Here is a 288,358-nt window from a genome sequence, read left to right as displayed (position 1 = left end):
ATAACCTATACTGGGGGCACCTACCTATCTAACCTATGCTGGGGGCAACTATTCTGGCTACCTATATTAGAGGCACCCACCTAGCTAACCTGTACTGGGGCACCTACCTATCTAACTTATACCGAGGGCGCCTGCCTATCTAACCTATACTGGGGCAACTATACTGGCTACCTATACTGGAGGCACCTACCTGGCTAACCTATAGTGGGGGCAACTATATTGGCTCACCTATGCCTGGCTACCTATACTGGGGGGACCTATAGCTGGCTACCTATACTGGGGTACCTATTCTTGGCTACCTATACTGGGGGGACCTATACTAAGTGCAACTAGACCTGGCAAACCTATACTGCGGGCACCCATACCTTGCTCCGTGGGGAGGGGGGGCGCAATTTTTAAACCCTCGCTCTGGGTGCATTTTAGCCTAGAAACTGCACTGAACAAGACAACCACTTTGAGAAGGTTGTTAGTGATTGTTTCGGCTGACAATTAAGGGGCAAATGCTGTACAGAAACCCTACCCAAGCGCACCAGTTCTGTTCTGGAGACGGCCTGCTGTTCAAGAACAAAAGAATAACAATATAAGAATAACATAGCAGATCTTTGTCTGCTATGATGGATCACTAACAACCCTATCAACAACATCTGGAAACATATGTGCACACTCTATATTTTTTGTTTGAGATGAACACAAATGATGGTTGTGGCAAATAAAAATCTGGTGTGTACATAACTCAGCTCTTTTTTTTTTTTTTTGCTTTCAAAATTCACACATAACCTGAATCTTGACCTGCAAACACTCTAGGGCTGGTTCAGACGGACGTTTGTGCAGCGTTTACCGTCAGCGTTCGGGGCTTGGCGTTAAACGCTCCCATTCAAGAGAATGGGAGCGTTTGTACCAAGCTTTTACGTGCGTTTACACCAACGCGGCGTTCGGGTCCCGATTTTCACTGGCGTTCAAGGAGCCCCTGGAAGCTACATGTTGCTTCCAGGGGCGGTTAACTGCGACGGGTAATGTTCCCCTAGGGGAAGAAAAAACGCGACCGCATCCGGACGCAATGCGAACGCTGCTGAAAGCCCGAACGCATTGCCGCCGCGACGCCAACAAACGCGACGCCTCCAAACGTCCGTCTGAACCAGCCCTATGTGCTGGTTCAGACGGACGTCTGTGGAGCGTTTTTAAACGCCGCGTTCAAACGCCCGTTTAACTGCTAAGCGTTTAAAGGCTTTTAATAGCTTTCATGAAGTAGCGTTTGCGAGCGTTGCGTTTTCTTGGCTTTTGCTGGCTTTTAAAGGAAGTGGGCGTTTTTTAAAGGGAAAGGGCTTGGTTATGTGTCTGCAGGAAGCGGAAATACCTTTGTACTTCCTGTACTCCGAGTGCTGGTGACATACTTTGCCCAGAGCTCTGGTTTGTATTTGGAATTGCGTTTTTCTTGCTGGAGATATGGATGAGATGCAAGCTTGCCTTGTTCAGCTGAAGCTTGTGGCTCTCAGGGCGCTTCTGTCGAGGCCTCCGATGGGTCACAGGGTGAGTGCTGGGAGGCTGTGGGTTCATCCTATTGTTGCAGAGAGATCCAGTAGAGGTGCATTTATGTCCCTTTACCACGATCTCAGAAGACATCCTGCTCGTTTCTTTGGCTACGTGCGGATGACCGTGGATTCCTTTGATGAGCTGTTGGTCCTGCTATCTCCTTCCCTTCAGAGGCAGCATACCAACATGCGTTCACCAGTGAGTCCTGCTGAACGTCTCCTGGTGACACTGCGGTGAGTACACCTAACGTATGTAGTTTATTAGATGTGTTATCAGGGGTTTTTTTTGTGTTTTTGAAGTTGTGTTTTTTAATTTTTTTCTATTTTTCTAGATTCCTTGCTACGGGTGAGACTTTTGCCTCTTTACACTACCAAGTTCGTTTGGATAGATCAACTGTGCAAGGGATTGTTCACGACACGTGCCAGAAGATATGGGAAGTCTTGCAGCCAATCTTCATGCCTTCACCGACTGAGCAGTTGTGGAAGGATGCTGCAGACTCCTTCCTTAAAAAGGCCAAGTTTCCAAATTGTGTTGGTGCCGTGGATGGAAAACATATTCGGATACAACTTCCAAGTGGTTCTGGATCACGGTACTACAACTATAAGAAGTACTTTTCAGTGGTGCTCATGGCAGTTGTCGATGCCAACTATAAGTTTCTGACGATTGATGTAGGATCCTATGGCAGTACTGCAGATTTCAACATCTTCCGATCGTCTATCATTGGCAGCCGGTTGTACAACGGTACTTTGAACCTTCCGGGGCCTAAACCAATCCAGGAACATGGGGAACCAATGCCACATGTGATGGTCGGAGATGAAGCCTTTGCACTTCATGTCAATTTGATGAAGCCATACCCAAAGAGAGATCTGGACACAAAGAAGAAGGTGTTTAATTACCGTCTCACCAAAGCCCACCGTTTTGTGGAGTGTGTCTTTGGAGTGTTCTCTAACAAATGGCGGGTTTTCCACAGCACTCTGGTGATGACCCCGGACCATGTAGACAATGTTATAAAAGCAGCATGTGTACTTCACAACTTTGTGCGTGAAAAGGAAGGGGTGAATTATGATGAAATTGTGGATGCGGCCTTCGCAGATCACACTGGCAGCTTCGTACGCCACAGCTCAGCAGCTGGAACTGTACGTGACAAATTTGCAAATTATTTTGTATCTTCTGTGGGAGCAGACCCCTTTCAGTACAGCCAGATTTAATTTTTTTTTTTTTTAATACTGTGGACTGTATGGATGTATGGTTTGTTACTGCATGTTGCCTGCAATAGCCGCATGCAAGGTCCTGGAAAAATAGTTGGGAACAAGCATGTGATTATAGTGGGCCTTGGGGAAGCAGCAAAATATGGCATGCTGGTCCATATTCTGATGCTTACTTACTCTCTTTGTAAGGGGTGGTGGGTGACATAGGGAAGCAATAGCCACTTGCAACTTCCTGGAAAAATCCTTGGGAACAAGCATGCGGTTATAGTGACCCTTGTGGAAGCAGCAAAATTATGCATGCTGGTCCATATTCTGGTGCTTACTTTACTCTCTTTGTAAGGGGTGGTGGGTGGCATAGGGAAGCAATAGCCGCTTGCAACTTCCTGGAAAAATCCTTGGGAACAAGCATGCGGTTATAGTGACCCTTGGGCAGGGCCGGATTTTCAGCTCAGGAGCCTATAGGCACAGAAGTTCTGGCGCCCTTAACTCCACCCCTCAGCACAAGCCACACCCCTTTTCTTGAAATAAAACAATGCAAGGTAATCCTGGCCCTGTACAAATTATAAGGACATTTTTGTATTATTGGTATCAATCCTACCATATTATTATGCATTTATATAGCACTGACCACTGGTGTTCCTTAGTTAACTTATTGTTTTATTCATTTTTTTTATTAATTTATAAAGCTATGAACTGAATTACACTTACTGGTACCTTCCTATCAATAGAATCTACCTGTCGCTGAATTCTACTTCTTATCTGCCCGTGATATGACTTTGTACTCTCAAAAGTGCTGCAGAAGATGTCAGTGCTATATAAATACAAAATAATAATATGGTAGGTCATTAGACTATGGCTATGGTAGGATTAGACTGTGAGCTCCTCTGAGGACAGTCAGTGACATGACTATGTACTCTGTACAATGCTGCAGAAGATGTCAGTGCTATATAAATACATAACAATATGGTAGGACATTAGACTATAACTATGGTAGGGATTAGAGTGTGAGCTCCACTTAGGACAGTCAGTGACATGACTATGTACTCTGTACAGTGCTGCAGAACATGTCAGTGCTATATAAATACATAATAATTACAGTAATAATAATAGTACCCCTGTAGCTAGCTCCACTGTAAAATCCTCAGTTATAGTTCTACCTTTATAGTTCCCCCAGATATAGCTGTCTTCTTATATTGCAAAAGGTAATAATGCTTCCCCTTGTAGTGCTCCCCTGAAGTATGATCCTATGCAACTGAGCTGACCCTCTGAGAGGTAGGGGATACACAGTAGGCAAGAGGGCATTGAGAGGAGGGAGGTCGTAATTATGGACAGAGAGAGAAAGTTGGCACAAAAAGAGTGAGGCTAGGCAGAAGTAGACAAAGCGAGAGAGTAGCCAGAGAGAGAATATGCAGACAGAGTATAAGAGTGGACAGAAGGTCAAAGATGAGGGTGTACAAAAAAAAAAGAGGGGGGGGGGCAGGAGAGGAGAGAGGAAGACATGAGAGAGGGAGACATGAGAGAGAGAGAGAGAGAGAGAGGAGTGAGAGAGAGAGACATGAGAGAGGGAGACAGAAGAGTGAGGGAGACAGGAGGGAGAGGGAGACAGGAGGGAGAGGGAGACAGGAGGGAGAGGGAGAAAGGAGGGAGAGGGAGACAGGAGAGAGAAAGAGACAGGAGAGAGAGAGGGAGACAGGAGAGAGAGAGAGAGGAGTGAGAGAGAGAGAGACACGAGAGAGGGAGAGATGAGAGAGGGAGACATGAGAGAGGGAGACATGAGAGAGAGAAAGAGGAGTGAGAGAGAGAGAGAGAGAGAGAGAGACATGAGAGAGGGAGACAGGAGAGTGAGGGAAATAGGAGGGGGAGGGAGACAGGAGGGAGACAGGAGAGAGACAGAGACAGGAGAGAGAAAGAGACAGGAGAGAGAAAGAGACAGGAGAGAGAAAGAGACAGGAGAGAGAAAGACAGGAGGGAGAGGAAGACAGGAGAGAGAGAGGAGTGAGAGAGAGAGAAATGAGAGAGGTAGACATGAGAGAGGGAGACAGGAGGGAGAGGGAGACAGGAGAGAGAGGGAGACAGGAGGGAGAGGGAGACAGGAGAGAGGGGGAGACAGGAGAGAGAGGAGTGAGAGAGAGAGACATGAGAGAGAGAGGCTGGAGGGAGAGGGAGACAGGAGAGAGAGGGAGACAGGAGGGAGAGGGAGACAGGAGAGAGAGGGAGACAGGAGAGAGAGGGAGACATGAGAGAGAGGGAGACAGGAGAGAGAGAGACAGGAGAGAGAAAGAGACAGGAGTGAGAGAGAGAGAGAGAGAGAAGTAAGAGAGACATGAGAGGGAGTCATGTGAGAAAGGGAGACATGTGAGAGAGGGAGACAGATGAGAGAGAAACAGGGGAGACAGGACAGACAGAGAGAGGAGAGAGAGAGAGAGAGAGAGAGGGAGGGAGACAGGAGAGAGAGAGGGAAGGAGACTTGAGAGAGAGAGAGAGAGGAGAGTAACAGGAGAGACAGAGAGAGGAGAGTAACAGGAGAGACAGAGAGAGACAGGAGAGAGATGGGGTGGATAGAGAGACAGGGAGACAGGAGAGAGAGAGACAGGAGAGAGATGGGGTGGAGAGAGAGACAGGGAGACATGAGAGAGAGGGAGACAGGAGAGAGAGGGAGACATGAGAGGGGGGGGGGAGAGAGAGAGACACACAGAGGCATGACAGAGAGGAGATAGGGAGAAAAGAGAGAGAGGGATACAGGAGAGAGGGAGACAAGAGAGACAAGGAGAAAAGAGAGAGAGGGAAAGAGAGGGAGGGAGAGAGAGAGAAACAAGGATACATGAGAGGAAGACAGGAGAGAGGGAGGGAGACAGGTGGGGAGAGAGAAAGAGAGGGGGGGGGGGGTATGGAGAGGAGCAGGGCATGGAGATGAGCAGAAGATACAGTACACTGGCCAGATGAGCTGCCTGACATATTCCAAAATGTCCATATGCATATTATGACTCTGCTACATTGCCCTCCCACTGACTTACACAGTGCTAAGGGACTCCTACACTGTGTCTCCCTTCTCACCCGTGAATCCTGTGATGATGATGATCACATCTCAGCTCAGCCTGCACACGGAGGGGAGAGGGGGAGGATCGTTCAGCTATGCAGCCTGTCACCACATTCCAGCAGTGCAGACGCTGTCTGCTACGTCCATCTTTGGAATTAAAGTTCCCTGTGACTGTCCCAGCTGGATGGCTCCCTCCTCAAGCAGCACGTGCTTGGCTGCTCATGCCGCTCTCAGCAAATGTGACAAGAGGGGCGGGTCACAAAGAGCAGCTAAGGAAGAGCCTGGCCGGGAACAATCAGTGAAGGGCTGGAGCGGTCAGTGGAAACATCAACAAAGTCATGTGCTGTGCCACGCCCCCCGCATGCCCCATGAAGCTATGCAAGTGCCCTGCACGAAAATACGGCGGCCGCTAGGGACACTGGCTGTGCAGCTAACACTGGGCAGAACGGCACTGTTGCAGGAGGGAAGGGGGAGCCGGAAACCTGATCGGCAGAACACTGGCATTGGGAGAGAGAGAGATGCGTGCAGCACTCTGCCTCCGATACCAGGCAGAGACGCTTTGCTTTTGCTGACTGCACACAGAGAGGGGAAATGCGGAGAGGGGAGCCGCCTCTGTAATATAAGGCGCCTGTAGGCACGTGCCTACAGTGCCTTATAGTAAATCCGGCCCTGCCCTTGGGGAAGCAGCAAAATATGGCATGCTGGTCCATATTCTGGTGCTTACTTTACTCTCTTTGTAAGGGGTGGTGGGTGGCATAGGGAAGCAATAGCCACTTGCAACTTCCTGGAAAAATCCTTGGGAACAAGCATGCGGTTATAGTGACCCTTGGGGAAGCAATACACATTGAATAAAGTAAAAACTGACATTGTTTTTCAGAATTATTTCTTTTTAATAAAAAAATTAACAATAATCAATATTATTCATATATTAACTGTATATAACTGTATGTACAAAAATTATATATGGCTGAGGTAGAGAAAGTCCATCACCTCATGGGGGACCCTCTGCCTGTGGCCTGGGGGAAGCAAAGCCTCAACCAAAGCCACAGACAGATAGTCCTGCCAGGAGGGGATGGACCATCTCCACCTCAACCACATATGCTGTATACAAAAGTAGCACACACATTACTAGGCACCAGGGGATAGCCTCACAGGAAGGAGGTCTGTGGCTGAGGTAGAGAAAGTCCATCACCTCATGGGGGACCCTCTGCCTGTGGCCTGGGGGAAGCTAACCAGCATACCAAAGCCACAGACAGATAGTCCTTCCATGAGGGGATGGACCATCTCCACCTCAACCACACAAGGCACGTACACATAGTATTAAACAACATAGCAAACCAGTGTAATTATATGTCATCTATTATTGGTGTATCACTCCTGGACTGCATCCGTAGAGAGGCAGATACAGCCTCTGTAGTGCTTTCTAAACTGGTAACGGTTGATGTTGGTGCACGCGCTGGACAATTGGCCTGTCCTTGGTCGTAAGTGCTTGGCTGCTGACTATATGGATACCAGCTTGCTTGGTAAGGGTGCAACATATGTGTGTAAGTGCCGGGGGGTTGGGCATAGTAAGGTGGACCTGCTTCATGTGGTGCTTGAGTTGGCCAAGGTTGAGTTGTTTGAGTTGAGGTGGGTGCATTAGTGGTTTTCATTTGCATAACCATAGTAAACAGTTTCTGTTTCATGTCGTCCCATTTGTCTTTTCGAACCTCCCGTGCCTCTTTTTACAGAGCCCTAAAAAATGTCCCCAAACTATCCTGCGGCTCCATTATTTTTGCAACATTTTTCTCCACATCTTTAATTAAAGAAACAACATCCACATTAGCAGCTTCCTGAACGGTTCTGGGCCTATTTCTTCTAGAGGCAGTTATCACAGGTGATGTGGGTCGTTGCGCACTAGTCGGTGTGGATGTTGACTGTGTGCTCACATTTGCATTGTCCTCTAATGACTCCTCCTCTGTCTCTCTGTTCTCAGATGATGACCTTAATGATTGATTGAGAGATGCAATACTTCCGTCATCTTCCTCCTCAGGTTCCTCCTGTGCCTCACTTGTAACTGCATTTGTCGTTGTTCTGGAATTATACGAAAAGATATACAAAAACATATATATTAATTTGCAGTGTTAGCTGAAAAAGCATGAAAATTTAAACTTTTGATGGTATGGTTTTTAAAAACTGAATGGTTATTTTATTACCTTCTCCTTTCCTGTGTGTTGCGGAGAAAAGCTAGCTGTTTGAAAAGTGGGTGGTAGCGGTATCGACTAGGAGCTTTCCCACTCCTGCTTTCCCTGCTGTGGCGGAGGTCTTTTCCGTACCGGTCCCTTATAGACTTCCATTTTTTTTCAGCATTTTTACTGAGAAACAAAGGCAGAGAAACTTGATAAAATAAGTGTAATTTTTACATCGGTGCCATATAAAAATTCAAGTTCCTTTCAATTACTTGTCCTTATTGGAAGGTGGGGAGGTACAATGCATTCAGTGGGCCAGTGATGAGGTACAATACATTCAGTGGGCCAGTGGGGAGGTACAATGCATTCAGTGGGCCAGTGGGGAGGTACAATACATTCAGTGGGCCAGAGAGGGAGGTACAATGCATTCAGTGGGCCAGTGGGGAGGTACAATACATTCAGTGGGCCAGTGGGGAGGTACAATGCATTCAGTGGGCCAGTGGGGAGGTACAATACATTCAGTGGGCCAGAGAGGGAGGTACAATGCATTCAGTGAGCCAGTGGGGAGGTACAATACATTCAGTGGGCCAGTGGGGAGGTACAATGCATTCAGTGGGCCAGAGAGGGAGGCACAATGCATTCAGTGGGCCAGTGGGGAGGTACAATGCATTCAGTGTACTTACAAATGTTGTCTCTAGTAGATGCACTATACTCCGGATATTGCTCGAAAAAATGTTTGCAAACTTCCTCCCAAGCGTGTGCCTTCCGTACATTATTGCTGTAGTCCCTGCAGCTGCTGTCCCAAATGGCAGGGCGGCCATGAACCTGCTCAACCAGCTCTCCCAGCTCCACATTGCGCTCTGCTGCTGTCGCCATCGCTCTAGCCTGTCTCATCACTTCCTCTCGCATTGATTTATGGTTCTCCTTCCTGTTCTGACCCCTCCTCCAGACGCCTTTGCAGACTTTTCACTGGCTTTTACTGGCTTTCGAGCGCGTTCGAACGCTACGCGGCCAGACGCAACCGCCTTCCAGAAGCTGCATGTTGCTTTCAAGACTATACGCGACGCCAGGATCAACCGCCAGGCGTTTATGAAAGCTTGCAACAGCCAGCCATAAATGCTCCCATTCACTTGAATGAGACGGTGGTAGATCCAAAAAAACGTCGCGTTTGAAAGCCCGCAAAACCGTCCGTCTGAACCAGCCCTTATGCTCTGAAATTTCTACTCACAATTTTTCCTTCTCTAATTTATGTACAGATGTGTCACTAGCCTACAGACTAGCAAAGTGTCTGTTACTATGGAAGGAGGAGGTGGAACAACATGCAACGCACAACAGAGCAGCTTCCGACAGGCTGGGCAGGTGAGATAACAATGCATTCTGGGTTGGTTGGGTGTTGAACATTGCTAAATATCTCACATACTGGATGTTTATTTGCCCTCGGAGGGCTCTTGTACACACACTAGATTGTCACCAGAGGCAATTTTCCCATCCAAGTTTTATCCAGTGTATGTACGTAATTTAATACTGAACCGAGTGCCACTCATCATAATATAATTTTCTCCATGTATTTCTCTGCATGGTTTAAAGCATGTGGTAATATTTGTAAAACACCATGGCCATACTGGGAACAATACATGTCGGAAGAACATGGTTATACTGGGAACAATGCTTGTGGGAGAACATGGCTATACTGGGAACAATACTTGAAGGAGGACCTGGCCAGACTCGAAACAATACTTGTGGGAGGGCCTGGCCATACTTGAAGTAGCTCTTGTGAGAGAATATTGCCATACTAAAAAAAAATACTTGTGAGATTACATTGCCTTACTGGGAACAACACTTGTGGGAGAACATGGCCACACTGAGAACAATACTTGTGGGGGAACATGGCCATACTGGGAACTATTCTTGTGCGAGGGCCTGGCCATACTGGAAACAATACATGTGGGAAGTCCTGGCCATACGGGGAACAATACTTGTGAGACGACCTGGCCATACTGGGAGTAATACTTGTGGTGGGACACAGTCATACTGGGCACAATACTTCTGAGGACATGACCATGCTAAGACAATGCAGCACCGTGGTGTAGTGGTTAGCGTTCTCGCCTTACATCGCTGGGCCCCCGGTTCGAATCCCAGCCAGGTCAACATCTGTTTGTATGTTCTCCCTGTGTCTGCGTGGGTTTCCTCTGGGCACTCCGGTTTCCTCCCGCATAAAAAAAAAACATACAGATAAGTTAATTGGCTTCCCCCTATATTGGCCCAAGATTAAAATATGCATGCACTGCACAATACATACATAGACATATGACTGTGGTAGGGACTAGATTGTGAGCTCCTTTGAGGGACAGTTAGTGACAAGACTATATATACTCTACACAGCACTGCGAAAGATGTCGGTGCTATATAAATACTAAATACTAAACAAGAATACATAATAATAGTGCTTATGAGGGAACAGGGGGACCATACTCGTGAAGGGACATTGCCATTTCCAACTGCTTGTTGGGGGGGGGGTCAATACTTAGAGGAGCATAACAACATTTGGGGCAACACCAGAGGACATGTCAAAAATTGTGAGGGGAAAATGGTAATATTTGTGGGGGGAAATTGCAGGGCTTATTGGGGACATTGCAATACTTATGGGGTATATGATGTCCATGGTTGCTTCTTGGTTCCTGTTATACTTGAGAATACTCAATTAACAAGGTCACATCTTAGGTGGAGTTTACTTGATATTAACTTTGTTATTTGTATTTTATATTGATAGCAATTCGAATTCGGCAAGTCATTTTGCATTTTTTTACCCTTCCTCTTTTCTTCTGACTTTATTTCAAATACTGTATATACAGTACTAATCGTTACTCATTATATCTGTTCATCCACTTAAATTATTAAACACGTCTTTGACATGGGTTCATCTTAAGTTCATTACAGACAAAATGTAAATTGTAATTTTATTACCTTCTAAATATGCAGTCCTATCTAACAAGTTGCATTGACAACACACCAAGGATTCATTGCTTAGGGGTTACATATCATTCAACACTGCTATTCAAAACTCACATTAACAAGTTAACCACCTCCTGTCTTTTTTATTCAAAAATTACCTCAAGAATCTACTCCATCATAATGCAGAATGCAAAATGCAAATAAAAGACTGCACTTTAAAAAATATTAATAACCTTTAAAGGGAAGGTTCAGGGAGGGAGGTTAATAAATAAAAATCAATATCCACTTACCTGGGGCTTCCTCCAGCCCGTGGCAGGCAGGAGGTGCCCTCGCCGCCGCTCCGCAGGCTCCCGGTGGTCTCTGGTGGCCGACCCGACCTGGCCAGGCCGGCTGCCAGGTCGGGCTCTTCTGCGCTCCAAGGCCTGGCACTTCTGCGTCCCACGCAGCCGCGCTGACGTCATCGGACGTCCGCCGGGCTGTACTGCGCAGGCACAGTAGTTCTGCACCTGCGCAGTACAGCCCGGTGGACGTCCGATGAAATTGGGATGGAGTGCTGTGGTGGGGAGCCACTCAATCTCACCCGCCCCGACCGGCGGCAGGGTGAGAGAGACTAGACGAGTGGTGACGTCGGGCTGGTTAGCCCGGCTCCCTGGGTTTGCGGAGGCGTTGAGGGCTGGGGCACCTTAGCGGAGATGGAGCTTCCGTTCTTCCAGATGGTGTTGGCGGCTGCGTAGCTTCAACGCGCCTCCTTCCCCTCTAGTGTGTGACGTCACAAATGCAACCACGGCTGACGTTTCGGGAGGAACGCCTCCCTTTCTCAAAGCTGGGTTGCAGAGGGGGATCAGAGGCTTGCTTATAAAACTTTGCCCATGTGATCTTATCAATCAAATGCGTATAATCTTTATTTAGTCCATGTGGTGTCAAAGAATTAAGATTGAAGATCCACATAGTTTCCCTTCATTTGCTGGCTGCTCATCATCCCTCCTTTCCATAGAACAGCACACGATGATCAACTCTATCTGAACTGCATTTCTGTACAGCGCTCATTCTCAGAATTGTTGCCCTAATGATCTATTAATGATCATCAGGGGCAAAAGTGGTTTAGCATGTGGATGAGGCTTTATGAGTATGGTCCTCTCCAACTCTATCTTAATTTTGTAGCATATACACTGGTGTATCTAAAGCCTTGTTCACAGAATGAGGCATTTGTAAAGCACTTAGCTCTCGAACTGGAGCCTAAGAGATCGAGTCCTGATCCTTTCAGGTGACATTGTGCTTGAGTACACACTTTTACTTTTAGCAAGCAAGAAAATCATAAACATTTGATATTATTTGCTTACCTACTTTTTAGTCCTTTTTCAGTTGCTGCTAGGTGCTGGAAAATTATTTTGTTGATAAAATTAAAATTTTACTTGTGGGAGAAAAATGAATTGCATAGGGGCCCAGAGCTGACCTGACAGACCTGATGCTATGTTAGGGCGTGTTTCCACTACACACAGATTTGATGCAGATTGGATGCAGAATGGATGCAGAAAAACTGACTCTAATGAATTCCTATGGGCCTGTTTCCACTAAACGTGATTATTCTGATGCATATTTTCCCATAGGCACTCATTGGAGTCAGTTTTTCTGCATCCATTCTGCACCCAATCTGCATCAAATCTGCGTGTAGTGGAAACAGGCCCTTATAGACTCCAATGAATACCTATGGGAAAATCTGCATCAGAAAAATCGCGTTTAGTGGAAACAGCCCCATAGGCATTCATTGGAGTCAGTTTTTCTGCATCCATTCTGCATCCAATCTGCGTGTAGTGGAAACAGGCCCTTAGGATCCTGCTGATCTCTAGCCCCTCCCCCTTCCAGGTCCGTCACTCTGCAGCACTCCAAACCTATAGACAGCAGGAAGTCCCCTGCGCTGACTCCGGTCCTCCAAGTACTACACTGGCGCACAACACTCTTAGCAATCTTCAAGTTTAATTTTGCCTGTCCAAATGTATACCACTCATGTTATAAATGAATGTCTATCTGTACTTTTGCCTAATGTCTGTTTGTTCTGTTGCCAATGCCATGTGAACCGCTAACTCTTCCGGGTATGACAACCGTAGTACTTGGCAAATAAAGCTGATTCTCATCTGATTCTGAAAGATATAAGCCAATAATACGACAGTGCTGAGTGATGCTTTTCCCTCATGGTGATTCCTATTCTGTAGCGTTTCAGTAAAAGCCCTCTAAATTATGTTGGCCATAATAATTATTGTTTTATATGTCAGTGATTTGCAATTAAGTTTTCTTTTTAGTGTGGTAAAAAATTAATTATCCCTTCTAATCCACTGCAAACAATTTTTTTTTTTTATAGAATGAACAATATAACATATACATGTAACATGTCCAGTATGAAAAGTTAATGGGGGAACTGTGAATATCTGTCTGGCCATATGGAATAATGCACACTCACTTAACCACAAAATGTAGACATGACTTTAAGAGCCATAAATTATTTGTAATGAGTAAGGATATGTGTACCTTTCTCATGAATCACTAACCAAACAGACTTCTTCATCTTTGACTAATTTCTTCACAGACTTAACAACTGCCTAATTCCAGGTAGCTACAATTACCAGCAATTAGTTGTAGACAATCATAGATATTTGTTAAGCTTTTGCCACCTTCAATTGTCTCTGTCAGGTCTTTTAATGGATGGATGCTTATCCTTAGCTGGGGCAATGGGATAGGAAGGCTCGACTTCCGGAATCCTGTGATTTAGACACTGTGTAGACTGGTTTTGTTTGTTTTGTTTTGTAGGTAAAAAAAAGAAAGAAGAAAATTGCTAGTATAGGTTACTTCCAAAGCATTAGCTGGTGGCAAATGTAACACCTGTGTTGCTCCAGGCACAAATGTCTTTACTCATCAGCAGCAAGTTAGCGGGTCAGCCACAGCTAACTCACATCCACTCTAGCAAACAGTTGTCCTTCAAAGCACTTAACCCATCTCAATTGTCAAGGACAGTAATCCAGTTGATGTAGCATTTTGACAATGGAGCAGAACAGGCTTCTTTCTCTCTGGCAGTCAGTTTTTGTTAAATGTGACAGTTTGCCCGAGATCTGTTTGTTATTTAAACATCATCAACACATCCTTAACGACTTTGGTTTCTCTCCTCATCAGTGACTAACAAGAAAGTAATGCCTAACCCAAGTAAGAGGAGATGGAGTACAAGAAAATTTAACATTAGTACAAATATTTCAGAAGTAAGTTAATAGATCAAAGTGTCCTTTATTTCAAATGTAAACCCTAAGGATGGTAGGCGCCCCAAGGATGAAAAGAAGTTAACATTAAAGCCAACAAAAATGTAATATTCACCAAAATAGTTTGTTTCATGGGCAAACTCCACCCCATCAGCTTTTAGTGCCTAAAAGATAAATGCATGCATACATGTCAACATTAGGTATAGTGAGATCATTATGTGTTGATGCAGCTTTATGAACATTTTGTATGCAAATTCATGCAGCTTCAACATAGACCAATCAAATCCTGCTGAGGTAAAAATTTGATTGGTCTATTTATAGCTGAATAAATATGCATACAAAATGTGCATAATCATGCACAAACTTATTTGCATCTCATTAACCATCCCTAGTCAACATACACAATATAAAGAAAAATTTAAACATATTTGTGTTCTAACTTTTCTCTGTAAAATACAGTGATGACTGAAAGTTTGTGCACCTTTTAAAATACTGGTAGATAAAGAAAACCTAGTTAAAGGGGAACTGAAGTAAGAGGTATACGGAGGCTGCCATATTTATTTCTTTTCAAGCAATACCAGTTGACTGGCAGCCCTGCTGGTCTGTTTCTATGCAGTCGTATCCGAACAACACCAGAAACAAGCATGCAGCTAGTCTTGTCAGACCTGACTTTAAAGTCTAAAACACCTGATCTGCTGCATGCTTGTTCAGGGGCTATGGCTAATAGTATTAGAGGCAGATGATCAGCAGGGCTGCCAGGCAACTGGTATTGCTTAAAAGGAAATAGACATGGCAGCCTCCATATACCTCTCTTTTCAGTTCCCCTTTAAACAAATGAAATATATATATATATATATATATATATATATATATATATATAGATATATATATGTTTATTTATTGAGAAAAAAAATATATAGTTTTAAGAGTTGCTTTAAGATGATATCATGTTTGGGGTAACATTCCTATAAAAACATAAAACATAAAACATTTTAAAGGGTTCACATAACCTCAAGCACCACTGTATGTCTCATGATAAATCTTATTAAATAACAGTTAATTTAAAAAGTCTTTGCTAGTACCAAATAGACAAGGAGAGTTAAATATTTAAATATAAGAATGAGTTTTTCACACAACGATATTTAAAAGGTATATATAAATAATACATAAGTACAGCATGATCACACAGGTATTCATAAATAATTATTGTTAATTAGCGGTACAAATTTAAATAGATTAAACACACAAAATTTAATTCCTAACTACCATGTTCAAACAAATGTAGCTTAGGTCAATGTCTGCATATCAGTAAATTCCCATATGACTTTTAACTACAGACACACTTTTAACGACATCATTTTGCTTTAACACCAATCAGGGTTACCTCCATAATAAGATATAACAAGGAATAGCCTCATTTTAATGATGAATATATAGTAATGTGCATGGGTCAATACTCAAAGTACATCATCCATAATAGATGATATAGTAAGTTGAAGAGGAGCTTTGCTGAAAATAACTGAATTAATTAAATTACTTATTTTTTACAATATGAATTTATAAATTATCTAGCCAGTGTTTACCCATTGTAAAATCTTTCCTTACACCAATATACATTCTTAAATGTATCCCAGGTGGCGACATCTTTACTCCTGGTAAGGTGGATCACTGCAGAATGTTCCTTTGTTGTGTGTTCCAAAGTGAGCAGCAACAACACCTGGTCTCCCACAATGCTCAGGGGCAGAAGGCAATGTGACATCATTGCCTAGGATAAGCATCATTGGGAGAGTGGGGTTGCATACCAATATAATAAAGCAATATTTGGAGAGTTTTTAATGCTTTAACCACTTCAGCCTTCAGTCGTTTTCACTTTATGCATCCGAGCAATTTTCACCTCCCATTCATTAGCCTATAACTTTATCACTACTTATCACAATGAACTGATCTATATCTTGTTTTTTCTGCCACCAATTAGGCTTTCTTTGGGGGGTACATTTTGCTAAGAGCCACTTTACTGTAAATGCATTTTAACAGGAAGAATAAGAAAAAAACTGAAAAAATTCATTATTTCTCAGTTTTCAGCCATTATAATTTTAAAATAATACATGCCTCCATAGTTAAAACTCATGTATTGTATTTGCCCATATGTCCCGGTTATTACACCGTTAAAATTATGTCCCTATCACAATGTATGGCGACAATATTTTATTTGGAAATAATGGTGCATTTTTTTCCGTTTTGCATCCATCACTATTTACAAGTTTAAAATAAAAAATGTTTAGAAATATTTCATCTTTACATTGACATTTAAAAAGTTTAGACCCTTAGGTAAATATTTACATGTTTTTTTTTATTGTAATGTTTTTGTTTGTTTTTTTGTATTAAACATTTTATTTGGGTATTTTTGGGAGGGTGGGATGTAAGCCATAGTTTTATAATGTAAATGTGTCTTGAGTTTTATTTTTTTCACTTTTAGTTGTAGTTTTACTTTTTGGCCACAAGATGGCGGCCATGAGTTTGTTTACATGACGTCACTCTAAGCGTAACATACGCTTAGAGCGACGCATGGGGGACGTTACAGCCAGAAAAAGCGCAGCTTCCGAGAGAAGCTGTCGCTTTTTCACCGGGGGAGAGGAATCAGTGATCGGGCACCATAGCCCGATTCACTGATTGCCAGGCTAACGAACCACGGCCGGGAGCGCGCGTGCACGCGCGCGATCGGCCGCGGGAGCGCGCGGACGCGCACCGCACATGGCCTCCTGGGCGTAGCTAGTACGTCCAGGAGGCCAAAGTAGTTAACCAGGATAATTTATATAAACTTGGGTATCTTGACTAATGTTTTACATTCTGTTGTATGTTGTCACAGTGCCTCTTCAATGACAGTAAATTGGAAGCTCCTTTATACGTCTTCATATGTTCTATAGTGCTAAGGCTTAAAAGCATAATAATTAATAAGCCCTACTCCACAGCAAGAAAAAAAATCTTTCTTTGAGTATGTTTATAATAAGCCTGTACTAACAGCATGGCCAGAGTCTGTGAGTGCCTCTTTGAATAGGTATTGTGCTGTTGCCATCTTGAAGTAAGTTAGAAGCCAACCAAGGTGATGGCAAGGAAGTGGCATGATGCCTGTGGCGGGATCCAGAGACACAAGTCCCAGAACTGAATGTTACAACAATCAGATCATGAGAATTATGGAAGAATACAATGAAGTGGCGGGATACAAAAGGATAAGGCATGCACAGTGTGCTAGCAGAAGATGCTGTGATTAGCGCAATAGAAGTTAAGGAATATGGCAATGCTCCCAGTGGCATGGGAGCTACATCAAATGTACAAGGGCATATGATCAATACCCCTTAGATAAAATGGTAACTGACTGACTCACCACACTTGGAAACAAACATGAATACAAAAGATGCTATGTCCATGTCCAAGTAACAGAAGCTCAGAAGTCCTCTTGTGGTAGAACCAGTTAATGACAATACCTGAGAAATGGCACATATGGCAAAAAGCCTGAAAATAAAGAAGAAAATAAACACCATGCTAGTACAGGATTAATTAGAATGTGAAACACAACAGTATAAATGGATAAGCATGATATTACAGGAATTAGAATATTAAGGGGAATATAAAAGGACTCTTATGATATTATGGCCAGAGCAGGGCCGGATTGAGGCAGGGCCGGGCCGAGGCATAGGCTGGAGAGGCTCCAGTCTCAGGGCGCAGTGTAGGAGGGGGCGTAGAATTCATTCAGCTGTCATTCCTAATTGTGTATGAAGCAGAAAGAAATAAGAAAAGGGGATACATAGCAGTGACTGCAAGCCAGATAACTAGATATTAAGGTGTTGGGGAGGTTGTGGGCCCTGTGGCGCTTCTTAGTCTAATAGCAATCAGTGTGTGACAGCTGGGGTGGAGGGATGGAGGGGCGCACTTTGGTGTCTCAGCCTTGGGTGCTGGAGGACCTTGTCCCAGCTCTGGATTGAGGCAGAGGCGAAAGAGGCTCCAGCCTCAGGGCAAGTGTAGGAGGGGGTGCACAACTCACTCAGTTATCATTCCCCTATGATGTTTGAAGCAGAAGCAGAGAGAACTAATAAAAGGGGATACATGGCAGTGACTGCAAGCCAGATAACTATTATTATTATTATTAACTGTATTTATAAAGCCTATAATAAAATTCAATCCACAGCGCTATTATGAGGTAACAAAACCTCTTTATTAGTTAAAACAGCAAGCAGCATGTATTTCCTGGGTCCTTAACACTTTTTAAACCTTCAATAATCAACAAGCATGCATTACCTTTACCCACACACACACAATTCACTGCAGTGAATGGACTTTAGATGGAAAGAGAAAAAACTGGGCCAAAAGCAAAAATATGCGCTGAATCAAATCTTCCAAGATTATAAAAAATTATTGTATATCAACAACAAAAAATGTGCTGTGAACAGTTATTAAAACAATCTCCTGTCAAAAACCTAAAAGCAACTGTTCCTACAATTATAGAGGCAGAGGTATTAATCCCATATGGATATGCTGATGTATAGTTATATGTGTACATAGAGTCTCTTTAAATCCTAATGATAGAGCCACTGGAGTAAGTCCTGTGACCTGTGTACAGTGCAGAAGCGGCTGCTTAATCTTGCACAAAAAAGCAAGCAGCAGCTACATAAGCTGCCAGCAGTAAAAATGTCACCATGTGATAAATGTCAGAATGTAAATCAGGGAGAAGAAAGATTTTACAATGGGCAAACACTGACTAAATCATTTATACATAATTATGGTAAACATTAAGCACTTTTTATTACGTTATTTTCACTGGAGTTCCTCTTTAAGCCCATTAAAACAGACTGATGCACCGTTAAAACTGTCTAGAAACATTGTGAAGTGGACAGGCTTATATGATATTCCCATATGTTGGCCTAGGCAACTCCTAATTTCTTTTGTGGTCCACCTACATATTTTAGGCAACACAGGCAGGATATCCAGTGTATCCATTACATATGTGGTAAAATAAGTGCTCTTTAAGAGCCACATCTGCTAGTGTAGTGATTTTTGGCCCACCCAAAGACTGCATGTCAAGCAGTTCAATTTTTCATGCTCTTATACCTGAGTTTTATTCCCACAACATACAAAAATTTTAAGAAGGTGAATTTGACAACTGTTGAAAATCCATAAGTCTGACCTGTCCCTAGCTCAGTCCAAATGTTTCTGTGTTACTCCCAGTTCTCCTGGCCACTCAAGAAGACAGGACAGATAGCTGAAAGATGCATCTACTTGTCTCATCTTGTTGCTAGCAAATATGCAAATAAAAGCATGAAAATAAACAAAAACATTGATACAAATTCCACAAAGATCACACAAAATAGCAGGTTTCATTTTGCAGAAAATAAAAATGTAATGCAAATGTGCTTGCGTAAATATTGATGCACTGTATCTTTTAATTTTAAATTAATGATTGTAAAATCACATAGCCATTTCTTCATTCTCTATTGTGAAGAGAAGTATCTGATCTCTGCATCTGTAATGCTATAAAATATTGTGTTTGAAACTCTGGTCAATCTGCAAAGAGAGGTCTTGGTGAAAGGGAAATGGACTACAAATGGCATTCTCAACAACATGTGTTGAACAACATACTTCTAGACATTCTAGACTTAACCACTTGAGGACCTAGGGCTTTCTACCCCTTAAGAACCGGCCACTTTTTTTCCATTCAGACCACTGCAGCTTTCACGGTTTATTGCTCGCTCATACAACCTACCACCTAAATGAATTTTGGCTCCTTTTCTTGTCACTAATAAAGCTTTCTTTTGATGCTATTTGATTGCTCCTGCGATTTTTACTTTTTATTATATTCATCAAAAAAGACATGAATTTTGGCAAAAAAATGATTTTTTTAACTTTCTGTGCTGACATTTTTCAAATAAAGTAAAATTTCTGTATACATGCAGCGCGAAAAATGTGGACAAACATGTTTTTGATAAAAAAAACCCCATTCAGTGTATATTTATTGGTTTGGGTAAAAGTTATAGCGTTTACAAACTATGGTGCCAAAAGTGAATTTTCCCATTTTCAAGCATCTCTGACTTTTCTGACCCCCTGTCATGTTTCATGAGGGGCTAGAATTCCAGGATAGTATAAATACCCCCCAAATGACCCCATTTTGGAAAGAAGACATCCCAAAGTATTCACTGAGAGGCATAGTGAGTTCATAGAAGATATTATTTTTTGTCACAAGTAAGCGGAAAATGACACTTTGTGAGAAAAAAAAAAAAAAAAAAAAGTTTCCATTTCTTCTAACTTGCGACAAAAAAAAATGAAATCTGCCACGGACTCACCATGCCCCTCTCTGAATACCTTGAAGGGTCTACTTTCCAAAATGGGATCATTTGTGGGGTGTGTTTACTGTCCTGACATTTTGGGGGGTGCTAAATTGTAAGCACCCCTGTAAAGCCTAAAGGTGCTCATTGGACTTTGGACCCCTTAGCGCAGTTAGGCTGCAAAAAAGTGCCACACATGTGGTATTGCCGTACTCAGGAGAAGTAGTATAATGTGTTTTGGGGTGTATTTTTACACATACCCATGCTGGGTGGGAGAAATATCTCTGTAAATGACAATTTGTTAATTTTTTTTACACACAATTGTCCATTTACAGAGATATTTCTCCCACTCAGCATGGGTATGTGTAAAAATACACCACAAAACACATTATACTACTTCTCCTGAGTACGGCGATACCACATGTGTGGCACTTTTTTGCACCCTAACTGCGCTAAAGGGCCCAAAGTCCAATGAGTACCTTTAGGATTTCACAGGTCATTTTGAGAAATTTCGTTTCAAGACTACTCCTCACGGTTTAGGGCCCCTAAAATGCCAGGGCAGTATAGGAACCCCACAAATGACCCCATTTTAGAAAGAAGACACCCCAAGGTATTCCGTTAGTAGTATGGCGAGTTCATAGAAGATTTTATTTTTTGTCACAAGTTAGCGGAAAATGACACTTTGTGAAAAAACACAATTAAAATCAATTTCCGCTAACTTTTGACAAAAAATAAAATCTTCTATGAACTCACCATACTCCTAACGGAATACCTTGGGGTGTCTTCTTTCTAAAATGGGGTCATTTGTGGGGTTCCTATACTGCCCTGGCATTTTAGGGGCCCTAAACCGTGAGGAGTAGTCTTGAAACGAAATTTCTCAAAATGACCTGTGAAATCCTAAAGGTACTCATTGGACTTTGGGCCCTTTAGCGCAGTTAGGGTGCAAAAAAGTGCCACACATGTGGTATCGCCATACTCGGGAGAAGTAGTACAATGTGTTTTGGGGTGTATTTTTACACATACCCATGCTGGGTGGGAGAAATACCTCTGTAAATGGACAATTGTGTGTAAAAAAATCAAAAGATTGTCATTTACAGAGGTATTTCTCCCACCCAGCATGGGTATGTGTAAAAATACACCACAAAACACATTATACTACTTCTCCTGAGTACGGCGATACCACATGTGTGGCACTTTTTTGCACCCTAACTGCGCTAAAGGGCCCAAAGTCCAATGAGTACCTTTAGGATTTCACAGGTCATTTTGAGAAATTTCGTTTCAAGACTACTCCTCACGGTTTAGGGCCCCTAAAATGCCAGGGCAGTATAGGAACCCCACAAATGACCCCATTTTAGAAAGAAGACACCCCAAGGTATTCCGTTAGTAGTATGGCGAGTTCATAGAAGATTTTATTTTTTGTCACAAGTTAGCGGAAAATGACACTTTGTGAAAAAACACAATTAACATCAATTTCCGCTAACTTTTGACAAAAAATAAAATCTTCTATGAACTCACCATACTCCTAACGGAATACCTTGGGGTGTCTTCTTTCTAAAATGGGGTCATTTGTGGGGTTCCTATACTGCCCTGGCATTTTAGGGGCCCTAAACCGTGAGGAGTAGTCTTGAAACGAAATTTCTCAAAATGACCTGTGAAATCCTAAAGGTACTCATTGGACTTTGGGCCCTTTAGCGCAGTTAGGGTGCAAAAAAGTGCCACACATGTGGTATCGCCATACTCGGGAGAAGTAGTACAATGTGTTTTGGGGTGTATTTTTACACATACCCATGCTGGGTGGGAGAAATACCTCTGTAAATGGACAATTGTGTGTAAAAAAATCAAAAGATTGTCATTTACAGAGGTATTTCTCCCACCCAGCATGGGTATGTGTAAAAATACACCCCAAAACACATTGTACTACTTCTCCCGAGTACGGCGATACCACATGTGTGGCACTTTTTTGCACCCTAACTGCACTAAGGGGCCCAAAGTCCAATGAGTACCTTTAGGATTTCACAGGTCATTTTTGTTTCAAGACTACTCCTCACGGTTTAGGGCCCCTAAAATGCCAGGGCAGTATAGGAACCCCACTAATGACCCCATTTTAGAAAGAAGACACCCCAAGGTATTCCGTTAGGAGTATGGTGAGTTCATAGAAGTTTTTATTTTTTTGTCACAAGTTAGCGGAAATTGATTTTAATAGTTTTTTTTCACAAAGTGTCATTTTCCGCTAACTTGTGACAAAAAATAAAATCTTCTATGAACTCACCATACTCCGTACGGAATACCTTTGGGTGTCTTCTTTCTAGAATGGGGTCATTTGTGGGGTTCCTATACTGCCCTGGCATTTTAGGGGCCCTAAACCGTGAGGAGTAGTCTTGAAACCAAATGTCGCAAAATGACCTGTGAAATCCTAAAGGTACTCATTGGACTTTGGGCCCCTTAGCGTACTTAGGGTGTAAAAAAGTGCCACACATGTGGTACCGCTGTACTCAGGAGAAGTAGTATAATGCGTTTTGGGGTGTATTTTTACACATACCCATGCTAAGTGGGAGAAATATCTCTGTAAATGACAATTGTTTGATTTTTTTACACACAATTGTCCATTTACATAGAAATTTCTCCCACCCAGCATGGGTATGTGTAAAAATACACCCCAAAACACATTATACTACTTTTCCTGAGTACGGCGGTACCACATGTGTGACACTTTTTTGCAGCCTAGGTGCGCTAAGGGGCCCAACGTCCTATTCACAGGTCATTTTGAAGCATTTGTTTTCTAGACTACTCCTCGCGGTTTAGGGCCCCTAAAATGCCAGGGCAGTATAGGAACCCCACAAGTGACCCCATTTTAGAAAGAAGACACCCCAAGGTATTCCGTTAGGTGTATGGCGAGTTCATAGAAGATTTTATTTTTTGTCACAAGTTAGTGAAAAATGACACTTTGTGAAAAAAAAACAATAAAAATTAATTTCCGCTAACTTTTGACAAAAAATTAAATCTTCTATGAACTCGTCATACACCTAACATAATACCTTGGGGTGTCTTTTTTTTCTAAAATGGGGTCACTTGTGGGGTTCCTATACCGCCCTGGCATTTTACAGGCCCAAAACCGTGAGTAGTCTGGAAACCAAATGTCTCAAAATGACTGTTCAGGGGTATAAGCATCTGCAAATTTTGATGACAGGTGGTCTATGAGGGGGCGAATTTTGTGGAACCGGTCATAAGCAGGGTGGCCTTTTAGATGACAGGTTGTATTGGGCCTGATCTGATGGATAGGAGTGCTAGGGGGGTGACAGGAGGTGATTGATGGGTGTCTCAGGGGGTGGTTAGAGGGGAAAATAGATGCAATCCATGCACTGGGGAGGTGATCGGAAGGGGGTCTGAGGGTTTGGCCGAGTGATCAGGAGCCCACATGGGGCAAATTGGGGCCTGATCTGATGGGTAGGTGTGCTAGGGGGTGACAGGAGGTGATTGATGGGTGTCTCAAGGTGTGATTAGAGGGGGGAATGGATGCAAGCAATGCACTGGCGAGGTGATCAGGGCTGGGGTCTGAGGGCATTCTGAGGGTGTGGGCGGGTGATTGAGTGCCCTAGGGGCAGATAGGGGTCTAATCTGATAGGTAGCAGTGACAGGGGGTGATTGATGGGTAATTAGTGGGTGTTTAGGGTAGAGAATAGATGGAAACACTGCGCTTGGGTGGTGATCTGATGTCGGATCTGCGGGCGATCTATTGGTGTGGGTGGGTGATCAGTTTGCCCGCAAGGGGCAGGTTAGGGGCTGATTGATGGGTGGCAGTGACAGCGGGTGATTGATGGGTGGCAGTGACAGGGGGTGATTGATGGGTGGCAGTGACAGGGGGTGATTGATGGGTGATTGATAGGTGATTGACAGGTAATCAGTGGGTTATTACAGGGGAGAACAGATGTAAATATTGCACTGGCGAATTGATAAGGGGGGGTCTGAGGGCAATCTGAGCGTGTAGGCGGTCGATTGGGTGCCCGCAAGGGGCAGATTAGGGTCTGATCTGATAGGTAACAGTGACAGGTGGTGATAGGGAGTGATTGATGGGTGATTGATGGGTAATTAGTGGGTGTTTAGAGGAGAGAATAGATGGAAACACTGCGCTTGGGTGGTGATCTGATGTCGGATCTGCGGGCGATCTATTGGTGTGGGTGGGTGATCAGATTGCCCGCAAGGGGCAGGTTAGGGGCTGATTGTTGGGTGGCAGTGACAGGGGGTGATTGATGGGTGATAGGTGATTGGCAGGTGATTGACAGGTGATCAGTGGGTTATTACAGGGAAGGACAGATGTAATTAATGCACTGGCGAATTGATAAGGGGGGGGGGGGGTCTGAGGGCAATCTGAGCGTGTGGGCGGGTGATTGGGTGCCCGCAAGGGGCAGATTAGGGTCTGATCTGATAGGTAACAGTGACAGGTGGTGATAGGGGGTGATTGATGGGTAATTAGTGGGTGTTTAGAGAAGATAACAGATGTAAACGATTCATTTGGGAGGTAATCTGACGGCGGGTTTGCGGGCGATCTAATGGTGTGGGTGGGTGATCAGATTGCCCGCAAGGGGCAGGTTAGGGGCTGATTGATGGGTGGCAGTGACAGGGGGTGACAGGGGGTGATTGATGGGTGATAGGTGATTGGCAGGTGATTGACAGGTGATCAGTGGGTTATTACAGGGAAGAACAGATGTAATTAATGCACTGGTGAATTGATAAGGGGGGGTCAGAGGGCAATCTGAGCGTGTGGGCGGGTGATTGGGTGCCCGCAAGGGGCAGATTAGGGTCTGATCTGATAGGTAACAGTGACAGGTGGTGATAGGGGGTGATTGATGGGTAATTAGTGGGTGTTTAGAGAAGATAACAGATGTAAACGATACATTTGGGAGGTAATCTGACGGCGGGTTTGCGGGCGATCTAATGGTGTGGGTGGGTGATCAGATTGCCCGCAAGGGGCAGGTTTGGGGCTGATTGATGGGTGGCAGTGACAGGGGGTGACAGGGGGTGATTGATGGGTGATAGGTGATTGGCAGGTGATTGACAGGTGATCAGTGGGTTATTACAGGGAAGAACAGATGTAATTAATGCACTGGTGAATTGATAAGGGGGGGTCAGAGGGCAATCTGAGCGTGTGGGCGGGTGATTGGGTGCCCGCAAGGGGCAGATTAGGGTCTGATCTGATAGGTAAAAGTGACAAGTGGTGATAGGGGGTGATTGATGGGTGATTGATGGGTAATTAGTGGGTGTTTAGAGGAGAGAATAGATGTAAACAATGGATTTGGGAGGTGATCTGATGTCGGATCTGTGGGCGATCTATTGGTGTGGGGGGGTGATCAGATTGCCCGCAAGGGGCAGGTTAGGGGCTGATTGATGGGTGGCAGTGACAGGGGGTGATTGACGGGTGATTGATGGGTGATTGACGGGTGATTGACAGGTGATTGACAGGTGATTGACAGGTGATCAGGGGGATAGATGCATACAGTAAACAGGGGGGGGTGGTCTGGGGGGGGGGGGGTCTGGGGAGAATCTGAGGGGTGGGGGGTGATCAGGAGGGGGCAGGGAGCAGGGGGGGGGGATAAAAAAAAAAATAGCGTTGACAGATAGTGACAGGGAGTGATTGATGGGTGATTAGGGGGGTGATTGGGTGCAAACAGGGGTCTGGGGGGTGGGCAGGGGGGGGGTCTGATGGGTGCTGTGGGCGATCTGGGGCAGGGGGGGAGAAATCAGTGTGCTTGGGTGCAGACTAGGGTGGCTGCAGCCTGCCCTGGTGGTCCCTCGGACACTGGGACCACCAGGGCAGGAGGCAGCCTGTATAATACACTTTGTAAACATTACAAAGTGTATTATACACTTTGTATGCGGCGATCGCGGGGTTAACATCCCGCCGGCGCTTCCGTATAGCCGGCGGGATGTTGCGGCGAGCGAGCGGTGACAGGCGCCGGCGGAGGATCGCGTCACGGATGACGCGATCGCTCCGCCCATGCCCTTAAATGGACCGCCGCCTCTGTGGGTGAGGCCGTCCTGCAGGGCTCCACTTCCCCGCCGCCCCTGTGTAGTGGGCGGTCGGGAAGTGGTTAAAGAGTAACTGTCAGGCTGCAGAAGCTAATTTAAACCTCTATTCTCCTGTGTTAAACAGTTTAGAAGGAAGCCCAAAAGCCATTAGTGAAGATAAAAATCTCAGTTACCTTTGATGTGTGCTTATCAGCAAGTCTGTTATAGACCCATAAGGACGCAAGCCGCATACTAAACTGCAAAGCATTCTGGGGCCTTCCCCTCAGCTGCTAATGAGACGTTACAGAAGCTTGTAATCAGTCCAGCGTGTAGCACTGATAAATCTCGGGGCAGAGTACTCTGCAGGAGTCAGCTATTGTTCCTAGCCACATGGCTCATTAATATTCACTGCACACTGTGTTGTTCAAGTAGGAGCTTATCTGTGATCAGGAAGCAGGCAGGACATGACGACACATTTGACAGAAAAACATGGAGCCTGCCATGAGCTGTCAGGAGCATCTATCTCTGCATATACTATATACAAATTCTGTGAAATCCAAACGTGGACAGTGAAATGCATATGTAATGTAAGTACAGCCAATCTTTAGCTACTGATATATGTGTTTATTTTCTCTGAGACCCTATACCTAACAGCTCCTCTTTAAGGAACTGCTTAAAAGGGAAGCTGATTGGATTAAGAGGTTGGGGGTGTTGGCTGAGGGTGGGCTTAATAAAGAATACGATTTGGGGTTTTGTATTTGATTCATATTGCTAGGACACTCTATATGCTCTGATGTTGTTTTTATGCTCTTTTCTACAGAGCTGTCATTTTTCCCTGCGCTGGAGGAGTTGGGGCTGAAATATCCCTGATGACTGACTCGCTGAGGAGGTTTGGGTGAGTGATATATGTCTGTTGGCGTACACTGACATATCAGCGTTGCCATGGAGGCGCTGATTCAGGTCCATAGATCTGCCGCGTTGTATTGCGGCGGTTTTGTTTACATATGACGTTGTTGTCACATCCCCCGATAGGCGGGGTTACTCCTATCGTCATTGATTTGGCTCTAAGCGCACTGAGTGTTCGCAGAGCCTGTGTGGGCGTGTGGCAGCGCATACGTGATGACGCTGAGTCTTGGTGGGTCACCTAATCCGGCCTCAGCAAGTGAGAATACGGAGGTGTGGCTTATGCTGGCGTGGAGCGCCGTTACACTCCGTTATAGTGTATCTCTGCTATGATTTGCATATTAGGGATGAAGTTTCCCCTCAGGTCCGCCATGGAGTGCAGGTAAAGATGATTGGCTGTGGGCAATTTGAATTGATTGGATGTTTTTATGGGCTGACACTATATATGTAATCTATCTCATTTGTGGTTAAAACAGCTTGAAGAAAGGCTGATACCTGAAACAGCGGGCTGTCGCTGTATTACCACTATTTTTTAATGTTTCAATAAAGAGCTTTTTACACGTTTGGAAGTGCCAGCCTCCAATACTTCTACTATACGGATTGGATCCAGAGGTGTGAGGATCCTTTGAGGCTTGGGCACCCACATCCCTGCTTTATATGAGTGCCACTCTTTTTACCAGTATCTCTTGAACAACATACTTAACAGTCATTTAAGCATGTAAACAAGACTCTTTTATTTACTTGAATTTACTTCTACTCATAGGATTTTTTCATTGGTAGTAACAGAGAATAGGGAATGTTAGCATTACCTATACAAATGTATGAAGCTGCCAGGAAAGTGGGAGTTGCTTCCTCAACACCTGACCACACCCACTTCCTCTCTCTCCTACTAATGGCCGTCACTCCAGAAACAATTCTACTCAGGGGTAATAAAGCATTTGTCCATTCCCACATTCTCCCCAGGGTTGTTATGAAAGCCACATGTACTGTACCTCTGCTCAAAATGCAATAAGAAAACATTTCTCATTGTGCTTATTTAACATTTTTATGAAAACACTGGGGAGGGTCCGGGAAAGGTAAATGCTTTGTTCCTCACTGAGGATGGAGCTACTGAACAGATATTGAAGATGAGACTTTTCTTGTGATGGCCACAAAGAGTTAAAGTAAAACTAAAGCCAGCTAAAAGAAAAAGCCAGCTAACAAAGAAAAAAAGTTAGGTACTCATCTATGAAGAGGTAAGGCTCTGGATCTGATGGAACCTTCCTGGTCCTCTGTGCATGCCCTCGCTCCTTCAATGTTTCCCCAATTGAAGTTAGTTGATCAACTGGTCAAATATACCTTCGGGAGTCCGCAGGAGACTTTGGCAGCACTCATGTCCCACAGTGCTTCCAAAGACAAGCAGGTCCAAACTGCGCCTAAGTGCATGCTTGTGTAAGCGCAGTGCTGAGCTGCACGTCTTCGGGAAGTATTCGGGGACACAAGTGCTTCCAAAACTTTCCAAGAACTCCTGAAGGTGCAGGATTTGAATAGTGCACAGGTGACTATCTAACTTTTTTTTTTACATTTGCTTTAAACAAATTGTTACATTTGCTTTAAGCTTTCAGCAGCAGCACACGGGAGGTGGACAGGGTCAGCTCTGTGTTCACAGTGAAAGACTAACACATGCCCCCTCCTGGCTCCCCCTTGAATACCTCATGTGAGTCATACTGACATGAGGGAAAAGGTTGGACAGCTAATACACTACTGTTCAGTCTAGCCAAGCAACATCTGATATTAGTAAAGGAATTCAGCATTGCAACAACAGCCAACCTGATTTGCTTGAAAAAAATGACACTAATGCAAAATGACATATCTACAATGCCCAAAACTCTGTTCATTACAAAATTGTGATCTAATTCGTACGATATGCATTGAAAAAACATGAATTAGGATTTTATAACAGTGTGACCACAAAAACCTGCATCCATGAGTGGTATTGCAGTGAACTGAGTAGGGAGCAACCAAATAAAGTAAGGCTATGACTGCCCCAAATAAATGCTCCCACTAAGTTCTGTTTTGTATAAATACCTCAGGTTTCATTACCCAGGAAATGTCTTGCTTTCTCTCTGGTAAGAGCCTCTAGTAATGTTTTGCCGGTTACAAATAAACCAATATCTGAGGGAAAACATCTGTGTATTGAGTGAAAAGAAGGGGGTAGGGTTTGAATAGTCGTTTATAGGCTACCTCTGTCAGCAAACATTATCACTCCAGCTGTAGCCTGAATTGTGCAAGAAAAGGTGTGGGTAAGACCTGATAATTAACGCTTCAGTTTGGGGGCCCCATGACAGATTGTTCGTTTTCGGGCCTCTCAGAATACATTTCTCACTGACTTGAGTGCCTACTGAAATGCAGATATGGAAAAGCTTTAACCCTTCGAGAGGCAGCGAGTCTTTCTGAAGATGCACACCTTTGTGATATGCAGAGCTAAGACTCAGCTGCTGGTTTTACAATGGAGAAGAATAATTTTACATCTCCTTGCTCTAGAGTTTCTCGGAAGCTTCTCTTCAGAGGTGAGAGAAAAGCAGATGTGACATGACTAGGTGTCATACCTCCGCTAATTATAATATGCTCTCACTGAAGGGCATGTCGTTGTAACGCAAGAAAATTACACAGTTTTGTTCTGTACTTTGCAACCTGCATACAAATTAGCACTTCAAAATCGAACTAATAATGGTAATATTTTGCTTGAAATACGCCCCTAATTACTTTTTTCAGAAGAAATTATGCACTAATAATCACAATCAAACATAATGGCACTGTATTTCTGCGTTGAGGAGCATTCTGTTTAGGATTTATGCTGAGTGGCTACTGATGAAGAAAGCTGATTTTAGGTCTGTGATAGCGGAAAGCACAACGTTTCAAGGGACAACTTCAACTTTTGCTGGTGCACTCAGTTGTTTGCTATACTAGGAAAAGGTATTCGGGTGACCCTAATTAGAACCTAGCTACTGACACAAACCTATATATATATATATATATATATATATATATATATATATATATATATATATATATATATATATATATAATGGGTCTGTTTCCAGGCAGTTCAGTTAGCAGCCAGATTACAAAGCCTGGTACACACCTAAAGGTGCCCACTATTGATACAATCTTGGTTGTATGATCTTACCAAATCTATGTAGTAGAAGGGTAAATTGAGTGAATATACTTTGAATAGATACTGTAGGAAGTCCCTCATATTAAATAGAAGTGATAAAATTGTACAATCAAGACTGGCCAACTTTAAATTGTTTTCGGCCAAGACAGCCATTCAGGCCACCTCCTCTAAGGTTTGTACAGCAGCCTGTGACCCTCCCCTATTCATTGGTGAGAGATCTGGACTGCCACATCATTTCTTCTGGGCCCACAGACTGATACTGTTATTGTCCCTTCTTACCCCTTCTACTCACAGGTGTGCTGCATGTCGTTACTCTGCCCCCTTTCATGGTAACACTTTATGTTGCTAGCCTATAGCTTAATGACACATCAATGCATAACTTGGCTCTGAACTATTGCCCAATGTATTGATTTCTGATCCCCTGGGGTAACATAAATGTAAAGTGTATACAGAGCTTATAGCTATAGTAGACAATGCAAATTCTATGGGGCCCAGCAGTACAGGGCCCCATATTGTCTGGTTAAATAATTATATATGCAGATGACCACAACTTTTGGTAGCTAATCTCAAACAGGTCACCACCACCAGACTCCTTCCGGTTATTATCATTGAGTTATATAGGGCTCCTGAATACCAAGATAATCACATAGTGCCTATTACTGTAGCTTCTTCAGAGCTATAGTGAAAGTGTATCCATCTATGGCACTGTTCCTTGAGGCTGTATTCACATGGGCAGGTGTCAGAACATTCCTCAGGCCTTTGTAGGTGCAGGATAACAGGGAGGTCCCAGATTCCCAACCAATCACAAAAAGATTTGGGCTAAGCCAGGGACAATCACACCTTATGAATTATTCTGACTGCTAACAAACCTTAGCCCACATTTTCTGAACAATGATTTTTTTTGTTCCACAGTTTGTTCTGAAATGATACAGGTATAAGATTAAAGCGATCTGTTCCTGCTAAAGGTGTAATTTTCAGCCAATCCAAAACTAGTGTAATAAAATTCGCTTGGAAATGCATTTAAAGAGAAACTCCGACCAAGAATTGAACTTTATCCCAATCAGTAGCTGATACCCCCTTTTACATGAGAAATCTATTACTTTTCACAAACAGACCATCAGGGGGTGCTGTATGACTGATATTGTGGTGAAACCCCTCCCACAAGAAACTCTGAGAACCGTGGTACTCCTGGCAGTTTCCTGTTTGTGAACCTTGTTGCATTGGGGGAAATAGCTGTTTACAGCTGTTTCCAACTGCCAACAAAGTATGCAGCAGCTACATCACCTGCCAACAGTAAAAATGTCACCATGTAATAAATGTCAGAATGTAAATCAGGGATTTAAAAGATTTTACAATGGGAAAACGCTGACTAAATCATTTATACATAATTATTGTAAAAATGAAGCACTTTTTTTATTACATTATTTTCACGGGAGTTCCTCTTTAAGCTGTCTCTTGCCAAGGAACATCGGATCAGGTTGGCTGCCTTTAAAGGAACACTATTGATTAACATGTTTTTTCAGTTGAGATAGGAATGATTTGGGAACTGCTCGTAAGTACTGGCGTATACATTTCACAGCTTACATCTTTGTTTACTGTTATCAAAATACTTTCATGCAAAACTGATGGCCAAGCTGAGCAGGGTGATGGGCCAGTAAATCATGAGGGGAGGGGGACTCCCTCACACTACATCTGTTGACCCTGTGTGCGACTACAGCTATCTGTCTCTCTGACAGTCTGACATGTTTCTTGTTTGTAATGGTGTGTGAAATCTGACACCACAGCTTCATATAACTTTATAGTCTCACCCCATGCAAAGAACAGCACTTACAATGTAAAATTTCACCAATGAATTGTTCCAATACTGCTACAACCTATGCACAACAAATTAAAGGGAACCTTAACACTGGCGAAAAAAATAAGTTTCACTTACCTGGGGCATATACCAGCCCCCTGCAGCCATCCTGTGCCCTCGACGTCAGTCACGTCTCCTCCGGTCCCCCGCTGTCACCTGCAACGTGTATAAAGATACATGTTACCACCCGCGATAGCATCCTGCACCAGCGGGAACGCATGCAAAGGTCCGCGTTGGGGGCCGCTGACTCCAAGTTGGCAAAATGAAAACTATCTGACAGCGGGGGACCGGAGGAGACGTGACTGACGTCGAGGGCGCAGGATGGCTGCAGGGGGCTGGTATATGCCCCAGGTAAGGGAAACTTATTTTTTTCGCCAGAGTTAAGGTTCCCTTTAAAAGGCATTTTATTGAGAAGTTTAAAAATATCACCTAGGAGAAAAAGTGAATTGCCTATGGGGCACTGTATCTTATTGAAGGCACTTATGGAGAAGGAAGATATAATTGATCAGAATTTGGTGTTTTTTTTTAAAGATTGGCCAACCATATTCCCCTAGTATGGTTGGACAGCTGCTAGGTGTTCTCTCCATAGGTGTTCAATGCTACCATTTTTAACTAAACCAGCTAAAAACAGCTGTAATGGGCAGCTCCCATGTCATGTTTGTGAGTGGCATGGATTACCATATTTTATTATACTGATGGACTGGTAACTGAAGAAGTAATATGCCAGCACCCTACAATGCACGTAGATGTGCAATGTTCAGTGTTAACTTGGGTAATAATGCACTGTAATAGCAGTCAGTCTTGGGTGGTTGGGAAGAGTGCACAACAATCCTTGCTTAAAAGGAGTTATTGTAAGACATAAATGGCACTCATTAAGGACAAAACTAGGGCACAAGGACAGACTTTGTTCTGTTACATTGGGAGTACAAACCTCCTCATTTGGTGCATCTCACACTGCTGTGTTCCTATCTTTCACACTCATTTTCCATCTGAATTCATCTGGACTGAAAGAAATAATTGATATCAAAGGTGTTTTTAACATCAATTAAATTATTCAGCCCTAGCTAATTCAATTGGGACACAAGTGGAGACACACAAGTGAAATGTTGTGTTCTGGTAGAGATAAGTCATGTTATAGGGCCCGGGAGTAGATCAGAGCATTCCCTGGTTACTCTTGCTGTTTATTTGAGTGGGAAAGAAACATCTGAACTAGTTTTATAAGCAGGGCCGGTGGCGGCGCTACCATTAAGGCAAAGGAGGCAGCTGCCCCAGGGCCCCAGAGCTTGTAGGGGCCCCCAGTGGCTACAAGAGGAAATTTTTTTTTTTCAAATCGGCCTTATAGTTTTTGAGAAAATCGATTTTAAAGTTTCAAAGGAAAAAAAAACACATTTAAAAACATGCCGACTTTAATGGTTAATAGCAAATCCACCTTAAATGCTAGAAACCCTAAATTTGCAGGATATGGTAAGGAGATCATTAGGAATAAGAGGAAAAAGTTTAGAAGGAAAAAAGTATAGTTTTAAATGCGGTAAATGTAACTTTTAGTAGCAAACCTAACGGTAGTGTAATTTTACATGCATCAAACGAAAGCGCAATAAATTTCCTGATGGGGTTTCCAGGGGGTCTATACGCAGCCGCAGCGCTTTGGCCAGGGATCGCTATACAGCCGCAAAATGGCTGTATGAAGATCCCTGCCATTTTTCCTATTTTCCCATTTTTTTTTAATGTTTAGAGTGTGGGAATTTTTTTTTTTTTTTTAAATTATGTGGGGTCCCCCCTCCTGAAACTTTTTAACCCCTTGTCCCCCATGCAGGCTGGGATAGCCAGAATGTGGAACTCTGACCGATTGGGACTTCACACCCTGACTATACCAGCTGCAAAAAAGGTCCCCTAATGCCGATTTTTGTTCCAGGGTGTATGTTGAGGAGGCGCCCCAGGTTTATTTTGCCCTGGGGCCCCATTGTTGCTTAAACCGGCCCTGTTTATAAGTACACCTACATCTGTAGCATCTTCTCTGTTTCTGCAAGAAGTAAACACACTGATATGTATTTTTAGGCATATGTACAGTATATGTACACCATTGGTGAGCAGAGCGCAGGGTTAGCTTAATGATGGCACACCTTGCTGCCGTTCAAATCCCTGGCAGCGTAAAATACTATTCCACCTCCGAGTCATTGCAACTCAGAGGAAGATGTAATTCGAGGTCTGGTGATCGCCAGAACCCCAAATTACCATTATGCGCACCTCGCACATTACTGCTACGGCGGCTCCTAGTTTTGGTACTCGGCTCTGAGCACCACCTGCTTCATGTAAGGCTTGACAGGTTATGTGCCCAATCAGTCTCTATGGCCCAATCTAGTGCCACGGCTCACAGTCTTCACCTATAGACAAGCCCCCGCGTGAACAGGACACTTTATTTGTCTCATGACTACGGTTACCCGAGGTCTTAACATGCAAGGCATACAGACTGAAGTAGGGAGGACAATAACCCGCCAAAGCATAGCACAGTTCTATAGTTCATAAGTATCACACAGGACTAGTACCTTGATTTAGGAGCATGAGGCCCTCAGCGTCGATTGTCAGTAATGACAGATGGTTCAGGAAACAGGCAGTGGATGATCCAAGCAGCAAGTGAGAGAGTTCATGCAAGGTCAGCATGCAAGATTATCCAAGCAACAGGCAAGTGTCAGTCCAGGTATAAACAAGAGTGTCAAGTAAACAAGCAAGGGTCGGCCCAGGCAGCAGGCAAGAATATCCAGGTAACAAACAGAGGTCAGTCCAGGCAGCAGGGAAGAATATCCAGGTAACAAGCAGAGGTCGATCCAGGCAGCAGGCAAGAGTATCCAGTTAACAAGCAGAGGTCGGTCCAGGCAGCAGGCAAGAGTATCCAGATATCAAGCGAGGGTTAGTAACAGCAGACAAGAACGGTCAAATACAAGTCAAGGTCAAATTCCAATAATTCAGACAATGTGAATGCACACCCAACAACTAGCCACAGCTATGCTTATCACGGGCGATGACTGGAAGCACTATGTGCATTTAAATACTACTTTCATCCAATCAGTGGCCGGCCACACTCCGCACATCCAATCACAGCAGATGCACCTGTCAGCCGCGCAGTCAGCTGACACTAGAGCTGTCAGCTGACCGCAGTCAGCTGATTATTGTTTACCTTTGCGGAGAGTGTACTGGGAACCTGCCCTCCGCCTATCAGGAAGTGCGGCCTGTGTCCCAGCCTGCGCGTCATCAGTGGGAACAAGCGCCAAGATCCGGAAGTGGCGGATTCCACCTGGGTCTCGGTGGAAACATCAACATTAACAGGCAGGTACCTTACACTTCAATTTTTAGACCTATGATGACTATTTAAAATACATGCATACGTGCAAAAAGCCATGTACAGTAAATTATCTTTATCTTGTTTTTCAGATATACGCATGCTGTTTTACTAATAAGTGACCCGTGTTTAACTGATATTCACTCAAATGTAAATTCATAAGTTCACATAGAAGACGCAGCCAAGCAGCTCCCACATATGTGTGTATCTGAAGTGCTTTCACCCAGTCTGGTCTCCCACATGGATCCCTAGGATGTAACTTTTCCAGACAAAAAAAAAAACAATAATATCCGCACACATGCCTCATAAGTGTGTGCCCAGGCTGTCAATATATAGACATTTAGAAAGTAAAGAAGATACAGCCCTTAAACAAACAGCACTACACCAAGGGTATCTACAATTAATGCACTAGTTTATTCATCATTATACACCACTATACTTGATAAAATCAATTAAAATTGCAAGCACCAATACAATATAGCATATCTGTTCATATTCCATCAGTCTTATATTTTAAATATAATGTAGATATTAAGAATAATGCTAGCCATCAGGATGTTCAATGTCTGAGCTATCCTGGGCTAAGAACCCGGGTTCTGTATATAGCTAAAGAAAAGTGCATGTATGTGCAGACAACCTTATACTAAAATACAGTATCAAAAATAGTATTAAAAAAATATATATATATATATATATATATATATATATATATATATATGTGTGTGTGTGTGTGCAAAATTCAATTTATATACTCAAAAAGTGACCAAAATTTATTAAAAGTGACCAATAATAAATGAGTGAGAGCAGACGTGATATGAGGTGACCACATAGAGATAAGATAGCCATATACTTAGCCGGACCAATGTAAACAGGAGACTGGATATGGTGCCAGAAGGAAAACCCCCGGTGGACAACTCCACCGGTATCGCGGCCGTCACGCCGCTTTTTCAGAGAGCGTGGGGGAATCCGTGTATTTTCCAGACCCACATTTACAATACAAACCATACAAATAGGTTCACTTAGTTCTGCTGCCCTGCTCTATGCTTTGCAGAACGGGTTTTTTTCTGCTAAAGAAGTATTTTGTACTGGTGGCTGTTGTGCCTGTGGAACATAGTGCAGTTCTTCTTTCTGAGCAGCAGCTTCTGGTGATCCTGGTCTCCAGGTCAAAGCGGTCACTTGAGGGTCTCCAGCCCTGATACACCCCTCTTTTCCCTCTCCTCCCTTTAACTAAAGGTTCGTATACACTCTCAGTGTGTGTTGGCTTTAAAGTGAGTCTGAAGCGGAATTCAAAAGAAAAAACAGATACTTAGATAAGGAGAGGGAAGTCTCGGGGTCCTATAGAGCCTTCCAGGAAGGCTCTATAGGACTCCGAGCTTTCCCTCTCCTTAGGTGAGTATCTGTTTTCTATTTTAATTTTTGCTTCAGACTCCCTTGTGTGTACTAATTAATTAAGAAGAAAGGAGAAATGAGGTCGCTCATGAATGAATGACTCCCAAAAGGTGGGGTAAGCGTAAGTATAATGCATGCATGACTCATTTACTCAAAAGAGTCAATTAATGATCTGGCATACCAGAGAGCTAAACAACATGGAACATCTGTAAACATGCTTGATTGAACGAACCTCTTGACCAAGTTCTTTCTAGCATGAGTACAAGCCTTACAACATACTGACTGGAGGCTTGCTCCCTCCCACTTTGAGCTCTGCCCCCTCTAACTTCTCCCCACCTATCCTCTCTCTTTCTCTCTTTTCACGTTTACTATTTTATCACCTTTTTGATCCAGACCCCATCCCCCATCATTTTGGATCAGCTTTTGCCCATATGCAGAGCCTTTCTTTCGAATCAGTTATCCTTTGAGTTAATGTTCTTCCTTATTTAATTTAATGTATCATGACAGTGATCACTCAATGGGTTGTAGCACAGTAGTGTTGAACTCCTACCTCTGTGTCACAGCAGCGGTCTTCTCAGGCCCCTCTGATGCAGTAGTTGTTACTCAGCTTCCTTTCTCATTTAGTTACATGTAACAGAATAGTAATCATTCAGTCTCATGGGACACAGCAGTGGTTACCTCCTTCTTGTGTGTCACAGCAGTGATCACCTTAGTCTCTTGTAAGACAGCAGTGATCACCTTAGTCTCTTGTGAAAAAGAAGTGGTCACCTACACATCTGTGGCATCTTAGTGGTTAATTTCCTTTGCCACAGCTGTAGCCACTAAAGCTGCTGGAACACTGCAGTGGTCAAGCTTCCTGTGACACAGCAATGGTCACTCAGTCTTCTGTGACAAAATGGTGGTAACTCAGCTTTCTGCATTACGGTAGCAGTCTATTAACCATTTGCAGCAATACGGCGGTACCTCAATTAGCTGTCACATGAGAATGGTAAATTATAATAATAGGCGGAGTGAGTACAAACTTTATTTGTCTGCTGGGTAATGTTGGGATGTAAACCATATATAGGTCATAGATACAGGTAGGTCAGTGAAAATAGATTTCTTTGGCCCTCCTTAAAAAAGTAAATAAATTCCAATGAAGGGTGTGCTCCTTCCCAATATTAACCACTTTGTAGATATTAAACTTCAAATAACCACACACTTGGACCCTTTGGATCGCTACAACCTGGGAGGGGTGTATATAGTACTGGAAAGTGTACTGGTTAAGGGTACTGCCTTTGACATGGGAGACCAGGGTTTGAATCCTGGCTGGGGTCAGTACCTATTCAGTAAGAAGTTCAAGGCAAGACTCCCTAACACTGCAGGGTGGCCTCTTGAGCGTGTTCCAGTGGCTGCAGCTCTTGAGCGCTTTGAGTCAGACAGGAGAAAACCACTATACAAATGTTCGGATTATTATTAAATAATAACAGTAGACGCAAAAAAGGTATGGCGCTCAATAATAGTGTCCTTGATTACTCTACAAGCAATAGTCCCACATATGAAAAGTCTTTAGCAGCAAGCCATTGCAGCAGTCCTCATCTTCATCCCCCCATTACTCCAACCAAATAAAGTAAAACAATTGCGCTCACCAAGACTCCAGGCTAATCATACAGATCAGCAAATGCACATTCAGCCCAGCCAGCAGATGTTTCTCTTCCACAGCAGCACAGTATCTTCATAAGCTCATGCAAAGAAATAAAACATGTAAGGTGTAGTATGTCTTAAACTCTATCAGCCACCTCGAGTGCTCCCACACTCACTCCACCACTTGTGTGTAACCAACACCGAGGAATAATACTGTACAAGCCTCTCACAAAATTGCATGGCCAACCCAGCACAGACCAGCAAATGTGCTTGTAATATCTAATCTTCTTCAGTTACAGTCGTGCTCCAAATCAACTTCAACTCGAATGGACACTCGCATAAGGTAATACCATTTATTTTAATTAAAAGTAGTGCACTTACAATCTTCCTATTAAGATATCATAAAACTCTGCGCGTGTTTGGCATCTCCTCTGCTGCTAGGCTCCTCCAAAATTACCTTCTAACCCCCAAAAAGTGTACCCCTTGTGCTGAAAGGTTGTGAAATGCTGCTTTATGGTTTAATTAAAAGATCCACAGAGAAAACGACAACATCGATTACAGATCTGACTGAGGGGAAGCCGGTTTGGCTCATGGTCTGTGACTTGTAGTTACTCCTGGGGGGGAGGCAATTAGCAGATGGTAAAATCCTCACTATTTGTGTAAAACGGCCTTTATTCTTTTCTTTTCCTGGTTTAAATACTGGAATCGAAAAAAAATAATAGAATGTCAGCAAGTTGAATGATTTTACTCTTTCCTGCAGACAGACACACACATACAGTTGTTTGCAACCTTGTCATTAAGTGAAATTTTTGGAAATAGTACTAAATTACATCCTATACTTAACTGCCACTAAGCCCAATATTAGATCTTGAGTCACATATTTGTTGTACAGATTCCTAACTAAGTAGCTGCTTGTGCTTTCTTACAAGAAAGACATTACTCAGTCTGCATGTTTCAGGTCAAAGACATGTCCCATCTTATCCTATAATCAAACACCCTTGTACTCCATTCCTCTTGTGCCCTAAAGCTGTTCAGATGCTGGCTGACTTTGAAGTTGCTCTTCAGTTTGTGGTACTGACAGAAAGCTGAAATAGTGACACTTCTCTGGGCTGGTGGAGCCTTTCCCCCTCCAGCTAGAAAAAGAATCAAGAGATTTCATGCTGGACATTTGTTGTTTGGCTCAACATAAAAGACTCATCATCAAAATGATGCTCGGAAAGTTACATTTGTTTTGGAGAGTTGATTCTCTATTAAACCAAGATACTTCCAGGAAGTTTACTATACTATTAGTGTGAGAAAAAAACTATGATGATGTCATTAGAAATGCTTGTGGAGAGAGTCAGTTCACACCTTTTCCATGCACAGAGGTGGTTGTGGTGAACTCAGTCATGCTAGAGTTGCTGGTGTTTCAGAAGGTCATATGCACACTGTAACCAACAAGTATGCTGAGAAGCAACTATGTGTCTTGTGGTTGGAGGTAAAGGAGTTACTAGCACTATATGCATTGGCATTTTCTCCTATAGCAACAATGTCGGACATAGTCAGACATAGGAAAATTTGGCTGTCGCTAGATGGTGCTGTTGCCGATAAAGTCCAGGACAGTGTCATCTTCTTCTGATCAAAGTATCAGACAATGTCCAAAACTCTGATCGCCACTGGCCATCTCCATCACCACTGTGCCCGCCATCTCCCCCACCGCATCTTGGCCAATCATAGTTACGGCTCTGCCAGATCTAGTCCAGCACGGCGGCCCCCTATGTGAATCTGAGACTTTGATCCTTTCTAGCTGCACAGCGCTCTGTGTAATAAGGAAATTACGCTGACACTCATGCAAGGGGGCAGAGTTACAGCGCGTGAGCTGGCACAGGCCACGCCCTGCCATTGATGCCAGGTCTCCTCCTTGCTCTAGAACAAGAAGGTATAGACCCTCCAGATAGCAGCCGCCAATCCATTTTCCTGATCACCCAAGCCCCCTCCCAGCACCCTGGAAATAATTAGGTGTTGGGGGGACGTGGGTAATGGTGTTGGGGGGACTATCCAGATGGCTGGATTGTGTAATGGTTAAGGGCTCTGCCTCTGACACGGGAGACCAGGGTTCGAATCTCGGCTCTGCCTGCTCAGTAAGCCAGCACATATTCAGCAGGAGACCTTAGGCAAGTCTCCCTAACACTGCTACTGCCTATAGAGCGTGTCCTTGTGGCTGCAGCTCTGGCGCTTTTAGTCCGCAGGAGAAAAGCCCTATATAAGTGTTTGTCTTTATGTTTTGTCTTTAACCACTTGAGGACCCACCCTTTACCCCCCCTTAAGGACCAGCGCTGTTTTAGCTGATCTGTGCTGGGTGGGCTGTGCAGCCCCCAGCACAGATCAGGGTGCAGGCAGAGCGACCAGATCACCCCCCTTTTTTCCCCACTAGGGGGATGATGTGCAGGGGGGGTCTGATCGCTCCTACCTGCCTGGGTGTTGCGGGGGGGGGCACCTCAAAGTCCCCCTCCGCGGCGAAATTCCCCCCCTCCCTCTCCTACCTGGCCCCCCCCCGGTGATCCGGGCTGCACAGGACGCTATCCGTCCTGTGCAGCCAGTGACAGGACGTCCCCTGTCACATGGCGGCGATTGGCCGGGGATCGCCGATCTGCCTTACGGCGCTGCTGCGCAGCAGCGCCGTACAATGTAAACAAAGCGGATTATTTCCGCTTGTGTTTACATTTAGCCTGCGAGACGCGAATGGCGGCCCGCAGGCTATTCACGGAGCCCCCCGCCGTGAATTGACAGGAAGCAGCCGCTCGCGCGAGCGGCTGCTTCCTGATTAATTAGCCTGCAGCCGGCGACGCAGAACTGCGTCGCTGGTCCTGCAGCTGCCACTTTGCCGACGCTCGGTATGAGTGCGCGGTCGGCAAGTGGTTAACCAGGAAAAAGCATTGTAAAGGGTTAAAGATTACCACTATTCAAAGTGCATATAGAGGTGATCATTACCAACATAACACAAATAAAGAGCTAATGCAGCCACTGGAAGAGAGCTCCATGTAGACCCCTCGTGCCCTGGGGTCCTGGTGTAGTCACAATCTCTGCACTCACAATTGCTACACCACTGATATGCCCAGCCTGATGTTCTGGATTTACAGTTGCAACTATTCTTGTTTTAAATTAGCATTCTGCATTGCCTGAATTTTAACATTGTACATATCAGACCTCCCATTGTGTTGTACATTATCACCTTCTTGACATGAGTTGGCAATTAAAGTTTTATAGTTGTCATTCTATCACCTTTGGATGTGTGTGTGGAGCTCTTATCATCTGGCATTTCATCATCCATAGCTAAGGGAGCTTGCTGCTTCACTCAGTCATTAGCTTACCCTTGGTCAGATCCCCTCCTCTGTGCTTCACCTTAATAGTGTTACCTAGTGTTACACTCAGAGTATCAAATTCTTTCAGATAGGAGCACCAATTGGCTTGCAATGTTCACATTTATGCCACTTCTGTCACTGACTTCAGGGATTTTTTCACCTTAATTAGCCTAAAGTGATAGTACAAAGATCAATTCACTTGAAAGTGGCTTGTTCTCTTTTATCTAATCGATTCTAAAGGTATCCCATACATCTAGCGTTGATGGGCAGATTCGACTAATGCTAAGTACACACGTTACGATTTTCCGTATGATAGATGCATCCTATTGATAAATTCCCTCATGTCCGATATTACTCCCGAGTCCCGTTCAATTCTGCACTCGATTTCTCATAGAAGTGAATGGAAACAGATAAGAAAAATGAGCGAAGATAAGAGACTCTAGCGCAGAATAAAGTGCAGAATCGAGCAGGGAAAAACGATCAGGTGGGAAAATCGAGCGGAAAATCGTAACGTGTGTACCCAGCATAACAGACAAATCTCTCTTATCTGATCAAATCTGATTAGAGAAAGATCTGTCGGCTGCCAATACACCGCAGGCTGATTCCCGGTCAATTTCATTATGAAATCAGCTTTTGGACAAACAGACAAAGATTACAGTACTCCTATTTTAATGAAGGGTTTTTTAAACCAAATCTGTTCATTTATTCAAACTATTTTTTTAATGTTTTCAACTGCCCTGTGTGGGCCATATGAGTTACCATGAGCTTGTTATATATGATTCTTTATGTAGGAATACCCCAGAGGCAGTTCACTAATATGGACACACTGCACATATTCTGCAGGAACTCTGGAGGAAAATTTACAGGATATAAGGAAATTTTGTAGATGCTAAGCATGTCACAAGACAAATCATATACAAAGCAGTAACCACATAGGCCTTAATTCACTAAGCTTTATCAAACACTTTATCAAACGTTTGATAATTTACCTCATGGGTAAAATCTAATTTTGAATTCACTAAAGTGTTATAGAGTTATTGAACATTTAATTGATAAAACATTTGATAAATATATAACACCTTAGTGAATTCAAAATTTGATTTTACCCATCAGGTAAATTATCAAGAGTTTGATAAAGTGTTTGATAAAGCTTAGTGAATTTAGGCCTATATAGTGTCTCCACCTTCACATAAAGCTAACCCATCTTGCTCCTGCAGTTGATTTTGAGACTGAGACTGGATGGGCCCCCTCTGATATGAATGGTGGCATTACCCAGGTCGCCCCCTCCGATCCTCCAACGACCTTCGCCTCACCACCCCACGCATTTCACACTCCCATGCCCACCTGCAGGATTTCTCAAGAGCTGCCCCCACCCTCTGGAACGCCCTTCCACCACCCATCAGACTTGCTCCCTCTTTCAACTCTCAAAACCCACCTCTTTATGATGGCCTACCCACCTCCTACCACGCAGTAACTCTCTACTGAATATTTAACAGCCCCACCTAGTGTTTCCACCCCACCCTTTAGATTGTAAGCCTCTGGCAGGGTCCTCCATTCCCTAGTGTAATCTACAGGATCATGTACTCCTGTCCTATGACAGCTTGTACTTGTATTACTGGGCCTACCTAACCAGCCCAAATCGCATGATCATGTATTTTGTACAATTGGCATGTATAAATTTGCTCTATGTTGTATAACCTTGTTATGTCTGTCATCCTTGTATCATTGTATATATTTATTGTCCAGCGCTGCGTAATATGTTGGCGCTTTATAAATTCAATAAATAATAATAATAATACCCAGGTGCAGCTTCCTTTTGAAAACAAGTAGTATATGTATTTATTTCGTATTTACCTTTCGTGTCCCTACCTCTCCCTCTGGATTGTAAGCCTTCAGCAGGTTCCTCCTCCTTGTGTTCATGCACCTCCATTACTGTACACCCATCCTATGGATCTGAGTGAACTCTTGAGTGAACTCGACTCGCCTAATCTCCATGCTCCCATCCAGTGACTGACTAAGCATTACCTTGTACTTTTACTGTGCTGTGAGATCTGGTTTGCATGTATTCCTGTAATGTCTTATTGCTGTACGTCACCCCTAAATATTGTCTGTAACCCTAACTAATGTCCAGCGATGAAATAAAGGTGCACCTACCGTTATGCCCCAGGTTCATTTTGCCCTGAAACCCCATTGTCACTAGAACCGGCCCCGACTGCCTTTCCCATCTAAAAGCACTAATAAAATCAAGTGAGAGAGAGAAAATTTGAGCTAGAGTTAGTGCACAAGACTGGTACAGCTGCTGGTTTCTGAATTAAGATTTTCCTTCATGTCAGCACCTTCTACTGCAGCTCCTGTCTGTGGTGGCAATATGCTTCCATCCCCAAATGATCTGGCAAAGTCCTGATCCTCTGAGGTCATATAACCAGACCTTTACCCTGCAATGCTGTAGCTGATGTAGATAACATCACCATCACTTCAACTCTGAGAGGAAGGTGCAGAATCCCCTCATCAGGAGTAACAGCATAGCCCATTAAACAATATATATGATGCTTATCACAGGTACTCATTACTGGTGTTTATATAGGTAGTGCATGCTAAAACAAGCTTTTTATCATAGCCCATAGGCTTAAGATGAAGGAGAAACTAAAGCCTTATATAAAATGATTATAATGCGACTAGCAAAGGAGAGTAATATACATAGCTGATTTTTTTTCCACACAGTCAGTGCCAGCTGAATACACGCTTTACAAGTCTATTGCCTAAAATAATCTTCACAGATCATTTTTGAGATATTGTTGGAACAAGGGCTTTACAGACACACACCAGGTAGCAGAAGGTGGAGGGGTGAACCCACGCTATATTGAAGTTCCTGTAGAACAAAAGAGAAGTTGGTTGAGGTGATCTGTTCTAGCAGATTGATGTAGAGGTGAACAGTGACATTGGGGGATACATACTACAATGATCTCTTTGGCCAAGGGAAACCTGGAGTGTGTACTAATTTATTATCTTAGCTTAAACTGAACCTGAACCAAATAAAATTATTTAAAATAAACACGACATACCTGCAAATGAATATAACATACTTACCTCGCCGTCAGTTCCTCTCAGAAGCTCACCATTTTCATCTAACAATGATTCCTTCCAGTTCTGACAAGGTTTTGTCTGAACTGAAATATATAATATAAAAATATAAGTTGCTGTCAGTTACTGTATGTCCATGTTTCCCTATGGCTCAAGTGGGCGATATTACAGTTTAACAGTGTGTTGACCCAGAAGCTTTTATTGGCACACCCGGCCGCTCACTCACACCCCCGCCTGGCTCCCTGGCCCCGTCCCTGTCTTCCTGCCTGTGTGAGGCTGGGTCCGTGCTGCGCACATGCGTGGTAGCAAAAAGCACGGACCCAGATACACAGAGACAACTGTCCTTGCTGTACGCAGGGACAGTTGCCTATTATTATATAGGTTGGCCACTTCCTCTCAGCATTGATTTACCCTATCTCAGGATCCAGCAGGAAGCTGCAATTTGGCACAGAGGTAGTTGGGGAGAAAAGGCTTTACCCTAAAAATTGGAGTGTGTAGGATGTATGAGTCCTGAGCTGTGGTGGTTTAAATATCAGTAGCAAAATATAATACTGTAGAAAACTGTGATCACATACAGCACTGGCATGGAAGCCTAGTGGAGATTAGAGAAATAGCAGGCAGAAATAGCAGAAAATAAAAACATTCTGTTTCATACCAAAAGTCATGGCACAGGTTTGCTGCAATTGCATTTCCAATTCTCGTTCAGGGAAAGAGAATCGCTCCATGAACTGAAATTGCAAATGGAATTGCAGCAAAATAACAGTGATTTTGCAATGATTTTCAGTGTTAAACAGGGCTCTAAGCAATCTGGATAAAACAGTGTATCTATGTAAGAAAAATTGGCATGTCTCCAACTAAGGAAATTAAAAAAAACAACACTCTATCTCTGTGCGCCAGTAGTAAACATGATTCCTCCCATGTTGCATGAGGCACTTTTTCTATATCACATTGACAAGGTAACAGGATATTGTGTTTCTCTTTTTCTTATCTCTTCTTCTTCACTTTGTTTTGTAAAAAAGAAAAAGAAAACAAATCTTCTTACAGTTCCTCTATAAGGTGCCCAATAACAATAGTTTTTTTTCCGATCAGATTCGTATTACATGATAAAATTGTTTTTAATAGAACCACAGCATTAATCCAAACTGTGTTCTCAACATTGAAACCAGTTGTTATTATACGCATGTAAGGAATTGGCTGTGCTGGCCGACTAGTTGGACAACCTGACCATTCAGGATCGATTGTGCCCATCAGCTTTTTTGTTTTCATACAATTTGATTTTAATAATCTGATTGGAAAAAAAATGATAATTTACAAATATTGCACTATAAAAAGTCACCATTACTTATTATAGCCTTTTCCTGGAGCCATCTTTCACTCGGCTGGAAAACCAAATAATATATAATGCAGCCTAATAGAGTGTACTGGTTTATTTTATTATTGTTGTGAAGGGGTATAACAAAATTCCACACACATATTAAAAAACACAAAAAGTTATGTTATGAGAAACAAATTACACAATATAAAAATTCTATACCGGTAGTCTATTAACATACAGTTGCAGAATTTTCAATGTGTCATGTAGAATCTGGCTTAGTATTGAAGAATGCATCAAATATTCTGTGTATAGGGGCAATTCTACAAACTAATGAAGATATACATTGTTCAGCCACGCATTAACATAAGCCTGAGGTAAAAAAAAAATCTGATTAGGTAAATAATTGTATCTGTAGATCTAATGCTACATAGGACTTTACTGGAAAACCATATTCTTAAGGTGGCCATACAATCGATTCTATAGACGCGATCGATCGATGGCTGAAATCGACCTGTGTATGGGCCCCTTTATTTTTGTTTAAAAATGAAAGATCTGGTTTGAATATTTATCTGTCTAGCTGTCACTCAACCAGCCGGGCGGTATGGACGAGCTCAGCTCGTCCATCACCGCCGGAGGCTGCCGCTCAGGCCCTGCTGGGCCGATTTTCATCAAATAAAGAGCAGCACACGCAGCCGGCACTTTGCCAGCCGCGTGTGCTGCCCGATCGCCGCCGATCTGCGGCGATCCGCCGCGAGCAGCGGCGAAAGAGGGTCCCCCCAGCCGCCTGAGCCCAGCGTAGCCGGAACAAAAAGTTCCGGCCAGCGCTAAGGGCTGGATCAGAGGCGGCTGACGTCAGGACGTCGGCTGACGTCCATGACGTCACTCCGCTCGTCGCTATGGCGACGATGTAAGCAAAACAGGGAAGGCCGCTCATTGCGGCCTTCCTTGTTTATTCTGGGCGCCGGAGGCGATCGGAAGAACGCCTCCGGAGCGCCCTCTAGTGGGCTTTCATGCAGCCAACTTTCAGTTGGCTGCATGAAATAGTTTTTTTTTTATTTAAAAAAAACCCTCCCGCAGCCGCCCTGGCGATCTTAATAGAACGCCAGGGTGGTTAATGTTTATTGGTCTCCCATACTTATAACTTAAGCCCCATACACAGGCTAGATTAAAGTCTGCTGAGACAGCTGATAACAGCCGCCTCAGCTGATAATTCAGCATGTGTACATGCATGTGTGACATCACTTGACAGGCAGCCTATTGGGCCAATCAGAGTGTGGGGATCAAGTCCTTTAATGTGACTGGACCCGCTGGTGATGATGCCGGGAGGATCGGAGCTGCATTATGTTGATAGCGTTTGCTATGCTGCAATTCAGTAGCATAGCGTACACTGACAGCCTGGTCCCCCATTACGCACGCTATGATGCCAATAGGGCTCATAGTGTGCAATGACAGTAATTAAAGCAGGCTTACTTTTATAGCGCTCGTAACAGCTGATAACTCTCACTGTTAGGCAGTGCTACCATTAGTGATTCAACCCCCATGTTACATGCCACTTCAGGTACACATTAAATGAAGCGTGTGCGGAGAAAAACAATTAGGCTATCAAAGATTTTATTGTTGTTACCCTTATAAAACAAGTGCTATCTGCCTGGTTGTCTTGCTAATCCTCAGTTATTAATACTATGGGCTTGATTTATTAAGGTGATGCAAGGCTTGCCATCAGATCCTGTAAACTGGCCAGAAATAATACAAAACAAATTGCTATTAGGTTGCATAGCCTGGATCATATCGGACCACTAAAAGGATTCCTGAAAGGTTAGTCTTGTCCGTGCACATTGCAGCAGAGCAGAGCTGAAACTCCAACCTGCCTGTCAGAGCTGTAAAAACAAGGAGTTTTGAGCTGTAAAAACACTGGGATAAACGTATTAAAAGCAGTGCATAAAAACTGGCGCAAAACTGGTCCAAAAAAAGGAGCGAATGGTGATGTCAGATATTCTGATTGGTAGCTTTGAACAACTGCACCACTTCTGCACCAGTTCTTAATTTCCCCTGCATTGGTTTAGATATATCTTTCCCAGCATATTTTGCATTAAGAATGTAAACTGACATTTATGTATTTAACACAGTTGTTTAAATTATTTTTGATCACGTCTTCATTCCTTAGAGTTACGTTTTGCCCCTGGGGTTGATTTACTGGGTTTGATAAAAACTGGCAAAACATAAGTATTTCATCAAAATTCGGACAGTATTTTTCTTAGAAGTGTCTGTTATTAGATGGCAAACATCTGCAACTGCTGCCTAGAGAAATTGGTGAAAAGATATAACACTAGTCAGGGATGTACCAATAGCCCTGCAACCGCCGCCTTTGCGAGCAAGTGAAGATTCTTGTGAGCAAGTGAAGAGTTAAATCCAAATCGGCGGCAGCGGAGCATGCTGATTGGCTGCCAGGTGTGCAGCTACACTGAACTGAAGAGGAGTGGGGAGGATTTGCCCGCTACCGGGAGCAGGTAATTGATACACTCCGCTGCTGCCACTACTCTGCATTTAACTCTTCATTTCCTGAAAAATGTGCTTGGAAACCCGGGCGGCAGATCTTTGCTGTGGGGTTCGTTAGACTTTAGTTACGCCCTGAACACTACTTCCAACTACTTGCAGTGGCAGCTTTATTTTTTGTTATAAATGCATCTATGCTAGCCATCTCCTTGCTGTGGGTGTTGAATGTGACTATAGCACAAACTTAAATTTACAAAACGATCAGATATCTATGATATATTCTAACATAGCCCAGGTGAGGGTTGAAAACTTTGTCAGCCAATACCATTTAACATCACTTTTGTTTTCAAATGTTCTCCACCGGTCTCCGTCTTGACTAAATCACCCCTATCTGTGTTACCTATTGCCATAGGAACACCACAATATTGTCTCTGCAATTAATTTACAACTCTTTTATCATGACACAGATTCAGTTTTATTATATTATTATTTAATGGTGCAGGCTAAAGGTGTTTGTCAACGTGTGATTTTAGTGAATGATTGTATTCTTAATCAGATCATTCGGATTTAAATAATGGATTGTATTTAATTGATCCATAGCAAATATGCATGAAAAAAATCACATCAATCGGCCAGTTCTTTAAGGTGACCATACATTGGCAGATTCAATCAAGAGATAGATCATCCTCTGATCGAAATCTGATCAGAGAAGGATCCATCACTGCCACACACTGCAAAACGATTTTCAATAGAATTTGCCTTGCACTGTAGGGCCGATTGGCAGCCCTCCCAACTCCTCCCATCTAGTGCTCCTCTGGGCCCTCTGAAGGGTGTTGGCACTCACCTATTTGCCAGTCCTCTCTTCCTGTGTCCTGCCGTGATCCCTGCTGGCTGCCTGTTCCCCCGTAACCCTGCAGCATGTACGTAGTCGCATAATGGCCCATACTCACGGGCAGCAAAAGTTGCCTGTCGCCAGCACACGTGAGCGTGTTGGCGACAGGCCGGCGACAGCTCCTCGCCAGGTCCCTCCGCGTACACACGCGGAAGAGGGACCAGCGGCGCGACGGAAGCTGTCGCCGACGTTCCTCCTCCCCCCCGCCGGAAGCTCCGCATTCTCAATGGAGGTTGCTGTCGCTAGTCCGCGTACTCACGCGGACTAGCGACAGTTGCGGCGGAGGTGCGGCGTCGACTATCGCCAGGCGATTGAAACTTTCAATCGCCCAGTGACATCAGCGACGGGTGACAGTTCGGCGTGCGCGCCCGTGCGACGGCCCATACTCACGGGCGACCTGTCGCCGCAACACGCGCGCGCCGCGTGTTGCGGCGACAATTGTAGCCCGTGAGTATGGGCCATTACATACATCCTGCTGTGTCATGGGGAACCAGCACACCAGTGGGGATACAGACAGGACACAGGAGCAAGTGCACCAGGGGACTGGTGAGTGCACTCCACTGCCAACACTCTGCAGGGGCCCAGGGGAGCCCTATTTTGATGGAGGGGATGACCTGTGCGGTCTATCAGTCAGCTATAAATCTACCGCAGCTACTATCGGCCATCTAACTTGCCCCTTGCGAGCGAAATCTTCATTGTTTGGAGAGAGAGCTTCAATCGATTTCAGCTGGAAATTGATTGAAATTATGGTAAGGTGACCATGTTTGGGTGTTGCTCTATGACAGATTTGATCACATTGATTGAATATGCCAGGGAAAATCAATAAGTATATGGGCACCTTTAAAGAGAATCTGTATTGTTAAAATCGCACAAAAGTAAACATACCAGTGCGTTAGGGGACATCTCCTATTACCCTCTGTCACAATTTCGCCGCTCCTCGCCACATTAAAAGTGGTTAAAAACAGTTTTAAAAAGTTTGTTTATAAACAAACAAAATGGCCACCAAAACAGGAAGTAGGTTGATGTACAGTATGTCCACACATAGAAAATACATCCATACACAAGCAGGCTGTATACAGCCTTCCTTTTGAATCTCAAGAGATCATTGTGTGTTTCTTTCCCCCTGCATCTCTCATGCACTGAAGTTTCAGGCTGCTTGTTTTTCTCCTGCAAACAGCTTTGCCCTTGTCTGTAATTCTTCAGTATGTGAAAGCCCAGCCAGCTCAAAGGAAGATTTATCCAGCTTGTAAAAGATAAGAGAGAAGAGAGAAGCTGCTCTAATCTAAATAATACACAGGCAGTGTGCATAGAGGGGCTTGGAAGGGGGAGTTCATAGCAGAACCACAACACTGAAGAACTTGGCAGCCTTCCAGACACAGGCCGACAAGTCTGACAGGGGAAAGATACATTGATTTATTACAGAGATAGTGATAGCAGAAAGTGCTGCAGTAAGCCAGAACACATTAGAATAGCTTTTGGAACTTGTAGGATGATAAAAAACAGGATGCAATTTTTGTTACGGAGTCTCTTTAAGGAATCTACTGTGAATCTGATCGGTCAGGTTTGATTTGCCCTGTCAGCTGCTCTGTTTTCATACAATGGGATTAATCTGATCGAAAATACGATTGTTCACTAAAAATTGTGTCATTAATGGGTTCCTTAACTGTTTCCTTCTAACAATCAGTTTTGCCTCCTTCTGACCTGGGTTGGTAAACAAAAGAGTTGGCCTGGCAAACCCCACTATCTACCCGTTTCTGCTTGATTTTGGCCTTGTTAGTGTGACATTTCCTCCTGAGCCCTACAATCAGCGACACGGTGACAATCAATAAGCAGAAGGCGATGCTGAATGCAAGTAAGTAGATGATTAAGATCTCGCGTCTCCCCTCTAAAATAAAAAGAATGAAGTGTAATATGTAGAGGATGTCACAGCTAAAAATCAGAAATGTTGTTAAAATAACCCCTAATGGGGAGGGATAAGAAAAGATTTTTCTTCGTAAAGTAAAGTGAGTTGCTGCAGATTCAGAGACTGGATTTGTAAAGCTTATTTCCACATACATCTTAAAGGCAAGTAAAAAGAGGAACAGAGAAATCACTGAAATAGCGTAAAGAGCTGGGAGCCACTTTGAAACACCCCAAAACAGGTTATACGAGGACTTCAGTGCCATCACAGTGATAACATAAAAGGCAAGAGACAGGGACAAATACTTCAGGGGTGACAGCAGCAAAATGAAAGAATAGCAGTATCCCCACAGCTTCTCTTTCTGCCACAAGGGCTCGGACTCTTGTATCGCATAGATGATCAAAGGAAGAAGAAAGTTTCCAGCAAACGCCAGGTATGTCAGTGTCTCTTCATCTGCTAGAGTCAGTGCAGCCTCTGTACGGTTTACTCCAGGCTTGCTCCATTCCTTCAGCTCTGTAACTGAACAACAAGGGACGGTCATTAAAGTGTTCCGCAACTCAGACACAAAAACCAAAACAACATGAAGGCAGCCTAAAAGGTTCCCCGCCTTCACCTTCCTCACTGGATTGGTTAATAAAATCAGCCCATCTATCCCACTGAGTCTATTTGGGTAGTCAGAGAGGTTTTTGGCAATGGTGGTCCTCAGGGGCGTAAATTACATAAGCGAGCCCCCCAGTAAAAGTCATCATGTCTCCTTGTCTCAGTCTGGCTACCATCTCCCTAGCAGTGACCACTCTACACATGCGCACAGTTAGATTGGCATGGGGTAGAAGCGAGACACCAGGGCCCATATGCAATTAACTTTTCCTCCTGAGTTTTCTCCTAGGTGATATTTTAACCTTGTGAATAAAATATATTTTAAACCACCAGCAAGCAAGAAAATACTCTGAATAATTTACTTTTTGGTACTTTTTCTTTTTTTTTTCTTTTTTCTTTTCTATTTCTTGTTTTTATTGAGCTTCCAGCATACAAGAAATAATGATACAATTCATAAAGTTGAAGCACTAGTAGAAGATTAAGCATTGTATATGAATGGCTTCATAAAGTAAAAGTACTCAACTAAATACTAACTTGAATATCTGTGTACACATTAAACTAAAGTCAAATGTATATGCGACATAAATAACACTTATCAAGTAAAATGCAACATAAAAAAACTCATGTAAAATACCACATAAAAAGTATGGCACAGAAAGAAAGAAGAAAAAAGAAAACTATCTCAAAAATATAAAATATTAAACAATCCCAATCTTCAATAAGCTAGAACTATTTCTAGTGGAAATTTCCTTCTGAATGTAACGTAAAGTAAAACTCAAGAATACTCAGTCGATCTCTATTAAGCCCAGTCATAACTTCAGGGCAGCCATCAGGGGGCTACAAGAGAGACAGTAGTATGGGGCCCAGGAAGAGTCTGGGGCCCAAACAGTGGCAATGTCACTTGAGCCCCTGCTGGCAATTCTACTGTGGCATAACAGGATTTGTGTGGTCGTCTCCCTCTTCCCTGCTGCGTGATTGGTGAACACGCATCAATGCAGGGGGAGGTTGTTATGGGCGACAGGTAAGTTGCTTTGACTCTACCCCACATACTGTTGCTCTGCCCCCACACAATCTACCTATCAGATTGTTATTTGGCGTGAGGTGGGCCCTGTAGGTTTGCCAAGTATGGGGCCCAGAAAATTCTGATGGCGGCCCTGCATAACTTTATGTGTATTGATCCAAGATTATCTTGGGTAGCAGGAATATATCTCTAGCTAAGTTCTTATGTGGCATCTTAATACGCATAGTCCATTCAAAATTTAGATTAATACTTATAGCATTAATTGACCTCTTCAAGGTTGGTACATCAGATGTCCCCCAATTTGAGAGAATCTGTTGTCTTGCTACACACAAAATGTGTGTAATCTGAAACCTATTTGGATAAGGAATGCAATTAAATCCTATATGTAACAAATCCATTTGTGGAGAAAGGATAAAATCTGGTCCTAATAAAGTTTGTATAATAAAACTAATATCATGCCAGTATGAAGTAATTAGTGGACAGGACCATAAAAGGTGGTATAAGGAACCTATTTGAGAACATCCCCTCCAACACAGATTAGAAAGGACACTGGCACTTTTCTAACCTGTTGTAAGCTTGTCACCGTGCTTGAATAAAGTATTCTCTGCATTTGGAGTTCCGGAATCCGCCTTCTTCATTTCATGCATACAGATTAGAAGGGTGTTTGGAAAATGTAGCAAGCTTTACCGGTGTATAATACCATTTCAAAAGTATTTTTTTTAAAGGTTTCCCAATGTGTAATACATATAGAATATTTTACTATACCCGAGGAAGCCAATTTTATATCTTTAGTATCAAGAGAACATGCTAATTCTGTACTTCTAAACATTTAAGTAGTGAATCTCCTAAAGGATTAGTTAGATGTTCATACCATAAAGAGATACCCTTTTTTAAAGTTTATAGGGGAGGACAATTGTACCATTAAGCATCTCAGAATAGAGGAAATTACTATCTTGTTATGCGATATAAAATCTTGAATCTTTAGATATGTAGAAAGTGAGGAGCAAGGCAAATGGAATTTATCTTGTAATATCTGAAGTGATTGTAATTGACCATGCAATATTAAATCATTTAAGTTCCTCAAACCTCCCTCTGACCAAGATACAAGATCTAAATCTTTAATATGAACCTCTAAACATGATAGGAGAATTTTAATGGGAGAATCGTCAGGGGTGGACCTTTTAAGATGACCAAATTTTGAATGTTGTCTGAATCGTAGGAGACATTTTTGAGAATTTCTTAGGTCTTAAGATATGAGACAATAGGAAGTGCAAAGGATTATCCTTCACAAAATCTCTTTTTAATTTGACCCATGGTTTATCTGACGCGTTCAACCACCATTCTCTAGAAGCTTCCAATATAGAAGCTTTATGGTAAGACTCGAGGCATGGTAATCCAAACCCTCCCAGTTGTTTAGTAGTTATGAGGGTTTTATACGATATTCTGGGCTTTTTCTTGTTCCATATATAGTTTGTAATTATTTTCTTTACGGTAATAAAGAAGAAAGATCTGAAAAAGTATAAAATCTTTGGTAGAATTTGCATCTTATTGCTTCTAATTTCCCACTCCAGAACAGATAAAATTTAGACAATGTTTCTAATTCCTGGGATATTCTCTGAATCATGGAAGGAAAATTAACTTGATATACTTCAGAGGACCTCCCAGGAATATTAATCCCTAAATACGATATATGAGAATTAGCCCAAGCAAAGTTAAAAGTTTGGGATATATCTTTTTTTAACTCATCGGAAATATTACAACCTAGAATATAGGATTTGTCAACATTTATTTTGTAATAAGAGATTGCAGAAAATGTATCTAAAGCTTCATGTACAGTCAAAGATACCATTGGTTTGGTGCATATAATGATCAGATCATCTTCAAAAAGACCAATCTTTTGATGGGAGGATCCAGTATGAATTCCTTGTATGTGGGGATTACTTCGTATATATTCTGCTAAGGTTTCATTAATTAAAACAAAGAGAATGGGGGACAGAGGACACCCCTGACATGTTCCATTTGAAATTGTATAGCAGTGCTGTCCAACTGGCGGCCCGCGGGCCGCATCCGGCCCGCCAGGCCACCTGCTGCGGCCCGCTCGTCTCCCTGGGATGCAGGCATGGCTTGCGCTATGGGCGCCATGCCTGCTCCCTCTTATTGTGTCCCCGCTGGCCTCTCCGGTGTCCCCGCTGGCCTCTCCTATGTCCCCCTGCTGCCGCTGCCTCTCCTATGTCCCCCCGCTGCCGCTGCCTCACAGATCAGACCTCACAGATCGCGGCGACTGATGTAAACAGAGGGCGCATGGTACCCCCACGGAGTACGTCACATGCGGAAGTGAATCATTAGTCACTTCCGCATGTGACGTTCTGCCGCGCGGGTGTCATGCGCGCGCTCTGCTTGCTTCAGTCGCCGCGATCTGTGAGGTCTGATCTGTGAGGCAGCAGCGGCATCGTCAGCGGGGACACCGGAGAGGCCAGCGGGGACACCGGAGAGGCCAGCGGGGACACAGGAGAGGCCAGCCCCAGAGGTAACGGGCTCGCTACTGGTGGGGGCACCTGTCACTATCTAACTGGGGGGGCTCCTGTCACTATCTAACTGGGGGGGCACCTGTCACTATCTAACTGGGGGGGCACCTGTCACTATCTAACTGGGGGGGCTCCTGTCACTATCTAACTGGGGGGGCACCTGTCACTATCTAACTGGGGGGGCTCCTGTCACTATCTAACTGGGGGGGCACCTGTCACTATCTAACTGGGGGCGGGGGACACCTGTCACTATCTAGCTGGGGGGGACACCTGTCACTATCTAACTGGGGGGGCACCTGTCACTATCTAACTGGGGGGGCACCTGTCACTATCTAACTGGGGGGGCTCCTGTCACTATCTAACTGGGGGGGCACCTGTCACTATCTAACTGGGGGGGGGACACCTGTCACTATCTAGCTGGGGGGGACACCTGTCACTATCTAGCTGGGGGCACCTGTCACTATCTAAGTGGGGGGCACCTGTCACTATCTAAGTGGGGGGCACCTGTCACTATCTAAGTGGGGGGCACCTGTCACTATCTAAGTGGGGGGCACCTGTCACTAAAGGGGCATTCTGCTTATTTATGTGAAATGCTGTCTATTTATGTGCCTCATGACTGCTGAATTTGTCTTGTTGGGGGCCTCATGATTTGTTGGGGGCATCACGATTGCTAAATTTGTCTTGTTGGGGGCCTCAAGATTGCTGAATGTGTCTTGTTGGGGGCCTCATGATTTTTTGGGGGCCTCATGATTGCTAAATTTGTCTTGTTGGGGGCATCATGATTGCTGAATTTGTCTTGTTGGGGGCCTCATGATTTGTTGGGGGCCTCATGATTGCTGAATTTGTCTTGTTGGGGGTCACATGATTGCGAACTGTGAGACTATGGAAAAGCTGAATCGTCATCATGAGACAATAGCATTAAACCTACTTTTTTAGCTTTTTAAAACGGAAAATAAAACTGGGAGGTTCTAAAAAAAACCCCACATTTTTCAGGAGTAGGATGGATGAAATTGTTTATCTTCACAGTTTATTTTCAACTTGGATTTTCCATAATGTTCATGTATGAGTTAAAACGTTTGTATGTAGTTTAAATTGCTGTTGCCACTTTGCGATAAGTGACTTTTGGGTTGCAGTTTGGACACTCGGCCGCCAAAAGGTTCACCACCACTATCCTAATCTAATGTCCCACATTGCTAAGTTCATGTAAATTTGTCTCCACCCGTGGCCACACCCGCATTCTGGTCCATGGCCACACCCACAATGGTACCCTCGTGTTTTCTGGCGCGCTACGCGCGCCACACAACTTCACTATTATTTTAAATTGCATTTTGTGCAAAGTGCTGCCAATCTAATTATCCTTTAATTGCATTTTTTCCGGGGGGGGGGGGGGGGGGGCCTGCGGCTCTAGCAAGAACCTTCGGCCCTCCACCATGGGGTCTGAAAAGAAAATGGCCCTCCATGCCCATGAAGTTGGACAGCACTGTTGTATAGGATCTAGATTTAAATCCTGAAATTATTACCTGAGTTGACGGATTTGAATAAAGAGATAATATAGCCTCATGTAAAGACCCGAGATACCAAATTTTGTGGGAACCTTCTCTAGAAAGCCCCAATGAATCCGATCAAATGCATTCTCTGCGTCCAAAGAGAGAAACAGAGAAGGCATTCGAGTAGACTCCACCAACTTGAGAATATTTAACATCTTTCTAGTACCATCAGATGCTTGACGACCTGGGGTAAACCCAACTTGGTCAGGATGAACAATACTTGGAAGAATCTGAAGAAGTCTATTTGCAATAAGCTTTGCATACATTTTGGTGTCACAATTTAACATTTTAATTTAATTTTACTTTTTGGTACTTTTTCAATTGCAGAGTGCCGGAAAATTATTTTAAATTGAATATGAAAAATTATTTCCTATTGGAAAACTCAGGTGACAAAGGTAATTTCATAAGGGCCCAGGGCCTTTATTTAATTCACTTTTTCTCCTAAGTTTTCTCCTACGAGATAACTTTTCATGTTCTGTTTAAAATAAATTGCTAGCACTTTGCAATTGAAAAGGTACAAAAAGTAGGTGATACAAAAAGTAGGTGATAACATAATGTGAAAACTATTCTGAGTGTTTTCTTGCTTGCTGGTGGCTGAAAAGGTATTGAATTGATAAGGTTTGAAAATATCTCAGAGGAAAAAACTTGGCAAACTTGGGAAAAAAACAGGCAAACTAGCAAATAGAACCAAATAAAGATAAAACAGTCATTTGGAGTATGTCATATTTCCTGATAATTGCATTAAAATTCCACAGGTTAGGGTAACCTTTCTCAACCATTTTAGCCCGAAGGAACCCTGCAAATAATTTTTGGATCTCAAAGAACCCCTGCAAATATTTTTTGGATCTCAAGGAACCCCTGCATTTATTTTGCAGGAGGCATGGACTTTAAAAGTAGGTGTGACTGTTTATTTCACTACCACCTATTACAGTGCCACTCATTCTGTTTCCTTACTCTGGTGCTTTTTATTGACGTGCTCATTATTATTTTGACAGACACCCAATATAGTGTTGTTGTTTTTACAGTATCCTCTATTAACCTCCCTGGCGGTATGATTATTTCCAGATTTAGGGTCTAAAAGTTGTGATATTTTTTCACAAGCTTTTAGACCCTAATGGCCCGTACTCACGGGCTGCAGAAGTGGCCTGTCGCCAGCACACGTGAGCGTGCTAGCGACAGGCCGGCGACAGCTTCTCTCCAGGTCCCTCCGCGTACACACGCGGAAGAGGGACCAGCGGCGAGACGGAAGCTGTCGCCGACGTTCCTCCTCCCCCCGCCGGAAGCTTCATTCACCTCTATGGAGGTTGCTGTCGCTAGTCCGCGTACTCACGCGGACTAGCGACAGTTGCGGCGGAGGTGCGGCGGCGACTGTTGCCATGCGATTGAAACTTTCAATCGCATGGCGACAAGAGCGGCGGGCGACAGTTCGGGGTGCGCGCACGTGCGACGGCCCATACTCACGGGCGACCTGTCGCCGCAACACGCGCGCGCCGCGTGTTGAGGCGACAAAAGTCCCTCGTGAGTATGGGCCATAAAACAAGAAAAAAAACATACCACAGAGAGGTCTGCAGCAGCTCCTGCATATAACTCACTAAGGCATGGGATTACTGCTCTGAGCTGCGGATTTCCATCCCGAGCCTGACTCAGGATTACCGCTAATGTTCTTTATCATACCCCCACGATGAGGCAAAATGCCAAGGAACCCCTGCAGAGTACGCAAGGAACCCTGGCTGAGAAAGCCTGGGTTAGAGTGTTGACATCCATAGCTGAGCTGTACACATCTAGGATTAGCACTGTAAATAGGTATTTTCAGTAGTTCAAATATGTAAACCTGCTAAACTTCAGTGAGCCGATGTGAAGATGCAAACTGACATGCAGTCATCCAATAAGATGAAGGCCCCTATTCAATTAACTTTTTCTTTTGAATTTCCCTCAAAGTGATAATTTTCACCTTGACCATAAAATACCTTTTAAACTACCAGGAAGCAAGAACTCAAATACTCAAAATAATTTTGAAGGTACCTTTTCACCTATTTTTTTTTTCAATTGCAAAGTGCTAAATTTTAATTTTAAAGAAAAGATTAAAAAATTGAGATAGCAGGATAAGGCTCGGGAAAAAAAGGTGAATTGAATTAAGGGCCTTATTATAGACCAGCATACTGGTACTTTCTGTTGTATTGGATCTCAGAAGCCTAGTTTTGTGTGGCTAGTATTTAATTCCTGTATATCGCCTTAGGCTTCACAGCTTGACCTGTATTTATCTTCTCTTCCTATCTAACAAATGTCTTACCTTTTATTGTTCTTGTGATTATATTTTTGTGCAAATTGCAAATTACTAGTTCTGCAATAATGACTACTCCTCCTACGTGTTTCTTTTAAAGCACAAGTCAAACCAAATTAGTTCACCAGTCACTCATCTCTGAGTTCTGTTTATTCTAACAAAAAGGTGTAACGTAACCACTACCACTCTACATATGTCTTAAACGAATAATATTTTTACACCTATTTCATGTACCGAACAGTTATTAATTCTTAAGTATAGTGACTTTTCAGATTATTTTATTTATCTATTTGTTTGTTTTTATTATAATATAATAAAAATGAAATATTACTAAAAAAATATCTGTTTGTAGTGCTTCTTAAAAACACACGATTGGTTCGCACGATGGCTAGGGGCCCCAGACCTCTCTCACTGACCGGGGCCCCAAGGCCAATATGCGATACCTGGAGGGGAGTGCAGGTGGGCCTGGACCTCTCACACCCAGGCTCTGGACCTCTCACATCCAGAAAACCCACCAACACTGCCTCCATACTGAATGCTAAATTCAACACACACAAGCAATAGAACACAGCAGTACATGCATCCAGCTACATTTAAGTGGTCAGCAGGTGCTTGTCAGCCAATCAGGATGCACTGTCATACACCCTTTACCTGCCATACCACATCTAGCAGCCATTAGCATTCAGGTGGGAGGCTTCAGTTGGACGCCATCGCAAGATTGCGTCGCTAGCAGGACCGCCCCGTGCAGGCATCCCTCCCACAGGGGTCCCTCCCTAACTGCTCACCTGTCCGCCATGTCCTAGAGCTGAAAAAAATGTTTAAAAACACACAATGTTTAAAAACACACAAATGGTTGGTGGGTTTTCTGGATGTGAGAGGTCCAGAGCCTGGGTGTGAGAGGTCCAGGCCCACCTGCACTCCCCTCCAGGTATCGCATATTGGCCTTGGGGCCCCGGCCAGTGAGAGAGGTCCGGGGCCCCTAGCCATCGTGCGAACCAATCGTGTGTTTTTAAACTTTTTTTTCAGCTCTAGGACATGGCGGACAGGTGAGCGGTTAGGGAGGGACCCCTGTGGGAGGGATGCCTGCACGGGGCGGTCCTGCTAGCGACGCAATCTTGCGATGGCATCCAACTGAAGCCTCCCACCTGAATGCTAATGGCTGCTAGATGTGGTATGGCAGGTAAAGGGTGTATGACAGTGCATCCTGATTGGCTGTCAAGCACCTGCTGACCACTTAAATGTAGCTGGATGCATGTACTGCTGTGTTCTATTGCTTGTGTGTGTTGAATTTAGCATTCAGTATGGAGGCAGTGTTGGTGGGTTTTCTGGATGTGAGAGGTCCAGAGCCTGGGTGTGAGAGGTCCAGGCCCACCTGCACTCCCCTCCAGGTATCGCATATTGGCCTTGGGGCCCCGGCCAGTGAGAGAGGTCCGGGGCCCCTAGCCATCGTGCGAACCAATCGTGTGTTTTTAAACTTTTTTTTCAGCTCTAGGACATGGCGGACAGGTGAGCGGTTAGGGAGGGACCCCTGTGGGAGGGATGCCTGCACGGGGCGGTCCTGCTAGCGACGCAATCTTGCGATGGCGTCCAACTGAAGCCTCCCACCTGAATGCTAATGGCTGCTAGATGTGGTATGGCAGGTAAAGGGTGTATGACAGTGCATCCTGATTGGCTGACGAGCACCTGCTGACCACTTAAATGTAGCTGGATGCATGTACTGCTGTGTTCTATTGCTTTTGTGTGTTGAATGTAGTGCTTCCTGCCAGATTAAACTGGCAAGTATTGTATTTTGCAAAAAGGGCCTACATTTACTGTTGTATAATACAGATAAGTGTATATTTTATGCATTAGAATTATCAGTCACTAAATTAGGAGACTGAGGCTTAAAGTGGACCTGAACTCTTGCAGAGGACAGAAGGAAAACAGAGAGAAATGCACCCTGTATGTATTTAGAGAGTATAGTCTGTTTCATTCCACCTCATTTGTGTCTAATCACAAGTTGTAATTTGATCTCTCCCCTGTGTCACCTGACTGCCATGGCAGATAAGGCAGATAAGCTCATTTGAAAGCACATGATGTAAATAATGTGTCTGCTACCATGAAAGCAGGAAGTAGAAACACTGGAGATTTATTTTAGGATTTGTATCAGCTGTAACAAAAAATATTTTTCTTTAAAGGTTATTATGTTGTTGCGGATCTTTTAGAGCAGAGAGAAAGTTCTATGTTCAGGACTGCTTTACATTTTCTGAGGCTCTCTTGATATAGAGAATGCATAAGAACCTGAAGGCAGCCATAAACTGGTCGATTACCACCAGATCGACCAACAGATAGATCCCTCTCTGATCGAATCTGATCACAGAGGGATCTATTGGATGCCAAACACTGCACACAGATTTTGAATCGCTTTCAGCTTGAAATTGATACACAACCTGTGGAGCAGCCGCCTGCTCCCGCCCCTTGTGTGCTCCCCTGGCCTGCAGCAATACATTACCTGCCCCCGGCACGAGTCCCCTGTCCGTGCTGACACTTTCTCCAGCTGGCCTGTCTCCTTTCTGTCCCGAACAGAAGTAGGAAGCTCTACTGTTTGAACTTCGGCTTGTCACAGGAGGAGACAGGAAGTAATGAGGAGACAGGCCAACCGGAGAAAGTGTCAGCATGGACCGGTGAATAGGTAATGTATTGCTGCCGCTATGCTGCATCGGTCGTCGGCTAATCGATCGCTGCTAAAGACGAGCTCCCAACAAGCCCGCGATCGGACAAAATTTTCCACTGGGACAGATCGACTGAATCGATCAATTTCAGATGGAAATCACTCAATCGGTGAACATTTGCGTTATCGATTTCACAGTAGATTCAATCACAGTGATCGAATTTGCTGTACATCGATAGGAAATCGACGTAGTATATGGGTAGCTTAAAGTGGTCTAACACCCAGCATTTCAACTTTGCTTTAAAAGATTGCTTACAGCTTATAAACTATTATGCCAGATTTTTTTTTTTTAGCAGAAATTCACTGAATGGATTAAACATGACATTTTAGTGCTGCATTTAGCTAGAAATGCTCCTCTGCTTGCTTGTTTAGTTACAAATGTATCTATCTACAATGTAACAAACAAACACTGCTCTGAGAGAACAAAGAGGGCTTCCCCAGCAGGCTTTTCAAAGGTCTATTTGTATTCCAAATAAAGATACATTTTGTAACTACAGATAAGAACGGATGCGGATTCCTAGTTAAATCCAACACTAAAATGTCATGTTTAACCCATTCAGTGAATTTCTGCTTAAAAAAAAAATCTGGCATAATAGTTTGTAAGCTGTAAGCAATCTTTTAAAGCAAAGTTGTAATGCTGGGTGTTAAACCGCTTTAAGTGATCCAGCAAGCCTGGCCTGAGTATTTGTCTTTTGTTTGGTGGCTAAATTTGCAACTGAATGATGAGCCCTGATTACACTAAATCCACAGGTCACATTGCATGTCATATTGACCTAAGGCCTGCAATATTCTGCTAACACAGGTCCAACCACAAGTCAGAGCTCTGTAGAACACTTGCAACACAGATTCCCCAAATCAACTGATTGTTTCAGGTGCATTTTCAAACTGTGTGAAATTGTGACCCGCAGCCCACTTGAATGTGCTGGAAAAACCATGCCCAGATAGTATTATTATTACTCACTGCAGATGCTGGCCACTCACTCCTGCTATTCATCCCCCTCAACTCTCCATAGAGCAGATTACTCAGTTCAGCATTATTGGTTTGTATGGGGATGGATTGTTTCAGGCGACCATCATTGTTAGTGTGTTCCAGCCTTAAAGTAAACCTGAGACATTGAAACCAAAAGGATTTATAGTTACCTGGGGTTTTCTCCAACCCTTTGTAGTTTGTTAGTTCCTTCTGTGTCCATTCAGTCCCCTCCGTTCTGCAGCTGTGGAGTCTGCACTCCAGCCGGGTTGTGAGCCACTGCGCATGCACGGTCACGGTCTCATCCCCTGATTGCGTTCTGTGTAAGAACAGTCACAGTCTTAAAGGGACCCTGAGCTCTCCTTAAAATCACAACTTGGACTTACCTGGGGCATTCCTCCAGGCCCCGGTAGCCTTTCTCCTCTCCTGGTCCCGCTGGCAGGCTACGGGGGGCTGGAGGAAGCCCCAAGTAAGTCCAAGTTGTGATTTTAAGGAGAGCTCAGGGTCCCTTTAAGCAATTGCATATGCACAGAACGCTCCCAGCATGGGAGGTGACCGAAGCGCAGCGTAGGTTACCAGGAGAATGGCAAGGGAACAGATGGACTACAGGGAGCTGGAGGATGTCCCAGGTATGTATAAATCCTTTCCTCCTTTGATCACAGGTACACTTTAAATCTCAGTGATTCATTGAGATAAGCACTGTGGCATCATGAAAGTCAAAACCTGCATGCCTTTTTTCTTCTCTCTGCATTCTAACATCCTAAATACTTCTGCAAAACTTCTATTATTATAAACAGGTCATGTAAGTCAAACAAAAGGACTGGTCTGGCATGTCATGTTACTTCAAAGTCATGTAAATTACATACATGTAATAGATTGATAGATAGATATGTAAATATTGTCTATATAAAAACAATGCCATATCTGGAAAGCTGAGTTCAATGTACATAACAACAATGCAATGATTTAAAAGTAATTTAAATCTTACATTTAATTTGAAGTAGTACAAAGAAAGCAAGCACAGCAAATGTTGAGAAGTTTTATTGTTTTAGGAAAAATATATGCTCATTTTAAATTTAAAACCAGCAACATGATTCAAAAAAGTAAGAGAATGGGCAACAGTAGAATGGAATAGTTATATAATATTTAAACACCTGGCGGATAAACTCACAATTAATTCGATAAAGTGGTAATAGGTCAGATGATTATGTACAAAAATAACATCATATAAAAAATGTTGGTGAGAATTACATCACTAAGTAACAGTGAACAGGAAAACAATGCATACTTTAAGAATAACTTATGTAGAGATTTCAGCATCTACAATGCATAATCATTAATATTGAGAGGAACCAAATAAATCTCTGTACACAAAGGCTAAGGCTGAAAGCTAATAATGGATGGCGATGATCTGAGGGCCCCAGGCAGCCCCTAACTAAAACCAGACATGATTGTGTAGTGGAAATCACTGCTCAAAAAAAATTATCTTTAAACAATTCATCACTATATTCACAAATTCAAGTTAGAGCTCTACTATAGAAAGATGCCATAAATAAATGTGATCCAGAAACACTACCACCTTCTCTGTCATTATGTTTAATACAGAGGCTGCTTTACTTGACACAGACAAGACATTTATATTGCACTTTTCTTCTGGTGGACTCAAAATACTTCAGGGCTGCAGCCACTTAGGGTATGCTCCACGGGCCACCAGGATCATTAGTAAGGCTTTCCGAAAGACTCAGTTTTATGTACTGGCTTGAGCCAGGATTCAAACCTGTGGTCAAAGGGCTCAAATCCCAGATCAAAGGAAACAGCCTTACCAATACGTTATCCAGCTGACTGACATTGAGCAAGAGGTTAGGCCAATAATTAGAACTTCAGTGCAGTCTACCAGTACTCTGCATTCAGCTTTGCGACTTTCATTTTTTTACGGCGTTTGCAATGCTTTCCCCTATTGATTGCCGAGTAAATATTGCCTTTCTCCTTCTTAGAGCTTAATTATTGACATAAAAGTCAATCAACCATCATTGTATATTAGAGAATGACAGTGGCAGCCTTGATATACCTCTCACTTCAGGCTCCCTTTACAAGAAGTGATGCAACACACAGATAAACATGCCTCTCTCAACTTTTTGAAACTTGTTGCTCTCGACAAATTTAAAATGACCATATATTTTTAAATAGACAACAATATTTGTCAATTTCAAATTTTAATATGCTATCATTGTTCCATTCTTAATAAAATACAGAGTATAAAATGATTGAAGATATATATATATATATATATATATATATATATATATATATACATATATATATATATATATATATATATATATATATATATGTCAGTTTTGCAATAAAGCCCCACCCTGCTCTCCATTAGTTGCCATGCATAAATGGTAATCTCCTCCTTAATCCCTCTTTACTAATTATGACACATGGAATTATTGTGTGCTGTGTTTTTTTTCAGGTTGTGCATTATATTTGTGTAACCAACTAAGACGCAAGGAAACTAGAAAACTAGTCATGCTAACCATGATGGCAACATATCGCACACAGCTTCACATTGAATTAGATAAAAGTAAGAAATGGAAGCTTGGTTGTTATTACTTACAGTGGACATATATTCACTTCTCCTTTTATCTAGTGATTGAACATAAGGGATGGTTGATAATTCATTGACCATGCCTATTAATAACTAGTTCAGCAGGGGCTGTAGACTCCTTACCATTGTCTAATGGTGTTTCCGTGCAGTTGTATGACAGCTGGTTAATCTGCAGTAGCAGGTAGCAATTGATGAGGATAAAGGCTGCTAGGGCTTGTAGGGAGTATCTCTGGCTTCTTATGGCTTGCAGGAATTGTTTCACTGAAGGTCTTCTCAGACAGGTCCCTCCAACGGTAAGATCATCTGAAGACTGGCCAAGTTTCAGGGTGGTAGAGATTGTGAATAGGACCAGCAATACTGCAGACAGCGCTACCAGAACCTGTATAACTGAACAGAGGAAAATACAAGTTCGGTCAACATTTATGAAGCAGTAAAAGGAGTATACCACCTCCTGACAAGATTATGTCCATTGAAAGCATTCATATGCAGTGCTGTATTTCACAACTACTTGTTTTTTCAAAATGTGTAACATAACCACTAATGCAGATAAAAAAACTCACACCAAGTTACCAGCCTACAGCAACATATATTTTAGAACAGTGTGGTGTATTCACTATGGCTTACTGTGCGCTGAAAGTCCATGTTAACATTAGGGGACATTGCGCATTTGTGTAAATGGGCGTTACACTTATGGCAATGGAATCTTACCAATATATAGCTAGGTAGGAAGTTACTGGGAGGGAGGAGGCACCCCAAGATGTGATGTGTGGAATGGATAATGTAAGCTGGATAAAACATACATAAATAGGCCTACCTCTAAAAGAAGGGGGTAGCCCAAAAAAAGTAATAACATTTTTAATAGAAACCAGACACTTGAATAATAATGTGTTTCGCAGATCGCAGTCTGCTTCCTCAGATCAAATAACAAAAGTGTCTCAATACTAGCGATTTGCAAGCAGGGAGTGCCTCTATGACTAATCTATGACTAGTAGGAATTCCTCTATGACTCCCTCCCAGTAATATCGCACACCAACCACCTCTGCTCGGGGTGTTGGCCATGTATGTTGGTTCCTTGGAATCCTTACACCCTTTTTTTCTTTTCCTGGAGAGCAACCTACATTGATGAAGACCAAAGAACCCGAGTGAGGATGGGCTTTCCTCACCAGCTGTTACACTATGGTTGCTGGTCTTGCAACCTATTCTTGTGAGTATTCTGCACATACTATTGTTGAGTGTCCCGTACCCTCAATGAGCTACACTATCAGGGGCTCCTGGTGTCCCTGTCTCGTTTTTTGTCTCCTTTGGAAGGTCCTCGGACTCCATTGGTACCACACACTCTATAGCTATAGGAAGTGTTTCTGATTCTGAATCCAGGATAATTACTGTAAAAGTGTGTATCATGAATAATTGATTACTTTACTATAAGTCATTACAGTGCCTCTTTAACTGACCTGTGTTACAACTTGAGTACAGCCTGTTATGCAGACAGAGAGGTGCCCAGGGAACAGCACTGGAGTTAAATTGCGTGTAAAGGTCTTTATGGCAATAGTTTACCTGCGTTTAAATGGTTGTCCTTCATAAAGTCCATCTTTCTTATGCAGGTCATTTCAAGGTAGGTGTGTAGCAGCCAGCTCAAAGGAAGATACCAAACTGTGCCTAGAACAAAACACATTGGTATAGACAATAAGAATGGTTAAAGACTATCAGTGGCTGTTTCATATAATCATATTGGCAGGAAGTGACTCCTCCATCCAATCTCATGATGACAATGAGGTGAATATGCAAGCTGGTTCTGGTTGTTTTGGCTTAGATCAGAACATGGTATAGATTACCATGACTCTGTGGTAGAATATGTAAGATAGAGGTATTGGTATTACAGGGTACCCAGCTTTGCTTCACCCTTGTCAACCAAGAATATAGCCTGAATCATCATTTGAACTAGGTGAGCAGGCGAAATTTGTAAAAGCAAAACAAGTGTGGTTGATTCACTCAAAGGTGGCCACACATAATGCAATTAAAAGATTTGATGTTATGACAATAAAAACAATCAATTGTACAAGAAAATCTAAAGTTTATTTTTATTCTAGCGAGAAACCTGATTAAATGTTCCATTTTTATTAATACGAGTTGATTAGTAGTGGCTTATTTTTTCTGATCCATTTTAGGAAAATTGGGAACATAATTGTTTTTCTAAAAAAAAAAAAAAACCTTGTCATTTTTGAGAAAATTTTAAAGTGCTCCTTCAAGTGTTCCTGAGGCTTACCAGATCCTTCTGCAGCCTGCTAAACTCAGCTATAAAGTCCCCTTTAGCCTTAGGCAAATTATTTGCGAATATGCAGCAGATTTGGAAAGAGTTTGTCAATCTGATTTTGACAGAACAGATTCACTCATCGCTAATTTGAACCTGATTCCCAGCAGTCCTGACTTCAGTCTGTCATCATTTACAGTATCTGTCTGGCACCTGCTACCATCACCTGCTGTCATCAGCTACCACATAATGTAAAGTCTCCAATCGGCAAAGTCTTTCTGCTCATTTGACCTTAGGGCTAGCTTGTGGGCCCCAACATGTGGGTCCTTGGCAGCAAAGAGTCAAGTGGCCACCAGGGCTATCCATCCATCATTCCTTGCAGGACGGTCTGGTAAAGACTTTGGGAATCCTTTGACTCTGTCCATCAGGTAAGCCTGTGACATCTACTGTTAGTTGACCCCCACATCTTGTTTGTACATCCTCCCTGTAGCAAAGCTTATCTACAGAAATGTTTTTCCTATTGCTCCTCCATTTAACAGAAAGGAAATCACACCACTACTTCTACCACAGACACTGTAGTATCCCATTGAAGCTCTAGCAATGACGTCATATTGTTCGTCTGTTTCTGGTCAGTACTCCTAATGTCTTCTTTCTTATGGAAAGCTTTCACTTCATCACAGTTACCCAGTGTCCAGAACTCACTTCTAGGAAGGATGAGCACACAGCACTTACCTCCCCCCTTTGTTGTCTATCAGATGGGGAATTGGCCAGTGAAACCTATAATCCTCCCTTACATTTTGTTTGTCTAATGATGGGATGAAACACTGAGAGACTGGCCTGAAAGTTTAAGGAAGAGTAGGTCACATGACCCAATGAAGTTGAAGAAACATGTGGGTGAATATATGGGGCATTTTGGAGGGATGGTGCTTTTCATCTTTAGGTTACATGGAGTGGGAGCAGGAGGGAATTGGAAGAGAAAACACTTTCTCCTACTTTACCACAACTCATCTCTGTGAAAACCATAATCTTGCTTAACTTTCTAAATCCATCCTGACCAATGGAATACTGACCAATGGATGGAACGATCACCCTCACATGTCTGAAGATCCATGTTCTTCTTGGCTTTGGGTTAGCCAGTGCTAGAAGTTTATTTGATATCTGTAAGAAGAGAAAAATGTGTGTGTTCTTCAGCTTATGAAAAGTAGCAATATTAAAGTCATGCTTCCCAAGCCTGAATAATTCTAGAAAACATCAGTTTAGGAAACACATGCATTGAGTCAGCTGCAGATTTTACTATCCTGATTCACAAAACGTATCTCAGGTGTTTTCTCTCAACTCCTCCACTTCTTATATCATTTATAGAAAAAAAAAGCATTTCAGGAAACAAAATATTTCAAAATAAGTTGACCCGAGTTTAAAGGGGAACTGAAGTAAGAGGTATACGGAGGCTGCCATATTTATTTCCTTTTAATCAATATCAGTTGCCTGGCAGCCCTGCTGATCCTCTGCCTCTAATACTATTAGCCATAGCCCCTGAACAAGCATGCAGCAGATCAGGTGTTTCAGACTTTAAAGTCAGATCTGACAAGACTAGCTGCATGCTTGTTTCTGGTGTTGTTCGGATACTACTGCAGAAAAATAGCCCAGCAGGGCTGCCAGGCAACTGGTATTGATTAAAAGGAAATAAATATGGCAGCCTCCGTATACCTCTTACTTCAGTTCCCCTTTAAGTTCACATTTTCACTTTATTCACAGTGTTCATTTATTTATTTTGTTTACCAGGTTTATAATATGTTTAATGCACACAGGGCCGACCTTTGCTCTGAGGGGCTTAGGATTCCTCAGTATTTTTCTTGGAATGGGTGCCAGGAGCCATAGTAAAGCTCCGCCCCCTAACTGCCACTAAGCTCCACCCTCAACACTATTAAGTCATTATTTTCCTCATTTATGCTGGAGAGGTGAGTTACATCACCCCTGCCTGCACACTCTGCATTGGGGGAGTGGGCTCTCCATCTCTCTTACCCCATAAACTGCGGGGCTTTCTAGCTATCTATGATTGAGGGCTCTCTGGTTACCTCTACTGGGGGGCTCTCTGGCTACCTATACTGGGCAGGGGCTCTCTGGTACCTGTACTGGGGAGGCTCTCTGAATACTAGGAGAGCTCTCTGGCTACCCATATGGGTGTGGGGGGTCTCTGGCTTCCTATACTGGGGGGGCTCTCTGTCTACCTATACTGAGGTGCTCTCTGGCAGGGGTGTAACTAGAGGAGAGAAGGGGGCCCCAAATACTGCTTCACTCCCTCCCATAAAAGGGGTCTATTATTCACGTATTTTGTGTGAGAAGATTACAATTTCTGGACATTTCTGGTGGAAACAGTGTCTGGTTACATAGGAGATCCATAAGAACTATTTACCATCCATTTTGCTGTTGTTATATGACAGGAACCCATTTTGAGTAGGTGGAACTCTTCCCAGTTTTGATCCATGGAAGATATTTAGTGATTTATTTCATTTTCCCATACTGTGTAGGTCAGCTCCTGGACTTGGGGGACTGCAGCCCCATACACCATTGTTCTTCAATTTTTGATCCAGCTTGGCTATTCATTTAATGGTAGATTGTTTGGTCTTTTCATCTTTAGATATCAGATGTTTTATTGTATTGTGATGTGTGTTTATTGAATTATATTAAAGATTTTCTATTTTTCACATGCACCCCAGAGTCAATCCTTTTCCTTTTAGTATTTACAGTTTGTTGTTGACATGGTGCATGTGAATAATTCATTATTGTTTAGGATAATTTACTATTATATGTGGCTATGGTCTCATTGGACATCGGTCTTTCACTATAAGATATTCCGTAGCAGAAGATTACAATGTCCACACTTGTTTTATGACCATTGCAAGATGGGCCCCCAGGCTGTGAGGGCCACCAAGGTTATGCAAGGGAAAGGGTGTGAACATTGGGGATGCCCCATCAAAGTTTGTCCCCATCATAATTTGTAGTTATGCCCCTACTCTCTGGCTACCTATACAGGGGTGCACTCTGGGTACCCATACGGGGGGCTTTTTGTTCACCTATATTAAGGGGTAGCTTACCGAATTGCCTATACTGCAGAGCTTCCGAGATGGGACGGTATCATTTAATGTATCAATGTGGGGTTGGGGGGTAATTCAGGGGGGGAGGGGGACAAGTTTTGCTCAGGGCATTGGGAAATCTAAGGCACGTAAGCTGCACTGAATTTACATAAACTGGGAAAACTTTATGGAGCGATAACACTTGACAAAAGTTCAGTGCAGGTCTAATCTGATGCACTATACTTCAGTTATTCATCAGTAACAGTCCATAGATGACCACTGGTAACTTTACTACTATCTTACTGAAGCTTGCATTTAGTCTTGATTCACTATAATAATGTGCAGTAATGGACACATCCAAATCACAATTACTCATCATATATTATCCAATACCACAGTTATTCAGAATGTGTCCACTGATAACACAATTATGCAGCAGATGTCACACAGCAACACAACTATGCTGCATTTGTGCCCCAGTAACACAGTTATGCAGCGGTTATCTCCTAATAACACAATTATTCAGAATATGTCCCCTAAATAACATAATTAGACAGCAGGTGTCCCCTAAATAGCACAATTACTCAGTGGGCTTGATTCACAAAAGAGTGCTAACTGTTAGCACTGCTGTTTTGCGAAATGATAGCGGTCTCACGCGCAAACACAAACCAAAAACGGTTATCGTTTAGTGCAAAAATTTGCGATCGCGCGCAATGCAAAAATTTGCGCAAAAACGGCCGTGCTAAAAGCACTCTTTTGTGAATCAAGCCCAGTATGTAACACAATTATGCAGCATTCACTTAAATAGCAAGAAGTTTTATATCAGGATGATAAAACTTCTTGCTTTTACTGATGGCTAACAAGGTACAATACCCTACTGCTACTACTACACTCACTTAAATAGATTAACACAATAATGCAATACGTATCCCACAAATGAGACAATTACACAGCATGTGTCCAGCAGTACCACAATTACTCAGCGAGCGTCTTCCAATAATACAATTATTCAACATGTCCCCCCCATATAACAGAATTTTGCAGCAGGTGTCCCACAGTAGCACAGTTACATGGCTTGTGTCCCCTAATAACTGTTACACAGTAGGTGTACCCCAATAACACATTTATGCAGCATGTGGCCCTAAATAACACTATTGCATATCTCACCGGTAATTCAATTAGGCAGTATGTTTTTTCTAAATAAGACATTTATGCAGTGTTCCCCAATACCATTATTATACCATCCACAGTGACAAAATTAATCCACTGATATCCCCAACAACAGAATTATAACATGTGTCCCCCAAAACACAGTGATGCAGCATGTGTTGCCCAATAATATAACTGTCCAGCATGTATTTCCAAATAATAAAATTATGCATCAGGTCAGGTGTCCCCAAATAACACAATTATGCAGCAGGTGTCCCCTAAATAACAAAATTATACAGCAAGTTTCCGTTACATGACATGGTTACACATCAGGTACCTCTCTCCCCAAACTACAAAATTATTCAGCATGTGTCCCCAGTAACATAACTAGGCTGTAAGTGTCCAGAGAGAGATTTGCATCTTGGTTGAATCTGCCCATCATCACTAGATGAATGGGTACCTTAAAGAGAACCCGAAGTGGGTTTGAAGAATGCTATTAGGACACAGAGGCTGGTTCTGCATACTATCACCAGCCTCTGTGTATGTACTGTGTCCCCCCAGGCCACCCCTGAGCTCTGCTGTCCCCCATTAAAAAAACACCATGCTAGCGACACCCAGCTTGTCACTAGCTGGCTGTTTACCTTAATGCTGCCAGTCACCTCCCGAGGAGGCGGAGGAGCGGCAGTGACTGGCAGCATTAAGGTAAACAGCCAGCTAGCGACAAGATGCGTGTCACTAGCATGGTGTTTTTTTATGGGGGACAGCAGAGCGCAGGGGGGGCCTGGGGGGACACAGAACAGACACAGAGGCTGGCGATACTATGCAGAACCAGCCTCTGTGTCCTAATAGCATTCTTCAAACCCACCTCGGGTTCTCTTTAAGACTCTGCTGAGCTGTAGTTAATCCATCTGTAGTAGAAGGCAGAATAAGGTGGGGTCTGATGTTTAGCTCTATACTCTGCTGTACTATTTGTAGTATGGAGAACTTCCACAATCCACAGGCTTGAGCATGCTTAGAGCGATTCAGAGGAAAGAGGATTTCACATAACTCCAGCCCACAGCATGCCTACCAGGCCAATATCCTCCAGGCAGATAGACTCACCTACCGTAGGTCAATAACAAGTGCCTAAGTCTGCAGCAGTCACAAGTGTGGGCACCTCTTTTACCAGGTAAAAGCGGTGCTGCAGACTTAGGCACTTGTTATTGACCTGAAGAAGCGGGCCAGTACCAGTGAAATGTGTTATCTTAATGTGCATCCAGAGGCGTAACTAGACTTAAAGAGAAACTCCGACCAAGAATTGAACTTTATCCCAATCAGTAGCTGATACCCACTTTTACATGAAAAATATAATGATTTTCACAAACAGACCATCAGGGGGCGCTGTATGACTGATTTTGTGCTGAAACCCCTCCCACAAGAGGCTCTGGTACCGTACGGTACTCTGGGCAAACTGCCACAATGTAACAATGACACACACAGGAAATGGCTGTTTATAGCTGTCTGTTAAAGCCAGAACAGCTACATAATCTGCCCACAGTAACAATGTCACCATGTAATACATGTCAGAATGTAAATCTGGGAGAGTAAAGATTTTACAATGAGCAAACTCTGACTAAATCATGTATACATAATTATTGTAAAAATTAAGCACCTTTTTATATTAAATTATTTTCACTGGAGTTCCTCTTTAATAGAGCCCCCCTGCAAAAATGATAGCATGGGGCCCCCACTGTCCCCAAACCCCAGTGGCGTACCTAGGGAATTTGACACCCGGTGCTGGCTATTATAAGACACACACACCCTCCACCCCCCCCCCCCCCCGAAAAAAAAAAAGGAGTTAATATGGCATACTAAGCGCGCCACGTCAGGTAAAAAAGAAAGGAGTTACTATGGCATACTAAGCGTGCCACGTCAGGTAATGTCAGATATAGGTGCCACCAGTACAGTTAATATAGTTACCCCAGTAAAGGTAGCATAGTTGCTCCCATTATAGGTAGCTAGTATAGTTGTATAGTGCCCCAGTAGTATAGCTAGCATAGTTGCCCCCAGTGTAGGAAGTTTAGTTGCCCCCAGTGAAGCTAGTATAGTTGCCCCCAGTGAAGCTAGTATAGTTGCCCCAGTATAGTTAGTATAATTGCCCCCAGTATAACTAATATTGTTGCCCCAGGAGGGGGAAGCAGCGCAAGAAGGAGGGGCAGTGGGAACAGCGGTGGGGAGGGGGGCCAGAACCCCCCTCCCCTTCTCTCACCTGGGTCCCCTCCTTCTGCCTCTCTCCCCCTCCATAGATCATCGGCAAGTGCAGGCTCAGCTGGCGGCGGGAGGAGAATTACTCACCTCACTTCCGCATTCCAAGCGCTGGAGCGCAGCATCATGTCGTCACAGGTCTCCACCTTCAATGCCGTCCAGTGTGCTTGGGCGGCATTGAAGACGGAGACCTGTGACGACATGACTCTGCGCTCCAGTGCTTGGAACGCGGAAGTGAGGTGAGTAATTCTCCGCCCGCTGCCCGCTGCCCGCTAAGCCTGTACTTGCTGATAATCTATGGAGGGGGATATAGGCAAAAGGAGGGGACCCAGGTGAGGGAGGGGGGATTCTGGTCCCCCTCCCCGCCGCTGTCCCCACTGCCCCTCCTTCTAGCGCTGCTTCCCCTCCTGCTCTGCCGCTGTGGGGGGTCGTGGTGACACCCCCCTCGCTGTCAGTCACCCAGTGCACCACGCCCCCCTGCACTCTATGGTAGGAACGCCCCTGCCGAACCCCGGGATTGGCAACCGGCGAATGGCAGCAGCGAGTGTTCTACTGTGAAGCAGCCTCTGGAACCAGGAAAAAATTACACACGCTATTGCACACATTTTTTGTGAGTGAATGGGGAGGTTTCTTTGCTAATTGGCTGCACCTGTAGTTGGGGAGAGGGAGTTGGAGGTGCCCCTAAATGCTCTGGGCCCCCCTGCAATGGCAGGGGTCGCAGGGGTGATTGCTACACCTATGTGTGCATCATTAAAACTTATATCTACCCATCTGGTTTGTCCTTTATGGAGGTAAGACCAATCTACTCCTATACCCTATGATTTAGGATTTGAATACTTTTGGGCACCTATAGTTTTTTTCCTAGCATTAATTCAGCCCTTTGGGGGTAGAGTAAGTGGCACTACGTGTTATAATAACCCAGGGAGAGCGACCAACCAGCACCTGCACAGCAGACCTGGGATACCGAACGGGAACGGTTAATTTCCTGTAGGCTCTGTTGGTGGTTGCAGGAGTGCAATCCACCCGTGTGAGTATATTTCATTACTCTATCAGCCATACACTGTAACGATACTGCACCACTGGGCTCCTGGGCTCTCTCATTGCAGAATCTTGGCGGTTGGAAGCTCAACCACCAGGAGTCGTCTCAAACCTTCACCTACCTAAGAGATGTCACTAGCTCGGAAAGCAGCACCTTAACTCTTGACAGCTGCACATTTCCTGTGATATGATTGACTTTATCAGAGAGAATTTATCTGGATTGACTATATAATACTGCATGAACATTGTTTCAGTAATGGCATAATTGTCTATACACCTTTAATTACAATAACAAAACACAGAAGGATGAATTAGGGCTTTAATCTGAAAAATCAGAGCAATACATTTTGTATCAACAAATGTTGCTCAGCTGGTGTCGTCTGATCAAGTGATGATAATTTCATTAGTTTCACAGCAACATTATTCTTGCAAAAAAGCACAGAAGCTAATCAGTTGTTATGATTGTCATCCCCACCCTCCTCCCGCTACCTTTCTTCTCTGTGAATATCATCATCTCCATTCCTCCCCAATACTTGTTGTGGTAATGGAATTGGATGGCGAACTCACCTGTGTGAACATTGCCATAGGGAGAAAGACAGGGTGCAAATGATGTGATTTGCTGCTAACGTAAAAGCTGGAATACAAATGATCTGAAAAAGTTTTTTTATTGAAACTGTAAAAACACGGATATCAACGTCGATGATAATATGCAAATTGATGCAGTGCAACCAAGCCTAAAATCACGCCTTTCTGCAGTGATACACACTGGAACATAGTCATTACTGATAAATGTATAATACATCTGGCATTACCAATATAAATTCTTCCCACCCCTTATGATTAGATTTACTGGAACTAATAATGTTCTAATATGTTTCAGTATAGATCTATCTATCTATCTATCTATCTATCTATCTATCTATCTATCTATCTGTTCTGATCAAGATGGTTGGTAATGGTATGATAATGCCCAGCCTTATTGGTCATATCTGTGTCCATAAAGAAATGAGGCAAGATACACAGCAAGCAGGCTAAAGATGACATTGGCGCTTATGTTATGTTATGAGCTACAATCTGATGCTTGTTTGCTGAACTCATAAACATTGTACAGTTCTCTATATCATAGGGTGTGTACACATGCCTGGGTGATGTTGCCTGTGAGTGAACGGTGATCAGGAGCCAATCCCGTTGTCGACATCGCTGGGCCTGGCAGCACACACGCGTGTCAGCTGTGTAGCTGATGATGTGCTGCTTTGCTATACGGGGTGGTGGGGGGACGACAGAAGGTCAACAAATGCCACTTGTGTGACATCACGCAGAGGGCGGCAGAATGACGTGAACATTGGGACGAGCAGGGGGATTAGTGTTGCTGGGGTTGAGTAGATCTGTCCAGCGGATCACTCACCGTTTGGGTGTCTGTGTCGTCGGGTGCCATACACACGCCTGGTTGTCAGCTGAGGCAGTCATTATTGGCCGGCTCAGCCAACTTGAGGCAGGCGTGTGTATGAGGCCTAAGGCTATCTATCTATCTATCTATCTATCTATCTATCTATCTATCTGACTTACAAAGCTGGTCTTGGAATACCCCACTAGCTTATGGTGACTCCGAACCACTAGGAAAGTATTAAGCTCCGCACTCACCACCCAACCTGTCCAGCGACATCCCCTTGACGACAGTCACCAAGCGACACTTCTTCTTCCCAGCAGGTGTGCACAACGTGGCATGACGCTACACACTGGGAACGAACGAGACTAAAAGCAATCGTGGCACTTTGCGCAGGAGTCGTTGGGGATTTTGGCGATCCGATCCGCCAGGGCAGTTGTTAATACGGTGCGACGCAAAGGAACATTCGCGTGGTCGCGCGCCTGTTCCGATATTTGCGATATTGCGGTAATGACCACACGGGACTCAAAAATCACCGGTCGGCGGGAAAATCATCAGGAAAATTGCGACGTGGGTACATAGCTTAAGAATCTAAAAGAGACTAAGAAGCCCTCTTGCTAAAAAGTGATGCTGAAACTATTTGGAAAAGCTATTTGCAAAAACTATTTGGAAAACTCAACTATTTTCTGGATATCAATTTTGAACAGACCAGTGAAATGGTATAGATGAGTCAGAAGATATACATATTGAAAATGGTAGAAAGATTGGTATGTCAGACTGTAAACCGAGATCTACTCCTTGTTAACAAAGATTACATTTTAATGACAAGATTGAACCTGCAGATGTGAAAAGTTATCAGGAGATAGTAGTGAGTTTCATTTAGGTGACCACATGTACAAGACCAGATTTGAGTTGGAACAGGGCTGGGCCGAGGCATAGGCTGGAGAGGCTCCAGCCTCAGGGCGCAGTGTAGGAGGGGGCGCACAATTCATTCAGCTATCATTCTTAATTGTGTTTGAAGCAGAAAGAAATAAGAAAAGGGGATACATAGCAGTGACTGCAAGCCAGATAACTAGATATTAAGGTGTTGGGGAGGTTGTGGGCCCTGTGGCCCTCTTAGTCTAATAGCAATCAGTGTGTGACGGCTGGGGTGGCAGGGATGGAGGGGCGCACTTTGGTGTCTCAGCCTTGGGTGCTGGAGGACCTTGTCCCGCCTCTGAGTTGGAATATAAGCAGTCTGTTAAAACACTTTACAAAATCAAATGTACAACAATGATCACTGCCAAACATGTACTGAGATACTTTATAGGTACTATCAATTTTAAGTAGTGATACAGAAAATGCAAAGAGAAACTAAAACTCTAAAGAAAAAAAAGAGGAGAGAACAGTGTGTGTTCTTTTGAGAAACCAAATCATGGTGTCTGTGCAGTTTATCCAGAGATCTGCTGTAACTCACAAGATAGGATTACAAAGTAGCATCAGGCCGCTTATCCCATCTCTCAAAATGAAAGCACTGAGGCCACCCCCCCCCCCCCCCCTCATCCCCAATTTGCACACTTTTAAAACAAAACAAAGAAAAATACATCTAAGCAATATAATTTCAGAACCCTTTTAGTTATTAGTTTAAAAGGTATCATTTTCATTTATTTATTTCTTGCTTTTTTGCTTGATTTACATTTCATCCTCTGTACAAAAACAGCACCCAAGGCAAATCCTACCTCGAGAAAACTACCAGCTGGGTGCTATCTTCCAAGAATTACATATACATAAAGTCCCCAAGCACTAGCAAACCAATAAACACATAGTCAGAATGATTTCATCAACATAGCTAATGGAAATTTAGAAAATTCATACATTATTACATAATATTAATGTGCTATAACTGGGGGGAAAAAAAACTAAATACAAAACCTAGATAAGCAGGTCAATGTAAAATTATACTGTAAACAGGGGCGTAGCAATAGGGGGTGCAGCGGTAGCCACCGCATCAGGGCCCTTGGGCCAGAGAGGCCCCCGAGAGGCCCTCCCTCAACTACAGTATTAGCTCTCTATTGGTCCTGTGCTCATAATAATCACTTCTATAGATACTTTGAATAGTAGTAATCATTAACAAACTGTTCCCATCCCCTTGCACCTCAGACACTGTAGTTTCCATTGGCAGGTTTTGGTGCGCCGTATCAATTGCTATGTATAAAGTGCTTGGGGGGCCCCATGTAAAACTTGCATCGGGGCCCACAACTCCTTAGCTATACCACTGACTGTATAGTATACCAAAATCAAAACACACATGATTAATGTTGGTGGAAAAGACCAAAGTTGTCATTTCATGTGCTGTGACAGAAACATTTTCTCTGCATGAGCATTCTAGTGATCAAGAGACATCTGAGGTCTTTCTTTTATACTGCCAGAGAAATGTTCATAATCGCATTCCCTCACTGATAAAATCTTCTTTGCTGTGACTAATCCCCCCAATATACATATATGTACAGGAACAAAATGTTCACATTGCAGACAGATCTGTTCTACTATTTTAATCAAAGTTATTTCTCTTGCATGGGTCCTTTTAATAGACAAACAGAATACCCAGATAGCTCAGAACCATTAGTAAAGTATAAGGGGTTAATGCTGGGCATACACGACTCTATTTTGAAACTCGATTCTCCCGATCAATTCCCCGCTCGATTCTGCAGGCGATTCTCTTATCTTCGGCTCGTTTTTCTTATCTTTTTGCATTGTCCTCAATGCAGAATGGAGCGGTGAAACAATCGGGCGGGAGATCGAACGTGTCGGAAAAGATCTATCGAGCCATCTAAATGGCTCAGAATCAAGCCGTGTATTCCCAGCATTAGGCTCCTTTCACACTGTTGCGGTGTGATTGTCATATGATTACACCGCAACGGTCCCCACAAGTCACTATGTGAGTCATCACTGTGCTGCGACCACATCAGTTCGGGTTCGACGCAGTGTTACTCTTGCAGCGTTACGATGGGATGTATCGTTTTTGTGCGATGTGACAGACGCACTAAGTTTGAAAGAGCCTGAAAAGCCCTCTTACTAAAATGCAATGCTGAGTATAATTTGCCTTCTTAAAACAAAAGGTATATATCCGATAATCACGATGATTTGCGTATTAAGAAGTGGTGCATCATGGGAAACCACAGGTGCTCACTTTATGCTGAATTATTGTAAATACCTTCTGTTTAAAGAAGGCAAATTATACTCAGTGTTTTAAAGGCAAAATGATTGTTCACACTTTTAAGTTGCTCTTATCTGCTCTATAACTAATCCTCTTAACATTTTGGCTTATTGCTGAAATATGAACTACAGTATTTTGATTCATGTCATAGAGGAAATATTGAGGTTAATTCATTAAGCGGTGCTGCTACGCGCGGTAGTGCTGTGTAGTGCGCGCTCCTACGTTACGCGTGCGTCTTTCTAAGTTACAAGCGCTCTTTCATAGTAGCCCAACCACGATACTTCACATTGCGTGGAATATGATAAAGCGCACATAACTTAGAAAGGAGTGTGCGTAACGTAGGAGCGCACACTACGCGGCACTATCGCACCTAGCCTGTGCGCTCTGATTTTAACTCGCGCTGCTACAGCAGCACAGCTTAATGAATCAACATTTTTATCTACAGCATGTGGCAGGCTAGTTCACAGTGGGAGTTGCATTGCATTCCCTGTAATAGAAGGAACAATGCGCCATGTTATCTGCGCATTGCGTAACATACAGTGAAGCATGCAGTCAATGAAAAGTATGCTTCACTGTCACTGTTAACATGCACGGTTTATGGTAACGCATTGCATGCAGTGCATTACAATGCCGCACGCTGTTGCACCATTATGCACCCGCTGCACCATGATCGTCGCATACATTGTGCGTTGCAGAGCAGCAAGCCACGTTGCAAAGTAGCTGTTATGCCGCAACAAAACACTGTGAATGTAGCCTAACCGAATTAAGCAGCATTAGTTGGCTTCTTACTTACAGTGGTCTTGTTGGTTAGGAGGACTGTAGACCCCATAGTACCTTGAGCTGGGAATGTACTGGCCATTGTAATCAAGTGATGTCAAATGTAGCAGTCCTGCATTTACTGGCGGGGTGACTCAGTATGACTGGTTTATGGTTGTTGGTATTGGTATTTATGCTGAATCCTTATCTCAAGCACCTGTAGAACAATGCAGGTAGTATGTAAATCTGATCAATAAGTGCTATCTGCACCCATTAATCATTCTGTATGTACAAAGCATCCCTGCCTTTGCTGTTTGATTGGAGACTGCTAAACTGTTTGATTTTAGAAATAAAAGCTAATGCTTAGTACACACAATGCACTTTTCCATCAGATTGATGGTCAAATCGATTATTTCCAACAGGTTTAATCTTATTCCCGGTCGTTTTTCGGACCAATTTTATATAGAAGTGATCAGAAAAACTATCGGGAGTCAGATCGGACCTGTTGGAAATAATCGGTTCAACCGTCAGTCTGATGGAAAAGCACATTGTGTGTACTGAGTACAAAGCCTTGTAAACACACCAGAGAAAACTCAACTGAGATGATTATTCTGTGAGGTCTCAGCCTAGAATCTAGCCTGTGCACTTGATCGCATCTCTGTACTAACTAAATAGACGACGGTTTCACCGTCTAACAGTCTTCGAGCGGCGATCTTGGCAAGCCACGATCGAAGCGGAGCCTTCTAAGTGGAGATGCGCGCGCATTAGCGTGCGCGATCCCCTGCAATACCCAGCCCCAGGACTTGACGCCAATTGGCGTTAGGCGGTCCTGGGGCTGCCGCCGCAGTCACGCCCAGTGGCATGACGAGGTCGTTATGTAGTTACGGTAATTGTTTTCCATAACTTAGGATAGTCACTGGAGGATTTTTCTTCTTGGGGGGGGGGGGGGGGTGTATTTGATTATGTAGCAACCTATGGAAGTATATTTATATATTTATAGGCAACTCCTATAAAAAAAATATATTTGGAGTTTTGATTCTACTATTTTTCTCTATTACACAGCCTGAATAAGAATTGCACTACAACAGGAACTGGAGCTGAATAGGAACTTCACTAAAAACTGCAAAATGCACACAAATTGACTTTATTACCACCAGACTTTTTGCTTCCTGAGGCACCGCACCTGAAATTTTACTCTGCTTCATTCAGGGGCGTAACTAGGCCGCACCGGGCCCCTCTGCAGAATTTCAGAGCGGGACGTCACTCCCGGAAGTGACAACAGACGCTAGAGCGAGGAGTATGCGGTGGAACGCACGGAAGGTATGTATCTGCCCGCCGCTGCCCACACTGTAACTTAAGCTGGAGGGGAGCGCAGAGGGGAGAGCCCCGAGGTGAGGGAGAGGGGGGGAACTTCCCCTCTCCCCGCCGACTGTGGCCAAGGCTTTCCCCTCATGCTGCCATCCCTCCAGCCCCCACAAAACGTTCCCGAGTGGGCCCCCCGCGGGAGCAGGGGCTGCAGGCCCTATTGTTACGCCAGTGGCTTCATTTAATGTTCTCACATGACATGCTGCACCTCAACACAATAGCACAATGGCTGGCTGTGAGACTTTGACAAACAAACAAACCCTCAGCCACTCCATTCCTCCACAGTCATGACAGCATTGCCATCTCCTCCCTTCTGCTGTGCAAGTCAAATGAAAACACTGCTGCTCTTCTGCCTCCCCTCTTCTCACTGTCAGACTCCTCATACAGCACAACAAGCTGCTTTTCCCTAATGATGACCTCTTTACCTCGCTCTCCTCTCACTTATCCTCCTACTATGACTGCATGTTGCATGCTTTTAGTGTAAACACAGTACAAACATGCTGCCCCTGTAATCTCTGCGCCTGATGCAAATGTTTCACCTTGCTTCATGAGAAAACCGGCCCTGGGTACAGGCAGGATTTAAACTGATCGGTAAATTATGTGCCAACATGCCCCCTATTTTTCATGAGCATTCCAATTTTTGGTAAAATACCACACATTTTATGACCTAATTTACGGCATGCAGTAAATTATGATTAAAATCTATCAGAATAGCAAATAGCTTTTACTGCATGCTGTAAAATATGGTGTATACCTTTATGTATAAAAGGTTTATACCTTTATGTGGCCTGTGCAGACATCCCACTTGACAGATTTTTGGAGAAGAATCCACAGTCTTGAAAGGATTTTCTTCGCTGACAGCGAAGTTGCTATACACCAGGGGTCTCAAACTTGTGGCCCGCGGGTCATTTGCGGCCCTCGGTACAATATTTTGTGGCCCGCGCCGGCAAAAGCAAAAGAGACACGGAAGCGAACTATTTTACCTTATAGTTTGCTTCAGTGCTCCCAAGTAATCCGCCGCATTCCCGCAGCTAAATGAGGGCTGCAGAGCCCCCAAATCCCGCGGGCAAACATCCACGACTGCGCTGAGGGGCAGAGCTTCCAGCTGTAGCTCTGCCCCTCCTGACGTCAATCGCCGCACGGATCGCCGCCTTTCCCCGCCCCTCTCTGTGAAGGAAGAGTAAGAGGGGCGGGCAGAGGCGGTGATCCGCCGCGATTGACGTCAGGAGGGGCAGAGCTGAAGCTGAAAACTCTGCCCCTTCCAGGAAATGCCGGCGGATTGCCCCCCGGCGATTTGGGGGCTCTGCAGGCCTCGTTTTGCGGCGGGGACACGGTGGATTACTTGTAATGGGAGCACTGAAGATAACTATAAGGTAGGACACTTCATGTTCAGAAGAAATAATTAAAATTGTTAATAATGACATTTGAGGACTTTTTTTGTGAAATCCCTTATGCCTCATCCTGACTTTGCCTCCTGCGGCCACCAGGTAAATTGAGTTTGAGACCCCTGCTATACACCATGCAAAATCAAGAAAATAATAAGATTGTAAAAAAATATGCAGCCTGCTGATTGCCAGCGACCGATCCCACAATCAAACTCAATAGCTTTCTCATAGTGGACGTGCTATAAATATATAGATCGAAATACTGGCTATTGTTTGTGTATTTCCTTTTGATTCTTTTTCGATGGCTATCCATTTGAACAGATGATTGGAAATCTGATCAGGATTTGAAAAAAATTGCATACAGCTTTCTTGTACATTCAATCGATATCAGATCTGAACACTCTATCTGAAGGGAAAATTGCAAGGCTAACATTTACAGCGTTTTTGAGAGAAACTTGTGGTATGAGATCACAGCCTTTAAAGGGTTGGGTCAGGTGCCTACCTGGTCTATGGCAAGCTTGATAGTAGCTTTGATCAGCATATTTCTGTCTCCCATTACTGGATGGTTCTGACTGATTGGTGTTTGTTATATGTAGTTGTACTATAGCATGCAATTTCACATCACTAGATTACATTCTGGCTTTTTTTCTATAGACTGCATTTTATCTCACATCATTGCGACTATATTGTTCTTTTCCCTTTGTAATAATGGGAGATTTAGCTGTAGAGTTTACTCCAGATAACATGATTGCTACTGAATAGTCTACTGAGGTTCCTGGAACCGTACAACCTGCCAGAGGCTGGTTTCACTCCAAAGTTTCGTTTACCTATTAGCTATTACAATCAGATGAGCTTTCTTTATCTGTGTTTTTGCAGACTGATCTTTTATCTCTGGTCAGATTAAAGGAAGACATACTGACTTTACACATGGCTAAACTTGGCACAAAACAGGCTACAATCTAGTTTGAGAACACAGCAGGGCATGTTCCTTTATGTAGTAGAGGCAGGAGGTGAGGAAGAGCAGGAGACCTCCTGTGGCACTACATATCTCCAGTGGAGAAAGACTTCTTAGCTGAGCTCTAGTGCCCATAGGTTTTTTTCCTGCAAGAATGGCCAGTTTAGGAGGCTGGAGTAGGCTGTACAACTATACAATTATACCATTATTGCTTGATCTGACCTTAAATTGATTAATACGGTAGCAATCATCTAACATCCATTTGTAAATATTGGTGTTGATGGAGGAATGTCTTTTGTGCCTTTAACACACGTTTTATCTAGTTTATTTTTAAAGGTTTTGATGATTGCTTTGTCTTAAGATTTCAAAATAATGAACAGCCATAGAAGAACTTTGTATTATTAAGCGTCTAATTATGTACATAAGTTAAAGCATGTGTGCAAACTGCACATAAATTATCTCTTCTTCTTAGGACCCCTGGTGGGAGATTCAAAGAGGTGTTTCCTCAATGCTCTGCATTATCAAGAAGTAGAGAAGAAAAGAGATCTCTAGCAAAAACTATCCTTATTATTTATATTAGGACTTCGTATTTGGCCAATGATCTGACCAATAAGAATCCTTCTAGGAAGGATTCTCACTCGTGCAGATCAATAAACCAATGGGGAGCCTTAAAGGTAGATTTAAAGATGCCTTTTGCCAGGGCTTCCTTTCAAAATTGCAGTTGCAGTTCGGTAAAGTAATTGGTCTTCTGGGGGTTTACAGTTAAACTTCTAATGCACTATGCAATTACCCGTCAGGTAGCCATGTCGAATAAATTATGCATGACAGATCTGACTTCTGATCGATTGCTCATTAATTTTGTACATACGTGATCAGAAAATTGATCAGAAAAATGGTCGAAAGTAATCGATTCGACCTGTCTATCTGACGGAAATTGCATGTTGGTTACCGGGCATTAGAAGACTCTTCTCGATGACAGCAGCTTCCACCGGGCAGGGTAAGAAGATTAACATTGTGCTAAGCCATAGCAATTGCTTCAGTTGCTCAAGCTAGGCTTGCGCATGTCACATGGTCTCATTTTCATAATTACTTTTTTTGGTTTAGAAGTGGATTACAGTGTGGGACAATAAAGTTTTTTTTGTTTTTCACAGGAAATTGTTTTTATTAAAGTTGCTTTTTCCACTCATTCCATACCCCACAGGAGGGGGATATGTGGAAGCAATATTATTAAAGAAATCAGATTCCTCCATAAGTCAACCCCTGGGGTCTCACCACAACTATGGAGTTATTTAGCCCCAGTGCCCCACCTTCACTAACACGAGGTGGAGATGAGCATCTTGTACTTGACATTGACAAGCGGGACTTTGCAAGATAGGAGAGATATCTCTCCCCTCTCTTGCAGAGTGCTTCAATGTCATAGACCATGTAGGTTGGTCTTGTTGGTCTTGACGGTGGAGCTTTATGCTGGCTGGCTCAGCCATTCTGGTAAAACCAGCCTGCATTTTTAACAAATAACAAACAAAACAGGAAAAAATAATAGTGAAGATTTTATGTGATAATTGATGTGTGGTGCTGAAGACAGCTCAGCTATAGCAAAAAAAAAAAAAAAAGGAAATATAGTAATCAAGCATTATTAATATATTGTTAACAGCTCTGAGCATTATTGCAGAATTTGGGAACCCCAAACTTGTAGTAATGACAGTTTTTTGGGATATATATATATATATATATATATATATATATATATATATATATATATATATATACACAAAAAATCTCATCGTCATCATGCATGGCTGTATTTGCAGTCATTGTGAAATACCTAACACAGGGAATGCATTATACAAATACAGACACATACACACAAAGGAAGCAAGAAAGGAATGCCTGTGTTTTTGGAAAGTGTAGTCAATCAACAACCAAAGGAATCAACACAAATAAGAGTTGGTCAGGCTTCAGCCCAACTGAGATTATATCTATGCAAAGCCTGTACTGTGTGTCTTCCATAATGCGTAGTCTACTCGTATTGTGTATTTGTGGTTAGCAACCCCCGCCCCCGTGTCAGGGATCACCATTTGCCATTAAGCAGTTTGTTGTGGTGATGCACAGCGATCCTGTCATATCAGTTACAAATAACTGCTACTAAATGTCTTCTGCGTTTTTAGTTCACTGAAAAATGACAGGGAAGTCCAAGGCTGTGTTTGCATTCTTTCCTGTTAGCAATGTGGCTCTTTAGCCATTTGTGACCATTAAGTGTAAAAGATCCTGTATCTTGCAACACCTGAGGGGAGTTTGGCCAGAAGCCATTGTAAGGGGAGAAGCTGTGTTTGGGCTGTGACCTGTTCTGCAATGTTATCTCAGAGTGATGAGTGTGTAGTACCACTCGCCAATGAAAAGATGACTGTTTGTTTAACACCTCATGTATTGGGAGTTTAATGGCTTAAACCCCTCACTCATTCTCCCCTTCACACCTTCCCAATGCTTAATCTAAAAGATCTCCAAGGAGCAGCTTCAAACTTGTCAGTTTGGTTCTGTCACTGGAGATTGGTTTAATTGCCCCAGTGATCCGGAACAGGCAATCCAGGCTCAGTGCTAACTAGCAGAAAATGTCAATTGTCAAGGGAAAAGCAGCAATTTCTTTATCCGCTTTAAATGTCAATGCTAGCTTTAAAGTTACTAAGCCTAATGAAAACATCAATTCATTTGTAGGATTACTCAATCCATTGAAAGAAGAAACCATTAATGGTTACATAACTGCTTTCTTTACTAGCGGGCCCAGGGCGTAACTACGTTATGGGTCTCTATAGCAAAATCATTACTGGGCCCTGGTTTTCTTGCCTTCATATTTAAAGTACACTTTCAGAAAAACACCTCAGAAATGAGGTATCACAGAGAAAGTTGGTTCTTCCAGCACATCCTTTATATGGAGTAAAAGTTTTACAAGGGGTGCGCGGGCTGAATACCCATTCCCTCCTTAAGTCCATAGGAAATAACCAGAGAAGGCCGGCTAACCAGAGAAGGTCGGCAGTCTCAGTGTAATGTTTAATTGTTGCAGATAGAAGTCGACGTTTCGGTACTCACATGTCCCTTCATCAGGGTTGACAGGTCTATCTAACAATATTATACACTGACTAGTAAGCGATGTGTACTCTCAGACTGCTACTTGCTAGTGAGTGTATGATATTGTTGGATAGACCTGTTATGCCCTGATGAAGGGACATGTGAGTAGCGAAACATCAGGATCTCTGTGCAACAATTAAACATTATACAGGGAGTGCCAACCTTCTCTGGTTATTTCCTATGAAATGAGATATCGGATTGAATACACAGAGACTCAGATTTGCATTATAAAAGGTCCTGTGCAGAAGTGAATAGCTCATTAGAGCACACCTGAAGTGAGAGGGCTATGGAGGCTAACATATTTACATTGTGTGCAACCTACTTTTGCCATGGGTGGTACACAGTGTAGCAATGCTGACACATAGAATGTATCAGTGTTATTTGTTAGGATGCTGGGTCACTGTTTTCCCCTAGATAATAATGATATTTTAGTGTTAGGGGCTTCTTCATAGCGAAATGGATAACAAATAACAACTTTTTTTGTTCTTCATCTTTTAAAATCCTATTGTCACTTTTATAACAGCATCTTTATAAAAATGCAATCAGATTTATGTCGGTGGTGATTGGTGATGCATAGCTTCATTCACTTGAATGGAGTAACAGATGACTTCAGCTCATAGACTTTCACTACAGTCATATACTGCTACTTAAAGTAGTGAACAGCAAACGGTAAACAGGGGGTGTGAAAAGGCACTTCTGTTCTCCATTGTATTTTGTGTAGTGTATTTTGCTGCATTTTCTGGCAGTTTTTGGGTGATTTCAAAGCTCTTTTTAATCTAATGCCAATGTGCGATTGTGATTTGAGTTTTTTCATTTTTCAACAATTTTTTTTTGTTTTTGTGGTGCAAATAGTATTGCTTTTGTACAGAGATTGCAAAGAAATTTTGCAGCTATTCTATACTTTGTATTGGAGTGCTCCAAAAATACTGCGGACCTGCGGTTGTAATTTGTGCAAAACACAATTGCTGCTGTGGCATCATCTGTATTAGCTTTAATTAGCCTAGCATTTTTTGGAATCCCCGGCAGGTCTCAGGCCTCAATCTATTCAGCTGACCACAACATATATAAATATAATGGTCTGAAAAGTGCCATTACTTCTGCAGAAATGACATCACTTCTCTGGTGATGAGGCAGACGGGCCCTATTATAAATGGGGCACTCAGTGATTTGATTGTGCTGTGTCCATTGAAAACAGGAGGGTTTGTAAAATCTCCTCAGTGATTTTTCCTCACGCTTCCATCTAGCTCCCTGTTGCCACAAGAATCTATGGTGTCTCAGGCTTGTGTGATTCACTGCTGCAGCAGCTGAACAGGATGAGAAAGCTTTAGTCATCTTTTGTCAATGCAGACATTTACTGGAAGAGCAGGTAATGGCTGCACAGGTAGAAAACAGTCATCGCATTCAGTGCCCGACTCCTCCTGACTACTCACTTCTCTGCAGGGCCTGCCTGAGGACAAGTGTCATAAACAGTACAAATCTTATATGAGTTGAGAAAGCTATATGCCTCAGGTCCTTAGTTCCAGAATCTAATACAATACTGTCACTGTCAGCCCCATGCTGCTGCCAGAGTGCAGTAATGAAATTTCTCTCAAAGAACATAAGCGTAATTTAGGTAATTAATATCAGATAAAAGAGGGTCACATGGCCTACAAGAAAGTTAAGCATGCACTGCATGGAATTTTATTTGCTTTGACAAAAACTGTATTCATATATTTCACTTTTCACAATCGTTAGCGTAAACTAAGCTAAAAATAGTTTTCTTTTTATATCAGACATATATATATGTCAATAAGCATGTAGAAAGAGTCCCTGCTATCTGCAGATGAATTAATGTCTTATATCAACTCAACAAACTTTGGGCTCGATTGAAAGGGTCCCAGATTGGGACACACCTATTGCTATGTGTAATAGATAGCGGAGATGCCGCTGCAGCGGTGAGCGGCATGGCGGCTGTCTCCGCATCTCAGCCGGCGGCCTCCTCCACGCAATTACATGGTGGAGTTTTGCCTGGTCCTTCAGTTGCACATAGACTGAGGGTGTCAGCTGATCGTCCGGTCAGCTGACTCCAGCAGTGCTCCTGATTGGCTGAGTGACTGGGGCGGCGCTGTGGGGGGCTCTCAGTATATATAGGACCTGCCTGTCAGTAGCTCCTCGTCTGCTGTTGCAAATGCTACGTGTTAGCACTCAGACCTTAGTCAGATCCCAAAGTGTGCTAGAACCAGCAGGAGCTGGGGATCCACACTTAGTCAGATTCTGTTGATAGCTAAAGTACTAATTGAATTGTATTATTTATTATGACCTTCTGCTAGCCTTGACTACTCTTCTGCCTACTGATTCTGTGCTTCTGCCTATCTGATCTTGTTGCCGACTCAGCCTGAACACTACTCTGATTTAGCCTTCTGTCTTTTTACCGTATCTGTCCGTTTGTTGCCGAATCTGCTTGTCTGACTCTCCTGCCCTCACCAGTGAGCCTAGTCCCTGGTGAGGGATTCTCTGTACAGCTTACATCTGCTTTATGTCATGTTGAGGATTCTATTGATCTTATCAATTTAGATAGGATGCCTGGGAAAGCCTCCTCAGTAACAGTTAAGGCATCTAATTACATTTATGTTTGCTAAAGAATGTTTCTCCTCTGTATGTCAGTGTATATAAGCTGTGTTTTTCAGTTTTGATCAGAAACCAGTCCGACGAAGGCTTTTTATAAGTCGAAAGCTCACTGTTTATCCATCTCTAAGTTAGCCAATAAATGGTATCATCCTGATTCAAAACGCCTTGCTTCTATAGAGATATCTCCCTCTACTAGCTCCTCTGGGAAGTTGGTATCTCTATCTGTATTACTGTTGCACCAAACACCTATCTTTACATCTGGTCGTCCTGTGTCTCGCTATACTCGCATTATTGGTCAGATTCTGTTGATAGCTAAAGTATTAATTGAATTGTATTATTTGTTATGACCTTCTGCTAGCCTTGACTACTCTTCTGCCTACTGATTCTGTGCTTCTGCCTATCTGATCTTGTTGCAGACTCAGCCTGAACACTACTCTGATTTAGCCTTCTGTCTTTTTACCGTATCTGTCCGTTTGTTGCCGAATCTGCTTGTCTGACTCTCCTGCCCTCACCAGTGAGCCTAGTCCCTGGTGAGGGATTCTCTGTACAGCTTAATCACCTGCTCCTCAGGTGACCAGTAGCTGCAGTACAGTCTGAATCACCTGCTCCTCAGGTGACCAGTAGCTGCAGTACAGTCTGAATCACCTGCTCCTCAGGTGACTAGTAGCTGCAGTACAGTCTTAATCACCTGCTCCTCAGGTGACCACCGGCTGCAGTGCAGTCTGAATCACCCGCTCCACGGGTGATCTGTATACGTTGTCTTACTGCGCACCACCCGTTCTTTGGGTGAACTGTTTACTAGTTCATCTGCATCTCCGGCTTGCTGGAATGCTGATCCCTGTGTTCTATAAAGATATCTCCCTCTACTAGCTCCTCTGGGAAGTTGGTATCTCTATCTGCATTACTGTTGCACCAAACACCTATTTTTACATCTGGTTGTCCTGTGTCTCGCTATACTCGCATTATTGGTGATTCTGCAGATCACTACATAATCAGGTATGGCATCTGTATTATTGGTGATACTGCAGATCACCAATAATCAGAAAATCTGTTCTTGCTGACACCAATCGTTACGCTATGTAAAGCTAATTTTCTTAGCATTGGAGGTATGTAACCCCGCCCTCCCAGTGATGATTTACCTAGGCTCTGATGTCATGAGACCTTCTCGTCCTGGTGCACTTTGGGAGACCAGGCGTTGTTTTTGCTCACTTCTGAACACGCAACAAACATTCTGCAATAATTCACCGTGCCAGTGTAAAGGATTGCGGAGATGCCGCCGCGCGGTCTGGCAGCGGGGCGGCTGTCTCCGCGTTCAGACAGGCGGGTTCCGCGCGCGCGCTGGGAGGCAGGACGTTTATGGCAGGAGCAGAGGGATCAGCTGATCAGGTTGGTCAGCTGATCCCAAAGCGGACTGTCATTGGCTGAGTGGCGCTGAGGAGCGCTGCACTATATATAGATCTCGCCGCTCAGTCTCAAGTTGTCTGCCGTTGCGAATACATAAGTGTTAGCACTCAGACCGTAGTCAGATCCCACAGTGTGTTAGAACCAGGAGGACCTGGGAATTCACACTGAGTCAGATTACTCTTGTGTCAATATCGTGTAAACATAGAAAGTAAGTGGCAGGCACAGTGGACGTCTGCCTCATGGAGGATTTCACTCACTGGTACCGGAGCATAGGGTATCACCTTTAGCGTGCTCAGATTAGAAGAATAGATGCAATATTCTTCTAATCGTGAGCCTCAGAGGAAGCTCGTTGAGCGAAACGATGGTCAGGCAGGTCGCTGTCGCCCCACATTGCCCCACAGCCAGGACTCTATTAGGGTATGTCTGCATACTTTGTTATATTTACAAGATGGACATGAATGTCAATGTATGAGGATTGCTTTGATCTAATAAAGAACCTTGGAGCAGTGCAAGATTCTCTTCTCACTTTACAAGATATATATTACTCTTGTGTCATTACTGTGTTATACTTTAGACCAGTTCCAGGGTGTTGTGACCAAGGACCACACACCCAAGCTTAGGGATACTGTGTCATTGCTGTGTTATACTTTAGACCAGTTCCAGGGTGTTGTGACCAAGGACCTCACACCCAAGCCTAGGGATAATGTGTCATTGCTGTGTTATACTTTAGACCATTTCCTGGGTGTTGAGACCACGGACCTCACACTCTAGACTAGGCCTCTGCTTACAGTGGTGTGAAAAACTATTTGCCCCCTTCCTGATTTCTTATTCTTTTGCATGTTTGTCACACTTAAATGTTACTGCTCATCAAAAACCGTTAACTATTAGTCAAAGATAACATAATTGAACACAAAATGCAGTTTTAAATGATGGTTTTTATTATCTAGTGAGAAAAAAAACTCCAAATTTACATGGCCCTGTGTGAAAAAGTGATTGCTCCCCTTGTTAAAAAATAACTTAACTGTGGTTTATCACACTTCAGTTCAATTTCTGTAGTCACCCCCAGGCCTCATTACTGCCACACCTGTTTCAATCAAGAAATGACTTAAATAGGAGCTATCTGACACAGAGAAGTAGACCAAAAGCACCTCAAAAGCTAGACATCATGCCAAGATCCAAAGAAATTCAGGAACAAATGAGAACAAAAGTACTGTAATTGAGATCTATCAGTCTGGTAAAGGTTATAAAGCCATTTCTAAAGCTTCGGGACTCCAGCGAACCACAGTGAGAGCCATTATCCACAAATGGCAAAAACATGGAACAGTGATGAACCTTCCCAGGAGTGGCCGGCCGACCAAAATTACCCCAAGAGCCCAGAGAAAACTCATCCGAGAGGCCACAAAAGACCCCAGGACAACATCTAAAGAACTGCAGGCCTCACTTGCCTCAATTAAGGTCAGTGTTCACGACTCCACCATAAGAAAGTGACTGGGCAAAAACGGCCTGCATGGCAGATATCCAAGGCGCAAACCACTTTTAAGCAAAAAGAACATTAACCCATTCAGGTTCCGTCGTTTTCACGTGAGAAATGTTCACCTCCCATTCATTAGCCTATAACTTTATCACTACTTATCACAATGCACTGATCTATATCTTGTTTTTTCCGCCACCAATTAGGCTTTCTTTGGGGGTTACATTTTGCTAAGAGCCACTTTACTGTAAATGCATTTTAACAGGAAGAATAAGAAAAAAATGGAAAATTCATTATTTCTCAGTTTTTAGCCATTATAGTTTTAAAATAATACATGCCTCCATAATTAAAACTCACGGATTGTATTTGCCCATATGTCCCGGTTATTACACCATTAAAATTATGTCCCTATCACAATGTATGGCGACAATATTTTATTTGGAAATAAAGGTGCATTTTTTCCATTTTGCATCTATCACTATTTACAAGTTTAAAATAAAAAAATATAGAAATATTTCATCTTTACATTGATATTTAAAAAGTTTAGACCCTTAGGTAAATATTTACATGTTTTTTTATTTTATTGTAATGGTTTTGTTTTTTTTATAGTAAACATTTTATTTGGGTAGTTTTGGGATGGTGGGAGGTAAACAACAGATTTATAATGTAAATGTGTGTTAATTTGTATTTTTTTTTTCTTACAGGTGTAGTATTACTTTTTGGCCACAAGATGGCGGCCATGAGTTTGTTTACATGACGTCACTCTAAGCGTAACACACGCTTAGAGTGACTCTTTGGAGAGGGAACGGCCAGAAAAGGCGCAGCTTCCGAGAGAAGCTGTCGCTTTTTCAGCGGGGGAGAGGAATCAATGATCGGGCACCATAGCCCGATACATTGATTCCCTGGCTACCGAATCTGCGGCCGGGAGTGCGCGTGCACGCGCACGATCGGCCGCGTGAGCGCGCGCTAGCGCGCATGGTTCCAGGACGTAGAGACTACGTCCAGGAACCAAAATAGGTTAAGGCTCGTCTCAATTTTGCTAAAAAACATCTCAATGATTGCCAAGACTTTTGGGAAAATACCTTGTGGACCGACGAGACAAAAGTTGAACTTTTTGGACTGTGCGTGTCCCGTTACATCTGGTGTAGAAGTAGCACAGCATTTCAGCAAAAGAACATCATACCAACAGTAAAATATGGTGGTGGTAGTGTGATGGTCTGGGGTTGTTTTGCTGCTTCAGGACCTGGAAGGCTTGCTGTGATAGATGGAACCATGAATTCTACTGTCTACCAAAAAATCCTGAAGGAGAATGTCCGGCCATCTGTTCGTCAACTCAAGCTGAAGCGATCTTGGGTGCTGCAGCAGGACAATGACCCAAAACACACCAGCAAATCCACCTCTGAATGGCTAAAGAAAAACAAAATGAAGACTTTGGAGTGGCCTAGTCAAAGTCCTGACCTGAATCCTATTGAGATGTTGTCAGGGGCGTAACTAGAAATCACTGGGCCCCCCTGCGAATATTTGGATGGGCCCCCCCCCCATAGGTGCCAAATAATCGTAATGGGGCAGCGTTTCACGGTAAATTAATTGTAAAGTGGGCAGCATTTTACCAGACAATCGTAATGTGGGCCAGAAAATCGTAATGTGGGCCTTTAGAAAATCATAATGTGGGCAGAGTTCACCAGAAAATCGTAATGTGGGCAGAGTTCACCAGAAAATCGTAATGTGGGCACCAGTCACCAGAAAATCGTAACGTGAGCAGCAGTCACCAAAAAAATTGTAACGTGGACAGCATTCACCAGACAATCGTAACGTGGGGAGTGTTCAACAGAAAATCGTAATGTGGGACAGAAAATCATAATGTGGGCAGAGTTCACCAGAAAATCGTAATGTGGGCAGCGTTCACCAGAAAATTGTAACATGGACAGTATTCACCAGACAATCGTAACGTGGGGAGTGTTCAACAGAAAATCGTAATGTGGGCAGCAGTCAGTCACCAGAATATCATAATGTGGGCAGCACACACCAGAAAATCCTAATGTGGGCAGCAGTCACCAGAAAATCCTTATGTGGGCAGCAGTCACCAGAAAATCGCAATGTGGGCAGCAGTCACCAGAAAATCGCAATGTGGGCAGCAGTGACCAGAAAATCGCAATGAGGGCAGCAGTGACCAGAAAATCGCAATGAGGGCAGCAGTGACCTGAAAATTGTAATGTGGGCAGCAGACACCTGAAAATTGTAATGTGGGCAGCAGACACCAAAAAATCGCAATGTGGGCAGCAGACACCAGAAAATCGCAATGTGGGCAGCAGACACCAGAAAATCGCAATGTGGGCAGCAGTGACCAGAAAAATCGCAATGTAGGCAGCAGTGACCAGAAAATCGCAATGTGGGCAGCAGTGACCAGAAAATCGTAATGTGGGCAGCAGACACCTGAAAATCGTAACGTGGGCAGCAGACACCAGAAAATCGTAACGTGGGCAGCAGACACCTGAAAATCGTAATGTGGGCAGCAGACACCAGAAAATCGTAATGTGGGCAGCAGACACCTGAAAATCACAATGTGGGCAGCAGTCACCAGAAAATCGTAATGTGGGCAGCAGACACCAGAAAATCGTAATGTGGGCAGCAGTGACCAGAAAATCGTAATGTGGGCAGCAGACAACTGAAAATCTTAATGTGGGCAGCAGACACCTGAAAATCGTAATGTGGGCAGCAGACACCAGAAAATCACAATGTAGGCAGCAGACACTAGAAAAAAAAAATGCACCTGTGAAAAAAAAACAATTCACTGACCTGACAGAAGTCTTCTCCTCTCCCGGCATCTGGCTCGCAGCTCCCCGAGTCCTCCTGCAGCACATCTCCCGCGCTGACAGGCAGAGTGCAGGGCTATGGCAAGATGGCTGCCGAAGCCCTGTACTAGAGACACAAATAGTCTCCAGTGCAGGGCTTCTTCGGCGGCCATCTTGCCGTAGCCCTGCTCTGCCTGCCGGAGACTATGCAGGCTGCTGGAGCGGGGCTGCGGGGAATGAACTGGCGCAGCGTCTATTAGACGCTGCGGCCAGTTGAGCACCTTGCTGGGGGGTCCAGAGCAGCGCTCCCCCTACGCACAGTGAGCGGGCCCCAGAGCAGCCCCGGGCCCCCCTGCGGCTGAGGGGGTCGCATCCCCGGTAGGTACGCCGGTGGATGTTGTGGCATGACCTTAAAAAGGCGGTTCATGCTAGAAAACCCTCAAATAAAGCTGAATTACAACAATTCTGCAAAGATGAGTGGGCCAAAATTCCTCCAGAGCGCTGTAAAAGACTCGTTGCAAGTCATCGCAAATGCTTGATTGCAGTTATTGCTGCTAAGGGTGACCCAACCAGTTATTAGGTTCAGGGGGCAATTTCTTTTTCACACAGGGCCATGTAGGTTTTGAGTTTTTTTTCTCACAAAATAATAAAAACCATCATTTAAAACTGCATTTTGTGTTCAATTATGTTATCTTTGACTAATAGTTAACGTTTTTTAATGAGCAGAAACATTTAAGTGTGACAAACATGCAAAAAAATAAGAAATCGGGAAGGGGGCAAATAGTTTTTCACATCACTGTATATGTTATGACCCTTTGCTCTCTAGACCTCTCTCTTGTCTTCTGATTCGGTACCTTTGCATATCTGCCTACCTGTTGCCAAACCCTGCCTGTACCTGGTTACCGAATCAGCCTTCTGTCTTTGTACCTTATCTGCTCGTGTGTTGCCGACCCGGCCTGATCGACCCTTCTGGCTGTCACTCTCCCCTTGAATGTTCAGTCTGTCTGTACTACCTGTGAGATGACCCTGCCAAGTGTCAGGTAGCTGCAGAGACCTCCTGTTGCTCAGTGAGGCCGCTCTGCAGTCCAGCCAGGGGCTCTATCCCTTTGGAGTCCTTTGGCTGCAGTATAGTCTGATTCCCAGTATTACAGGGAATCACTGGATAGCAAGTTATCTCTATCCCCTTTCCTAGGAGATAGTCCCTGCTCTCCCAAGGGCCACCTGCTCCTCAGGTGGTCCGTGCTCTTTTGTTATCGGCATCTCCCGCCCCACGGGAGACAGCCCACTGTTGCACCAAACACTTACACTTTATCAGGTGTCCAGAGGTTAGTCATACTTGCATTATTGGTGATTCTGCAGATCATCAATAATCGGGTATATATCTGTATTGTTGGTGATACTGCAGATCACCAATAATCAGATTCTCTCTGTTGCTGACACCAATCGTTACAGCCATCAGTAAAATATAACCATCTGGGATAAATGTAAGAATGTAAATCAGGTTGAAGAAAAATGTGATGATAGGCAAACACTGAGTAAATCATTTCTAAAGTAATATTGTAAAAAAAATAAGCAAGGTCTTATAAAGAACTTTTTAGTTAAATTGTAAATTTGACAAAATAGATTCAGTAAAAACAATCCTTCTTTGGTACAACATTATAAAGATGACAAATCAATTTTCACGTCATAGATAAGACAATATAAACATAATCCGTATTTACCTTCCATAAATTAAGTGATAGAGATGCATGAAAATATATAAAGTCACATAAAAGTTTAGGGTGTGGCAACATAACGTTTTTATGATGTTATTCCGTTAAAGAAACTTTTTCAAAACTGAATTTATCCTGTCAAACTGCCAGTTCGATAAAATACTTCTAAAATAAAAGTCTCTTTTATTCTGTTTTGTCCTCTTCATCTGAGAAAAGTCTAGGGCTGAAGGTGCCTGTTTAGTGCATAGATATGAATGTTCAACTGAAGTGACTGTGCATTTTTATATAACAATCATCCTGCATATCAAGTGACCCAACTGTTATTGCATTGCCTACGACTAACCTGACAACCTTTCTAGACAGTAGTTTTGGAAAAACTCATATACAGCTAGATATGTAATGTATATTGATACTGTAAAAAAAATACAAAATAAAGCAAGTTATGTTACACACTCATCAGATGTGACAAATGTCAGATCTGATGAAATATGGTCAGATTGAGGAAATGCTGAGAGGGGGGGGGGGATGGGGCTAAATGAGATTTATCCTGGCCTGCCCTCACATCCAGAATAACATAACTTGGCTAATTTAGTTTATTTTTTACAGTATTAAACTATGTCTGACCGTGACATGACATCTGCCTTCTTACCGAGATGCATGCATTCATGAATCGATCTGGCCGCTGTACAGTCCACCTGCAGTGACAGCTGGGCACCTCTTCCTTCCTCGCAGGCATGGACATACTGACGTGACGTCACATGCCTGCGTCACGTAGAGGAGAGGCACTGCAGCCAGGCATGATGCGTCCCTCCTCAAGGAAGTAAGGAAGGTGGAAGACGGAAGGAAACAATGGAAAACGTGCCGTCGCTGCGGAATCAGGTAGCGTATATGCCCAGACCCGCAGCCCTCCGTGCATGCCGCTCACCAGCACCCTGAGCACCGCGCTACAACACGCCAGTGGCCTGGTCACTACAGACACATTTCATTTTCAAAGGGCAGAAACGGCTTGGGGCCCCTGTGGACTCTAAGGCCCGTGGCCATCTGCCCCCTTTGCCTTAATTGAAGCGCCGGCCCTGATTATAAAACTTCAGTTCCTGGCTGGTGAAAGGACATAGCAAAGAGCAGTGCATTTGCAACTCTATAACAGAAGGTTATTGAGGAAGACACCATAATAAAAGGGGACAACCGAGAAGGACACTACTTCAACATGGGGCAACAGAGGAGGGCACTTTAACATGGGGCAATAGAGGAGGGCCTGTGATAACATGGGGCAACAAAGGTGGGCACTACAGCAACAGAGGTGAACATTACAATAACATGCGGCAACAGGGGACATCATTGGGCATTAATACAACATAAGGAAATAATGGAATGCACTAAAATAGGTGGCAATATAAGGACACCATAATTTCTGGAATAACATAGACCTGAATCCATGCTGATTTCCTGACCAAGCTCTCTCTCCCTTCTACAAACTATTCATCACATATTTAGAATTATAAAACTAACATATGATTAGATTGTTTCATACAATGTGAGCTTGCAAGGTGATTACCAGATCACCTCTATAGTGCAATAAAATGCTAATCAACAATACTTTGTTGATAAAAACACTAAAGAGCACCTCCAGCCAAAAAAAGTTTGAATGGCAATACATATATGCAATCTATGCACTGTGTACAGGTAAATGAACATATACAGTTTACATCTGGTACATCATATTGAATAGAACAGACTCACATTTATATCTGTAACTATAATAGCACTCAGTTATTTCTCAAGTTGAAGCCTTGCTAAAGTACACCCTCAGCATGTGTACTACCCTCCCCTAGCCCCCCCCCCCCCCCCCCCCCACCTGTTCTCTGCCTGCCTGGATCAAATGAATTCTCTTTTCACAGTGTCCAGGAGAGAGGAGAGAGAGGAGAACTGCTGCAGCCTGTTTTATCCTGTCTGTGTGTTATAATTCTTATTTCAGATGTCTGTCTGCCTGGATTAGATCACATCTCTTTTCACAACAGTGTGGGCTGAGAGACGGGCATGGGGGTGGAGTTATGACATCAATCCCTCAGCATCCTTTGCACCAATGGTTTGGAAATTAAAAAAAAAAACACCCTGGCCCAATTTCATAATGGGGGCAGGTATTTCAAGACCATATGTGGAATATGGACCCTGGGGGTAGTGTTGGGCGAACAGTGTTCGCCACTGTTCGGGTTCTGCAGAACATCACCCTGTTCGGGTGATGTTCGAGTTCGGCCGAACACCTGATGGTGTTCGGCCTTTTAGTTCGGGTTCGCCCGAACTGCTCAATGCCCGGCCGAACAGGGGCCCTGTTCGGCCGAATACGGCCCCCCTATGGGGTCGCAGGCATAAGGGGAGAGCATGCCCCGATCGCGGGGGGGGTCGGAAATTCCCACCTCCTCCGCTAGCGCTCCCCCCTCTGCCCGCTTCCCCATAAAAAAGTTTGCGTAAAGTTAAATAGTACCGGTGGTGGCTGCTGCAGTGGCTGGCTGGCAGTGGTGTGAGTGAGGAGGAGGAGTCCGAGTAGGACGCGTTGAGGCCGGGCAGCGGGCGGTTCAGCGGTAGTACCCTTGTGGTACTTCCGCCCTTTCTCTGACCTCACGTCCTCTACGTGATGACGCATACGAGGGTACGCTGCCCGGCCTCAACGCGTCCTACTCGGACTCCTCCTCCTCACTCACACCACTGCCAGGCCAGCCAGCCACTGCAGCAGCCACCATCGGTACTATTTAACTTTACGCAAACTTTTTTATGGGGAAGCGGGCAGAGGGGGGAGCGCTAGCAGAGGGGGTGGGGGTAATTTCCAACCCCCCCCCCCCGCGATCGGGGCATGCTCCCCCCTTATGCCTGCGACCCCATAGGGGGGCCGTATTGCGGCATGTTCGGGTCCCCATTGACTTGCATTGAGTTCGGGGTTCGGGCCGAACATGGCGAACATCTGGCCCATGTTCGGCCTGTTCGGCCCGAACCCGAACATCCAGGTGTTCGCCCAACACTACCTGGGGGTAAGAAAATCACACTTTATTATGTGTGATTTTATATATCTTGGCAACTTTTTAGGTTTAAAACAAACTGTGATTTATAATTTACGGTAGGTACTCTTTAAATGTTTTAGGTGCAGATTTATGAAGAAATTCAAAAACTAGAGGCAGTGATGAGCAGCATCAATATATTTTGAGCATATAATGTAAACCATTATTATTGAGAAAAGTTATAGCTGGTCCCATTATTTCAGTGGCATAGCTAAGGAGCTGTGGGCCCCAGTGCAAGTTTTACAATGGGGCCCCCCAAGCACTTTATACATAACAATTGATACAACGTACCAAAACCTGCCAATGGCAACTACAGTGTCAGAGGTCCAAGAAGGGAATGGGGAGCACTTTGTTAATGATTACCACTATTCAAAGTATCTATAGAAGTGATTATTATGAGCACAGGACCAATAGAGAGCTAATACTGCAGTTGAGGGAGGGCCCTTAGGGGCCCCTCTGGCCCAAGGACCCCGATGCGGTCACAACCTCTGCAACCACTATTGCCACACCCCTGCATGCTTTTAAAATATTTTAGAAAAGTTCCACAGAATCAATAAAAAGCACATTCATTTTTAGAAAAACCATCATTCAAGAGACTCTGATTTTGCACAATTGAAAATTGCAGGTACTTTTCCGTTAGCCGGGCGTATCCACTAGGTGGCGATAAAACTCCACCAGAATTACATCTTTCCCTACTATCCATGGCGGCCTAGAGGGGGAATAGTAATTAACGCCACCTAGTGGATGCGCCTGGCTAACGGAAAAGTACCAAATTGCATTTTCCACTGAGCTGCAGTGTGTTTTTTTCGTGGCTTTTGTTACTATATATATATATATATATATATATATATATATATATATATATATATATATATATATAAAGCAGGATATATTCAGGAAATGGAATGTTTTCTGGTCTGGTCTGTTTTTAATGAGGAGACCTGATAGGTCTTAATAAAACACCTGCTAGACCTCTCAAAGATCAGTTTAGCTCTTAATACAATGGGGCATGTCCACTATACATGCTTAGGGGCTAGCGAGCTGGGATGGGTCACAACAACACAGGTGGGGGTGATCACAGAGCTAACACCACTGCAATTTTGCCAATGGGAAGAGTTTAACAATAATGCCCATTTCCCAGTGAACGATTAGTTATATATATCCGTTCAATCGCTGCAGCTACCTTTAGGTACTATAAGGATTACAATGATTGCATTTTTTAATGCATTGAACACTACACTGCTGGTACTTTTTAAGACTGGTAAAACATGAAGCAACTGTTGACAGAATATTTACTTAATTTAGCAGCTGAAGCTTGATTGGTTGCCCTCAGCAATCACTGCAGTTCTGTTGCAGTGTTCTATGTGGTGGCCCATATAATTAAGCCCCAGTGTGTTGAAGGAGAAGGCCCTTTATGTACTGAAAATATTAGTCTATAATGTATGATCTACACTGAGATGTCAGTAAACCATCAAAATTATTTTGAGTATTTAATTGACAAGTTTGAAAATATCACATAGGAGAAAATTCAGGAGAAAAAGTTAATTGCGTGTGAGCCTTGAACTGTATGATGTCCAAAAGAAACACACCACTGGCAGCAATAGCAACATGATAGAGGTTTTTAACATTACCCCACTCTATTCCATTACAAAAAATTGGCTAGCCTTCCAGTTTAAACTTTTTGCACACTGGAACGTCTGTCTACATGCTAATAATTCTTCCAGTTTTGCAAAATAAACAACAGTTGGTATAAATAACTATTTATCATTTAGATGATCCATCTTATTGTTCAACTATTATTATAGTTGTGGCGGCAGCTTTAGTTATTAATTCAAATAATGACAAAAGGAAAAATGTTTAAAAAAAATAAAAATAGTACTGTTGTAGTCTCTCTCTAGTCCTTGAGTGAGAAGCATGCTGGGGACCCCTGCTGGCTAAAGTTTAAACTTAAATTTCGATTTTCTGCAAGACATACAATAAGGGTATGTTTCCACTAGAAACATGCAAATTTGCATGTGAAAACACATTTTTTTCTTTTTTTATGGAAGGGGGGGGGGGGGGCGGTTCTATTGACATTAGTGAAAATGCACGCAAAAAATGCACACATAAAATGATGCAAGAACGCATGTGAAAATGCCATGCAGCATGCAGAAACTGACAACATAGCTGTGCAGATTTTTTCTGCATGCATACTCTGGGTACAGTGGAAACAGGCCCAATGAAATACATTGCCATGCAAATTTGTGTGCAGAAAATGCATACGAATACCTGTTAAGCTGTATGTACAGAGTTACTGTATATGTCAGTGTAAACACTATGGGGTTACTGTATGGAAAGTGAAAAAGAAAAGTATTCTTGTTTCCATTCAGCTTCCATCTGTCATTTTACAGATTGGGTATAAGAGCTCTTTTCCACTTCGTTACATTTTGTGATCCGATTCCTATTGTTAACGGATCGTAAAATGCAGGGTGCAGTTAAACTGATGGAAACTGCAGCAACTTTTTTCATTAGTGCAAAGTGAGAACCCTGATTTAATAACCCTTTCTCCTGTTTTGTTTTGTTTTTTCATGGGGATATATGGGCCCATATGCAATTCACTTTTTCACCTTAGTTTTCTCCGAGGTGAAATTTTAAAGCTTGTCAATACAATGTCTTTTAAACCCCCAGCAAGCAAAGAAGTACTCATAATACCTATATGTAACGATCGGTGTAACACAGAGAGGGTCTGATTATTGGTGATCTGCAGTATCACCAAAAATGCAGATATATACCTGATTATTGATGATCTGCAGTATCACCGATAATCAGATATATTACTAACCTCTGGACACCTGAGTGATATGAGTGTTTGGTGCAACAGTAATACTTTGAGGACAATATCTGGAGGACAGGTACAAGGCAGTAAGGAATACTGCACTAGAGAACGAGTACCTTTCAGCAGCCTGACAATCTCCCGCAGGGAGGAGTCAGGCTGGGAGAAGGAAGGACCAGAGCGTGAGCGACACCAAGGAGGATGTCACTGACTGATCTGTGAACTATCTCTTAACTGGGGAGATAGTTCTCAAGGTCGGGCACGCCAGGTCGGCAACACACGGACATACAAAGTACAAAGACAGGAGGCTGATTCGGTAATCCTAAGGCACGCAGGGTTTGGTAACAGAGAATCAGATATAGCGAAGTACCGAATCAGTGAACAGAAGAGTGGTCAGGAAAGCAGTAAGTCATAACAGATAATAAACAATGCCTAGTCTTGGGTGTGAGCTCCGTGATCATCAACACCCTGGAACTAGTCTGAAGTATAACAGAATGGTAACACAAGTCCCTAATCTTGGGTGTGAGCTCCGTGATCATCAACACCCTGGAACTAGTCTGAAGTATAACAGAATGATAACACAAGTCCCTAGTCTTGGGTGTGAGGTCCGTGATCATCAACACCCTGGAACTAGTCTGAAGTATAACAGAGTGGTAACACAGATTCTGACAAAAAGGTCTCCCCCCCGAGGAGTGGACTCCGGGCAGCTCCTACCCGGTTTCTCAGGATGTAGGGCGTGGAACTCCCTCTTTAATTCATCCGCATGCATGCGGCAATCAGGTACCCGTGTTCTTTCCTCAATGCCATAACCCTTCCAGTGAACCAAATACTGTACTGAGTCTAAAATCTTTTCCACTTCATACTCAGGTTGGTCATCCACCATCACAGGGGGAGGAGGAGTGGAATCTACATGCACTGCTGGCTTAAGCAGGGATACATGGAATGATCTCACACCACGCATACTGGCAGGAAGATCAATGGCATAAGTAACATTGTTGATTTTCCTGGTTACTGGGAAAAGACCCACGAATCTGGGTCCTAGCTTGGGTGAAGGCTGTTTTAGAGCCAAATGACGAGTGGACACCCAGACCAAGTCTCCTGGCCGGAACTTCCACTCTATGGAACGTTTCTTGTCAGCTTGTCCTTTCTGACTCTGAAAAGCCTTCTCTAGATTCTTTTTCACAATTCCCCAAATGTTTTTAAATGACTTTTGCCAAGCCTCCAGAGCTGGAAACGGAGTAGAAGCTACTGGCAATGGGGAGAACCTAGGCAACCTTCCTTTTACCACCTGGAATGGAGAGAATCCAAAAGAAGAGCTTTTCAAATTATTGTGTGCAAATTCTACAAACGACAAGAACTTGACCCAATCAGTCTGTGCATCCGCAACATAACACCTTAGAAACTGTTCCAGAGATTGATTAATTCTCTCGGTCTGACCATTGGTCTGTGGGTGGTAGCCTGACGAAAACGAAAGTTCCATGCCCAACTGATGACAGAATGCCCTCCAAAATTCAGAAACAAATTGGATTCCCCGATCTGACACTATATTTTCTGGAATGCCATGTAGCCGGAAGATATGCAGGATGAAGAGATCGGCCAACTCCTGGGCTGAGGGGAGTCCTTTCAGGGGCACGAAATGGGCCATTTTACTGATCCTGTCGACTACCACCCAAATGACCGACATGCCCCCAGACTTCGGGAGTTCGCCCACAAAATCCATGGACAAATGGGTCCATGGTTCACTCGGGGTGGGTAAAGGCTGCAATGTTCCCACAGGTGCCTGATGGGAGGGTTTACTTCTTGCACACACTGCACATTCTCTCACATACTCCTTGCAGTCAGTTGCCAATGAAGGCCACCATGCACACCTAGCAACAAGGTCCTGTGTTCTGGTGGCACCAGGATGTCCAGCATTTTTGTGGGAGTGGAACATCTGCAATATCTGGAGGCGAAATGGCAATGGTACAAACATGACCCCTTCAGGCTTTCCTTCAGGGACATCCTGCTGGAAGGGACTTAAAGTTTTAGTACAGTTCCTCCAGGTCTCTGTGGCTGCCAACACCACTTTCTGTGGGAGAATAGTCTCTGGGTCTGAGGGCTGTGCTGTCTCTGGCTCAAAACATCTGGATAAAGCGTCTGCTTTAATGTTTTTACTACCCGGGGTATACGTAATTATAAATCTGAATCTCGAGAAAAACAGTGACCACCGAGCCTGTCGGGGACTCAATCTCTTAGCCCCCTCGATGTATTCCAAATTTTTGTGATCAGTGTAAACTGTAATCGTATGTTCTGCTCCTTCTAGCCAATGACGCCATTCTTCAAAGGCCAATTTAATGGCTAGGAGCTCCCTGTTGCCTATATCGTAGTTTTTCTCTGCGGGTGAAAATCTACGAGAGAAATAGGCACACGGGTGTAACCTTCCCTGCAACCCAGAACGCTGAGACAGCACAGCCCCTACCCCAACCTCTGAGGCATCTACCTCCACAATAATAGGGATAGGAGATGTCGACGTGTCTCAAAATGGGTGCAGTACAAAACAATTCCTTCAGGGTGGAGAAAGCAGCAAGAGCTTCGGAGGACCAGTGGTTAGTATCTGCCCCTTTCTTTGTGAGGCTGGTGAGGGGTGCGATAACTGTGGAGTACCCCTTTATGAACCTTCTATAGTAGTTAGCGAACCCTAAGAATCTCTGGAGAGCCTTTAGTCCCACTGGCTGAGGCCACTCCAGAACAGCAGAGACCTTGGCAGAGTCCATAGAAAGGCCCGAGGTAGAAATTATGTACCCCAGAAAGGTGACAGATGTTACCTCAAAAATGCATTTCTCCAACTTGGCATATAACATGTTTTGTCTTAGCTTGCGCAACACAAACCTGACATGATCTCTATGCTCTGAGAGGTTGGCTGAGAAGATTAGTATATCATCCAAATATACCAGGACAAATTTGGTTAAAACCTCTCTGAACACCTCATTAATGAGCTCCTGAAAGACGGCCGGGGTGTTACACAACCCGAAGGGCATCACCAGGTACTCGTAATGCCCATCGGGTGTGTTAAAGGCCGTCTTTCATTCATCGCCCTCTCTGATCCGTACCAGGTTGTATGCACCTCGCAAATCCAACTTTGAGAAAATCTTAGCATGGGTGACCTGAGTAAATAAATCGTCTATCAAAGGCAATGGATAGCGATTTTTTACTGTGATTTTATTCAGGCCCCGATAATCTATGCACGGCCGAAGGCCTCCGTCTTTTTTCTTTACAAAAAAGAAACCTGCTCCAGCAGGCGACCGGGAAGGGCGAATGAACCCTTTAGCTAAGTTTTCACGGATATATTCCTGCATGGCCAACTTTTCGGGCCCAGATAAATTGTAGAGATGACCTCTAGGGGGCATACAACCAGACCGGAGATCAATAGGACAATCGAAAGGGCGGTGTGGAGGAAGTTTATCGGCCGACTTAGGACAAAACACGTCTGCAAACTCAGAATACTGATCTGGCAATCCTTTCACGTGAATCTTGGTCTCACCCAAGGTTACCTTCGCTAAACAATGATGAAAACACTGGGAAGACCAGCTCGTTAGCTGACCAGTGGCCCAGTTAATCTGAGGTGAGTGAAGTTGTAACCAAGGCATGCCAAGAATGATCGTGGAGGTTGTCATTCGTAACACACACAAAAAAAAAAAATTCTCTATGCAACACCCCGATAGTGACTCCCACTTCTGGAGTCTGTGACAGAGGACTGTTACCCTGCAGAGGGGAATCATCTACTGCAGTAACCTGTATCTGTGGTTTTACCTGGGTGACCGGAATACCCAATTTTTTGCAAATTCATAATCCATAAAATTAGCCGCTGAGCCCGAGTCAATGAAGGCTTCAGTGACTTCAGACCTATCTTCCCACGAAATAGTACAGGGAAGAAGCAAACGTTTATCATCTAGGGGTAAAAATTGCATGCCTAGGGTATTACCCCCGACTACACCTAGGCAGTAGCGTTTCCCGACTTCTTAGGGCAATTCTGCACTCTATGACCCCCCTCTGCACAATAAAGACAAAGATGCTCTGCTATTCTGCGTTTCCGCTCCACTTGAGACAACTTTGACCAACCAATCTGCATTGGCTCCGGTGGAGGTGAAGCGGGTGGAGGTGGAGTCACTGGGGGTGCAGCATGGGACACCATTCTCACATGGTTTTTACCCCAGGTCTGTCTCTGATAGCGCAGCCGGCGATCTATCCTGATGGCCGATGAAATGGCCTCATCGATGGACTTAGGTTCCGGCTGACTTAACATAAGATCGGAGACCTCGTCTGACAACCCTGATAAAAAACAATCTAAAAGGGCAAATGTGTCCCACCTGGCCGATACTGACCATCTCCTAAATTCAGCAGCATAATCTTCACCGGACTCTTGCCTTGACGTAAAAGTTTGAGCTTCCGCTCAGAAGTCGAGGCAATGTCCGGGTCGTCGTAAATTATAGCCATAGCTTTAAAAAATTCCTCTACAGAGGTTAGGGCCTGGTGACTGATGGGAAGGCTATACGCCCAGGTCTGAGAATCGCCAGATAACAAGGTTTTAATAAAGGTAACCCTTTGGGCCATAGTTCCTGAAGAATTAAGTCTTAACTCAAAGTATGATAACACTCTACTTCTAAAATTTCGGAAGTCAGATCTGTGACCAGAAAATTTTTCAGGTACAGGCATACGTATGTCTGTGCTAGGAGGAGATCGCACTTCCTTCACCGCCGTCTGGAGGGTTTGTATAGATCCAGACAAAGCGTCAATTAACGTCTGGTGGCTGCCCAGCACTATATTGATGTTTTCCACCGAAGTGGTAAGTGTGCCCAGACGGCTGGTGAGTGCGTCCATTTGCATTTGGTCTGCCGTTCTGTAACGATCGGTGTAACACAGAGAGGGTCTGATTATTGGTGATCTGCAGTATCACCAAAAATGCAGATATTTACCTGATTATTGATGATCTGCAGTATCACCGATAATCAGATATATTACTAACCTCTGGACACCTGAGTAATATGAGTGTTTGGTGCAACAGTAATACTTTGAGGACAATATCTGGAGGACAGGTACAAGGCAGTAAGGAATACTGCACTAGAGAACGAGTACCTTTCAGCAGCCTGACAATCTCCCGCAGGGAGCAGTCAGGCTGGGAGAAGGAAGGACCAGAGCGTGAGCGACACCAAGGAGGATGTCACTGACTGATCTGTGAACTATCTCTTAACTGAGGAGATAGTTCTCAAGGTCGGGCAAGCCAGGTCGGCAACACACGGACATACAAAGTACAAAGACAGGAGGCTGATTCGGTAATCCTAAGGCACGCAGGGTTTGGCAACAGAGAATCAGATATAGCGAAGTACCGAATCAGTGAACAGAAGAGTAGTCAGGAAAGCAGTAAGTCATAACAGATAATAAACAATGCCTAGTCTTGGGTGTGAGCTCCGTGATCATCAACACCCTGGAACTAGTCTGACATATAACAGAATGGTAACACAAGCCCCTAATCTTGGGTGTGAGGTCCGTGATCATCAACACCCTGGAACTAGTCTGAAGTATAACAGAATGGTAACACAAGTCCCTAATCTTGGGTGTGAGCTCCGTGATCATCAACACCCTGGTCCTTTTTCCATTGCAAAGTGCTAAAAGGTTGTTATAAATCGAAGATGAAAAATTATCTCCTACAAGAAATCTCAGGTAAAAAAGTGAATTGCATACAGCACCTTGGCCCATATGCAATTCACCTTTCTTGGGTTTTCTCCCAGGTGATATTTTCACAACTTGTCATAAAATGCCCTTTAACCCACCAGCAAACAAGAAAATACAAAAAAAAATTGATAGTACATTTTCCCCAACTTTTGGGTAGTTTTTTAAATGTAAAATAGGAAAAATTTAGTTTAAATAGAAGATTAAAATTATCTCCTAGGAGAAAACTCAGGTAAAAAAGTGAATTGCATATGGGCCCCTTGTGTCTTCTTATCCTCAAATTACTTTTTTTTACTTCCTAGCAAGTGAAAAAGTACTGAAAATTAAAAGTAGACAATTTAGGTACCAGCTGCTAGTGGACAAAATGGATATTTGGGCCCCTGATAATGTATATCGTTTTTTCTGCAAACAAACTATAAATATATTAGTTTTGTAATATCTGACTTCATTCATTTCAGCTGTGTAAACTTACATTTACGTTTATATTCTATTATATACAATTTTTTTTATATTATCCAAATATCATGTATTGCTTTTGCCATATCCCAAAACATTATTTAGATTTACACAGAATTACTTACTTCATTCTGTTTTTATTGACTCATATAAACTTTGTGTTTTGTTCTTTACAGTTCATATTGGCAGGGTTTTAAGATTAGGTGTGGTGGTGGGTTGGGGGTTAAAGAGGAACTCCAGTGAAAATAATGTAATAAAAAAAGTGCTTCATTTTTACAATAATTATGTATAAATGATTTAGTCAGTGTTTGCTCATTGTAAAATCTTTCTTCTCCCCGATTTACATTCTGTCATTTATTACATGGTGACATTTTTACTGTGGGCAGGTTATGTAGCTGCTCCTAGCTGTTTTGGCTGTTAGAGACAGCTGTAAACAGCTAATTCCTGTCTGTGAACCTTGTTACATTGTAACAAACTGCCAAAAGTACCACGGTCCCAGAGCTTCTTGTGGGAGGGGTTTCAGCACAAAATCAGTCATACAGCGCCCCCTGATGGTCTGTTTGTGAAAAGCAATATATTTCTCATGTAAAAGGGGGTATCAGCTACTGATTGGGATAAAGTTCAATTCTTGGTTGGAGTTTCTCTTTAACCATTTCCCCTCCCCCGGGACGAGTAACTACGTCCCTGCAAACTGCCATAACTCTGTGCAGGGACGTAGGTATTACGTCCCTCCCGCCACGCCCCCCCCCCCCGCTCCCCCCCCCCCCCCCCCGCGCTTGGTACTGCCGCTCATTACCGCCGATCGCCCGCCGCTAGATCAATGAATGGGAAAACAAATCCCATTCATTGATCTAATTCCCCGTGTGAATGGCTGCAGCCGTCTATACAGACGGCTCAGCCATTCATTCATTCCGTATGCGTAGTGCTTCCGTTTCCGTACAAACAGTATGGAGCTGACGTCACTACTGAGGACATCTTGTGGCCAAATTGTAATATTACATCCCCCTTTTTTTTTTCAGTTTATTATCCCTAGTTACCTTTTTTATTTTGTTTATTAACCCCTGACCTCCCACACTCCCCTAAAGTTACCATTTTTGTTTTATTTATTTTTTTTAATTAAAAAAAATTACAAAATTAAAAAAAAATACATAAATAGTTACCTTAGGGACTGAACTTTTTTAATATGTATACAAAAACTGTATACTACAATTACTTAATAAATTATGGGCCTGTAATTGGGGATAGACGCACTTTTATCTCCAAATGAAATATTGGCGCCATACATTGTACTAGGGAAAAAGTTTAAACGTTGCAATAAACGATACAAACTGGAAAATAAAATGTGTGGGTTTTAATTACAGTAGCATGTTTCATTTTGAAAATATAATGGTTGAAAACTGAGAAATAATGTTTTTTTTTCAATTTTTTTCTTATTCTTCTTATTAAAACTGAGTTAGAAGAAAATAATATTTAGCAAAAAGTACCCCCCAAAGAAAGCCTATACAGTGGCAAAAAAAAACAAGATATAGATTGTTTCGCTGTAATAAGTAGTATTTAGTTTAGTTTAGTTTACATGAGAACTGCTGAGGACGCGTCTTTTCTCCCGGGCTCAAGCCAGATCAAAGTGCACCATCAGAGTGGACACTGCACTGTCCACTCCCACTGGCCGTCAGCAAGTGTAAACCGAGCCTTATGGCTGGAGCCCACTAGAGTGCTTTTTTTGAGCGTTTAGGGAGCACTTTAAATCGCTAGTGATTACCCTAAACATTATGCCTATGTAAATAAATGTAACAAATTCCCCAGTAGTGATTGTAATTAGCAAAATTGCAATCGCAGGACATACAGCATTTTGGGAGCATTTGCGCTTCAATGTAAAGTATATAAGCACTGGCAAATCGCTCATGAATCGCTACACAAAGCGATTTGTGTGTGATTTTAAATTACTGCAAACTGTCAAGAAATTATAATAATTTGAAAGGACCAATCAGAATGAAAATTGCTAATCGCAAATCGCTATCACAATCACTGGCAAAAAGCTTACACTTTTTTAAAATCGCTACCTAAATCGCCGGAAAACGCTCATGAAATTGCTTACAAAACGCTAATTAAAAACGCTAGCGATTGTGATATCGATTTTCGATTTGTAGTAGGTTCCAGGCCTGAAGCAGGTCAAAAAAAGTGTCAGAAATATAAAATGTAAAATAATAAGGCTACAACATCTTTACTACTATCACTGATGAACATACCAAAGTGCTCTGATTGTGTCTGTAATATCTGTCCTAAAAATGAGATATGATTTCAAAAAATAAACACTACAACGTAAATTGTTCAGAAGCCTTAACTAACAGCTTTAATCAATTAGAGGACAATTGCCCTTTCAGTTGCTACTCAGGATTAGCCCAGCGTGATGGTTTCTTAGGAATAAGAGGGTATTCCATTATACATCATGAGTGATAATGGGACATGGAGTAGTTTCTTAAATAAACCATTTACTGCTCCCGGTGAGATGACAATGTCATGTCTTTTCAGCAGGTCCCTATGAACAGAGCACGCTTGCTGTGACCCTGTCCCTATGAACAGAGCATGCTTGCTGTGACCCTTAGTGCTCTCCTCCTTCTAGCAATCTGCTTGGGTCTCTGATTTATTACCATCCTTCCTCTTCTATTGTCTGTTTATTTCCTGGGTGTGTAAAGGGACAGAGTCAGTGGATGACCTTACAATGTTTTTTCCTTGTGGTGGGATCATCTCTTAGCTATTCCAGACAGCTAATCCAGTAACCTTTCCAGCAGCATTCACAAACTCCAAGGCTATTTCCTGAAGTCCCAGGTGCTCCCCCAGGCTAGGCTTTTCCATCTCTTTGTACATCTAGCCTATACGTCCTATGTAGGTGTACAACCCAAAACAAGTAGACAAAAACAAAAAGGGCTAAGATAGAAGGTAAGAAATCTGTGAGAAATAAATTATATTTCTTATCAAATGAAGATCCAATTTTTGAAACCATAAAACATTAACCACTTGAGGACCACAGTGTTAAACCCCACTAAAGACCTGGCCATTTTTTGTAAAATAGACCACTGCAGCTTTAAGGCCAAGCTGCAGGGCCACACAACACAGCACACAAGTGATCCCCCCCCCCCTTTTTCCCTACCAACAGAGCTTTCTGTTGGTGGGGTCTGATCGCCCCCAGATGTTTGTTTATTTTTTAGCAAATATTTTTGTTATTTAATTTTTATTAAATGTGTGTATTTTTTTCTTTTAATCCCTCTCCCTCCCTCCCTCCCCCCTCCAGCCAATCAGCGTGATGGCTGTCATAGGCTTCAGTCTATGACAAACGATCACTTCCCAGCATATGGAAGGGAGAGCCCTGTCACACGGCTGTGCCCAGTATAGCGCTGCCTTAGATCGCAGCGCTGTACGGGGTAATTAGACAGTGATCAGTGCTGGGAGACTGCTCCGCCTACCAATCAGGAGATGCATGCGCAGGGTACGTGCGATCTCCTGCAAAAGCAAGCCCCAGGACATTACACCGATCGGCGTTAAGCGTTCCTGGGGCTGCGGCCACGCCCATCGGTGTGGCGTGGTTGGCAATAGGTTATTAATTTATTAAAGGACCACTATAGTGAAAAAGTAGGCAGTTAAAATCTGACAGAACTGACAGGTTTTGGGCCAGTCCAACTCCTTATTGGCCTCAATTCACTAAGCAGTTTAGAATAGTCTACAGATGGGTTTTTTGTCTACTGATGGTTTGGTCATTTGCATCAAAGGGGAATTCACTATTACCAAATGTTTTAGACCTGTTTTTTAGACCTGGTCTAAACCATTCAGTAATTAGGTGGGTAAAGCAGGGAAAATTATCAAAAGATGCAATTCACAAACAAGCAGCTATGACTGACATCGTTCTACTTTGATGAGCTCTCCTCTGCATACAATTAAACTCCTGCATAATTAATTCAAAAGGTTCCATTCTCACATCTATTATATACCTCACAGAATTAATTTACCGACAAGAAATCAGCTGGTCTAATCTCTGTCAGAAAAAGTGGCCGTGGTTACTCCTTGTTTGACTTTGTAAATTGTGTACTTGCTGAATGTTAGACCAGGTCTAAAAACAGGTCTAAAACATTACACCAAACCATCAGTAGACTAAAAAACATCTGTAGACTAGTCTAAACTGCTTAATGAATTGAGGCCATAGGGTTTCTCAGCGTTTTCTTTGTTCTCAGCAGCATTTCCTGAACAGCAGTTTAACTGCCAAAATAGTAAGATACCCGCCAAGCTCCCTACTCACTTGCACACTATTTTGTCAGTTAGGCTTTGCAACTGCTGTTCAAGAAATGCTGTTGAAAACAAAGAAAAACCTGAGAGTCCTCATGAGGAGATGGACTGGCCCAAAACCTGCCGGTTCTCTCAGATTTTAACTACATACTTTTTTAACGGTAGTGGTCCTTTAAGCAGCAGGCACCTTTTATGCCTTAAAGGGGCACTATGGTGAAAAATTGTAAAATTTAAAATATGTGCAAACATATATAAAATAAGAAGAACTTTTTTCCAGAGTAAAATGAGCCATAAATTAGTTTTCTCCTATGTTGCTGTCACTTACAGTAGGTAGTAGAAATCTGACAGAAGCAACAGGTTTTGGACTAGTCCATCTTTTCATGGTGGATTCTCAGGGACTTATTTATTTTCAAAAGCACTTAGTGAATGGCAGTTGCTCTTTCCAACTGCCAAAAAAACTGTGTAGCGAGCAGGGAGGCTGGCCAACATTATTGTTTAAATCATTTGTAGGGAATATCTTTATAAAGAATAAAAGCCTTGCTGAGAATCCCCTATGAAGAGATGGACTAGTCCAAAACCCGTCTTCTGTCAGATTTCTACTACCTACTGTAAGTGACAGCAACATAGGAAAAAAGTAATTTATGGTTCATTTTACTCTGGAAAAAACGTATTTCTTATTTGTCTGTTTGCGCATATTTTAAATTTTACAATTTTTCGCCATAGTGCCCCTTTAATTTTACAATCCTCTGTTTATAAAGTGCCATCATATTAGTGATTGCTTCAGGGAGAGATTACACTTGTGTGTGTAGGAACTGCAGACAATTCCCTGCAAGCATTTTGCTGCATGTTTGTACATTTTGGGGTGCATTTTAAGGCGTGCAGTAGCCAATGATTTCCAAGAGAAAACGCATGAGTTGCACGGAAAGGTAGTGTGAACGCTATGCAGAATCGCAGACTCCTCCTGAAAATGCAGCAGCCCCATGGTCTAGCATTGCATGCCTTTTCCCAATGTAGTAAAATGCAGATTTTTACAAGTGTGATCCCTCCCTACCTGTTTCTCAGGTACTTATCAATCACTGGTCTGTTGAGGTCTGCGAAACAGTTTCTGACAGCCATCAACTGGGTGCAGCTAATATATTATTTATTGCAATCTTTTGTATAATTTTCTATGCTTGAAAATCATTTTTTAACCTGCAAATACATTTCCAAACGTGATATTTGATTGCAAAATAAAATATTGTTTTATAGAGATGGCCCAAACAGTTCGTAAGCGAGCAGTATTCGGCAAGCATCGGCTGTTCGCATTTGCGGCCATTTGGCGTGTTCCATTCTCCCCCTATACATTATCATTGAGCTAAACTTTGACCCTTTACCTCACAGTCAGCAGACACATGGCAGCCAATCAGCTAGCACCCCTTCCTTGGCCCCCCACCCCCCTATCAAAAAGCAGTAGCGGTAGCCATATTGGATTCATTCTCTGCTGGCTGCTGACTGTTAGTGAGAGCAGGGTCAGACTTGCTGCAGATTGGTAGGGAAAGCATTAGCTAGGCCTGTGCTCTTGTTTCTCACTTGCTGTGGAAGCACCCCAAACAGGCCTTTTGAGGGCTAGCACATGAGTCTCCTGTGTTTTTTTTTGTGTGTGACACTCCAAAGCCCACTGACACCCAGAGCTGTGTGTCTGTTGCCTCATTAAGTTGCAGGCACAGAACCACTCCAGTGCATTATTATTTCAATGTATTCTGATAGTACTATTGCATTTCTCTGTGTGTGACACTCCACAGCCACATAATGTGATTTCTGCCCTTTAGGGATTAAAATCCGACTTTGCGTCAACTCCATAATTTTTGGTGGGACTTTTGGCATGGAAACCCCTCCGGCATGCCCCTGTCCAGGTGTTAGACCCCTTGAAACAACTTTTCTTTGTAGGTTTTAAAATTAGCCTGCCCATTGAAGTCTACGGCGGTTCGCCAGATTCGCCTGTTCGTGAACATTTGCGGAAGTTCGCGTACGCAAACGGAAAATTCTACATTCACGACATCTCTATTTTTTAATGTATTTTCTTTTCTAAAAATGTAACTCTTATTTAATGGTCGAATTTGTTACAATAATGGTTCTGACAAATGGTCAAACTTGTTATAATGATTGTTCTGCTTTAATGCTGGATACACACGGTGCGTTCGCGCACTCGATTTCCCGCTCGATTCCCGCCGATTCGTTTATTTCCAACATGTCCGATTTGGATTTCGATGGATCGTTAGGTCGATTTGGCATACTTTGCATGCGAATCGACCTAACGATCCATCGAAATCCAAATCGGACATGTTGGAAATAAACGAATCGACGGGAATCGACGGGAATCGAGCGCGAAATCGAGTGCGCGAACGCACCGTGTGGATCCAGCATAAGTCTATCTCCACAGTGGAGCATAACAGACGCTCTGTAACGTGGCTTGTAACACTGCAATTTACCACCACAGTGCAGCAAATGCATTGCGGTATGATGGAGTGCGGCATGGTAATGCATTGTGTGCAATTAGCAGTTAAATTAAAGCATACTTTTCATTGACTGCATGCTTCACTGTCTATGATACAAAGCACAGATTACGCGCTGCGCCTCTTTCCTGATCCATTGCATTGCATTCTTGCTGCTTCAGAGAGCAACAGCCTAAGATGTCAAATGTTGCAGACAATGAAAAAAGTTAAAAGTTACCTGACCCTTTTTTTTTTTTTTTTTTTTTTTTGGGAGGCTGTCAGTGTACCATCTCACTTTGATATTAAGGAAATGCTGCCATCTAGTGGCCATAGGGTGACAATAACGACTTGTAATGTTTGTTTCTGCCATTGTTTCATGGCTATTGAGACAAAAATATGTGATTCGTGTAGTTCTCATGTATTGGATCTCAAAAAAGCCAAGCTACATAAAATCAGATATTTTGTGCAATCTTCACACAACAGTTATTAAAATTCTAGAATGAAGAAAAGTACCAGTTGCTTGGCAGCTCTGATGATCTTTGGCAGCACTAATGTCTGAATAACAACAGAAACAAGCATGCTGCTAATCTTGTCAGATCAGACAGTGTCAGAAACATCTAATCTGCTGCATGCTTGTTCAGGGTCTATTGCTAAAAGTATTAGAGGCAGAGGATAGCCAGGAAACTGGTATTGCTAAGACAGAAATAAATATGGCAGCCTCCATATCACTCTCACTTCAGTTGTCCTAATGTTTAATAATGTAATCCCTTCCTAACATCATGGTTTAAAATATCAAATATTGCCAAATAGTTAGATGAGTTATCATTTGTGCAATTGCTATTTATATATTTTGGGGGGTTAATTCTGTGGCATAAATGTACTGTTGACACAGAAAATCCTGATGATGCACAGCTAAGACAGCGCCAGATGCTGCACAATTATTGCCAATATTCAGAATGAACCGTGGATTTCATTACCTTTGTGAAAGTATTATGAAACTGCAATACATCTCTGTATTTAGTACTAGCTGCTTTAGTTAGGTTCATGTTCTGAGCATTTCTGTTAGATGAAATTGGTGTCTGTCTGTGTTTTCCAAGATAGAAAACTAAGATAGTGACTGCTCTTTAAAGTTACATATACTTAATATATTACTATCACATAAGTGATGTTTTGAAAAAAAGTAAAATAAAGTCCTTAAAGTACTTACTGCTAATGGGAGGTTATGGCCATACTTGCACCCAACCTGCCGGTATTTAAACCTGCCGTTTGACCCAAACCTACTTTTACCCTGTCCTCCTAAAATAAACAAGAAGGCTAAAAAAACAACAACATGTTTATACATAAACAATGCCAAAAAGAGCAACATGGGGTCCCTAAACACCATTTCCTCTTTTATGCACAGCTAAAATCCTTTGTTCATTCTCAAACCTCTGATATCTCATCCATTATGCAAGCAGACTCTTTTGATAGGTTTCTACAACCGCAGGGAGGGTCCAGGTCGCTAGCAGACATCCACCAAAACTTGCAATCTCTCAATCTTGCCGCAATAGCAAAAAATAATTTCAAGGCCTGGCTCAAAGACATAGCATCTGAGAACCTGGGGGAGGCCATAATAGAAGGGAACAGACTTGTTAGGTCACTAGTCTTGAGCGAAAACTGGAGGGAATCCCACTATAAACTAATACACCGAGCAAAGTACGCTTTTAATATCAGGTACAAGTCCCCACCCTCACACTACAAACCTGAATGTCCCAAATGTTCAGCTCAGGATGCTAACTTATTTCACTGTATGTGGGCATGTGACAAGATTCAAAGTTACTGGAACAAGGTCAAAATTTATGTCAAACAGATTTGTAATGTTGATATCGAGCTTTCCCCACAGCAATGCTTGTTCCACTATGTTCCTAACGCACAACCAACTTCATGCGGAACAATATCTGCACAAATTTCAAAGCTGGCACATCTCATACTAATCACTGCCAAGAAAGTAATATACAACAAATGGATATACCCCAGTGCTCACTCGACCTGGGACCTAAAAGAAGAACTGCTGCACCTCTTCAACCTGGACAATTTAGAAACAAAGCAACATAAAGAGAGATCCACCAAGAAGCACTTTGCAATTTGGGGAAAATTCATCTCTGCCACTTTCACACAAGAAGAAATCAGAGACATTATGGAACCCTACAAATATACTGCCTGGTACGCGGCGAGAGATTTACAGGGAAGCTTGGGGAAGCTAAAAATATGACCAAAAAGTAAATGAAAGACCATAGACTCATAATATTTAGCCAAGCATGACAGGGCTAAAACAAGAGCCCAGTAGTGATGTGTTAGGTATGCTACAATGGTATTATACAGAGAAACAGTGACAAAGGGAGGGGGGAGGCAGGGGAGGGCCAGTTCTCTCCGGTTGGGGGGGGGGGGGTTCGGGGTTTTCTGTTTCAAGAGGGGAGGGGGGAGGTCGCCTCAAGGGACTGTAGCAGATTGTCCCCTGCTATAACCATCGGAAATGGGAAAGACGCAAAATTTGTCTCCAAAACAAATGCATGTATATCTCTTGTATTGTGACAAATGCTGTATACCCTATGAGGAAACCTTATAACTTTCTAATAAAATAAAACATTGTTTAAAAAAAAAAAAAAAAAAAAAAAGAGCAACATTTATAGAACAGTTAAAGTTAAACAGTTAAAGCCTACTTTAAAGAGACTCTGAAGCGAGAATAAATCTCGCTTCAGAGCTCATAGTTAGTAGGGGCATGTGTGCCCCTGCTAAAACGCCGCTATCCCGCGGCTTAACGGGGGTCCCATCACCCCCAAACCCACCCCGCAAAAGTTGGTCGCAAATTTGGTCGTAAAATTATTTTCCTGGAGGCAGGGCTAACGGCTGCAGCCCTGTCTCTCAGCGCCGTCTATCAGACGCACATCGCCGCCTCTCCCCCGCCCCTCTCAGTGAAGGAAGACTGAGACGGGCGGGGGAGAGGCGGAGATACACGCTGACAGACGCGTGTGGGGCAGGGCTGCGGCGGTTAGCCCTGCCCCAACCAGGAAGCGCTCCCCCGCTGCACCGAGGGGATTTTGGGGTAAAGGGACCCCCGTTAAGCCGCGGGATAGCGGCGTTTTAGCAGGGGCACACATGCCCCTGCTATCTATGAGGTCTGAAAATCTTGCTGCAAACAGCTTAAAAAGTTTATGATTATTTAATGCTGTGATACAATGAGGGCAGCCATTTTCTGTTTGTCGCACTACACTGAGGCAAGCTGATAGCATCTCCAGTCCTCAGCTCAATCCCCTCTCCTCCTCCCTCCTCCCCTCTGCCTCCGAAATCTCTGGCTAGTAACATCCTCCTCCTCCTCCTGCCCAGACTGAGCTCTCATAAGCCCTTGCTACCTGGGGAGTGCCAAGGCTCTTTGAAAAGCTGTGGGCGAGGCTTGTTTAGTTTATAGGGAATTAGAGTATTAAAACAAAACAAAAAAAGTATTTGGCTTGGGGAATGCCCTATAAACTATATGAAAGGAACACAATTAAGCAATGAGTAAAAGTTTATATCGGATCCACTTTAAATACATATGGGAAATACATTTCTCCCTATGTAAAATTCACTATAAATTACATTGTTCCTATGTCACTATTACAGTAGGCAATATAAAGGCAGACTGATCTGAGAAGTCTTTGACTAAGTTCATCTCCTCATAGGGGATTCTCAAGAATCCCTGTATTCTTTACAAAGGCAATCCCTGGAATGGAGCAAACATGTCAGCCAACCAGTACAGTTGCTTTCACACTAATTCGGCAGTTGGACTGAGCAACTGCCCTGCAGTAAGTACTTTTGAAAATGAAAAGAAAAATTGATTTCTAGTGCATTTTCCTCTAGGGCAAATGTGTATTTTATATGTATGCCTACACATGTAATTTATATTTTTCACAATATTTCTCCTTTAACCACTTTAGATTTCAGCACGTGAAATTCACGTTCTAGAAAAATATTCCAGGACATGAAAATCACATCCTGCAGTAAAAGCCGCCACTGCATTCTCCCGTGCGAGCATGTACACCCATGTAGCAGCAATCATTTATTAATAGTAAAACAAAAACATTCTGTCACCTGATCTTGGACTTAAAGAGACACTGAAGCAAAAAAAAAATGATGATATAATGAATTGGTTGTGTAGTACGAATAATTACTAGAAGATTAGTAGCAAAGAAAATATTCTCATATTTTTATTTTCAGTTATATAGTGTTTTTTATAACATTGCATCATTCTCTAACATTTGCAGTTTACACACTACTCAGCATTGTAAATGATTTTACAGAGCAGTCTTGTGAACTATTGACCTGTGCCCTGGAGAGAAAAAGAACATACAATGACTGACAGTTGAGATAACAAGCTTCAGAAGACAGAGCTCTCTGCGACTTTGAAAGTCATGGAGCTCAATGGCTTTTTTTGCATAGATAACAACTGGAGTTTCTTAACTGTTCCTGTACTGGAAACAATATTAGACTTATGTCTGCTCCTAACGTTTTATTTCTTAGCTGTACTACACATACAAATCATTATATCATATATTTCTTTTCTCGCTTTAGTGTCTCTTTAACTCCTGCCTGTTCCAGTACTTAGAGTCTACATCCAAACAAAGCAATTTGTGTGTTCCAGAGTGTAGAACCTACATCCTGCATTGAAAATGGCAAGGCTTGTGCACATGCATGCTCCCGTGTACATGTACAGTTGCCCAGGGGTGTAACTAGAGGAGAGCAGGCCCTGCGATCACAGGGGGGCCAGGAGCTGTGGGAGGGTCCTAACTTCTAACCTACCCTTCCTCTGATATACAGGGTACTATACTTTAGATCAGGGCCCGTATGCAATTCACTTTTTCACCTGAGTTATCTCCTAGAAGATACTTTTTCAACTTCTCTTTAAACTAAATTTTCAGCATTTAACAATTGAAAAAGTACCCAAAAGTTGGTGAAAAAGTACTATCAAATGTATTTTGAGTATTTTCTTTCTTGTTGGTGGCTTAAAGGGCATTTTATGACAAGTTGTGAAAATATCACGTAGGAGAAAACTCAGGAGAAAAAGTGAATTGCATATGGACCCAGGTGTTTTTGTGGCTACACTTGTTATAAGTGTGAAGATCATGATGGCCACACTTGTTTTATGACCCTTGTGAGATGGGCCCCAAGGCTGTGAAGCAGGGCCGGGTCGAGGCATAGGCTGGAGAGGCTCCAGCCTCAGGGCGCAGTGTAGGAGGGGGCGCACAATTCATTCAGCTGTCATTCCTAATTGTGTTTGAAGCAGCAAGAAATAAGAAAAGGGGATACATGGCAGTGACTGCAAGACAGATAACTAGATATTAAGGTGTTGGGGAGGTTGTGGGCCCTGTGGTGCTTCTTAGTCTAACAGCAATCAGTGTGTGACAGCTGAGGTGCGAGGGAAGGAGGGGCGCACTTTGGTGTCTCAGCCTTGGGTGCTGGAGGACCTTGTCCCAGCTCTGCTGTGAAGGGCACCAGGGGGAGGCAAGGGAAGGGGTGTGAACATTGAGGGGTCCCAACAAAGTTTTACTGAGGGGCCCCATATGAATTGCAATTACGTCGCTGCAGTTGCCACTGTAGAATGAATGGTTGCTACTATTGGCAATAGCAGCAATCATTCAGTTTTAGGCTACTTCCCCACTGGGGTGCTGCGGTACATTGTGTTGGACAATATAAGCGCATAGCAAATGGGATTATATTATAATGGTACGTACGCATCGGCGTGCTAGCAGTGCACTGTGTTGGAATCCTTTGGAACAATGTGAGGAATACGTGTGCTTTTACAGTTACAGCAGAGCATACTTTTTATGTACTGTGAACCCTCAGCTGAATTGCGATCCTTTTTTTTACAGCGTATGCAATGCCACACCATAGTGTAGCCAAAAAGTTTTTGTTTTAAAAAAAAAAGCATTCTATCATCTCAGATCCTTTTCCCAAAATTCAAATCGCACCAATGGAAAAAGGATACCATGATTACCATGTTATAATTATTATTAACCACTTAACCTTCCTGGACGTAAAAGTTACGTCCAGGAGGCCATGTGCACTGCCGCGGCCGATCGCACGCGTGCACGCGCGCTCCCAGCCCACGGTTCATTAGCCAGGGAATCAGTGAATTGGGCCATGGTGTCCGATCACTGATTCCTCTTCCCCACAGAAAAAGCGACAGCTTCTCTCAGAAGCTTCGCTTTTTCTGCTTCCTACGTCCCTCTAAGCGTACATGTTACGCTTAAAGTGACATCACGTAAACAAACTCATTGCTGCCATCTTGTGGCCAAAAAGTAAAACTACACCTAAATGTAGAAATATACACATAAATTTACATTTAAAAATTACAATTTACATCCCACTCTCCCAAAAATACCCACATAAAATGTTTAATAAAAAAAACAAAAAAACATTACAATAAAAAAAAAACGTAAATATTTACCTAAGGGTCTAATCTTTTTAAATATCAATGTAAAGATGAAATATTTCAATTTTTTTTAAATTATAAGCTAGTAAATAGGGATGGATGCAAAATGGAAAAAATGCACTTTTATTTCCAAATAAAATATTGTCACCATACATTGTGATAGGGACATAATTTAAATGGTGAAATAACCGGGACAAATGGGCAAATACAATACATTGCTTTTAATTATGGAGGCATGTATTATTTTAAATCTATAATGGCTGAAAACTGAGAAATAATGAATTTTTTCAGTTTTTTTCTTATTCTTCCTGTTAAAATGCATTTACAATAAAGTGGCTCTTAGCAAAATGTACCTCCAAAGAACGCCTAATTGGTGGCGGAAAAAACAAGATATAGATCAGTTCATTGTGATAAGTAGTGATAAAGTTATAGGCTAAAGCTGGCCATACACTAGGCCGATTCCCGCCAGATCGACAGCAGATTCGATCACTGGGATCGTATCTGCTGTCACATCGTTCCCGCAACACGCCCAATTTCGATACATTTCGTCCGATCCCGTCGATCGCTCCGTGCGGAAAATTACCGTCGATCGCCCGCGGGAGCGCGTCGCTAGCGGCGTTAGAGTACCCGACGACCGACGCAATAGAGCCCGCATACATTACCTGTTCCGCCGGCACGACATTTACAATAAAGTGGCTCTTAGCAAAATGTACCCCCAAAGAACGCCTAATTGGTGGCGGAAAAAACAAGATATAGATCAGTTCATTGTGATAAGTAGTGATAAAGTTATAGTCTAAAGCTGGCCATACACTAGGCCGATTCCTGCCAGATCGACAGCAGATTCGATCACTGGGATCGTATCTGCTGTCACATCGTTTCCGCAACACGCCCAATTTTGATACATTTCGTCCGATCCCGTCGATCGCTCCGTGCGGAAAATTACCGTCGATCGCCCACGGGAGCGGGTCGCTAGCGGCGTTCGAGTACCCGACGACCGACGCAATAGAGCCCGCATACATTACCTGTTCCGCCAGCACGACTGCCCCGGTCACCGCTGCTCCGTCTCCGCGCTGGTCTGGTCTGGTCTCCGGGTCCGGCATGCTTCACTTCTTCTAGCCCGGCAGGAAGTTTAAACAGTAGAGGGCGCTCTACTGTTTAAACTTCCTGCCAGGCAGGAAGAAGTAAAGCATGCCGGACCTGGAGACCAGAGCAGAGGCGGAGCAGCGGTGACCGGGGTCAGCCGCGCTGGCGGAGCAGGTAATGTATGCGGCGGGGGGGGGGGAGGGAGCGGCGGCGGCAGCAGCACCCCACACCACCACCACCACCACAACAGATTGTGAACGGTTTCAGGCTGAAATCGGTTCACAATCTGTTTGCAGGAAAGGTAGCCATACGGTCCCTCTCTGATCAGATTTGATCAGAGAGGGATCTATCTGTTGGTCGAATCTGATGGCAAATCGACCAGTTGTATGGCTACCTTAATGAATGGGAGGTGAACATTGCTCGGATGCATAAAGTGAAAACGACTGAATGCAAAGTGGTTAAGTACCTCTATAGCACCAACATATTCCGCAGCGCTGTTCAGAGTATATATGGCTCCCAATATAAGCCCTACCATAGTCATTGTCAGTTACACCTGGCTGCCACGTGTCCCATCTGCTCGGCTCCTGTGATGCTGGAATAGACGCATGGCACACTACGTGTGCACGACACTGGCTGAAGGTTATTTCCTGTAACGTGTGCACATGTGTGCCATTATGTGAAATTTAGCAGATGCATGCTGTTCACACATTTAGGATTCAGTAAAGGAAAAATGGCTTTATAAACCAAATGTCATTCTAAAAATCAAATGAGCACACAGAAGTTACATGCTATATAACTATATGCCCACCAAGTAATGAAGTAATACATGCATGGCATCATAACTAGATTAGAGGCAGTCAGGCCTTGTTGACATTGCGTTCCGCATGCGTGTCCGTCCACGGTGGGGTTTTTTTGAGGCGTTTTTTTTTTCAATTTCGCCCGCTTGGGTGGGCGATTCGTTTTTGTGGTTAGCAGCTTCTGACGCGTTTTTTCCCGAGCGTTTTGGTAATTCACTCCCTGACGCAAGTCAGGAAGTGTACTCTTTGATTCGGAAAAGAATAAATACAGTGTATTTATTCTTAAAAACGCAATCGCTCCACAAAGTGGTTTTGTGAGCGTTTTGTGTTTTTTCTATACCTTCCATTGAGGCAAAATCGCCTCAAAAATGGTTCAAGCACCGTTTCACAAAGCGGAACGCAAACGAGACGCTCATTTGTGAACTATCTCATACAGAATCATTGTGTAATCGCTCTCAGTGCGATTTTGAAAAATCGCCCACGCTTAAAAAATAACAAAAATGCCTGCAAATAAAAGAATGATTAGAAAAAAAATATTACCTAAATAAAGCCTATATATATATATATATATATATATATATATATATGTTTTATAAGTGTGCAATTTCCTTTTTTGGGGACGGCTCGGTGTTGTCATTTTGAGTGATTTGATGACTGGCCTGTTATTGCTGTAACTGTGCTAAAGACTCAGGAATGTGAATTGGTTAAAGGGATACTTAAGTGTATATTTAAAAAAAAAAAAGGCCAGTTTTACTTACCTGGGGGCTACTTACCTGCAGTCGACCTGTGCCCGCACCGGTACTCTTCGATCCTCTGGTCCTCCGCCGCAGCTCAGTTTTGGTTTTGACGACTGAGCCTGTTGCCGGCCACTGCGCCTGCGCGACCCTAGTCACGCATATCTTCATTCGTGTTCCTGTCGGCGAGAGCATCCTGTGCAAGTGCAATAAGAAAAAATCTCTATTGTGCCTGCGCAGGACACTCTCACCTACGGGAGCATGAATGAAGATATGGGGGACCAAGTCCGCACAGGCGCAGTGGCCGGCAACAGGCTCAGTCGTCGACAGTGAGCCACGGCGGAGGACGAGAGGATCAAAGAGTACCAGCGCGTGCACAGGTCAACTGCGGGGGTCCGGTAGAACCCCCAGGTAAGTAAAACTGGCCTTTTTTTATACACTTAAGTATTCCATTAAGCAACATACAGTTAGGTCCATAAATATTTGTACAGAGACTTTTTTTTAATTTTGGTTCTGTACATTACCACAGTGAATTTTAAATGAAACAACTCAGATGCCGTTGAATTGCAGACTTTCAGCTTTAACTCAGGTGAACAAAACAATTGCATAAAATGTGAGGAAACGAAACCATTTTCACAATCTCTTCATTTCAGGGGCTCAAAAGTAATTGGGCAAATTAAACGGCTGGAAACAAAGTGTTCATTTCTAATACTTCGTTGAAAACCCTTTTCTGGCAATGACAGCCTTAGGCTAGGTGCAGGACGGAGCCTGCGGTCCGTGATCCTAGCGGTCCGTGATCCTAGCCAAGGCCCCCCCTCCCTCACCTTGGTCACCCGTCCCCGCTACCCCCTCCAGCTACATGCCGCAAAAATGTAATGTATAGCAGCGGCGAGCGGGAGTTTACCTCCTTCTCCTACCACTTCCTCCGCTTGCCGCGTCACTGCCTGCAATACCACACTCTATACTTCGGAGGACGGCATTGCAAGCAGTAACACGGCGAGTGGAGGAAGTAGGAGGAGAAAGTAAGCTCCCCGCTTGCCCCGGCTATACATTACATTTTTGCGGCATGTAGCTGGAGGGGGTAGCTGGGACGGGGGACCCAGGTGTGGGAGGGGGGACATCCCCCCTCCCCGCTGACCGCTGCCACCCCCATCCTGACTGCTACACCCTTCCAGCATGGCAGCCCCCTCTCTCCCCACAGGCTGTGACACAGAAACGGATCGGTTTCTGTGTCCAAAACTGCCTGTGTAGAGGGGGATCCGTTTTCCTATTGCCTGCCACTACCCCTGCGTGTATCAGGTTCCAGATCCGTTGCGTGGAAATGCAGCAGATCCGGACCTTCCGGGACGGTTTTAAAAACGGGTCCCCGCACACGCAGACAAATCCGTTTTTTTGCTTGGGTGAAGACAGCTGCTATTTTTAACATTGCTATCCGTGGCTCTGGTTTTCATCAGGTTTTAAACACGGAGCCACGGATACGTTTCCGGACCTATTGTGAACTAGCTCTTAATGCAGAACTGAAGTATTTGTAAAAAAAAAAATTCACTTACCTGGGGCTCCTGCCAGCCCCCTGCAGCCCACCTGTTCCCGCACCATTTCAAAATGATTCTCTGTTCCCCCACCACAGATCACTTTTCTTCACGCAGTGGAAGCCGACTTCTAAGTTAAAGTCCACTACGCCCTGGCCACGCATATCCTCGTACGAGTTCCCGTGGCCCGGATGTCCTGCGCATGCGCATTAAGAGAAAATCCCTCTCCTGCGCACTTCGCTCCTGGTGACGGGAGCATGAATGAGGACGCTCAGTCAGAGCTGCGCAGGCGCAGTAGCCACTGACCAGGTAAGCAAAAGTCCACGGCGGGGGAACGGAGCATCATTTTGAAACAGCGCGGGCACAGGTCAGCTGCAGGGGGCTGGCAGAAGCCCCAGGTAAGTGAAAATCGTTATTTTTGATGACACTTCAGTTCCGTTTTAAGTCTTGAACATATGAACATCACCAGATGATGGGTTTCCTCCTTTTTAATGTTCTGCCGGGACTTTACTGCAGCGGCTTTCAGTTGCTGTTTGTTTGCGGCCTTTCTGTCTGATGTTTAGTCTTCAACAAGTAAAATGCATGCTGAGTTGGGTTAACATCAAGTGACTGACTTGGCCGTTCAAGAATTTTCCACTTCTTTGCTTTAATAAACACCTGGGTTGCTTTGGCCATACGTTTTGGGTCATTGTCCATCTATATCATGAAACACCACCCAATCAACTTGACTGGACTTAGCTGGATTTGAGCACACAGTATATCTCTGAACACCTCAGAATTAATTTGGTTGCTTCTGTCCTGTGTCCCATCATCAATAGACACTAGTGTTCCTGTGCCACTGGCAGCGACCAGCGACGCACTCCTAAGCCATCACACTTCCTCCACCGTGCTTTACATACGATGTTGTATGCTTTGGATAATGAGCTGTTCCACGCCTTCTCCATGGGCGTAACAATCACTCCTGCAACCCCTGCCATCGCAGAGGGGCCCAGAGGCTTTGGGGGCCCTTCCCCTTCCTCTCCCCAAGTGCTGCCAATTAGCAAAAAAACCTCTCTGTTCGATCACAAAAATCATGTGCAGGAGAGTGTGTAATTTTTTCCTGCTTCCAGATGCTGCTTCACCGCACAACATTCTCTGCTGCCATTTCCTGGCTCCCAATCACATGACCTGCATGGGAACAAGGGGGCCCCATGCTATCATTTTTGCAGGGGGCCCTGTTAAGTCTAGTTACACCCCTGGTCTTCTTCATACTTTTTTCTTGCCATCATTGTGGGAGATGTTGATCTTGGTTTCATCTGTCCAAAGAATATTTTTCCAGAATTGTGCTGGCTTTTTTAGATAAAGAAGGGACACCGAGAGCCCAATATAGTGTAGTAAGTTGGGTGATGGGTAAATGGAAAAGTATATGATAGATATACTCACTGTGAGAAAACACGGAAAAGCCGTGCGCTCAGAACAAGGCGGCTGATTCCGCATCCAACGCGGCGGTTTGCACGCGTAGGCCTACATCTGTCAGTATGGCTGAACACGGAGAAACCGCCCCATGCCTTGATAGCGGTGCGGCTGGCTCCGCGTACTGGGCGGCGGGTGGTACGCAAGACATGTCTGGTGTGGCTGGGACTGATAGTCCACACAGGTTCAGAAGGACGCGTGCGCACGTTGAGAGGCAGAACTTTTATGACAGCTAGAAGGTAGTCAGCTGACCAAGCCGGTCAGCTGACGATTGTACCAGTTCCCATTGGTCCAGCACTTAGGGGAGGCACTGGAGAGCGCTGGGCTATATATACGGGGTGCTGGTCATTCGCTGGTTGTCTGCCATTGCGATCGTGGAAGCACTCAGACCTTATTGTCAGAATCTGTGTTATCATTCTGTTATACTTCAGATTAGTTCATGGGTGTTGATGATCAAGGACATTACACCCAAGATTAGGAATCTGTGTTATCATTCTGTTATACTTCTGTAATGATCGCTGCTGCAGCAGCTATTACTGGAAGTAGTAGTGCTGCAGCTCAGGCAGTTCTGATCTATTTCCATGCAAGTTGCATAGCTTTGTCTGTCTTTCCCTGCTGTCAGCTTGTGACTGATTATCATTCACCTGTGTGGGAATCTGCATGTCTGCTCCCATTGGATGACCTCAGTATAAAGATCTGCTTCCTGCAGGGTTTCCTTGGGTTTTCATAGCTTCAGTGTAAGCCAGTCTTGCTGTCGCTTTAGCCCCCGATCGTGTTTCTTGTTATAAAGATACTTTGCTGGTCTTTGCATCATATATTGGTTCATTGCCAATATATATGCATACCAGCACGTTTATTATTTTCCTTGTATTTGTGTTACGTTAATACATCAGTGTCGCTGATGTATACGTACACGAACTGTTTATATCCTGTGTGCAGTTAGTCAGCTTTCCAGCACGTTTTGGTAGGTTGCGCGTACCGTGACCACCCGTGCTGAGGTAGTTACCCTGCTCCTGGTTCTGTTTGTGGATTGCGTTCATCTCTGCGAAGAGATAACGAATCCTTCTGAATCCTGTTCTGTTACTGTTTGTGGATTGCGTTCATCTCTGCGAAGAGATAACGAATCCTTCTGAATCCTGTTCTGTTACCGTTTGTGGATTGCGTTCATCTCTGCGAAGAGATAGCGAATCCTTCTGAGTCCTGTTCCCTGTATTACTCTAGTCCTAGTCAGCGTTCCTGCTTATGTCATATATCGGTTCATTGCCGATATATACATATGTTAGTCAGACGTTACAAATAGTTTCATTGATAGCTGTAATTGTAATACGCTAGGAAAACATACTTCTTGTATATTTATCTGTGTTACGTTCATCTATCTTAATCCTGCTATTTCCTCACTATCCTGTCCTGTCTTTGTGAGGCACGCCATCGCCGCATCGCATTGGCTGCCTCATTCCAGTCTGTCTGGTTTTGGACGCTTGCTGTCGCTAAGTAGCCGCTAGCTAGCAAGCGTTCATTCTGTCTACCTGTCCTGATCTCCTCAGTTCTGGTTTGTGCGCTCAGCGCTACTTTGCGCTGAGACGTTATAACGAAAGCATTGTTTGTGGCTGTCAGATCTGCACCGGCTCTGTGCGCCACAATCTCCTATTGGAGTCAGTCCTCCCCTCCACTATACTAGGGATAGCCTGTTTCCTGGTGCTAGTGTGTGTACCTCCTCCACGCCAGCTCATGCGTTGCATGCTGACTGTGGAGAATACACCACCAAGCTTAACAACTTCAGAAAGTTCCAGGGTGTTGATGATCAAGGACCTCACACCCAAGATTAGGGACTTGTGTTATCATTCTGTTATACCTCAGACTAGTTCCAGGGTGTTGATGATCAAGGACCTCACACCCAAGATTAGGGACTTGTGTTACCATTCTGTTATACTTCAGACTAGTTCCAGGGTGTTGATGATCACGGAGCTCACACCCAAGACTAGGCATTGTTTATTATATGTTATGACTTTCTGCTTTCCTGACCACTCTTCTGTTCACTGATTTGGTACTTCGCTATATCTGATACTCTGTTGCCAAACCCTGCTTGCCTTTGGATTACCAAATCAGCCTTCTGTCTTTGTACTGTGTATGTCCGTGTGTTGCCGACCTGGCTTGTCCGACCTTGAGAGCTATCTCCCCAGTTAAGAGATAGTTCACAGACCAGTCAGTGACATCCTCTATTGGTGTCACTCTCGCTCTGGTCCTTCCCTCTCCCAGTCTGACTCCTCCCTGCGGGAGAGTCTCAGGCTGCTGGAAGGTACTTACTCTAGCAGTATTCCTTACTGCCTTGTACCTGTCTTCCTGGTATTGTTCTCAAAGTATTACTGTTGCACCAAACACTCATATCTCTCAGGTGTCCAGAGGTTAGTAATATATCTGATTATCGGTGATACTGCAGACACTCAACAGAGAACATACAACGGGAAAGCAATTGATGGCAGGAGGAAAATAATTTATTACAGGTTTTAGTTACACCAAGTCAGAGGAATGAGATGTAAGGATACATTTCAATTTAAGGGGAAGGGGGGTAAGGTGAGGGGAAATTTCAACAGAAAAATAACTCTGTAGAGAAGGTCATCCATCCGCACACCAAATATGGTTGGATGGAGACAACTCAAGCCAATTATCTTATCGGCTGCAAATGATGCCCAGCCTCCAGCGAGGTCAGGCATATTACAAATCTATGGCATTATTGGGGACTGACACACAATAATATCATTTACTAGGATAATTCTGAAGAAATCGGGGGATTAGGAATTGATTTTTGACTTAATGTAGGGGGGCATGTATAAGGAGCTACTACAACCGTACATCAGTGAGAAATAACGTTTTGAGGAAAAAATATGAAGGAGGATGAGGAGGAGTAGAGAGAAGGAAAACAAAAGTTGAGTATAAAGAAGATTCAGATTAGAGGGAAAGTAAAGAGAAAAGAATAAGGAAGAAGAACAGGGACGAGGAGTGCCTCTGATCAACAGCGTTGATATAGAGACCCTGGACGGCTCAGAGTCTAGTTATTGGTCTTAACAACTGTATACCATTCTGTTTTGTTCTGGGTGCAAGAGGTATAGAATTAGGGGATCCCATATTTTATAAAATTTTTCCATAGAATCATTTAACCGAGCTCTCAATTTCGTAAACAAGAGAATGTAACCCAACCTATTTTTAATAGAGTCGAAAGATAAAAACTGGGAGTTCCAGGCCACTGCTATTTTAACCACTTGCCGACCGCACGCTTATACCGTGCGTCGGCAAAGTGGCAGCTGCAGGACCAGCGACGCAGTACTGCGTCGCCAGCTGCAGGCTGATTAATCAGGAAGCAGCCGCTCGTGCGAGCGGCTGCTTCCTGTCAATTCACGGCGGGGGGCTCCGTGAATAGCCTGCGGGCCGCCGATGGCGGCTCGCAGGCTAAATGTAAACACAAGCGGAAATAATCCGCTTTGTTTACATTTGTACGGCGCTGCTGCGCAGCAGCGCCGTAAGGCAGATCGGCGATCCCCGGCCAATCAGCGGCCGGGGATCGCCGCCATGTGACAGAAGACAGCTTGTCACTGGCTGCACAGGACGGATAGCGTCCTGTGCAGCCCAGATCTCCCGGGGGAGCAGGTAGGAGAGGGAGGGGGGAGAATGTCGCCGCGGGGGGGGCTTTGAGGTGCCCCCCCCCGCAACATGCCTGCAGGCAGGAGCGATCAGACCCCCCCTGCACATCATCCCCCTAGTGGGGAAAAAAGGGGGGCGATCTGATCGCTCTTCTGTGGCCGCGGATCTGTGCTGGGGGCTGCAGAGCCCACCCAGCACAGATCCAAACAAACAGCGCTGGTCCTTAAGGGGGGGTAAAGGGTGGGTCCTCAAGTGGTTAATCTAGCCTTTTTATACTTGAGGCTTATGTGTGGCTAGCACCTTGCAGCGCACCCTCTGTATTTACTTTCATGCAATCTTCTCTTTATGGTAGACTTGGCTATAGATACGCCTACCCTCTGGAGCATGTTGTTTACTTGGTTGGCTGTTGTGAAGGGGTTTCTCTTCACCATAAAAATGATTCTGCGATCATCCATACTGTTGCCTTTGTGGACATCCAGGTCTTTTTGCATTGCTGAGTTCACCAGTGCTTCCTTTCTTTCTCAGGATGTACCAAACTGTAGATTTTGTCACTCATAATATTGTAGCAATATCGCCGATGTTTTTTTTTCTGTCTTTGCAGCTTAAGAAAAACAAAAGTTTGCTTTCTTAAAACAGAAAGAATTTGGGATAATTCAAGTTGGAGTGAGCTTGAGATGTCTCCCAGTGCATCACTGCTGAATATATGAAAATTAACCATTGTACCCTTAGCAGCTAAACACACCTCCAGATCCACTGGAATGCAATGATGTGTTAGCTTGTTAATTTGTACAGAGCCATAATAATCCAACATGCATACAGACTGTTTCGAATTGTTTGATCCTCATCAGTGCATAGCATGGATTAATTTGGCTCTATGCAGTAGGGCTTGTAACACCGAAAGGTACAGACTAACCAGCAAGCTCATGGTGACCCAGAACTCATTGGAGTGTGTAAGGGACTGCAGCTTAAGGATGGCTTATTTCACCTGCATGGAGAGCTCCTTTGACCGCATGTTGTCTGTTCACAGCAAAATCTTCCACATGCAAGCACCACACCTCAAATCAACTCCAGGCCTTTTATCTGCTTAAAGGATACCCGAGGTGACATGTGACATGATGAGTTAGACATGGGTATGTACAGTGCCTAGCACACAAATAACTATCCTGTGTTCCTTTTTTTTCTTTCTCTGCCTGAAAGAGTTAAACATCAGGTATGTAAGTGGCTGACTCAGTCCTGACTCAGACAGGAAGTGACTACAGTGTGATCCTCACTGATAAGAAATTCCAACTATTAAACACTTTCCTAGCAGAAAATTGATTCTGAGAGCAGGAAAGAGATAAAAAGGGTCAATAGTTCATTGATTTTAGCTCTGGCATACTTCAATGAATGTGTCATTGAGAAAAAACAATAACTTAAAACTTAAAAAGTAGATTTAAACATAAAATAAAACTGTGGAATATCTAAAAAAGTCTTAAAAAGTCATTTTTAGGAGAAGGAAGATACAATTGTTTATTTCATTAGTTTATTTTCACCTCGAGCGTCCTTTAATTGGTAATGACATAATGACAGACTTTCTCACACCTTTCATGAAATACCCTTTGAGTCAACTTTCCAATACTTTTGAGCCCCTGAAATGAAGGGATTGTGTTAAAAAATACTTTAGTTGCCTCACGTTTTTATGCAGTCGATTGTTCACCCCACTCAGGGGCAAATCCAGGATTTTCAAGGGGGGGATTCCTGAAAGGTTTATCTCGGGTAAGAACACCAGTAGATGCACATAATGACAGACAGCCTTTCACCAGTAAATGCACGTAATGAGAGACAGCGTTTCCCCAGTAAATGCACATAATAAGAGACAGCTTTTCACCAGTAAATGCACATAATAAGAGACAGCTTTTCACCAGTAAATGCACATAATAAGAGACAGCTTTTCACCCGTAAAAGCACATAATAAGAGACAGCTTTTCACCCGTAAATGCACATAATGACAAACAGCCAGTGTCCCCAGTATATGTAGCCAGGGATTTATGTGCCCAGTATATGTAGCCAGCGGTATATGTCCCCAGTATATGTAGCCTGGGATATATGTGCCCAGTATATGTAGTCAGGGGGTATATGTCCCCAGTACATGTAGCCAGGGGGTATATGTCCCAGTATATGTAGCCAGGGGTATATGTCCCAGTATATGTAGCCAGGGGGTATATGTCCCCAGTATATGTAGTCAGGGGGTATATATCCCAGTATATGTAGTCAGGGGGTATATGTCCCAGTATATGTAGCCAGGGGTATATGTCCCAGTATATGTAGCCAGAGATATATGTCCCCAGTATATGTAGGCAGGGGTATATGTCCCCAGTATATGTAACCAGGGGTATATGTCCCAGTATATGTAGCCAGGGGTATATGTCCCAGTATATGTAGCCAGGGTTATATGTCCCCAGTATATGTAGGCAGTGGTATATGTGCCCAGTATATGTAGGCAGGGGTATATGTGCCCAGTATATGTAGGCAGGGGTATATGTGCCCAGTATATGTAGCCAGGGGGATATGTGCCCAGTATATATAGCTAGGGGTATATGTCCCCAGTATATGTAGACAGGGGTATATGTCCCAGTATATGTAGCCAGAATGGTTGGCTTCCAAACATCCTCCCCGCCGGCCCTGCCTCCTAAGTGAGCCCTGGCTGCACTTGCCTCACGTTTTTATGCAGTCGATTGTTCACCCCACTCAGGGGCAAATCCAGGATTTTCAAGGGGGGGATTCCTGAAAGGTTTATCTCGGGTAAGAACACCAGTAGATGCACATAATGACAGACAGCCTTTCACCAGTAAATGCACGTAATGAGAGACAGCGTTTCCCCAGTAAATGCACATAATAAGAGACAGCTTTTCACCAGTAAATGCACATATTAAGAGACAGCTTTTCACCCGTAAAAGCACATAATAAGAGACAGCTTTTCACCAGTAAATGCACATAATAAGAGACAGCTTTTCACCCGTAAATGCACATAATGACAAACAGCCAGTGTCCCCAGTATATGTAGCCAGGGATTTATGTGCCCAGTATATGTAGCCAGCGGTATATGTCCCCAGTATATGTAGCCTGGGATATATGTGCCCAGTATATGTAGTCAGGGGGTATATGTCCCCAGTATATGTAGCCAGGGGGTATATGTCCCAGTATATGTAGCCAGGGGTATATGTCCCAGTATATGTAGCCAGGGGGTATATGTCCCAGTATATGTAGCCAGGGGTATATGTCCCAGTATATGTAGCCAGGGGGTATATGTCCCCAGTATATGTAGTCAGGGGGTATATATCCCAGTATATGTAGTCAGGGGGTATATGTCCCAGTATATGTAGCCAGGGGTATATGTCCCAGTATATGTAGCCAGAGATATATGTCCCCAGTATATGTAGGCAGGGGTATATGTCCCCAGTATATGTAACCAGGGGTATATGTCCCAGTATATGTAGCCAGGGGTATATGTCCCAGTATATGTAGCCAGGGTTATATGTCCCCAGTATATGTAGGCAGTGGTATATGTGCCCAGTATATGTAGGCAGGGGTATATGTGCCCAGTATATGTAGCCAGGGGGATATGTGCCCAGTATATATAGCTAGGGGTATATGTCCCCAGTATATGTAGACAGGGGTATATGTCCCAGTATATGTAGCCAGAATGGTTGGCTTCCAAACATCCTCCCCGCCGGCCCTGCCTCCTAAGTGAGCCCTGGCTGCACTTGCCTGAGGGGAGAGACCGAGCAGCTCATCCAGCATCACTACGTCTGGACTTGTCTCTGAAGTCCAATGGCCTTCAGGGGGAGGAGTGCGGCCGTTGCGGCTGGATGGCGTGGTGACGTCACGTCAGAGTCATCCTAAAGGTAGCCATGTAGACCAGTGGGATGCCATCACCGGCCGCCACCGAGAAAGGACAGGTAATGTATCTGCACCGCTGCCCCCCGCTCTAGTCAGAGAGACCCTCCTCGCCGCACACATATGAGTAGGCGGCAGCTGCGCTATACCATCTGTGGCTGCCGCTGCTCAGATTCAGAGGAGGATGCCATAATGCGAATACCCACTTCCGGTCTCGGTGCAGGGGGGGTGTTCCATACACCCGGAACACCCCCTTCCGTGCGCCACTGCCACTGAATTAAAGCTGAGAGTCTGCACTTCAACTGCATCTGAGTTGTTTCATTTAAAATTCATTGTGGTAATGTACAAAACCAAAATTAGAAAAAAGTTGTCTCTGTCCAAATATACAGTATATGGACCTAACTGTATACACTTTCAATAGTTGTCATTCAGAATTGTTTGTGATTGTTTTGGGTGACAGTTTAGGATTAATCATCACACAACTTGCAGCTTGGCTCTGTGCCAAGGGACCTGTTCTATTCCATGAAGACTGTAAAATGGAAGATTAATTTCCGTAGGACCATCATATCTAGGCACTCTTGACCATTGCTAACTACCCCTACCCTATGAATATGAGTTAATTGATCAATTTACATTCTGATACAATGCACACTGTGTATAGTCCATGAGCACCAAGACAAAGACAGGGGGTGGAGAAACAAAGCAAAGGTAATAGTGAGCACATTAAGTACCATCTGGGCCCCCCCTGTTTTCCAGGGCCCCACAGCAGCTGCCATGGCTGCTATGGCTATTGCTACACCCCTGACTGCAGGGGCTACAATAGAATGAGTACAGTTTAGGTCCTTAGTGATCCAACATAATAAATCACTAATGACATTAGGGACACCTGTGCTTAAGGTGGCCATACACATATAGATGGCCACCAGATTTGACCCTCAAATAGACCCCTCACAGATCAAATCTGATCTGAGAGAGATCGAATCCTTTCACCCACTAGGCACAGATTTTCAATAGATTTCAGCATTAAATCTATTAAATTTCTGTGAAGCTGCGCACTGCATGCTGGGCATTGCTTTTTCTTGTTGTTTGAATCCCCTGTATATGGAATGTTATGCATGTGGGCTGCATTTAATCTGCATTATACTTCAATACGGCTGGACCTTAGGGTGAGCATGGAAATACTGTGCAATAGTTCTACTTGTTGTTGGGATCCTGGCAGTAGGTGTATAAGAACATGGTGGATTGTCCTGAGGCCATTCCTTAAAGTGGATCCGAGATAAACTTTTACTCATTGCATAATTGTGTTCCTTTCATGTATTTTATAGAGCATTCCTCAAGACAAATACTTTTTTGTTTTTGTTTTAATACTCTAATTCCCTATAAACTAAACAAGCCTCGTCCACAGCTTTTCAGAGTGCCTTGGCATTTTCAGACAGTAGCAAGGGCTTACAGGAGCTCAGTCTGGGCAGGAGGGGGGGGAAGTGTTACTAACCATTGATTTCAGAGGCAGAGGGAAGGAAGGAGGAGGAGAGGGGACTGAATTTACACACAGGCAAGCTAATAGCATCTCCAACACTTAGCCTGTGACAATGTGACAAACAGAACATGACTGCCCTCATTGTATCACAGGAATAAATCATAAACTTTTGCAGCTTAATATGATATATCTAAACTTTAGATAAGATATATAGACAAGTTACTTGTTATATTTCGTTTTTCATCACGGATCCGCTTTAAAGTGATGGTGGTGGTGTTGTGTATGAGTGTGTGTGTGTGTCGGGGGGGGGGGGGGGGGGGGAAGGGGGCATGCAGCAGGTGTGGCCTCCCTGTATAACTAGCCTGTGCCAGAACTTTGTACTCCCAGGCTGAGTATCTGGACAATCTGGTTTTGTTGTATTCCTGATATCCTGAGTATGACGCTCTGTTGCCAATATGCCAAACTTGCATTCTGTGCTGCCCTTGCTTCTTGCCTGCATTCTTTGTGCTGCGATTGGTTGTACTGTATATTTCCTGTGTATATATTCTGTGCATATATTTAGCTAGACAGTTTTGGGCTTTGGGTGTGTGTACACATTGCTTTTCATTGTTTGGTGAATTCCCTGTATATAGAGTGTTATGCATGTTGGTTGCATTTAATTTGCATTGGCTGGATAGTGTACTGGTTAAGGGCTCTGACACAGGAGACCAGGGTTCGAATCTTGGCTCTGCCTGTTCAGTAAGCCAGCACCTATTCAGTAGGAGACCTTGGGCCAGTCTCCCTAACACTGCTACTGCCTATAGAGCGGGTCCTAGTGGCTGCAGCTCTGTCGATTGAGTTTGCCAGGAGAAAAGCGCAATATAAATGTTCTGTGTTTGTTTGTTTGCATTATACTTCGATATTCTTGTATATACGTTTTTTGAACATTATATATACTATATATACTTAAACACTATTGCACAATATTTCTTTCCATGTCTCAGTTTCTAAATTACTGCAAACTGTGGTTAACCCCTGTTCCTCTGTTCACTTTTATAACAGCAACTCAGGTCTACCCCATCTATATGTCACACTTCCCAACCTGGGGCCATGAAGAGTGTAGGCAGCAGAGCTTACAATCACCAATACGCAGGCATATGGCTTTTCTTCGTCACCTGGTGCGCCTACCTGTGTATTCTCTCCTGGGGTGCCTGTCAGAGCCGGGACAAGGTCCTCCAGCACCCAAGGCTATAAGACACCAAAGTGTGCCCCTCCATCCCTCCCACCCCAACTGTCTCACACTGATTGCTATTAGACTAAGAGGCGCCCCAGGGCCCCCAACCCCTTAATCTCTAGTTATCTGGCTTGCAGTCACTGCCATGTATCCCCTTTTCTTATTTTTCTCTGCTTTAAACACAATAGGGGAATGATAGTTGAGTGAGTTGTGTGCCCCTCCCTACAGAGCGCACTGAGGCTGGAGCCTCTCTTGCCCCTGCCTCGGCCCAGTCCTGGTGCTTGTGCTATGTGATAAACAATAGAGGCAGAACACTTGAAGTGCCTGGCATGTACCTTATGTGACCACTAGAGGGCTCCAGTGTTACTCCTTTAGCATTTATTACATGCCACAGGTGCCCCAGGGAGAAGAAACAGTGAGGAGCACCTGGTGGGGATGGAGTCAAAATACATGACAGTAAATAGGTGAGTGCAAGCTGAGCTCTGCTGCCAGCACTGCACGTTGTTTGTCCCATAATCGCATGCTGATACTGGCACACTCTCGACCCACCGCCGATCGAGTAATATATTCTGTTCAGTGCGATCCACCAATTTGATTGATTTTAAATGCCTAGGTTGCCTGGGGGATGATCCTGCTCTGCCGTTTAGGTGGGACTATTGAGAAGGTTGTGAGTGTAAGTATTATTAGCAGTTTAAATGTGACAAAAAAGCCGCTGTACAATACATCTATGTTACTTTTAATCATGTATGTGTGTACTATGTGTCATTCTAGCAACACATGTTTTTCTATTTTTTGGTGTAGCAACAAAAATATATACACTAATATCTTATCAGATGGCTATATAGCATTGCTATATAGTATGGCATATCCAACTTTAGTTCAGTAGAAACACACAAAAAGAAAAGGACACCGTTAGCCCAATTCAGTGTAGTAAGTCGTGATACCAAGATAAGGGTAATAACAATATAGGTATACAGTACTCACAAACCAGGGTTACCACAAAGGCAACCACTGTAATGGCAGGTGGGGAGATTCGACCCGACCCCACTCAGGTTTAAGAAGTCGCTCTCTGTAGATCAGAAAGAGAGGGTAACACCCCTCCACCAAGGGTGGACTAAACAATAAACTGAGATGTACAACAGAAGCGCCAAAGTAGTATAAAAGCAATCAAAAACTGTTTAAAAAGATGAGGTAGTGGTGGACTTACCTCCTCCAGGTAAACTCAAAAATTGTTGGTTTAAAATAAACTTTATTCACAGTACTCCAAAAATGCAACGTGTTTCGTAGTTTTGATCCCACTTAATCAGGCAATGAAATGGAGCAGTAGCATAAGGGGTCAGTAGAATAGCCAAGCACCTCTGTGATCTGTTCACAGAGGCACTTGGCTCTTCTACTGACCCCTTAAGCTACTGCTCTGTTTTATTGCCTGATGAAGCGCGATCAAACCTGCGAAACGCGTTGCATTTCTGGAGTACTGTGAATAAATTGTTGTTTATTTTAAACCAACGATTTTTGTCCATATTTATCATGCACTGCACAACCCTGCATTCCGCTTAAAGAGACTCTGAAGCGAGAATAAATCTCGCTTCAGAGCTCATAGTTAGCAGGGGCACGTGTGCCCCTGCTAAACCGGCGCTATCACGCCGCTAAACGGGGGTCCCTTCACCCCCAAACCCCCCACTGCGACACTTGGTCGCTCCTGGAGGCAGGGCTAACGCATAGCTCCCAACTGTCCCTCTTTCGGAGGGACAGTCCCTCTTTGGGAGCCCTGTCCCTCTGTCCCTCTTTCCTCCTCATTTGTCCCTCTTTCAGGACTTTGTCCCTCTTTCTATGTAAATATATATATTTATATACTAAAAATGTGTTTGTTTGAACTTTATTCCCATCCTTTAAATTGATATATTACTAATTGTAATTGTAAAGAGTTAGTATGAAGGAAAATGAACCAGGATAGAAAGGACCAGTGTGGTTTTAATTATAATACAACATATTTTTTTTTTATGAAATCTTTATGGTATGCGTGACTAGGGGCGTGGTGGGGGCGTGATCAGGGGTGTGGCATGGGCGTGGCTTGAGTGTCCCTTTTTCTCATCTCAAAAAGTTGGGAGGTATGCTAACGGCTGCAGCCCTGCTTCCAGTCGCGTCTGTCAGCGGCGCATCGCCGCCTCTCCCCCGCCCCTCTGTGTGAAGGAAGACTGAGAGGGGCGGGGGAGAGGCGGAGATACGTGCTGACAGACGCGCGTGGGGCAGGGCTGCGGCGGTTAGCCCTGCCCCAACCAGGAAGCGCTCCCCCGCATTACGGAGGGGATTTGGGGGATCAGGGACCCCCGTTAAGCCGCGGGATAGCGGCGGTTTAGCAAGGGCACACGTGCCCCTGCTATCTATGAGGTCTGAAGCGAGATTTATTCTCGCTTCAGACTCTCTTTAATGCAACATACATAACATATATGATCAGTCAACATGTTTGTGTATCCGCTGCTCTCCGGTGCCAAGAATAACTCCTTTTTTTAGTTAATTGAAAACTAAACCTTATACGATTTCATTTGTTTGTTTGCATTTCCTATAAAGAATCCCTTGTACACCAAGCCAGGAAACATACCACTGAACAACAGACATCTTAATGTTGGTGTCACCACGGCGCCACTAGATGGAGCCAAAATCCCATTACTTTTTAACCTAGTAATTCAATGCTGCACAATAAAAACAAATGTGTGTACATTGTACATAATAAAGCACACCTGAAGTGAGATGCAAAGCAAAATGCCTGGCTGTTCTGCAGATCCTCTGACTCTTCTACTTTTAGCCACAGACCCTGAACAAGCATGCAGATCAGGTGCACTGAGTGAAGTCTGGCTGAATTGGCTGCATGCTTGTTCCGGTGTGTGATTCACACAACTGCAGCCAAAAAGATCAGCAAGATGCCAGACGACAGGTGTTGTTGAAAAGGAAATATTTGAAGTTGACAAGCATAAATTGTTGTTTTTTAATTAGAACTTAACTTTTAATTCACATTTAAAATTGATTCCAACTGTACTGATTGTAATGTTACAATGACTGGGTAGAAACATGGGATTGGGGAATAAGCCCCTTTTTAGAACAACCAATTTTGTGTACAAGATAGTAGGGTACTATTCCCTCTGCTCCACCCGACATGAATGTACGTTTACAAACACATCACCACCCCATCACCTATGCCAACATGTTTCACCTCATATAGTTTAGGGGCTTTCTTAGGGGAACATAAAAAAGAGCAGTAATGCTAATAATGCTTAAACAACAAAATAAACCACATTCATAATGTCACAGCAGCTAGCCTCCATGCTATGCTGCTGTGACATTATGAATGTGTTTTACTGTATTTTGTTGGTTAACTACTATTATGACCCATTTAGCAGTGGCTGAATAGTGTACTAGTTAAGGCCTATGACACAGGAGACCTGGGTTCAAATCTCAGCTCTTCCTAATTCAGTAAGCTGCACCTATTCAGTAAGGAGTTTCTTGGGCAAGACTCCCTAACCCTGCTACTGCCTACTGAGTGCGCTCAGAGTTCAACAGGAGAAAAGTGCTATTCAAATATAGGAATTATTATTATTTGATAATTTGACTATTGTCAAAATCGCATAGACCCTTATGTTTGCCCATTTTCCTACTTCCAACACATAACTTCCAAAACCTAATTGTTTGCATACTGCCTAATAGATCTCAATCCTTGACGGGTGTCATAGTCAGTGTATTCCTCCCACTTTTTTTTATGTTGTGTCTAATAAAGGTCCGTACACACACCAGACTGGAGGCAATGACGGGTCTGTCGTCACCTCCCGCTGGGTGGGCGTTCCAGCGACAGTCCGGCGTGTGTACAGTCTGTCGGCGGACTGATACAGCTGGGCGGATCGCTCAGAAACAGCCGTATCAGTCTGCAGACAGACTGTACACACGCCGGACTGTCGCTGGAACGCCCACCCAGCGGGAGGTGACGACGGACCCGTCATTGCCTCCAGTCCGGCGTGTGTACGGACCTTAAGTGAATATTTTATCACCAGATTTGTGTTGCTGACCCTGAAATCTCTGTTACTGACATAATTTTCTGTAAATCTGCTTTGAAGTTCAAAAATATTGACATTGTGTAATTGATTAACTCTTATCAGAGTCTTTTATTGAAGTTGACTGTTATTAAAAAGTTAATGCTCTAAATGCTTAATTTGTTTACTGAGGATTTAAGTGGTAACCAGGAAGGGTACAAAGTAAATGGGGGATAGGTAAATGACAGAATGACTTTGATGAGTAATAGACAGATTGTGCTAGGATAAACATTTGCAGTTAGGACCTGTCCATCTGAACGACATTTTCCAGGGATGATGTATTAAGCCAAAAAGCTAAAAGTGAACCTATGCCAAACTTGATGTAGTGCCCACTAAGGTTGCCTATTACACAGACTAACCATCCCCCTCACAGTTCCCATTTGGAAAAATTAGTTTGTAGGGAGCTCTTAGAGTAGGTTCACACTTGTTTAAAAAACGTATTCGTGGCTCCATTTTGGGGCCCGGACCAAAACCGGAGCCATGGAAAGTAATGTCAAAAATAGCAGTAGTGTTGACTCACTTTAACCTCTTGAGGACCATGGTGTTAAACCCCTCTAGTGACCAGGCTAATTTAACCTTAATTGGCCACTGCAGCTTTAAGGCCAAGCTGCAGGGCCGTATAACTCTGCACACAAGTGATTTCCCCCCCCCCCTTTTCTCCCCACCAACAGAGCTCTCTGTTGGTGAGGTCTGATCGCCCCCCTGTGTTTATTTTTTTTTTTATAAATATTTGTTTGGGTTTTTTAAAATATTTTTTGCTATTTTTTTCTTTCTTTTTTTTTCTAAATCCCCTCCCTCCCCCCAGCCGGCCAATCACGGCAATCGGCTGTCATAGGCTTCTGCCTATGAGAGCCGATCGCTCTCTTGTCCCCCAGAGGGACAGCCGTGTCACACGGCTGTCCCCAGTACAGCGCTGCTGCTGATCGCAGCGCTGTACATGTAAATACACGGCGGTTTCGGCGTGTAACAGTCTTCCGAGACTGAAGGCGGAGCTTAGCTCCGCCCACCCAGCTAGAGATGCGCGCGCACTGTGTGCGCGATCTCCAGGACTTTACGCCAACCGGCGTTAGCTGGTCCTGGGGCTGCCTCCGCGGCCACGCCCATCGGCGTGACGCGGGCGGCAAGCAGTTTAAAACGGATCCGTATGCGTTCCGGGGGAGCCGTTTTTGAAAAACTGAATGGACGGTCCTGATTTGCAGGATTTTCATGGGCCCCGAATACATGGAAGGGTCATGAAAATCACTGAAAAAACTGACCTCCCTCTACACAGGCATCTTTGGACACAGAAACGGATCAGTTTTCTGTGTTCTGGCCCTGTCTGTGGGTGGGGAGGAGGCTGCCATGCTTGAGGGGGTAGCAGCCAGGATGTGGGTGGCAGCGGGAGGCTGGGAGGGGGGTCGCCCCCCCCCTCACCTGGGTCCCCTGTCCCCTCTCCCCCTCTAGCTACTTGCGCAAATGTTGTTAATGTAATGTATGCAGCAAGGGGGGAAGCTTACCTTCCTTCCTTCCTCCGCTCTCCACATGACTTCCTGCAATGCCACCCTCCAAAGTATAGAGGGCGGCATTGCAGGAAGTCACGCAGCAAGCGGTGGAATGTAAGGAAGTAAGGTAAGCTTCCCCGCTCGCTGCATACATTACATTTAACAACATTTGCGCAAATAGCTGAAGGGGGAGCGGGGATGGGGGTCCCAGGTGAGGGAGGGGGGGTGACCCCCTCCCCGCCACCCGCTGACACTCACCCACCCTCCCCTCCATCCTAGCTGCTTCCCCCTCCAGTTCGGCAGATCCCCCACAGACACGGCCAGGGCCGGGCATACGTTTCCACGGACTGGAAACGTATGCTGCAAAAATGCCATTTTGCGGAAAAACGGTGGGGGGGAACGGATCCGATCAGATCTGCAAGTGGAAAAGTGTGGACCTAGCTTTAGAGGGCATTCTGCTGCCAGCAGTTGCAGGTCTTGGAATATACACACCTGACCAGATACCAGTCTCTGCACTGTAGCAGAGGCTGGCTTATAATCATGTGGAGGGTGGGATAGCCCATGCATCTGACTCTTGGAGGCTGTTTTAAGTCAGCTTAGTGGGCCGCATGGCTTCACAGGACAGTGTTATACCACCTTTCAACAAACATGGCTATAAGGCAGCCTCCACTCCAATGTAGGGACTGGCATCTGCTCAGGTGGGTGGAGGCTAGACATTTTAAGTCCTGGTACAACTCTCTAAATATTATGTTTTTCAGATGAGCACTGTAGACGCCATAGGTGCCCACTGAAATAGTGTCATTGAGAGGTTATTTGGGTGCCCGATACACATCAATAGCAAGCGCCCGAATTTCCTGCTTCCGGTAAAATTGCAGTGCACTCCCTGCACATGGCAGTTTTTCTGGACCTGCATGAATCAGACCCATTTGGTTAATGGGGAAAACAGCAATACACTGTTTTATTACATCCTATATGGCTGTTTGTACGGTGGCACAAGTCTTATCTTTTCTGTGAGGACAGGGAGCTTTGTACACAATTTTGCTGGGAGTTGGGGCTGCCACTGATTTCTAGATATAACGCTGTTTGGTAGGCCCACTTATAATTGGCCAAACCCACAAACTTTCATGTCCATGCCACCAGTAGCACCCCAGCCGCATTCCTTTTTCGTTGGTGCCCAGAGGTTCCTCAAATCTTCTGGGATCCTAGCAACACATCGGATCACCTCGCTCCCTTATATCACATAAGGGAGTCTGGTGTTTATCTTGTGAGTACCTGGTGATGATGGGAACTAAGTCCATTCTTTTTATTGGGCTATCTATATAGGTTTTTATATTATACACCTAGCATCCCAGGGATGCTTGAGGGATTGGGGAGAGACGTCAAATAACTATAATTTTTGACAAATCAGCTTTTACAGCAGAGACTCACTATGACGACCAAACCAAATAATGGCAGAAATAGCAGCTTTCATGCCATTGTCTTCTATAACGTGTATATGTAGTTGTATATACATGTAGTGTATATACAGTATGTAGTGTATATGTCTACGTAGTTTTGCTACGTTTTTCTAAGATAGTACTTAAAACAAAGTGATTGGGTAGGCTGGAATATTTCCATATTGTTGGCATTTTAGTAGAAAGCAGCATAGGTGAATCGACTGCAAAAATGATTTTGCATAAACATACTGTAGTTTTGGGCCTCGATTCATAAAACTGCCTGCGAGCGGGGAAAGTCGAGCGGGGAAACACAGCTGTCGGTATTTCCGCCTTCAGGGTGGTAATTCATAAAAATTTAGCTACTTGTGATATACGTGCGGAGATACTCCGCTGTAGGCAGGCGTTAGGCTGTCGGGAGACGTGCGGAAACAGGGGAAGCAGGCGGAATCCCTCCGTGCGGTGTTCTCTCTGCAGCTGCTTGGGAGGTCTGTCCCATTCACTGCAACGGATTCCGCACGCTTCTCGCCACATCAGAGGTAGCGGTAATACCCGTCCGCATACCGCTACCTCTAATCTTTATGAATTGACATTTGTTACTGTTGCTGTGATAATCACCGCGCAAGGCGGTGATTGATCACTCTGCTCGCAAATGTCGGCTTTTCATGCGGAAAAAGCCTTTATGAATGCATATTTTGGTGTGTGGTCGGTAAAGTGAGCGTTTTTTTGCATTTCCGAATGCGGGAATGCTTTATGAATCGAGGCCTTGGTTGTACTTTCTTCCTCTTGTTTTCCTGTGTGACTAGTTTCATGGGAATTTAACAGGGGTTTTTTTATCAGTACTTTGGCTTGAGGACTGAAGGAATGTGTGAAAAAGTAAACAGGAGCCTAAATACCAATATGTCATCAAGTACAGAAAATCCACCTGGCTGCAAGCACCGTAACCCAGCAGCTTTCCTTTCTGTGTAAACCATGTGCTTATTCTGTAAGTATATCTGTATGTCGAAGCACTACGAATAGTATCTGCAAAACAGGAAGAATAATAGAACTGCTGTGTTTACAGTACAGACATGTGTTTCTGGCTGTGCAGTGAGGTAATACATATTCTTAGACGTTATACTAAAAGATAAGAGAAGAAAGTTTATAGCAAAACATACTTGTCCTCAGCCTTTGAACTTGTGAGCTAACAAAACACTAACCCCTCTTTCCCTATAGAACCGTAACCCTTCTCCTATCAGCTTTAGGACCTTTTTCCACTAGCTGAGACCGCTTCAAAAAGCCTATCACAGCCGTTTTGCAGGTTGCAATGGCACAGCGATTTACATGTAATTGTGGTGCTCTTTTCCACTTGTTTTTGCCCGAAGGGCCCCATTAGCAGCGTGATCGAGTTTTGTTCCTGACAGTTCTATGGTGCAATTGCAGCAAGTGGAAAACTCAGCTTGCAAGTTCGCAAATGCTGCGTGTTTGCTAGTGGAAAAGGGCCCCTAGGGTAAGGGGACCGCACTATCTAGATGAACAGCCCCAGTTCCATCCCCATCACCCCCAGTTCTGCATCCCAGAAGGCCCTGTGGCAATCCTACATCATCACAAGCCAAAGCTCCTGAAAAACAATATCTTAATATGGGGTGGGGGGGGATACTGGCATCCGGTTAAAAGCCAGGCCTTACCTAGTAATGAGAGAAGGGTATATGAGAGGTATAAGAACCATACTCCCTCCCAGAAGGGACCACTGGAGTCTACTCTGATCAGGGGCTTAACTTTAGGGGAGCAGCCTATGTGACTGCAGGGGGGGGGGGCAGAGGTGTGGCGCCCCCCTATTACTAACCTTCCCTCCCTTTGATACTCCAGATCAGGTGTTTTTGTGGCTACAAATGTTATGGGTATGAAGCTTATGATGGCCACACTTGTTTTATGACCCTTATAAGATAGGCTGTGAGGATCACCAAGGAGAGGCACGGGAACATGGGTGAACATTACTCTGTGACCTGCCCTGACCTTTTTTCTATGACTCTGCATCACAAAGTGGTATTTCTACTAGCTGGTGGTTGCTGTTGCCCTATACAACAGCCCTGTCACTATAGGGTGCTAATGAAGACCATGATAGTCTTTAGGTGCTGCATCTGGAAACCATGGCCTGGAGTGGGGGAGAGCCCATCTCATTGTAGTGCCCAAAGTTGTTTATCACATTTGTCCTACTACACTTTGCATTTACTGTACTAATTGCTAAACATCCTAATAAATGGCAGTCACGTTTCCACAGCGGTTAAATGATCTTTTGTGTGCAGTAATGACCTGCAATATATTTAATCCCTTACAGAAAACCTGACTGTTGCCATGGGTTACTGCATTGTTTTGCACAAGCATGCCTATCACCATGCCAGCAGGTGTTAGAATAAGTCAATCATTGTTTCAAAGGGTACAAAATGTGTTAATGCTTGATCTTGTCTATTGGGAGACATCAGACATCAATTGTTTCTTATTTGTTTTTCTTATAGTAAAAGAAAAACAAATGTTCAAGTTTGTCAAGGAAACCATGCCAGGTGTACCGAACATCAGACTGCTGAATGAACAATTGCTATTTGTTTTAGCTAGTACTAAGTGAGTGCTCTCTGGGCTTCACATATTAACAATTAACATGCAACACTAGTTCCCCTTTCCAAGTCTTTTTTATTGTTAGTACAGCGGAATAGGGAGCTACGCAATTACTTAAAGGGACCATGAGCGGTGTCCTAAAAAAGAAAACTGGACTTATCTGGGGCTTCCTCCAGCCCACCATAGCCTGCGAAGTCTCCGACATCCTCCTGGCCCCCTCCGCGGTCCTTCTGATGGCTTTGGTAATGTGCCGACTTCAGGTGAAGTCGCGAGTTCTTGCCCCTGCTGCATATCCATCGCATCACACCAGCCACCATAAGAGTCCTGCACATGCACAAGGGTCTGGATCCGGACTGTTACGGCGGATGGCATGATGACGCGTCGAGTACGCTGCAGGGGCGAGCACGCGAAACTTCCCCTGAAGTCGGCACATTACCAGAGTCGCCAACGGGAACACGGAGGGGGCCAGGAGGATGCCGGGGCGCAGGTAAGTCTGGTTTTTCTTTTATAGGATACCGCTCAGGGTCCATTTAAAGAATTTGATGTAGCCATTTCAGAGATATTTCCTTGGAAAAATCAATCACATAACACAAAGATTTGTATACAAAGTAGGTGTTGTGTTTAGTAGTCACAGATGCAGAATAACTGAAATTAGGTTTATTTGCTGCGTTCACCAACTCTTTACATAACACTGGCTTTTGTCTATGTATCCAGCCAGGCAGAACAGGAACCAATAACCCACAACAGTCTAGATAATCTCATGCAGTAAAAGCAAATAGAACAGCGACATCTACAAGCCAGATGTATGAACACAACAGTATGGGGCTGCCAGGAAAGTAAGAGTTGCTTCCACAGCAGAGAGCCATGACCTGACCTCAGTCGCCACCTCCCTCTCCACATGATAGAGATTAAAGGTACATACACACGGCGGATTTTTGCAAACGACCGGTCGTTTGGACGTTTGAACGTCCGGACGTTTGGACATCAAATTGGGCCTCTGTACGGTTGGTCGTTCAGCTGATAAGACTGGTTTTCTACAATCCGCTTGGCAGATCGTTCAAATCCAGTCCTATCAGCTGAACGACCGACCATACACACACCCGATTTGACGTCCAAACGACCGGACATTCAAACGTCCAAACAATCGGTCGGTTGCAAAAATCCGATGTGTGCACAAGCCTTAAGGCCTTGTGGCTAGCACTGCAGCTGCAGTTCTGGAAAGTTATACTCTGCTCACTGCTCACTGTGTAATTAAGCATTTATGCGTTTCCATGTTCTCTCCAGTGTATTTTGTACCTCTGTATTGCCTGCAACTAGAACCCATCTTTCAATGCGCTTACCTAACAAGTAAATAAAGACATCTTGGAGGGTGTGGGAAGAATTAATATCCACAATGATCAGGAAGGAACACTGCAGAAATCGATAATGAGACTTTTGGAGCTTAAGCGCTGCCCACAAAAAATGACTGTATGCACTTTTATACAGAGTAGGTGGGCAGAGCCCGTTCTGTGCTCAGAAGAACAAACTGGCTGTTACCCATTTTAGCAGCTTTCCGACTACCTTATGTGGGTAATTATAGTCTGAGGTGGATGGGAAGCTTCATTAGGATCCAGAGGCTTCCCCCTCCCGAGGTAAGTACCAAACAGGGGCCCTTTTTTCCTTACAGGTTTGCTTAAACTATTGTGAATTCTGGGAGAGAGGTATTATTGTAATCATTCCCCAGAGAAGGGCAGATATCTGGGGGTCCTTATTAAATTCCTCCCATGATATTGTTAAGCTCTTTGTCCTTGACAAGGATGGTTTTACCACCCCATTCTTGCAGAGTAGCCATCTGGACCAGAGCTGGGACAAGGTCCTCCAGCACCCAAGGCTGAGACACCAAAGTGCGCCCCTCCATCCCTGCCACCCCAGCCATCACACACTGATTTTTTTGGTTGTAGAACAGAGGCGCCAGTAGGATAAAAATACATAAAATCCTTAAAAAATGCTTGGAGGAAGTGGTGGGCTTACCTCCCAAAAGCAAACAAGAAGTACTGTTTGTATAAATTAACAATTTATTTATACGGTACCCCAAACACAGAAATGCAACGCGTTTCGCAGGTCAAACCCGCTTCATCAGGCAACAAATTAGGGACCACAGTAGATCTGAATTGTCAGGAGTAACGCCTCAGTGATTGCTATTAGACTAAGAGGCGCCACAGGGCCCACAACCTCCCCAACACCTTAATATCAAGTTATATGGCTTGCAGTCACTGCCATGTATCCCCTTTTCTTATTTCTTTCTGCTTCAAACACAATTAGGAATGAAATCTGAATGAATTGTGCGTCCCCTCCTACACTGCGCCCTGAGGCTGGAGCCTCTCCAGCCTATGCCTCGGCCCGGCCCTGATCTGGACTGTTATTGTTCAGGCTTCCATGTTTGTGTGCTTAGCCATCATGGACAATACTACTCTGCACGGAATAATACAAAAAAAGCCTGGGAGCACATTTTTTTATATCTAAGTAAAAGCTTTTGGGAATTAAAACAAACAAGCAAAATAAGTGTAAAATATATTCAGCAAAGTCTCCATTCTGGATTATGTGAAATGTGAACACCAGTGCTAATATCATAGCACAAGTACATCTGTAAGGGCTCGTTTCCACTGCGGTGCGGAATCGCCTGGATTCCACAGCTGAAGAAATCGCATGCGGCTGCGTTTCCCCGTGCGGATTTACCCGCGATTTCGCATGCGATTTTGCATGGCAAGGAGCCAGGCGAATTTAACCATGTCACTGCCTGTGTAAAGTTCCATTGCCTTTCATGCGAAATCGCCTGCGAAATCGCGGGGTAATCCGCATGACAAAGCCGCATGTGATTTCCCTATTGAATGCATTAGCGGCGATTCGCCCGCATTCCTGACGCACGCGAAATCTGACGACCCTGTCGTGCAGATTTTTCCCGCACCGAAAAACGCCGCCGCCGCACACGTGGAAACAGCCCCATCCACTAACATTGAGTATGCGAATCCGCATGCAGTGCCCGCATGCGGATTCGCTATAGTGGAAACGAGCCCTTATAGCAAAATTCAGAAAAATCATTGTGACCCCCAGCAGAACTTCAAAGAGCACCTTATCTTTACAAATGTATGATAAAGTTTGAGACACTTGGGCGTCCAAGACTGTTTTCTAGCTCAGTTCCATAAACTAACAGGTCTGGTGTTAGGGCTCGTTTCCACTAGTGCGGTGCGAATCGCCGGGATTCCACCGCTGACGAAATCGCATGCGGATGCGATTCCGTGTGCGTTTTTTCCCGCGGTTTCGCATAGGCAGGGTATATGCGAATTTAACCATGTCACTGCCTTGTTCAATTTAGATTATTTTTGGTGTGAATTTGCACGTGAAATCGCGGCAAAAAACGCATGTGCGATTTCCCCTATTAAATACATTGCCTGTGAATCGCCTGCATTCCACACGCAGGCTAATTCTGCAGGCTCTACCGTGCAGAAAAATTCTGCACAGAAAAACGCACCAAAAAACTGACAAGTGGAAACAGGGCCATCCACTTTAGCTAAAAAGAACTAAATATGTTTCCACTTGTCAGTTTTTTGGTGCGTTTTTCTGTGCAGAATTTTTCTGCACGGTAGAGCCTGCAGAATTAGCCTGCGTGTGGAATGCAGGCGATTCACAGGCAATGTATTTAATAGGGGAAATCGCACATGCGTTTTTTGGGTAAAGGGTAAAGCTTTGGGTCCTTGAAAAGGGAGGTTGGAGAGAGAAGTAGAGGAGCCCAGGATAGAAGCTTCCAATACTGTGGCTGGATTGTAATCAAATTGAGCAAACCACCAGTGGTAAGAATAGCGGTCAGCGGACCAGTAGTAAACTTAAGCTTAGGAAGTGCAATCCCACCCCTATCCACAGGTAACTATAAACTGCTTAGGGCAATCCGAGGACATGAAGAGCCCCATAGAAATGACCCAATAATTTTGTCCAGCTCGGAGAACACATGAGCAGGGATCAAGACAGGAGTATTCCAAAAGATGTATAAAAATTTAGGGAGCACACACAGGTTACTGCATCCAAGTAAGGATAAAGGAAGTGTTGCCCATGCCCGTAACTATTCCTTAATAAGTAGCAGGACAGGAGTTAAATTCAGTTTACAGAAGTCTAGTACGTTAGAGGATACATCAACTCCAAGGTATCGAATAAAGGGTACTACTTGGAGTGGGTGTGTGTATGGCGGTAAGGAAAGGTAAGGATCTAGGGGTAATAGTAAAGACTTACTCCAGTTGATCACCAGACCAGAGCAGGGCCGGGCCGAGGCATAGGCTGGAGAGGCTCCAGCCTCAGGGCGCAGTGTAGGAGGGGGCGCACAATTCATTTAGCTATCATTCCTAATTGTGTTTGAAGCAGAAAGAAATAAGAAAAGGAGATACATGGAAGTGACTACAAGCCAGATAACTGGATATTAAGGTGTTGGGGGCCCTGGGGTGCCTCTTAGTCTAATAGCAATCAGTGTGTGACGGCTGGGGTGGAGGGATGGAGGGGCACACTTTGGTGTCTCAGCCTTGGGTGCTGGAGGACCTTGTCCCGCCTCTGGCCCAGAGTACTTCCCAAATTCATTAATGATGGCGAGAGCTGCAGATAGGGATACATGTGGGTCAGCCGCAGATCATCTGCATATAAAGAGACTTTTTACTCCAGGTCTGCAATGTCTAGAGACTTTTGTTGAGGAACAAAGGGATGTCGCCAAAGGCTCCACTGCCAGCGCAAAAAGTGCAGGTGACAGCAAGTGCCCCGACCAAGATGGAAGAAGGGGGAGACCCTATTAACTGTCCTAACTTTGGCTTTGGGGGTGGAATATAAAGCCTTAATATAGGCAATGAATTTAGGGCCTATTCGTCATTTTTCAAGTATTCCCCACAAATATATCCATTCGACACTGCCAAATGCGCTTTCTGCATCATGTGATGCAATGACCATAGAGCCACTGTTAAACTGTCGAATGGATATATTTGTAAACAACTGCCGTAAATTGATATCGCACCCTTTGCCAGTTATAAAACCTGATTGGTCTTTATGCACTATTGACGTAATGACACTATTAAGGCGAATGGCCAGAACCTTGGCTAAAATTTCACTATCCACATCTAAGAGGGAGATGGGCCGATATGAAGAACAGAGAGATGGATCCTTCCTTTTTTTTAGGAATGACCGTAATTAAAGCCTCGGACATTGTAGGAGATACCGCCCCTTCTTTTAATACCTCTTTAAATAAGGACAGAAGTTTCGGAGCTAGTTGTTTACTATATTTTACATACAGTTCAGAGGGGAGTCCATAAAGTCCAGGAGTTTTCTTCGGTTTCGAGGTGAAGATGGCCTGGCAAACTCCTTGGAGGGTAATATCTGCCTCTAGCATTTCCCTATCTTCAGCTGACAGTTTAGGGAGACATATACTGGATAGGTAAGTCTCTATGTCTGATGGTGTTTTAGTGATAACAGAAGTGTACAGTTTTTCATAATATGTTCAAAACTCAGCATTGATGTCTCCAGGATGGGTTAGTTCAGCCCCTGAGTTGGTCACAATTTTAGCAATCTGAGTTATACCATTTTCCTGACCTACCAGTTGGGCCAATAGTCTGCCTGTCTTGTCACCATGCTCAAATATTCTGACAGTCTTAAGGCTCGTACACACGCTTGATTTCCTGGAACGACGGGTGCAGCAGACCCTCCCGCTGGGCGGGCGTTCCAGTGACAGTACAGTGTGTGTACAGTCTGTCTGCAGACTGATAAGGCTGTTTCTGAACGGTCCGCTGTGTGCTGTGGCATGCCAGCCCTGACCCCGGAACTGTCTCGACCACGTTATAGCCTGCTGATTCTGTACCTCGCTTCCTCCACATTGCAGTGTTGCTGTTCTCTGAATCACTGTTGGGACTACCTGGAGCGCAACCTGGTGGGCACTAGGCAGCAAAGTCCTTCTGGCCCCAGTCGGCATTAGGGTGAAGACCCGTGGTCACTTATGGCTCATACTCACGGGCAACTTTTTGGCCTGTCGCCAGCACACGTGAGCGTGTGCGCGGCAGGCCGGCGACAGCTCGTCGGCAGGTCCCTCCGCATACACACGGCGGAGGGACCTGGCAACTGATGCGGCGGAAGCTGTCGCTGTTGCTCCTCCCCCCGCCGGAAGCCCAATATATTACTATCTTGTTGCTGTCGCTAGTCCGCGTACTCACGCGGACTAGCGACAGTTGCGGCGGAGTTGCGGTGGCGACTGTCGCCAGGCGATTGAGCGGTTCAATCACCTGGCGACATCAGCGACGAGCGACAGTTCAGGGTGCGCGCCCGTGCAACGCCGCATACTCACGGGCGACCTGTCGCCACAACACGCGCGCGCCGCGTGTTGCGGCGACAATTGTAGCCCGTGAGTATGGGCCATTAGACCCTGTGCTCTGGGAAGTTCTCGCCTCGGTAATAAAGTCAACAGTATTCCCTGTGAAGCATAACAGAAATAGCGCACATATCAAGCATGAGTTCACAGAATAAAGACAGGGTACCATGCATATATCAAATTATCCCATCGGGATCAAATATACAATACGATATTACAGTAAGTATCAAATCTTACTAATGATTTGTCTCTGGTTTACTTTAAGGGGAAGCGAGTTTTTGACCCTAGATTTCCAATCTCCAATCGTGGGGCTTGTTGGTGACATCCAACTAAAAGGGATACATTAAGCTCAAAAGTGGTTTCCAGCAGGAAAGCTTTATCAAATTTGGGAGTGTCCTCTTCAAAGATGTTAAGTATACAACTTTTAATATCAAGGGATGCAGGTGAGCCCATAGTATCATGAAGGAATTTAATTGCTTGCTTCCAGAGATCAACTGTAGGAGGATATTGCCACAGGAGATGAAGAAAGGAGGGATTAGAAGCAGAGCATTTGGGGCATTGATTGGGGGTGTTAGGAGTAAATTTAGAGATACGGCTAGGAGTGAGGTAGAACCAACAGGAAAGGATCCGCAGCCACAGCGAAGTTTGTAAAAGCTGGTATTCTTTATTGGAAAAGCCACAAAACTGACACACATAAGAGCAAGGAAATGACTGACGCGTATCGGGCTCAGAATCTGCCCTTAATCATAGTCATACAAAAACTAAAAGAGGCGGGAACTTTATAGCAGGAAGAAGAGGGAGGGGAAAAGCCCCCCCACCCAAACGACCTGAAAAAGCCAACCTCTTAAAGAGAACAACATACATATTGCAATGAGAGACAAACTACATAATCACGTAGAAAAGGTACATCATAACAGATTGCAAAAATGTAGCAAAATTCATAAAAACATATAAATGTTAAAATTAAATACAAATAGTGCTAGTGATAAAAAGACTGGCAACTGAAAGAAAGAAATACAGCCATTTTTTCTTAACTGTCATATATTAAACTGATATCCCAACGGGTGTTTAAACCATCAGGGGAGCGGGTACCCATGCGATGGATCCAGAAGGCCTCTCGTTTGAGGAGAAGCCTCTGGTGGTCACCTCCCCTAAATGGGGTGACCACTCTTTCCACTCCCTGGAATCTAAAGGAAGTCATATTGCCACTGTGGCAGTTCTCAAAGTGTTTTGAAACAGCTGACTTTTTAAAAGTGTTCCAGCTTGTCGCGCAGTAGTGTTCACCTATCCTCGCACGAAGATTGCGGGTGGTGCACCCCACATACTGGATGCGACAGCTGGTGCACGTGATGACATAAATTGTGTGTTTGGTATCACAATTGATATATTGCGAAATAGGAAAAAACCTGTTAGCTGTATATGAAAAAATAGAAGTGCCCTTCTGATGACACTTGCAATAATGACATGTGACAAAACCACAGGGATAAGATCCTACTGTTCTTAACCAAGTCGGGGTGCAGGTTGAGGCCGGAGACTTAAAAAGGCTAGGGGACAAGAGTAAGAGTAGGATAGGAGTGAGGTAGCTTTGATGGGTTATGTATAATTGTGCAAGGCGGTCTTTGACACATGGGGACACCTGGCGAGTAGCAACTTAAGTAGGCCATCCTCACACTCTTCCTAATCTAATTGAACGTCCATCTGTACCCATTTGTTCATAGAGTGTTCCAATGCAGGTTCTGCGATGGTTTCATTTTTAAGATTGCATCAGACTGTCACAAATGCTCCAACTTTCCAGCACTAAGGCTCAGTTCACATTGAGCCACATCACAGACAGCCCCTTCAAAGTGAACAGTGCAGTGTCCTCTCTGATGGAGTTTTATGCCCGGAAGGAGTCTGGAGCAGATGCATTTCCACCACAGTGCTCCTGTGGAAAACACATCCACTGTCCGGAGAAATTACGCAGCTCGAATTTTAGTGTTGCGATTACTGGAATGGATGCAACAGATCCATTGTGGACTCACAAGCATGAACGAGTCCTGCTCAGGAATAGGATTAGATCCACTGTCTGTTTTTGCGATCTGCTTGGAGTCAGCCAGCAAAAAGTGTCTGTTTTTCATTGCAGTGTGAACCGAGCCTAAAACCTTATTGCCTGCCTTTTCTCTGACAGATTGTATTGGTTATGCGAATCCGCATGCAGACAACGCATGCGGATTCGCTCTAGTGGAAACGGGCCCTAAGTGCTGAGAAGGCATACTGTAGCAAACCCGCAGGCTTCGTTCACACTAGATCACCTTACATCCTGGGCTCCTCTACTTCTCTCTCCAACCTCCCTTTTCAAGGACCCAAAGCTTTACCCTCGTTAACCATCTCTATGAAAACAACTAATGCAGTCTAGGAAATAGCAGGTAGGTATACGTCTCACACAGGGCAATGGTCACCACATACACCGCTGTGGAATAATGTCAAATTACGTGAATTCACCTCTATCCCCCGACCCACATGTTTGGGCAGATAGAGGTACAAGATATCACTGAAGGTAATACTACTCGCCAATTCACTGATCTTAAACAATTTTTTAACTTGCCAAATTCCATGCTGTTTAGGTACCTCCAATTGAGCCATGCTTTCCAAGCTCAGTTTAAGACAGCTGGCCTCTTAGTGCAATCCCAGCTCTTGGAAGATCTTCTATCCCACTCTGGACTGACAGGGCTAAAGCCCTGTCTACACTATGAGAGGTTGTAGCGATCCGGCGGCTCGATTAGCCGCCGGGTCGCCTCTTCCGCGTGCCCGCTGCGCGTGCGCCGCATTCGATTCCCGGCTTGTGCCAGCTCGTCCCCGCCGGCGCCGCTTATCTCCCGCACGATTCCCTGCCATTGTTCCCTCGCGGGGATCGAGCAGGGAATCGGCGGTGCGGAGATCCGTCCTGTCGGATCTTATCAATCGAGCCGCATCAGCGGCTCGATTGATAAGGAGCATCACGGCCGCATCTACTCGTGTAGATGCGCCTTTACATCACAGATATATGTTTTACTTATAAATAAGGAGGCACATTCAGCTAACAGACTCTTGGTTAGATGGCAGGCAGATATTCCTGACCTATCGCAGCAAGAATGGACTGAGGCTACTGCCCATATGGTATCTACTCCGATAGCAGCTCGACATAAACTAATCTCACTAAAATTTCTATACAGGACATACAGTATATCACCCCTAGAGATGTCGCAAACCTCCGATTTTCGGTTCGCGAACCGGGTTCGCGAACTTCCGCGGAAGGTTCGTTTCGCGGAAAAGTTCGCGAACCGCAATAGACTTCAATGGGGAGGCGAACTTTGAAAAATAGAAAAAATTATGCTGGCCACAAAAGTGATGGAAAAGATGTTTCAAGGGGTCTAACACCTGGACGGGGGCATGGCGGAGTGGGATACATGCCAAAAGTCCCGGGGAAAAATCTGGATGTGACGCAAAGCAGCGTTTTAAGGGCAGAAATCACATTGAATGCTAAATTGCAGGCCTAACGTGCTTTAAAACATCTTGCATGTGTATACATCAATCAGGGAGTGTAATTAGAGTACTGCTTCACACTGACACACCAAACTCACTGTGTAACGTACCGCAAACAGCTGTTTGTGTAGTGACGGCCATGCTGGACTACTGCGCAACATGGCGAGATTGCTCTTCCTCACTCAGTGATGTCAGGTAATGTGTGACTTCCTTCTCAACTTTCCATGGCATTGTTAAAAAGCTTACATTTTGTTTTGAAATTACATTTTCTACTTGCTGTGTACTTGTTCAGTACCGCTACAATGAGAATCCTGTGGAGGCGGGCAAGTCTGCCATTGTGACCCCGGGTAATGGCCGGGGAATGAGGGATGGAATCCGGTGTGGAGCCTGAGAAACGGCTACCACTACACATCCAAGGAGGGCAGCAGGCAGGCATGCACGCCCGCCCCGAGGTAGTGACCAAAAATAACAATACAGGAGGCGGACTTTCGAGGCCCTGCTGTGTATTTAAAATGAATTAACTTTAAATCCTTTAACGGGAATCCGTTATGGAGGGCAAGTCTGCCATTGTCACCGCGGGGAATGAAGGTTGGATTCCGGCCCGAAATGGGAGCCTGCTGAGACCCATGCTGTAGCTGCCCTGACCGTGCTTTGCAGACCAGGCATCTGTGGTCAGATGGACCCTTGAGCCAGCGGAAGACAAACCAAGTCGAAAGCATTTGCCAAGAATGTTTTACGGAGGGCAAGTTTTGTTGGCATTTTTGTAAATTGTTTGATAATGTAGATGGTTGTATTTTTAAATTGTTTGAAAATGATAGATGGTTGTATTTTTAAATTGTTTGAAGGTTTAGATGGTTGTATTTTTAAATTGGTTGAAAGTTTAGATGGTTGTATTTTTAAATTGTTTAAGTGTAGCCATTCTTCCTCCCCCCAGCCACGAACAATACCATGGGAACGTGGAGCAGCAGAAGCCCCCTGTGACGGCTGCCGCGGTTGTTCTCCGCGGCTTGTCTTTTGAGGGGTGCTGCTTTTCCTCAGGTGTTCTTGCCATAGCTGTTTGTGCCTTTTCTCCAGGTGCCTTCGTAAGGCACTTGTCCCTACGTGAGAGTTGGCCTTTCCACGGCTCAATTTTTGCTGGCAGAGACAACAGATGGCTTTGCTCTGATCTGAGACACACACGTTAAAAAAATTTCCAAACCGCTGAGCCCCCCTGGGGTGATGGCGCTACGGTGGCATCAGCAGCTGACGTTGAAGGGCATGTTGGCTGTCTAGCCATAGCTGGCGATACATGGCGCCGGACACTGCCCCCAGCTGTTTCTGAGGACGAGCTCCCTCTGCTTCTATCATGGAGTCGTCTCCTCCTAGTCCTCTCTGACTCCTCCTCTGAACTGTCCCCCTGGTCATCTCCTCTACCGGGAACATATGTGGTATCCGTATAATCATCATCATAATCCTCCTGGCCAGCTGCACTTTCCTCAGACACCTCCTCAACTGCACCAACTTCAGGTGTTTCATCAGCCCCCTCCACACACGTTACGTCCATACTATCGCCACCTAACTCAGACGTAGGAGGTGGTGTACCTGCGCCTTCTTCTTGTTGTTGCAGTAGAGGCTGTGAATCGGTGATTTCACCACCACCACCACCACCAAATAACTCCTGCGAAGTGTCAAATGCAGCGGATGTGGTGCTTGTTGTAGCGCTGGTGGCTGCGGGAGATGAGGTGTTCTGTGTTAAATACTCCATCACCTCCTCACGATTTTGGGAAGTGATGGCACGTGCCTTCTTCTGAGCACTGTATTTTGGGGCAGGTCCGCACGAAATCACAGCAACACCACCTCGCACAGACCTGCCGGTGCCTGGTGGCCTTCCTCTGGGTCTGCCTCTACCTCTTCCTCTACCTGGTTTGTCCATTTTGTCCATCTCGGGGGGATGCTAGGTATATGCAGTGAGCTGGGTTCACTGAACAGTAAAGGTACTAGGATGCAGTGAGGTGGGTTCACTCAACACAACAGGTAGTAGGATGCAGTGAGCTGGGTTCACTGAACAGTAAAGGTACTAGGATGCGGTGAGGTGGGTTCACTCAACACAACAGGTAGTAGGTAAATGCAGTGAGCTGGGTTCACTCAACACTACAGGTAGTTATGTGCAGTGATGAGGTGGGTTAAGTAAACACAACAGGTAGTAGTAGGATGCAGTGAGCTGGGTTCACTCAACACAACAGGTAGTAGTAGGTATATGCAGTGAGCTGGGTTCACTCAACACTACAGGTAGTTATGTGCAGTGATGAGGTGGGTTAAGTAAACACAACAGGTAGTAGTAGGATGCAGTGAGCTGGGTTCACTCAACACAACAGGTAGTAGTAGGTATATGCAGTGAGCTGGGTTCACTCAACACTACAGGTAGTTATGTGCAGTGATGAGGTGGGTTAAGTAAACACAACAGGTAGTAGTAGGATGCAGTGAGCTGGGTTCACTCAACACAACAGGTTGTAGGTATATGCAGTGAGCTGGGTTCACTCAACACTACAGGTAGTTATGTGCAGTGATGAGGTGGGTTAAGTAAACACAACAGGTATTAGGTGTATGCAGTGAGCTGGGTTCACTCAACACTACAGGTAGTTATGTGCAGTGATGAGGTGGGTTAAGTAAACACAACAGGTAGTAGTAGGATGCAGTGAGCTGGGTTCACTCAACACTACAGGTAGTTATGTGCAGTGATGAGGTGGGTTAAGTAAACACAACAGGTACTGGGGGTATATGCAGTACTGGGTAGTACAATGTGCAGCTCCCTGTCACACACACAGGCAGTCAGTCACTGAATGTGCTGGGCTGCTGGCAGTGGCACACACACACTATCAATTAGCAAGGCTGTGCATGCAACAAAAGTGTCAGTTTGACACACAGTAAAAAAAAAAAAGTACAGGATGAGCTCTGACAAAAGCTAGGGTGCTATAAAGCAATAACAATCAGCCAAGGAGCAAACTAAGCAGCCAAGAACCTAACTAATCTGTCCCTAGAAGAACAAGTTGGCAGCAGCTGTCCCTTTCCTCTCACTAGCAGGCACACGAGTGAGTGTAATGGCCGCCGGAGCCTGCCTTATATAAGGGGGGGTGGGGCTTCAGGGCTTACTGTAGCCTGAATGGCTACAATGCGCCTGCTGACTGTGATGCAGAGGGTCAAAGTTGACCCTCATAGTGCATTATGGGGCGAATCGAACTTCCGTAAAAGTTCGCCTGGCGCAGGCGAACGCGAACCACCAATGTTCGCCTGGAACCGTTCGCCGGCGAACCGTTCGCTACACCTCTAATCACCCCTTACAAGCTTTCTAAAATGGGAAAGGGAGACTCCGGGAAATGCTGGAGATGTGAAGATGCAGGGCTGATTTTATACATATATTCTGGACCTGCTCTAGAATACAAGAATTCTGGGCTGATGTTCATGACATGCTCTCCTCTCTTTTTAATAACTTAATACCCTACACTATTAAGGCACTACTGCTGGGAATATTCAGAGAAATTGCACTTTCTGATAAAAACATTTTCTTAGCTCAACTATTACTCATGTATTCTAAAAGAGCAATTGCTATACAGTGGAAACAGTTGACTCCACCATCGATAGCAGATCTTAAAAAAGAAGTTAATCTGGATGTCCCCGTATATATTTCTGTTTATTAGGCCAGAGGTTCTCCCTAAAAGTTTTACAAGTTCTGGAAATGCTGGTTGACACTCTGTAATCTTGACTTGTAACTGTTTTGTAAAGCACCATATATATTTTCTATGCCATCTGATATGCTGTGTTTTTACACCCTTTTGTACTGGGTGGGGGGGATCGGCTGGGGGGGGGGGGGGGGGGGGGGCTTGTCTTGTATGTTAATGTCTTAAAACCAATAAAATGTTTTACACAAAAAACCATAAAGATGATACTTGTGCTATTGAAACAATACATATACTCTCACTATACCATATTAGGCCCTTTTTCCACTACCCTGTGATTTGTGATTTAATTCCGATCGCAAAAAGCAAGGTACATTAAACGAATGGAAACAGCAACAGCAATTTCCATTAGTGCGATCTGATTGTGATGCGATTTTGGTCCAAGTGCAATCGTCGTCCTGCCGCATTTTGGATGCAATTGAGCTCTTCTATAATGAGTATAGTAGCTCAATCGCAATCGCATGGTGGAAATTGAAATGCGATTGCGATCGCATTTTATAGTGAGAAAGAGTCCTTACCCCCTTCTGCTGTCTCAAAAGGGCACAAATTCCTTTAGTACAATGAAAACAGTAGGGCCGGTCTTTTTAAACATTAACAGAGATTGTAAGCTAATCACATTTACATGCATATCTAAAACACTTCTGAAATACTGGAAATTACCTTTAAAATCAGCCAAGAGTTAATACCAGTAGGTTTGGCTGTGATACTAGTTACGGGAACAGGCAATTGCTTGCTTGCTTTGGAATGTGTTTTGGTGCTTATTGTTTCCATTCTTATTGATATCAGATAGAAAGGCATTGGGGGATGTTCTGCTATGGAAAGCTGATCACTTGCATTGTCTGTGACTTCCTTGTTGCTAATGCAGTTTTCAGGTAATAATCCCCATTGTAATGGACTTTGTTGCTAGTGGTTCCTCATTATTGTTTACATATGAATACCGCTGTTTCCTGCCAACCCTGGCCAGCCTAGGTGATGTATTGTGCTGGGTAATTAGAGTGGACATCTGAGAGAAGAATGGACAGCTTTATTATAATGTTTCTAAAATTAACTCTAGTATAGATTTTCCTCCCACACAGGTATGGATGGACGCTGGCAGGGTTACAGGGAGATTGAAGTGAGAAGAATATGGAAGCTGACAGCTTAATTTCCTTTTTGAGAAATGCCACTTGCCTGATTTCATGATAATGTTGTGGCCTCTGTAGTTTTTAAACCACCCTTGTAATAAGCAACCGTCTGATTTGGGTCCCGTCTGAAACTCCGGGGACCCAAATCAGACACGCAGCGCTGGTACTTAAACGATTGGCACTGCACCGCACAGAGATCAACTGCTTCGTCTCACAACACCAGGGGGTTTATCAATGATAATGCTAGGTACACACAATGCAATTTTCTGACAGATTTACATGTTGGAAATATGGGATTTACAACTCAGAGGCCAATGGGTACAGGTGTTCTGGTGCCCTAAACTCCACCCCTGAACACAGGCCACACCCCAGTAAAAATATTCTGAACTCTAATCCCTTCCTTATGCTAGGTACACATACGGTTTTTCGGTTGATTCTGCCGTTCGATTGATTTTTAATTCGTTTTTCCGCATGATTTCCCACTCGATTCTCTTATCTTTTAATATCAATTTTCATTCACATATATGAGAAATCGAGCTGTAAAACGATCGAAAGTAATATCAGACATGATCGAAATTATCAATCAGACGCATCTATCCAACGTAAAAACGTATCATGTGTACGTAGCATTACTCTCTATATCCATCCATAGTGACATTAAACAAGAATTAGGGCCTAAGTGGCTCAGGTTAGTGACATAAAGGCAGGGATTAGACTAAGCTCCTGAGGTCAGTGATCTGAGGAGGGAGGCCTCCTCTCCCACATAAGGCACCAGTAGGCACATGCTTTCAGTGCCTTATGGAATATCCGGCCCTGGTCTGATGGTAATTGTAGGCCGGTTGTTGTCGTTAATTTAGCCCAGATATCTTTCCAATAATTTTGGGATTCCTGACATGACCACCGGATGTGCCAAAGTGAGCCGGTCATCTTGCACCCTCTACAATAGAGGCGGGAGTTAGCTGAATCAGTTTAGTGAGGTTGCAAAGGAGTATAAATATTATACAATGTATGTATAAAAGATGAATGGAAGTTTCCAGTGTGGAAAAAGATGTACTCTCTTTAGGTAGGGTGCTATAGCAATGAGATCACCCTTCTTTGAGAATTAGCTGAACCTATTTTTTTCCCACTGGGAGATAAAGTCCAAGTTAATAGGCTTACTATTAGGGGGGACACCTTCTAGTCAGATGAGTACAAGCTTTGCTTTCATCCAGATCAGGAGGAAAATATTTGTTTTTGTGGCCAAGTTGCACTTTCAAACTTCTAAACTTTCATAGGGCTGCTGATTGTGATTATAAGGAAAATTAAACCATTGTATAAATAATATTCCTGCAGACAATAAGCTGATTCCAGAAAAAAGGGATTGGCTGTTTTCAAGCATACCTCAGGCTGAAGACTATGTTTACTTAACTTGGCGGAGTCACGGAAGACAAACGAGGAGACAATACCAGAGTTAGCCACAATATATTACTCATTGACCTATAAAGTGCTTGCTCTATTCTTGTGTACACCGCTGACAGGAGTAGTCCACATTATCTAATGGGCCCTGGGAAGTGAATGTGGCGAGAGTTGTTTACTGCACTAAAATCTGTCAATAAACTCAAAACATTAGACAAACGTTGAGTCTCTTTTTATATCTTGTTGGGGCACACTTTGCTGTGGCTGAGCAGAGTCTTTATACACTTTCACTGAAGACTGCTGTGAGCACCTGCAGGTACGCCACTGCTTGGGCATGAGGCTACAACACAGCATTGTGCCCTAGTGCAAATTATATATTGAGGGCCTGTTTCCACTACACGCAGATTCTGCATGCAGAAAACTGACTCCAATGAATGCCTATGGGAAATCTGCATCAGAAAAATCGCGTTCAGTGGAAACAGGCCCATAGACATTCATTGGAGTCAGTTTTCTGCATGCAGAATCTGCATGTAGTGGAAACAGGCCCTAAGACCCTTCCCCAGCACTGAGTATATAATGTATGCATGATACACAACCACAAAAAACAGCTTCACAAGTATAGGCGGTCCCCTACTTACAAGCAGATTATGTTACAGGAGTTTGTAAGTTCAATTTGTTTGTAAGTTGAGTCTTGTGTTAAAGTGAACCTCCAGACTAAAAATCTACTTGACAGCACTGAAAAGGCTTGGTGTTTCTTTAACAGTGTCACAGCATCAGAACTTTGTTTTTCTTACACAAGCTTCATTTTTAGCTGAACAGGAGAAAACTGCTCAGGCATTTTTCCCCTGATGCTGTGCAAAGCATGATGGGATTTCTGATGTTGTTGTTCTCTTCTGCTGTTTTGGTGCAAACTTTTTTTTGTTAATTTTTAATTTCAGATTTGAAGCCTAGCGTACGCAGCTGGAAGGGGTGATCAGGACACAGGACAGTTGGAACTGTGTCTCGTGCTCCCTGTCACTTCCTTTCAACCAAAAAGATGGCTGCCCCCATGAAAAATATGGCTGCCCCATGAAATCACAAACATTTTCCTGTTCGTGTAAAACAGGGTGGGTAAGAGATTATATTACCTATCTATTTTAACCTCTTGAGGACCGCAGTGCTAAACCCCCCTAGTGACCAGGCCATTTTTAGTAAAATAGGCCACTGCAGCTTTAAGGCTAAGCTGCAGGGCCGTACAACACAGCACACATGTGATTCCCCCCCTTTTCTCCCCACCAACAGAGCTCTCTGTTGGTGGGGTCTGATCGCTCCCCCCATGTTTATTTATTTATTTTTTTAGAAATATTATTGTTACTGTCTTTTATAAAAAAAAAAATGTTTATTTAAATATCTACCCTCCCTCCCCCCCTCCCTCCCCACAGCCAGCCAATTATGGCGATCGGCTGTCATGGGCTTCTGCCTATGAGAGCCGGTAGCTCTCTTGTCCCCCAGGGGGATAGCCGTGTGACACAGCTGTCCCCAGTACAGCACTGCTGCCAATCGCAGCACTGTATATGTAAATAGACGGCGGTCACGCCTAACAGTCTCCCGAGTGGCAATAGCCGCTCGGAGACTAAAGGCGGGGCAGAGCTCCGCCCCCCAAGCAGGAGATGCGCGTGCAGCATGCGCGCGATCTCCTGCAAAACAGAGCCCCAGGACTTTACGCCAATCGGCGTTAGGTGGTCCTGGGGCTGCCGTCGCGACCACGCCCATTGGCGTGACGCGGTCGGCAAGAGGTTAATTAATATAACCAATGTAACTTAATGACAGTATGTTTGTTTAGGCTGAAGCTCCTCTTTAAACATGGATAAATGATCTACTTTTTGACAACTCTGAATTTAGACATATAGTATAAACAATGTTTTTTGGTTGTTTTCAATGTACTTCTAAAGTGTTTTAAACAACTTATAACAGTTTATACAATACTGTAACATGTAACAACAACAAAAAAAACCAAAAAAAAAAACAGTATTGTATATTTTGTACATGAAGACAATTTCAACTGGTTCATTAATGATCACCACTATTCAAAGCACATATAAAGGTGATCATTACTAACATAGCACTAATAAAGAGCTAATGCGGTGACTGGAGGGGGGGGGCTTCATCTTGTGCCACCTAGGTTCAGGTCCCTGGTACTGTCACAACCTCTACATACCCTGTTGCTATGCCACTGGTACTAGATTTAAAGCTACATACAGCAGATGTCTATAACCCCCCAAAAATCATACATTCATTTTAGCATTCAGCTGTCTTGAACAAATGATTTCTAACTGACCCTGCTAACTAAGTACTCCTTCTCTGATATATTTATTGTACCATTCTAAGCCATATCCTCTTCCATTCTTAGTGAATGCCACTATAAAATAAAGTCCTCTGTGTGCGTCAAACGAAATGGCAAACAAAAAAAAGCATCCCAGGGATGGATGAGGTTTATAAAACCATTGCTTGAGCCATTTAGAATGTAACCATGGATTGATTTGAGCCACATTGAGGAATGTATTTATAGTGATGGATACAGTGAGGGAGGATATGGTGCTTTAGAGTAGAACCTAGCAGGGTCAGTTAGTTATTGCTTTTGTTCAGATTGATGTATATATTCAAGTGCGTAGGAGCAATAGTTTCTAATTGTTTTTGATTCAAAGTGGGTGGTTTTTACTTCATTCCATTCAGAACAACTGAAACAGTTGTGCTAGATCTATCTATCTGATTGTTGCATTATGTCCCCATAGAAGCATGTGTGTATGGGTATCACAGGCACATTGTCACCCAAAGTGATCACAAAAGATTGTTATCAACTACAGTAATCTAGATGGAAGTGGCCCAATCCAACAATCAGAGAACATTTGTGTGATGTCTATACAGATATCATCACCATAACCTTGGCCTCGCCAGGCAGTACAAATAGAAAATGCATTTGGCCTGTTGGATGTACTTGGCAGATACTATATTTTTTTGGCATATAAGACTCAATTTTCTCTCCCCAGAAGTGGTGAGGGGGGGGGAGTCACTGCATCTTATAATCCAAATGCAGAGAGTTCCTGACTTGTGATTGCTTGCCAATATGAACCTCCAAGCTGACGCAATGTTGGGGACTCCCTGTATTGTGCCCATGCAGAGAAAGACACAGGGGGACAAATGGAGGACACAGGGGGACACAATGGCCTTGATGCACAAACCAGCGCTAAGCTGGTTAGTGCAATCTGAAATGAAGAGAAGCGGACTCCGGCACTCCAATGCAGAGGTAGTTTATTCAAGCACGGTAGATAAGAACAACAGGTTACAGAATGCCTGTGAGCTGGTTAGTGTACTAAGTGGTTTGTGCCCAGTGCAGTGCGCGCAGCTGGTAATAGTGCGCGGCGCCCTGTAAACGGCGCACCAGGTGCCCCCCCAGCTGTGCACTGATGCGCCGTTTCAGGGGCACCCGGTGCTCCGTTTTCAGGGCAGCGGGTGCGATGTTATCGTCGCACCGCGCACTATTACCAGCTGCGCGCACTGCACTGGGCTGTGCGTGATGTAGCTTTGCGCGGCAATTAGTGCCCATAAAGCTACATTTCAGGCACTAAGTGGCTTTTCACTCCGGCGCTAATACTTAGTGCCGGTTAGTGAATCAAGCCCAAAGGGGCATAGAGGAGGACACAACGGGGCTACAAAGGGGCATAGAGGAGGACACAACGGGGCTACAAAGGGGCATAGAGGAGGACACAACGGGGCTACAAAGGGGCATAGAGGAGGACAGAAGAGGACACAGGGAGACACAAAAGGCACAAGGGGCACGAGGTACAAAGGTAGCATAATCCACAAGACGCCCCTTCACCATGGATGCACCAGGTGTAGAATATTTTTTCCCCTGGTTTTTGTCCTCTAAACCTAGGAGTGTCTTATAGTCCGAAAAATACAGTAGCTATTGTTTTCCATGGTTACTTTTAATAAGACTAAAGTTTACCTGTATTTTTCCTAAGATAAATGTTGCTGTAGAATTTGGTCAATTTGATGAGGTAATCAATTTTTACTTCTTTGATTTTCTACACTTGGTGAAGTGTGCCTCAGGCGGCTGCTCCTTATACATGTCTTGCCTAGTTTGTGTCCCAGTTGCATCCCTCTCTGAGTCCGGGGTTTACCCATACACAACTGTCTGGTGGCCATGGCTGCTATGCTTTGTGTGTTCTGACTCTCCTCACCCATTAGGCAGAGGCTACAGAGGCTGTAGGAGTCCTCATGGATTGGACACATGTATGGGCACTACTAGAGTTGCTACTGATGTGCCTGGCACAGCTGGGGTGACTATTAGAGATGGTCATTTGCCTGTCTCTAACAGGTGGGTACATGCGATTATTTGTCTGTCACGATGGGGGCGGGGGATCATGTGCCTCTCAAAAATAATACATGCGATTATTTGTCTAAAATATGCCTGTCACTGAAATCTGTCTGTTGTTATAATGTGCATATTATTGGAATTTGCCAGTTGGTAACAATATCTGCATGTCCTTGATATCTGCATTGGTGTTATGTGCATATTATTTGAATTTGCTTGCATCTGGTAATATCTGAATGTTATTGATATCTGGCTGATATCAGCATGTCATTGCTATCTGATTGTTGTTGGTATAATATGCACACCATTGAAAGAATCTGATTACTAATTAGGTGACTGATTTGGAATTCTTTGATTAGCAAATCATAGTCAGGTGATCATGCTATGCTATGTTTGAGGTTTTAGAGGGGACTGTGTCTATTTTTGTTTGTGGACTTAAGTGGGCAATTTGCTGCATTGTGTTTTGAGATTTAGGGGGGCTATGCCTCCTCCCAACCACCGATCCATCCCTGGGACCCTCAGAAGTTCATGCACGTGTTCCTGTACTTGAACAAGTATGGCCGCACTGTGCAGGATCAATCAGTCAGTTTGGTTCCAAGCTACTGTGCAGGCACAAGCCGTCTGCACCTGTACAGTGCAACCAAGATCCTTTGACAAGCCTTTTTAGATGGACTTTGGGGGGCCCCAGCACTGGTATTGGCGAAGAAGAGAGGGACAGGAGAAGTATCTGGATTATCCAGAGGCTTCCCTCTACTTAGGAAGTACCCATTTGGTGCACGTTTTTTCACTACAAGTACACTTTGAGGTCCAGGTATAATCTGTTTTTTCTAACCTGGGGCTTCTTCCAGCCCGTAGCAGCCAAGTCAGTCCCTCGCCACAGCTACGTCCTCCTCGGTGTCCCACTGGCCGCCCGTAATGATTGCAACCCACCGGCTGGGTCGGCTCTTCTGCATCTGCGTCCACGTCATCTCTGCATCCACGTCATCTGCCCGTACTGCGCCTGCGCAGTAGTTGTTCGCAGGTGCAGTATGTGCCAGATGATGTGGACACACGGGCACTCGTGAGAAGAGACAAGAGGGGGACTATGTGGCTGATATTGTGGTGAAACCCCTCCCACAGTGTGATGTCATGACCATGGTTCTGACAGTTTGCTGTATCTGCTGCATTGTGCATGCGGCACATCACAACGGATTTCGGAATAAGCATCTTGAAGTAATGCGCGTGCTGCGATGTATGGCACCATGTTGCTAGTCATGTGTAATGTGCCCAGTGTTTGGTAACACATGGTTTGGCTTACATGCTTACAGTGGAATATGATGCACAATGGAGGCAACGGGGACACGTGAATGTGCCCATTGTGGGAACACGGATTGCATAACTGTGCAATTATAACGCACTGAAAATACCCACAATGATGATCATATGCTAGATCAGATTTTCTCTTGTACTATGGACCAGTTTCAAACCAATATAAAACATGTACAGCCCATTGAATCAAAATAAACCTAAAATAATATGTTTGCCAACATGATCACAGCAAATATGTAAAGGAACTCATCACAATTGTGCTGTCTCTGATTGTTATAGGTTACATGCTTTGCACATCGTTATTGCTCTGTGTATTGCACTGCTGAGACTTGAAGTCTAAACATTTTTATAGTAATGAAGAGGATAATGGTAGAGGAATGTCTATTCTATTGTACTACAAAGACTGGTCCTATGCAAACAGTGTTACCACAGAAACCAGCAGAACAACTTGGAGCATTGTGCAAATGCCTTCCAGTTACTGAGGGGTTAATCAGGAACTATTTGTTGGTGAAATGACTTAGTCTAACAACTTTGATCTCTAGGTTCTTAGAATGGAGCACACCCCTCCCAGCTTGTAACCAGTGCGTGTGTGACACTCCCTACCATAGGGGAACAATGCGCTTATTGCTGGAGCCAGTACAATCAGTATCCAGCACAGAGACCTCAGTGATGCCAAATATGTCACCCATGGCAGGAAGGCCTCTGAGGAGGTGACCAGCTCACCCGCCATGTAATTAGGGTTGTTTGATGAAAATACGGATAGTGTCCATTACAATAAAGCATGTACGTCTACAATAACTTCCGGATCATGAAATAGGGCTGGTGCACACCAAGAGCGCTTCTGAGCGCTTTTATAAACGCTAGCGCATTGAACAGCATTTGGCAAATAGATTTGTATGGGATGGATCCCACCAGAGCGATGTGATTTTTTTCCCAAGCACAAACGCGACCTGCAGCATTGCTGAGGTGAGTCAGCCTCAATGTTAAGTATAGGAAAGTGAAAAATTGGTTTAAATAGCGCTAGAACAGAGTGCTTTTCCAAGCATTTTTTTTACAAAAGCTCTACACTTCCTGCTGTACTGTACAAAAAAAATTAAAATATTGCTACACCAAAACACTCCAAAAATCACTAGACATAAGTAGAAAACCACTAGACACATGCCTGAAATCGCCATCAAAAATTGCTTCAAAAAGTGTTTGCGATTACGCTAGTGCTTTTAGATGGGCACTGCTGGCCCTTACAGTGGATTTTAAAGAAACCTGTACTGAGACAGGTGAGGCTGCTGCAATTGCTACCTGTCAGGGTGATGCTCCTTTGCAGTGGCGTAGCTAAGGAGGTTAAAGAGACTCTGTAACAACAAAAACCTCCCCTGGGGGGTACTCACCTCGGGTGGGGGAAGCCTCCGGATCCTAATGAGGCTTCCCACGCCGTCCTCTGTCCCACGGGGGTCTCGCCGCAGCCCTCCGAACAGCCGGCGACTGTGCCGACTGTCAGTTCAATATTTACCTTTGCTGGCTCCAGCGGGGGCGCTGTGGCGACTTTCGGCACGGAAATAGACGGAAATACCCGATCTCCGTCGGGTCCGCTCTACTGCGCAGGCGCCTGCGCAGTAGAGCAGACCCGACGGCGGTCGGGTATTTCCGCCTACTTCGGCGCCGAGAGGCATCAGAGCGCCTGCGCAGGAGCCAGGAAGGTAAATATTGCGCCACGGCTGTACGGAGGGCTACAGCGAGACCCCCGAGGGACGCAGGACGGCGTGGGAAGCCTCATTAGGATCCTGAGGCTTCCCCCACCCGAGGTGAGTACCCCCCAGGGGCCGTTTTGTCGTTACAGTTCCTCTTTAATGCAAGTTTTACATTGGGGCCCCCCAAACACTCTATACATAACAATTGGTACGGTGCACCAAAACCTGCCACTGGCAAATACAGTGTCAGAGGTGCAAGAAGGGGATGGGGAGCAGTTTGTTAATGATTACCACTATTCAAAGTATCTATAAAAGTCATTATTATGAACACAGGATGAATAGGGAGATAATACTGAAGAAAAGGGAGCGCCCCGATGCGGTCTCAACCTCTGCACCCCCTATTGCTTGTTACGCCACTGCTCCTTTGCCATGTATAGTTTCTATTTTCAGATATGTACCAACATATCTGTTAAGTTTGGTGTCCATTCCTCTCGCTGCAGTGCTGTAATACAAACTCATGGCATGGACGACTTTTCCGGATACCGGATAGAAGTAGAACATGTCATAAAGGCATGCGAAGAAATGTATATATCTGAATTGTTGCTTCATGGGTGTACTGTTCCATGGAGGGTGACAGCATATGCGCTTTTTCCATCCACGGCTCAGAACTCACAAGTGTGTACCTAACTTTAGACCTCAGGCTCGATTCACAATTACGTGTTGTATTTGTAAGGGACTCACCTGCCAGCGGTTCCAGCTCTGGCTCAATCGGCTCGGATGATGGAGCGCGGCCGTGAGCTTCCTCTTTCTATTCGTCTGGCAGCATCCCCAGCACCCCTGCGGCGGTGATTGGGAGTGTGTGTCTCCCTTGCATCCCTGGGCGGGCGCGCGCGGCTCAGTGCTGCTCTTACGCCCCTCGTCGCCAATGATGGTGTCATCTGAGAATTGGTCAGCTGACACTGAAGCTTGGTGCTGATTGGTTGCTTTAGGTGGGCTTGGGGATTTAAACCCCTGTCTCTCAGTCAGTCCTTGCCCGTGATAGCATTCAGTATGCTGGTGCAGGGCACTCTGTCTTTGTGATATATTGTATTGAGATTGTGATTAGTTTAGTTAGTTTATTGAGCTATATATATATATATACTGTATATATATATATGCAGACATATATATGTACTCCAGTTAGTCCAGTATTCTGATTTATTGTGTATAATCTTTGCTTGTCTTTAGACCTTGATTTCTCTTCACCCTTCTGTACTTCACCCTTCCTGCCATCTGACTACCACTGTATGATACCTAGCCTGTTTATCGACCAAGCCTTTGTCTCGACCCATTGTACCGCTGCCATTTGACTACTTGTGTATGTCCCTAGCTTTGTTGAGCTACAAATATAACTGACTACTGTGCACACGCATACTACCAAGCGTGATAGTATTCAGCACAAGTGCATACCTGGTCTGTTATGCATACCTGTTATGTGGTGTCAGGCTCGGTTCCCACTTGCGCCAGATCACGTGCGGTCAGTGGGAGTGGACAGTGTAGTGTACGCTCTGATGGTTTGCTGTGGTTCGGCTGGAGCCCAGGGCAGATGCACCATAAACTATATGGATATTGCATCTGCTCTTCTGCGATTATCGCGGACTGCACAGAAGTGCGGCCTGCTTACCGCAATTAATCCAATGGATCTGTTGCAGAGTGACGAGTGTGAATGGCTCCTATATATAAAATAGGAGCGACACTGTCAGTTTTGCAATGAGTGGAGAACAGACGAAAAATGTATTTTCTTAGCTCCAGTGGGAACACCGCCTCATTCATGTAACTGCCAACCAAGAACAAGCGTGCAGGGGTTCATGCAAAGGCATTGATCTACGAACTGCACCTGTCTGTTGCTTGTCCAGTGGCCTCTGTATTACAACACAATGCAGTGAGTGCAGTGTGAGCCAGTTCTATGTCTGGATTCTATCAGTTTGGTTGGGGTTGTGTGTTTGCTACTATGCTGGACTTTTGGACCTGAATCTGACTCGATCTGACTCCATTTGTTAGTATTTCTGGCTTGCTCTTGTTACACTTTTTTGCACTGTCTTTGCCCTTTATCATATATTTTGAATTGACAGTTCCCTTATTGTTTGATGTTTTGAGTTGTCTACACGGTGGCTGTGTTGCTTCAGTCACTTTTTCTTTTCCTACATTTATCTGCTTTATTTGCACTCATTGCCTCTTGTCTCACCTTTTATTATACATGTATACAGTGTGGTGCTTTCATGATGCCTCATAATGTCAGCATTATGCTGGGAATACACCATGAGTTTTTTAGGCAGATAGATGGCTCGATAGATCATTTCCGACAGGCCCGGTGTAATTTCGATCCTTTTTATGATCGATTTTCTCATAGAAATGAATAGAAATGGATCAAAAAAACAATCAGAAAATCGATTGGCAAATCGATTAAAAAAACAATCGGAAAGTAAATCTGCCAAAAAAAAACCCTCATTGTGTATTCCCAGCATTAGGATGGGTTTTTGTCCACTGTAGCCAGAACTGATGTAAAAAGAACCAGTTACAGGGGACACAGATATAGTAGCCTCCACTATTAGGAGATTGCAGTTTATCATACATTTTCAGGTATTAAGAAAGACTTTCATGGAGTGTCATTGGACTGAGCATAGAATGGGAATAACAGATGTAATTTATACATTTAAAAAAAAACATCTTTCAAAAGTTATCATCTGCAAAAGTAAACACTTTGTCTAGACAGCTGGTTGTGTTGCTTTTTTGGGATAGGTCTAGAGGGAAAAACATGAAAAAGTTAATTTTGGCATGACGGATATTGTCGCGTCTTGGCACTCCCATAGACCACAATATGTTGGCTGAAACTAAATGCAGACAAAACTGAAGTCCTTCTGATTGGAGGGCAGAGCATGATAACAAAACAATTTAACTTGCAATCTTCACCACTGGGAATAGGAGGCACGGATCTACGCAGCTCTGATCATGTGCATAGCCTGGGAGTCCTAATTGATGGGGATTTAAACTTCAGAACTCAAATCTCTGCTGTGGTGAAATCATCCTATTTTCAACTGAAGAACATTGCAAAAATCAAGCACCTCATACCCCCAGAAGATCTGCCAACCTTAGTCCACACCTTCATCACATCCCGACTGGACTACTGCAATGCTCTCTACACTGGCCTTCCAAAAAAGGTCTTGTACCGCCTACAGCTGATACAGAATACTGCTGCCAGACTGCTAACCAACCAACCCCGTCACTGCCACATAATGCCAGTCCTGCACTCCCTTCACTGGCTACCTATAGAATGGAGGGTCCTATTCAAGATCGGCCTACGGACATTTAAATCCCTAAATAATCTAGGCCCTGGATACATGAAAGATATGTTGCAGCTGCGTAGCAATCCCTGCATTCTCAGATCAACAGGTTCTAATAATCTAGTCATACCCAGAGTCCACTTGGAAACTTTTGGTCCCAGAGCCTTCTGCCATGCTGCCCCTACGTTTTGGAACTCCTTACCTCAACAGATCAGGACAGCTCCATCCCTGGACGTGTTTAAATCCAGACTGAAAACCCACCTGTTCAGTTTGGCATTTGCAGGAATATAACTTTTGTTGTGTGAATACTTCATCCTACTAATTACTGAATCTGAGAGAGCCTAAGCGCTTTGAGTCCTATGGGAGAAAAGCGCTATAGAAATGTTATTGTATTGTATTGTATTGTATTGTATGTTTTGCAGCTAAGGGGTGGGTGCTGGAGTGTTTGTTTTTGGCGCAAGGATCAGAAACCATCGCAACTGATCAAGAATCAACAGATCAGGAAGTTTTTTTTTCAGGAAGACTGAAGCATTTTGTATTGAAACCACAAAACCAGTGTGAAAGAGCTGTGCTTGTTCAGTTATAATACACAAGTGTTGGTATTTCAGGGCCAGGTTAGGCTTCTCGCATTACAGCAGTTTAATTCAGTTCCCAAAATAGCATTATTTGAATTGAGTTTGCATGGATTCCCTGTTTGTGTTTCTTTAGGTTGTTGTGGTTTCCCTATACAGAAAATAAACCGAGGTAACAGTAAACAGAAATAGAGCATTGCAAATTCAAGAGCTATGTAACCATGCATGGTCCAACACCTTAGACATGGATGGCGACCGGGGAATTAATCAGGCAGACCAGCACTGACTTGCTTTAAGTTGTGCTGCCTTATATAATAATACAGGAACAAGAGTGACACATAATTGATGCATTTCCAATGGAGCTGTCAGCAATACTATCTTATAAAAAAAACACATATATAAGTAGATAAATACTTGCTCTACTTATATAAAATATGTATTGCACTGTCCACATTTTGATTTTAGTGATTTTTCTACAGTAAAAAAAGAGAAAATCCTTCTTAGCATTTCCCATTTTAATTGTGGCTATTTTGAAGCCAATCCTGATGTAATTTCCTCCCTTACTCTCCTCTGCCTGATTTGCCTGCCCTTCACTATAGAAAGTCGATTGTCTCAGCATGAGAAATATTGGCAAATCAGAGAGGAACAGAGGTGTGGGAGGGGAAAACAGGAGGGAAAAAGGCTTCAGCCAATCAGGCTGCATTAGTTACGCCTGAGGGGAAGAAGAGAAGCAAAAAAGGACAACCCAGCATGCCCTGCAACTTGCTTTTTGCGTACTAAATTTTTTGTGTACCAAATAAGAGTCAGGTAAACAGGGCAGTGATAATTTTTCAACAAGAAAAGTAATAGTGATTTTAAGTTTTGGATTGCCTAGTTGGCATCCTTATTACTTGTTTACCAGTATTTAAAAATAAAGAATTGTTTTTTGATTTTATGCCGACAGTTACACTTTAATCATAACATTTTAGCAAGCATTAGCACACTAAAGGTGCCCATACAATTAAACGTTTTCCTGCCGATAGACAGCAGATTCGATCACTGATCGAATCTGCTGTGAAATCGATGCACAAACACTGACCGAACGACTGATTTCCGTCCGAAATTGATTGTTCCCGTCGATCTGTCCGCGTGGAAGATTTAGCTCGATTGCCGGCGAGTTGGGAGTGCGTCGATAGCGGCATTCGACTGTCCGACGACTGACGCTAGTGGCAATACATTACCTGCTTCGCCGGCGCGTGTCCCCGCTCTCCCCGCGGTCCCTTCTCCGCGCTGGGCTCCAGCTGGCTTCACTTCTTTCTGTCCCGACAGGAAGTTTAAACAGTAGAGCACCCTCTACTGTTTAAACTTCCCCCGACAGGAAGTAAAGGAAAGCTGGAGCGGAGAAGGGACAGTGGAGACCGGGGGGACTCGTGCCGGCCGGATCAGGTAATGTATGCAGAAGGGGGCGGCGGCACCGGCAGCTCCACAGATTGTGAATCAGTTTCATTGTGACATCGATTCAAAATCTGTTTGCAGTGTAGGCAGCCAATAGATCCCTCTTTGATCAGATTTGATCACAGAGGGATCTATCTGCTGGTCGATCTGGTGGCAATCGACCAATGTATGGCAGCCTTTAGCTGAGTTCTGTAGGCTAGTGATGCTAGTCTTGCTATGATGGGGATAGGAAGACCAATGGGTTGGAGTAGGAGAACAATAGGGTCAGTCTGCAGTCAGCTGAGATGATCTGCAACTCCTCTCGGGGACACATAAGGGTGGATTAGGGGAAAATCTACATACAGTGGGTTGCAAAAGTATTCGGCCCCCTTGAGGTTTTCCACATTTTGTCACATTACTGCCACAAACATGCATCAATTTTATTGGAATTCCACATGAAAGACCAATACAAAGTGGTGTACATGTGAGCAGTGGATCGAAAATCATACATCATTCCAAACATTTTTTACAAATAAATAACTGCAAAGTGGGGTGTGCGTAATTGTTCAGCCCCCTGAGTCAATACTTTGTAGAACCACCATCTTTTAGGGTATGTCTCTACCAGCTTTGCACATCTAGAGACTAAAATCCTTGCCCATTCTTCTTTGCAAAACAGCTCCAGCTCAGTCAGATTAGATGGACAGTGTTTGTGAACAGCAGTTTTCAGATCTTGCCACAGATTCTCGATTGGATTTAGATCTGGACTTTGACTGCGCCATTCTAACACATAGATATGTTTTGTTTTAAACCATTCAATTGTTGCCCTGGCTTTATGTTTAGGGTCATTGTCCTGCTGGAAGGTGAACCTCCGCCCCAGTCTCAAGTCTTTTGCAGTCTCCAAGAGGTTTTCTTCCAAGTTTGCCCTGTATTTGGCTCCATCCATCTTCCCATCAACTCTGACCAGCTTCCCTGTCCCTGCTGAAGAGATGCACCCCCAGAGCATGATGCTGCCACCACCATATTTGACAGTGGGGATGGTGTGTTCAGAGTGATGTGCAGTGTTAGTTTTCTGCCACACATAGCGTTTTGCATTTTGGCCAAAAAGTTCCATTTTGGTCTCATCTGACCAGAGCACCTTCTTCCACATGGTTGCTGTGTCCCCCACATGGCTTGTGGCAAACTGCAAACGGTACTTCTTATGCTTTCTGTTAACAATGCCTTTCTTCTTGCCACTCTTCCATAAAGTCCAACTTTGTACAGTGCATGACTAATAGTTGTCCTATGGACAGAGTCTCCCACCTGAGCAGTAGATCTCTGCAACTCGTCCAGAGTCACCATGGGCCTCTTGACTGCATTTCTGATCAGCGCTCTCCTTGTTCGGCCTGAGAGTTTAGGTGGATGGCCTTGTCTTGGTAGGTTTACAGTTGTGCCATGCTCCTTCCATTTCTGAATGATCGCTTGAACAGTGCTACTTGGGATGTTCAAGGCTTTGGAAATCTTTTTGTAGCCTAAGCCTGCTTTAAATTTCTCAATAACTTGATCCCTGACCTGTCTTGGACCTGTCTGGTGTGTTCTTTGGACTTCACGGTGTTGTTGCTCCCAATATTCACTTAGACAACCTCTGAGCCCTCTCAGAGCAGCTGTATTTGTACTGACATTAGATTACACACAGGTGCACTCTATTTAGTCATTAGCACTCATCACGCAATGTCTATAGGCAACTGACTGCACTCAGATCAAAGGGGGCCGAATAATTATGCACACACCACTTTGCAGTTATTTATTTGTAAAAAATGTTTGGAATCATGTATGATTTTCGTTCCACTTCTCATGTGTAATCCACTTTGTGTTTTTCATGTGGAATTCCAATAAAATTGATTCATGTTTGTGGACGTAATATGACAAAATGTGGAAAACTTCAAGGGGGCCGAATACTTTTGCAACCCACTGTACATTAAATTCTTGGTAGAGACAGTCTTGATCGCCCGGCTGCCTTGGCCAAAAACTAGCATGTGTACAAGGGTTTAAGCCTCATATCGAAAAAGCCTTACCAGAAAATAATTGGAATGTGGGCAGCATTTCACCATAAAATAATCGTAACGTGGCAATGTTTCACCAGTAAATAATAGTAATGTGGGCAGCATTGCAACAGAAAATAATCATAATGCGGCAATGTTTCACCATAAAATAATCGTAATGTGGGCATCGTTTCACCAGAAAATAATCATAATGTGCAGCAATGTTTCACCAGAAAATAATTATAATGCGGCAATGTTTCACCAGAAAATAATCGTAATGTGGGCAGCTTTGCACCAGAAAAATAATTGTAATGCAGCAATGTTTAGCCTCCCAAAAAAATAATAAAGTGGGCAGCGTTTTTAACAGAAAATAATCATAATGCGGCAATGTTTCACCATAAAATAATCGTAATGTGGGCATCGTTTCACCAGAAAATATTCATAATGCAGCAGCGTTTCACCAGAAAATAATTGTAATGCGGCAATGTTTCACCAGAAAATAATCGTAATGCAGCAATGTTTCACCATAAAATAATCATAATGTGGGCAGCATTGCACCAGAAAATAATCGTAATGCAGCAATGTTTCACCATAAAATAATCATAATGTGGGCAGCGTTTCACCAGAAAATAATCGTAATGCGGCAATGTTTAACCAGAAAATAATAGTAATGTGGGCAGCATTGCACCAGAAAATAATCGTAATGCAGCAATGTTTCACCATAAAATAATCATAATGTGGGCATCGTTTCACCAGAAAATAATTGGAATGTGGGCAGCGTTTCACCAGAAAATAATCGTAATGCGGCAATGTTTAACCAGAAAATAATAGTAATGTGGGCAGCATTGCACCAGAAAATAATCGTAATGCAGCAATGTTTCACCATAAAATAACCGTAATGTGGGCATCGTTTCACCAGAAAATAATTGGAATGTGGGCAGCGTTTCACCAGAAAATAATCGTAATGTGGGCAGCGTTGCACCAGAAAAAATAATCGTAATGCAGCAATATTTAACTAGAAAATAATCGTTATGTGGGCAACGTTTCACCAGAAAATAATCATAATGCGGCAATGTTTCACCAGAAAATAATCATAATGGGGCGGCATTTCACAAGAAAATAATCGTAATGCAGGAATGTTTCACCAGAAAATAATCACAATGCGGTAATGTTTCACCATAAAATAATTGTAATGTGGAAAGCATTGCACCAGAAAATAATCATAATGCAGCAATCTTTCACCATAAAATAATAGTAATGCGGGCATCGTTTCACCAGAAATTCGGAATGCAGCAATGTTTCACCAAAAAATAATTGGAATGCGGCAATGTTTCACCAGAAAATAATCGTAATGTGGGCAGCATTGCGCCAGAAAATAATCGTAATGCAGCAATGTTTCACCAGAAAATAATCGTAATGCGGCAATGTTTCACCAAAAAATAATCATAAAGCAGCAATGTTTCACCAGAAAATAATCACAATGCGGCAATGTTTCACCAGAAAATAATCGTAATGCGGCAGCGTTGCACCAGAAAAATAATCGTAATGCAGCAATGTTTAAACAGAAAATAATTGTATTGTGGGCAGCGTTTCACCAGAAAATAATCGTAATGCGTCACTGTTTCACCATAAAATAATCGTAATGGGTCAGCGTTTCACCAGAAAATAATCGTAATGCGGCAATGTTTCACCAGAAAATATTTGTAATGCACCAATGTTTCACCACAAAATAATCGTAATGCACCAATGTTTCACTACAAAATAATCGTAATGCAGCAATGTTTCACTAGAAATCATCATAATGTGGGCAGAGTTTTACCAGAAAATAATGTACACCTGTAAAAAAAATTACATAAAAATAATGAAATTTAATTTTAAATCATTAAATTTAAATCAGATGCCACCACCAGAAAGCTCTCTTGGTGGCAAGAAAAGTAGGCAAGAGTAATTTATGTGCTAAGTTGAATAGCTGTGCAGCAAACCGTTAAATCTGCAGAGCACTGAATTGTAAAAAATCGCCTGGTCACTAGGGGATTGGGGTGTAAGCCTGTGGTCTTCAAGCAGTTAAAGGGAACCTGAAACAGGGTATAGAAAAAATGTATACATACCTAGGGCCTCCTCCAGCCCCCTTCAGCATAATCTGTCCCTTGCAGCCGCCCTCTGCCTTCTCGATTCTCCATAAGGTGTCCCGCAAGTTTGGCCAGTTGGAGCTTACTGCATATGCAGATCTCGGCCGCACAAGCAGCCCCCGTTGCGCAAGCTGGGAGCTATCCCCCATCGCAGTCCCACGGCTGAGAGAATTCTGCGCCTGCATAGGCGCAGAATGCTCCCAACCACAGGAGCAGGATGGGGGAGCACGCGCAACCACCCTGTGCATGCACCGGCTGGCAGCGACTGGCCAGACTTACAGTACCCATTACAGAGGATCCAGAAGGCGAAGGAAGATGGCATGGGAGCGACCAGGCCCATCCCCAGGCATGTCCCAGTCTCAGGTACACTTTAACATTGAAGGTGAACAAATATTTTGGGAAGGGAGTTTTTCCAAGAAGAAGAAACTGATTAGGTAAAACACGCACACACACATATTGCTCTTAGGCATGGCTCACAACAACTCAAGATAAAGTCTGGTGCACACCTTCAATTTTGACCAATCAATGACCAATTTTACCACATGTAGTATTCAACTTCACCTTCACAATCTGTTCATAGTATTCAATATCTGTTGACCCTCATACGACATAGAGGTGGTGAAATTAGCTAGTGGTTGACCAATGAAAATTGGATGTGTTTACCAGCAGGGCCGGGCCGAGGCAGAGGCTGGAGAGGCTCCAGCCTCAGGGCGCAGTGTATGAGGGGGCGCACAATTCATTCAGCTGTCATTCCCAATTGTGTTTGAAGCAGAGAGAAATAAGAAAAGGGGATACATGACAGTGACTGCAAGCCAGATAACTAGAGATTAAGGTGTTGGGGAGGTTGGGGGCCTTGGGGCACCTCTTAGTCTAATAGCAATCAGTGTGTGAAGGCTGGGGTGGAAGGGATGGAGGGGCGCACTTTGCTGTCTCAGCCTTGGGTTCTGAAGGACCTTGTCCCGCCTCTGTTTACCAGACTTAATACCTATGTCAGAGTGGCATAAGATGTTGGCTAAAATGATAACACAGCACATGAGGCAGATGATCTTTTTCAGAAACCTAGCTTAGAGGTCCACTAATATAATTACTAAAGAAGTTATAAACTCTATTTTGAATGTTTATAAGACTGCTGCATGCTTTAAAAATACAGGCTTATACCTAGTGATGTATGCATCAGGATGTGTGGCCCCTCTGCAGACCAGCTTCACTATTAATGGTAATGTCAAATGGTATAGGATTATTGGCGCTTTGTTTTGATTTGTTGTCTTGTTTTGGGAGCCAATAATTTGCCTGCCCTGACCCATGAGTCACAGTGTTTCGGTTTGCTGGATCAGCAATTGACTAAACCTGGGAACAAACTGCTGAATTCAATTTACCACCAAGGCATGTTTGGTTCAGTTTTGGAAAGGCACTCTTAACATGCAAGATTAAATTAGTGCTCATGTTATATTTAGAGTACATTACTTACAAATTATACAATAAGATTAATAAATTATGGGCTCTATTGTGCAAAGTTTGACACCTCTGGTTGCCACTATGCAGCCTTGAGAGGTGAGGCCCCATTCAATACAACTGTATGGAGCCACCACCCACCAGTCCATTGTGTCAACATGGCTGCCCTCACTTTTAGTGCATGTGCTGACTTGAAAATGGATATATAATACTGACTGATAATTATTAGGCGGTTACTCTTTACCACAATATAACAAAAACGAAACCAAAAAACCTGTTGTGAAAGAAGATGAAACACTGATTTTAAAAGGACAGTATAAAAAATAAATTCAGCATTGATTAAAATGTATATAAATAATTCCCCCGATAAATAATAATTGCACATTCAGGAATATGTAACTGTTTGAACCTGCAGTCCCTTACGACCTGTGCTGAATACGAGGAAGTGGATTTTTCTGCTTTTGCTGTTTTGGAGCCATTGCATATTTCATGCAGAAATGAGCTTAATGGATGCTCACCCAGGATAAATATAAAGAATACAAATATTTACCATGGTGCCAGGCTTCTGACACAGGAAAAGGTGTTATAGGTACAGCACATTTATTGTGAGGATGCCAAATATTTTTTCTTCATATAAAACAAATCACGATACGCTCCACAGAGCTTTTATTCCTATCAAAGGCCCATATAAACATGAGGAGGGAAAACACCTTAGCCTATGTCCTAAATGTAACGACCCTAACCCCAAACTTAACCATATGCTTTGGGAATGCACCAATATAAAAGCATTCTGGTCAACTGTAATTGCCCATTTCAATTCCCTATATAATACCCAGAGATTACCCGACCCTCTCTTTTGTCTGTTTCATAGTCTACCCATGGTAGAAAAAGAAAAAACAATTCCAATTGCCAAAAGAGAACACTTGTATCTCCTAGCAAAAAAGCAGTAATGAAAAAGTGGTTGGACCCATCCCCCCCCCCCCCCCCCCAACATACAAGATGTTTCAACTCTTCTTGATCACCTCCTCCATATAGAGAGACTTAATATCGAAAGACACAAATCAAAAATGATCCAAAAATTATTTAATACATGGCAGGTCTTTATTGAAAAATCCTACACAAAGGAACAGATATCTCAAATTATGAAACCTTTTGAAGACACCACATGGTACTTAAAGGCAAAAATAGGAGACTATCTGGGAAAACTGGAAATTTAATTTTATAGGGATAGAACACCAGTGCGATGGATAAGGGCCAAATCTGGGGTAACGGGATGGGAGAGAGGAGAGGGGGGGGGGGGGGGGATATAGGGAACCAACTTGATGTTGAATATAGTTTTTGTTTGTACTAATCAATCCTAACTTTAATACAATATAATATAACGTAATGCAAGCCTGAGAATAGACTGTATTTGCTATGTGTAATACAACCAGAGAATTCTTAGATGTAAATATTATTGTCATATTCTGGTAGATAGGTATTTTCTCAGACTGATCCATGTTCATTGGTTTATAATGGAAAATCTATTAGCATGTAAAGCAAATTATTGTATAGCTTGGATTTCAAATGACAATTTTTGTACGTTACTTGCTATTTCAATAAAAAAATGTTTAAAAAAACAAAAACAAATCACGATTTGAAAAAAATGCCTGTTAATTCTACAGTGATAATGAATGTGAACAATATCAATAATGCAGTCACAGTGTATAATAAACAGAAGTTTGCCTTCTTAAAACATCCGTTATTTGCGATTATTCAGGGAGCATATGAGGTCTCCCATAGCGCATCACTGCTGAATATGCAAATCGCTCCTTTATTGTCCCTGTAAGCTAAACACAGCTCCAGAACGTAGAATAATAAGATAATGTTTCATAATAATGGTGTATAATAAAGTGTTCTTTGTGACAATATGAAAAAAAAATGTTAAAGAGGAACTCCAGTGAAAATAATTTAATATAAAAAGGTGCTTAATTTTTACAATAATTATGTATACATGATTTAGTCAGAGTTTGCTCATTGTAAAATCTTTCCTCTCCCAGATTCACATTCTGACATGTATTACATGGTGACATTGTTACTGTGGGCAGATTATGTAGCTGTTCTGGCTTTAACAGACAGCTATAAACAGCCATTTCCTGTGTGTGTCATTGTTACATTGTGGCAGTTTGCCCAGAGTACCGTACGGTACCAGAGCCTCTTGTGGGAGGGGTTTCAGCACAAAATCAGTCATACAGCGCCCCCTGATGGTCTGTTTGTGAAAATCATTATATTTTTCATGTAAAAGTGGGTATCAGCTACTGATTGGGATAAAGTTCAATTCTTGGTCGGAGTTTCTCTTTAAGCTAAGATTTAAATTTGCTAAGACATCGTGCACTTTCTTTACATATTAGTTTAAAAATAAAGAAGATGTAATTATCCCTGTGCAAAAATTCCAGCAATTGGGTACACAGTGAGGGAATTGCTGGGGACTGCTAGCATGTGTGGCCTGTTTAACAATGGGCACAATATGTTATGTGACAAAGGACAAGCAGAGGGACAGGAAGGAGATCGTTACCCAGCACTGACTTCAGCTTTCAGCATTTTCTAACACTTCAGAACCAAAGAAACTGGTGTGACATAGAGGAAAAAGAAAACTGAACAAAAAATAACTTTCCTATTCATAAGGAATGTAGGATTTCTGAGTAAAAGACAACTACTATTGCCTGCTGTAATGACTGACATAAACTGACATTCTCCATGGCAACTTATTATATACAACATTACTGGGCAAGAGAATGTTTAAAGTAACTTCAGCTGACGTTTATTCTGTCAGACTAGGTATTGTAAAACAAAGCATGAGAGGGGGTTATTAGCATTGCTAAAGAAATATGGCTGCATGATGATGTAATGTCTCCATCCATCAAATGCCACTGAAATGGGCCACATTAATTATCCCCTAGGCACCTGAACAATAGAGAGATCAAGACAGGGTCTGCACCAGGAAGCCCAGATCAATCTGGTGTATACAGCCTTTGTCTATTACTGGCATGCTATGGGGGATGGTCTAGTTATAGAAACTGTTTCATCAAGCAGCTGAGACTAAAGTTATGTCTGATGGAAACCGCAGAGATAAGTGGCCATAAAACAAGAGCGGCTCATTAATAGCCATGAGAAGGGAGAAGGTACAGAGAATTAGCATTCAAGGCACAGTGCACTGCATGTGTTTATTCAGCTGTTATTTCATGCCTGGTACACACCATGCAATTCAAATCAATAATTTCCGACGGGTCCAATCTGATTTTCGAGCAGTTTTTTTTAATCCATTTTGTACATAAGTGATATGAAAATCAATCAGGAAAAAGATCGGAAATCAGATTGGACCTGTCGGAAATGATTGATTCAACCCGTTCATCTGACAGGAAATTGCATGGTGAGTACCAGTCATTAAAGTGTACCAGAGACGGTGTTAAACCAAGATTTTTTACTTACCTGGAGCTTCCTCCAGCCCCATAAGCATCCTCCCGCAGTCTGCCATTCAGCCAAAATCAGCCCCAGTAACTGGTTCAATTGCGTCAGTCAGGGTCTTCTGTGGAGGTCCGTGCATACTTACCGGGGCTGATTGCCGCTGAACAGAGGACCGCGGGAGGATGGCGATGGACTCATATGTGCTGGTGTGGCTGGAGGAAGCCCTGGGTAAGTAAAAAATCTTGGTATAACACTGTCTCTGATTTCCTTTAAATTACATTTTTCTTAAAGCGGAATATAACCCTGCATTTCAACTTTGCTCTAAAACATTATTTACAGTATATTATATGCAACCAGCATTTTTTTTTTTACTAGACCAGCATTGGAAGGGTTACACAGGGCTTTAAAGTTCCTTTAGATTTCTGCAGACGCATCCGAAGCTGAAAGAGATACATTTTGTTTACATAAATGTATCTAAGTGTTGAATGTGACTCATCTCTCTGACTGAGAAGGAGCTTGGAGGACTGCCAAAGAGTGTGTAAACATTTCTCAATAGTTACATTTCACTAAATAGAATGTATCTATCTGAACTTCTACATATCTCTCCACTGAACTTTAAACCTCTGTGTTTAACCCTTCCAATGCTGGTCTAGTAAAAAAAAATGCTTTTTGCATATAATATGCTGTAAATAATATTTTAGAGCAAAGTTGAAATGCAGGGTTATATTCCGCTTTAATTTTTGCTGTTGGATTGAAACGGGAATGTTTCCACACACTTGTTTTCTTATTCAGAGGAAGTGCCTCAGTGTGCCCATAAATTACTTGATTTGCGGCACTGATATCTGGCCAACTCGAGTAATAGGATAGATTCTGGCAGAGATTGATCCCGCAACATAGCCTACCAAACAATTGTTTAGATTGATTTCTGGCTAAATCGATCAAAACATTTGAATGCTAGAAAGTTCTTGTTTTGTGTGGGTAGGTAATAGATCTCTCTCTGATCAGATTTATGCAACTGAAATGCAGAAAAACAACACAGACTTGCCATCAAACCCAATCAAAATTTTTACCTAGCTGCATTGGTTACCATTTTGCCATTGTCTGTTTTTCTATTGCGTGAGCGGTCTCCTCAATGCCTTCTGGAAGCCTAAAGTGTAATTTCACGTTCATTAAAGACTGATATTGTGCATGTCATTTAGGTACAAACCTTTTTGTAATTTAATATTATGTAAATTGGTCCCCTTTTTCCACTGGCTGCTTATCGATTTGATTTCATGGATTATACAGTAATGCAAGTCAATGGGCTATGCAGGCAGTGTGCATGACGGCATACATGGCTGACCCAACGGGAATCCCAGTGACATACTTCCTGCTCAGCAGGGAGTATGTCACTAGCCTATGCAGATAACCCTGTTGCCGCACCATGGCACAGGGTCATATGAAGCCTTATATCGCACTGCATCTCACCGCAAACATCAAGTGTAAACCCGGCCTTAAGATGACCTGGTTTCCACAATTTATGTAGCGAGTTGCGCAAATAGCGTAACTCACTTTGTACATGTAAGAGTTGTGTTTCCTGTGATGACAGACTGAATAATTTATTTTTAGCAATTATTTAAATCAAATGAAGATACTGTATATTGTTATAGATTTTACATATTTGAGATACAACAAACATGTCAGTACTTAGGCAAGGTTTAAACACACGGGCATTGTGGTTTCATAAGACCAGAGAGAGGCAGCTGTCAGCCTGTCTTTGCTCGGTAAACATGACTTTTCCTAAAATATTGACCTTAGAAGTGCCAGTGCCCTTACAGAAGTGTGAGGTTTGCTTTACTCTTGACAGTTGCCTGTTAGCAAGCACACACACCTCTTCCAGCTTGCTTCACACCTAACCTGAACACAGCAGCAGTCATGTGCAAAAATACACATTAAACAAGAGCCTGGTGCCCACCATTCACAAAGCAGACTGCAAATTTGCCTTAAAGTATACTTGTTGTTGATCCTATTCAGGTATCGCCTCTATGCCAAAAGTACGCCAAGTTAGACTTAATGTCATCGATTGCAGCCAAAACAAGAAGGCTTCTCACACAGTTACTAAATAGGATTAACCTCTCTTGTCTTGAAATGCATGTTGGATTGGTGTGGCTCTGTAAAATCTACCACTTAACTGATATAGTGAAATATCGGTAGTATTTGCTGATATTTCACTATGACCTAACCTCTCACTACTCTCACAAAGAACCCCCCAGGTGGTGCCTAACTTTAACCTTCCCTCTGGTGGTGACTTACCTTAACCTCCCACTAGTGGTGCCTAATCTAACCTCCCCCCCAAATGGTGCCTAACCTTAACACCCCCCCCCCCCCCAGATGGTGCCTAACCGCACCTGCCTTTCCTTGGTGAGCAACTAAGCTGAATCCCAGTGTGCCCTGACCCCTCCCCCCAGTGGGCAAATAATCTTAACCCCTAAAACCCCTCTGCATTTACTCTGATAACTTCTTGTGACAGTGATACCTTCGGAAAAACAGCAACTTCCGGAGGAACAGCACTTTCTAAGCATTTTCTGCCGGCGAAAAAGTGCCTTTTGACTAATTTTCACCTCTGATCGTACAACACTGCTCAAATGCTTCCAAGGGCCGCCCACATGGATTTATTTCAATGTTGCTAGAGTTCTCTAAAGTAATACTTACCAGGTGGTTACCTGGTTATTTAAACCAGCGAGGAAAATGCCAGGGAATTGTGTACTGAAGAGATCATAGCAAGCCTGGAGACTTATGTGACTTGCAGAGGCATATTATGGAAATGTAAAAGGAAGGATTGATGGAATATGGGCAGAGCTGGCAGGCATCTTTGGATTTTTCTCACCATGTACAGTAAATAGTATTTTCTGCAGCTGCAGTTTCTTATCACTTTGCCTCTGGCACCTTAGCCTGACTGTCTAATCTGGCATACAAGCAGTCACAAAACAACTTGCAGCAGATGTATCCTGTAGACTGGAATACAGAATCTTGTCAAGAGATGACCAAGTCAGGAGACACCTTATTCTAAGCAAACAACGTTTCCTCACCTCTAGTGTACCGCTCCCTCCTCTAGTCTATAGCCACAAAATGCATCACTGGTTTAAGCAAACCTGAAAAAAAGATACTTACCTATGGAGAGGGAAGGCTCTGGGTCTTATGGAGCAGGGTTCCCCAACCCTATCCTTAAGACCCACCAAGAGTACATGTTTTGTACCCCGTTAGCAGTCTTTGACAGATGGGTCAAGGCTGCTCTGTGTCACCGCGGGAGGCTTGGGGAGTGTTCAGGAGCCCGAGTGCTGCTGAAGACAGGCTGCTCCGTACTGCTCATGTGTGAGCACGCTCTCTCACGCACTCGCCTGTCTATAATCCAACAGCTGTGGATGGATGTCTGGCTTTTCAGGGACATATTCCGGTAGATGGTAAATGGGTGACACAGACACTATGGGGCATCACTTACAGCAACAAAAGTCCCAGCTTTGAATTCCAGGAAGGATACTGGCTACATGGAGTCTCTATGATCTCCCCTTGTATGAATTTCTTCCAAATGGCAGGGCCAGTTGAAAGGGCCCCGGGGCCATGGGGAAAACTTAAGCAGCCCCCCCCCCCATGGTCGTTATCCCACTGCTTCCTTGGACCCCCTCACATGTAGCATTATTAATCACTCACTGGCTATACCGGTGGGGGAACAGTGGGGGGAGACAACTTGGTGGGGTCTGGCGGCACGGGGGCCCTTGCAGAGATCGGCCCCTGGGGCAATTGCCCCTTTTGCCTCTATGGTAATGCCAGCCATGCCAGTTGGTATAATTTTAATTCAGCGCAATATAAATGTATGATAACACATACATACATTTTATTCGTAATAATATATTAAAACGGGCAGTTTATTAGAATCAGAATCAGAATCAGAATCCTTTTATTTCGCCAAGCACGACTGGGTCGTGCCCGGAATTGGTTTTAGCAACAAAACAGGCACAAAAACAGAAAATTTGACGATAGCATTGAATTGCAGCAGTAGAAAGACAGTGAGAAAAGGACAGTGCGAGATAAAGGCAGACATTGCATTGGTAGCCGTAACAGTAACAGTGCAAAGAGAACAAAAGATAAGTAACAATGAGAGACAAAAAAGAACAGACTTTTTACATAAAATTAAAACTTAAAGGTAACACTTTCAGCAACATGGGCTCAGCAGCTAGAAAGAAAGGTGCAACATTGGGGAGGGGGGGGCTTAGTCGGAGTTTAAGAGTCTCACTGCTGTGGGGAAGAAAGTGACTCTGTGTCTCGTTGTTTTGGTGTGGATAGCGCGAAACCTCCGGCCCGATGGTAGCCGTGTAAAGAAACGATGACCTGGATGTGATGGATCATTGGCAATCTTCTTTGCTCTGGAGCCCATCCTGGAGTTGTGAATGAGCTCCAGTGGGGGGAGGGGCTTCCCAATTATTCTCTCCGCTGTTCTGATGACCCTCTGTAGTTTGTATCTGTCACCGGCCGAGGCACCAGAGTACCAGACGAGGATGGAGGAGCAAAGGACCGACTCGATAGTGGCAGAGTAGAAGGACTTAAGAAGTTCTTGGGCCATGCCGAACTTCTTTAATTGACGCAGGAAGAACAGCCTCTGCTGGGCCTTCTTTTGGGTTAAGGTAGTGTTCGCCTTCCAGTTCAGGTCATCTGAGATTGTTGTGCCCAGGAGGCGAACGTTGGGTACTCTTTCAACTTCGGATGCATCTATGTAGATCGGGCCGGGGCTGGTGCTCTGCCTTCTGAAGTCAATGAGCATCTCAACAGTTTTGGTAGTGTTGAGAACCAGCTTGTTCTCCTGGCACCAGTGGCAGATCCTGTCCACCTCCTGCCTGTAAGCCCGCTTGTCGTTCTTGTTAATGAGGCCAATAATGGTGGTATCATCCTCGAATTTGATTACCTTAACGGAGTTGGTCATGGATATACAATTGTTGGTATAGAGCGAGAACAGGAAAGGTGACAGGACACAGCCTTGAGGGGCTCCAGTGTTAGTAGTTCTTGGCCTGGACGAGATGTTGCCCAGCTTAACAATTTGGGACCTGCCTGTTAGGAAGTCCATGATCCAGCAGCGAAGGGTGGGGTGAACGTCAAGGTCTACAAGGTTGTTATGCAGTATCCAGGGGCTGATGGTATTGAAGGCCGAGCTGAAGTCCAGAAGGAGCATTCTGGCATATGAGTCTGGTCTGTCCAGGTGGTCCGTGATGTACTCCAGGCAGATGTTGATCGCGTCGTCAGTGGATCTATTTGCTCTGTACGCAAATTGAAACGGGTCCAGTTAGTGCAGTGTGGAGTCCTTAAGGAAGGATAGGATCACTTTCTCAAAGATCTTCATGACAACAGATGTGAGGGCCACTGGTCTGAAATTATTAATGTCCGTGACACCTTGCTTTTTGGGGACAGGGATAATGGTGGATTTTTTAAAACATGTAGGGACCTTGCCTTCATTTAGGGACTTGGAGTATATGGGAGTAAGGATGGGAGCCAGCTGCCGTGAGCAGGTTTTCAGGCAGGCTGGGGACACACCATCAGGGCCTGAGGCTTTCCTTGCATTCAGCATCGACAGGTGCCGCAGGACCACAGCCTCGCTTACTGCTGGGGTGGGAGAGCTCGGGCTTCCAGAGAGGGGGGCAGTGTGTGTAGGATGCCGCTGCAGTTCTGTTGGGTCTTCGAACCGGCAATAGAAGTCACTTAGTTCCTCGGCTAGCTCAATGCTTGGTGTGGCATGTTGAGGGGGAGGCTTGTAGTTTGTGGCAAAATGTAACTACCAATTATAACTAAAATGAGCATATTTACTAGTATATTAAAATGATTTAGTAACACTCGACCTGAAGGAGCGTGATTATAGTGCTTGGTGATATTGGATATTTTCCTGTTTTATGCCAGTTACTATGTGAGTGTTATCTCTGAATCATGCATACCACTGCTGTCTTTAAGTGTTGACAGACACATTGGTGAGAAGCCTTATCAAACCAGCCTGCTCATGTATCCACTGGCATGTGTCATGTAACTATGATCTATCTGCATTCTTCTACAGGAAAGCCAAGTACGGTACATTCAATGCCTTCTGCAGAAAGGCTTGTAAATTGTTTCTTTACATTGTACAATAAAACAAGATTGTGCTAAACTAAGGACTTTACTAAGGTACAGCAAGTGTATACTCAGCCACAGCAATGGAGCAATACTGTTCTTAATTGGACCAGCCAGGTTGAAATCTTATAGTCAATATATATTAGAAATGTTTTAATTAACTGTAAGCTACATATCGTTGTGTACATGCATATCCTTCGCTAGCTGACATTGCCTGCATCATGGATATTGTTTAAAGGACAACTGAAGTGAGAAGAATATGGAGGCTGCCATGTGTATTTCATTTCAAACAATACCAGTTGCCTGGCAGTCCTGCTGATCTCTCTGGCTGTAGTAGTGTCTGAATCACAACAGAAACAAGCATGTGGCTAATCTTGCCAGATCTGATATGCTGCATGCTTGTTCAGGGTCTCTAGGTAAAGTATTAGAGGCAGAGGATCAGCAGGACAGCCAAGCAAATGGTGTTGTTTAGAAAGAAATTAAATATGGCATCCTCCATATCCCTTTTGCGTCAGTTGTACTTTAAAGAGATTGGGGGTGAATGGGGGGGGGGGGGGGGATGGGAGAAATATGCATAAACCTTCATGACTTTATCAATTTGACCAGTGTGAAATATTTGTAATTATTTATCAAAAATATCGGTGAGCAAACACACACAATAAATGCTAATTGTATGCAGGTAGAAAAATGTAGTAAAATAACATTGCTGTTAGTTACAAACACATCTCCTCTCTCAGCCATTCACACATGCTGGCCAGTTGAATGAGTGGGCCCACCCTAAAGGACAATAAGATATTGTGCGATCACAGTACGACTTAAGCCACATTGATCTCCACTTGGGAACAACTCCTTGGAATATGGACAGTTCTCCAACTAGGATATCTGAGGAGCAGATTTGTCAAGTCCATGCAGCCACTTTACTTATTGAAAGCATATCAAACAGTCGGGCACATGAAAAGGTATAACTCAGAGTTCAGTAGTGTGTCATGGACACTATCTGAATGGAACAAGTAAGGGCTCATGCACAGAAGCATCTTGGCACTCATTTAAGCAGTAGTGTCTGTTCGCCAATTCTTGACATTTGCTATTGTGTTTTACTAGTGCAGCTACACCCAATTTCTGAAAACCACACAAATTAGTTGGTGGGGGTTTACAGTGCTAGGAAGGCGTCCCTGCCCTAGTATGAGAGTATTCTTTGAGCCCTCTTACCTACTTGCCACTACTGTGAAATGTAGTCACAAAGCACACTTGGGGTTGTGATATTTAGTCTTTACTAACACTGATAGAATCATTGGGTTTGGTGTCTGGGATTTCACCTTGATCCACTATTCACCTGCAAGCACAGCTGGTCGGCCGGATTACATCAGTTGAGTAGAAGATCTCAAACAGACACTGGATGCCACACCTCTGCAATCAAGTTAATCAACACAGAAGATGGCTGCAATCTACTAAGATTTCTCAGAGGAAGTTCCTTTATAAGCAAGATATAAGGGAAAACCTAACAGGTGGAAGGACAAGATACGGTCCTGGAGAAGAATCCCAAAGACTTCTATCGACTTTAAGAAGATATAAAATATTACCACTCCCAAAGTGTTTATTGATTAACTTCAACGCCATAGGCAAGGCAGAAAGAGCCCTATACTTATTAGCTGGGGATGGGTAGGGGTGGGGAGGTTATCTGATTGCTTCATTGTCACAGTGAATGGATAATCATAAACCCTTGTCCCTTCACTACTGATCACAACACCAAGCCAGGTGATGTCCAAAGACTTCTTGTGTCCACCAACAGCACTAATGACAGACATAAGGTTTCTGGTAATTAGAGCTGAGGGGAACCTGCAGGCTCACTGGGTCTCTCTTTGCTCATATCCAGCTCCTCCTTAAAGTCAGTGTGCATATACCTCCAGTAGGGAACCTACAAGCTGTTATTTTTTTTTAACTGTATCAGTGCTAACTACAAAAAAACTAGTCTTAGATGAACAAAAGCACAAGTCTTCTGTGCATCTTCAGTGAATGCCTGACTCGGGCAGGTCTTAGATTGATCCTTATGTTAGACCCGTGAGAAAGACTTTCATGAACCCTGCAATAATATGAAGTTAGGTAATATAAGTGTGATTTCTTTCACAGATGTACTGTAGTAATTTATGTACATAACCAGATGCAGTTAATGCAAAACATTTCTCACAACTGTTATAATGTTAATGAACCATGAAAAAAAGTAAGATATGTCCGGCATTAAAAGCATAGAAGACATTTAGTGGGACAGGCCCCTTGTCTTTTACCCACAAAAATGTATGAGTACAATTCAGCACAATGGCCCCTATACAAATAACATGTCTCCTGTGTTTTCTCACAGGAGATATTTTCACACGTTATCAATAAAATACCATTTAGGCCACCAGCCGATAGGTAGATACTCAAAATAAGGGTGATATTTCTTCTTTACAATTTTTTTTACACTTTTTAAATTGCAGGCTGATAAACAAATTAATTTGTAGATTATAATATGAAAAATTATCTCCAGTGAGAAAACTCAGGAGAAAAGTTAACTGAAAAGGGACCAAAGAGGCAGATTTATGAAGATGGGCAGCAAAGGAAACTATATCAAAAGTGAAGCAAGTGATCTTAGCATTCAGTAGGTAAATGAAACAATGGGTCTAAATCACTTATGCTGGGTACACACGATACGTTTTTCCGCTCAATTTTCCACCTGATCCGTTTTTTCAACTCGATTCTGCACTCAATTCTCTTATCTTCTGCTAGTTTTTCTTATCTTTGTCCATTCACTTCAATGAGAAACCAACCGCAAAATCGATCGGAAGTAATATGGGATGTGTCGGGAATTATCTATCGAATCCATCTATTGAGCGGAAAAACGTATCGGGTGTACCCAGCATTAGATTGTAAGCCCCTGGCAGGGTCCTCCATTCCCTAGTGTAATCTACAGGATCGCGTGCTCCTTTCCTATGTCAGCCTGTACTTGTATTACTGGGCCTAACTAACCAGCCCATATTGCATGATCAAGTATTTTGTACCACTGTCATCCTTGCATCATTGTATATATTTATTGTCCAGCACTGTGTAATATGTCGGTGCTTTATAAATACAATAAATAATAATAATAAATGGTTGTTGTGGACAACAGTTTTACCTCCGCTCCAGGTTTCTCTGCATCTGTTTTGACACATTTATCACTCTACATCTGTGTAAACCAGTGATTTTCATACTGTGCACTACAGTATGAGGTGGAGGTCAAATCAAATCAAAAATAGCTTTATTAGCATGACCAAGATTCATACAAAGCAAGAGGAAAATTGCTTTGTGTGAAAGTCTGAAAATAGTTCCATCAATTTCTTAAAGAAGGTTTCCCTGGTTGCAGTATATTTGGGTCAGAGCAGCAGGAAGTAATTCTCATCCTTTATGGGCTTCTGCTGACAGTGTTGAGTCAGTTTATTCTCCCTGGGTTTCTAAAGGTACACACGTCCAACTTTTACATCTGATTGTCGTTTGTATCAGTCCTTTGACTGTCGTTTAAACGGCACGTACACACGTCCAAACAATGCGGCCGACAAACTAATTTCCATGTTGTCTGACAGACTGGACGTTGTCCAACTCTCGTCCAACACTCTTTGACTTATTAGTTGGTCAAACAACCGCTGGTTGTTTGTACATACTTACGGACCAGACAGTCGTTTGAATGACAGTTGGTCCAACTGATCTGCCAAGCGGACCAGACAAACCGTCTGTTTTCAGTCGCTCAACTGCACGTACACACGTCCAACTTATCGTTCAAACGACAAGTCGGATGACAAGTTGGTTGGAAAATCAGGATGTGTGTACGTACCTTAAGAATGTCTGTGTCTACCAGACTTGGCATTTAGTCTGTACATGTAAAAAAAATTACCGCACACAGTTTTGTCTTGCTGCCCCTTGAGTCCAATGCTATAAAGAAAAATGTGCACTTTATTTAGAACCTGATGATTATTTGAAGGGAAAAGGTAAAATGTCCTGTTATAGCATCAGAGCCAAGACTGTCTGCTACCTTTTAGGTTTGGTAATCAAATAAGCTTAAATAGTAACCAACTTCGCTTCACAGGATTTCATCACAGTGCATTGAGAAACACACAGCACAAGCTGTTCCAGTCTTGTTAAGTGAACATTTTGTCTTGGAGATGCCATCTAGGCATGAAATGGATTTCATACTATAAGTTATGCTCTTCATCTTTGTTTTCACCAGTATGAATGTCTGATGGGGTTATCTGATGGGGTTGTCCCAAGCAGCTCCTATATAGCGTAATGGGTATGGCACCATAGCTCTTCCCAAGAGAACTCAGTACTTTGGAAAGAGATCAAAGCTGAAGTCAGTTTGATGGTGAGAACACTGCTCTACAGTTGGGAAGCTGCACACTAAAGGTGCCCACTAATGATACAACCTTGATTGGACAATTTTACCAAATGTAGTAGAAGGGTAAACAATGAATATACTGTGAATGAACACTTTAGGTAGTCCCTCATATAACATAAAAGTGATAAGATTGTACAATCAATTAGTGAATTGTATGTGTAGTACAGCTAGAAATATAACATTGCTAGACCTTAGGCCCATTACAATAACGGGCGCTAGGCCTTGACTGATATGCCTATTCACAACCCCCTCATCGCCTCCTCCAGTTCCGCCGCAGCATCACCTGCACAGTCAGTGTGCATGCCCCGGCCACTATTCATACAAGGTTGCTACACATACACGCCCCGCACAACACAACGGCCGCAACACCCACGTATGCTGCAACGGGCGCGCACATGCCCACCCTCTGCACCCGTCCTCCTGTGCTGTCTATATTCTTCCCATGTGCTGCGCATGCTCGCTGGACTAAACGCATGGACACAGGGACACATGAGGACACAGGGATGTAGACAGATTATTATATAGGATTAGTAAAGATATGAGTCTCATATTGTTTCCAGTACAGGAAAAGTTAAGAAACGTCACTTGTTATCTATGCAAAAGAGCTTTTCTGAGCTCTCCGACCAATTTAGTCAGAGAGCAATGTTATTCTCTGAAGCACTTATACATCAGATAAACAATGAAAGACAACTTCAGATAAGATTTTGCTGCAGAGAAGTTCAAAGGATCATTAGCTCTGCTCTGTTTCACAGTTCAAAATGCTGAGTGTAGTTTGTAAACTGCAAATATTAGAGAATGAAGCAATTATGTCTCACACAAGATAGTCCTGATGAGGTGTACTTCATCAGCTACGGTAGTTTTCACGTTAGCTCATATACGTGTTCAGGGCCAGCCTACTGACTTTGCCTGACACTATCTCTGCTTGGGCAACATACTTCCCAGCTTTTAGGGATAGATAGGATGAGTTCCTTTAAGTGCAAAACTATTTAACCCATTAGCAGCTTCAAAGGAATTTTGTTGTTTGAGATAAGTGACCATATGACCTTAGTTGGCAGAACTCGTGCTGTAAATACTTGGAATGCTTTGATGTCTCTCTGCTAGCAGAGGATATAGAAACTGAAAGCAGAAGTTCTCTGTTATTGTCTCACACTGCCCCCTGGTGACAAGTGGCCATAAATACACATTACAGCAGTACTAATTGGTAGCAAGGAAATGTAACAAATAAGAAATGTGCTAAAATAAAGTGGCCTGGAGCACTTGCAACCCTCAAAATAAATTGGCTGCTAAAGGGTAAGGCGAAGGACACAACCAAAGATGGTTAAGAAATAATTAGCAATATGCCGATTTTGATGTATATGCAGATGTGTAGCATAAACCCCATCAACAAACATTTTTTTTGCGAGAAAACACACAGCTTTTTAAAGTGTTGGACATAACGTACAGACACATAATAGTTCAATGACATATTTAGCTGCCCAGATCCGTACATAAAATGATGAACAGGGACAATTGAGAAGGGAAGACAGACAGAGTATTTTGGTCCAAAAGATAGACAGTCCTTCCACTAGAGAGACAGGCGAGAACTATGGGGCCATCTTATGCCCCGTGTTTCCGAGTGCGCTGGCTTTCCTCTCATCATGCTTTGCATTATGGGCCCGTTTTTGCCCCACCAGTCAACAGGATCTACGTTTTCCAGAAACTCCTTCCCAACTATTAGGGATTCTGGCTGAGGCTGAGGTGACCACAGAGGAGAATTGTCATAAGGCAGCAGAAATCAGCTATGGCAAATAAGTGACAATGAAACCACACAGTGGTGACATGTGGATACTGTCACATTTATTTGAAACATGCCTTAAGTAATGGATTGGTTTACAGTGACAGTGAGTATGTAATATAATAATATATTACAGAACTTTACGCATATACTATTTATATGCATCTATACTGTGTGTGTTATTCACCATCCTTTATGTTCCTGCAAGACAAATTATAATGTGCTCATGGATGAGTTATTTATAAGCAATATTTGGTCTTTTGACAATTATTAGGTAGTTTATTTTATTTCAATTTAAATTATAGCATTGATTGCTTCTGGTATGGACATTTAGTAAACACTGTGGGTTAACTATTTCCCAGCCAGTTCCATTTCTCTAACTGTGCAGAGACAGACAGACGTATGTATTATTGGTAATGCTATTATTAATCCTAGCAGGGGCGTAGCAATAGGGGGTGCAGAGGTTGCGACCGCATCGGGGCCCTTGGGCTAGAGGAGCCCCGTGGGGCCCTCCCTCAACCACAGTATTAGCTCTCTATTGGTCCTGTGCTCATAATAATCACTTCTATAGATACTTTGAATAGTGATAATCATTAACAAACTGCTCCCCATCCCCTTCTTGTACCTCTGACACTGTAGTTGCCATTGGCAGCTTTTGGTGCGCCATATCAATTATGTATAGAGTGCTTGGGGGGCCCCATTGTAAAACTTGCATCGGGGCCCACAGCTCCTTAGCTACGCCACTGAATCCTAGACAGGTTTCTTGGTGGTTTATAGATGTAGATTTAACATTGAAAGTCTAGGGGTCACCAGCTAAGTGCATAACTTTTAATACACAAACAAATAAATAGCTGCCATAAAGTTTTAAGACCAGGACAAGCCCTTGATCACCCAGCATAAGACTCTGTCCCTGTGTTACCACTCAGGAGAATTATAAGTTATGTGAGATTTATTGTGCTTGGCTGAGCACTCCTCTATGTGTTTATTTGCATTTTCCTGGCAGTGCACTATAGTAGCCTAACCCACTGTCAAGTCCCTCCTAATAACCCAAACAGCCTCTTCTTCCTTGTTTACCGATATAGTCATGATGCATAGAGGTTACCCTACACCAGTCTCTGCTGCTCCAGTGCTACATGGTCCCAAACACTCTGATACTTATCAGCCTACCTATTACTATCTTCCCTGATCAAATTGTTATTATGACTCGTAAAAATAATATCATTATGGTAAATAGCGCTCATTATTCATAGAAATCCTAGTAAGAACATCATGTTCCCATTCGTCCCACTTCAGAATACACGTTAGTATCCCAGTCACAGCTATAAAATAAAGCAGACAACACCTCACAAGAACAAACAATGCAACACATCTTTGTTGACAAACTGTGTTTAGGGATGTTGGATGCTAATAATTACATTTATGCAGCATGGAAATGAACCATTGAAATACAGTAGCAGTTAATAAGAATCAGCATAAATTTGCATCAATTTGAAATTATAAGCTTTTCAGTGACCATCCCTATTTGTGTTTTAAAGTGTAACTGTCGGGCATAAAATCAAAAATCAATTCTTTATTTTGATCTGGTAAACAAGTAATAGGGATGCTAACCAGGCAATCCAAAGGTTAAAAATCACTCTAATGGTGGCCACTAATGATCCAATCATTTTCAACCAATCTTACCATTTCTATGTAATATAAGGGACTGCCTACAGTATCCATTCACTATATATTCACTCATTTTACTCTTCTACTACGTAGATTTGGTAAGATTGGATGAAAAAGGTTGGATCATTAGTGGCCACCATTAGTTTTCTTATCCATAAAACAACATTCCCCAGTTTCCATGGCTCTTATTTGATACATCTGCCACACAAAGGAAGTTGCAGGTCATGCTGGGTTGTCTTTTTTTTTTGCTTCTTTACTTTCCCCTCAGACTTAACTAATGCAGTCTGATTGGCTGAAGCCTCTTTCCCTCCTGTTTTCCCCTCCCACGCTTCTGTTCCTCTCCGATTGGCCAATATTTCTCATTCTAAAGCAATGCACTTTCTATTGCAGAGCTAAGTGGGAGTGCCTGAAGACTGGGACGAGGGCGGGCAATGCATACACAATCAGGCAGAGGAGAGTAAGGGAGGAAATGACATCAGGATTGGCTTCAAGATAAACACATTTAAGATGGAGAATTCTAAGAAGTATTTTCTCTTTTTTTTACTATAGAAAAATCACTAAAATCAAAATGCTGTTATGTAAGTAGAGCTTACTTAGAGTATTTATCTACTTATATATGTGGGGGTTTTTTAGATAGTATTGCTGACAGCTCCTCTTTAAACCCTATTACATGTAAATCTTCTTATAAATAGCTTCTGTTATCAAGGTCAGTGCAAGCTACAATGAGGCTACAATGAAGCCCTGGGCAAAATTTACATGGGGCCTCAGAGTTTCCCCAATGTTGAGTGGCCCCTTGCAGAGTATGTGCAGTGTAGCATACTCACTAGTCCTGTGGTGCGCTCCTCCCTTACTCTGCGAGCCTTCATCTTCACCCTTGCAGTGCACTTTTGTTTTGTGACCCCGCTGCTAGTACTGTACATACTCAAGTAACATGCGGTGGGGTTACAGCGCAGAGGCGGGCTGCAAGGATGAAGATGAAGACTCACAGAGTGAAGGAGAAGTGTGCCAGCCATACTGAAAAGGTAACTCCATTTGTTGCTCAAAACATGTATATAGTGCATATAGTTCAACATTAACCTCCTTAGCGGTAATCCCGAGTCAGGCTTGGGACGGAAATTCACAGCTCAGAATAGTAATCCAGTGGCTGATTGAGTTTTATGCAGGAGCTGCTGCAGATCTCTCGGTGGTATGTTTTTTTTCTTCTTGTTTTTAGGGTCTAAAATCTTGTGAAAAAATTGCACAGCTTTTAGACTCTAAATCTGGAAATCATAATGCCAGGGAAGTTAAGGTTGACTAGATGTACAAGCTACTCATTCCATGTGCACCAATGCACCCACCTAACATCATGGTTGCTGACTTTTGAACTATGTGTTGACAACAAGCCAGGTATTATTGCTGCTCTCTGACTGCGAGCTAAGTTGATTATTGTTTATTGTGTTTACCTGTATTGTTGGCACACTTGTCTGGCTGGCACACTCCATCTGTGTCCTATTATTTTCATCCTCGCCGCAGCCCACTCTCTGAGACCGGGTGGAATGTCATGTGATATTGTCCAGTCTTTGCCTGTAGGATACTCCGCTCGCACGTGTCCACTGTAATAAGTCCCAATTTGATCCTACCTTTTGTATGGCTGCCAACCCACAGACAGCACTAATCGGGGAATGCATTATGCAAATAATAATGATAACGTTATGATGTATGCATCCTTTGGTAGAAATATGTGAACAATAATGTTGAAGCTATGGAAATGTATTCTCGGGATACAACTTAGGGACAAGTGTTATGCATAAGAATACAGGAATATGCAGATAATAATGTTAAAACCATGATATATGGATTCAGTGGTAGAAGTATGGGAACAATACTGCATCCTGTGGATATAATGATATGCTATGGGTGTATGTGATAATAACTGGGGATGTATAAGTTGGTGGTGGGGGATAATATAAAACAATTTAGCTGCGCACACAATATTCTGCAAAACAAGTTTCTTTCATCTGCATAGGATACAGTCCTATAAACAGGCATTCTGTCACTCTTCCTAAATTCCAGGTTTAGCCAGCAATGACTTCTCCGGTGGGATATCACCACCACCACACCCCAAGCAGTTGGCACTCACCGTTAACAATTGACCCTCTGCTAGATGGGTCCTCAGTGCTTATGGGGTCATCAGGCCGCCCCCTGCCACTCAAGGAATCTCGTCCACTGTATTCAACTTGTTGCAAAACATAATCAGAGCTCCCATAGCGTAATACTGTAAAACCAATTTATTTTTAAAAAGAATGCAAACTTACAAACGTAGCGTTGATGGTGGGCACAGAGTTTTAATGGGCTCTACCCCAATCGTAGGCCGCGGGGTCGGCTTAGCTACGCTGATTCGTTCAACTCCCGTGGCTGCTCCACCTAGGCCCAGTCCGTGCAAGTTGCTAAAATCCAATTGCGTGTTCTTTACCGGTTTTGTCGCTATAGCGACTCATCAGAAGCGGGGGGATAATATGTTTGTGCATTTGAACAGACATAATCATGATGGAGTGGAGTAGTGGATTGAGTGAGAGGAGGGCACACACCCTGGATGTGGAGCGGACGGGGTTGGAAGGTACAAATTGGTTGCACAGAAATTAGATTCTAACGAGTTATGCTGGGGGACTAGAGCAATGGAAGGGTTGATGGTTCACAGTGCAAGAGTGCATGGATTGGTGCCGGGAGGTGTATGATGGCACATGAGGTAATTGGTTAGCATGATATGATGGGTCGGATTTCGTGTGCACCCAGCTTCTGAGTAGATGGTTTGGTGGGTTTTAAGTTGAGGATGACGTAAGAAGTATGCATTGCATGGTGAGGAAGCGCCGGGGGGCGGAACTGTGTGGCTGCCCAGATCGGTGCATTATAGAAGTAATAACCAGTATAGGAAATGGGAGGGATGTTCAGCGTGAATAAACGAAGCTGATTCACTCTATGTCTCCAGGCCTTGATGAGTACGTCACTACGAAACACGTAGGTATTATGATGAATTGATATATGGTTGAATAATAGATTGGGACTAATCCGCATACAGAGGCTGGGTCTGCCTATACAGCCCAGCCTCTGTTGCTATCCAGATCCCCCCTAAGTTCCCCCTGCGCTCTGCAATCCCCCATAAATCACAGCCGCGCTGTGCGGGCTGTGTTTACCTTTGGACTGTCAGTCTGCCTGCTCCCCCGCCTCCTGCATAGCTCCAGGCTCCGCCCGCGTCCCTTCCCTCCAATCAGCGAGGAGGGAAGGGACGCGGGCGGGGACCGGAGTTATGCAGGAGGCGGGGGGAGCAGCAGACTGACAATCCAACACAGCCCGCTGCGACACGCAGTGTATCAACAGCGCGGCTGTGATTTATGGAGTTAGCAGAGCGCAGGGGGGGCTTAGGGGGGATCTGTATAGCAACAGAGGCTGGGCAGTATAGGCAGACCCAGCCTCTTTATGCGAATTTCATTGTCAGAACCCCACCTCGGGTTCTCTTTAACTGTAATGAGTGCTAATGCATGAGATAAACCAATAAGGAGAGATACTGTAATTCATGATACAAATAGATAAGGATAGCTAAACCATGAGTTATGTCAAATAAGGAGAGCTCAGCTAAAGCATGAGTTATGTTAAATAAGGAGAGCTAAACCATGATTTATGTTAAATAAGGAGAGCTAAACCATGAGTTATGTCGAATAAGGAGAACTAAACCATGAGTTACGGTACTGTATGTCAAATGAAATAAGGAGAGCTAAACCATGATTTAAGTTAGATAAAGAGAGCTAAACCAAGAGTTAAGTTAGATAAGGAGAGCTAAACCATGAGTTAAGTTAGATAAGGAGAGGTAAATCATGAGTTGAGTCTTTTAAGGAGAGATACATTGTGAGCTAATAAATAAGATGAGATAATTTAACAGAAAAGCATTGTAAATCAGGCCCTATATGTGGTGTGTGTAAGGAATAGATCAGATTCCTGATCCGAGAGGGATCTATATTTTAGCCAAATTGTTTGTCCATCTATAAGTGTATGGGCACCTGGAGTGTTTGAGCAGGTGACAGCAGTGTGCCTGAGACATGGCTTTCAGAATTTCCAGAGAAAAGAAGGTGTGCATCATAGAGAAATCAGACACCCAATGCAAAGAGGCAGTTCTCGCAATGCAAATTGTGTAAATTATGAGTCATTCCTATATTACATTTTCTAATTCTGATCAATAATAATTTTACAATAGTTTGAAATTTTGCGTTACAATTTTGCATGATTGTAAATTTTGCTGCCAAATTATAACTACACAAATTTCAGACTGATACTATTTACAAACTGATTCCGTACAGGGAGGTTGTTTATAACTCACATTTGTTTGCAACTTGAGTCATATTTGTGGATTCATTATTTAGGTTCCTTTCACAGTAAATCCGTTGCATTCTGTTGCAATGGACATTATCATCACATCTCAACACGATTAAATGATATTTCTATTGTGTATTCACATCAGGCGTCTGTGCAGCGGGTCCCGTTGGAATAACACACGGCATGGTGTGTGTTTTTGGGATGTGCACATTTATACTGACAGTGAAGAATACTTTCTTTGTACTGTATATTTCACCATATGGTCGCATCACACATATACTATTGGGTTATAATCCTTTTACAATGCAGCATACATAGGGCTTGATTCACTAAACCATGATAACTCATATCATGACCGTTTTCACGCGAATTTTCGTGTCAACGCGCAATCACGAATTTATGCGTGAAAATTCACTATTACAAGCGATAATTTGCAATTGCACACAAACGAGAAAATTTGCGTGAAAACGGACGTGATGAGTTATCACGGTTTAGGGCCTGTTTCCACTACACGCAGATTGGATGCAAAATTGATGCAGAAAAACTGACTTCAGTGAATGGCTATGGGAAAATCTGCATCAGAAAAATTGTGTTTAGTGGAAACTGGCCCACAGACATTCATTGGAGTCAGTTTTTCTGCATCCAATCTGCGTGTAGTGGAAACAGGCCCTTAGTGAATCAAGCCCATAGTGTGAAAGGGCCCTTACTTTCTGGCAACTCTGATTTTGGACATATAGTATAAACAATGTTTTTTTTCGATTGTTTTCAATATGTTTTTGTGCTTTGACTGATATGTTTTGTGCTTTGACTGCTTCTGCACACCGCCACATCGTGTATCTACGCCCCTCTGGACTTCACTTAAAAACCAGGTAAATACACGTATCGTCTGTTAAAAAAAAAAAAAAGCGCCAGAGCTGCAGCCACTAGGACACGCTCTATAGGCAGTAGCAGTGTTAGGGAGACTTGCCTAAGGTGTCCTACTGAATAGGTGCTGGCTTACTGAACAGGCAGAGCCAAGATTCGAACCCTGGTCTCCTGCATCAGAGGCAGACCATTACACCATCCAGCCACAAAAACAGCTCGTGCCCGCAGCAGCAGAGTACTGATAGGTTAATGGGACTTCAAAATGCCTGTAACAAAGAATCACCAGTGATCAAAGTTAAAGTAAGTAAACACACAGAAACACATTACTTCTTGTGTACTATTCAGTACACAGGCAAGTGTGGGGACATCTAGAGGACAAAAAATAAATACAAGCAAACTACGTGTAAATTACATAAATAAATAACATCCCCATTAGTTATTAGCCCTTTATTCCCCTCCCCATTATTATCGAAACAAAAAACACTTGTAAAAAATTATAATAAAAAAAACTGTCAGCCAGGGGCATTCCTGCCATTGGGCGCCAGGGGGTGTGGCGCACTGGGTGACGGACAGAACAGGGGTATTGCCAAGGCCTCCCCCAGGGCCATGAGCAGGAGAGGGAAGCAGCGCTGAAGGATGGGCAGCGGGGACAACGGCAGGGAGGGGGTCAAACCCCCCCTCACCTGGGTCTCCTACTTCTGGCACTTCCCCCTCCAAAATAGTGGCGGCAGACAGGAGCAGCAGGCTAGGTATTACTCACCTGCTTCCTGCGTTCCAGGCACGCAGCGGCATTGTCACGTGACACTGGTCTCCTCCTTCGCTGCCGCTCACTTCCACTATTCAGGAAGCACAGTGAGGATAAGAATGGGAGCGTTTAGCATCGCACGGCTACCGTCGATTACACAAACTTGGTGTTCTGATCACGATTTACCGCGTCGTTTCAGCAGGCCCTAGAAGCCGCATGCGGCGTCCAGGGTTGCCTAGCCGCCACGGCTTTATGTCCTCTTGCAGGGACAAGAAACCCTGATCGCAACGGAAAGCCGACGATCGCCGTTAAAGGACCACAACAGTTACAACGTTGTAACAACGCTTCCCCTTTTGTGTCTTGGAAATCATTATACATTTTATTCATCATGTTATTTTTTATCACTGTCATTACCACTTCTGTATTTTTTATTCTGTATGCTGTATCATTTTTTGTATTTTGTCACTAATTATGTATCTTGTATATTAGTGTACACCATTGTCTGTATTATGTACCCGTTTGTTTCTTACTTTGTACAGTGCCACGGAATATGTTGGCGCTTTATAAATCAATAATAATAATATGTAACAACAAAAATAGTACTGTACTGTACATGTGGGCAAATGTGTTGTTTTATAAGTCCCTGAGTATAATTATGCCCCCTTACCTCACACAACATTTTACATAATGAATGAAAACCACCAGCAATTCATGAGAAAATAATTAGCAAAGTCAAACAGCAGTTACAGCAGTGGAATTCGTTTTGTCAGTCGTCGCTCTGAACTGTGCTGTAATATAATTCCTGCCCACATGGGTTTCTGGGAGCGGAGCCATGTGACTGAGCAAGCAGCAGCAGAAGGCTTGTAGTTAGTTGGTGTAGGAGTGAGATCCAGGCCAGGCTTTCACTGAGGCTCCCGTTGGGATTAGCGAGTGTGAAGTCAGCAGGGCAGATCAGTGGAAGTAAGGAGAGTCCAGGCCAGAGCTTGCCTGTGTCTGGGGATTGCAGAGCCGCCAGGTTTCTGTGGCATACTTTTTTCTCACTGAGCTGCGAGAACATCCCGTTCAAACATCAGAGAGGGAAGCGCTCATCCAGCACGGCGCCCACATCCCACCGCAGGAGCTTTGCAAGGAGCTGGAATGATGGTGAGTTCTCTGTTCTTCTGTTGCCTGATGTTATCTAAACTGTAGTGCTTTTCCCATACAGCGCGCAGCAGGTGGACTTGTGTGTGTGTGTGTATATGGAGGAGCAGACTATCAGCGGTCAGCTGTGCCTGTGACATCCAGGATAAGTTTTTGCGGGTGTGCTATACTTTGTAATACATACTTATAGTAGTGATAACTCTGTAGTACAGCCTGATCACAGTGATGGGGGGGGGGGGGGGGGGGGGGGGGGAGCTACACTACCTACCCTACCTACCCTACCTACCTACCTACCTACCTACCATACTTTGTATTACAGCCTTATCACAGTGATGGGGGTGCTCACTTGCCTGTGTGCTATACTTTGTAATACAGCCTGATCACAGTGATAGGGGGTTCCCACCTGCCTGTGTGCTATACTTCCCTGATCATAGTGATGTGATAGGGGGTACCCACCTGCCTGTGGGCTATACACAGTAGTACAGCCTGATCACAGTGATGTGATGGGGGTACCCACCTGCCTGTGGGCTATACACAGTAGTACAGCCTGATTACAGTGATGTGATAAGGGGTACCCACCTGCCTGTGGGCTATACACGGTAGTATATCCTGATCACAGTGATGTGATAGGGGGTACCCACCTGCCTGTGGGCTATACACAGTAGTACAGCCTGATCACAGTGATGTGATAGCGGGTACCCACCTGCCTGTGGGCTATACACACGGTAGTACAGCCTGATCACAGTGATGTGATAGGGGGTACCCACCTGCCTGTGGGCTATACACTGTAGTACAGCCTGATCACAGTGATGTGATAGGGGTACCCACCTGCCTGTGGGCTATACACAGTAGTACAGCCTGATCACAGTGATGTGATGGGGGTACCCACCTGCCTGTGGGCTATACACAGTAGTATATCCTGATCACAGTGATGTGATAGGGGGTACCCACCTGCCTGTGGGCTATACACTGTTGTAAAGCCTGATCACAGTGATGTGATAGGGGGTACCCCACCTGCCTGTGGGCTATACACAGTAGTACAGCCTGATCACAGTGATGTGATAGGGGGTACCCACCTGCCTGTGGGCTATACACTGTAGTAAAGCCTGATCACAGTGATGTGATAGGGGGTACCCCACCTGCCTGTGGGCTATACACAGTAGTACAGCCTGATCACAGTGATGTGATAGGGGGTACCCACCTGCCTGTGGGCTATACACAGTAGTACAGCCTGATCACAGTGATGTGATAGGGGGTACCCACCTGCCTGTGTGCTATACACTGTAGTAAAGCCTGATCACAGTGATGTGATAGGGGGTACCCACCTGCCTGTGGGCTATACACTGTAGTACAGCCTGATCACAGTTGTGTGATAGGGGGTATCCACCTGCCTGTGGGCTATACACTGTAGTACAGCCTGATCACAGTTGTGTGATAGGGGGTATCCACCTGCCTGTGGGCTATACACTGTAGTACAGCCTAGTCACAGTGATGTGATAGGGGGTGCCCACCTGCCTGTGGGCTATACACTGTAGTACAGCCTAGTCACAGTGATGTGATAGGGGGTGCCCACCTGCCTGTGGGCTATACACTGTAGTAAAGCCTGATCATAGTGATGTGATAGGGGGTATCCACCTGCCTGTGGGCTATACACTGTAGTACAGCCTGATCACAGTGATGTGATAGGGGGTGCCCACCTGCCTGTGGGCTATACACTGTAGTAAAGCCTGATCATAGTGATGTGATAGGGGGTATCCACCTGCCTGTGGGCTATACACTGTAGTACAGCCTGATCACAGTGATGTGATAGGGGGTGCCCACCTGCCTGTGGGCTATACACTGTAGTACAGCCTGATCACAGTGATGTGATAGGGGGTATCCACCTGCCTGTGGGCTATACACTGTAGTAAAGCCTGATCATAGTGATGTGATAGGGGGTATCCACCTGCCTGTGGGCTATACTTTGTAGTACAGCATGGTCTGAGTGATAGGGGTTACCCAGCAGGGGCAATGTGTGGACACTGTGTGGGCTCACTCACTATTGTACTGCTTGTATCAGTGGTTTTCTCCCCCCTTGTGCTGACAATAGAGCCAGTCTCCTGGGAGGGGGTCTTCCATGGAATGAGCATGTGGGATTTCCCAGGCACAGTGATGGAAGCAGGTCATGGGCTATCTGTGATTAGTGCAATGCATGAATGCACAAGCATTTCACAGGGGTAGCAGCCTTCCTCTGATCACAGGGCTCAGGGGCCCCTTGTGTAGGCTTGTCCCACACTACCCTATTCCCCTGAAAATAAGACCTGCCCTGTAAATAAACCCTTGTATGATTTCTCAGGATTTTTGATGATGCTTGAAATAAAAGCCCTTGTTACAGTTCATAAAAAGTTAATTTAAATAGTGTCCAGACAGCTATAACATACATGTAAAATTCATGGGCAATATAATTCAGGAGAACAGATAGACCCTTCAACAAGCAAAGTAGACCTCTGTAGTACACAGGAAAATAAGACATCTGCTGAAAATTTGGGCAAAAACAGTAAATTTGTCACCATATGGGCTCATTAGCACAGGGGTCTCATATGGTGGGATCTCAGTCGGATTTATCCATATAGCAACTGTATGATCCCATGTGCGGATTAGGCCAGGCTGTCTATATAATGAGGCTTCTCACTTTGATCCGTGTTTCCTCAGCAAGATGATAATGTACCCTTCTATGGATGATGATGACTCACCCCTATGGAGGGGTAACATTCTCATGTACTCCTTGACAAATATATATTTGTTAGACATATTCCATTATTGATTGTGTTAAATTATGTAAAACATGATATAAGTAGTACAGTAAGCATATTTTTTTAACACTCGAAACTTGACTGTGACAACTTCTAGTAGCTTATGGGATACACATGTACTGCATGTTGAGAACCCAGGACAGACATCAACAGGGGCAATTGCACTGGGATTTTGATTAAGATTCGGTTCACACTGCACAAACCAAAATGGATCAGTTTCTTACATTTGGGCATCAGTTTTTTTCATCTTTGCTGTCACCACCTGCTCAGTGTACCTGACAGCATCCGCTTTGTCCGTTCAATCTGGAATTATCGCACACTACCCAAACTTGTGTTCTGTTAGTCGGAACAGAAGGAACATCTGCCACTCATGTACTGTAAAAAAAAAATAAAAAAAAAATCCTCCAAACTTTTGGGAAATATCTTGCAATCTTGAAAGTTAGGGAAGGGCTGGAATATTTTGATATTTGCACATTAGAGACTGCAGGTGGAGCAGAAAGGCTATTTTAAATTGTTATTTATGATTACAGTTGTAGCCGGTATTTACAAAGCCTGCCTGGGAGAGAGGTAGGAGTTGTAGCAAATCTGAAAAGGCGTAATTATGAATCAGATCCATGGTATGTAATGAGCATGTGTCTATTCTCCATTCATGTGCTTACAGATTATGCATAGAAACAAGCATTTTATACAGATGGATAGATGGATATAAATTATGAATTGTATTGCCCGCTCTTACATATTTTGTTGTCTGGATTGAACAAAAGTATTATGTTAATGGGTGGCCACAGACAGGACCAGCTGTCTGGTATCCAGGGGAATGGGAAGGCTGGAGCTGTTAGATCCAATCAGAGTAATCCATCCTACCTCCCTATAAAGCTGACACCAGCATCATCTGCTGCCCCCCTTCCACCTTAATTAAAGAGATTGCAAGTTCCTGAAGTACAGCAGAGCTTTATAGTCTGTTTGCTCTGAAGACATCCCAGTAGTGCTTGCAAGTCTTGCTCCCTTCCAGGCTCTGCCTACATTTGGTACTGGAGCCCGACAGTCATCAGCTGTCACTGGGTACATTTACTTGTTTGCACAAGATGCCCCCATGTCCTTCAGAGAGGACCTGTCCTTTCCCCACAATGACAATCCTAGCACTATAGATCTTGGTGAACAGTTGTCTTCCTTAGTTCCCCAGAGAGGCAATGAGCCAGGTGCACCACATGCATGATGAATGTGCAAGGAAGTCACGGATCAGGTCAATTGGGTGCCGCGATCAGCTGGTGTCTAATAGACGTTTGTGCTAAAGGACCTCTGTTGCGAAAATCTTAAAATTTAAAATACATGTAAACCTATATAAATAAGAAGTACGTTTCTTCCAGAGTAAATGAGCCATAAATTACTTTTCTCCTATGTTGCTGTCACTTACAGTAAGTAGTAGAAATCTGACATTACCAGCAGATTTTAGACTAGCCCATCTCCTTATGGGGGGTTCTCAGGGTTTTGTTTATTTTCAAAAGCAATTAGTGAATGGCAGATACTCCGTCCAACTGCCAAAAAAGTGTGCAGTGAGCATCCTCCCGATGGCCAGCATCTTTGTATAAATCTTTTTCAGGGAATGTCTTTATAAAGAATAAAGGCCATGCTGAGAATTCCCCATGAAGAGATGGACTAACCCAAAACCTGTCGGATTTCTACTATGTACTGTAAGTGACAGCAACACAGGAAAACAGTAATGTATGGCTCATTTTACTCTGGAAGAAATGTACTTCTTATTTGTATGTGTTTTAAATTTTAAGATTTTCGCGACAGTTCCTCTTTAATTATTGGTGATAAATTGGCTACTATATATTGATTAATTGTTGTAGACCATCAGCTACAGTTATCTGTTGTTTAAGGTGGTTAGGAGGGTTAGGCATCTACCCACAGAGAGCTCAAGTACGAATGGGTGCAAAGTAAATGGTCAGTAATCTAAATTACTGATATTTTACTACTATAGGCACCAACTGGCACCGAAGTCATGCGGTGGTGTCGCAATATGTACTCAGGAAGTCTCCATTGTGGATGATCAACATGTAAATAATTTCCTCTTGCCTTAAAATTTCATGTATTTTAAATGCAGCTTGAAATTGGACCAATCAGAATAATTTCCTGGCAATTTTTTATTGGTCCAAGTTCAAGCTGCATAACAATTCTATAGCAAGTTTTAGGCTACTTGCACACCAAGACGTTGCGTTAGGTGCTACGTTAAGGTCGCATAACGTGCACCTAACGCAAGGCCTGGTGCTCTTCGATGTGGACGTCAGAGTGAGCCGCGTTGTGCAGCTCACTCTGGCGTCCGTGATGCCGTGATGCGTACTCTTAGACGCATGCGGAATCACGTGGCCCCGCCGACCAATCTACGCACAGAGCGGCCGCACCCGGAAGTAAACACTGCACGTCACAACTTGCAGTGAATATTAATTAGCCATCTGCCTGGCCGCTCTCCGCTCCTCCCCAACATGACTGAGCATGTGCAAACAGTCTAACGCGGCGTAAGCCGCTTTAACGCTATAGTATGCTGCACTTTCGGAACGAACGTGCAGCGTTACATGTAACGCAACATGGGCAGTGTGAACAGCCCACTTGTGTTACTTTGCTGTGCGTTGGGGGAGCGTTGCAGGCTGCACTAACGTGCGCCTGTAACATCCCTGTGTGTAAGCAGCCTTAAAGAAAACCTGTAATGAGAAAAACCTCCCCTGGGGGGTACTCACCTCGGATGGGGGAAGCCTCCGGATCCTATTGAGGCTTCCCCCGTCCTCCTCGGTCCCACGGCGGCGGAGAAAATCCTCCCAGAACGGCGGGGATGTAAATGTTTACCTCCCGGGCTCCAGCGCAGGTGCAGTATCGGCTCTCCGCTCGGAGATAGGCGAAAATAGCTGATCTCCGTCGGGTCCACTCTACTGCGCAGGCGACTTGCGCCTGTGCAGTAGAGCTGCCCGACAGCGATCGGCTATTTCAGCCTATCTCCGTGCGGAGAGCCGCAACAGCGCCCCCGCTGGAGCCAGGAAAGGTAAATAAATCAGCGCTTGTTGAGGTAGGATCCCGGGACACTTCGGGGGAGCCAGCGCTGGATTGCCTGCAGCTACAGGGGTGGGGAAGCCTCATTGGGACCCTGAGGCTTCCCCCTACCGAAGTGAGTACCCCCCAGGGGACTTTTTTTTTTGTTATAGTGTCTCTTTAAGATTAAAGTGGACCCAAATTAAAAATACAAGATTTCAGAAATAAAATATTTTCTAAATCATAATGATAAATAGCAGCCTTTTTTCCGCTGCATGATGACAAATATAAAATATTTTACATGTATTGGAGGAACCCCTCCCTTCCTTTCATATTTCCGGGACATAATCCGGCAAACTGGTGGAGTAGTTGGTATCCAGCAAAAGAGGAATTGCTAATGGCTGCCACCTGTATAACCCTAGTTATGAAAAGAGAAGGGTGAAAATCTTGCACTGAAATGCTCATAGGCTTGAAGGAGTGTTTATTTATCTTTGTATGTGTCAGAGTGGTGCAACTAAATATTTTGAATTAAAAAAATGTTTGGTTTGGGTCCGCTTTAAACATCCTCTTTTGCATGTTTGGGTATTTTAAAATGTAAAGTAATGTTTGAAAATAATTTATACACAAATCTGGCTTAGTCCTGATATAAATGCTTCAAGGGGTACCTCAGAAACTCCATTCATAAAGGTATATTGTAAAAATGCCAAGAAACTTCTCAGTTGAAACCTATAGTAAAATATTCAGATTAGATCAGTTTACTTGCTTTGGAGAATGGCCTTTTTTCCCAGTGGTATTGTGTTTTAACGCAGTCATTAATACTGCAGACACAGTAACATAACAATTCCAGGAACTGTATACTAAACCTTTTCTGCTATCAAAGATATCTTTCTACCAAGCAGGATTCAAATGTTAAAACCCTGAGGGCCCTTTTACACTGTTAGTACGCGTTAGTGTGCGTTAGTGCGCGTTTTTTCCATAGCAGTGCATTGTGACAAAGATTTCAGTTAAAACGCGTTAAGTGTGAAAGGTGCCATAGGAAAACATGGAACTTACTTTGAAAATCAGTATTCTTTCCGTTTTAACAGAGAGCAACTGATTAAGTGTACAAGGGCCCTGAGGCCTCTTTTACACTTTCAGGTTAAGTCTGCATTACTTTACCCTATTTTGCCACAAGGGGCCGCAAAAGCAATGAAAGTCTATGAAGACCGTCACACCTATTGCCGTGTGTTGGAAATATCTGATCTGACGCAAGGGCTGCACCACGTTACCACAAGCACTGCGCTTAATGCACGGTGCCTGGGGTAATGGAAGTTTATGGGCGATGCAGTAAGTTTAAACGCTGGAGCGCGGTGCAGACTGATGGGAATCCCAGTGATGTACTGCCTGCCCAGCAGAGAGTATGTCACTGAATGAGGCGGGGCTATGCATATGACCCTGTTGGTGCACTCTACCACAGGGTCATATGATTGACGCTTTTTGCATTATTGTGGGATGTGTTGTATGAGGGCCAACAGATTTTGAATACTACAAACAGATTGTGTAGGTAAGCTCTCTTACCCCACGGACGTAGTAAAATTGGTAAATCATTGGCCAATCAAAATTGTATGCAACTCTCGGCTATGTTCACACTGTTGCATTCAGTGCATTGCATCAGACAATATAACCACATTGCTAATGTGATGCCATTATATTTGTAATGGTACATTTACATTGGCACATTAACAGTGTGGTGTGACAGTCCGTTAAGAATAACGCAGTATGATAACACATGCGTTATGCAGTAACGGTTGCACTAAAGCATATTTTCTGTGTACTGTATACTTCACTGAACACACTGCAGGTATAATGTGTGATGCGGCTTGTTCCCTGTGTTGCTATCCCGTTTTTCCAGGGAATGCAGTGCATAAAACACATAAAATATAGTAGTGCATGATAACTTACACCATGTTTGTAATTAGAAAATCTATATGGAGAGGAAAATGGAGTGTGCATAGGGCTGTGGAGTCAGAGTCGAGGAATTGGAGCAATTTTGGGTACCTGGAGACGGAGTTGAAGTGGAGTCGGTGGTTTCATAAACTGAGGAGTCGGGAGTTGGATGATTTTTTTTTTTTTATACCAAATCCACAGCCCTGGTAAGTATTAGACTAAGGAGTCCGAGCCATTTTGGGTACCTGGAATTGGAGTCGTTGGTTTTATAAACTGAGGAGTCGGAGTCGGATGATTTTTGTACCGACTCCACAGCCCTGGTGCATATGTAATTTTATGAATATGCTCAATGAACATATGCTTGTTCATGTTTACTGGATATGCACTGTTTGTGAACCTGCACATGCCCAGTGTATGTGACTGGGGATGATGAGATATGCAAATTCTTCTGAGTTGATGCAAATGTATGCAAATTTTTATGCAAACAATTGCAAAGTATGTGCATGATTTTGCAAGAATTTGCATATCATTGATGATCCCTATATGTGACATGGGCCCTTCTGGATGGATGTATTTGACAGATAGTTGAATAATAAAACCTTGTGAATCAGGAAATCGGAGGGCTCGCGGAGGCTACAGGGGGTGCAATTCATCTTAGAATACCGCCTCCCTTGCTCCAGAGGCTTCAATCCTTCTTGAACCCATCGCGCAGTTCAGCTGTACATCTAGAAGATGCATGTGGCTGTCAGGAAGATCAGTGGAGCAGGTAAATACTAAACTGCTCCACTACGCTACTCTGCAGAAGGAGGAGGAGCATGGCCCCCCTCAGTCACTAAATAGTTATGCCAATTTATTTGAAACTGCTCAGTAAATATTTTCTTGATAAACAATTTGGGCCACAACTTATTTGGCTCCTTATGTGATTGAGTTTGACACCCCTGGACTAGGTAAAGTTCAAATGTTTTACAGTGGAAGAAAAAGAACTCTGTTTATTCTGTGAGGTCAGAGGTGGACTAGTTTGATGCTTTTGGATACAATTGTATTCTCTGTGGAAAGTTACTTCCTGCCAGTCAGATGGCAAAGTAGCTTCTTACCAGGAAAGAAGCATTTTGCATTTTGGACATGAGTATTGACTGACCTGAAGAGAAGCACTTATCAAAGGCCCAGTGCACACTGAGCGGTTTTAGGTGCGATCCACCAGCCGCATTCGCATGTAAATAAGCTTGGCTAATGTATTTCAATGGGGTGATTCACACCGGCGGTTTGAGGTTTGTAGCAAACCGCAAACGTGTCTCCTGCTGCACGTTTGCGGTTTGCAGAAGCGTTTCTGCCTCAATGTAAAGTATAGGAAAAACGCAAACTGCTCTGAAAAACGCTACTTCAGAGCGGTTTGCCAGGCGTTTTTGTTACAGAAGCTGTTCATTAACCGCTTTTACTGTAACAATATGTGTAATCTGCTGCACAAAAACGCACCCAAAACTGCTAGGTATGTTTAGAAAACCTCTCTAAACATACCTAGAATCGCTCTGAAATCAGCTCCCAAAACTGCTAGCGTATTGCGGATCTGCTAGCGGTTTTGGTGTGCACTGGGCCTAAGAGCAGCTTAAGGCTTTGGCCTGGGAAGCCTATTACAAAGCAGGAAGGCACAGCTGTACAATGCAGCAAAAGCAAGAGTCCCACTGAACACTGTGGATCCTGTCGTCTGTGTGCTTCATGAAGTCTGTGTGGTGTTTGTTGTTGTTTATGGTGTGAGATACAATTACAGATGCTGTGCTAAAGGAGGATCAGTTGTGAGATAGTTCAGACACACCTAAACAGTATAAGTATTGCAGATTGTTTCTTAGTCCTCTGTTAACCATTCAGCTGCTGCAGAGGTCCTCATACCTAAAGCATAAATGTAGTCATTATTTTAAAAGTTAGTCACTTAAAGAGGAACTCCAGTGAAAATAATGTAGTAAAAAAGTGCTTCATTTTTAAGATAATTATGTATAAATGATTTAGTCAGTGTTTGCCCATGGTAAAAATTTTTAAATCCCTGATTTACATTCTGACATTTATCACATGGTGACATTTTTACTGCTGGCAGGTGATGTAGCTGCTGCTTGTTTTTTTGGCAGTTGGAAACTGCTGTAAAAAGCTATTTCCCACAATGCAACAAGGTTCACAGACAGGAAACTGCCAGGAGTACCATGGTCCTCAGTTTCTTGTGGGAGGGGTTTCACCACAATATCAGCCATACAGAGCACCCTGATGATCCATTTGTAAAAGGAATAGATTTCTCATGTAAAAGGGGGTATCAGCTACTGATTGGGATAAAATTCAATTCTTGGTCACGGCTTCTCTTTAAGGTCACAAAACTGGTACAGTATCCGTGTGTCCCGGCTGAAAGACAAAAGCCTGTTGTGAAAAACTGTTTTCATTATATCCTGAAAAGTTTATCCTTAAAGCGGAACTGAAGATTCACTAAAAACAAAGTGTTTCACTTACCTGGGGTTTCTCCAAGCCCCCTGCAGGCGTCCTGTCCCACGTCAGTCCTCAGCGATCCTCCGTTCTCCCGCTGCGGTGCAGTTTTGTTTCCGCCGACTTTTAAGTTGATGGTGCCTGCGCAGCCTTGGCCACTCGTATCCTTCTTCGCGTTCCCGTCCTGCAAGACGCTATAGACAGGACGGAAACGCGAAGAAGGATACGCGTGGCCAGGGCTATGTAGGCGCAGTTGCTGTCTACTTACAACTCAGGGGTAACGAAACTGCACCGTGGCTGGAGAGCGGAGGATCGTTGAGAACCGGCATGGGACAGGACGCCTGCAGGGGACTTGGGGAAGCCCCAGGTAAGTGAAGCACTTTGTTTTTTTGTGAATCTTCAATTCTGCTTTAAAGAAACATGAGCTAACAAAAAGAGAGGAAAGCTTAATGCTTGTAACACATGATGCAACTTCAGGTCTGATCAGCGGGAATCGACAATTATTTCCAACCTGTCCATTCCGTTTCTGATCGATTAAGGAATCAAATTTGCAAAGTTTCCCTTTATCAATTGGGAGCAGTTTAGACATGTACACTTGATACAACTTCCCATCAGATTACCTGGAAATTGAATCGTGTGTTTCCAGCATTACTCACCTGGGGCTTCTTCCAGCCCCTAGCAGTCTATCTGTCCGGCAATGAAGATCCGCAGTTCTCCAGGCCACGGCTGTGTCACTTTCTGCCCATGCGTGGGCGTACCATGGCCAGGTGCATGCCATGAAGCACAATAACAATAGGCCTGCGCATGCACAGAAGACGATAAACTTCTAGGGGCTATATGAGGCCCCGGGTGAGTAAGCTTTTCTCTGCTTTTGTTAGCTCAGGTATCCTCTAACCCTTTCCCTGCCAGCTGATTTGTCCTAAATGCGAACATCTACTGCCAATGTAACGATCGGTGTCAGCACGCAGAGAGAATCTGATTATTGGTGATCTGCAGTATCACCAAGAATACAGATATATACCTGATTATTGATGATCTGCAGAATCACTGATAATACAGATATATTGCTAACCTCTGGACACCTGGATAATGTGAGTGTGTGGTGTAATGGTAGTACTTTGAGTATAGCACAGGAAATTAGAGACAGTATGGGCAATACTGCTCAAGAGATAAGGAAACCTTCCAGTAGCTTAGACTCCCCAAGGGGCGGAGTCAGGCTGGAAGAAGGAAGGTTCAGAGAGTGAGTGACAATAAAGACCAATGTCACTGAGGGATCTGGAGACTATCTCTTAATAGTAGAGATAGCTCTCGTGGTCGGGCAAGCCAGGTCGGCAACACACAGTCAGATAAGGTACATAGACAGAAGGCTGATTCGGTATCCAAGGCAAGCAGGGTTTGGCAACAGAGTATCAGATGTGCGAGGTACCGAATCAGAGATCAGAGGAGTAGTCAGGAAAGCAATAAGTCATAACAGATATAACAATGCCTAGTCTGGGTGTGAGGTCCTTGGTCTCTACACCCTGGAACTAGTCTGATGTATAACAGAATGGTAACACAAGTTCCCTAGTCTGGGTGTGAGGTCCGTGGTCTCTACACCCTGGAACTAGTCTGATGTATAACAGATTGATAACACAGTTTCCCTAGTCTGGGTGTGAGGGCCGTGGTCTCTACACCCTGGAACTGGTCTAAGCATAAACAGAATACAATACAAGTAATCTGGCTCAGTGTGAATTCCCAGGTCCACCTGGTTCAAACACACTGCAGGATCTGACTAAGGTCTGAGTGCTTCCACGTAGTGTTCGCAACGGCAGACAACTTGTGACTGGCCAGCAGCAACTATATATAGTGTAGCGCTCTCTGGCGCCACCTCTAAGTGATGGATCAATAGAAACTTGCTCTGGCGTCAGCTGACCAGCCTGGTCAGCTGGTCCCCTCTTGGCCGTCATAAACGTTCTGCCTCTCAGCGCGCGCACGTTTTCCTAAACCTGTGTGAACTAACAGACTCAGCCACACCAGAGGCACGCTGCTGCGTGCAAACCGCCGCGCTGGACGCGGTACCAGCTGCCTCGCTGTCAGTACATGCGGCGGCTTTTCCGCGTACTGCCATGTTACCAGACGCAAGCCTCCGCGTGCAAACCGCCGCGTTGGACGCGGAATCAGCCGCCTTGCTGTCAGAACGCGCGGCGGCTTTTCCGTGTTTTCTCACAGCCAAGCAGTTTTTAGACATTTTGCACTCATTAGGTTTAGGATTTGTGACTAGAAAACCTGCATGAAATAGGACATATTGTATATTGTTTTTTTTTTCTGTAATAAATTCAACTTGAACACTGAAACATTTTTTTTACCTTTTTCTGGAGATATAACCAACATTGTTGAGTGAAATAAGTTTAAAAAAGTGAAATAAAAGAGAAAATATTTTTCTGTTGTATTTTTTTTTTTCTTCAAAGAAGAATTAGTTTACTGTCAAAATTGGTACTGTTTGTAAAAGCCCTTCTGAATCCAATGATGCCAGAAATGTATTGGTATTCCACTTTTCTGTCCTGGAATAGGTGCAGCCAGTACAGGTAGGCAGATATAGGTGCAGTCAGTATAGGTAGTCTGGAATAGGTGGTACCAGTATAGGTATCCAGATATAGGTGCAGCCAGTATAGGTAGCCATGAATAGATGCCCCAGTACAGGTAGCCAGGTATAGGTGCAGCCAGTATAGGTAGCCAGGTATAGGTGCTGCCAGTACAGGTTGCCTGATATAGGTGCAGCTAGTATAGGTAGCCAGGAATAGGTGCCCCAGAATAAAGTATAAAGCCTGCAATTGTAAGGATTTTTTCTGTGTGTGTGGAGAGGGGGCGGTTGATGCTATTTTAGTATGCAGGCCCTGTTAGAAATGCACAGCAAGCTGCAAAAGTCCAGTTTTAATAAAATTTAAATAAAAAAATGACTTGCGGACCAATGATAAATAATACCTAAGGTGGAATTTTACTTTAAACCAATTGAGTAAACCAATAAAAATGATCACCGATCCGCAGCTTGGGACAGTTGGTGCACCTTTGGATCAGCCAAGCTGCAGGTACTGCTCTATGAAAAGGGGAAGGAGAAGCAGGAGGGTCAGTCCCAGTTTATGAAGCACACAAACTCTGTCATAGCTGATCGAGCATGGGACAAAACGATCTTGAATGATTGTTTCAGCCATAAGACACCTGTCTGTACGGGGCCCAGCTGTCCACAAAATTAGAAATGTTCCTCCAAAGGCTTCATTCTCTGGCCATGACATTTCAAACTTCCTTCATTTCTATTACACAATCAGTCTGGGAAGAGTTCTTCAACAACATAAGGCACTGAACATATGAATGTGTACATGGCACACCACATGCATAATTAACCATGTGCTAAATAATAATGTCTGCACTGCCAACGTGCTTACAGGTGTCTCTGAGAAACATAATGCTAGATTGCTGGTTCCGAATTTAGCTGAGTGTTCTGAATGTCACATGGCTGGCAGTGTTGTAGCTGTAAACACAAATTATAAAGTCCCATACCAGACATCCTTTCAGCTGCAGAATTTAGGAGTCAATTAGTTTTCAGTAGTGTTTTTTAGCTTCTTGTTTTGTAGAGTTATACTTTATTTGTATTACAGCTTTGCGTGATGCACGGGTACAGTGACCAGCATATGAGCCTAAGTTCACCTCAAACAGCCAATTGTGCAGAGAATCACGATTAGATGCTTTACACAAACAAACACAGGTTGCTCTTAAAAAGGACCTAACAGTATAGTGAAAATACGGTAATAAATGGCTTATTTTTTTACAATACAAATTTTTAAAATATTTAGTCAGTGTTGGTCCATTTTACAATCTTTCCTTACCCCAGTTTACATTCTGAAATTTATCACAGGTGGCTACATCTCTAGTTCTGTTGGAATGTTTTTGTACTGCTTTTAGAACTCTCAGTACCTTTTTTCCCAGAGTGCTCTGGAAGGAGAAATCAGCATAGCTGAACAGCCTAGGCTAAACATCACTGGGAGGGCAGGGTTGCATATCGATATATAGATATAGGAAGTGTTTCTAATGATGAAACCAGGAAAATTACCATAAAAGTTGGTATCCTGAATAACTTGCTGCATTTTATTTTGTCACTACAGTGCCTCTTTAATTTCTAGTGTAAATTGCTACTTTGACCTTGACCCAGTAATAGCCATGGGACTCGTGTACATCAGGGTACTTGGGGGTAGGAAATTCTTAGTATTCAAAGATAAATGCATAGAAATCTGTTAGTATACGCCAGTGTTTCTCAAACCTGTCCTTGTGACTCCACAACAGTGCATGTTTTGCAGGCAACCTCACCTATGCACAGGTGGGGTAATCAGTGTCTCAGCTTGGTAAATTCCATGTAGCTGAGACACTAATTACCCCAGCTGTGCATAGGTGAGGCTGCCTGCAAAACATGCACTGTTGTGGAGTCACAAGGACAGGTTTGAGAAACACTGGTATACGCTACAGTCCTTTCTTTCCATTCCCCATCTGCAAGTGCTGCCATCTGTTTTGGTCCTTTCAGTGTAGTGTAAGCTTGTTAATTTGCTTGTCAAATGGAAAGTAATCCTTAGGAAAATTAAACAGTATGTGTCACAAAGAGAGCTTTTGGACATAGGAAGGGTGACCAATTCTACAAAAAACCTCTTGCCTTTTGCCAAGTCTGTCAGAGTCTGGATTAATGTTCCAGTGTACTAATTGCCTCCAGGGGTGGCCATGTTTGAATAATTATCTGCAAGGTCCAGCCCTGTGCAACTTAAAGTGGGATGAAACTCCATATTAACTAAAAAATAAAAAAAATATCCAATAAGAAATGATTTATTTAGCCTACCTATCCTGTTGCTTTTAGTGTTCATTGTCAGATTTAAGAGCAATGTGATATGCAAAAACAAACTATGGTACTTATCCGTTAGCCGGGCGCATCCGGCAGGTGGCGCTGTTGTAGCGAATTTCATTCATGCTTAGTTAACGTAGTGCTGTGTGAATGGAAGCGCCGCAGGTGGCGCTAATTGCATTGATACGGCACATAACAATAACAGTGTTAATGGGAACTAATATGTATTTCAAGTGGCCGGAACTGTTACTTAATGCAATTAAAATGAAGGCGGCGGCAATGTAACAGATGAAGCCGCCGCCTTCGTCTGTTCTTCGTCTTCTTCTCCCCCTTTGCCCTCCTCTGGCTTCTATACAATGCTGGCAGCCTGCGGGGACATGCGTCTCCCCCCAGAGTCGTTCGTCGCGGAAGGGAATCCTGTTTGTTTTCTTGCGACGAACGACTCTGGGGGGACACGCGTGTCCCCCCCCCCCAGCTGCCAGCATTGTATAGAAGCCAGAGGAGGGCAAAGGGGGAGAAGACGACGAAGAACAGACGAAGGCGGCGGCTTCATCTGTTACATTGCCGCCGCCTTCATTTTAATTGCATTAAGTAACAGTTCCGGCCACTTGAAATACATATTAGTTCCCATTAACACCGTTATTGTTATGTGCCGTATCAATGCAATTAGCGCCACCTGCGGCGCTTCCATTCACACAGCACTACGTTAACTAAGCATGAATGAAATTCGCTACAACAGCGCCACCTGCCGGATGCGCCCGGCTAACGGATAAGTACCCAAACTATTTTTGCTGGTTTCCATCTTTACTGTTTCTCTGTGATGCCAAAAGTGACATCACTTCTGCCCTTTCTTTCTTTCTATCTTTTCTTTTCTTTCTTTCTATCTTTTCTTTTCTTTCTTTCTATCTTTTCTTTTCTTTCTTTCTTTCTTTCTTTCTTTTCTTTCTTTCTTTCTTTCTTTCTTTCTTTCTTTCTTTCTTTCTTTCTTTCTTTCTTTCTTTCTTTCTTTCTTTCTTTCTTCTCAGTGTTAATTCACTGCTCATTTTACAGATTACTGTCCCTCCCACAGCAAACATCACCTAGATAACAGGCTTGCATCAATGTTTAAAGTGGACCTGAACTCTTGCACGGGAGACAAGGAAAACAGAGAGAAATGCACCCTGTGTGTTTTTAGAGAGAAGAGCCTGTCTAATTCCCCCTCATCTTCAAGTAATCGCAAATGTAATTTGATCTCTCAACTGTATCCGCACAGAAATTCAGCAATCCTCTGCAGACACAGCTAAGATGTGTAAACAGGATTTTAACCCTTTGTCTGCAGCCATGAAAGCAGGAAGTAGACACATTGCAGATTTATTGCAGGAATTCTGAAGCGGTACCAAAGAAATGTTTTTTCTTTAAATGTTAATATGCTGTTGCTTATCTGAGCAGAGAGGAAGTTCAGGTTTGCTTTATAGGAGGGAGCAAACCGGCAGCCATGAGAATGTGTTTTCAGTTGAATTTAGGACCATTTCACACAGTTTGTTGAACTGTGCTGTTAGTGCATAGGTAACTGCCGATCCACTACAATGTAGTTGCTCTGTAATGCAATTGAAAAGCAGTGTTTGTGTGAACCGCTTATGGCGCTTAGGATCATTGTCCACATGCAGTGTGGTTCCTATGTGGTAAGACACACTGCATGTAGCTTCTGGTTGGCAGACAGATATACATTCATGCCAGTTCAGAATGCTATGGTTGCCCTCAGCTGCCTGCAAACACAACAGGAATGGCTGCCAAGTGCTGAACCCACTATCAATTATCCATGTAAACCAAGTCTTAAGTATCTTTAAGGAATCCTCTTTTGTTATAAAATTGCCATAGATATACTGTAGATTGGTGCTGAACAATGCCACTTTTCTGCAAATGTAGCAACAGTGCTCTGTGTATTCTGGGTTACTGTTTCTATAAGATCGTCCAGAAGTTCACACATTAGTATGTAGCAGTAGCAGTAGACTTTGTTGCTGACTTACAACACTTGGGGCCATATGCAATTTACTTCATCACCTGAGTTTTCTCCTAGGAGATCATTTTTCATTTTCAATTTAAAATAAGTTTCCAGCACTTTTCAACTACTAAAGTACCAAAAAGTAGTTGAAAAAGTACTGTCAAAATTATTTGGAGTATTTTTTTGCTTTGTAGTGGCTTCAAAGGCATTTTATCTACAAGTTTAAAAACATCACCTAGGAGAAAACCCCGGAGAAAAAGTTAATTGCATATGGGCCTTGGACTCATCCATTGGTGGTCAGGAACATTTTGAGAGTCAAACTGAGGAACACTCAACCCTGCCAAGGACAGCCAACGTGCCAGAGGAATATAGAGCAATATACAGTTAGGTCCATAAATATTTGGACAGACAACTTTTTTCTAATTTTGGTTCTGTATATTAGAACTATGAATTTTAAATGAAACAACTCAGATGCTGTTGAAGTGCAGGCTTTGAGCTTTAATTTAGCAGGGTAAACAAAATGATTGCATAAAAATGTGAGGCAACTAACGTATTTCAGGGGCTTAAAAGTAATTGGACAAAGTAGAAATGAACATTTTATTTCCAGTTATTTAATACTTGGTTATAAACACTTTACTGCAATGACAGGCTGAAGTCATGAACTCATGGGCATCGCCAGATGCTGAGTTTTGTACTTGTTGATGCTCTGTCAGGCCTTTACTACAGTGGCTTCCAGTTGCTATTTATTTGTTGGCCTTTCTGCCCCCAATGTTTAGTCTTCAGCAAGTGAAATGCATGCTCAGTTCGGCTAAGATCAGGTGCCTGACTTGGCTATTCTAGAATTTTGCACTTCTTTGCTTTAATAAACTCCTGGGTTACTTTGACTCTGTTTTGGGTCATTGTCCCTCTGTATCCTGAAATGCCGCCCAATCAATTTGACTGCATTTAGGTGGATTTGAGCAGACAGTATGTCTCTGAACACTTCAGAATTCATTCGGATGCTTCTGTGCTTTGTCACATCATCAATAGACACTAGTGTCCCAGTGCCACCGACAGCCATGCATACCCAGGAAATCACACTGCCTCCACTGTGTTTTATAGATGATGTGGTATGCTTTGGATAATGAGCAGTTCCACCACACCTTCTCCATACTGTTTTCCTGCCATCATTCTGGTAGAGGTTAATCTTGGATTTATTTGTCCAAAGAATGTTTTCCTAAAACTGTGCTGGTTTTTTTTCAGTGTTCTTTAGCAGTCTGAATCTAGCTTTTCTATTCTTGAGGCTTATGGGTGCCTTGCACCTTGCAGTGCACCATCTGTATTTACTTTCATGCAGTCCTCTCTTTATTGGTACACTTGGATATCAATACGCCTACATCTTGGAGAGTATTGTTCCCTTGGTTGGCTGCTGTGAAATGGTTTCTCTTCACCATGGAAATTATTTTGCGATCATCCACTGTTGTCTTCTGTGAACAGCCAGGTCTTTTTGTGTTGTTGAGTTCACCAGTGCTTACTTTCTTTCTCAGGATGTACCAAACTGTAGACTTTGCCACTCATAATATTGTAACAATTTCTCAGGTTTTTTTTTCCTACTGTTTTTGCAGCTTAAAGAAAACCTGTACTGAGTAAAAATATTTAAAATAAACACATGAGGTAACTTCAAATGAACATTGCATAGTTACCTTGCCATCAGTTCCTCTCAGAAGCTCACCATTTTCCTCTGACAATAATCCCTTCCAGTTCTGACAATATTTTGTCAGATCTGAAATATATCAGTTGCTGTCAGTAGAATATCAGTTGCTGTCAGTTATAGCTGAGAGGAAAACTGTTGTACCAGGTAATGTCCATGTTTCCCTATAGCTCAAGTGGGCGATGTTACAGTTTAACTGTGTGCTGACCAGAAAGCTGTTATGGGTAATGGCCATTTTCAAAATGGAGGACGGAAAATTCCCTTGATCACAGTGAACAAATAGGACGCGGGACAGGAGAAAGACACTGAGGAGTAGACTACATGGAAGGTAAGTATGACTTGTGTATGCTTATTTTGGCTTTTAATTTTCAGTTCAGGTTTTCTTTAAAGCGGAACTGTAAATACAATTTAAGCACAGTGTTACAATTACCTGGGGCTTCTGCAAGCCCCCAGCAGCCGCCCTGTCCCGCGCCGGTCCTGCCCGAGCCGCCGTTTTCCCGCTGCCAGCTCCGTTCCATTCCTAGGCTTCAAAGTCTACGCCAGCGCAGCCCTGCCAAGCGTATCCTTTCTTCGTGTTCCCCTCTGTAATAGCAGGGGACGCGAAGAAAGGATAAGCGTGGCCAGAGCTGCGCAGGCGCAGTGGCCCGATGGTGAAACCGAAACTAGCTGGCGGCGGGATAACGGCGACTCGGGCAGGACCGGCGCGGGACAGGACAGCTGCTGGGGGCTTGGGGAAGACCCAGGTAAGTGAATCAGTGTGCTTAAATTGTATTTACAGTTCCGCTTTAAGGGTGGCTTCACCTGCACGGAGAGCCACTTTGACCACATGTCCTTTTATCTGCTTAATCGATAAAGACAACGATGGACTTACACCTTCCCATGAAATAACCTTTGAGTCAATTCACCAATTACTATTCAGTCCCTGAAATGAAGGGATTGTGTTAAAAATGCTTTAGTTGCCTCACTTTGTTATGCAATTGTCTTGTTTGCCCCACTGGATTACAGCTAAAAGTCTTCACTTCAACTTCATCTGAGTTGTTTAATTTAAAATTAATTGTGCTAATGTACAGAACCAAAATTAGAAAAAGTTGTCTCTGTCCAAATATTTATGGACCTAACTGTAAGTGTAGGTGAGAGAAACAGTTTGGGAAGGAGGGCTGTTGGTGGACCTCTCTGGTCCAGGGACCCCAGTGAGGTTGCAGACTCTGCATCCATTATTACTACTCCACTGCTTCTTTGTGTGCAATAACATGACTGCCATATAGTTAACACTTGACAGGGAAGATGGTCGTCATATTAAATATTAATAGCAAATATTGTATTTTACTTGATTTAAGAAGATACAATTGTTAAGGATTCTATTTAGCATTGAAAATGTACAATTTTCCTTTCTTTTTGTTTGAGCCTTTCATTTCCTGTAATGAAATCCTTTGAACATTGAAAGGACTCTCTCCTACTGCTATTATTACTTGACATCAGTTTTCTTAAATGCTTCTATTATTTGACCCATTTGTTTTTGTTGTACATAATGAGAATTGCACAATATAGTTACTGTGAACACATCCAGCACTTCCATTGGCTGAGTGACAGATTACATAGCAGCCAAGATCCAGGGGATGAAATTCTTAATATTACATTAAGGGACGTGAACGAGGCTGAATACCTAATGGTATGTTAACAGTATTAGACTGCACAGCAGTGATGTAAAATTGCTTCATTAGATTCAGCTAAATATTATTAGGTGAGTTAACTTTCCCATAGCTTCACATCGTAGTGAGGGCGTTGCCCTATTATAGGTGTAGCTCATTATAGGTCCAGCTTGACTTGTCTGAAGACTGTATAATCCGTGTGCCTTCTGCTTGGTTATTTATAGAGCTGGCTGTGTTCGTGAAACCCCAGCCTTTGCTTCCTCTCCACATGGCGGCTCATGGTGAGGTCACAGAGTGAACAGTTTCTGTTGGAACCCAACCAGTTTTCCCTACAGGTGGATTTGCCTTCTAGGTCTCTGGTCTGTCATTGTTTACATTTCTGTGGTTTTCTAATCCATTCTGATTCCCAGAAATTGGTCATAGTAAGCCTCATAGTACGGAAAGCGATTGCAGAAGTCACTAATGTGTTGTCTTGAAACTGCTTCAAGCTACTATACAGAGGCATGTTGTTGCAGGACATGAAGAAACGCAGTGCAAATGTGTGGCAATCTGACCTGGGATGGTATGGAAAGTCCTCATTGCTAAGTGTGACAGATCCAAATGGAAGAATTTGAGTCTCATTTTGTGAGCCAATAAAACATATTGTAGACCAAGCCGAACACTCCCCAATATATACAGACTCTTGAAGGATCTCCATGCAGTCAATATAAAGGGATGAGCATGATTGAGGAATGTGGAACCAAAGACTCCATTTAACAGGGATACACAGTGAACTGGCAAAGTGTCCCTTGAAATTCTATTTCATGTTTTTTATGTAAACAAAAACCTTAATTTATTAATATCTTAAAATTCCCAGATCACTGTAAGGGTGTGGCAAACTGTTAAGGGGTCAAAGGACCTCTTTAGTACTTAACAGAGCAGGGTGTCCATTGGGCAAAGTGAACTAGCCGCATTCAGGTGACTTTCTCTTTCTCATTGGTCTTTTCCCTTTTTAACACTGTTGGTTAAACAGTTCACAGATCACCAATGACAAAATGGTGCTGAATTATAAGTAAGGACAATGAACATTGTGGAAAAAGTGGAACATAGACAAGATTGAGTGCTTTGGACAGTTGCCACATATTGTCCCCAGTGTTCTTTGCACCTGCTTTTATAAATCAGCCCCACTGTGTCCTCTGTGGAAATACAGTGTAGTTTGTTGTGGCACACTGCTGTTTTCACTACAAAGGAAAAAGGGATGTAAGGATGGCTGATTGCTCTGGCAGAATCCCATTCAAAGAGCAGCAAAGGCCAACTTTTTGCTTAATGATTGTTTAAACAAACCTGGTAATAAATCTTTCACTCCCCTTTTAAGTGGACCTAAGTATATAGAGAAGTTTAATGTTGCAAGAATTTGTCCACTGTGCTGTGTTTTTCTTCAGGGGGAGCCAGAGGAGCTCTGTTTACTCAGAAGTCAATCAAAAGCTGGTTACTGTGGTAATAGTTTGTGACAACAGGTGCAGCAGAAAAAAGTTTCCTGTCAGGACAGATGGAATATGATTGGCTGCCATGGGAAGCAGCAGTCAGCATATTTGTTGTCATGTAATTCAAGGGTGGGATCACGACTGTGTCTGCAGGAACCACAGGCGATGCCTCACACGCATTTTTCCGCATATATGATATGCGCGTTTGTCTGCAAATTAATGCAAGCAGGTTTTGGTTTTTTTTGGTGTGTTTCTTTTTTTTATAGTAGCCAGTGAATTTTAATGATGAATTGCGTTGTGTGTTTTTTTTTTTTTGTTTTTTTTTTAAACGCTATACAGAATTGTAGATAGCTCCTGAAAATGCAGTGGTCCCATAGGAAAGCATTACTTGCGTTTTTTTTCATGCAATTTCACATTGTGGCAAAATGCCTGCGATTTCAACAAGTGTTCTCTCTTCCTCAACATGTACTGTCTTTTCGTACTGGCTTGGGACAAAGATTGGATCTTACAATCTTAATTGTTTTACCCACTTATGTACCAGCGGTCTCTGCCCCCTTAAGGACCAGAGACCGCTGGTACCAGAAACCGCCGCATAACGATTAATCTCTGCACGTACCTGCCGCTATCCACTCGGAGTCTCAAGTCACCCACTCTGCTGTCTCTATGATGGCAAAGCTCTGTGAGCCGGTCAGGAGCCACTTTTGTTGGCTTCTGAACAGGGCTGTGGAGTCGGAGTCGGGCAATTTTTGGGTACCTGGAGTCGGGAGAAAATGCACTGACTCCAACTCCTAATGAATTTAAAATGTAATTAAAATAGAAAATATGATAAAATGTTCTATTTCTCAGATAATAGTCATCATAAATAATTTATATATACAGTAATAGCTGTGCTTAGTCCACAAAAATGAAAAAAAAAAACAATCAAAAAACAGTTACTTGTGCTGCTTCAATAAAGCCGTCCCCGTATTTTTAAAGTCAGATATACTTGTATGATTGTGACTGTACAGAATATATGATGTGTACACAGGAATCTTTTATATATACGTTATACTAAATAACATGTATGCTGTAAGAATAAAGCCTGATGTGTAGCCGTGTCACTAATAGAGATGGTCAATGAGATGCAAATAATTCTGCGTTTATGCTGGTTAATGCAAATTTATGCACTCCTTTTGCTCATGAAATTAAATAATTTGATATGTTGTTAAAATTTGGTTTGGTGACTACGAATTAAAGGGTTCCTGAGACAGATAAAAAGAAAAGGTTTTTTTTTATACATATCTGGGGCTTCCTCCAGCCCCCTTCAGGCTAATCCAGTCGCTGCCCTCCTCTGCCACCTGGATCTTCTGCTGTGAGTTCCAGTAATTCAACCAGTCAGCGCAGTCCGACCGCTCCTACAGCCAGGAGCATTCTGCACCTGCACAATAGTGCTGCACAGGTGTAGTACGCTCCCAGCAGCGGATTGTCTGGCTCAAGTACCTGAACCCACAGCAGAAGATCCAGGTGGTGGAGGAGAACAGCAGCAGCGAGGGACTGATTAGCCTGAAGGGGGCTGGAGGAAGCCCCAGGTATGTATAAAACTTTAATTTCATCTGTCTCAGGTTTACTTTGTTACACAGTAGTACTATACTCTACATATGCACTTCCCACAGGGCTGCAGGGAATCCACTGAGAATGTTCTGCACAAATTGAACACAGAGGTGTTGTCTATCACCCATAAGCCTGGTTCAGATTGTACATGAAGAATGTGTAATAGAGGAAGAATGGCCTTATTCCCCTGCAGAGTACCTGCACATCACTCTTACATGTACCCACAGTTATATTGCCTAGGGCCTGATCCATGCTCAGATTGTGCATGAAGAATGTGTAATAGAGGAAGAATCCCCTCATTCCCCTGCAGAGTACCTGCACATCACTCTTACATGTACCCACAGTGGTGGCCACTGCACATCTCGTACTACGCATGTGCAGGATGTTCCCAGCAACGGGCGCGCAATCAAGGTTGCTGGCACTGTGTCGCTGTGGAGGACCGGAGGATTGCTATGTCATGGCGTGGGCACAGGGCGGCAATAAAGTTGATGCAGGATTATGTAACCTCCAGCAGTGAGACTCCCCTTACAGTGTCCATTAGGAACTCCGGCTTAGGCATTTAATTCATATAAAGTAGCAGAGAGGCAAAAAGGAGGATTTTCCTTGAAAACTTTTGTGGGTTTAATGACTTCCTGACAACAAAAAAAGAACCGATAGCCTGTTACATAGCCATACATGTTATTATCGGGTCTTCAAAACACAATCTGGCAACCGTCAGAACATATCAACATAAGATTATGGATGTGAGTCACTGAAGGGTCGGATGCAAACATTAGTGGATACCTATATGCATGCTAGATTGTCATCCAGAATGATCACAAATGACTCTTTCAGGTAACGAGCATCTTGTGTGTGTGTGTGTGTGTGTGTGTGTGTGTGTGTGTGTGTGTGTGTGTGTGTGTGTGTGTGTGTGTGTGTGTGTGTGTGTGTGTGTGTGTGTGTGTGTGTGTGTGTGTGTGTGTGTGTGTGTGTGTGTGTGTGTGTGTGTGTGTGTGTGTGTGTGTGTGTGTGTGTGTGTGTGTGTGTGTGCTTAGCTGACAGATACAGGATGATTGCCCAATCTGATTGCATATGGTAGGATCAGGTGATTTTGTAATTTAGTTCACAGTAGAAAAAGAAATGGCAGTGCATCATTGACCAAGCTGCACCTGACTGACACTGCCTGCATAGGCCTGCAAAGCCTCTTAAAGGCACATCTGTGCTCATTACAGCTGAAACAGGTGCTGAAAACTGTGATTCTGTGAATATTATGTAATTCCTGTACATAAGCTGCCTTTAAAACTAAATTATAAGACAGGAAATATCTCCCTTATTATTACATGTTTATATGTAGGTTTAAAAAAATAAGCCTCTCCAGCCTCTCTCTACCTTAATCTAGAAGGAAAATCCACAGGGGTAAGAATGCATCTTCCTGACTGAAGTAAGACATCCCCTACCTACATCCAGTAATCATAGTTGCTGATGCGCATCAAAGTAAGGAAAGCATCCAAGCCCCTTTGAAATGCAAGTGTAGAGTTTGGCACAGCTCTACTGCCTGTGGTAATATATTCCCTTGAAGAGCTCCTTTCTCATCAGGTGGTAGAATCCCCTTTCATCCCTGCACAGGTTATATCCTCATGTCCTTTGTGGAGACCTAAAGGTAAAGGATTCATTAGCCAAGCTTCTGTATTGCCCTTAGACATCTTTATTCATGTTAATTATGTCACCTGTACATTAACATTTTCCAGCTAAACCAGAACAGTTCCTCTAACCTTTCTTAGTAATGCTGGATACACACGGTGCGTTCGCGCACTCGATTTTCCCGTCGATTCCCATCGATTCGTCTATTTCCAACATGTCCGATTTGGATTTCGATGGATCGTTAGGTCGATTCGGCATACTTTGCATGCGAATCGACCTAACGATCCATCGAAATCCAAATCGGACATGTTGGAAATAAACGAATCGACGGGAATCGACGGGAAAATCGAGTGCGCGAACGCACCGTGTGTATCCAGCATAAGGGACATTCCTTCCTTTTGATGAATTTTGTTGCTGGTTTGTGTACATATAAATAATAATAATTTTTCCTAACACTTTAATGATCCTGTAGTGTGGTGCCTTAAAGATTAACTCTACAACTGCCTAACGCCGATTGGCGGCCGCAGAGTTGCTCCCCCAGGAATGCCTAAATCCGAAAGGGGGGGTAGGAGATTGGCATGGATCTCGCGCATCCCCGCTTGAGTGACGGGAGGGAGGAGATGGGGAAAAAAATAGACACATTTATTTAAAATGAAAGAACAAATTAATAAAAAATCCTACAGCAGCGATTAGATGCCACCAACAGAAAGCACTGTTGGTGGCAACAAAAGGAGGAAAAATTCATTTGTGTACTAAGTTGTATGGCTCTGCAGCGAGCTGTTAAAGATGCAGAGCCCTGAATTATAATAAATAGCCTGGTCACAAGGGGGGTATAAGCCTGTGGTCCTTAAGTTGTTAACCCAGGAGTGAACTTCATTCCAATCAGTGGCTGATACCCCCTTCCCCAGGAGAAGTCTTTACCTTTTCTCTAATAGATCATCAGGGCGGTCTATCTGTATGGCTGATATTGTGGTGAATTCACCCCCCCTCCCTCCCTACTGTGTGATATTATGACCAAGGTCCTGACACTTTGCTGTCTTTGAACCTTGCTGCATTGTGGAAAATGACGTCTTTTTCTGACTGCCTCTGTAGACGTAGAACTCTCAGTAATGATCATTCCTGTACAGATCACCTGGCAGAACTAAAGATGTGTTACATTTTACCTGTGATAAATTTCAGAATGTAAATCGGGGAGAAGAGAGATTTTACAATGGGCAAACACTGTCTAAGTTAATATTGTAAAAAAATAAGCAATTTTATTCATTATTTCCACTACAGTTCCTCTGTAAAGTTGTATATAAGTGATTTATACAGGCAGTACTATACTAGTGACTTGTGTTTTCATTCACGTACCGCTGGTACGTGTATCTACAGTAGGTCCCTGGAAACTTTACTTAAAAACCTCGCCGCATCGCAGACTCGCCATTCTGACGCAGTCTCGTCACTTTGGGATCAGGGAATGAGAACAGCTTGTTCTCAAACCTGATTGCCTGTAATGAATGACAGCCTGCGGCAGCAAGTCATAGGCTTTCATTGTCAACAGCCAAATGTAAACAGAACTTTCATGTACTATTAATAGAACATGGAGGATAAGTGTGGCCAAAAAATATAATGCACCCTAACACACCATTGCATACATACCCCTTACACCCCTACCCTATAGTTACCAAAATAAAACAATTGTAAAAAAAAAAAAATTAAAAAGACACAATTTAAAAAAAATACATAAATATTTAACTTATGTACTTTTTAATATGTATGTCATGAGGGTATATTACTGTTAATTTTTGCAAATAAAGGCTTGTAATTGTTATAGTATTCAAAATCACAAAACTGAATAAAATACACCTTTATTTCCAGATAAAATATTATTGCCATACATTGTCCTAGGGACACAATTTAAACGTTGTAATAACCGGGACAAATAGGCAAATATAATAGCTGAAAACAAAAATGATTTATTTTATTATTATTATTAAGCCCTTTAAAATTTATGTAAAATAAAATAATTCTTAGCAAAAAGTACCAACCAAAGAAAGCCTAATTTGTGGCGAATAAAAAAAGAGATGAATCATTTCAGTGTTATAAGTAACAATAAAGTTATTGGTGAATGAATGGGAGGAGCGTGATGTAAAAATCGCTCTGGTTTTTAAGGGGAAAAAAACCCATGGTTGGAAAGTGGTTAAATATTGTTGTCAAATGTAATTTTGTATAATCTGTGAAGAGGGCAACCTTATTTATTATTCCATCTGCTCATTAGTGAAATGACAACTGGACCCAGTAGTGACTCTTGTAGGACCCCAATGCTGTTAGCAGTATAGTCCATTTACCTCTATGCTTAACCTTAACCAGTTCTCTATTTGAGTACATACATTTTCCGCCAGTCTCTGAGTCGTGGGCTTGGTCAGCAGATTGTGTGGGGCACAGTGTCCAAAGCTTACCCAAGATTACCTAGGTCTATTGCTTTCTCAATATCTAGTTTTACATTGACCACATCATAAAAGCTAAACATGTTGGTCAGACAAGGCCTGCAAAGACTATTATTATACATTGATATGGCACAGCCATTTTCAGCAATACTTTTTTTTTCCCCCCAAGCTTATGTTGAACCGCTCCTGCCACTAACTGCCCCTCATCTGGTTTAGTTACTGGAATGTTCAGTACAATGTTCTTTCCTGCTGTGTTTCCACCTGAACTGATCTCCGCTCATCGCAAAACTTGCGCTTGCACAGGTCCTAATTTATAGATAGGAGTCATTCACACTTGTCAGTCTGCAACAGATCCATTGTGGTAAAAGTGCCGCACTGTGCATTCATCATATAGCCTATGGTGGTAATGCATCTGCCACACTTGATTCGGCGCAAGTGGAAACTAAACCTCACAAAGCAATATCTATTGTACTACCATTTACTACTGTATTTTTATGCTCGTTTTTGCTGCTTCTGCTTGTAAAGCCTAGTAATCAGCTGCCTGCATACACCAGATGTGAACATCTATTCCTGTGCTTATTTTGTCTGCATTTATCCTAATTGCATCTGTCTGCCAGAATTTGTGTACTGTAATCACACTAGTCAACATCGGAGCAGTTTAGTCATCATGTTAAATGGGGATCGGAAAACTGCATTTTATGCAAATATAGTCTAGACGAGTATCTGTCAGAAACTGCTGGATGTATGTGGTGACATAGCTATGTTTCCAACTAGCATTCAGGTGAGTACTGTATATAGAAAGCCATGAATATTGCACTGGTAGCCTGTGCCAGGATCAAGACAGACCTGGATCCATCTGTATATTTCATTGCATATTGGACAGTCATGTGCATTAATTTGCACATAGCAAAATTCAGTGATGTGCAGTAGAAAGCAGCAGCAGAAGTTGGTGTTCAACTATTTGAACCAGGGCAGGGGTGCTTATAAGGTAGATTGGGATCTACGAGTAGATACCACACCACCCACCTGAGTGTAGTACGTCTTTGCCTTGGATGAGGTTAGTGCGATATGCTGTCCTGATGCTTTGCACAGCAGTGTAGAGGATTATGACGTTGTAAGGTGGGAAGCTATACATTTTATATTTTGCGCCATCTAATTGACTGGCGGCTTGTGATAATCACTGATGGACTGTCGCTGTGCATGTGCTGTAGTTGTGGCTTGTATCTGAAGGTAGATTCTACGTGGTAAATCATTTGCAATTTGTATTTTTTTTAAGGGAGTCTGAAACATAATTAAAAAAACCAAAAAAAAAAAAAACCCCAGGTACTTGCCTAAGGAGGAAAGTTACTCCTCACGCTCCCCGTTTAGCACTCTACGACCTATGGGTCAAACACTGCTCTCTTTCATGCAAGTGAGGCTTTCGCAGTCTTCGGAAGCATTTGGGCTTCCGAAGACTTGCCGCTCTGTACTGCGCACGCACAAGCACTCTCTCTCACGGCATTTGCGCATGCGCAGTACAGAGCTGCCCGTCATATGAAGCCTGAGTGCTTCCAAAGACTGGAGAAGTCTCCCACGTCAGGAGATTTAAACCAAGAAGCCTGTGGGGAACGAGGGGACCGGGAGGAGAATAGGAAGGCTCTATAGCAGGGGTCCTCAACCTTTTTCAGCCCGGGGACCGCTATCTAGACTAAACTTTTCTCTGGAGACCGGGGGGAGGTCAGGTGCGGCGGCAAAATGATATGGAGTGTATAGGTATGTAGGTAGCCAGGTACAGGTATAGGGTGTCTAGGTTTAGTGTCCCCTTTATAATATTCCATCTCCTCATGGGGGATTCTCAGCGTTTTCTTTGTTTTCAACAGCATTTCCTGAACAGCAGTTGGAAAGCCTAACTGACAAAATAATGTGCCAGTGAGTAGGGAGGCTGGCTGGTATCTTACTAGGTTGGCAGTTAAACTGCTAGTCAGGAAATGCTGTTGAAAACAAAGAAACCCCTGAGAATCCCCTATGAGGAGATGGACTGGCCCAAAACAGTCGGATCTGTCAGATTTTAACTGCCTACTGTTTTCGCGATAGTGGTACTTTCAGTATTTCATGACATCACTTTGTGTCACGGGAATGTTTGGATAAAAAACAGAGGTTGGCCAACTGTCTTTCAAGGTCCCCTCATTGCCTTTCCTAGAGCTCCTAGGACCAGAAGGGGAAGGATATAGTAGACTTCTTACACATAGACATTGTTGGCCTTAGAAGGGCTGTTAGAATGTAGAGCAGGTTTCAATCCAGGAAGAGCTATGGAAAGGAGAAATACAACAATAAGCTAGTAAAAACCTTTTTTCATTGCAAGCATTTACAATAAGAAATAAAATGGTGTTTACTGAGGCATGTTGGTAAGCATCACATTCAGTAATGCACTATATTGATTCAAAGGGTTGTATAAGATGGGTGATAATGTGGGACCATAATCGTCCATTAGAGGCAAGCGGTTACAATCCTAGTGCTCTTTATTGCATAATGAAAATTATTCTTTATTTAAAATATATGGTTATAAACGCATGTATATAAATTTCTACATGTGTTAAACAAACCTTACAACTGCATGGTGCAGGATAGAAGAACGGTCTTCTACAGGATAATTGGCAGGCACGCTACAGACTATTATTTAGAGCCAGTAAGCTCCACAAGATTCCCAGTTTACGGCTAGTAATTGTTAGTGCATATAATTGTTGGTGTATAAAAATAGCCAAGACTTCCAGTAAAATACAACAATCTTACATGCAGAAGATCTGTGCTAATAAGGCATGAAAACAATGTTCCCTCTTGCAATGTTGTTGTTTGCACACTTTTTTTATATACCATGTGTGTTTGAATGTAAAAAAAAGTGTTTTTCAACAGCAGCCTAATGTCATAGAAATAGTGAAAACATACATGGTGTCCGGAAAGAAGCAACAGGGTGTCAGCCTGCTATGTAAGCTAATAGTAGCAGACAATTTGACACACATCCAGGTTCACTTTGTTGAATCACTCAGGTTCTCCTTCTCTACTGATATCCAGAATTAAGAAATCTTAGGACTGGTTCACACTTCAAGAGATTTTTCTAAGCGCTTGCGATTTGAAAAGCTCTTGCTAATGTAATGCTATGTGTGTTTTCTCACTTGAGCAGTGGGATTTTATAAAAATCACCCATAGCATTGTATTAGCAAGAGCTTTTCAAATCACTAGTGCTAAAAAGCGTTTGCAGTGTAAATCCAGGCCTTATAGAATTAATTACCATGTTTTTTTTTCGTCATATAAGACGCTCCGGACTATAAGACACACCTAGGTTTAGAGGGCAAAAACCAAGGGAAAAATATATACTAAACCTGGTGCATCCAGGGTCCAGGAGCGTTGTAGATGTTCTCCCCCCATTATACCCCCCTTGTACCTCCATGTGCCCTCCTGTGTCCTTCATGTGTCCCCATGTGTTCCCTTTAGTCATTATTTACGGCACTGCGCAAGTATATGTGAAGGCTCATTGCCTAACATAACACAGAATTCTAAAGCTTATTACCTCATTCATAGTGTGTAATACAGCTGTGAACAAAGAGTTTCTTGTCATATTGCACTGCACCCCACCCTGCCGATTTTTTTTTTATCTACCACATTGTATGTGATACATACAGTATGTAGGTTTTATTGTGTATATAAAGTGTGCATTCCTCTTTCTGTTGTTCAGGAAGAGACCGTCTCCTAGAACTCAGAAATGCATTACTATACTGTATGTTGGTATCTATGACACTGTTATTATAGACTGGTTATATATTACTCAGTGTTTTGCAAGATGCTTCTCTATCAGGTATGGACATGCGAGGTAAACAATATAGTCGTGCAATTCTGGGTCAAACCCCAGAGTCACACCATGTGTGGGTTGCTGATGACAGCTTGATGTAAGCTTACCATCTATGGCTGCAGAGGGAATTGGAATATTAGGCTGTATACTAAACCAGCTGCAGATAAAATTGGGTTTGCTTTGTGAGATTTCCTTCTGAGTGTTTTGCATCTTTGGACCATACACAAGGTAAATAAGTCATTAGAGGTGACATCATAGCTATAGGCACCCGGGACTCAGTCATTGGCACATTAATGTAATGTTGTGGGAATCAAAATATTATCTTGTACTCTGAAATGAACAAGGCTTGCTTTCTTAAAGTGACTCTGTAACAAAAATTACAACGTTTTTTCTACCATCCTACAAGTTCCTAAACCTATTCTAATGTGATCTGGCTTGCTGCAGCTCTTTCTACTATAACCATCTCTGTAATAAATCAATGTATCTTTCCCCTGTCAGACTTGTCGGCCTGTGTCTGGAAGGCTGCCAAGTTCTTCAGTGTTGAACTGTTCCTCTATTCACACTCCAGTGTGTGTTTTATTTACATAAGCCAGCAGCTTCTCTGCTATCTTATCAGTGATAGAAGAGAGCTGGATAAAAATCCTCCTCTGGAGGCTGTGAAAGGAGCTGGTCTGTCACATACTAAGGAATTAACGACATAGGGAGAGCTGTCTGCAGGAAGCCTGTAATGTTCAGTGCATGAGAGAAGCTGGGGACAGAAGGTAAACACACACAAGTGATCTCTTGAGATTCAGAAGTAATATACAGCCTGCTTGTGTATGGATGTATTTTCTATGTGTGGACATGTTGTACATCAACCTACTTCCTGTTTTGGTGGCCATTTTGTTTGTTTATAAACAAACTTTTTAAAACAGTTTTTGACTACTTTTAATGCGGCGGGGAGCGGTGAAATTGTGACAGAGGGTAATAGGAGATGTCCCCTAACGCACTGGTATGTTTACTTTTGTGCGATTTTAACAATACAGATTCTCTTTAAGAGGTCTTGTATTGCCATTATGAACTTCTGTTACCGTGGCACCCATCATTGTTTCTCAGTTTACAAAAATCCGAGTTTGCGTTAGAGTTTTTGATTCAACAGAATATTTCAAATAAAACAAGAATGTCTTCAATAAAGGTGTTGGGGGCCCTTAAACTAATAATTTATTGCACAGCTTTAGAAACGTTGATGGTGGTGGTAGGGGTGCTCCTGTAGTTAATGCAGAACATCAGTAGCACCGTATATATTACCTGATTCTGGCGGCGGGAAGGTTCTTCACACTCCTTTTTAGGGCAGAAGCGCCATACAGCCAATCACCATGTGGCTACGGAAGCAGTTCAAAGTCAAGGTTCCCATAATTGTAATACATTGTGCAGTTCAAAGATTACAGCTACAATGGTACAATTGATTTTGGGCAAGGTTTCCATGGAAGTCTCGTATAATATCTACTGGTGCAAAGTAGTAGACCTAGCAAATAAGTATTTATTTATTTGTTGTATTTATAAAGCCCCAACATATTACGCAGCGCTAGACATTAGTTTAGGTTACAGACAATATTTAGGGGTGACATACAGCAATATGACGATACATGAATACAAGAAAAACCAGATCACGCAGCACAGTATGACCATAAGGTAATGCTTAGTCAGTCACTGGATGGAGCATGGAGATTAGGCAAGTTAGGTTCACTCAAATGCTTAGCATGGGTGCACAGTAATGGAGGTGCATGATCAGGTAGGACACAAAAGGAGGAGGACCCTGCCCAAAGGGTTACAATCTAGAGGAGTATCTGGAAGATATTGATTACCTCATCTATCACAAATTGTGTAGTGTATGGCTAGAATAAGACTTGAGAGGCGGATGAGGAAGACCATATTGGCTATGGTTCACAATTTGCAGTGTGGCCAGCAGAACATTTTTGTTTTATATCATTGATTGGTGGAATAGTTTCTTTTTGGAGGATAAGACAACAAGCACAGAACTAAAGGTAGCCATAGTCCTAAAGATTTTTGCCCAATGGTCGCAAATGATTGATTCCACTCTACTCAAAATCTATTCAGAGAGGAATTGATTCCGTCCATACACTGCAGTACACATTTCAAGAGATTCCAGCAGGGAATCTGTTGAAAATCAGTCGAGGTGTAGTGATCACTGTTCCACGCAGTGCACCGATATGGGCCACCAATCGGCCCATGCTCCTGCCGCGCCCTTGATTGACCAAAATCTTCCGTCCGTTCTGATGGATTGCAGACCAAAAATGATCAGACATTTTTGTGGCATCAATAGCCAGAAGATTTGATGACAGTGATTGAGTGAATCTGCTGAAAATGGAATTGGAAAGTTGATTCCAGTTGTGGCTTCCAGCTTTTAAGTACCAAGACTGGCTTTTAATGGACATTCAATTAATAGAACTTTATTCAGAGGTCTCCTCAAAATAATAGCTTCATAGATTCTTGTCCTTCAAGCAAAATTCTTTCTTCTAGCATTTTCCATTGCATTAGACATTCCTGTGTGAATGGCCTCACAGACACCTGCCATTTATGCAGAACTGTGTATCCGTTATTTTGACTAACCCTGTTAGATGGAGACAGTGATAGGTTAGAGTCCTCATTCTTGGTCTCCCTTATGTCTTTCGGCTACTTTTGCAAATTCCAGAAAACAAGGGGACCGGAAGATAGAAAAGGTGATATTTAATTGCCTGCTGTCAGATGGAAATTCCAGGAAGCTAAAGAGCCCTCAGGATGTAGAAAATGTCTTCTGTCATCTCAGCAAAATGTTTTGACAATTCAGTTCAACTTTACCAGGAACTCAGAAGAGACACGGTGCTGGACTAATTCACAATACATACATAGTTCATGTAGTAAAGTATATACATTCATTTCATTATTGATTTTGTTGTACTTATGCAAATAATTATCACTAACTTTTTGTATTTGTCTAAGTTTTTTTTTTTCTTTTCTTTTTTTCTCCCAGAACATAAATACATTGAAACTCCACCCAGAAGCTGTTTTTCAGTTTTTGGTATTAGGTGGACCTTCCAACAATTTGATTTCTTATGTGTCTTTGTGTGTCTGATGGCATATGTATGCTTTTACATCCTTAAAGAAGAACTGTCGTGAAAATCTTACAATTTAAAACACATACAAATAAGAATTACCTTTCTTCCTGAGTAAAATGAGCCATAAATTACTTCTCTCCTATGTTGCTGTCACTTACAGTAGGTAGTAGAAATCTGACATTACCGACATGTTTTGGGCTAGTCCATCTCTCTATAGGGGATTCTCAGCATGGTCTTTATTATTTATAAAGCTATTCCCTGAAAAAGATTTATACAATGATGCTGACCAGCCTCCCTGCTCACCGTACACTTTTTTTTGGCAGTTGGACGGAGCAGCTGCCATTCACTAAGTGCATTTTGAAAATGAAGAAATCCCTGTGAACCCCCCATGAGGTGATGGGCTAGTCAAAAACTTGTCGGTTCTGTCAGATTTCTACTGCCTACTGTAAGTGACAGCAACATAGAAGAAAATCCATTTATGGCTCATTTTACTCTGGAAGAAATGTACTTTTTAATTGTATATGTTTACATATATTTTAAATTTCAAGATTTTTGCGATAGAGGTCCTTTAAAGAAGCAGGGACAGCCATACTATCCCAGGAAAAACAAAACACATGTATAAGTAGTATACTTGTTCTACTTACATAAAATACAGTATGTATTATACTGTACACATTTTTATTTCAGTGAATTTCATATAATAAATAAAGAGAACTGTTTCTGGCATTGTCCATTTTTATTGCCTCTGACTGAAGCTGGTTAGCTCTCCTGTAGTAGGCAGTCTAGCCAGCTGTGGGGAAAAGCTATATTAATGATATTTGCAGGCATATTGAGGTGGAGAGATGTAGGGAGCCCAACCTGGTGTTGGATTTGCTGATGGTGATTTACTTGCATGGTTTAGATTTGCAAGAACACTAAATAATTACTGTGTACATTTTGAAGGATATTGACCGTTCCACCCCCTAGATTGGTCCGGATAGGGATGATCAATGAGATGCAAATGATTTCTCAGTGCATTCAGATTTCATGTAAATTATGTGCAGCTTGAAATTGGACCAATCAGAATAACTTCCTGTCAAATGTTCATTGGTCCAAGTTCAAGCCAAGTTCAAGCTGCATAACTTCTACATGAAATGTGCATCTCATTGATCATCCCTAGTCCCAGGACTGTTATCATTCTCTGTAGGGAAACTCCAGTGTTTTCCTCTTAGATTAAATTTGATTGATGTTACATAAAAAGCAGGAATAGGAAGCTAGTTCTAGTTTCTGGTTTATGAGCCCACAATCTCACATTTTACCATCTATTATCATAAATATTAGCATAACTATTTATAATCTGTCCAGAACATTTTCTTACTGTAAGTACACCATATCCTTTTCACTATGTCATTCAACAGTGGGGCATTGTCTGTTTATTAATGGCCATGTGATTGTGTGATTGGACAAGCAGCTTTTAATAGCATGAGTTAACCGTTTCTTTTGAAGTCAGTCTGCCCAGCCAGGCATCGCAGAAACAGGGATTGTTTGGCAAGCCGGTTCGGAGTGTTGCAACTTCACATCCAGCGTATGACGGTGGCTGTGGGTATAATAGTGAAACTCAACACGCCAGGGATTTTTTTTTCTTCAGCTGAGAGGAAAATGGAAGAGTTTCTGTTTACAGTTAAGTGGCTGAGGGCTTCACCTCCAAATAATTGACGTTGATAAAGTATGCATCACCTGGGAGCGTAAAGGGTAACGTGGGAGATGAAAGCTTTTACATGACCAGGTTAGTTGAGGCTGTGTCATGGAAGGAAACGTCTCATTTTAAGGCTGGCTTTGTACTTTCACAGTAATGAATAATCTTGGCTGTGTGTAACACACCTGTGAGGATTTTCTTCCTGAAAAAGGAAGAAGCAACGCGGTTTATTGGCTGCTACTGTTTTCTCAAATGTAAATGAACTGTGTATGTGACGGAAGAAACTTGTGTGTTGTACAGTATATTTATATTGAGCAGGGGATACTGAGGGTTTTCAGGTAACTATTTCGTTTTGTTTTGTCTTGTTTGTGTAGTTCCTGTCAGGCTGGAAGGGCTGCAATAAGGCTTTCTGTTGCACTGAACCACTAATGTGTCCAAAATCCTCTTCTGGGTCGCTATTAGGAGTGATTAAAGAGATGCAAATACTGCTGAGTTTATGCAAATTTTTATGCAAATATATGCAGCTTCAAAATGGACAAATCAGTTTAAACCAAGGTTTCAACTGATTGGTCCATTTTCACATTGCATACATTTGCATAAAAATGTGCATTATCTCAGAAAAATTTGCATCTCATTGATCATCCCTATTCACTAAACCATCATCAACTTTAAACTATAAAAGCTCTGACAAAGTACATGCAGGTTGGTTGTTAATTGGATAGTTGTTCGCAGTGCAGCAATGCAGTGTTCAGAAATCGCCAACATAAGGAAAAAGACAAAGCACTGTAACCGTGCATGAAATCTGTGTCAACATTTATTTAAACATCCTAGAAAAATAGTAGATATACTCATATAACTACAGAGTATACTAAAAAAAAATGTCATAAAATATGAGCTTTAAGGTGCGTACACACATGCGGCTATAGTCGTTTGAAACGATCGTTCCCCGATCATTTCAAACGACGATCGTTTAAAAAAAACCTCCAACGATCATTAAGACAAACGATGGACGAGCTAAATCGTTAAAAAGGAAAAATCTGCCATGGCGGATTTTTTTAAACGACGAACATTTGCAAAACGAGTACATCGTTAGGAAACGGTCGTTCATACTAGGCTTGACATGCGCATTTTGTTATATCTACATAGTTTTCATACTAATGCGCAAGCACAACACGTGGTTTTCGTTATTTAACGTTCGTTCTATGAATGTGTCCTGTGACACGTTAATTGCTCCATAATTGTAATTTTAATGGACACTAAAACAGGACAGAGTGTTTTTTTATGTGTTTTCAACGCTGTATTATCTAAATGCTCTACCTACATACCTACAGTATCAGTTCTCGTACTGTAATGTAAGTAACGTTACTTTTATAGTGTAACGTACGTTTTAAACCATTCTATATGTGCTGGCAGAACCTCTTATGATGTCACTTCCAGGAACAGTATGTGACATCTTCACTGTACAGAAGATATAATAATGGCTAGAGGTGAGCCAAACGTTCGTTGGCATCACATCCATCGCTGAAAACACGCGTTTTCCTGTATTCTACTGTGAAGTTATTCCGTATCGTTCGTTAACAAACTATCAGATCCTTACACACTTTTAAAAGCTACTTTTGCTTAAGTCGTTCTTTCATCAAATAAAAGATTGTTCGTTGTTCACAACGAACGATCGTTGTCGTATGTGTGTACGTAGCTTTAGGCGTAAAGGTACAACATACACACATCCATTCTTGATTGGCCAATTTTATCACTTCCATATACAGCAATGTCCTTGTTATCCAAAACTCAGGCAACTGGAAGTTTCAAGTGACTGGCATGTCTGAGGGGGATAACTGTGACAGAACTTTCGGGGGTTTGCAGGGCAGAAATTTAACGATCCTCTGGGTGCCATCTTCTACACTTCCTGTAGCTCCCAGCAGTTTTCCGACGTCCATGCACGGCTTTAGCTGCATCACCTGACTGAAGCAGGTCAAGTCGACACATAGGAAGCCATACACAGAGGACTTTGTAAAGCCACCACTGAGAGCTTTAGGGTGTGTAGAAGCGCCACCAAGAGGGATCGGTAAGTAGTTTCTGCTACATGGGGGAGAAGGGGGCACGCAAATCCGGCATCAGGCAATCCCTGCCTGTGCCAGATATTGGAGACTTTTCTGTAGTTGAAGGGCCAATAGACTTTAAATACTTTGAACAGATTGTGTAAGCAAGCTCTCATACTTCATGGAAGTGGTAAAATTGGCAAATCAAAAATACCAGGCTTGAGCGCCACCACTTGGTGCTTGTCATTGAGTCGACTTATGACATTACCACTTACCTCTCTCTTTAATGATGATCTGAGAAGAGGTGTGGTCCTCTGAAAACACAATTCGAGTCATTTGAATTCTTTGTGATATGCGTGACTAGGGGTGTAGTGGGGGTGTGGTGGTGGCATGGCTAGTGGTGTGGTGATGGCATGGTTAGGGGTGTGGTGGGGGGGCGAATTATAGATGTGACAGGGGCGTGTATTAAAGATATCCCTCTTTCTTATCTCAAAAAGTTGGGGGGTATGGAACTGGTCTGTAACATCGCTGCTACAGAGCTCCTGCAGTTTATGTCTAGTAGTTACTACTTATTTATTTACACTTTAAATTGCTTCCCCTTGCTTTTTATTTGCACATTATGTCTTCAACTTAATCCTTTCAGGTGCCATCTCTCCTCCACCTGTACTGCCAAGGCAGAGGAATATCAACATTCACACGGGCAAAGTGAGGGCCAACACTCGGTAGTGCAGCCGCTCCACAGGCATGTGGCTATGCCTAGCTGCACAATCAGAAAACAGCCTATTGTTCCTGCCAGCATCTCCTGGCTTAGTATGGACAAGACAGTTCTCAGAAGATTAGTAAAGCTGATCCTCTAATCTCTCCCATCTCTGGTTTTGATGCTGCTCTAGTGATTTCTATTGCATGGGCATATGAGGGCTCTGCAGGGCCTGAAACGGCGTATTCTTTTCTGCGCTAGGAGCAGGTTTGGCTGCTCTGTCATTTCAGACTTGGGTTTGGCTGTAAACAGAGCAGGTTGTAGTGTGTTCATCAGTGTCTGCAGAAGAGAAAGATGTGATGCCTCTAGAATCTCAAAAATAAGCAGCTTATAAGTTTGGGTTTTTTTTGTTTTTTTTTTCTTTTGGTCCATTTTATTTACATTTTTGATTCAGCTGTTTAAAGGGAATCCAAAGTGAGAGGGATATGGAGGCTGACATTATTATTTGCCTGTGAACAATGCCAGTTGCCCGGCAGCCCTTTTGATCTTTTTGGCAAAAGTAGAGTTTGAGTCAAAACCCTGGAACAAGCATATGGCAAATCCAGTAAAACCTGAGTCAGAGTACCTGATCTCCATGCTTGTTCAGGGTCTGTGCCTAAAAGTATTAGAGACAGAGGATCAGGCGTACTGCCAGGCAACTGATATTGTTTGTTTATAAGAAAATCAATATGGCAGCCTCCATATCCCTCTCATCTAGGAAGGGCTGGTTCAGATGCTACATTTTCAGAACTCTGTCAATTAACAGCTGGTATTCTCTCATGTGAATGGTCTTGCTTTTTATTCTATGAAACTACAGTTCGGCATATGCCCAGGTTCCCCCCCCCCCCCCCCCCCCCGTTTTGTTAGCCCATCTATAGCAACATACAGTCTTTACATATTTTTTCCTGACTGAAGCAAATGTTTGTGGTTGTTTTGGCCATCAGTTTAATATGTGAAGCTGTTGGCAAGGCCGGATACAATTTGGCTGATGGCTGTCTCCCAGCCAGGTGCCCTGTCTCTCCTTCCCCCTTCCTGCTCTGTAGGACAATACATGAGCATGCATGAATGGTTCCTGCTTGGCTGCAGACTGATGGCTAAAATAACCCTCAGTCATTGTTTCAGCCAGCAAAAGCCGTGTGTCTGTATGAGGCTGGAGCCTTCATCCATGTGCACTGAATAGAGAATTTACACAATACAGATTCACGTGACCCTGTCAGAAGCCTTGTGAGCAGCTTGATGCTCTGTACAGACAAAATTGGTTTTTAAAATGAATTAAAAATGACTGACTGTGATCATTTTAGCTGACAGTCATTGTATATGTATCCCCCCTCTTCTGCCTAATGCTGGGAATACACGGTGCATTTCCGCGGCTCGATTCTGCCGCCCGATCGATTCCCCGCTTGACCCAGCGGGCGATTCTCTTATCTTCTGCTCGTTTTCCTTATCTTTTTCCATTGTCCCCATGCGGAATCAAGCGTGGAATTGATCGGGCTGGTTTGGACATGTCGGAAATTATCAATCGAGCCATCTAAATGGCTCAATCGAGCCGCGGAAACGCACCGTGTATTCCCAGCATTAGACAGTCTTGTGGTTCAGCCTTTTTCAGCTGATTGAGAAGCATGGATACAACAGGCTAGGCAGGAACAAAGCATCTTCCACTCTACATAGGAAATGATATTGAGCTGCCGGGCTGGGCCAGGTATGTATGGAGGTCCTAGGCTACTAGGGCAGACTGTCAGCCAAAACAATCATTAACAATTATTTCAGCCACCAAAGACGAATGTCTGCATAGGGCTTTAAGCCCGCCATAGAAATCAGAGGGTGATCAAATGTGCAGGAATGCACATTATTCTGAGAGCTTGACTCAGATGAATGCTAAGGTTTATGTCTGTGGAGAGGACTGGGAGAATGAGTAGTGAGTGTTCTACTGATGCATATCAACTGAGACACCTTATGACTTGTACACAATTGACCCTTGACCTCCCCCTGTACATCCGGAAGCATGCAGCCTGCTGGTCTTTTGTTAGCATAAGTTTATGGCCAGATCTGACCATAAACCTGTACGGGCAAATGTTATCTTATATCTATAGATGCCTTAATGTATGGAATGACTGCATTAATGATATACATTTATAGATCAAACATGAACTGAATAGATGTTATCATTGCTGCTGAGTTTCTAGTTCAGGTGGTCCCCTACTAACAAACATTTTCCTTTCTGGGAGGTTGTTTGTACGTTTGATTTTGTTTAAGTTGAGTCATCTGTTATACATACTGAAACGTGGATGAATGATTTACTTTTAGACAACTCTAGATTTGGGCATAGAACATGATGATTTTTATTTTTTTGTTATGTGTTTTAAACTAGTTTCAGCAGTTTATACAATACTTTAATACGTAACCACAAAAATGTGTAATGACAAACAGTACTGCATATTGTGTATCTGAAGACCACTTACGGTAGTTTGTGTATATGAAACATTGACCCTGATTGTCCAAACTGTGATAACCTTGCTGTGTGTGAAAGCAGCGGCAATTTTACCGGTACTAATGCCCAAGGAGAACCACCAGTTAACCCATTAGCACCACATACATTACCGCATTGTGGCACTAATAGATTAATGGGCATTAGTACCGGTAAAATTGCTGTGCATTTCCTGCACACAGCAATCTTACCATCCTGACCAATGGTTCTGCTTAGCTGCAAGAATGTGACCTTCTTTTACATTGACTCTCTCTAGTTTCTGCTCCATAGCACCACCTAGTGTTTGGAGGAAGCAGTTCACACTGGATGTAATCAAACGAAATCCAGGCTTTTCATACTCCCTGCATGCACCACGATTCAGGCAACTTAGGAGAGGGGAATTTTACATAACCAAGTACATTTATCCTTTAAACAGTTATCCTATAAAAGCTATTTCTAGTTTGTTTGTTATTTTTAACCACACCCTCTTCCCCCTAACCTGTTTTCCAAATTACTGAAATCCCATACGCTTTTGAGGGTCTTCTCCTTTTGGATTACAAGACCCCACCAGCACAGAGGGTAGGAGACACGCTGTAACTTAGTATCATTAATCAGTCTTCCATTTCTGATTTAATGCAAAGTCACTGAGAACTCTGGGTTGGAGGCGGGCTTTGCCTGCTATTGTAAAACACGTTCATAGTTTGTATGTAAGAACATGGTAGTTTCAACAAGAAATGAGGGTTATGAATACAAGCAGGTTCCTCTTTAATCCTTTCTTAGAAATTGCTGCTGTGTTCCATTTCCTTTTCTGTAATGCAGCTGATTCACAAACCATGCTGGGACAGGAATTTCTATGCTGGGTTTCAGTCATGGTTTTGAATGTTTACAATTTATACTTGTTCTTTGTTGAGTTATTTTTTTTTTTTTTATTTGTAAAGAAATTGATAATATAAACGCAGGATGTACTGTAACCAGACCTTCATTTTCCACAGTCTTGGAAGTTTTAAATAACAACCCACAGCAATAGCTAAGGGCCTGAAGAAACCCCTTTTACTGTGCTCTATACTGCAGCCCCCAACATTGATTGTCTGACAGCTGCTGCCATTTGGACTACATACACTGCTCATTAACAGGTATTCAGAGGTGAACTCGCCACTTCCATGTTTCTACCGGAATGGAACTCCGCAGTCCATCAGATTTTTGTTGATCACCACGCCTTGATAGAGATCCTGCGAGGTCTAGAAATATTGGCATGCTTTATTCATCAACAAAGTTGTCATAATAAACCAAGGAGATGTTGGCCTCCATAGCAACAGACACATCACTTTGCCAAAGCACAGCAAGATGTCTGTACAGCTTTCAACCCCTGAACTGCCGCCCAAGAGATCGGCTACCGGTCCCTCTTTGGGTGACAACAGTTGTGCATGTGTAATCACCTTTAGGCTGTAGAAGATTTGATGCATCTCCTTACTGTACACTGGTGATTAGTAGTGTACACAAGGTAGCTTGCTAAAATATTGAGCAAGGCATTTGTCACGCTGACTGTACACGTTTGTCAGCTTCATGCATTTATTACAGGCATGTGATGGCAATGAAAATGTATGTGAGCTTTCCAAGTGTTGATACACATGTACTTATACAATTATTTAAAGTGAATAATGAATATAAAAGGTTGCTAAAAATTGCACTTTGCAAAACAAAATATTCACTGTACCAAATAATAGATTATGTAATCCTCTTTAGCAACCTCAGCTACAATTTGTAATAATGTTCTTCTTAACTGCATATTAAAAAATGCCTGAGGAATCCTCTAGACTACATGCTATTCTGATTTCCGATTTTAATGCAATTTCGATTTTTGATGAGATTTAAAAAGACCTGCATGCTGTGTTTTTCCTCTTGTGTTGCTAGCACTGAGTGACAATCTGAATCGTATTGCGATTTGCAGTGTAAAAGAAGCCTGAACTAGTGTTTTATGTGTGCTTATACTGGCTTAGAATGAAGCTCTGGTCAATAATGCAGTGTGCTTGCATTATTAATGTCTTTACTAAATGTGGGTCATGTGCCTAAACCTCATTGTGGTGAAGTGCTGATAATATCTGCACAGGCATAAGGACGGGGTGCAGAGGGGTCATTTACAGCCAGGAGGAAGATGGGGAGTGCTTTAAAGCATTAAAACATTACAGGGATCAGCCTACATTACCATTAGATTACTATAAGTATAAGATCACAGTAAGAAGCCTATACTGTACGTACCGTGTTTCCCCGAAAATAAGACACTGTCTTATATTAATTAAATAAATATATGTGCTAGGGCTTATTTTCGGGAAGTTCTTATATTTTGTTGTGCTAGCCAGATCCCCCTTCAGTATTTAGCTAGATCTCCCCTAGTATATAGCCAGAAACCCCTAATGTATACCCACACACCCTCCCACCCCCCCAGTATATAGCCAAAATCCCCCTATTATGTAGCCAGCGTATATAGGCATATTCCCCCCTCTCCCTGCCCCTGCCACAGACACTAACACCTCTCCATGCGAATGCGCGGAATTCAGCTGACTAAGCTTGGACATCCAGTACAATCGGGACGGTTGCGCTGCTGCTGCTGTCAATTTACCTCCTTTGTCGCTGACCCCCTCCTCCATAAAGTCGGATCCCCCTCCGTTTTCGCTGTGCATAATTCAAATATCAGCTCAGCGGGTAAAGGCAGATAAACTTGTACAGTATCATCGCCGCTGTATACAGGAAGTGATCTCTGTTTACTTCCTGTATACGTCAGCGCTGTTACTATACAACTTTAGATGCCTTCCCCGCTGATCTGAGATCTGCATTATGCACAACGCACGCCGGAGGGAGATCCGATTTGCTGGAGGAGGGGGGCCAGCAGCAGGGAGGTAAATCGGCAGCACAGCGGCGGTGTGTGCAGGGGGGTGGTTGGTTTGGCGGCATGGAGGATCGCGGGGGGGGGGGGTATCTTATTTTCGGGGAATGTCTTATATTTCAAGCATGCTTGAAATATAAGGGATGTCTTACTTTCGGGGGATGTCTTAATTTAGGGGAAAGACGGGTATCTGGATTGACATATCTGAGGCAATGAGTAAAATATATCTTTACTTATCTGGGGCTTCTTCCAGCCCCTAGAAGTTATTTGGGTCCCTTTACTGAAGCTCCGGTCTTCACCTGGGTCCTGCTGGCAGCCTGTGAAGGATCGCTAACCCCCAACGGGTCAGCATCTTTTTCGCATGCGCGAGTGAGCACCCACGCCACCGGGCTAGGCCTGTGCAGTAGTCTCCCGATGAGATGGGTGTGTTTGTGCGCAGAGGATGCTGACCCATCGGGGCTCTGCAATCCTTCAGAGGCTGCCAGTGGGACCCAGGTGAAGACCGGAGCTGCGGCGCGTGACCTCTATGGGCTAGGAGAACCCCCCGGGTAAGTAAAGCTAGATTTTATTCATCGCCTCGGATATGCTTTAACTGAGAGTGATATGGAAGCTGACATATTTCCTTTTAAGCAATGCAGATTGTCTGACTGTCCTGCTTTGCCTCTGCCTCTAATATTCTTAGCTATTGACCCTGAACAAGCATGTAGATCAGATATATCTGACTGAAGTCTGGCTATTTAGCTGTATGCTTGTTTCAGGTGTGTGATTCAGACACTACAGACGCCAGAAAGGTCATCAGGACTGCTAAGGATTGTTTAAAAGGAAAGTATTATAAAAGTATCCATATCACCCTCAGTTCAGGTGTACTTAAAGGAAACATCCGATTAAAAAAAAAAATCTACTTCTTCCAGCCCCGATATGTCCCTAGCCGCCGCTCTGGTGTGCCGCGGTCCCCTCCATTGCAGATGTTGACCTCACCAGGTCGGCATCTTCTGTGGCTGCGCTGCTCGCAGTTGTGCTCCAGTGGCTGAAGAGCATTTTGTGGAGGCGCAGTAGTTCTGTGCCTGCGCAGAATACTCCAGGCCACGTTAGCTCAGGCCCAGAAGATGCCGACCTGGCAAGTTTGGCATCTGCAACTGAGGGGACCCTGGGACATCGGAGCTGTAGCAAGGGACATATCGGCTGCCAGGGGTTGGAGGAAGCAGATTTTTTTTTTCCTTGGACCTGTACTTTAAAAAAATGGGTTAGGGCTACATTCACAGTTGTGCGGTGTAACGTGGCATACCGTACTGCAATGCACTACCTATGCGACGTTCACAGTGTGGCAGGTGCATTGCGGCATGATAACTCACTGCATGCAGTGCTTCACTGCTAAACATGCATGTTAACAGTAAAAGTGAAGCATACTTTTAACTGTACTTGACGCAACATGCAGCTAACGTGCGGTGCGCTTTCCAAATCCGTTGTATTCCTGCGGTCACAGGGAATACAACCCCCTAGCCACTCTGAACGTGACCTCATGCTAATAACACAAGTATATTACTGGTACATTTTTGATCAGCTAACTTTTTAGCACACTTAACTACATAAACTATCAAGTTTGAATCATGGCCAGGACAAGATCTGCATGAAGGTTGTATGTTCTCTTGGTGTTTGTGTGGGTTTCCTCCTACATATGAAAAACATGCTGGTAGGTTAATTGGCTTCCCGTGGGAGATTGATGCTAGAATGTTGTAGAGACTTCATATTGCCACTCCCCCTCTGAGGCAGTTTGCACTATGAATTGTTCTGTGTCCACTGTAAGACAGTGCAGACAACGTCCGCAATATAGAAATACATGATACTGTAGTAGTAATGGTATTTGTATATGTGCTGGAAGTATAGCTGTAAAACCCTGATATACAAGATGTGTACAGTAATTGTTTCTTGGACTGTTAGCTGCTGTGGGGTGCCAGGAGCAGTCTCTTGGTGGCAGATGCTTGGAGAGCTTGATGGGCATGTTTGGTGGCGGTAGCTTCTTGGAAGGAGGATGAGCCCATACGGCAGCCTGTGCATTAATTCTAGTCCTGCCAAGCATGCAAGGAATTTACTCCACAGCTCAGTGTAGGGCCTGCCATTGTGTGCGAGTGTGAGACCTCTAAGGTATAACCAGCACATTCCAGCCACAAGCAGCTCTGACCCTGCAGCCTACACATTCTGTTTGAACTGTTTAATTAATAAAGCAAACAGAGTAATATCAGCACAGGAATGTGAGATAAGAGCTGTGTACTGTGGGAATGGTGATAGGATAGTCAGACAGGTGGACTTAACCATTGCAGTAGTTTGTCTCCACCTTCATAACTGATTTTGTACACCTGACAGTTTTGAATAAGGATGTTGCCATTTCTTGTCTCAAAAGCTTTTAATGTGTTGGAATAGCCAAATGCGTGGTGCTGTCCTTATTCAAAACATCTTGCTATAACTGATGGCTATTAACAGTACTCTACTACTGATTTTGTTCAGATCCTCACATCAATTTTTATAAAATTTTGATTTGAAAATCTGATCTAGCAGCTTTATCTGCATGCAAACCTTACAACTTCTTCTCGTGTCCAGATAATCCACACAAGTCTAGAGCATTCCAATTGGTTAAGGGGGACATTCACTATTGTTAGTGGTAGATCAGGTGAGCAATCCAGTATCTTAATGCTAGGTTCACACCATACAATTTTCTGGCAGATTTACTTGCCAAATCAATTGTTTCCAACATGTCCGATCTGAATTTTGACTGATTTTTCCAATCGTTTTTTTTTTATAAATTTTCATAAAACTGAAAGAAAATCGATTTTAAAAAAAGGATTGAAAAATGGATTGAAATTCAAATCGGATATGTTGGAAATAATCGATCTGGCAGGTAAATCTGCCAAAAAATTGTATAGTGTGTTCCTAGCATAACACCCTGCACTGTTGCAAATTAGACAAACACGATGTAATTTCCCACACGATCGGTGGGAATCGGGCAATTATTTCCAATATGTGTGATCTGTTTTTGATAGAGAAAGCGATCGATTTTGCCAAGTTATCATCGGATAATTAATCAGGAGCCGTTTGGACATGTACATGCGATACAACTTCCTGTCTGATCACTCATCAATCGGACGGGAAATTGCATCGTGTGTTCCCAGCATAAGGCCTGGGACCCACTAGCAGCCTTTTATAAGCACTAGTGATTTGAAAAAGCTCTTGCTAATGCTATGGGGGATTTTTATAAAATCACATTGCTCAGGTGGGATCACCCCCATAGCATTACATTAGCAAGAGCTTTTCAAATCACAAGCGCTTAGAGAAGGCTTAGAAAATCGCTGCCAGTGGGTTCCAGGCCTAATATCAATCTCACTGTGGCAGTTGCAAGCTTATTACTGCCAGATGCAGTTCAAATCTATGCAGAATCTTAACGCTGTCTGTGCCAATCTGTGCCCCCCCCCCCCCCCCCCTCGCCACCACCCCTAATCACCCTCCAGTGAGATCAATCCTGGCACAGAGTTCCACAGTTGCTGTGCTGCAGTTGAGGTGAACTCAGGACCTTGTTGTATTCCAATTCCCTGTAAACATAAAAATTAAACCATAGCATAAAGTTGGTGCCCTTATACTTTAAACCATACTACTTCTTTCTCTTTTCTCTTTGTATAAAAGAAGTGAACATAGTGTATGTATCAGGATATCTGTGAAAGAACATGTGCTCCGTTTTCTGTATGAAAGCATGTGGGCGGCCTTCATCTGTCACTGACTCAATGTTTCTTTCTTCATTTTCTTTCACTTTTTTCCTGGCAGTTTACTTTTTTCAGTTATGATTATTAAAAAGCCCTCCATGCAGATTCATTCATTTTGTCTTGGGAGGAGAGTGAGGGGAGGGACTGTGGGCAAGAACGCAGTTGCCATTACCATTTTGTTGCTGTGCTGTGGGGATCCTGAAGGGGTTGGGGGAGTGTGAAGCCTATACTGGTGTCATTTGTGGCCACTGTGGCTGAGGCATGAAATGAAGCCCCACTGCATTCCACAATGGCAACGGTTAAGCGAGCCATATACTACTCAATGTAAAGGGATACTGTAGTGAGAGGAATATGGATGCTGCCATATTTCCGTATACTGTATTTCCTTTTAAAGACTGCCAATTGCCTGGCAGTCATGTTGATCCTTTTGGCTGCAGTATTATCTGAATCCCTCCAGATGTGGCAGCCCATGTCAATTAGTTCACATTGGCTCACAATAGTTTGGTTCCTTCATTGCTGCACGCACCACTCTTTTACACACAACGTGCGATTCCCATTGCTACTGTTGGCTGACTGGTGCGGAAAACGTAAGCTATAAATTAAGGGTCTGTTTCTACTATAAACAAATTTTGCAGTGTTTCCCTGGTTGCTAGCTGCACTGGGTAATGCTGCCTATCTGTTCAGTGACTTATCATCCAGATGACACTTTGGTACAAATCTGGACAGCATGCTGCAGATTTCTGCAGCATGCAGCCCAATCCCTAAGCCATGCATGGTACGGCTAGCAACTTGGGTTATGGCTACGCAGCAGAACCGGAGCCGCGGCCGAATCGGAAATGGACGCGGCCTCCAAGTGGAACACGGCCTCTCACTAGGACTTGTACAGTACTGTAAAAATAGCAACCATTGACTGAAAATAAATGGATCACAGTACCACATGCAAGTTTATGTATCATAAATGTTGTCTAGAAAAAAACTCTTCCCATTTTGTTTTTTTGTGGTCATCCTCACCAGGTAGTTGGTCCACATCACTGAGACACTAATTGTTCCACCAATGCCTACCTAGGGTTTCTTGTAGAACATGCACTGTTGATGGGACTTAAGGACCGATTTGGGAAACGCTGTTCTAATGCATGCATGATAAAAACTATAACATTTACATGATTGTTATAAAATAAAAACATTTGTGTTGTAAAGCTTAGACCAAACTGCAGCACATAATATCCAGCTGTCAATTCTAATGTGGATTTTCCATTTGCAGAGCAGTCCAGACGTCTGTTAATTCTCCATGGCAGCTGCAGAGACATTCAGCTTGGCCTGTGACCCTGGAAACCAACTCCTCCATACTTTCAACTCCAACATATCATCCTTCAGGTGCAACATGGGCAGCGTGAGCAGCCTGATAGAGAAGCACGACTTTTCTCCAGATGACTTCAGATTAGACTTCAAACCTCTCCCGGACTCTCATAGCGCTGGAAATATCCTGAAGAGGAGCCTGAATCAGAAGGAACTGCTAAGCTACCTGAGCATATCAAAGAAAGATGGGAAGAGCAGTAAGAAGACGGCCTCAGGGCATGGTTACAGAAGGGAACACAGTGCGGAGGGAGGGGAAAATGACTACCCCGGCTTGTATCAAAAAGAACTGCGGACTGCAGATTTCAGCAAGACATCCCTTCCAGAAAGGGGCCGCTTTGAAAAGGCAAGTGCTTCTAATTTCGAAAGTTTTTTTACATGCACCTGCAGATATTTGTTGCCCAAAATGACTGCGATCATCTCAAATGACAGTCTGTCGTGTAATGCAAAAATAACACACATTTTTTTCTCATGTTTTACCCTTTCTAATATTCACATGACAAGTGCCACAGTTTTAAAACACCTCAAAATACCTTATTTGACTTGTCCCAGGTTAAAATGATACCACATATTTCTTCACTGGTTAGGCATGTAGCTTAACATTATTGCCAGCACGTTTTAGGTGCAATAGGGCAACATTAACCTGTGGACACCCCTTCAACCAAAGCAGCATTAGAGTCTGCTAAATTTGCCCAACACCACACCAGTCCCTCCGCCAGGTCTCCCCCAATGTTATTTTGACACTCGGGACCCCTGCAGTGTAGCGGTTTACCTGTTACAACCCGCGCATACTCCTCTGTGGCTCCATGTACTCCGGTCTTCATCCATGCAGGGGCGCCATCTCCTCCTTTACTTGGTGCACGTTATTACAAATAGCATGTGCTGGGTCACCTAGATATGATGCGGGTACATATTATTTCGGCGCCGCTCAGTTGTGCGCGGGGAAAGCCAAATGACGTCTCTCTCTGCTGCTGCTAAACTCCGAGGCGACGTTAAATACTATTCCCCCTCCGAGTTGTCACAATTCAGAGGCAGATGTAATTCAGGGTCTGCCAGCCGGCAGATAGCAGAATTACCGCTACGAGGGGCGCACATCATAGCATTGCTGCAATGACGGCGCCCAGCTTCAGCACTCAGCTTTCAGAGCCGTGCCCCGAGATGAACTGATTTGCCCTGAGAGGATGAAAACGGGAGTGCAAGGAAGCACAGACATATGGAGGAGGGTAGGGAGCGGAAACAAAGTTGAGTTTTCAAGAAAAAACTAATAACTGATTTTGCCATGCAGTTTTTCCTGATGACGCAGAAGAGTCTCATTTAACGTGTTTACTTTACGTGACTCTGAAAGATACCATTTTTTTATTGAATGCATTTTCTTGAAGTTTTCATTTTTCAGCTTAAAGTAGTGTGATCTATGCAGGTGTATTCAGGATGCTGGAATGCAGGGAGAAGCAATAATACACAAGGCATAAGTATCTTGTCTCTCTTACAGTGCTTTACTGTTTACAAAGACGTTGTGCTGTACAGATGATGTTATAATTATTAATAAACTTTATTTATAAAGCGCTGATATATTACACAACCCTGTACAATAGATAGAGGAGACATTACAACATTAAACAATGTTACACAGGGGCACTAAAGTAATATAACAAACAGTGGTGCGCAGATTGCAATGTAGGGATAAATATAGTAGAAAAGTCACTGATTTCATATGGTGGTGGAGAAGAGCACAAGGGGAAGAGGGCCCTACTAAATAGGCTTACGGGGGTATGCCCAAGTGATGGGTTGGAGCTATGAGGGTGGCATGCAAGCAATGTTGAACAGATTGATCTTTAAAGGACAATTTAAGTTAGACTATGGTGGCTGACATATTTATTTACTTTTAAACAATACCAGTTGCCTGGCAGCCCTGCTAGTCTATTTGGCTGCAGTAGTGTCTGAATAACACCAGAAACAAGCACGCAGCTAACAATGTCAAACACCTCATCTGCTGCATGCTTGTTCAGGATCTGTGGCTAAAAGTATTAGAGGTAGAGGATCAGCAGGGCAGCCAGGCAACTGGTGTTGCTTAAAAGGAAATAAATATAACAGCCTCCATATCCCCCTCCCTTCAGTTGTCCTTTAAGGCCTGCTTGCATGAGTTGAAGGTGAGGTAAGCCTAATGGAAAAGTTCCATAGATATGGGGGTGCTCTAGAGAAGACCTGGAGCCTCGCAAGTGATGCGAGGGGTGAACATCCGTAGAGTGTTGAAGGAGAGGAGAGAGTGGGTTGGGGGTATCTCTGGACGAGATCCAAGATGTACAAAGGGGAGCTATGGTAGATGGATTTGTATGCCAGGGAGAGCAGTTTAATTCTGAGGGGACCAGGGAGCCAGTGAAGAGACTTGTGAAGATGTGCAGCAGAAGAAAAGCAGTAGGAGTAATGAATAAGCCGGGCAATTGTGTTCATAATGGACAGCAGTTCGGAGTCTAGTCTCGGGGAGTTCAAAAAGGATGGCATTGCAGTAGTCGAGACGGAAGAGGACGAGTGCATGGACCAGGAGCTTGGTGGTGTAGGAGGATAGGTAGGCAGGGGCGTATCTGAGTAATATAAGGCCTATGACAAACATTGAAATTATGCCCCCAACACCCCCCCTCCTCTGTCAGAGCCTCCTTCCCCTCCAAAAACAACATCCTCTCCTGCGTACATGTGTTATGGTTGCCTGTGTTTTTTGGCTAGGGAAATATCTCTATAGGGGGGCCCATACACTCAGCCGATTTTTGGCCGATTGATCGCAAAACGATTGAACAAGCGTTCAAAATGGGCCGCAAATTGATTGATTGATTGTTCAATCAAATCTGACATGTTGGAAAAATTTGGCTTATCTCTGGAGATGGCTTATCAATTTGCATTGGACCTAATGGAAATCTGATGGCAACAAAATGCCATCAGATCAATTTTCAATAGATTTTATACTGAAATCTATTGGAAATCTGTTCCTAGTAAAAAAATGGTTTTAAACACATCAGATAGATCAGAAAATCTACTGATGATCCATCTGCTGCTAATCTAAGGAGTGTATAGCCACCTTTATTCCCTTTCTTCCTCTTTTCCAACCCCGGATCGAACCCGGCGGATCGTTCAGAAACAGCCTTATCAGTCCGCCGACAGTGCGTACACACGCGCTACTGTCGCCTGAAAGTCCGCCCAGCGGGATGGTCTGACGGACCCGTCGTTGGTGGGCGTAGTGCGTGTGTACGCACCTTAAAGAGGAACTGTAACGACAAAACGGCCCCTGGGGGGTACTCACCTCGGGTGGGGGAAGCCTCAGGATCCTAATGAGGCTTCCCACGCCGTCCTGCGTCCCTCGGGGGTCTCGCTGTAGCCCTCCGTACAGCCGTGACGCAATATTTACCTTCCTGGCTCCTGCGCAGGCGCTCTGATGGCTGTCGGCGCCGAAGTAGGCGGAAATACCCGATCGCCGTCGGGTCTGCTCTACTGCGCAGGCGCAAGTTTCCGGCGCCTGCGCAGTAGAGCGGACCCGACGGAGATCGGGTATTTCCGTCTATTTCCGTGCCGAAAGTCGCCACAGCGCCCCCGCTGGAGCCAGCAAAGGTAAATATTGAAGCTACAGTCGGCTCTGTCGCCGGCTGTTCGGAGGGCTGCAGCGAGACCCCCGTGGGACAGAGGACGGCGTGGGAAGCCTCATTAGGATCCGGAGGCTTCCCCCACCCGAGGTGAGTACCCCCCAGGGGAGGTTTTTGTTGTTACAGAGTCTCTTTAAGCCAAGTTAACCTTACATACATAAATTAGTAGCCATGTTCCCCAGATAACAGAATTAATCTAAACTTATTGAGTTCTGAGTGACAGGGAGGCATGGGGTCAGGCATGGGGGTGCTGCACAGGGGCAGGTATGGGAGTGTAGCACAGGGGCAGGTATGGGAGTATAGCACAGGGGCAGACATAGGGGCACAGCACAGAGATTTTGTGCTGTGCAGCGGTGCACTGAGATTTGGTGCTGTGCAGCGGTGCACTGAGATTTGGTGCTGTGCAGCGGTGCACTGAGATTTGGTGCTGTGCAGCGGTGCACTGAGATTTGGTGCTGTGCAGCGGTGCACTGAGATTTGGTGCTGTGCAGAGGTGCACTGAGATCTGCTGCTGTACAGAGGTGCACTGAGATTTGCTGCTGTACAGAAGTGCACTGAGATTTGCTGCTGTACAGAGGTGCACTGAGATTTGCTGCTGTACAGAGGTGCACTGAGATTTGCTGCTGTACAGAGGTGCACTGAGATTTGCTGCTGTACAGAGGTGCACTGAGATTTGCTGCTGTACAGAGGTGCACTGAGATTTGCTGCTGTACAGAGGTGCACTGAGATTTGCTGCTGTACAGAGGTGCACTGAGATTTGCTGCTGTACAGAGGTGCACTGAGATTTGCTGCTGTACAGAGGTGCACTGAGATTTGCTGCTGTACAGAGGTGCACTGAGATTTGCTGCTGTACAGAGGTGCACTGAGATTTGCTGCTGTACAGAGGTGCACTGAGATTTGCTGCTGTACAGAGGTGCACTGAGATTTGCTGCTGTACAGAGGTGCACTGAGATTTGCTGCTGTACTGAAGTGCACTGAGATTTGCGGCTGTACAGAAGTGCACTGAGATTTGCGGCTGTACAGAGGTGCACTGAGATTTGCTGCTGTACAGAGGTGCACTGAGATTTGCTGCTGTACAGAGGTGCACTGAGATTTGCTGCTGTACAGAGGTGCACTGAGATTTGCTGCTGTACAGAGGTGCACTGAGATTTGCTGCTGTACAGAGGTGCACTGAGATTTGCTGCTGTACTGAAGTGCACTGAGATTTGCGGCTGTACAGAAGTGCACTGAGATTTGCTGCTGTACAGAGGTGCACTGAGATTTGCTGCTGTACAGAAGTGCACTGAGATTTGCTGCTGTACAGAAGTGCACTGAGATTTGCTGCTGTACAGAAGTGCACTGAGATTTGCGGCTGTACAGAGGTGCACTGAGATTTGGGGCTGTACAGACGTGCACTGAGATTTGCTGCTGTATAGTGCTGTATAGATTGTGAACTCCCTGTGCTGCTAACTGGGCATTTCCTTCTCTAATTCACCCTCATAGAATGCTCAATACATGCCTATGGTTAAGAATCATGAAATGTATGCAGAAACTGATTTACACAAGCCTAAATTGAGAACCCCCAGTTCAATCTCAGTTATGTGGCTGGGAGCAAACTTTGCAGAACTACATGCGTTTTTTGAGTGCGGAAAACACATGCGATATCGCAAACAATAGAAATCTATGGGCCGCATAGTAAAACGCATATCTCTGCATTTTTAAAATGCACAACTTGCTGCTTACTGTATACCAATCATATGCAGTTTGCATCCAATGCTTTCCTATGTCCCCCAGGACAAGTTTGCTCCCAGCATATCTTTTTCCATTATATGCTCAGTTTAAATTGCCCAAGTTTGTAACAGGTGTACTTTAAGGAATTATAATTCCATTCTGCACAGAAGATTCAGTTTTATTTAGGAGAGGAGTTTAATCTATAAATCAAAATGAACTGAACAATAAGAAGCATGTATTTACAAGTGGAAGTAAAGGCCAACTCCATGCAGATAAAACAATATAAGAAGTGTAAGCCTGTATATGCTGTAAATATGACAAAGTGTGGACCAATGCCAACATAGAGAAATAATCCGTAATGGCCTCTCCCCCCACCATGAGCTTTCGCCTGTATGTGCAGCTCCTGTGAAAGCTCTGTTTATGAGTGGCTTTAGCTTTATGCACAGGCACAGTACTGCCACACTCATGCATGTGGGAAGCCTCTGCAGGATCCAGTGGTGGTGGGGACAGAGGCGTGGTGGTCATGGTGATGATGCCCCAGTGGAGATCCATCTTATCGCATTGGTAGGTAACAGGCATGATGATTACCAGTTTGAAAAGAACATTTTCCTTGACAGAACCTAACTAGCTTTATGTGTTGACAGCGATTAAGTACTGTGTCAAAAGTGCCTGTAGAGATTCATTCATACTAGTGGTGGAAGTAAAGGAGATACATTATCTGTCACACTTCCTTTCTGAGCACTTGTGTTACATGAGGCTCTGTGACGGAAGCATTCCAAATCTTCCATCGTTGCACTTCTGTAAGTTATTTATATGTTGTGTATTTTTTTTTTTATTTTTTTTTTGATAGACTGCTTCATGTTTCCCACATCCAATGATCAGATTTCCTTTTAATTCTCCTTTTGGGGCCACCGTGTATTTGTTTTGGCAATCTTCTTAGAAACCTTCCCAGTATGTGCCCTGTCTAATTCTTGTAACACATTCTCTTTGCAGCCTCGCTTAGGACCATCTGCTTTGAAGCCATCCAACGGGAAACATTTTATGTCGATGCAGAGCTTGTGTTCTTCAAGTAGCCACAAGTTGTCTAAAAGCAATGGAAGCTTAAACACCCTAGGAAGCCTGAATAGCCCACCTCGCCATGGGCCAGTGAAGTCAACCAAAAGCCATCATAGTAGCCATCAGGAAAGTGAAAATGAGGAGAACGACAGCCTATCTGATTCTCGACAGAATTCATTCAACAGCTTTACCAGCTACAGCCCTGGATTCAGTGTAGCACGGGGTCAAATAAGTGCATCCACTGGACATATTAACCATATTGGTGGCTCATTAGACCGGGCCTCCCGCGCAGCTCGTGACATGGGATCTGGTGATAAGATGCCGCTATCCTGCAAGAGTATGGCAACTCTCAACCGTTTACAGTGCTCCGGAGAACCTCCTCCACCATACGAATACTCTCAGTCTGTGGAAGATGTAGCCCGCAAGCTGGAAGAAAAGCTCTATGAGAGGGGGATGGAGCTGAGGCAACTACGAAGGAATCCAAGCGACAATGATGATCCCTTTACTCAGGTAAGTTCATACACACTGTGGCCTGCTGGTGTGGAAAAGCTGATCTTCAATGACAGTCCTTAAAATATACCGAGCACCTGGTGCTCCTATGTGCAGCTATCATGTTAAATGAACCTCCCCCCCCCCCCCCCCCATGGGCGGTTCGTAAACTGTGTGGACTTTTTGGAGCGAAACAGGCATGTATTGATCGGGGGGGGGGGGGGGGGGTGGGTGCAGTACGTCGGGGATGTGTAATGCATGCCAGGAGTTGACGTTCATTGATTTGGTTACATCATTATAGCACTGGGATCTACATCTCCCGTCATGCATTGCGGACGCCAGGGACACCCTATATAGTTTTGATTGATTTAACGGCAAAGCATGGTATTTGACTTTCATTTTATTTTAGAATTAAATTCAAAAGTAGAAATTTGGAAATGGTAGTGGCAGGTGAGGCAGATCCTACTTTGAATTTCGATTGCTGAAAGGTTCTGCACCAGCAGGTCGCTTGCTGAAGGTGTGTGTGATTTATTTTTTTTTGTTTGGCATTTCTGACTGAAGTCTGACTGGGTTAGCCACATGCTTGTTTCAGGTGTCTTTCAGACTCTACTGCAGCCAAAGAGACAGCAGGGCTGCCAGGCAACTGGGATTGTTTAAAAGGAAATAAATATGGAAGCTCCCATATCCCTCTCTCTTCAGTAGTACTTGAATAGTTCAAAACATGTTTGGTAAAATGGGTGTGTTTGTACTCTGTGCACCCTAATGTTAATACAAACAAGTTATTGAATTTGGGGGGGAACATTCCTATCATCACTCAATATGTCCATGAGCGCTATTAAGTTATGAAGAAAAGCCAGCAGGTGTAACATGGTACTGTATGTAATGTTCCGTGTTCTGCAGGTGTTTGAGGACAAGCGTCGTCTGTGGATGGAGGAACTGGACGAATTGAAACAGATGTACATGTGTAAGTTGCAGCAGATTTCCCAGCAGGCACTGCGCAGCCAGCGAGCCTTACAGCTGCAGCTATATAAGGTCCAGCAGGAGAAGAAGCGTCTTCATGAGGAACTCAGCTCTGTTACTGCTGAGTGTGAGCAGCTGCGCCAGAAACAGTCATCCCAACCAGAAAACCTCAGCCCTAAACTGGAAGAGTCTAAATGGGAGGTAAGGAAATCCTGCACTATGAGGAGGCTCACTCATTACTGGGGTCACTCTCGTTTTGTTGAAAATGTAGCTGAGATAGCCCCCCTGCACACTAGCTCTAGCACTAGTTTTGCTGCATATTGTGATGTAATTTTTATTGTATTAAAAAGGCAAATCGCAATAGTACTGTATAAACTATTGGTATAGTGTACACTATTGAGTTTGCAATTGGATTTTCGATTTTAAAATTGTTTGGGATGCTGCACTTTTTGTGCGTTTCTGATTCAATAGAAAGTATAGAAATCGGAATTTGAATCTGCTCAAAAACTTAACAACTGCATATACACCATTTTTTTTTTCCTGAAAGTCACTGCCACCTCCTCCTCCTTTGCCCCTTATCCCTTCCATGCAGCACCATACACCTCCCCAACACAGACCTCAATCAGCGGAGAACTGGAGACAGGGGATTGGACAATCAGCACAGAATTTGAAATGCAGGAAGTGACATCACGAGTCACTTCCTGCAGTCGAAGCGATTGCTTGGCACTCCTCCGTCTGCTGTTCTTCACTGATCGAAGTCTGTGTTGGGGAGGCGTTCGCCGCTGCATGGTAAGGATACGGGGCAAAGGAGGAGGAAGGGGCAGTAAACTTGGGGACAAAATTTTATAACAAATGCATGTAAAAGAATCGCACTAAAAATTGATTTGATATAAAATAAGAATTGGATTTAAAAATGCAAATCTGAATCGCAAATCAAATTTGCAATGTGCAAGAAGCTTTATAGTGATTATAAAACATACCTTTTTAGTTACAGTCATTGAGTAATAAACAAATATAACAAAATTGTTACAAAATCCATATGGGAATGAAAAGAGTCAAAAACAGCGATCGGACACCTCAGGCTGCATGCATGTCCCCTTAGGGACAAAAAAAAGGAGGTGAGTCCGATCGCTGGGCTCCATAGCTGGGCTGTGCAGGCTTTTCAGCCTCCTGCAGCCTGGTCGTTAGGGGGGGTTAACACTGCAGTCCTCAAGTGGTTAATATACAGGCCTGTAGTTTATGAATCCAGTAAAGAGTGGTGTTGTAAGATTCCCCCCTTCTGGTTGGATGTATTCTATCTAGTACAGAAAATGTCACCAATTTAGTGTTTTTATTATGCTTGGTGTGAATGTGGTTTGCAATAGCAGATTTCATTCTCTTGTTTTCAAACTTCAATCCTGTGAGCCAGTGTGATTGGATCACAGTGATCATAGGGTCAGGAGCCAATGAAATCGTCTCCTGACCAGCTCACGGAGTTCTGCTAGGGCGAGTGGGCTGGAGCAGCGAGAGAACGGCGCTACCGGCAGTAGTGTGCGGCGGGCTAATTGAAATCTATGCCCTGGCAGGAATAACAGCTCCCAAATATGGCGTAGATTGGCCGCGGTCCAGAAGCAGTTAAAAAGTTAAAGGGATACTGTAGGGGGGTTGGGGGAAAATTAGTTGAACTTACCCAGAGCTTCTAACGGTCCCCCGCAGACATCCTGTGTCCGCGCAGCCACTCACCGATGCTCCGGCCCCGCTTCCGGTTCACTTCTGGAATTTGAGACTTTAAAGTCTGAAAACCACTGTTCCTGCGTTGCCATGTCCTCACTCCCGCTGATGTCACCAGGAGTGTACTGTGCAGTCGCAGACCATACTGGGCATGTGCAGTACGCTCCTGGTGACATCAGCGGGATCGAGGACACGGCAACGCAGGCACAGGGGTTTTCAGACTTTAAAGTCTCAAATTCCAGAAGTGAACTGGAGGCGGGGCCAGAGCATCAGTGAGTGGCTGCGCGGGCACAGGATGTTTGCGGGGGACCATTAGAAGCCCCGGGTAAGTTCAACTCCTTTTCCCCCGACCCCCTACAGTGTCCTTTTAAGTTTTATAATCAGTGTATTATTGATTGTGGACCTGAAAACCCTAATTATGTTTTTCTTGCCATCTCTATTGCCATATTGATCGGAGGAGTGGTCACTTCCATCACTGGAGTCCTGTTTGAATATATGCAATCTGTGTGTGTGGGGGAGGGTGTCACAGGAGTCCATGATTGGATATATGCACTCTGGGTGGGGGCGGAGCTTCCATCACTGGAGTCCACATGGGATATAGGCATCCTGCGGGGGGGGGGGCGGTTTGCTTCCATCAATGGAGTAGATATATGCAGTCTTTGGGGGGGGGGGGTGTTTATTGGGTATCTTCCATTATGCAATATGGGGGGGGCAATTATTAGCTTCCATCACTGAAGTCCTCATGGGATATATGCAATCTGCGGGGGGAGGGGGGGGGGGGTAGCTGGAGTCCTCACGGGATGTATGCAATCTGTGGGGGTTTCAGCTTCCTACATGACAATGTATAAGCTATCAATTTTGAGTTACTTAAAAAGCTTATCCATAATTTTCTTTAAAAGTGCAGATTGCTATAGATGCTGCTTTGTACTTCTTAAAATGAAGTTGTTTTTGAAATTCCGTTGGTGTATCCTTCGTATTATAATATTCTGTACGTTAACAGCTATGTAGGGCAATCTATTATTGTTCAGGGGGAATAACTTCTACTTATTTCAAGTGTTTTTACTTGTCTGCACTTTCGCATCCCACGTTTCAGATAAGTGAAATCTTGACAAGGCCTGTAATTATGTATTCTGTCTCAGAGAACTATCTCTGGCTCTTTTAAAGTCACACATTTGAAGATGTTTTCTTGCTAGCCGTTGTGCTAAAAACCTGCATTTTAGCTGCATGTTAGTTGCGGTTTATGTATGTTAATGTATTCCGCCTCATGCAAATAAATTTAACCCCTTAACCCACAGATGTAAAGTAGGCACCCCATATTAGATAGGAATTATTGCCCTTGAGGTATCAAGGGATGGTCAATGAGATGAAAATACTTCTGATTTGATGCACGATTATGCAAATGTATGTAGCTTGAAAATTAAACAAATTGAATCCTGCTACATAATTCAAATTGCCTGGCATGCAAGATACACTGTTTAAAAGAAAATAAATATGGCAGCCACCATATGCCTTTCACTTCAGGTGTCCTTTAATTGGTCCATATGATGTGACAGAATTGTGCTGCGTTATCTTCATAGTTACCTCTTCATCTGTTTATGACTAGAGTTGGGCCGAACGGTTCGCCTGCGAACGGTTCTATGCGAACTTCCGTGGTTCGCGTTCGCGTCCCGCAGGCGAACCTTTGCGGAAGTTCGGTTCGCCCCATAATGCACCATGGAGGGTCAACTTTGACGCTCTACATCACAGTCAGCAGGCCCAGTGTAGCCAATTAGGCTACACTAGCCCCTGGAGCCACTCCCCCCTACTAAAAGGCAGGCAGCGGCGACCATTACGGTCACTCGTGTGCCTGCATTAGTGAGAGTAGGGCGAGCTGCTGCACACTCTCTCTCATAGGGAAAGATTAGTTAGGCTTAGCTTGTCCCTGGCTGCATACCTGTTCTGTGAACCCACCACTGCATACCTGTTCTGTGAACCCACCACTGCATACCTGTACTGTGAACCCACCACTGCATACCTGTTCAGTGAACCCACCACTGCATACCTGTTCAGTGAACCCGCCACTGCATACCTGTTCAGTGAACCCGCCACTGCATACCTGTTCAGTGAACCCGCCACTGCATACCTGTTCAGTGAACCCGCCACTGCATACCTGTTCAGTGAACCCGCCACTGCATACCTGTTCAGTGAACCCGCCACTGCATACCTGTTCAGTGAACCCACCACTGCATACCTGTACTGTGAACCCACCACTGCATACCTGTACTGTGAATCCACCACTGCATACCTGTTCTGTGAACCCACCACTGCATACCTGTACTGTGAACCCGCCACTGCATACCTGTTCAGTGTACCTGCCACTGCATACCTGTACTGTTCAGTGAACCCGCCACTGTATACCTGTTCTGTTCAGTGAACCCGCCACTGTATACCTGTTCTGTTCAGTGAACCCGCCACTGCATACCTGTTCTGTTCAGTGAACCTGCCACTGTATACCTGTTCTGTTCAGTGAACCCGCCACTGTATACCTGTTCTGTTCAGTGAACCCGCCACTGCATACCTGTTCTGTTCAGTGAACCCGCCACTGCATACCTGTTCTGTTCAGTGAACCCGCCACTGCATGCCTGTTCTGTTCAGTGAACCTGCCACTGCATACCTGTTCTGTTCAGTGAACAGTTTGGTGTGTCAGTGTGAAGCAGTACCTTAATTAGTGGCTGGATGGTGTAATGGTTAAGGGCTCTGCCTCTGACATGGGAGACCAGGGTTCGAATCTTGGCTCTGCCTATTCAGAAAAGCCAGCACCTATTCAGTAGGAGACCTTTGGCAAGTCTCCCTAACACTGCTACTGCCTATAGAGCGCGTCCTAGTGGCTGCAGCTCTGGCGCTTTGAGTCCGCCAGGAGAAAAGCGCGATATAAATGTTCTGTGTTTGTTTGTTTGTTTGTTGTTTGTAATTACACTACCTGATTGATGTATACGCATGCAAGATGTTTTAAAGCACTTTAGGCCTGTCATTTAGCATTCAATGTGATTTCTGCCCTTAAAACGCTGCTTTGCGTCAAATCCAGATTTTTCCCGGGGACTTTTGGCGTGTATCCCACTCCGCCATGCCCCCCTCCAGGTGTTAGACCCCTTGAAACATCTTTTCCATCACTTTTGTGGCCAGCATAATTTTATATTTTTTTTTCAAAGTTCGCATCCCCATTGAAGTCTATTGTGGTTCGCAAACTTTAACGCGAACCGAACCTTCCGCGGAAGTTCGCGAACCCGGTTCGCGAACCTAAAATCGGAGGTTTGGCCCAACTCTATTTATGACCCTTCTGTGATCAGTGATAAAAAAAGTTAAGGGCCTGTTTCAACTACACGCAGATTCTGGATGCAGGAAAACGGAGTCCAATTAATGCCTATGGGCCTGTTTCCACTAAATGCAATTTGCAGATGTCTGCATCATTCCCATACAATGAACATAGCCACATCCAGAAATGTGGATGCAGAAAAACTGATGCAGAACTAGTGGAAATAGGCCCTTAACCACTTGATGACCCACCCTTTACCCCCCTTAAGGACCAGCGCGGTTTTTAGTGATCTGTGCTGGGTGGGCTCTGCAGCCCCCAGCACAGATCAGGGTGCAGGCAGAGCGACCAGATCGCCCCCCTTTCCCCCCCCCATGGGGATGATGTGCAGGGGGGGTCTGATCGCTCCTGCCTGCCTGAGGTTTGCGGGGGGGGGGGGCACCTCAAAGCCCCCCTCCGCAGCGAAATTCCCCCCCTTCCCCTCCTACCTTTCCCCCCTGGTGATCCGGGCTGCACAGGACGCTATCCGTCCTGTGCAGCCAGTGACAGGCTGTCACATGGCGGCGATTCCCGGCCGCTGATTGGCCGGGGATCGCCGATCTGCCTTACGGCGCTGCTGCGCAGCAGCGCCGTACAATGTAAACAAAGGAGACATATGTCTCCTACGTTTACATTTAGTCTGCGAGCCGCAATCAGCGGCTCGCAGGCTATTCATGGAGACCCGCTCCGTGATCTAACAGGAAACGGCCGCTCGCGCGAGCGGCCTTTCCTGATTAATTAGGGAGGCACCTGGCGACGCAGATCTGCGTCGCTGGTCCTCCAGCTACCACTTTGCCGCCGCACGGTATGAGTGTGCGGTCGGCAAGTGGTTAATATGCAATGTGAAATCCTAAATAAACTAATACACTGAAAGGAGGAGGTGGACCCTGCTGGAGCATAAAGCCTTAACTATTAATAAATGGCATACGATAAAAAGATTAATGGTACAGTACAGTACATGTGATTCATTGTACAGTACATAGGTTGTGGGCTGAAAGTAAAGCAGTTATGTTGATGGTGGTGAGGTAATCCTATTGAATCCACCAAACAAACCAAAGCCATCACATGTCCTCAAAAGCTTCTATCTCACTAACCCACCACAAACAAACCTGACATGTTTCGCCCCTAAATAATTGCGTGTTTCATCAGGGGTAACAATACAGTGCAAAAGTGACAGCTACAGAACATAAAGATTAAATACAGTATCACATTATATAGGCATTCAGCCAAGTTCATATGATTGTATTCTTTATGAATCTTTTTATACTATTTATGAAAAGTTGTTTTATCCTCCATTAGGCTCCACCCCCTCCTTTCTGTATTTGATAAAAAAAGACATTTCCTGTATTTCTTTCTGTATTTGGTAAAAAAAAACAAGAAATTTACTTGTCAACCCTACTAACCTCCTTGGCGGTACCCCTGACTCAGATTTGGGATGAAAGATGCTGCTAGCAGTAATCCTGAAGCACCAGGAGGAATCCGCAGAGTGCGCAGCACAGCAGCATTTAGATCTCACCTCCCACAGGATCTGGACACTCGCAGCCCGCCTTCTTCCGACCCTAAGGATTCCCATCTCTCGGGTGAGATGGTCATCTGTCACGTGATGAGTCTGTAATCTCAACATAGAGATAGAGCACCTCCAGGAGGAAGGAATGCAGCGCTGGATCTCGGGGAGGTGAGTAATGTGCAGGGGCTGCTGGGGAATCTCTCTGTGGTATGACTTTTTTCTGGATTTTGTCTAAAAGCACAGGAAAAAAATTGGCACTGGTTTTAGACCCTAAAATCTGGAAAGAATCGTACTGCCAGGGAGGTTATTATTTTGCTGGTAAAAAAACGAGCAAAAAAAAAAAAACAACCTTTTTTCTTTCCCTCATCACTATTTAGTGGAGTCATGTATAAAGAAGGAATCGGTTCAAGATATATGTTTTGGATGAAGATGACAGGAAGCAGTTAGTGAGTGGGTAACTGGAATAAATGAGCAAGGGAAGATTATACAAAGCAGAGTGCTTCACTAGCTGACATTCTAGGGGTGATACTGACATTTAGATTTATGTTAGTCAGAGAAGTGGATTGAGATAGTGGGAAAATAACCAGTTATGTTGGGTGTTTAGAAAGCAGGAGTCCATGAAATAAAAGATACAGTAGTAGGGGAGATTGGGGGACTGATACTGAGGTGTGAACCTGACAGGTAGTTGTGTATCGCTTGTAAATACGTGATATTGATATCCAAACGAATGTATACAATTCCACAGACCATGGGTATAGATGGAGAACAGCAGGAAACCAAGGAGAAAACATCCTCAGGGCTCATTCACACCAGTGCGCTTCTGTCTGCTTTTGTTCAGCAACATGTATCTGTAACATGGATGCGCTAAAAAAAGCAGACAGAAGCGCACGAAGTGTGAATGAGGCCTTGGGCTCCGTTCACACTCGGGCACTTTCCATTGGTGTTTTGTGCTGTTGTCCGCTGGCGATCAGTAAAGCGCTGCAACACATGTAATCCTATGGGATTAATCACACTGCACAATTGCAGCATGATTGCCATTTCCACCAATTGCAAACACGCCGCATGCAGCATTTCCCGGGTGATTGTGTTGTGATTCTCATTCACTGAGAATTTCAAGACGCAATTGCGGCAAAATCACGGAACATCACAATGGCTAGGTATTGCGATTTGCAATTCCCAGTATGAACAGGGCCTTATAGGCTTGTAAATCTATGTACCCAATTGTCACCGTTTCCCTACAGTTCATCATCTTATAAGGCTACGTAAACAGAAGCGTGCATCTGTCCCCTTCTGCTCTATCTGTGAGCACAGAGAGTTTGTGTGTGATTTTATTTTTTCCCCTCTGACCGCTGCCTCTAATACTTTTAGCCATAGACCCTGAACAAGCATGTAGCAGATCAGATGTTTGACTGAAGTTTGACTAGATTAGCCACATGCTTGTTTCAGTTGTGTTATTCAGACACTAGTGATGCATGAAAAATCAGCAAGAGTGCCAGGCAACAGGTATTGCTTAAAAGGAAATTAAAATAGCAGCGCCATATCTCTCTCACTTCAGGTGTCCTTTAACCTCATGAGGACCACGGCCCTGAAACCCCCCCCATAAGTGACCAGACCATTTTTTACAAAATAGGCCACTGCAGCTTAAATCGGATCCAAGGTAAAAAAAACTAACTATAACAAGTAACTTGTCTATATATCTTATCTAAAGTTTAGATAGTTTACACAGCAAATCTAGCTGCAAGCAGCTTCAATAGAAAATGATTATTTATTGCTGTGATGCAATGAGGTTAGCCATGATCTGTTAGTCACACTACACTGAGGCAAGCTTATAGCATCTCCAACCCTCAGCCTGTGGAAACTTCACTCCCCCTCCTCCCCTCTGCCACTGAAATCTCTGGCTAGTAACCTCCTCCTCCTGCCCAGACTGAGTTCCCATAAGCCCTTGCTACCTGGGACCGAGTGCCAAGGCTCTCTGAAAAGAGGTTTGCTTAGTTTATAGGGAATTAGAGTATTAAAACAAAAAAAAGTATTTGTCTTGAGGAATGCCCTATAAACTATATGAAAGGAACGCAATTATGCAATGAGAAAAAGTTTATCTCTGATCCACTTTAAAGGGCTCACTGCAGGGCCGCACAGCTCGGCACACAAGTTATTCCCCCCCTCCCCTTTTCTGCCCACCAACAGAGCTTTCTGTTGGTGGGCTATGATCGCTCCCAGGATGTTTATTTTTTTAAAATATTTATTTAATTGCGCCCAGGATGTTTATTTATTGTTTTTATAAATATATATATTTTTTTCATTAAATACTATTTTTTTCTTATTTTTTACATAGGTCCCTCCCTCCCTCCGCCTATGACAGTGGATCGCTCTGTCCCCAGTACATCGCTGCCTTAGATCGCAGCGCTGTACAGTGTTTAGACGATTAGGTGATTGCCGCTGGGAGACTGATGACGGAGCGGGGATGCGCGCGCACCGGCGAGCGTGATCAACCGCAATCTCCACCCCTAGCACTTCAAGCCAATTGGCGTGGAGTGGTCCTGGGGCTGCTGCGCTGCTCACGCCCATTGGCGTTGAGCAGTCGAAACATAACACCTCAAATTATAAAAAAAGAACTGCAAAATGACAGCTATAGGCCTGCGTCCAGTAGTGTCGTGCCGTATGATTAATCAAGCATCACAGTACCACTTACTGATTCTGTTCTTTAGGCTTCTGAAGCAGATATCCTCTTAAGTATCAGGGAGCCCATTTTCTTATATAATTTCTAAGTTTCCTTCCCCACAGTCACTTCTTCTTTCACTTGGCTAGGCAAGTGGCTTTGAGTGGCAAAACGGCCACCATCTTAACTTGCCTAGTGCAGATGTGCCTGGAATGGGAGGGACACAGTAGCAGTATTCAACAGGGAACTTTATGCTGGCAACCATAGTATTCTCCCTGCAGTGTGCAAGGGAAAATGGCTTTGGATTCCAGGAGTTTATTCAAAAACAGGGGCCCAGCTGTGGAGGATACAAGTGTCAAGTTGTTCCTCTTCACGGTTTAGTGATACAGCAGAATTATGCATTTGATGTTCAGTAAGGATGTGTATATTTACATTCCTGTGTTTTTATATTGCAGATCTCTCAAAAGGCTGGTGAGATCTCTCTTCTGAAGCAGCACCTCAGAGACTCCCAAGGTGAGGTGACACAAAAGATGGGGGAGGTTTTCCTTATGAAAACACAACTTCGGGAAGCCAAAGCTTTAGCGAGGGAGAAAGAGAGGGAAGCTGCAAGTCTAAAAGCTTGTCTTCATGCTCTTGAAGATGCAAAAGACAAACCATCTCTAGCTCCATCACTGGAGACTCATGGACACCCAAAAGAAAACCACGAAGCTTTGGACATAGAGAGACTAAGGGCTGAGCTGATGCTGGAAAGACGTCAGAATGAGGCCCAGATGTTGAATTTTGAGAATGAAAGAAAAACTTGGAAAGAAGAAAAAGAGAAAGTACTAAGATACCAAAAGGAGATCCAAGCCAGCTACCTGGAAATGTACCACCGTAATCAAGCTCTCGAGAGGCAGATTCAAGAACAGAAGCAGGTTCCAATCCAGTCTCCATGCACTCCCTCACTTTGGATGGATGCTGTGGAGTCATTTGAGACCACATGAAATGTACTAAATGCTGCATTTTACTATTAAGCTGAAATCTGTGCAGGGTGAAATAACGTTTTAAGTGTTGACACGATGTGAGAAGGCCTCCATAATTCTCACAGCCCGACTGCTTCCTTCAGAGGTACCTGTGGGTACGGTGCAGTGAATCCAGTATATTCAACACCATACGTTGAGCAGTTTGTTGCCTCCATGAAGTAGGCACAGTGTAACTGAAGAGTAGGACTTCCTCAGATCTACAACTAGCATGGGACACTTCTTGCGTTACACAAAGGACATTCTAGTACTGTATGCACATAGGAAAATGTTTGGCATCCTATCAGAGTAAACGTTAGACTGTATTTAAGTCTATAACAATTGATGTTCATGATGGTGTTTCCACAATGATAACTTCATAAAAATGAGAAGAGATGTGATGTCTCTGTGCAGAGCTCCTGCAGCACTTTATTCTATCTCTGGCCACTTGGCACCCGTGGCTTATGGCACTGTGGACTATTTTATTCATTTTTTTTTTATGAAATGTGAAGACAAACCTTCATTTTTAGGAGCATTTAGAGTTGTAATTTTTAGGTATGATTAAAAGTAAGGCTAGCTGGTAAAGTATTAGCATAAAGGCTTTAATGGCAGGGAGATCATTAGCACATTGTCAGACCAGTATATGATTTGTGGTCTAACTTGAACATTCTACAAAGTAGACATATCACCAGAGTATCCTTGTTGCTTAAAGTGGTATTGACATCAACTTTGTTTTCCTCTAAAAGATTAATTACAGTAAATAATGAATGAGACTGCTCTGATGTCTTATTTTCATCCCACTGAAGCTGACTGATGACATTGCTGGCTGCAAGACAAATTATCAGTAGGGATGATCAGATAGATGCAAATTCTTCTGATTTGATGCAAATTTGTGCACATTTTTATGCAAATGTGTGCAGGTTAAAAATGCACCAATCAATTTAAACCCCGGTTTAAATTGATTGATCATTTTTCAAGCTGCATATATTTGCATGAAAATTTGCATAATTTCATAAGTATTTGCATCTCATTGATCATCCCTGATTATCAGATGCTCCCACCCCCAGACACAGCAGAAGCTTTTCTGCCTTGTTTACCATGTGTATACACTTCAACCTCAATCTGATTATTCTGGCCCGCAAAGGCAGGCTTATAAATTAGCAGCGTAAAGCACGAGTTTTAACCCTTAAAAACCAGTCACATGTAAGGATGGTCAATGTAATGCAAATACTTTCGAGTTGATGCAGGATTATGCAAATGTATGCACGTTGAAAAATGGACCAGTCAAATTTTACCTCAGCAGGATTTGATTAGTTCATTTTCAAGCTGCATATATTTGCATACAAAATTTGCATAATGGTGCATCAACTCAATATTATTTGCATCTCATTGACCATCCCTAGTCGATGGTTTTAACTGCGTTACAGGCTGCTCTAATGTGCCCCTGTAACGTCTTACTGTGAAAGCAGCCTAAAGGTGGTTACACACGAGATATATATATATATATATTCAAGTGAGAAATTTGATAGGTTTTTCCCATTTTTAGCCCTCTAAGATGATCAAGTGTGGCTAATTTTTGTGACAACTGAATGATGTGGGACAGATTGAAAATTGCTTGAATCATAAATCAAGAAATAGACAGTTTTCAATCTTTTTTCCATAATTGGGGAAATAGTTAACACGTCTGTGAAACATTGGTCAGATTTTGCACATGTTAAAATCAAATAGAAAAGTATTGTAATAATCCAATTGAAAATAAATCTAGAACATAGTATCGTATCTGGCCACATTACACAGATCTCCAATTTCCATTACACCCGAATGCAGGCTGAATCTGCAGCATTTCTCTGCAGGCTACAGGGGCGAGGAAACGCTGCCCATCTTGTTCATGGCTTACTGTCCACATCGCACTGCGGAGCGATTCTGGATGGCATGTTGCAGATATCTGCAGCACGCAGCCAAATCCCTATAGCCTTGCATGGTATGGCATAATGATTCGGGCTGCGGATTCAGAGCCCTACAGGAGCCACAGCATTTTCCGATTTGGCCATAGCTGCTAGTGGAAACTGGACTTAAAAGACCATAATCCAGGGGTACCCTAAATTGGGGTTCTGGGATAGCAAAAGGCAATGGCACATTACTTAGCAAGGTGGTTTTTGGTCTTTTGAACAGAAACCCTTAGGCAGGTAATGACTTCCTTTGATTTTTCAGCTTCTTTTGTCAGCCGAGTAGCCCCTGGACAGTCAGTCAGCCAGCCAGGTCATGGTAGTAAGCAGATGGGTGATACTGGAAGATGTTAGTTGTGCTGTCACTCCTTGGCCATGTTGCAGAGATGTAGGAGTTACAAGACTTTATGAATAGAACAAGAAAGCCCTTGGCAGGTGAAACAATGGCCATTTCTGCTGGTTGTTTAGCTTTGTGTACAGTGCTTTGCTTTAATAGTCTGCAGTGACTAAGTCTACTTGTTTTACTAAGCCATTCCCTCTCTTTTTCAAGCTCCTTGACATATTTAATGGATTCCAAAACAAGTTATGCAGGTGTAACTGCATCATAAAACTTTACTGGTAACCAAGATCCTACCAGCTATTCTGAAAGACTGACAATGCTATGGCATATATATGTATGTCCATTCTGCATTATTTTCTAGCTGTAGTAGAAACTGACACCAGAAATTCAACCTTCTGAAAGCTTAGTGGATGAATGCCAGATGATCTTCTGAGGAATGTTTTTTTTTCATTTCTTTTTCTCTCCTGACCTGTCACATTGTATGAGATTTTGTCTGAAAATTAGAAACATTTCTCACATCTGAACTGTGCCAATCACTGGAAACTGATAAAGCTCTGATTAGCTAACCAGAACCAATGAGAACTAATGTAGAACGTCACATTGTGCTGCATGTGGCGGACACATGAAGGAAGGCTATAGAGGGAGTTTGTGAAGATTTGAGGCATAGACTTCTGCGGATCAGGCCTGCAGTCATTTGAAGTAATTCTCCTAGTTTTGTATTTTTACGGTTTCCTTCTTGCTACAAGGCTATAAATGTGAACCAATTGTGTGAGGTACAAATAAAATTGTATTTTTATTTCTAATGTATGGATGGCTGTTTAAAAATGTAGCAATATGGCAGTTGCCAAAGTTAGAAACATCATTGGAAAATATGATAAAACCAAGATTAATGTGCATCATGCTCTGGAAAATGTCAAATAAGATTTCATACTGAATATATAGAAGTTTATATAAACAGTGAAGAGTAAAAATGAATGGTGAATTTGGAATTGTGGACTATTTCTCTGTAACATAAGGGTGAGGGCTGGGGCCTACTAGGTGCACTTTGGCAGCACTTGTGGATCGCCAAAGCACTTTGCCAGTGGATCCCAATGAGGATGGTCCCACTAGCAGCCCACAATCGCAAAACAGCAACAGTTTAGTAGCAATCACATCAGTGGCTACAGTAGTCAAATGGTGATCACCCTGGGAAATCACTGCACTTCTGCGAGTATGCAAATCGCAGGCGCCCATATTGGATCCCAGCCCTAAGGCTGCTGATAAACTAAGAAAATACTTCTGCTATAATGCTTGGTACAGACAAAGCAATCTTTTGACATGTACTGTGAGAGCGACTATTTTCAGCATGTACAATCTGATTTCCGATCGATTTTCCATAGAAGTGAATGGAAAATCGATCGGAAATCAGATTGGACATGTTGGAAATAGTCGATCTGATAGTAAATCGGTCCGAAAATTGCATTGTGTGTACCTAGCATCATAGTTTTGTATAAAAGACTAAGGCAAATGGGCACAGTAGGTTGAAAAAAATAATGTGCTTACTACTCCTTGTTTTTTGTATTGCGCTGACAGCGGAAATCAGCTGTGGGAAGACGTAACAAATAGGTTGATTTATTAGTGCGAGTTAAAGATCAGCGTGCACATGCTGCGTAGTGTGCACTCCTAAATTACGCACTCTCCTTTCATCTGTCACACGATGTGAAGTAGCGCGACTGCAGTACTTTACTAGCGCGGCCGCTACTACATTAGTAGTAGCGGCTACAGCTTAATGAATCAATCTTACAAATGTGAGAAACATGCAGATGGCACATTTATCTAATGTTGTCATATTTTATGAGACGGGCACAAACGGTGCAGGGAAATTTGGGTGCCCCATAGGCCATAATGTGAATTACGGCTATAGCGTTGCCCATACAGTAATTTGGATGGGGTCACAAGACAGAGCCCAAATTACCATTAAAAACATCATAATTCGTCCGCCAGCAACAGCTGGCAGCCGAACTACATCTTTCCCCTAAGTCCATGGTGACCTGGAGGGGGAATAGTAATTAACACATTAGGGATTTCTGCAGAAGCAAGGTAAGCCATTTTTACATGTATGCCGGCAACAATACCTTAATCTCCTTAGCGCTAATCCCGAGTCAGGCTCGGGACAGGATCCGCAGCTCAGATCGGTAATATTGTACCTGAGTGAGTTATGTGCAGGAGCTGCTGCAGATCTCTCTGTGGTATGTTTTGTTTTTTTTTCTTTCCCCCCCTTTCTTTCTTGTTTTCAGGGTCTACAAGCTTGTGAAGTCTGGCCCGGAGGCCTTTTCTGGTGGCCCCCAAGGCACTCTACAGGTTTTTTTTTTTTTAATGCTAAATGGCCTGCAGGCCGTAGCTGTGATGCCATATGCAGGGGCCACTGTGCATGCGGCATCACTTATGCAGCCACTCTGCCTCCCACTTTGCTCACCTGTAGATTATCAGCCACCACTGTAGCAGTAGCTGATTAGCAGCCGCCAATTTTGTAACATATTACAAAGCAATTTTCCTACAGATTTTGAAAAGATGAGCAATTATGCAGCATACAAATGCTCAGAAAATGCTGCATGCAGCGCAATTGCCATTAAATCCAAATCACAAAGCCGTAGTGAGATTACCACCCCCTTCCCAATACAAGGTCCCACTGCCCTAGCCCTTTGCTTATCGATGGCTAACTGCCTGCAATCAACATGTGCCCTCAAAGCAAGCGCTGCTTTTTACCAAAGGTCAAGCTATTGTAACACTGAGATGAAGCAGTTCTCCTCCTCCTCTTGCTGAGGAATAAGTTTTGCTTTCCTATGAGGATTAAATGGGGGAAATAGAAAAGCAAGAAGTACGGTATCTGTTTCTGACAAGCCACAAGGAAGCGAGACCTGACAGGTGACGTTGTGTGCATTGTATGTGTTTCATTGTGACTCACTGAACTCTTGTCCTTTCTCGAGCTTGTTCTAGAATTTACTCATTTGTTATGTTCACATTAAAACAACAAGCTGTCTGGCTTGATTTTTCCACTTTGTAAATTACATAGAATCCTTGGAGCAAGTACCCGCATGTCGCTGACAGCTGCTGAGATGAAGATCTGAGAGAATGTATGGCAGTGGGTGTCTCCAAAACTTGGCAGGTGAAGCAGAAACCAAGCCAACCTCTACTGGAGTCCCACAAAGGACACCGGAACTGTTTCATTACAACTACAAAGAGTTGGTATGTTGAAATAAATTCTACTCTTCCATTTGGGAGGAGGAACATTCCTGCATTATATTTATATGCTCTGCTTCCCTAGGAGCATCATGCTGTGGACTACAAGCAGCAAGATCAGGATTTTACAATCAGTTTTCTCCAGGCAACAACTTAAAACAAGCTATGTGTAGGGGGTGTAAAGGTGGCCATGCACTAATAGATGGCCACCAGATTTGACCATCAGATAGGTCAGATCATTCCCCACACGAGGCACAAATTTTGAATAGACTTCAGCATGAAATCTACTGAATATCTGTAGAGTGGCCACCTCCCGTAGGTCTCCCTGTCTGTGTCGTTCCTCCTACCCCCGGGCCATGCAGAGCGTAGACAGCAGGGCTTATACTATCTGTTGGCGCGCGTTTTCTCGCCATCCCCACTGAGCGCTCCACACTGTCTCCTCTCTCTTTGGGCACCTGTGTCACGTGATAAACACTACAGGCTGAACACTAGAGGCACCATGGCATGTACACAAAAAGGAACAGTGACAGTGATGAGCACCTGGCAGGGATGGAGAGAAGACACATGGCATCAGAGAGGCGAGTGTAAGCTCTGCTGGCAACATGATTGTTCTGTAATCAAATGCCACTACTGCTGCACTTCTGCCCTGTTGACAATCAACCAATTTGTTCTTGAAATTATTCAGGCATAGTTTGCAGCATCAACTTCTACCAGATTTCATCAGTGATCGTTTTTTGCCGGATATTGATGGGAAACATAGATAAGTGTGTGACCTTTCTTAGATGTAGTCTTTCATTTTGAAAAATCACTATTGTCTTGGTAATGTCTACCTCATGCCTGCACTACCCCGTGGGAAAGCTGTGCTTGTGCTGTATAGTGTCAGTGCAGTGAACTGGGATTCCTCCACACCCACTCATTGTACTGAGTAGTCTCTGCAGCAGGTGAATAGAGCAGGTCAATGCAATGTAAATCATTGACTTCCATGCAAAGTTCATGTAAACTGAATGCAAGTCTGGGCAAATGAAAACTTCTTCCTGCCTATATAAGATACTTAAGGAGAAGGAAAGCTCTGGGTCCTATAGAGCCTTCCCTCTCCTCTCCCGGTCTCCGTTGTAGTGCTGGCTCCCCTGTAGCAGCATCTGACCCAATTTAGTCAAATGCTGCCGTCTCCGCCACCAAAGGCAGTCTTTGGAAGTCTTTGGGAGCCTGAGTGCTCCAGAAGACACGTCGCTCCATACACTTGCGCGTGCGTGAGCTAAGTCCTCCCGAAGACTTTGGAAGTCCCCCGCGGCAGGTGATTTGAACGGAGGAGCTGTCACCTGAACAAAAGCACCGGAAGAGGAGAGGTAAGGCTCTGTAAGACCCAGAGCCTTCCCTCTCCTTAGGCAAGTATCTGTGTTTTTTCTTTTTTTAACAAAGATCCCATTAGCTTTAAACAATACCAGATGCCTGGCAGTCCTGCTGATCATTCATACATCAGTAGTGTCTGGATTAGCCGCATGCTTGTTTCAGGTGTGTGATTCAGTCAGCAAGCTTGTTCAGGGTCTATGGCTAAAGTAGAGGCAGCATGACAACTAGGCAATTTGCATGGTTTAAATGAAAATAAATATGGCAGCCTCCATATCCAGCTCACATTAGGTGTCCTTTAAAGGTGTAGTATACTTTTTCGACCCACATTTCAAATGGATGCGTTAGGATATACATGTAATTAAGGCACAGGATAAAGCCCCCGCTCACCCTGCTCCTGCAAAAGTCCCGGTGGCATTACTGTAATTAGTATTCCCCCTCCAGCCCGACATGGACTCTAGGGTAAGGCTAGAAACCCACTAGGAGCGATTGTCTGTGCGCTTTGTGATTTGAAAAGCTCTTGCTAATGTAATGCTATGGGTGTGATCCCACTTGAGCAATGTGATTTTATAAAAACTCCTCATAGCATTGCATTAGCACGAGCTTTTTCAAATCACTAGCAATTAGAAATCACTCCTAGTGGGTTTCTGGCTTGGGGCGCAATTCAACTTCCAGCTTTTGCTGGTGGCCAAATTACACTGTTTTGACTGCGCCCAAATTACTGACTGAGTGCCGCTATAGCTGTAAATCACATTACGGCCTATGGCGGCACCTGGTCCACCCAAATGTCCAGCTCTCTTTTAGACTTGACTATTTAAGGGTGCACTTACACTATTCCCATTGTGGTGCATTATAACGCAAGCTATAATCGCACAGCAACATGTTGCAATGGGCCCATTTAGCATGTTGACTCCTCAGTGTGTTGGGTTCCATAGTAATAACATAAGGGAAGCTGTGTGCTATTGGATGATGTACATCCAATAGATATCTGCCCACTGGTGACCTCACAGGGAGAGAATTGTGCCTCCATTCATTACACCCGTATTGTAAATAAATGGCAATGAGATACCATGCGTTGCAATGCATGCAATATTGGAAGTTGCAAATTTTGAAATCTGTTGCAAAGTGCTTGTGAAATTACCCTAAAGCCCATTTCAAGGCACAGATTTAAAAAAAAAAAAAAGCAATCCAACTGATTAATCAATGCTCAGATGTCAGTTCCTGTAAGCACTCTAGTGGGCCCCAGCCATATTTGTACTTTCTAGGAATCACTAACTATTCTAAAAATGCTTCACCAGTGTAAGTCTATTGTGGTGATTGTACAGGAGCGATTTGTAGGAAATTGCAATCACAGTGCCTGCATTTTTTAATAAATTTCATTCAAGGAATGCAGGGTTCAAAACCACCTTCCTTAACCAGTTCACCCCCAAGGGTTTTTATCCTAACGGACCAGAGCAATTTTCACCTGTCAGTGCTCCTCCCTTTTATTCCCTAATAACTTTATTACTACTTATCACAAGAAAATGATCAATACCTCGTTTTTTTCGCCACCAATTAGGCTTTCTGTGGATAGTACATTTTGCAAAGAATTTTTTTATTCTAAATGAGTTTTAATGAGAAAAACAGAAAAAAAAAAAAGAAAAAAAAAAATCATTATTTCTCAGTTTTAAGCCATTATAGTTTTAAAATTAAACATTTTCCTGTGGATAAAACAAACATTTTATTTGCCCAGTTTTCCCGATTATTAAACCATTTAAATTATGTCCCTATCACAATGTATGGCGACAGTATATTATTTTGAAATATAAGTGTTATTTTTCTGTCTGTTTATTTTTTTTTTTGTTCTGGCCATAATTACAAGCCCCTATGTAATAAATTAAAATTAATTTCCCCCCATAAAATATAGATTAAAAAAGCTGAGTCCCTAAGGTAAGTATTTTTTTTTTAAGCTGTTTTTTTTTTTTTACAAGTGTTTTTTTTTTTGGGGGGGGGGGGGGGGGGGGGGTTGGAAGTGTAATTTTATTAATGAAGTGTATGTACTTGAAAATGTATGTATTTTGTAGATGTAATATACTTTTTGGCCACAAGATGGCACTAGTGAACACTCGTTATAGGAAGTGTTCACGGAAACAGCGGCGGTAGCAGCGGTGGGAATGTGCGACGTATTAAAACGTCATGTTGCCGTTAATAGAGGTAAGCATGACGTTTTAATACGTTAGGATGGCGGTAAATGGTTAAAATTGCTCCAAAAAGCGATGAGTTTTAGGGCTGGTTCAGACGGACGCTTGCGGAGCGTTTACCGCCAGCGTTCGGGGCTTGGCGTTAAACGCTCCCATTCAAGTGAATGGGAGCGTTTGTACCAAGCTTTTACGCGCGTTTACACGAACGCGGCGTTCAGGTCCCGATTTTCCCTGGCGTGCAAAGAGCCCCTGGAAGCTACATGTAGCTTCCAGGGGCAGTTAACCGCGACGGGTAATGTCCCCCTAGGGGAAGAAAAAACGCGACCGCATCTGAACGCAACACGAACGCTGCTGAAAGCCCGACGCCAACGAACGCGACGCCTCTGAACCAGCCCTTAATGTTAGTTTTAAAAATGCTAGTGTTTGAGAGCAACTGGTGGGCCCCAGCCCTTACTGTTGAAAATCCTGTCTTTTGATCAGAAGTTGTTGAGTGAATCAAATTCCAGGCTCTATAGGAGTGGCTGCTCCTGGTGACTGGATTACATCATTTCCACAGTTCAGAGTGGAAGGGGGCTGGCACAGCCAGAGCCTGTATGTGCTGTAAGCAGCAGCAGTTTTCTCAGACAGCTAGTGGTGAAGGAAGTGTTTGGTGTCTGAGATATATACTCACCAGCCATATTATTTATCCAGCTAATCCAGAAGCTTCTACATAAACTCTCCAACTCCATTCCTACATGGATCTAGCAACACATTTGTGTCTGAACTGGGGCTTTAAAGCACTTCTACTGGATAGGAAACTGGATAGTTACAGGATGGAGTACTGGAGCCCCTGATGTGCAGATTGTTTGCTCTTGGAAATACAGGAATATGTTGCCTGACCGCTGTTACTGCCCACTGCAGCTTGCTGCTCCTGTCTCTATAGGTCAGAATAGCAGCATGTTTTTACAGAAATTTGTCACCTGAAACAATCATGGAGAGGCTGACCATGTGACAAATAAGTTTGGAATTTCCTCAAAAAATATGCATGATTTGCATCATGGCCAGTCTGCAATGAGCTGCAGAGATGAACAATAAAAAAAGTCAACTAGAAGAGGAAGCAGCTTAAAAAACACAATTATGCATGGGCAAGTCAGATTCTAGATCTGCTTGTTAAGTAACTGACACCTAGTTAAATATGTGCCAGCTAACTGATCATCAGTTTACAAATTATGCCCTGCAAAGTTATTTCAGCCCCTGCAACTTCCAGATCCGGTGCTGTGCTTTAGATGACCAGGGTATGGACTTGGATATACAGGATCACTTATGTTCTCACGTGTTTTTAAGCCCAGGAGAACCTTAGTGAATCAAGGCCTGACAGGGCCATATTGCTTGACAGGCCCTCAGTATACTAGTGAGGGGTTCAAAGTATGGATGGTCCATGAGATGCAAATCGTTCTGAGTGCATACAGGATTATGCAAAATCCGTATGAAAATGTATGCAGCTTGAAAATGGACCAATTGAATCCAGACAAGACGGAACAGAATTTGCATAATCCTGTATGAATTCAGAAGAATTTATCTCCTTGGCTAACCCTAGTCTACTTCAGGACACCCACTGGGAAACCTCATAGGGAACAGCTCTCCAATCACTGCACCCTCTACAACTTGAAGCATTGTAATTGGCCGATTAGTGAGCATAGTGATAAAATCTGAAACCTAGAGGGTGCTGCCATTGGAGAACTGTTGAAGCACTAACCCATCAAATTAGCCGAATTTCCCTATGAAGTTTCCCGGTGAATAGATTCAAGTAGACTAGCACCCAAATCTGAGTTCCCACAGTATTTACTTGTGGATATCTAGTACTGTGGCACAGCACAAGACTTCTAGATGAGGAGCACAGAAATCACTGGGTAGAATCTGGTCTGTCTAGCAATACAAGCATTTTTCTTGGAAATCCTCTTATAAAAGTACATTAATACATTTGGATTCTAGTTTAAGCCTGTGAATCACAACTATGTTAAATATAGGCTTGTGACTGCAGAGATGGAGTAATTGCAGCTGAAGTAATGACGAGTGGGCCAGTAAGGAATGCAGATACTAATAGGAATCTTTAACAAGGCAGACACATGAATTCCCAGAGATTACACTAACAAAACATGACATATCTATATCCAAACCTACAGAGGAACCACTTGTGCTCAGCAATAAACATGAAACTGAGCCTTACAAGGATGTGTGCTAAGGCTCTCAGGACATATGTTAGCGATGGGAATACTTTATTTACTGATTTATCTCGGGTTGTCATTGACAAAATGTGGCATCTGCTTAAAGGAGAACTGTAGTGAGAGGGATATGGAGGCTGCCATATTTATTTCCTTTTAAACAATACCAGTTGTTGGGCAGTCCTGCTGATATATTTGGCTGCAGTAGTGTCTGAATAACACCAGAAACAAGCATGCAGCTAGTCTCGTCAGATCTGACAATAATGTCAGAAACACCTGATCTGCAGCATGCTTGTTCAGGTTCTATGACAAAGTATTAGAGGCAGAGGATCAGTAGGACAGCCAGGCAACTGGTATTGCTTATAAGGAAAACAATATGGCAGCCTCCATATCCCTTTCATTACAGTTGTCCTTTAAATCACTTTAGGTGTAAATGTTCCAGCTGGGTTTTCTATTTGCAAACTGCTACAGGAACATCTCGGGGTCAGTTATTTAGTTTCTGCTTATTTTTTTTTTTTTACAAAATGTAGGGTGTGTTGCTTCTTGTGAACACACTGCCAATTGTTTAGCAGTTTTACATCTGATGGATCACTTTACTCAAACACAGCTTCTACTGTCAATTTCTGTACAACATGTGTGATAACTTGAAACTATGAAAAAAGTGCAAGTTATGTGCAGAGCTTACACCACTGGATGTTTCATCAGTTCTCTGCAGAGATCTATTGTGCCACTGCAAGGTTTGTGCTGCCCAATGTGAGGCAGGTAATAAAGCTTAAGCTCAATCTACACGATACCATTCTTTGTGCGATTCGATTACAATTCTATTTACGATCAGATTAAATCCAACATGTCCGATCGGGATTCGATTTGATTTGCCATTGCAAAACAATGGCAAATCGAATTGAATCGAATCCCGATCAGTCATGTCAGATTTAATCGGATTGTAAATAGAATCGTAATGAAATCGCACAAAGAATCGTATCGTGTAGATGGGGCTTTAAGCCTGAAATTATGCAAGGAACGAATAGGTGGCGTTAGGCACAGAGTTTACAGTAGGGCTAGGTTAAAGATTAGCTAGGAGGAGGAGGAGTATTGTCAGGAGAAAGTAGAAGCCTTCGTAGAATATATGCAGTATTGCCGATATTCTACTAGTGGCATCACCCTGTACCCAAATTTACCTTGCACCCTTTTAACATGTATGCGCCTAATGCAGTACAGAGCCAATTCAGGTATTGCTTGCTTACCGTTCTTGCAAGTTGCCCTCTGCACACCTTCTTTCTAAATAAGAGATATTAAAGAAAATGAATCAATTATCAAATGTAATGTTCAACCTGTTAAACATGTAGTGTAGTATTGTATAGTATATTCCTAGCTTTAGTCTGTGCAGGTGTTGAAAGTCAGCCACATCTGTTCCTGCTCTGTGCTACTTCAAGTAAGAGGAAAATACTTTGGCTGTCTGCAGGGCCGCGCGATACAATAAAGGCACAGGGGGCAATTGCCCAGGGTCCGTAGGCATCACTCCCTTTGCCTCTTTAAAAAAATGCACTGCTGCTGCCCTCTGTTTTGCCCCGCTCAGACCTCAAGATCAGTGTGGGACCCGAGGCAGAGAGAGCAGCACGCACTGTACTGCTTACTTCATATGCGGAAGTGACGTTACTCGTCACTTCCTGCATTTGAAGTGATGCGTGCGGTTGCCGTGGCCACTGTGTCCCAGGTCCTACCTGATCTTGAGGTTAGTCAGTCGCCACGCTTATCTGGAGGTCTGAGGCAACGTGGTGGGCATCTTTCTACCTACACTGGAGGCACCACACTCCCTATGAAGAGAGACTACTGGGAATGAGATATTTTGTTGTGGGGGGAGCGGATCACTGAGCTGGCTGCCAGGGAGTTTGGGGGGGGGGTGACTGGTTTTGCTTTAGGGTAGAGGACCCCCAGGTTACCTTTGCCCCAGGGTCCCTGAGCTGCTTAAACCGGCCCTGGCTATCTGCACTGGTAACTAGTCCACCACATCTTTTACTTAAAATCAGGTTTAGAAATTCATAGCTATCTGCAAATAGAATTGGAAAGGTAATTTTGTTTTTATTATTACATTGCAAAAATATTTGTCATGTCCCAATACAGGCTTCTGGTATTTCACAAAAGCAAAATAATTTTCCATTTGTATGCCAAACTCACAGTTGGCAAACATCGGGCACATGTCAAACATCTACCAGTGCTTCTAGCGCAGTATAATGACCATATGCAGGAGGATCGTGACAGTGATCTTCCAGCAATGTCCCTGTCTCAGGCATGAGCATTGCAGCCGTATGTAAGCTTTGCCACCACAGTTATTTTCAGAACTGATCTTGCTGGCAAATAAAGCACAACATTAATGGTAACTAAGCGCCTTTACTGTGGCACTGAAAACCAACTGTAACTGATGCCACACTAAATTGCAGTAATT

At 43.6% G+C, this 288,358-nt stretch overlaps 2 protein-coding genes across 3 annotated transcripts; one reads left to right on the top strand and one right to left on the bottom strand.

Moving 5' to 3' along the window:
* Positions 1 to 50,333: 50,333 nt before the first annotated feature.
* On the bottom strand, positions 50,334 to 287,193 carry LOC137563923 (uncharacterized). Its single transcript, XM_068277029.1, has 5 exons — positions 287,160 to 287,193; positions 69,315 to 69,402; positions 67,551 to 67,652; positions 66,120 to 66,383; positions 50,334 to 52,256 (listed from the first exon to the last, which is right to left on the bottom strand). Exons 3-5 carry the CDS (start codon positions 67,600 to 67,602, stop codon positions 51,511 to 51,513), a joined length of 1,062 nt encoding a protein of 353 aa, XP_068133130.1. The 5' UTR covers positions 67,603 to 67,652; positions 69,315 to 69,402; positions 287,160 to 287,193; the 3' UTR covers positions 50,334 to 51,510.
* Positions 207,094 to 277,775, top strand: N4BP3 (NEDD4 binding protein 3). 2 transcript variants are annotated; one of them, XM_068277027.1, is made up of 5 exons: positions 207,094 to 207,348; positions 256,551 to 256,988; positions 262,972 to 263,544; positions 264,424 to 264,684; positions 274,140 to 277,775. In XM_068277027.1, the coding sequence occupies exons 2-5, from the start codon at positions 256,578 to 256,580 to the stop codon at positions 274,665 to 274,667; spliced, it is 1,773 nt and encodes a 590-aa protein (XP_068133128.1). In that variant the 5' UTR covers positions 207,094 to 207,348; positions 256,551 to 256,577; the 3' UTR covers positions 274,668 to 277,775. The 2 variants fall into 2 exon arrangements, with proteins under 2 accessions (XP_068133128.1, XP_068133129.1); XM_068277028.1 differs by lacking the exon at positions 207,094 to 207,348 and adding an exon at positions 236,883 to 236,902.
* Positions 287,194 to 288,358: the final 1,165 nt, after the last annotated feature.

This window comes from Hyperolius riggenbachi, chromosome 3, assembly GCF_040937935.1.
Source record: "Hyperolius riggenbachi isolate aHypRig1 chromosome 3, aHypRig1.pri, whole genome shotgun sequence".
In the NCBI taxonomy this organism is placed as follows: domain Eukaryota; kingdom Metazoa; phylum Chordata; class Amphibia; order Anura; family Hyperoliidae; genus Hyperolius; species Hyperolius riggenbachi.
The sequence above is the reverse complement of the archived record's forward strand: the minus strand, read 5'-3'. Positions and strand labels throughout refer to the sequence as shown.

Bases quoted from the DNA above. Each gene is read 5' to 3' on its own strand.
- LOC137563923 (XM_068277029.1), bottom strand. From the start codon at position 67,602: ATGACCTGCATAAGAAAGATGGACTTTATGAAGGACAACCATTTAAAC. The intron at 66,384-67,550 runs GTAAACTATTGC...TCCTCTGTTCAG, and splicing joins GGACAACCATTTAAACGCAG to TTATACAGGTTCTGGTAGCG. The intron at 52,257-66,119 runs GTAAGGAGTCTA...CTTGTTGTTCAG, and splicing joins GGAAACACCATTAGACAATG to TTACAGAGCTGAAGGAATGG.
- N4BP3 (XM_068277027.1), top strand. From the start codon at position 256,578: ATGGCAGCTGCAGAGACATTCAGCTTGGCCTGTGACCCTGGAAACCAA. The intron at 263,545-264,423 runs GTAAGTTCATAC...CGTGTTCTGCAG, and splicing joins ATGATGATCCCTTTACTCAG to GTGTTTGAGGACAAGCGTCG. The intron at 264,685-274,139 runs GTAAGGAAATCC...TTTATATTGCAG, and splicing joins TGGAAGAGTCTAAATGGGAG to ATCTCTCAAAAGGCTGGTGA.